At 44.1% G+C, this 288,358-nt stretch overlaps 2 protein-coding genes across 2 annotated transcripts in view; both read left to right on the top strand.

Moving 5' to 3' along the window:
* The first annotated feature begins 799 nt into the window (after positions 1-799).
* On the top strand, positions 800-210,011 carry MND1 (meiotic nuclear divisions 1). Its single transcript, XM_069744092.1, has 8 exons — positions 800-969; positions 3,925-3,990; positions 34,470-34,527; positions 40,579-40,727; positions 128,826-128,900; positions 182,075-182,189; positions 201,389-201,433; positions 209,490-210,011. The coding sequence occupies exons 1-8, from the start codon at positions 967-969 to the stop codon at positions 209,594-209,596; spliced, it is 618 nt and encodes a 205-aa protein (XP_069600193.1). The 5' UTR covers positions 800-966; the 3' UTR covers positions 209,597-210,011.
* Positions 210,012-285,099: 75,088 nt separating this feature from the next.
* TMEM131L (transmembrane 131 like) overlaps positions 285,100-288,358 on the top strand; it is a 203,978-nt gene continuing 200,719 nt past the window's right edge. Inside the window, exons 1-2 of the mRNA XM_069744093.1 lie at positions 285,100-285,266; positions 286,657-286,727. Of these exons, the coding sequence (XP_069600194.1) occupies positions 285,149-285,266; positions 286,657-286,727 (189 nt within the window). The 5' untranslated portion in view covers positions 285,100-285,148. The remainder of the gene's footprint in view (positions 285,267-286,656; positions 286,728-288,358) is intronic.

The following is a 288,358-nucleotide window of genomic DNA, read 5'->3' on the forward strand; positions in this document are numbered from 1 at the left end:
CTAAAGAGACAAAGTGTCATAGTGTCAAAAGAGGATGGAATCCAGTGGGATAGTAACCATAAAAAGAGCCCTGTGAGCCCCGTGGCAGCCCGCACCTGCTCGACGCGTTTCGCCTGAGCTTTAACAAGGGAATCATACGTGGGCTGTGTTATATATGTTATGGACGGTGTGTAGAGTGTATGTATGTGAGGTGTACAAGGTGGACGGTGTGTAAAGTGCATGTATGTGAGGTGTACATGGCGGACGGTGTGTAGAGTGCATGTATGTGAGGTGTACATGGCGGACGGTGTGTAGAGTGCACGCATGTGAGGTGTACATGGCGGACGGTGTGTAGAGTGCACGCATGTGAGGTGTACATGGCGGACGGTGTGTAGAGTGCACGCATGTGAGGTGTACATGGCGGACGGTGTGTAGAGTGCACGCATGTGAGGTGTACATGGCGGACGGTGTGTAGAGTGTGAGGTGTACATGGCGGACGGTGTGTAGAGTGTGAGGTGTACATGGCGGACGGTGTGTAGAGTGCACGCATGTGAGGTGTACATGGCGGACGGTGTGTAGAGTGCACGCATGTGAGGTGTACATGGCGGACGGTGTGTAGAGTGCACGTATGTGAGGTGGGATGTCTCATAAATGCACGCAGCATGGAGGTGTTGTTACATAATATAAACTGTAGGGGGCGATGTGTGTCAGTTGCTGTGTAGTGTCACACGCTTGAGACGTCTCGGGCTTTCCTCGCTTTTTGTATCTCCCGCTCTATGAATTCGTGGGCTCTCGGTCACGTGGTACTTGTCATGTGATCGTGATGTCATCAGTGCCCGTGTAGTCGGTGTTCCCGGCTGTTCCCTGTGTACCGTGCATTACCTGTTTACAGCAGTGTGTGTTACTCCCGGCCGCCGCTTCTCCGTCAGTGTTCTCGGCAGTGACTCCCCGGCTATAAGTGATAGGAGTGACCGCAGTGCAGGCAGCATGGTGAGTGTGTGGCTGCAGTTTCCCGCCTACAGCGTCGGTCATTCCCACACATTGCAGCAGAGAAGCCGGTGGAGGAGATCGGAGCTCATAGCGACCAGTGACATCCAGCTACAGTGTAGAGAGCGGGGCACTGCAAGCAGTTACTGTCGCTCAGTATTGTGCCCACGTATCAGTGCCACACTCTGGTGTCAGTGCCCTGTATCAGTGTAGGGTATGGTTCCACGTCCCGGATTAGCTGTGGATTGAACGCTCCGTACAGCCACAGTGTCCGATCCGCAGAGTCCAGATATTACAGCATAGTGGAGGGGATTTTATGAAATCCTGTCTCCACTATGCGTGCAAACACGCACCTGATGGCCCTGCGTTTACGGACATGCGACGCGTCTTTTTAGACTGCAGCATGACTGTTTACCTTGCGGCAACGCTCTGTTGCCGCAAGGTAAATCGCAGGGCCCTATGTGTGGGATGCGGCGATTCTGGATGTGTGCAATGAACACATCCGGAATCACCGTGCGTTCAGAAGGGGGCGGAGCGTGTTTTCTGCTCCGTCATTACAGACTGTGGACATGCACCCTAAGGCCGGGTTCACATTGCGTTTACAGCAGCCCGTTCAACACATACGGTAATGGGCTGCTGTAAACGCAAGTGCCGTTATGGCAGCACACTAGTGCAGATAGAGCATCTGCTAGCTCTATCTGCGTTAGCAGTGACGGACCTGGAAACGCTGCATCCCGCGTCTCAGGGTCCGTCACTCAATGATGGCACATCCCTAGCGCACGCCCATTGTGGGCGTGCGCTAGCGATGCGTCCGACATAGGAATTTATGGCGACCTTAACGGACTACGTTACACCGTGTTTATGCCGCGGTGTAACGTAGTCCGTCTAACGTGCCATATAAATGCAGTGTGAACCCAGCCTACGGCTATGTTTCCACGAGCCGGATTAGCTGCGGATTGAACACTGCGTACAGCCGCAGCGTCCAGATGTTACAGCATAGTGGAGGGGATTTTATGAAATCTCGTCTCCACTATGTGTGCGAACACGCATCCGGCGGCCCTGCGTTTCCAAACATGCGGTGCGTTATTTTTAGAACGCAGCATGTCCATTTACCTTGCAGCGACGCTTTGTTTCCGCAAGGTAAATAACAGAGTCCTATGTATAGGGTGCGGCAGTTCAATGAACACATCCGGAATCATTGCGCGTACACAAGGGGGCGGCACTTTGGGCAGAGCTGAGTTTCTGCTCTGTCCAAAGCGCCGACAATACGGCTCGTGGAGACGTACTCTAAGGGTATGTGCAGACGTTCAGGAATTGGCAGCACATGTCCGCTGCATCCAATACATTGCATGGGTGACATTAATCTTGTGTAGACTCGCGTCTCTGCAAGAGAAACAGACATGCTGCGGTCTGGAAAGATGAGCCTCTTGTCCATCTCCGCTCGTGATCCACGGGCGTCTGTGCATGCATAGTGGGTATGGTATTTCTTGAAATCCCATCCACTATGTTGTAACATTTGGACGCTGCGCAAGTAGGCAACATACAACCCACAGGGTTTACTGATTGTGTGCATTTACCCTTAGCCATAACTCCCTGGTGCCCATCTATCTGTCCACTGCTGGTGTATCAGTGCTGCTTACCGGTGCCCATGTATCGGTTGGTTGCCCATATATAAGTGCACCCATGTAATGATACCCTGAATCAGTGCTGTAATCCCTATGTCCATGTGTCAGTGCTGCTCACCAGCGCCCCGATATCAGTGCTGTAATCCCTACGCCCATGTGTCAGTGCCGCTCCCTGGTTCCCAGGTATCAGTTGCGTAAGCCTGGCGCTCATCTATCAGTGCTATAACCCCAACGCCCAAATATCAGTGCTGTGTAAATCTGGCGTCCATGTTTCAGTGCTGTAACCCATGTGCACATGTATTGGTTCAGCACCCATTTAGGCTACGTTCACACTAGCGTTCGGCTAGTGTGCGTCGTGCTAGCGTCGGGCGACGCACGCGTCATACGCCCCTATGTTTAACATGGGGGACGCATGCGTTTTTGCTTGTTGCGTTTTCCGATACGTGCGTCTTTTTTTACGCTAGCGTCGGACCAAGAAAACGCAACAAGTTGCATTTTTCTTGCGTCCGATTTTCGTCAAAAAACGACGCACGCGTCGAAAAACGCAGCGTTTTTGCGTGCGTTTGCACGCGTTTTTCGGTGCGTTGTGCGTCGCGTCGCCGACGCAGCGGCGCACAACGCTAGTGTGAACGTAGCCTTAATGATGCCCCTGTATCAGTAATACAAAAAACACAGCACTCGTGTGATAAGTAGTTGTAGGTGCTCAAGTAGGACGTCCAGCCCGTCGTATCACCAATGAGAGAAAACTTGGCACTCAAAAAAGTGAAAAAAAGAAAGTTTGGTTTATTATGCATCCAGACAATGTGTTGTTATTGAGCGTTTTCGGTCCACACCAGGATCTTCATCAGAATAGTCGGGTTCAGTGGTATAGATGAAAAGGAATATAATTCGCCACATATAATGATGCTTCAGAAATGGCTATTGGTTAGGCGCCTGGATGCCTAGGTATGTGGAAACAGTGCATCTGCGGCATGCGACCGTCTCTGTGGGTATGCGCTGAATGCCTAGGCATCCAGGCAGAACCAGACTATTCTCGTTGAAGGTCCTGTTGTGGATAACGACACATTGTCTGGATGCATAATAAACGGAACTTTCTTTTTTTCACTTTTTGAGTGCCAAGTTTTCTTACATTGGCCCCTGCATCAGTATTAGCCATAATGCCCCAGAACTGTGCCAGTCACATTATTTTCCATGGCATATGATCTGTGGCAGGACAGATGGTTGCACCGCCCTAATCAGCAGCATCTTCCATCACCTGAGTCTCTCATGTACCTTGTATAACAGTCTATACTCACGTATTTGCTAATAAATATGGTCTTTTGTTTTCTTTCAGTCTAAGAAAAGAGGTCTTAGTGTTGAAGAGAAAAGGACTAAGATGATGGAAATATTTTTTGAATCTGTAAGTTTCTTGTGGTTGTGTGTGAGAAATTCATCTGTGCTGTATAAGGCTTATGTGCACACTGGTTTTTGAGCAGAAACTCTTCAAGTCCTCCAAAAATAAAGTCCAGTTTCTGCTCCAAAAACTCGCTGCAAAAACTTGCCTGTTTGGAGCTGTCCAAAGTAAAAGAAAAAATCCACACTTATACATGTGGTGAAAATTATTGGTAATCCTCGTTTAGTGACAGAAAAAACCCACAATGGTCACAGAAATAGCTTGAATCTGACAAATGTAATAATAAAAGATCTATGAAAGTGAACAAATGATAGTCAGACATTGCTTTTCAACCATGCTTCCACAAAATAAAAAAATAAAACTCATTAAATAGGCCTGGACAGAAATGATGGTACCCTTAACTTTAATATTCTGTTGCACAACCTTTTGAGGTAATCACTGCAATCAAACGATCCCTGTAACTGTCAATGAGACTTCGGTACCTCTCGACAGGCATTTTGCCCACTTCTCAAGAGCAAACTGCTCCAGTTGTCTCGTGTTTGAAGGTTGCCTTTTCCAGATGGCATGTTTCAGCTCTTTCCAAAGATGCTCAATAGGATTTACAGTGGGGCAAAAAAGTATTTAGTCAGTCAGCAATAGTGCAAGTTCCACCACTTAAAAAGATGAGAGGCGTCTGTAATTTACATCATAGGTAGACCTCAACTATGGGAGACAAACTGAGAAAAAAAAATCCAGAAAATCACATTGTCTGTTTTTTTATCATTTTATTTGCATATTATGGTGGAAAATAAGTATTTGGTCAGAAACAAACAATCAAGATTTCTGGCTCTCACAGACCTGTAACTTCTTCTTTAAGAGTCTCCTCTTTCCTCCACTCATTACCTGTAGTAATGGCACCTGTTTAAATTTGTTATCGGTATAAAAAGACACCTGTGCACACCCTCAAACAGTCTGACTCCAAACTCCACTATGGTGAAGACCAAAGAGCTGTCAAAGGACACCAGAAACAAAATTGTAGCCCTGCACCAGGCTGGGAAGACTGAATCTGCAATAGCCAACCAGCTTGGAGTGAAGAAATCAACAGTGGGAGCAATAATTAGAAAATGGAAGACATACAAGACCACTGATAATCTCCCTCGATCTGGGGCTCCACGCAAAATCCCACCCCGTGGGGTCAGAATGATCACAAGAACGGTGAGCAAAAATCCCAGAACCACGCGGGGGGACCTAGTGAATGAACTGCAGAGAGCTGGGACCAATGTAACAAGGCCTACCATTAGTAACACACTACGCCACCATGGACTCAGATCCTGCAGTGCCAGACGTGTCCCACTGCTTAAGCCAGTACATGTCCGGGCCCATCTGAAATTTGCTAGAGAGCATTTGGATGATCCTGAGGAGTTTTGGGAGAATGTCCTATGGTCTGATGAATCCAAACTGGAACTGTTTGGTAGAAACACAACTTGTCGTGTATGGAGGAAAAAGGATACTGAGTTGCATCCATCAAACACCATACCTACTGTAAAGCATGGTGGTGGAAACATCATGCTTTGGGGCTGTTTCTCTGCAAAGGGGCCAGGACGACTGATCCGGGTACATGAAAAAATGAATAGGGCCATGTATCGTGAGATTTTGAGTGCAAACCTCCTTCCATCAGCAAGGGCATTGAAGATGAAACGTGGCTGGGTCTTTCAACATGATAATGATCCAAAGCACACCGCCAGGGCAACAAAGGAGTGGCTTCGTAAGAAGCATTTCAAGGTCCTGGAGTGGCCTAGCCAGTCTCCAGATCTCAACCCTATAGAAAACCTTTGGAGGGAGTTGAAAGTCCGTGTTGCCAAGCGAAAAGCCAAAAACATCACTGCTCTAGAGGAGATCTGCATGGAGGAATGGGCCAACATACCAACAACAGTGTGTGGCAACCTTGTGAAGACTTACAGAAAATGTTTGACCTCTGTCATTGCCAACAAAGGATATATTACAAAGTATTGAGATGAAATTTTGTTTCTGACCAAATACTTATTTTCCACCATAATATGCAAATAAAATGTTAAAAAAACAGACAATGTGATTTTCTGGATTTTTTTTTCTCAGTTTGTCTACCATAGTTGAGGTCTACCTATGATGTAAATTACAGACGCCTCTCATCTTTTTAAGTGGTGGAACTTGCACTATTGCTGACTGACTAAATACTTTTTTGCCCCACTGTAGGTGAGGGCTCATAGAAGGCCACTTCAGAATAGTCCAATGTTTTCCTCTTAGCCATTCTTGGGTGTTTTTAGCTGTGTGTTTTGGGTCATTATCCTTTCTGACACTGGGCATATTCTCTAGAATACCTTGATAGTCTTGAGATTTCATTGTACCCCGCACAGATTCTAGACACACTGCCAAATTCAGCAAAGCAGCCCCACAACATAATAGAGCCTCCGCCATGTTTCACAGTAGGGACAGTGTTTCCAAGTGCGGTGAAATAGCAAACAAAGTGCAATCCCACACTTGTTTTTTGTTTGGCTTTTTTGCTAGGTTCACTGAATGCTAAAACTGACCTGCCATTATAATTCTCCAGGTCATTATGAATTCATAGACACCAAATATGTCTAGGTTATTTTCCATTCGCCACGACAGCACCCACAAGAGAAGGGATCCGCCCCTAGGAACAGGAAACCTACAGAGAGATAAAAGGGGCGGCCCCCCCCCGCTCCTCAGTTGGTTTCCTGTTCCTAGATGGAAACCCTCAGAGAGAATCTCTGCATGGTATGAGAAGAGGAAAGCTCGTCTGGACTGCCGCCTGTACGTCTCTGCTGAGCGGCATGGGCTCCAGAGCGAGTATCAGAGACGGGGGAGTGTTCCTGCTGGCTCCCCCCTCTCCTGATCACATCAGAATGGATGTCCGGAACAACAGTCTCCCTGCTGGGAGAAGGTTGTAGCGCTCCTCCGCAGAATGGCCGGTGAGTACCTGTGTTGCGGTCCCCTCCCAGAGGCTCCGGTGTGCGGTATGGCGATGTCTGCAGGTGGTGGATTCAGCCGCATGGGAAGCTTCTTTTCGCACATGTGCGGTATGGTCGGCGTCCCGGAAGTAGTTCGTTGAACTTCCGGGGGCGCGGGGTCAGACTGGCGTTTCCTGTATGGATGCCATTGAAAAAAAAAAAAAAAAAAGAGAAAGCTGCGGTGGACGCTATGTCTGAGGCCCTTATTGCAAAAGGTAAAAAAAAAAAAAAAGGCAGGAAGTGTGTGTGTGTGTGTCCTCTGGCGCTATAAATTACAGCGCAGCTGTGCAGGAGGTGCGTCAGAATGTCTTCCCACGAGGAGATTTGTGAGCGCCCTGTGGAGGAGGTAGTTGCACCTAGTGTCACTATTAGGAAATAAGGCAGTGGATTATCCAAAGTGAGCGACTCCACTGACAGGTCAGGAAGGAGGTCGTCTCATGGCACACCCCAGGCCGAAGAAAGGAGTCGAAACCCGGTATAAAAGTATACTTCAGGGTGAGTGGTTGTTTAGCTTCATGGAAGCTTATGTGGGTCTCCCCTCCTTATGTTTTAATAGGCGAAGAGGACTGAGAAGACCAAGCACAAGCAATGTGCAATATGTACTGAGCCCTTACCTGACTCTTATACTAAAAAACTGTGTCAGGCTTGTATAGAGCCCGTCACGTGTTTCTCGACGCAAGCAGTGAATAGCCAGGCCTTTCCCCGGGAAGGAACAACCACGGGAAGGGCAGCATCCTATGAAGGAAAGCCACCTATGCCAAGCATGGTATCCATCCACAGACAGCTGTTTCGGGGTGTTTGCCCCTCATCAGTGTGGAGTAGGAATCTGGCTATTAGGAGCAGTGCCTAGTAAAAAGGCTATAAAGGCCAATCATCTGTGCCTTTATAGCCTTTTTACTAGGCACTGCTCCTAATAGCCAGATTCCTACTCCACACTGATGAGGGGCAAACACCCCGAAACAGCTGTCTGTGGATGGATAACATGCTTGGCATAGGTGGCTTTCCTTCATAGGATGCTGCCCTTCCCGTGGTTGTTCCTTCCCAGGGAAAGGCCTGGCTATTCACTGCTTGCGTCGAGAAAAACGTGATGGTGTCGCCGCAGCTTCTTTACATGCATCTGCATATTTCCCATAAGGGATGGGGGCAGTGTTCTGGAATCACTGCGTTGAGAAACACGTGATGGTGTCTCCGCAGTGTTGGATGTTTTGGTCTCCCCGAGGCCAATCATCTGTGCCTTTATAGCCTTTTTACTAGGCACTGCTCCTAATAGCCAGATTCCTACTCCACACTGATGAGGGGCAAAAACCCCGAAACAGCTGTCTGTGGATGGATACCATGCTTGGCATAGGTGGCTTTCCTTCATAGGATGCTGCCCTTCCCGTGGTTGTTCCTTCCCGGGGAAAGGCCTGGCTATTCACTGCTTGCGTCGAGAAACACGTGATGGTGTCTCCGCAGCTTCTTTACAGGCTTGTATAGAGAACACCCTGCGGCAGGAGGAGTCCGTTAGAATGAATGACATACGACTTATGATTCGGGAGGAACTTCAGAGTTTGAAGGGAAGCAGTCCATCCATAAATATTGAAAGGAGAATTAACAGAGCATCCTCGCCTAAAGCCGACACGTCGGCAGAAAGTGGGGAGGTCGAGTCAGATATGTCTCAATTATCGGTGTCATCAGATGAGGAGGACTATGTCTGCTTTCCTACGGATGGCATAAATAACCTGGTTAAGTCCGTAAGGAGTACCATGGGGGTTTCAGAATCAAAAGAACCCCAGACCCAGCAGGAGGTGATTTTCGCGGGTCTTTCTCAAAGGAAAGGCCATGCGTTTCCAGTAAACCAGGCTATAAAAGACCTGGCCAAGAAAGAATGGAGTAAAGGTCAGAAGGGGTTTGTGCCAGTGTTCTGTAAAAGACGCTACCCCTTTGACGATGAGGACTTGGCCACCTGGGCTAAAGTACCGAAAGTTGATGCAGCTGTAGCATCTACCGCTCGCCGCTCCTCTTTGCCAGTAGAGGATGCGGGTTCTTTGTCCGACCCAATGGACAGAAAATCTGATGCGCTTTTAAAAAGATCATGGGAAGCCTGTGTTACTGCATTTAAGCCAGCAATTTCAGCTACATGTACTAGTAGATCCATGTTGGTCTGGCTGGAACAACTGGATCAGAATATCAGGAGTGGCGTCTCCAGAGAGAAGTTACGGGCCTCTATTCCATTGATTAAGGGGGCTGCGGCATTTATATCTGATGCCTCAATAGACTCTCTCCGCCTGGCGGCTAGATCAGCTAACCTCTCGAATACGGCTCGTCGGGCATTATGGCTAAAGAACTGGAAGGGAGACGCTCAGTCCAGGGCTAAGTTGTGTGCCATACCCTGCCAGGGTGAGTACCTCTTTGGATCTGTCCTGGATGACATACTCACTAAAGCGGGCGAAAGGAAAAAGGGGTTTCCTAATCCCTTTATTCCTTCCTACAGAAGGGCGTTCAGGAAGCCACCATTTGGAAGGAAAGGAGGCTTTAAAGGGAACCTGTCACCCCGTTTTTTGAGATTGAGATATAAATACTGTTAAATAGGGCCTGCGCTGTGTGTTACTATAGTGTATGTAGTGTACCCCGATTCCCCACCTATGCTGAGAAATCACTTACCAAAGTCGCCGTTTTCGCCTGTCAATCAGGCTGGTCAGGTCGGGAGGGCGTGTTCACAGCGCTGGTTCTTCCTCAGCTTTACGTTGGTGGCGTAGTGGTGTCCGCATGTTGAGGTGACTAATCCACTGTGGGCACGTGAACAAGCAGTGCGCGATCTGCGCTGTCATCCCTTTCGTCGGTGGGGGCGGCCATCTTCCTGGGGCCGCGCGTGCGCAGATCAAGTGCTCTGCTGCACGGGGCTTCAGGAAAATGGCCGCGGGATGCCGCGCGTGCGCATTAGAGATCGCGGCGGCAATCTTCCCAAAGCCGAGTTTGCATCTCTTATGAAGGTGGCATCAGACATCATAATGTTGGCCGAAGGTCATCTGTTGTCCTTGTCAGCGGTACACATAAGAGGGATAGACAACTGTCAGGCCGATTTCCTCAGTCGTCATACTCTTCATCAAGGAGAATGGATGCTCAACAGGAAGATTTTCAAAATGTTAACAACTCGTTGGGGCATGCCTCAAATAGACTTGTTCTCAACAAGATCCAATCGTCAGGTCAGAATGTTTGCCTCCCTATGCAGGCTAGACAATCCAGACATACTAGATGCCCTTCAGGTACCATGGACATTCGACCTGGCATACGCATTTCCCCCATGGAATCTATTGCCCATGGTGATAAGGAAGATAAGAGAGGAAGGGGCAAGGGTTCTGTTAATAGCCCCCTTTTGGTCCAAGAGGCCATGGTTTTCATGGCTCAGAGCCATGTCAATTACAGACCCGTGGATTCTGCCTCTGACCGACAACATGCTGTCTCAAGGTCCGTTTTTCCATCCTCAGGTGAAGGGCATGAACTTAACTGCCTGGAATTTGAGAGGCAATTACTAAGCAGGAGAGGGTTTTCTAGTGGGTTGATAGATACCCTTATGAAGAGTAGAAAGCCTTCTACTACTAAAATTTATGTTAAGGTCTGGAAAAAATTTCTTCAGCTTCACACTACACAAATTTCTTCAGAGGTTCCTATATTTTCAATACTGGAGTTTTTGCAAAAAGGTCTAGAATTGGGACTTTCAGTTAATACTTTGAAAGTTCAGGTTTCAGTGTTGGGGGCCCTTTTCAGTTATGATATCGCAGGTGATAGATGGATATCCCGTTTTATATCAGCATGTCAACGGTCGAAACCAATAAATATACCACAGGTGCCCCAGTGGGATCTATCTTTGGTCCTGGATGCATTGACACAAAGCCCGTTTGAGCCTATTCATGCAGCCTCATTAAAGAACATCTCGTTAAAAGCGATATTGTTAGTAGCATTGGTATCAGCTAGAAGAGTGAGTGATCTGCAGGCATTGTCAATCGATCCTCCATACCTATCTATAACACCTGATAGAATAGTTTTGAAAACAGACCCATGTTACCTACCTAAGGTGGCCACTAGTTTTCAAAGATCCCAGGAGATCTTATTACCTACCTTTTTATAAAGACCACTCATCTCCAGAGGAAGTAAGACTTCATACCCTAGACGTTAAAAGGACTATTCTGGCCTATTTAGAGAGAACTAGGGACTGGAGGAAGAGTAGGGCCCTGTTTGTGTCTTTTCAGGGTAAAACCAAAGGATCCAGAGTCACGAAGGGGACGTTATCTCGTTGGATCAGAGAAGCCATAGTCTTGGCTTATAGAGCCAAAGGAAGGGATCCTCCAATGCATGTGGGGGCGCATTCTACAAGAGCCTTGTCGACTTCCTGGGCAGAAAGGGCAAACGTGCCAATAGATCTTATATGTAAGGCCGCAACTTGGGCTTCACCGGGCACCTTTTAAAGGCACTATAGATTAGACCTATCAGCTGCTTCTGATCTAACCTTTGGGGTTTCGGTTCTTGACGCAGTTAACCCACCCAATCTATAGTCTCTGAAAATCTGTCGTGGGTGCTGTCGTGGCGAATGGAAAATACCGGATTACTCACCGGTAATGCTCTTTTATAGAGCCCACGACAGCACCCATTCACATCCCTCCCTTTTCTTTATATAGTTGCACGTGGTGCTTTTTTGGTGAGGTGTAAATATTAGAAGGATATAGTATAAGGTTGTAAATATGTATATATGCCTAAAGCCTGTTAACTAAAACCTGGCGGCGGTTCCTTCTATTCTCTGTAAAACTACTGAGGAGCGAGGGGGGGCCGCCCCTTTTATCTCTCTGTAGGTTTCCTGTTCCTAGGGGCGGATCCCCTCTCTCGTGGGTGCTGTCGTGGGCTCTATAAAAGAGCATTACCGGTGAGTAATCCGGTATTTTTTATTTAAGACACCTTCTCTACTAGTTTCCAGGAAGTCCCTATTAATACCTAGGTGGGACTTACAGCTTCCAAGACAGATGTTACATTTGCCAGTAACAAAAGAAATTATACATAGTCCACTGCCCACATATCTATATAATTGTCTAAGGGGTACTTCCGTCTGTCTGTCCTTCCGTCAAGGTTATTCGTTCGCTGATTGGTCTCGGCAGCTGCCTGTCATGGCTGCCGCCACCAATCAGCGACGGCAACAGTCCGATTAGTCCCTCCCCTACACCCCTGCACTCACTGCCCAGCGCCCGCTCCATAATCCCCTCCACTCACCGCTCACACAGGGTTAATGGCAGCGGTAACGGCCCGCGGTGTAATGCACTCCGTTACCGCTGCTATTAACCCTGTGTGTCCCCAACCATTTACTATTGATGCTGCCTATGCAGCATCAAGAGTAAAAATGTCATGTTAAAAATAATAAAAAAAACAAAAAACCTGCTATGCTCACCCTCCGCCGCCTTTCTCGCTGCTCGCCACACTCCCGGGATCACTTCATTGCAAGCAGCAGCTTGCTGTCCGGTGCCGTCCCAGGGCTGGTGTGCGACAAGGACTGCCGTGACGTCACGGTCGGTTATGTGACCGCGACGTCATCATAGGTCCTGCTCACACCAGCCCTGGGATGGCACCGCAAGCTGCCGCTTGCAATGGAGCGATCCCGGAAGCGTGGAGAGGAGTGAGAAAGTCGGCAGAGGGTAAGTATAGCAGGACTTCAAGGGCCTTCCGAAGGTGAGTATATGTTTTTTTTTTTTTTTTAGGTCTCTATACTACGTGGCTCTGTGCTGTATACTCCGTCGCTGGGCAATATACTACGTGGCTCTGTGCTATATACTATGTGACTGGGCAATATACTATGTGGCTGGGCAATATACTATGTGACTGGGCAATATACTACGTGGCTGGGCAGTATACTACGTGGCTCTGCTATATACTATGTGGCTGGGCAATATACTACGTGGCTGGGCAATATACCGTACTATGTGGGCTGTGCTATATACTATGTGGCTCTGCTATATACTATGTCGCTGGGCAATATACTACGTAACTGGGCAATATACCGTACTATGTGGGCTGTGCTATATACTATGTGGCTGGGCAATATACTAAGTTACTGGGCAGTATACTACGTGGCTCTGCTATATACTATGTGGCTGGGCAATATACTACGTGGCTGGGCAATATACCGTACTATGTGGGCTGTGCTATATACTATGTGGCTCTGCTATATACTATGTCGCTGGGCAATATACTACGTAACTGGGCAATATACCGTACTATGTGGGCTGTGCTATATACTATGTGGCTGGGCAATATACTAAGTTACTGGGCAATATACTACGTGGCTGGGCAATATACTATGTGAACATGCATATTCTAGAATACCCGATGCGTTAGAATCGGGCCACCATCTAGTCTACTATATAATTGTCTAAGGGTCACTTCCGTCTTTCTGTCCTTCTGTCTTTCTATCTGTCACGGATATTCATTGGTCGCGGCCTCTGTCTGTCATGGAATCCAAGTCGCTGATTGGTCTTGCCAGCTACCTGTCATGGCTGCCGCGACCAATCAGCGACGGCAACAGTCCGATTAGTCCCACCCCTACACCCCTGCACTCACTGCCCAGCGCCCGCTCCATAATCCCCTCCACTCACCGCTCACACAGGGTTAATGGCAGCGGTAACGGCCCGCGGTGTAATGCACTCCGTTACCGCTGTTATTAACCCTGTGTGTCCCCAACCATTTACTATTGATGCTGCCTATGCAGCATCAAGAGTAAAAATGTCATGTTAAAAATAATAAAAAAAACAAAAAACCTGCTATGCTCACCCTCCGCCGCCTTTCTCGCTGCTCGCCACACTCCCGGGATCACTTCATTGCAAGCAGCAGCTTGCTGTCCGGTGCCGTCCCAGGGCTGGTGTGCGACAAGGACTGCCGTGACGTCACGGTCGGTTATGTGACCGCGACGTCATCATAGGTCCTGCTCACACCAGCCCTGGGATGGCACCGCAAGCTGCCGCTTGCAATGGAGCGATCCCGGAAGCGTGGAGAGGAGTGAGAAAGTCGGCAGAGGGTAAGTATAGCAGGACTTCAAGGGCCTTCCGAAGGTGAGTATATGTTTTTTTTTTTTTTTTTAGGTCTCTATACTACGTGGCTCTGTGCTGTATACTCCGTCGCTGGGCAATATACTACGTGGCTCTGTGCTATATACTATGTGACTGGGCAATATACTATGTGGCTGGGCAATATACTATGTGACTGGGCAATATACTACGTGGCTGGGCAGTATACTACGTGGCTCTGCTATATACTATGTGGCTGGGCAATATACTACGTGGCTGGGCAATATACCGTACTATGTGGGCTGTGCTATATACTATGTGGCTCTGCTATATACTATGTCGCTGGGCAATATACTACGTAACTGGGCAATATACCGTACTATGTGGGCTGTGCTATATACTATGTGGCTGGGCAATATACTAAGTTACTGGGCAATATACTACGTGGCTGGGCAATATACTATGTGAACATGCATATTCTAGAATACCCGATGCGTTAGAATCGGGCCACCATCTAGTCTACTATATAATTGTCTAAGGGTCACTTCCGTCTTTCTGTCCTTCTGTCTTTCTATCTGTCACGGATATTCATTGGTCGCGGCCTCTGTCTGTCATGGAATCCAAGTCGCTGATTGGTCTCGCCAGCTACCTGTCATGGCTGCCGCGACCAATCAGCGACGGCAACAGTCCGATTAGTCCCTCCCCTACACCCCTGCACTCACTGCCCAGCGCCCGCTCCATAATCCCCTCCACTCACCGCTCACACAGGGTTAATGGCAGCGGTAACGGCCCGCGGTGTAATGCACTCCGTTACCGCTGCTATTAACCCTGTGTGTCCCCAACCATTTACTATTGATGCTGCCTATGCAGCATCAAGAGTAAAAATGTCATGTTAAAAATAATAAAAAAAACAAAAAACCTGCTATGCTCACCCTCCGCCGCCTTTCTCGCTGCTCGCCACACTCCCGGGATCACTTCATTGCAAGCAGCAGCTTGCTGTCCGGTGCCGTCCCAGGGCTGGTGTGCGACAAGGACTGCCGTGACGTCACGGTCGGTTATGTGACCGCGACGTCATCATAGGTCCTGCTCACACCAGCCCTGGGATGGCACCGCAAGCTGCCGCTTGCAATGGAGCGATCCCGGAAGCGTGGAGAGGAGTGAGAAAGTCGGCAGAGGGTAAGTATAGCAGGACTTCAAGGGCCTTCCGAAGGTGAGTATATGTTTTTTTTTGTTTTTTTTAGGTCTCTATACTACGTGGCTCTGTGCTGTATACTCCGTCGCTGGGCAATATACTACGTGGCTCTGTGCTATATACTATGTGACTGGGCAATATACTATGTGGCTGGGCAATATACTATGTGACTGGGCAATATACTACGTGGCTGGGCAGTATACTACGTGGCTCTGCTATATACTATGTGGCTGGGCAATATACCGTACTATGTGGGCTGTGCTATATACTATGTGGCTCTGCTATATACTATGTCGCTGGGCAATATACTACGTAACTGGGCAATATACCGTACTATGTGGGCTGTGCTATATACTATGTGGCTGGGCAATATACTAAGTTACTGGGCAGTATACTACGTGGCTCTGCTATATACTATGTGGCTGGGCAATATACTACGTGGCTGGGCAATATACCGTACTATGTGGGCTGTGCTATATACTATGTGGCTCTGCTATATACTTTGTCGCTGGGCAATATACTACGTAACTGGGCAATATACCGTACTATGTGGGCTGTGCTATATACTATGTGGCTGGGCAATATACTAAGTTACTGGGCAATATACTACGTGGCTGGGCAATATACTATGTGAACATGCATATTCTAGAATACCCGATGCGTTAGAATCGGGCCACCATCTAGTCTACTATATAATTGTCTAAGGGTCACTTCCGTCTTTCTGTCCTTCTGTCTTTCTATCTGTCACGGATATTCATTGGTCGCGGCCTCTGTCTGTCATGGAATCCAAGTCGCTGATTGGTCTTGCCAGCTACCTGTCATGGCTGCCGCGACCAATCTGCGACGGCCACAGTCCGATAAGTCCCTCCCAACTCCCCTGCAGTTGGCGCCCGCTCCATACTCCCCGTAGTCACCGCTCACACAGGGTTAATGCCAGCGGTAACGGACCGCGTTATGCCGCGGGTAACTCACTCCGTTACCGCTGCTAGTAACCCTGTGTGACCAAGTTTTTACTATTGATGCTGCGTATGCAGCGTAATTAGTAAAAACATCTAATGTTAAAAATAATTTAAAAAAATAACAAATCATTATATACTCACCTTTCGCGACGCTCCGGTGACCTCCGGCAGGTTCCAGTGCCAAGAATGGTATGGGAGAAGGACCTCCCATGACGTCACGGTCATGTGACCGCGACGTCATCACGGGCCCTGCGTGCCTGCGCGAGAATGACCTGCCATGACGTCACGGTCATGTTACCGAACTACAAGGGGCCCTCGGAAGGTGAGTATATGTTTATTTTTTATTTTGTAACCTGTGACATACGTGGCTGGGCAATATACTACATAGCTGGGCAATATACTAAGTAGCTCTGTGGTGTATACTACGTCGCTCTGTGCTGTATACTACGTCGCTGTGCAATATACTACCTGGCTCTGTGCTGTATACTACGTCAGTGGGCAATATACAACGTGGCTGGACAATATACTACGTCAGTGGGCAATATACTACGTGGCTGGACAATATACTACGTCAGTGGGCAATATAGTACGTCAGTGGGCAATATACTATGTAGCTGGACAATATACTACGTGGCTGGACAATATACTACGTCGCTGGGCAATATACTACGTCGCTGTGCAATATATTGCGTGGCTGGGCAATATACTGCGTGGCTGGGCAATATACTAGGGCCCTGCGTGCCTGCGCGAGAATGACCTGCCATGACGTCACGGTCATGTTACCGAACTACAAGGGGCCCTCGGAAGGTGAGTATATGTTTATTTTTTATTTTGTAACCTGTGACATACGTGGCTGGGCAATATACTACATAGCTGGGCAATATACTACGTAGCTCTGTGCTGTATACTACGTCGCTCTGTGCTGTATACTACGTCGCTGTGCAATATACTACCTGGCTCTGTGCTGTATACTACGTCAGTGGGCAATATACTACGTGGCTGGACAATATACTACGTCAGTGGGCAATATACTACGTGGCTGGACAATATACTACGTCAGTGGGCAATATAGTACGTCAGTGGGCAATATACTATGTAGCTGGACAATATACTACGTGGCTGGACAATATACTAGGTCGCTGGGCAATATACTACGTCGCTGGGCAATATACTACGTCGCTGGGCAATATATTGCGTGGCTGGGCAATATACTGCGTGGCTGGGCAATATACTACGTGGCTCTGTGCTGTATACTACGTACCTGGGCAATATACTACGTCGCTGTGCAATATACTACGTGACTGGGCAATATACTACGTGGCTCTGCAGTATACTACATCACTGGCCAATATGCTACGTGGCTGGCCAATATGCTACGTGGCTGGCCAATATGCTACGTGGCTGGGCAATATACTACGTGGCTGGCCAATATGCTACGTGGCTGGCCAATATGCTACGTGGCTGGGCAATATACTACGTGGCTGGCCAATATGCTACGTGGCTGGCCAATATGCTACGTGGCTGGCCAATATGCTACGTGGCTGGGCAATATACTACGTGGCTGGGCAATATACTACGTGAACATGCATATTCTAGAATACCCGGGCCACCATCTAGTGTATATGTGTGTATATGTATATGTGGGTGTAATTGTTTATATATACATATATATATATATATATATATATATATATATATATATATATATATATATATATATATATATATATATTTCACCACAGTGTATGCTTGATTTTTTTTTGTTTTTTTGAATGGGGCGAAAGGGGGGTGATTTGAACTTTTATTTTTATTTTTATTTTTTTTCATATTTTTTAAGACTTTTTTTTTTAATTACTTTTTGCCATGCTTCAATAGCCTCCATGGGATGTTGGAAGCTGGCATAGCCTGATCGGCCCTGCTACATTGGAGTGATTCTCAGATCGCTCCTATGTAGCTGAATTACAGCATTGCTCTGTTTGCCAACCACAGGGTGGCGCTCACAGCAATCTGACATCAACAAACATCGAGGTCTTCAGACCTCTGGTTGTCATGCCGACGCATCGCTGATCACGTGACGGGGGTCAGTGATGCGCGCATTTTCGGACCGATGGCTGGAAGCACTTGTTAAATGCCGCTGTCAGAGTTTGTGTAGGGGAAGAGAGCCTGATTCCAGTGATGTGTCACTTTACTGGTCTGTGTTTTACTGTTTCAATAAAATCAATATTTTGACATCCAGAGATTATCTTTACTAGTTCTTCTGCTATGTATAACCCACCAGCCCACCACCACTGTTTGGCAGCTTTCTGCCTCTACACAGTGTGCGCAGGAAGCTGTCAAGCAGTGGTGTGTGTTATGAAAAGCTCAGCATTTAAATAACTGCTATATCTGCACCAGAGAAAACAACAATTGTATCACAATGACAGCATGCAGCCCAGAAAGTGACACATTGCTGCAATCACGGACTCTATCCCTATATAGTGCAGTTCTGAGATTACATAACAAGAACCTGGTGACATAATGTGCCCCTTTATCTTGTGCCTACATCTTGTGGACATTACGTTAAAGCTTACACATGAGGTATCCACACAACTATAATAACACAAGCCACGTTATGGAAAGTAATAATGTTATGAATGCTGAAATGGAGGCAAATATGGAAAGAGGGGAAAAAGCTGCATGCATTATTGCCCCTCTAAGGCTGTGTTCACACGTTCAATTTTTGCAGCGTTTTTTTCTGCAGGCAAAACCTCTCTTGACAATAAAGAAGCTACTTACTAAAAGCAAGTTCTGCAGCAGTTTTCTTGTTTTTTTTTCTTTTTATGGGGGATGGTGGGTCTTTGTACTTTAACTGCTTTTTTGTTGTTGCAGATTATACAGTACAGACCAAAAGTTTGGACCCACCTTCTCATTTAACCCCTTAGCTACGGCCGATACGCCTTTTAACGGCGGCCGCTAAGGGTACTTAAACCACAGCGCCATTAATTAACGGCGCTGTGGAAAAAGTGAATAGCGCCCCCCAGAGTCGGATTTTCTCCGGGGTCTCGGCTGCCGGGGGTAGCCGAGACCCCAGAGAACATGATTCGGGGGGTTTTTAACCGACCCCGCATTTGCGATCGCCGGTAATTAACCGTTTACCGGCGATTGCAAAAAAAAAAACGCGATCTCTTTTTAATTTCTCTGTCCTCCGATGTGATCGCACATCGGAGGACAGAGAAAAGGGGTCCCAGGTAGCCCCCCAATACTCACCTATCTCCCCCGATGCTCCTCGTGTCTCCCGGTGGGCGCCGCCATCTTCAAAATGGCGGGCGCATGCGCAGTGCGCCCGCCGGCCGGCACCGGGAGAATCTTTGGGGTCTCGGCTGCCGAGGGTAGCCGAGACCCCAAAGAACATGATCGGGGTCGGTTTTACCGACCCCTGTTTTGCGATCGTCGGTAATTAACTGTTTACCGGCGACCGCAAAAAAAAAAAGTAAAGTGTAATTCTCTGTCCTCTGATGTGATCGCACATCAGAGGACAGAGAAATAGGGGGATTCGGGGACCCTAGCATACTCGCCTGTGTCCCTGGGTCCTCCTGCTGCTCCTCCTGGCTGCCGGGGAAAAGAAAATGGCGGGCGCATGCGCAGTGCGCCCACCATCTGTCTCCATCTGCTGGCCGGCAGGAGAACAGCAGTTGGGGCTAAAATTAGGGTTAGGGTTAGGGCTAAGGTTAGGGCTAGGGCTAAATTTAGGGTTAGGGTTGGGGCTAAATTTAGGGTTAGGCTTCTTTCACACTTACGTCGGTACGGGGCCGTCGCAATGCGTCGGCCCGACATACCGACGCACGTTGTGAAAATTGTGCACAACGTGGGCAGCGGATGTAGTTTTTCAATGCAGCCGCTGCCCAATCTATGTCCTGGGGAGGAGGGGGCGGAGTTACGGCAACGCATGCGCGGTCAGAAATGGCGGATGCGACGTACAAAAAAACGTTTCATTGGACTTTTTTTGTGCCGACGGTCCGCCAAAACACAACTGATCCAGTGCACGACGGACGCGACGTGTGGCCATCCGTCACGATCCGTCGGCAATACAAGTCTATGGGCAAAAAACGCATCCTGCGGGCACATTTGCAGGATCCGTTTCTTGTCCAAAACTACGGATTGCGACGGATGCCAAACGACGCAAGTGTGAAAGTAGCCTTAGGGCTAGGGTTAGGGTTGGGGCTAAAGTTAGGGCTAGGGTTGGGGCTAAAGTTAGGGTTAGAGTTGGGATTAGGGTTAGGGTTTGGATTAGGGTTGGTATTAGGGTTAGGGTTGGCATTAGGGTTACGCTTGGGATTAGGGTTAGGTTTGGGATTAGGGTTAAGGTTAGGGTTGTGATTAGGGTTGTATTGGGATTAGGGTTAGGTTTGAGGTTAGGGTTGAGATTAGGATTAGGGGTGTGTTGGATTTAGGGTTTTGATTAGGGTTATGGTTAGGGTTAGTGATTAGTATTATGGATCAGGTTGGGATTAGGGTTAGGGGTGTGTTGGGGTTAGGGTTGGAGCTAGAATTGGGGGGTTTCCACTGTTTAGGTACATCAGGGGGTCTCCAAACACGACAGCCAATTTTGCGCTCAAAAAGTCAAATGGTGCTCCCTCCCTTCTGAGCTCTGCCGTGCGCCCAAACAGTGGGTTACCCCCACATATGGGGCATCAGCGTACTCGGGATAAATTGGACAACAATTTCTGGGGTCCAATTTCTCTTGTTACCCTTGTGAAAATAAAAACTTGGGGGCTACAAAATCTTTTTTGTGGAAATATATATATATATATATATATATATATATATATATTTTTTGACTCTGCATTATAAACTTCTGTGAAGCACTTGGGCATTCAAAGTTCTCACCACACATCTATATAAGTTCCTTGGGGGGTCTAGTTTCCAAAACGGGGTCACTTGTGGGGGGTTACTACTGTTTAGGTACATCAGGGGCTCTGCAAATGCAACATAACGCCCACAGACCATTCTATCTAAGTCTGCATTCCAAAACGGCGCTCCTTCCCTTCCGAGCTCTGCCGTACGCCCAAACAGTGGTTTACCCCCACATATGGCGCATCAGCGTACTCGGGATAAATTGGACAACAACTATTGCAGTCCAATTTCTCCTGTTACCTTTGTGAAAATAAAAACTTGGGGGCTACAATATCTTTTTTGTGAAAAATTTTTTTTATTTTATTTTCACGACTCTGCATTCTAACCTTCTGTGAAGCACTTGGGCATTCAAAGTTCTCACCACACATCTAGATAAGTTCCTTGGGGGGTCTAGTTTCCAAAATGGGGTCACTTGTGGAGGGTTTCTACTGGTTAGGTACATCAGGGGCTCTGCAAACGCAACATAATGCTCGCAGACCATTCTATCAAAGTCTGCATTCCAAAACGTCGCTCCTTCCTTCCGAGCTCTGCTGTGCGCCTAAACAGTGGTTTACCCCCACATATGGAGTACCAGCATACCCAGGAGAAATTGCACAACAACTTTAGTGGTCTAATTTATCCTGGTACAATACAAGGGTATTGTGAAAATAAAAATATTTGTAGAAAAAATGCGATTTTTTTTTTTTATTTTTTTTTTTTTCTTGGCTCTACGTTCTAAACTTCTGTGAAGCACATGGGGGTTCAAAGTGCTCACCACACATCTAGATAAGTTCCTTAAGGGGTCTAGTTTCCAAAATGGTGTCACTTGTGGGGGGTTTCCACTGTTTAGGCACATCAGGGGCTCTCTAAACGTGACATGGCGTCCCATCTCAATTCCAGCCAATTCTGCATTGAAAAAGTCAAACGGCGCTCCTTCACTTCTAAGTTCTGCGGTGCGTCCAAAAAGTGGTTTACCCCCACATATGGGGTATTGGCGTATTCAGGAGAAATTGCATAACACAATTTATGGTTACATTTCTGTTTTTACACTTGTGAAAATAAAAAAAAATGGTTCTGAATTAAGATGTTTGCAAAAAAAAGTTAAATGTTCATTTTTTCTTTCCACATTGTTTCAGTTCCTGTGAAGCACGTAAAGGGTTAATAAACTTCTTGAATGTGGTTTTGAGAACCTTGAGGGGTGTAGTTTTTAGAGTGGTGTCACACTTGGGTATTTTCTATCATATAGACCCCTCAAAATGACTTCAAATGTGATGTGGTCCCTAAAAAAAATGGTGTTGTAAAAATGAGAAATTGCTGGTCAACTTTTAACCCTTATAACTCCCTAACACAAAAAAATTTTGTTTCCAAAATTGTGCTGATGTAAAGTAGACATGTGGAAAATGTTATTTATTAACTATTTTTCGTGACATATCTCTCTGATTTAAGGGCATAAAAATACAAAGTTTGAAAATTGCAAAATTTTAAAAATTTTCGCCATATTTCCGTTTTTTTCATAAATAATCGCAAGTAATATCGAAGAAATGTTACCACTAACATGAAGTACAATATGTCACGAAAAAACAGTCTCAGAATCAGCGGGATCCGTTGAAGCGTTCCAGAGTTATAACCTCATAAAGTGACAGTGGTCAGAATTGCAAAAATTGGCTCGGTCATTAAGTACCAAATTGGCTCTGTCACTAAGGGGTTAAAGATTTTTCTGTATTTTCATGACTATGAAAATTGTACATTCACACTGAAGGCACCAAAACTATGAATTAACACGTGTGGAATTATATACTTAAAAATAAAATGCGAAACAACTGAAATTATGTCTTATATTCTAGGTTCTTCAAAGTAGCCACCTTTTGCTTTGATGACTGCTTTGCGCACTCTTGGCATTCTCTTGATGAGCTTCAAGAGGTAGTCACCGGGAATGGTTTTCCAACAATCTTGAAGCAGTTCCCAGAGATGCTTAGCACTTGTTGGCCCTTTTGCCTTCACTCTGCGGTCCAGCTCACCCCAAACCATCCTGATTGGGTTCATGTCTGGTGACTGGAGGCCAGGTATCTGGCGTAGCACCCCATCACTCTCCTTCTTGGTCAAATAGCCCTTACACAGCCTGGAGGTGTGTTTGGGGTCATTGTCCTGATGAAAAATAAATGATGGTCCAACTAAACGCAAACCGGATGGAATAGCATGCCGCTGTAAGATGCTGTGGTAGCCATTCTGGTTCAGTATGCCTTCAGTTTTGAATAAATCCTGGGACCCGTAGAAGCGCATCGGCGTGAAACGGCCGTCTCATGACACCCACGCTATCCTGTAAGACCTTGCTAACGTTTTTAAAGCCTGAATTGCATTTCCGGATGGTGGGTGCTCCTTTCTACTTTTCTCTTGTTGTATTGGATTAAAGACTTTGTTTTTTTCATAAGGAGCACCCAAACCCTTTATACTGGCAGATTATACGCATGATATAAGGTTCCACCCAGTATCTCTAACTTTAACCGGCTGTGAGTGCGGATTTTGTTTCTTGTTTTTGGAGCCAGCCATGCTGGTTCAGTATGCCTTCAGTTTTGAATAAATCCCCAACAGTGTCAGGCATGTAGAGTCCATCCGTTCACCTTTTCTGTGTCGCACAAAGACACGGTGGTTAGAACCAAAGATCTCAAATTTGGACTCATCAGACCAAAGCACAGATTTTCACTGGTCTAATTTCCATTCCTTGTGTTCTTTAGCCCAAACAAGTCTCTTCTGCATGTTGCCTGTCCTTAGCAGTGGTTTCTTAGCAGCTATTTTACCATGAAGGCCTGCTGCACAAAGTCTCCTCTTAACAGTTGTTGTAGAGATGTGTCTGCTGCTAGAACTCTGTGTGGCATTGACCTGGCCTCTAATCTGAGCTGCTGTTAACCTGCGATTTCTGAGGCTGGTGACTCGGATAAACCTATCCTCAGAAGCAGAGATGACTCTTGGTCTTCCTTTCTTGGGGCGGTCCTCATGTGAGCCAGTTTCTTTGTAGCGCTTGATGGTTTTTGCCACTGCAGGTGGGGACACTTTCAAAGTTTGAAATTTTTTGGACTAACTGACCTTCATTTCTTAAAGTAATGATGGCCACTCGTTTTTCTTTACTTAGCTGCTTTTTTTCTTGCCATAATACAAATTCTAACAGTCTATTCAGTAGGACTATCAGCTGTGTATCCACCAGACTTCTGCACAACACAACTGATGGTCCCAACCCCATTTATAATGCATGAAATCCCACTTATTAAACCTGACAGGGCACACCTGTGATTTGAAAACCATTCCCGGTGACTACCTCTTGAAGCTCATCAAGAGAATGCCAATAGTGTGCAAAGCAGTCATCAAAGCAAAAGGTGGCTACTTTGAAGAACCTAGGTCAATAGTCCCCAACTCCAGGCCTCGAGGGCCGCCAACAGTGCAGGTTTTCAGGATTTCCTTAGTATTGCACAGGGGTTGGGTTCCAACCCCTGTGCAATACTAAGGAAATCCTGAAAACCTGCACTGTTGGCGGCCCTCGAGGCCTGGAGTTGGGGACCACTGACCTAGAGTATAGGACATAATTTCAGTTATTTCACACTTTTTTGTTAAGTATATACGGTAATTCCACAAGTGTTAATTCATAGTTTTGATGCCTTCAGTGTGAATTTACAATTTTCATAGTCATGAAAATACAAAAAAATCTTTAAATGAGAAGGTGTGTCCAAACTTTTGGTCTGTACTGTATGAGTCATTTGTCTACAGCACATGTTTAATAAAGTTAGTCTTGTTGACCAAAATCGCTGAAAAAACACAGGGTTGTGTTTTTATACTTTGCAATCTTATGGTGAAAAAAACCACTGAAAGAATTGACATACTGCAGATTTAAAAATAAAAAACACTACACCTTTCCAATTGTCAGGAAAGAAAAAACAAATAAAGTAGCGCTATAGCATGAAAACATGAAATATATGAAAATTTTATTGCAATACTGCACTAGAAAATAGGAAAAAAGGAGAATACTTTGTGCATAAATTGGCCATTTCATGTGTACCTGGCAGCCACAATAAGGCGATTCTCTCTGCTGTCACCTATCCTGTGATAACTCCTCTCATTCTCATAGCCTATATATGGAGATGGCTACTCTTTGTATGCACCTGTACACACCTGTTTTTTTGTTTAGGAAGTGACTGTCAGTCTTTTGATATTTGTATACATTTGCTCTCTTACTGAGCACTCCACCCCTCAGCCTCTGGCGGTTTTATTCACAGCAGGATCCTACTTTCCCATATACGAGTGCTTCTCACAAAATTAGAATATCATCAAAAAGTTAATTTAATTCAGTTCTTCAATGCAAAAAGTGAAACTCATATTATATAGAGTCATTACAGAGTGATCTATTGCAAGTGTTTATTTCTGTTAATGTTGACGATTATGGCTTACAGCCAATGAAAACCCAAAAGTCATTCTCAGTACATTAGAATTACCAAAAACACCTTCAAATGCTTCCTAAGTCTTTACAAAGGTCCCTTAGTCTGTTTCATTAGGTTCCATAATCATGGGGAAGACTGCTGACTTGACAGATGTCCAGAAGGCGGTCTTTGACACAGGAGGGTAAGCCACAAAAGGTCATTGCTAAAGAAGCTGGTTGTTCACAGATTGCTGTATCCAAGCATATTAATGGAAAGTTGAGTGGAAGGAAAAAGTCTGTGTTACAGCGGCTGCTCACCGCTCTGCTCCTGCGGCTGCTCACCGCTCTTCTTTCAGCGCTCGGCGCGTTGCCCTCTCCTCCTCTCGGGCTGCGCCATCTTCTTCCGGCATCGCTCGTTCCTGCGTCCTTACTTCCGGCGCTCCTGCGCAGGCGCGCAGTCTTCAGCGTTAGATACAGCCTCTTGGCTCCGGATCTCCTAGCACCGGGTGTGGTGCATCTGCAGCCAATCACCATGGAGAGCACGGTATTTCAGGCCACCTCCTCTGCTAGGAGGTGCCTGAGTGTCTTTAGTGTTTGCTTAGTCTCTGGCCGTTCGCTTTACCTCTGTACTAGCTCTGTGCTCGGCGCTAGTATTTACTGTGTTTGCTTTTTCCGTTTCTTTGTTCCAGTTCCCTCTCCGTCCCTGGTTCTCCTCTGACGCTCCTGCCTTCCGTTCCCGTACCTTCTGCCTCTGGATTTCCCGCTGCTGATTCCGGTCCTCAGTTTTGTCCTCTCGCCAACCTTCCATTTACTTGAGCCGTCCCTTCTGGTATCCGCTACCGTGGTAAGGTAACCTCTGGGCCTGCTCCTAAACAGCCCCTGTATAGGGGTTGGTTAACACCGGGTCTGCTCGCCCACGAGGGGGACTTCCACGGTCCAGAGGGTCCACTCTCGTACCCATCTCTGTAGTCCTAACAGTACACTCAGGCCATGGACCCCGCGGGTGCTGCGTTTTCTGCTCAGAAGGAACTGGCACACATACGCGACAATCAGCAGCGAATCATGTCCTTCTTAAAAAATTTGGAGTCTCGCCTAACCTCTTTGCAAACCGCCGACCCTGCTAATACTAATCAAATTGCAGTCATGCAGCAGGAACTCTCCCAACAACGCGATACGCAGGCACGTATGCTATCCTATTTGGCTTCCATAGACGACCGTTTATTTAATTTGCAGTCTCTCTCTACGGCTTCCGCTCAGGCTTCGCAAGATTCGACTCCCTCGCCCCATCCGCTTCCTCGCCTCGGCAAACCTCCCAGGTTTAGCGGGGATCCCAAGCTCTGTAGGGGGTTCCTGAACCAGTGTCGCCTCCACTTTGAGATCCTTCCCCAACAGTATCCTTCCGACCGGGCCAAAGTGGCTTTTATAGTATCTCATTTAGAGGGGGAGGCTTTGGCCTGGATCAATCCTCTGTGGGAGCGGGATGATCCCGTAGTTACCCAACTGGCTTCTTTCCTAGAGACTTTCCACAGGGTTTTTGATGAGCCCGGGCGCCTAGCTTCCACAACTGAGTCGCTTTTCAACCTCCAGCAAGGTTCTCTATCTGTTGGCCAATACGCCATACGTTTTCGTACTTTAGCCTCTGAATTAGGGTGGAACAACGAGGCCCTGGTAGGCGCCTTTTGGCGAGGCCTGTCCAGTCGAATAAAGGATGAGCTGGCTGGACGGGATACCCCAACGTCTTTAGATGATCTCATTTCCCTGTCCACGCGCATAGACCTACGCTTTCAGGAGCGAACGCGTGAGGCCACTAGAGAAAAGAGGTCTGTTCGTTCTCTACCTCCCATCCGCAGGTCAGGAAGTCCGCTTCCCTTGTCATCTACTACAACTTCCTTGCCAGAGCCCATGCAAATAGATCGGGTCAAGCTAGCAGAGCAACGCCGTCGGGAGAGACGATCCCAAGGACTCTGCTTTTACTGCGGTAGCGCCTCACATTTACTACGAGCATGTCCTGAGAGGCCGGAAAACTCCTCCGCCTAGGACAGGTAAGAGAGGCCTCCCTAGGTGTTTCTGATTCCTCTCAACCCTTGTTTCTGTCCGTTTTGTTAGTGCTTAATCAGAAGCGTTTTTCTGAGGTCGCGTATGTGGATTCGGGCGCGGCGGGCAACTTTATCAGTCTTGAGGCGGTTCGGAGGCTTCGCGTTCCATTTCTCTCGTTGGATTCCCCTCGTCAGATTGCTTCCGTAGATGGGAGACCCTTGCAAGACGCCGTCACTTTGATCACGGAGGAGATAGACCTATGTATCGGGGCTCTTCATCGTGAGAAGATAACTCTCTATGTTTTGCCTAGTCTAACCCATACTCTGCTTCTAGGTTTACCTTGGCTCCGTTTGCACGAACCCACCCTGGACTGGCGTTCTGGTGATGTACTCCGTTGGGGATCTACATGTCAAACACAATGCCTTCTGCCTGTTCGCCCTGTAGTTTCGCTTCCGACTAATTCCGTTCTCCCTGGACTACCTACTCCATATCAGTCCTACATTGATGTTTTTGACAAGAAAGAAGCAGAGAGTCTTCCTCAGCATCGAGTCTACGATTGCCCGATTGAACTTCTTCCCGGTTCCACTCCACCTAGAGGGAGAATTTACCTTCTGTCTCCTGCTGAGACTAAAGCTATGTCTGAGTACATCCAAGAGAATCTATCTAGGGGATTCATCCGAAAGTCTTCTTCCCCTGCCGGTGCGGGGTTCTTCTTCGTCAAGAAAAAAGACGGATCTCTTCGACCCTGCATTGATTACAGAGGTTTGAACAACATTACTATCAAGAACAAGTACCCTCTGCCCCTTATTCCTGAACTCTTCGACCGATTAAGAGGGGCACGAATCTTTACGAAGCTGGAACTTCGAGGTGCTTATAATCTAGTTCGAATCCGGGCCGGCGACGAATGGAAGACTGCCTTTAATACTCGGGACGGGCATTATGAATACCTGGTCATGCCGTTCTGTCTCTGCAATGCTCCCGCTGTCTTCCAAGAATTCGTCAATGACATTTTCCGAGACCTTCTTTACTCTTGTGTTGTAGTATATCTAGACGACATCCTAATTTTTTCGGCTGACCTATCATCTCGCAGAAGAAGCGTCCGTTTGGTTTTGCAACGCCTTAGAGAGAATCGTCTTTGTGCTAAGTTTGAGAAGTGTCTCTTCGAACAAACTTCACTGCCTTTTCTCGGATACGTCATTTCGGATACTGGTCTCAAGATGGATCCTGAGAAGCTGAAAACCATTCTCAGTTGGCCACATCCCTATGGAACAAAAGCCATCCAGCGCTTTCTAGGGTTCGCCAACTACTACAGGCAATTTATTTCACATTTCTCCTCGGTAGTTCGGCCTCTTGCTGCTCTCACTCGTAAAGGTGCCAATCCGAAGTCTTGGACCCCAGAGGCCGAAAAAGCTTTTGAGCTTCTGAAGCAATCCTTTTCCTCCGCTCTAGTTTTACATCATCCGAGGATCAATAGACCATTCATTCTCGAGGTGGATGCCTCTTCGACCGGTGCCGGGGCAGTGCTCTCTCAAAGATCTTCTACTGGTCGCCTGGTTCCCTGTGGCTTCTTTTCCAAGACATTCTCAGCATCGGAACGTAATTATACCATTGGGGACCGAGAACTCTTGGCCATAAAGCTGGCTCTAGGGGAGTGGAGGCATCTTCTGGAGGGAGCCGTTCATCCGTTTGTGATTTTTTCTGACCACAAGAATTTGGCCTATCTTCAGACCGCACACAGACTTAATCCACGGCAAGCTCGATGGTCCCTGTTTTTTGCCCGCTTCGACTTTGAGCTTCGTTTTCGTCCTGGCGACAAGAACGTCAAAGCAGATGCCCTGTCCAGACTATCGCAGCTTGAGGACATCGACGAGGAACCAGCGCATATTGTGGATCCTGGTAAAATCGTTACTGTGGCCCCTTTAAGTATAAGCTGTCCACCTCCGGGTAAGACTTTTGTCACTGAGAAGGACACAGAGACAGTGCTGCGTTGGGGACATTCCTCCAAACTGGCAGGCCACGCCGGGATTAGAAAAACCTTCCTTCTCATCTCTCGCTACTATTGGTGGCCCTCGTTACGTCATGATGTCGAGGAGTTTGTCGCCTCCTGCCCTTCCTGTGCCAAGTGCAAGGTGCCTAGACAATTACCTCGTGGAGGGTTACTTCCTCTTCCTGTGCCTTCGAGTCCTTGGCTACACATTGCCATGGACTTCATTACCGATTTACCGAGATCCTCTGGTTGTACAGTCATCCTTACGGTGGTAGATCGGTTCTCTAAGATGGCCCATTTCGTTCCCTTGTCTGGACTTCCCTCAGCTCCAGAATTGGCGAGGATCTTTATTTCCAATATCTTCAAACTCCATGGGTTCCCTCTAAACATCGTGTCTGACCGAGGAGTCCAGTTTACGTCACGGTTCTGGAGAGCGTTATGCAAACTTTTGAAGGTATCACTAGATTTCTCATCAGCCTATCACCCTCAGACTAATGGTCAAGCTGAACGGACAAATCAGATTGTGACTGCCTATCTTCGTCATTTCATCAATTCCCACCAAGATGATTGGGTAAACCTTCTGCCTTGGGCCGAATTCGCCTATAACAACCATTCTAGTGAATCCTCAGCTAAATCTCCTTTTTTTGTCGTATTCGGACAACATCCGAATATGCCTCTTCCAATTTCTTCCTATACTGGAGTTCCAGCAGCAGACTCTTTGACTTTGAATTTTTCTGCAATTTGGGGTGAGGTTAAAGAAGCCCTCAAAAAGACATCTGTTAAAATGAAGAGACATGCCGACAAGAGGCGCTTAGATTCTTTCTCATTTTTACCAGGCGATAAAGTTTGGCTTGCCTCTCGTTACATTAGGCTCAAGATACCATCCTATAAACTTGGTCCTCGTTTCATCGGTCCCTTCAAGATTCTGAGTCGAGTCAACGAAGTTGCCTACAAGCTGAAGTTGCCCGCTTCGCTCCGGATTCCCAACACTTTTCATGTGTCTCTGCTCAAGCCTGTTGTTCTTAATCGCTTCCATCCTTCTTCCTGCATCTCTCCTCAGCCTGTCCATGCTGATAACATCTTTGAAGTGAGGGATATTCTAGCCAAGAAGAGTATTCGCAGGAGAGAGTTTTTCCTAGTGGATTGGAAGGGGTTTGGGCCTGAGGAAAGATCCTGGGAACCTCGGGAGAATATTGATGCACCTCGTCTACTTAACAAATTCCTCTCTAGTTTTAGGAAGGGGGATTTTAAAGAGGGGGGTACTGTTACAGCGGCTGCTCACCGCTCTGCTCCTGCGGCTGCTCACCGCTCTTCTTTCAGCGCTCGGCGCGTTGCCCTCTCCTCCTCTCGGGCTGCGCCATCTTCTTCCGGCATCGCTCGTTCCTGCGTCCTTACTTCCGGCGCTCCTGCGCAGGCGCGCAGTCTTCAGCGTTAGATACAGCCTCTCGGCTCCGGATCTCCTAGCACCGGGTGTGGTGCATCTGCAGCCAATCACCATGGAGAGCACGGTATTTCAGGCCACCTCCTCTGCTAGGAGGTGCCTGAGTGTCTTTAGTGTTTGCTTAGTCTCTGGCCGTTCGCTTTACCTCTGTACTAGCTCTGTGCTCGGCGCTAGTATTTACTGTGTTTGCTTTTTCCGTTTCTTTGTTCCAGTTCCCTCTCCGTCCCTGGTTCTCCTCTGACGTTCCTGCCTTCCGTTCCCGTACCTTCTGCGTCTGGATTTCCCGCTGCTGATTCCGGTCCTCAGTTTTGTCCTCTCGCCAACCTTCCATTTACTTGAGCCGTCCCTTCTGGTATCCGCTACCGTGGTAAGGTAACCTCTGGGCCTGCTCCTAAACAGCCCCTGTATAGGGGTTGGTTAACACCGGGTCTGCTCGCCCACGAGGGGGACTTCCACGGTCCAGAGGGTCCACTCTCGTACCCATCTCTGTAGTCCTAACAGTCTGGTAGAAAAAGATGCACAAGCAAACGGGATAACCGCAGCCTTGAATGGATTGTTATGAAAAAAATTCAAAAATTTGGGGGAGATTCACAAGGAGTGGACTGCTGCTGGAGTCATTGCTTCAAGAGCCACCACACATAGACGTATCCAGGACATGGGCTACAGGTGTCGCATTCCTTGTGTCACACCTCTCATGACCAATAGACAATGCCAGAAGTGTCTTACCTGGGCCAAGGATAAAAAGAACTGGACTGTTGCTCAGTGGTCCAATGTGGTGTTTTCAGATTAAAGTAAATTTTGCATTTCATTTGGAAATCAAGGTCCCAGAGTCTGGAGGACGAGTGGAGAGGCACAATCCAAGCTGCTTTAGGTCTAGTGTGAAGGATTCACAATCAGTGATGGTTTTTGAACCTATGTCATCTGCTGGTGTAGGTCCACTATGTTTTATCAAGACCAAAGTCAGCGCAGCCGTCTACCAGAAAATTTTAGAGCACTTTCTGCTTCCCTCTGCCGAGAAGCTTTTTGGAGATGGAAATTTAATTCCCCAGCAGGACCTGGCACCTGTCCACACTGCCAAAAGTACCAATACCTGGTTTATAAACAACAGTGTCACTGTGCTTGATCGGCCAGCAAACTCACCTGACCTTAACCCCATGGAGAATCTATGGGGTATTGTCAAGAGGAAGATGAGACACCAGACCCAAAAATGCAGATGAGCTGAAGGCTGCTATCAAAGCAACCTGGGCTTCCATAACACCTCAGCAGTGCCACAGGCTGATCACCTCTATGCCATGCCGCATTGATGGCAGTAATTGATGCAAAAGGAGCTCCGACCAAGTATTGAGTGCATTTACTGAACATACATTTCAGTAGGCCAACATTTCCGATTTTAAAATTATTTTTCAAGCTGGTGTTACAAAGTCTTCTAATTTGAGATAATGACTTTTGGGTTTTCATTGGCTGTAAGCCATAATCATCAACATTAACAGAAATAAACACTTGAAATAGATCACTCTGTTTGTAATGACTTTATATAATGAGTTTCACTTTTTGTATTGAAGAACTGAAATAAATTTAACTTATTAATTATATTCTAATTTTGTGAGAAGCACCTGTCATTGTAGGCTATTGTTATATTAGAAGAATTACATTAGGATAGATTTCCAGCAGAAAGAATCGCCTTATCACAGCTGCCGGGCACACATTAATTGGCCAATTTCTGTGCAAAATAGTCTAATTTTTTCCTATTTTCTAGAGCAGTAATTTGCATATTTCCCAGAGGAGCATTGTGGCTATACGTCTCCTCATTTCGACATACTTAACATGTCACTTTCCGCAAGGAGAAATGATACTTCTTGGATCTAGAGCAGTAATTAAATTCAAATCTACTGTATAATTGTCTAAGGGTCACTTCCTTCTGTCTGTTCTTCTGTCACGGTTATTCATTCGCTGATTGGTCTCGGCAGCTGCCTGTCATGGCTGCCGTGACCAATCAGCGACGGGCACAGTCCGGAAGAAAATGGCCGCTCCTTACTCCCCGCAGTCGGCGCCCGCATACTCCCCTCCGGTCACCGCTAACACAGGGTTAATGCCGGCGGTAACGGACCGCGTTATGCCACGGGTAACACACTCCGTTACCGCCGCTATTAACCCTGTGTGTCCCCAACTTTTTACTATTGATGCTGCCTATGCGGCATCAATAGTAAAAAATGTAATATTAAAAAAAAAAAAAACCTGCTATACTCACCCTCCATTGCAGCTCGCGCCGGCCGCCATCTCCGTTGCAGGTTCCGTTGGCAGAAGGACCTGCCATGACGTCACGGTCATGTGACCGCCACGTCATCACAAGCCCTGCGGGACAAGGACCTGCCATGACGTCACGGTCATGTGACCGCGACGTCATCACAGGTCCTGCGCTCTGATACCGGAACCGGAACCTGCCGTAGACTACAAGGGCTCCCTCGGAAAGGTGGGTATATGTTTATTTTTTATTTTTTCACCTGTGACAAACCTGGCTGGGCAATATACTACGTCACTGGGCAATATACTACGTCGCTGGGCATTATACTACGTCGCTGGGCAATGTACTACGTCGCTGGGCAAGGTACTACGTCGCTGGGCAAGGTACTACGTCGCTGGGCAATGTACTACGTCGCTGGGCAATGTACTACGTCGCTGGGCAATGTACTACGTCGCTGGGCAATGTACTATGTCGCTGGGCAATGTACTACGTCGCTGGGCAATATACTACGTGGCTGCGCAATATACTACGTCACTAGGCAATATACTACGTGGCTTTGCCATATACTACGTCGCTGGGCAATATACTACGTGGACATACATATTCTAGATCACCCGATGCGTTAGAATCGGGCTACCATCTAATTTAATATATTCCCTGTTTGCATGCTATAGCGCTACAGAGTGCTATTTGATTTGTCAGATATGGAGATGGCTACTCTTGGTAAGAACCTGTACACATCTGTTTTCTGTTTAGGAAGTGACAGTCAGTCTTTTGATATTTGTACAGATAGGAAAGTAAAAAGAAGCATGTGCATGAGATTTCTGAAAACTCACTATAAAAAGCAGCTCTTAATTTGCATTCAAAAACCTAAAAAAAAAAATGCTGCAAAGACGCAGTGTCATAGTTTTACAGTGTGGATGGCCATTGTTCTTGGCCTCGTGTGCTTAATTTTATAAGTGGGCTCCTATACACTTCTGTTTAACTTTGTAAGTCCTCCAAATCATGGTTCTATACTCCCCAGTCCCTATGAAAGCCACCCTGTAATGCAGGCCAGTGCTGAGCATGATATGGCGGCACACTATGCATGCAGCGTTATTGTGCCAATGTGCTATATGTCAGTTGCAACATCAACTTGATTGTTCAGAATTTGCTTTAGTCTTTGCCTGATGAAGAGACCTGTAGTCTCGAAAGCTTGCAATTTGTTACCATCTTTTCAGTTAGCCATTAAAAGGTATCAACCACTGAGGACTCTCAATTCTAAATAGTTTTCTAGTTGCAACATCAGACATTTCAAAAATATGTGGTTTACTCATATTTGTCCATTATGTTTTTTTCTACTAGAAGGATGTATTCCAACTGAAGGACCTAGAAAAAATTGCCCCAAAGCAGAAGGGAATTAGTAAGTAAATGGACTTTGGTCTACTGTTTTTATGTCACTTGTAGGTGTATTCTATGGCCATAAAGCGTGAGATTTGTAAGGCTGGTTTTCTGAATCTCCCATTTTTAAATACTGATTATTTTTTTACAATGTTCAGATTATATTACATGTGATTGTTTATTCCAGCTAGAAGTATTAAAAACAAGATTCAAAAGATTCAAGTGGTCAGTGGGAAGAAGGTGTATGGTACGGGTATAGATGAAGACTAAGGTCAAAAAATGTGCATGTGACCATTGCAGAATCTGGATCACACGAAGGCTAAGATCACACAAGCGTATAAAAAATTGTTAGTTTCATCTAGAGAAGTGATTTTTTTTTTCCCCACACTTGTCATCCCTGTGCAATCCATTTTTTTAACAGCATCAGACTATTTATTGTTTTTACCCACCCATTGACTTGAATGGGCATGTCTCATCCGGCGCACACAGCAGAAACTTGTGCATGCTGCGATTTTACTTTTTTAATTTTTTTATTTTTTTTTCCACATACAGATTTCGTCAATGAAAAAAATGTGATTGTCTGCAGTGTGTTTTCTTCACACACCATAGAAGGACCGAAAGTTGCTTGTGTGCACTTAGAGTGCAGAAGTCTACACATACAGCTGTCTACTATGCCTTCTGTCCCCCATACATGTATGTGACATGACAACACAGGAATACCATGACAGAGAAGGGCCAGAAGATTTTTAATGCATAGATAAAAATAAGTTCATTAAATGTGTGACAGAATAGTGCATGCTCAAAATATTGAGATGTTACGATGAAAAGAAGGTGTAGCCTTAAAATAAAATCAACTAAACAGATTTTTTGTGCCATGCAAATATTTCTTTTTATCTTAGTTTAATATTATTATTTATTTATTTTTGGCACACGAAAGATTCCATGGTGCTGTACATGAGAAGCGGTACATACAAAATACAAATCTAGATTACAGATCAGAAACTAACAATGACAGACTGGTAGAGAGGGGAGCGGGCCCTGCTCTTGTGAGCTTACATTTTACAGGCTAAGGGGAAAGGTGACAGAAGGTTGGGGGGTTTGTAGTAGTTCGGGTGGTGGGGAACTGGCAGTGGGGTCATTGCAGGTTGTAAGTTTTCTTGAAGAGATGGGTGTTCATGTTCCGTCAGAAAATTCCAAATGTGGTGAATAATCGGTCAGGTTGGGGCCCAGAATTCCAGAGAGTGGTGGATACTCTGGAAAAGTCTTGGAGGAGGTTGGATGATCAGTGTATAAGTGCGGAGCAGAGAAGGATGTCTTTAGAGGATTGGAGGTTAAATAGAATCTGTCACCCCAAAATTCGCCTATAAACTAAAGCAACTAGCATCAGGGGTCCAGTCCGATGGGTGTCACGGTCCGGCGCCTCCCATCTTCATACGATGACGTCCTCTTCTTTGCTTCCTGCTGCGGCTCCGGCGCAGGCGTACTTTATCTGCCCTGTTGAGGGCAAAGCAATGTACTGCAGTGCGCAGGCGCCGGGCCTCTCTGACCTTTCCCGGCGCCTGCTCACTGCAGTACTTTGCTCTGCCCTCAACAGATCAGACAAAGTACGCCGGCGCCGCGGCAGGAAGCAAAGAGGACGTCATCGTATGAAGATGGGAGGCGCCGGACCGTGATGCCCATCGGACTGGACCGCACGGGACCGCCCCTGGGTGAGTATAATCTAACTTGTTTTTCTTACCTTTTCAGCTTACTGTACATCGGGGGCTTATCTACAGCATTACAGAATGCTGAAGATAAACCCTTGATGCTGTTGGCCCTAGCTTATAGGTAAATTTTGGGGTGACAGATTCACTTTGAGTTGGAAGATATCGGGAGATTAGTTCCGAGATACAGTGCCTTGCGAAAGTATTCGGCCCCCTGGAACTTTTCAACTTTTCAAAAGTTAGGGTTGGGATTAGGGTTAGGTTTGTGGCTAGGGTTATCGTTGGGGTTGGAGGTGTGTTAGGGTTGTGGTTAGGGGTGTGTTTTTATGGTTATGGTTGGGATTAGGGTTAGGGGTGTGTTGGAGTTAGGGTTGGAGTTAGAATTGGGGGAGGTTTCCACTGTTTAGGTACATCAGGGGGTCTCCAAACGCGACATGGCGCCATCATTGATTCCAGCCAATTTTGCGTTCAAAAAGTCAAATTGTGCTTCTGAGCCCTGCCATGCGCCCAAACAGTGGCTTTTCCCCACATATAGGGTATCAGCATACTCAGGAGAAATTGCACAACAATTTATGAAAATAAAAAAAAAATTGGTTCTAAAGTAAATTTTTGTGAAAATAGTAAAATGTTCATTTTTTTCTTTCCACATTGCTTTAGTTCTCGTAAAGCACCTGAAGGGTTAATAAACTTCTTGAATGTTGTTTTGCGCACCTTGAGGGGTGCAGTTTTTAGAATGGTGTCACTTTTGGGTATTTTCTGTTATATTAACCCCCCCCAACTCACTTTAAATGTGAGTGGTCCCTAAAAAAAAAAAAATGGTTTTGTAAATTTTGTTGGAAGAATGAGAAATCGCTGGTCAACTTTTAACCCTTGTAGCTTCCTTTAAAAAAAAAAAAAAAAGTTTCCAAAATTGTGCTGACACAACATGTGGGAAATGTTATTTATTAAGTATTTTGTGTGACATCTCTCTGATTTAAGGGCATAAAAATTCAAATTTTAAAAAATTGCGAAATTTTCAAAACTTTCGCCATATTTCCGTTTTTTCATAAATAAACGCAAGTCATATAGACGAAATTTTACCACTAAAATGGAGTGCAATATGTTACGAAGAAACAATCTCAGAATCAGCGGGATCCGTTGAAGCGTTGCAGAGTTATAACCACATAATATGACAGTGGTCAGAATTGTAAAAATTGGCCTGGTTATTAAAGGGAACCTGTCACCCCCCCTGGTGTTTTTAACTAAAAGTGACACCTTGTGCAGCACTAATGCTGCATTCTGTCAAGGTGGCTCTTTTAGTTCGGGTCCCTGCCAACGCTGAATTAATCGATTTTAGAATTTGCCCCTCATACCTGCAGTTTGTCAGGGGGGCATGTCTTTTCTCCCTGACACAAATCCCTCCCAGCCGTCACTCAGGGCCTCCGGGCGCCACCTCCATTTCCTTCCTGAACGTCCCCGGCGCCTGCGCTGTAAGTTCCTATCATGTGATGGGAGTCGAAGGGCAGCGCAAACTGCTCATGCCAGAGAAAAAAACTTACAGCGCAAGCGCCAGGGACGTTCAGGAAGGAAATGGAGGTGGCGCACGGAGGCCCTGGGAAAAGACATGCCCCCCTGACAAACTGCAGGTATGAGGGGCAAATTCTAAAAAACTATTATTTCAATGTTGGCAGGGACCTGAACTAAAAGAGCCACCTTGACAGAATACAGCATTAGTGCTGCACAAGGTGGCTCCTGGGGGGAGTGACCGGTTCCCTTTAAGTAGCAAATTGGCTCTGTCACTAAGGGATTAATGTCCAAAAGAAACATACAAAGACAAAATAACGGAATCCTCTTGATCGCAGCCGGGGCGTCAAAACAGTCCATATCAGAGACCGGTTGATGTGTGCGACAGTACCACCGTGTCATGCTGAGGGGCACCAAGCATTCGCTTCCCTTGGCTCTGTGTTAACTGCACACCTAAGCCGGATGTTGCAGAGCCACCTGCTCTGCAGTTTGTAAACAAACTCTGACCCACCCAACTCTTGATGCAGGGTTTTTAAATGTAATCTGTGGCCATGGGCCACTTATAAGACCTGGTCTGGAGGGATCTAACTGCCCCACTACCATCCTGTAGTTTGCCCCAAAAATAAAAGCCCATGCCGGGTTTTCTTAAATCTGCCTTGGGCAAATAGCTTGCCCAAGACCAAACTTACTTTTATTTTGCACTGCAATCACATTGTTGCCTGTGACTGCAATGCACTCCAGCAGCCTCAATATGCTTCTATGCGCATCCTGGGGTATACATGTTGACCCTTGCATATGATCCTCACTTCCTCACAGTACGCAGATACTCCATTTGTGGGATAAATCTACTGTTTGGGCGCATAGCAAAGGAGCAGTTTAAATTTTTGAATAGAAAATTACCTGGAATCGCGTTTAGAGACCTCCTGCTGTGCCTAAACAGTGGACACTCCCAAGTGACCCCATTTTGGAAACCACACCCCTCAAGGATTTTATCCAGAGGTATAGTGAGCATTTTGAACTCACGGGTACAACCTAGAGTTTGGTAACATTGAATATGTCATCATTAGTGTTGATCGCAAGTGCTCACAACTCCAGTTTGCATCAGGTGCTCGGGTATGCACCAGATATCGCGGGTGCTCGAGTGACCTGCTTGAGTCCCATGTTTCGTGGCTGTTGGACACAAAAGCAAAACATGCGGGGATCCACGATACTCCATGCATAACCAAGCACCCTTTTTTTTTTTGTTTGTTTGTTTTTTAAAAAAAACAAAACAATTCTAACTCCAATCCTAACCACATTTTTATCTCAAAGGGGGATTTGATTTGAGGAGGTGTGTCCAAACTTTTGGTCTGTACTGTGTACTTTTGGTCTGTACTGTGTATGTATATATATTATATATACATACACAGTACAGACCAAAAGTTTGGACACACCTCCTCAAATCAAATCCCCCTTTGAGATAAAAATGTGGTTAGGATTGGAGTTAGAATTGTATTGGACAATTATAAATTACTAGATGGTGGCCCGATTCTAACGCATCGGGTATTCTAGAATATGCATGTCCACGTAGTATATTGCCCAGCCACGTAGTATATTGCCCAGCCACGTAGTATATTGCCCAGCCACGTAGTATATTGCCCAGCCACGTATTGCCCAGCCACATAGTATATAGCACAGCCCACGTATATTGCCCAGTCACGTAGTATATTGCCCAGCGACATAGTGTGTAGCAGAGCCACATAGTATATTGCCCAGGCACGTAGTATATTGCCCAGCACAGAGCCACGTAGTATAGAGACTAAAAAAAATAAAAATAAACATATACTCACCTATAGCCCGTTGAAGTCCTGCTATACTTACCATCCGCCGCCTTTCCCGCTACTCGCCACGCTCCCGGGACCGCTCCATTGCAAGCGGCAGCTTTCGGTGCCAGGGCTGGTGTGAGCAGGACCTATGATGACGTCGCGGTCACATGACCGTGACGTCACGGCAGGTCCTTGTCGCACACCAGCCCTGGGACGGGACCTCACTGGAAGCTGCCGCTTGCAATGGAGCGGTCCGGGGAGCGTGGCGAGGAGCAAGAAAGGCGGCGGAGGGTGAGTATAGCAGGTTTTTTTAAATTTTTTATTATTTTTAACAGGACATATTTTTACTATTGTTGCTGCATAGGCAGCATCAATAGTAAATAGTTGGGGACACGACACACAGGGTTAATAGCAGCGGTAACGGAGTGCGTTACACCACGGGCCGTTACCGCTGCCATTAACCCTGTGTGAGCGGTGAGCGGAGGGGATTATGGAGCGGGCGCCGGGAAGTGACTGCAGGGGAGTAGGGGAGGGACTAATCGGACCGTGGCCGTCGCTGATTGGTCGCGGCAGCCATGACAGGCAGCTGCCGAGACCAATCAGCAAACGAATAACCGTGACAGAAGGACAGACAGACGGAAGTACCCCTTACACAATTATGTATATAGATATTTATAAATCATAAATATACACAGTAGTACAGACCAAAAGTTTGGACACACCAGCTCATTTAAAGATTTTTCTGTATTTCAAGACTGACAATTGTACATTCACACTGAAGGCATCAAAACTATGAATTAACACATGTGGAGTTATATACTTAACAAAAAAGTGTGAAACGACTGAAATTATGTCTTATATTCTAGGTTCTTCAAAGTAGCCACCTTTTGCTTTGTTGACTGCTTTGCACAATCTTGGCATTCTCTTTGAATTTATTCAATGTATAAAATTCTCTGTGACATGTCGTAGGTGGGATAATAAAGCCATGCCCAGTCAGTGGGATGCATTAGCAATACTCCCTGTATACGTGTTCCCGGCTAATGGATTTATGATTGCTGACAGCTTCCATGTCCGTGAAGGATGTCCTGCAAAGCCTGGTGGATGATGCAATGGTAGATTCTGAGCGCATCGGCACTTCCAATTATTTTTGGGCATTTCCCAGCAAGGCTCTTCATGCGCGAAAGCGAAAACTGGAGACATTGGAAAGCCAGGTAATTTTGACTTCTAACATCTTCTGTACAGATTGTGGACTTTTTTTGGGGGTTCTCCTTTATTGTACATAATGGAAGCACTGTGTTTAGTCTCATTCACACTGCCTGCACCAATACATATCCTTTGTTTCCACCTGTAATGTGTGTTGTTGTTTTTTTTATATTTCATGTACTTTGCATCTTTAGTGAATGGGGTATTTAAAAAGCAATTCATTTTCTTAAACTGACATCAAATACTGTGCATAGTACCAAGTGACTGTCGTGCTGTTACACATTTGTGTTTGCTTTGTAGTTTTGAGCAAAGTATACAGAAATGTATCTGCCGAAATCCTAAAATTACGCTGTACAGCTTGTATCAGAAAGGTACTGTTCACTTTCCCTCTCCGACATGACACATTCTCAGGTTTCTGATTCTCCTTTACTGCACATTTTATTTGTAGACTCGTGATATATGGAGTTTTCAGTATACTACACTAGCATCATATTCATTTGTGCAACAAAGAATGTTTTCATTCACATAAATTGATGGCTACGCTACATACCTTATCACTTAAAGTCCATACACAAGATCAAAGTAGACTGAAATGACCCAAAATACTCGTCAAAAAGGATTATGCTGCCATCCTGACACGCTTTATCTACTATATAATTGTCTAAGGGTCACTTCCGTCTTTCTGTCTGTCCTTCTTTCTGTCACGGATATTCATTGGTTGCGGCCTCTGTCTGTCATGGAATTCATGTGACCGCAACGTCCTCACAGGTCCTGCGCGAGAAGGACCTGCCATGTCGTCACGGTCATGTGACCGAACTACAAGGGGCCCTCGGAAGGTGAGTATGTGTTTTATTTTTTAACCTGTGACATACGTGGCTGGGCAATATATTATGTAGCTGGGCAATATACTACGTGACTGGCCAATATACATAGTAACATAGTAACATAGTTAGTAAGGCCGAAAAAAGACATTTGTCCATCCAGTTCAGCCTATATTCCATCATAATAAATCCCCAGATCTACGTCCTTCTACAGAACCTAATAATTGTATGATACAATATTGTTCTGCTCCAGGAAGACATCCAGGCCTTTCTTGAACCCCTCGACTGAGTTCGCCATCACCACCTCCTCAGGCAAGCAATTCCAGATTCTCACTGCCCTAACAGTAAAGAATCCTCTTCTATGTTGGTGGAAAAACCTTCTCTCCTCCAGACGCAAAGAATTCCCCCTTGTGCCCGTCACCTTCCTTGGTATAAACAGATCCTCAGCGAGATATTTGTATTGTCCCCTTATATACTTATACATGGTTATTAGATCGCCCCTCAGTCGTCTTTTTTCTAGACTAAATAATCCTAATTTCGCTAATCTATCTGGGTATTGTAGTTCTCCCATCCCCTTTATTAGATTTGTTGCCCTCCTTTGTACTCTCTCTAGTTCCATTATATCCTTCCTGAGCACCGGTGCCCAAAACTGGACACAGTACTCCATGTGCGGTCTAACTAGGGATTTGTACAGAGGCAGTATAATGCTCTCATCATGTGTATCCAGACCTCTTTTAATGCACCCCATGATCCTGTTTGCCTTGGCAGCTGCTGCCTGGCACTGGCTGCTCCAGGTAAGTTTATCATTAACTAGGATCCCCAAGTCCTTCTCCCTGTCAGATTTACCCAGTGGTTTCCCGTTCAGTGTGTAATGGTGATATTGATTCCTTCTTCCCATGTGTATAACCTTACATTTATCATTGTTAAACCTCATCTGCCACCTTTCAGCCCAAGTTTTCAACTTATCCAGATCCATCTGTAGCAGAATACTATCTTCTCTTGTATTAACTGCTTTACATAGTTTTGTATCATCTGCAAATATCGATATTTTACTGTGTAAACCTTCTACCAGATCATTAATGAATATGTTGAAGAGAACAGGTCCCAATACCGACCCCTATGGTACCCCACTGGTCACAGCGACCCAGTTAGAGACTATACCATTTATAACCACCCTCTGCTTTCTATCACTAAGCTAGTTACTAACCCATTTACACACATTTTCCCCCAGACCAAGCATTCTCATTTTGTGTACCAACCTCTTGTGCGACACGGTATCAAACGCTTTGGAAAAATCGAGATATACCACGTCGAATGACTCACCGTTGTCCAGCCTATAGCTTACCTCTTCATAAAAACTGATTAGATTGGTTTGACAGGAGCGATTTCTCATAAACCCATGCTGATATGGAGTTAAACAGTTATTCTCATTGAGATAATCCAGAATAACATCCCTCAGAAACCCTTCAAATATTTTACCAACAATAGAGGTTAGACTTACTGGCCTATAATTTCCAGGTTCACTTTTAGAGCCCTTTTTGAATATTGGCACCACATTTGCTATGCGCCAGTCCTGCGGAGCAGACCCCGTCGCTATAGAGTCCCTAAAAATAAGAAATAATGGTTTATCTATTACATTACTTAGTTCTCTTAGTACTCGTGGGTGTATGCCATCCGGACCCGGAGATTTATCTATTTTAATCTTATTTAGCCGGTTTCGCACCTCTTCTTGGGTTAGATTGGTGACCCTTAATATAGGGTTTTCATTGTTTCTTGGGATTTCACCTAGCATTTCATTTTCCACCATGAATACCGTGGAGAAGAAGGTGTTTAATATGTTAGCTTTTTCCTCGTCATCTACAACCATTCTTTCCTCACTATTTTTTAAGGGGCCTACATTTTCAGTTTTTATTCTTTTACTATTGATATAGTTGAAGAACAGTTTGGGATTAGTTTTACTCTCCTTAGCAATGTGCTTCTCTGTTTCCTTTTTGGCAGCTTTAATTAGTTTTTTAGATAAAGTATTTTTCTCCCTATCGTTTTTTAGAGTTTCAATGGTGCCATCCTCCTTTAGTAGTGCAAATGCTTTCTTTTCTCCATCGTCTCATTGGGGGACACAGGACTGTGGGTGTATGCTACTGCCGCCAGGAGGCTGACACTAAGTAGGTATAAAAAAAAAAAAGTTAGCTCCTCCTCCATAGTATACACCTTGCCACTGGCCCTGACAGCTCCAGTTTATGCTTAGTGTCCGTAGGAGGCACATCTCTGGGTTTTCCCAGATGCTTTTTTCTCTGAAGATAAGACAGGGGCGACGGACCCTTTTGAAGGGGTCCGATCTCCCCAAACCAACAACGGGCGAGCACGTGGAGTGTCGCCTCCACGTATCCTCTCCCGCGACGTGGGATTTTTTTGCCGGACTAAGAACCTGACCACCCTGAGGTAACGGAACCCTAGGTTGTACAGGCATTCATTCCTTCTCCGTGCAGCCTCCACTTCATCACCAATGCACGACTACGGTGTTTAAAGGAGGCAGACGGTCCCTCTCCTCGCCTTCTGAAGGGTGTAAGGAGTTAGGGTGCCTGCACCGTCTTTTAATATTTATATATATATTTATATGTGGATTTTTTTATGTCTAACCTTATGCGCTGTCAGAGGGCTGCACAGGGGGGGGCTCCTGCTTCATCGCGCGTTCTGCTGGCGACTATATCCGGCACTGTGCTGGTTTCCAGCGTTTTTCTCTTACCCCATGACGGCACTAACGAGAGAGAGAGGGATCCGCCCTCAGGGACAGGAAACCCACAGGTTAAAAAGGCGGGACCTCTCCTCCACCTCAGTTCGGTTTCCTGTCCCCGACGGGGATCCCACAGCTCACCATTCAGGAGTCCAGGGACCATCGGGCCGAGTTCAGGCAGCGGGGGGCCCTGCCACGGTCTCAGGTGGATTCCTCCCTGAAGGCGCGTTCCGGGGTCGGCGGGCCTCGTGGATATGCGCGGAGGGGAGGCAGTGAAGAGGACCGAGCCTGCCTCTTCTCTTTTCAATGGAGTGGTCGGTAATAGGTAGCGGCGGCTACCTGGAGGTTTCCTCCGCCGGTCCATGAGGCGCACAGGGGGTGGTGACGCCGGTCACCGACAAGCGGCAGGACGCAGGGTGTAGCGGCGGCTGCAGAAGCTCCGTCCCTCCTGTGTGCCGGCAAGTAGTGAGCGCGTGCGCGAGGTCCGGCAACTTACTGCGCAGGCGCGGGGGTCACTTCCGGGGTCGGCGCAAGGTACCTCTGGGTAAACCGGAAGTTACCTGGCGCCGCTCTGTCAGCATAAAACCGGAAAAAAAGGGGCATACCGCTGCTCAGTAATTACCACCATGAGTGGAATAGAGCAGTCGGTGGAAGAAATTTCACAGGCCCCTGTGAAAAAGAATCCGAAGGAGCGCCATTTGTCACGGAAACCTACGCAGCGCAGCAGCTCAGGATCCCAGCGCAGCAGAGGCTCTGGTGGATCCAGGAGGGAGACGGTGGTTCAAGTGGAGGAGGCATCCTCAAAGCCACAACCGGTATCTTCCTCACATTAGGAGGGTAAGTGACCTCCGTGAAAGTGTATATCCTAATAGGGGTTTATTGTTTCCTAGGGAAAGAAATGCCAAGGGAAAAGTAAACATAAAGTGTGCCCACTTTGTTCAGCAGATTTGCCAGATTCGTGGGTTAAAAAACTCTGTGCGTCATGTATTAGGAACACCATTAATGAGGAGACGCCGAGTTTCACATCTGAATTAAAAGACTTAATTAAAACCCAGGTGGCAGACGCACTAAAAAGCGTAAAAAACCGTAAAAGAAAACGTAAAGAAAAAACTCCAGATTACAGCTCCAGCGAGGGAGATAGCACGAGTGAGGATTCAGATAGCTCTACAGCTTCAGCATCCTCCTCCGCATCTTCAGAAAGCGGCCGCAACTGTTTCCCAATAGATGAAACAGATGCACTGGTAAAAATGGTTAGGGCGACAATGGGCCTGGCGGACACTCGTTCCAAAAAATCCGTACAAGATCTAATGTTTAGTGGCCTGGAACAAAAGATGTACAGAGTATTCCCATTAAACGAAAAAATACAAACCCTAATAAAAAAGGAGTGGAAAAGACCAGACAAAAAAGTACTGTTGACACCCAAAAGGAAATACCCATTTGACGACACAGCCTGCGCATCATGGGGAAAGGCGCCAAAATTAGACGTCGCCATTGCGAAAGCCTCCAAAAAATTCGCTCTGCCTTTTGAGGACATGGGAACCCTCAAGGATCCTATGGATAAAAAGGCCGATGTCTTTCTAAAGGGGTCCTGGGAGGCCGCCAGCGGGGGGCTAAAACCCGGTATAGCTGCTACTTGTACAGCGAGAGCTCTGATGGTCTGGCTAGATCATTTAGAGACTCAATTAAAAAATAAAACCCCGAGAGAGTCTATACTGGACTCAGTGTCAGCAATGAGAGGTGCCGCTGCGTATCTAGCAGATGCCTCAATAGACTCAGTTAGGCTGACGGCAAGATCAGCTTCTTTCTCAAATGCGGCTAGGAGAGCATTATGGCTGAAGTGCTGGCCGGGGGATCTGCAAACTAAAGCCAAGCTGTGTTCCATACCGTGTGAAGGGGAATATTTGTTCGGTCCCACCCTAGACGATGTCCTCGAAAAAGCGGTGGATAAAAAGAAAGCCTTTCCAGGATTCCCAAATCAGTCTTACAGGCGGCCCTTTCGAGGGAGAAGGTTCACACAAAGACGCCCCCCAAAAAACCAAAAGGAGGGGTGGGAAGACAGAAAATTCAAAAAAGGAGGGTTTATGTTTAACAAACCGGAGAATAAAAAACAGCCACAATGAGGGTGCGCCGCAGGTAGGAGGGAGACTGACTCACTTTCTTCAAACCTGGGAAAAAATTTCTGGAAGTGCCTGGACTTTAAACATCATAAAGACGGGCCTAAAACCAGCCTTTCACACAATGCCACACAGTCAGTTTGTGGTTACACCACAAAGAAAGTCGGAGATCGAGCAACTGAGTATCCAGAGGGAAGTTCTCAGTCTTCTGGAAAAGAAAGTCTTACAGGAAGTTCCACAACAGGAAGAGACGAGTGGATTTTATTCTCCACTTTTTCTTCGAACCAAGCCGGACGGAACTTTCAGGGTGATAATAAATTTGAAACAACTAAACAAATACCTGGTGATAGAGAAATTCAAAATGGAAACAATAAAATCATGTGTCAGATCCCTTATCCCGTCTTGTTTCATGACTGTAATAGACCTAAAAGACGCGTATTATCATGTGCCAATACATCCGGAGTTCCGAAAGTACCTCAGAGTGGCAGTGATGATACAAGGGAGATTAAAACATTACCAATACAGAGCTCTTCCGTTTGGTCTAGCCATTGCCCCAAGGGTATTTACAAAATTAATGGCGGAAGTAATGGCCCATATAAGGGAGCAAAACATATTGATTGTGCCTTATCTGGACGACCTACTAGTGATGGGCAGTTCCTCTCTTCATTGCAGCCAGCAACTAGACAGAGTGATGGTAGCCCTATCAAATCTAGGATGGTTTCTGAACCTGGAAAAGTCCAGGCTTATCCCGTCTCAAGTGCAGCTGTACTTAGGGATAGTAATAGACTCGACAAAGCAAGAGTGTCGTCTACCAGAAGAGAAAGTATCCAATATGATACATCTAGTGAATCAGTTGAGTGTTTCTCCTCTGATCACTCTAAGGAAAGCCATGTCCATACTGGGATCAATGACATCTTGTATCCCAGCGGTCCAGTGGGCTTAGAGCCACTCGAGAGATCTCCAGTGGGAAATACTAGAAGCAGTATCCCACGCAGGAGGAAATTTAGAGACGCAATTAAAAATATCCTCTCGGACAAAAACTTCCTTAAGCTGGTGGACAAATCCATCCAACCTCAGGAGAGGGGTTCCATTGGTATGGCCGGTCTCGATAATCCTGACCACAGACGCAAGTCCTTGGGGGTGGGGGGCCCACCTAAACAGGCAAATTGCCCAAGGTCCTTGGTCAGGGGAAGAAAAAGACCTTACTTCGAACATGAAAGAGCTTTTAGCAGTTCAGTACGCCATCAATCATTTTTTAACATCCCTCCGTTCCCACCACGTGAAAGTACTGACGGACAACAGGGTGGTAGTAGCATATTTAAATCATCAGGGAGGGACGAGGTCTCAATCCCTAATGAAAGTGACAAATTTCATCATGTCGCAAGCAGAAGCCAACTTGTCCTCCCTGACAGCCCTTCACATAAAAGGGTCAGAAAATCAAACTGCAGATTTTCTAAGCAGGACCCAATTAAAACAGGGGGAATGGGAGTTAAATACAAAAATATTCAAACGCATAGTGGATCTTTGGGGGGCCCCGGATATAGATCTATTTGCAAACAATCAAAATCGGAAAACGGAGGCCTTCTGCTCGATAGATCCTCGGGGGAGTCCAGTGGCTATAGACGCGTTGTTAATTCCATGGAAATTCCATCTAGCTTATGTGTTTCCTCCGATAGCTCTAATTCCCTTAGTCTTGAAGAAAATCAGGGAAGACAGAGCCAAAGTGATATTGATAGCTCCGTTCTGGCCGAAAAGAGTATGGTTCCCATGGCTACGCCTAATGTCCATAGCGGATCCATGGGTACTCCCAGATATCCCAGACCTTCTGCATCAAGGGCCAGTGAATCACCCACAAATAAAAAGTTTGCACATGACGGCCTGGCTTTTGAAAGGGAACTGTTAACAAAAAAGGGATTTTCTTCAAATTTAATTTCTACCCTGCTGGCCAGTAGAAAACCTATAACTACCAGAGCCTATGGCAAAGTCTGGAAAAAGTTCCTCTCCATGTCAGGGGTTATCCTATCAAATCAGATGCCAATTCAGGAAATTTTAGAATTTCTTCAAAAAGGATTAGAGAAAGGCCTAGCAACAATCACTCTGAAAGTTCAGATTGCAGCATTGGGTGCCCTTTACAACCAGGATTTGGCGGGGAATCACTGGGTAAAAAGATTTATTAGAGCATCTACTAGGTCCAGACCAGTTATACATCTCACCGCTCCTCCCTGGGATCTGAACTTAGTCCTTTCAGCACTAACTAAGGCACCGTTCGAACCTTTATCTCAGGCTTCACTGAAAATAATATCTTGGAAAACCTGTTTATTGGTGGCCCTAACCTCAGCTCGCAGGATTAGTGATCTGCAGGCCTTATCAGCTTACCCACCTCTAACCCAAATATTAGATGACAGAGTAATCCTTAAAACTGACCCTTCTTACCTTCCCAAAGTGGCGTCAAAATTCCACAGATCTCAAGAGATAGCGTTACCATCTTTTTGCCCCAATCCAAAAAACAAAAAAGAGGAGGCTCTACACACACTAGACGTATGAGAGATGTCTAACACACTATCTGTCAGCCACAAGGGAGTGTAGGAAAGGGAGGGCTCTGTTTGTCTGCTTTCAGGGACCAAATAAGGGTCACAAGGCATCGAAAGCCACGTTGGCAAGGTGGGTAAGAGATGCCATCAAGATGTCATATACCTCTTCCGGAGAACAAGCTCCGGACACAATTAAGGCCCATTCAACCAGGTCGGTAGCAACCTCTTGGGCTGAACGTGGTGGAGCATCAATAGATCAAATATGTAGAGCAGCCACTTGGTCTTTCCCCTCTACATTCTTCAAGCACTATCAGCTTAATCTATCTTCTCCCTCAGACTTAACTTTTGGTAGGAGAGTTCTTGAGGCAGTAGTCCCACCCTAAACCTTCATTCTTTGAAATTCTCTCGTTAGTGCCGTCATGGGGTAAGAGAATATCGTAGTTACTTACCGATAACGGTATTTCTCTGATCCCATGACGGCACCTGTATATTCCCTCCCTTCACGTATGGGTGTCCACACTACTAATAATTTAAGTCACGAGGTGTGCAAAAAAAAATTAAAAAAAAAAAAATATATATATATATATATGAGCTTATATAAGTTATATAGTTATGATTTGTTGTGTAAAAATAACCAATTAAGTTACAGCAGAAATTCCCTGCAAGGCTCTGTAAACCAACTGAGGTGGAGGAGAGGTCCCGCCTTTTTAACCTGTGGGTTTCCTGTCCCTGAGGGCGGATCCCTCTCTCTCTCGTTAGTGCCGTCATGGGATCAGAGAAATACCGTTATCGGTAAGTAACTACGATATTTCCCCACAAGCAAACTTCAGCAGAGGCATGGGCGGAAGTCCCGCCCCTTTTTTAGGCGGTTTCCTGTTCGCTGAGGCATTATGGATCTTGTAGTCTGAGCATGGGCGGAAGTCCCGCCCCTTTTTCGGCGGCTTCCTGTTTTCTCTGTACAGCCTGTTGCATTATGGGTCTTGTAGTCTGGGGGAAGTCCCGCCTCCATGGCGACGGTTTACTTCCTGTTTTGAGCACCCAGCTTTCCCGGGAGAGCAGGGGAAAGAGTAAAATCTAGATCCCTGCTTGTCTCCGGCAGGAGGTAAAAATTCTTCGGCAGCCAAGTTTCCATTCAATCCGGTTCTGCATGAAGGTCTTGGGCAGGATGGTAGCAGCTATAGAAGCGGTTCCATTCGCCCAATTCCATCTTCGTCCACTCCAACAGGCACTTCTGTCAGCCTGGGACAGGAGTCCTTTGTCTCTCAACCTCAGGTGTCGTCTGGCTCCTGGGGTCAGGCAATCCCTGATATGGTGGATGAAGAGTTCCTCCCTACTTCAGGGGAAAGCCTTTCCTCCAGTTCATTGGCTGGTAGTCACTACGGACGCCAGCCTTCTCGGTTGGGGAGCAGTGTTTCTCCAGCACACGGCTCAGGGTCGTTGGTCCCCAAGGGAATCAACCCTTCCAATCAATCTGTTGGAAATAAGGGCAATTTGGCTGGCTTTGCAGCACTTTCACCATCTTCTGGCGGGTCGCCCGGTGCGGATCCAATCGGACAATGCCACGGCCGTGGCCTACGTAAATCATCAGGGGGGCACTCGCAGCAGATCAGCCATGCGCGAGGTAGGACAAGTCCTCCGCTGGGCCGAGAACAATCACTCTGTGATCTCGGCAGTTTACATCCCGGGCAAGGAGAACTGGGCAGCGGAGTTTCTGAGCCGACAGGGTCTTGCGCCCGGGGAATGGTCTCTTCATGTTTTTCGGCAGATATGTCTACGCTGGGGAATCCCGGACGTGGATCTAATGGCCACCGGGTCGAATACCAAAGTACCCAGGTTCGTTGCACGGTTTCGAGATCCAGGAGCAATTGCCGTAGACGCACTAGTCCTATCTTGGAACCAATTTTGTCTTACATATCTGTTTCCCCCTCTGGCGCTGCTTCCAAAGGTCATCAGGAAGATCAAGTTAGAGGGAGTTCCGACAATTCTAGTCGCCCCAGATTGGCCTCGGAGGTCATGGTACGCAGACCTAGTTCAGCTGATCGTCGGGGTTCCTTGGCAGCTACCAATGCAGCCAGATCTTCTGTCGCAGGGGCCGATATTCCACCAGAACTTAGAGGCCCTGCGTTTGACGGCTTGGCCGTTGAATCTTGGATTCTGACCCAGGCCGGTTTTTCTCAGAAAGTAGCCTCAACTATGGTTAATGCTCGAAAGACAGCTTCAGCACGCATTTACCACCACACCTGGAAAGTCTTTCTCTCATGGTGCAGGAAGAAGGGTCTTCCTCCTCTTCGGTTTTCCATTCCTAATGTCCTAGCTTTTCTCCAATCTGGTCTAGACTCAGGTCTCGCTCCAAGTACCCTTAGGAGGCAAATATCCGCCTTATCGGTTCTTTTCCAGCGCAGGATCGCTACCAATCTGCAAGTAAAAACTTTTTTGCAGGGAGTCTCTCATATAGTCCCTCCTTACAAAGCTCCGATAGAAGTTTGGGACCTTAATTTGGTCTTGAGTGTTCTTCAGGAACCTCCATTTGAGCCCCTCCAAGATATTCCTTTAAGGTACCTTTCTTGGAAGGTTTTGTTTCTGGTAGCTATAACATCCATTAGGCGGGTATCGGAATTAGTGGCCTTGTCCTGTCAGGCGCCGTTTCTACAATTTCATCAGGATAAGGTGGTGCTGAGACCAGCACCTTCCTTTTTGCCAAAAGTAGTCTCCTCATTCCACATTAATGAGGACATTGTCTTGCCTTCTTTTTGTCCTGCGCCTACACACCGGGTGGAAAAAGCTCTCCATACTCTAGATTTGGTGAGAGCTCTGAGAAGATACGTTTCTCGGACCGCTTCTTTTCGAAAGACGGATGTTCTGTTCGTTCTTCCTGCGGGTCATAAAAAGGGACTCGCAGCCTCTAGATCGACCTTAGCCAGATGGATAAGAACCACTATTCAGGAGGCCTACCGTAACAAGGGTGCAGCCATCCCGGCTGGGATCAGGGCACACTCTACTCGGGCGGTAGGGACTTCCTGGGCGCTTCGGCACCAAGCTTCAGCAGAGCAGGTTTGCAAAGCGGCCACTTGGTCCAGCCTGCACACTTTCTCTAAACATTATAATATCCACACTCAGGCCTCTGCTGATGCAAGTTTGGGAAGGAAAATTCTTCAGGCTGCGGTATCACACCTATAGGCGGTAAGTGCCTAGGGGTTTTCTTCCAGTGAGTCTTCTTCCCACCCTGGGACTGCTTTGGGACATCCCACAGTCCTGTGTCCCCCAATGAGACGATGGAGAAACAGGGATTTTTGTGTTACTCACCGTAAAATCCTTTTCTCCGAGTCGTTCATTGGGGGACACAGCTCCCTCCCTATTCATTTTATTTGTCTATGGGGTTGTTCAGACTATAGTATTATTCTAGACATGTTGTCTTTGCTCTAATGCTGTTTTGTTTTCTCTATCTCTTACTGCTTGTGCACCAAACTGGAGCTGTCAGGGCCAGTGGCAAGGTGTATACTATGGAGGAGGAGCTAACTTTTTTTTTTTTTATACCTACTTAGTGTCAGCCTCCTGGCGGCAGTAGCATACACCCACAGTCCTGTGTCCCCCAATGAACGACTCGGAGAAAAGGATTTTACGGTGAGTAACACAAAAATCCCTGTTTTACTGTTAATTGCCTGTCTTACTTCTTTGTTTAGCCACATTGGGTTTTCCTATTTTCTTATTTCTAGTCCTTTTATTCCCACAAGGTATAAACCGCTTACAGTGCCTGTTTAGGATGTTCTTAAACTATACTATACTATACTATACTACTGTACTATACTACGTGACTGGCCAATATACTACGTGACTGAGCAATATACTACGTGGCTCTGTGCTGTATACTACGTCGATGTGCAATATACTACGTGGCTCTGTGCTGTATACTACGTCACTGGGCAATATACTACGTGACTGGGCAATATACTACGTGACTGGGCAATATACTACGTGACTGGGCAATATACTACGTGACTGGGCAATATACTACGTGACTGGGCAATATACTACGTCACTGGGCAATATACTACGTGGCTGGGCAATATACTACGTTGCTGGGCAATATACTACGTCACTCGGCAATATACTATGTCACTGGGCAATATACTACGTGGCTGGGCAATATACTACGTGGGCTGTGCAACATACGTGACTGGGCAATATAGTACGTGGCTGGGCAATATACAACGTGGCTGGGCAATATACTACGTGGCTGGGCAGTATACTACGTAGCTGGGCAATATACTACGTGGCTGGGCAATATACTACGTGGGCTGTGCAACATACGTGACTGGGCAATATAGTACGTGGCTGGGCAATATACAACGTGGCTGGGCAATATACTACGTGGCTGGGCAGTATACTACGTAGCTGGGCAATATACTACGTGACTGGGCAATATACTACGTGTATGTGCTGTATACTACGTGGCTGGGCAATATACTACGTGGGCTGTGCAATATACTACGTGGCTGGGCAATATACTACGTGGGCTGGGCAATATACTACGTGGCTGGGCAATATACTACGTGGCTGGGCAATATACTACGTGGGCTGGGCAATATACTACGTGGACATGCATATTCTAGAATACCCGATGCGTTAGGCCACCATCTAGTTTACAATAAGCACACAACTCATCAGGAAGATTAATGGTTTGAGCAAACATTGCTTTCTTGTCACAGAAAAAAACACAGCGTTTTACAGAACCAGCAAATTGAATGAGATTTATGCTGCTTGAACCATCCAAGTGTTTTTTGTTTTTTTTATTCTGCATGGCGGTTCTTTCATTGTTTCTGCAGCATTTTTCACCAATTCATGTAAATGGGGGAAAAAAACGCATGCAAATGCACAAATATTTTAGGTTACGTTCACATTTGCGTTCTGCCAGGCTGCGTCGGGCGCAGCCGCGGCGACGCATGCGTCATGCGACCCTATATTTAACATGGGGGCGCATGGACATGCGTTGCATTGCGTTTTGTGACGCATGCGTCTTTTTTGGCGCACGCGTCAGGGCGCAGAGGAGGCAGCAGGTTGCATTTTTTTTGCGTCCAAAATCATGCCAAAAAAGGACGCATGCGTCACAAAACAATGCGTTTTGCATGCGTTTTGGATTGCGTTGTGCGTTGCGTCGCCGACGCAGCACCGCACAACGCAAATGTGAACATAGCCTTAAGCAACGATTTTCCTGCCAACACTGTTTTTTTTGCAGCAGAAACATTTGCTGTAATTGCTAAATGGCTGCATCTACCCTAACAATGTGTGCAGATTCGCTTTACAGCAGAAAATGTTCTGGTAATATTCTATACATGTTTCATCAGAATAGCTCTGCGTGCTGACGGGTGTATACACAGTATATTACACAGTGTTTCTTACCTGAATGATCTGTCATATCTGTTATGGCTCCTTAATTGAACAGAAACCCGAATGGTGCAATGTGCATGTCCCTAAACTGAACTGTAATGGTTTCCAAAGATGTTAAAGCATTAGGCCGGAGTCACACTACTATAGAATACGGCCGAGTACCATGCGAGAAAACACCTCATAGTAGTCGGCCCCGTGTTAATCTATGGGGCAGCTCAAATCACCATTCATTTATTTTCTCATCTGTGTTCCGTGTTTATGTAAAATCACAGCATGCTGCGATTGGCACAGAGACTCGCCAATTCAAGCCTATGGGTGTGAGAAAAACAATCACACAGCACCGGTGTCCTTTGAAATGCCGGTAATTCATGTGCCGCATACAGTAAAATCACAGAGTGACAGGTTAGACTAGAATAGATATATACACATAGGATAGGTTGATATATAGATGTCAGTGACACACATTTATATATATATATATATATATGTAATGTATGTATGTGTTTATATATTACATAGAAGAAAAGTCAGCAATTCAGCAGCCGTGTACAGTGAAATCACAACAGGAGCCAACAGGATAGAAGATTACATACAATATATACACATAGAATAGGTAGATATATAGATGTCAGTGACATATACAGTTAGTGAAGTGTGTGTGAAGTTTACTGTACATGTATTTAATTAATAAAGATGATTTTTCTGAAAAACATTGCGTGGGCTCCCACTTACCGTATTTTTCGGACTATGAGACGCACCGGACCATAAGACGCACCCCAAATTTTCAGAATAAAAATAAGGGAAAAAAAAAATGTTTCAAATGGCGGTACGTCTTACAGTCCGAATTCAGCTTACTAGTGAAGGGATCGGCACAGGTGGAGAAGTGGTCACAGGGGTCTTTCGGTGGTCCAGGCTGGTGCGTTGGCCTCCAGGAAATCCCATCCCAGGCTGGTGCTCTGTGCTTGGACAGGGGTGGAGGCTCTGTGCTTCGGGGTAGTGGCTGTGCTCCGGGGCAGGGGCTGTGCTCCGCTCCAGAACAGTGGCTGTGCTCCGGGGCAGGGGCTGTGGTCTGGAATAGTGGCTGTGCTCCAGGGCAGGGGCTGTGCTCCGGAACAGTGGCTGGGCTCCGGGGTAGGGGCTGTGCTGCGGGGCATGGGCTGTGCTGTGGGGCTGTGGCAGCAGCTCTCTGGGCTCAGTAAGGGCTCCGACGGCATTTCGTCAAAGCCCGGTGGCCCCCTGCTCATCTGTTAATGGCTCAGATTCAGATCTTGTTGCCGAGATCTCGCCCCGAGATCTCGGGAGACGAGATCTCGCTGACGAGATTTGAATCTGAGCGTGCGCCGGCCCGGCGGCCATTTTCCCTGCGCCCATGTTCTCGGAGGCCACCGCAACATGCCATTAACGGATGAGCGGGGGACCTCCGGGCTTTTTCGAAATGCCGTCGGAGCCCCCACTGAGTTCAGAGAGCTGCTGCCACAGCCCCACAGCACAGCCCCTGCCCGCAGCACACCCGCACCAGCATGGGAAGGGAGGCTGCATCGGGACCGCCGCCGCTGCCGCATGATTTGTAAGTATATTGCGACTACAAGACGCAGCCCCATTTTCCCCTAACATTTTTGGGGAAAAAAGTGCGTCTTGTAGTCCGAAAAATATGGTAATTTTATTAACCAGCAGAGTGAAAGCTGACGGCTGGGGGCCGATGTTTATAGCCTGGGAAGGGATAATGCCCATGGAGCTTCCCAGGCTATTAATATCAGCTCACAACTGTATACTTGGCCTTTATTGGCTATTAAAATGGGGGACCCTAAAAAAATGACGTAGGGTCCCCCTATAATTGAATTGATAGAATAGATAGAAATTTTCCCTTTGGATCCTCTTCCCAAATGAACAGGTCTTAAAGGGACACTGTCACCTGAATTTGGAGGGAACAATCTTCAGCCATGGAGGCGGGGTTTTTGGGTTTTTGATTCACCCTTTCCTTACCCGCTGGCTGCATGCTGGCTGCAATATTGGATTGAAGTTCATTCTCTGTCCTCCATAGTACACGCCTGCGCAAGGCAAGATTGCCTTGTGCAAGCATGTACTACGGAGGACAGAGAATGAACTTCAATCCAATATCGCAGCCAAATGCAGCCAGCGGGTAAGGAAAGGGTGAATCAAAAACCCCAAAACCCCGCCTCCATGGCTGAAGATTGTTCCCTCCAAATTCAGGTGACAGTGTCCCTTTAAAGGGAATCTGTCGGCAGGTTTTTGCTATCTAATCTGAGCGCATCAGAATGTAGAAAGAGACTCTGAATCCAGTGATGTATCGCTTAGTTTACGGAGTGCAGCCATTGTGACACATACATTTTAGATGTAGCATTTAGCAGAGCTCAGAAAGTTATGCCTGTGCACACAAGGCCCTCTGTGCACATTGTCTATTGACATTGAGCTGCTTATCAGCGGGGAGGCATGGTTGAACCACTTGGCAAAAGGGAGCTAGTCTGGGAAGCACACAGCTTAGTAAGTGACACATCGATGTTTCAGCCCCTATATCTTGCTGTATACAAATTACATAGCAAAAACCTGCTGACAAATTATCATAGACAGGTGGTGCTGGTACCGACCAGTTACTAGTGCAGCAATATCGGGGCAGAGCTGACCAGCAGAACAGGAGCAGAGTTGAGCAGCAGTGCTAACATAGTGGAGATTTGGAAGTAGCAGAGCTAAGCAGAGAACTGGAATAGTGGAGACTAGAATGGAATTCTGGACACTAAATATAGTAGAACTGTGTGAACACCAAGGACCTGATCCGGTTTAAATGACCCAGTAGCATAATGTCATAGGAGTGATGGAAGTAGGACAGATGAAGGACAATATGATCAACTGATAAAGGCCAATCATTTACCAGCTTTTCCAAAGCTCACTCAGTTTTTTGAAAGCCACTTCAGCATTTTTTTTCTTTTATTGCCCGAGTGGTAGCCCTACTGTAAGTTCCCTGCTCCAAGTAATGCTTGCCAGCCACCGGTGTCTTCTGTTCTCTGCTCCTGCCGGACTACTCCAGTAGTTGCTGGGTGAGCCAGAGGTCACACAGACTTAGATTGAGAGCTTGTGACCGTTACCTCTGACTTATGGTCAGTCCGGAACTGTGGTCGCAAGAAGGCGATGAGGGAATGGAGTGGTGACTGGGGAGAGCAGAAGATGTCGGCTGGTAAGTATATCGCTAGCATGGAGCATGCATTAGTGATGCCACTCTGGCGGTAACAAAAAAAAAAACCATTAACCGCTGATGCTTTAAACAATGTCTCCAATCTGCCAGTTTTGTCTGGCATGTGACCGGGCACAACTGTTCAGGAAAGATGGTGATGAGGCCACAGCACTGAATCGGCGTTATAGCTCTTTACATCCCATCACTGTTTGAGATGGAAATATTAACATTTAATAAGCAGAAAAAATTGCAGCCATTGTTTCTGCAACATAATTTTGTTTGAAATTGATAAAAGTGAAAATAATGTATAACAGAATTATACAAAAATACCAGTTCCACATTATTAATGTACCCATATATTTAGCAACCCATCATATCATTTTCAAGGCAAACCAGAGTCAATTATGCTAAAGAAATGATAAAATGTTTAATTTTTATTTTTACAATCAAAGTAAACAAACAATAATAAATAATTGTTATGGGTACATATGTGATTAGATCCCTAGTTAAAGGGAACCTGTCACCCCGTTTTTTCAGTAGGAGATAAAAATACCGTTAAATAGGGCCTGAGCTGTGCTTTACAATAGGGTATTTTTTGTCCCCTGATTCCCCACCTATGCTGCCGAAATACCTTACAAAAGTGGCCTTTTTCGCCTGTCAATCAGGCTGGTCAGGTCAGATGGGCGTGGTCACAGCGCTGTTTCTCCCCCACATCTTGCTTATGTTCCCGTTGGTGGCGTAGTGCTTCTCGCATGCGCAAGTGCCGAATGCACTGCGCAGCTGTAGAAAAAGAGCGCGCTCGCCGCTATTCAGCGGTTTCTCGGTGAGCGCGGCCATCTTCCTGAGGTCGCGCGTGCGCAGATAGTCTCCTGCTTCCCGGGGCTTCAGGAAAATGGCCGCGGGATGCCGCGCATGCGCAGATGGACATCGCGGCGGCCATTTTCCTGAAGCCGAGATTCGAACTCGGCTTCAGGAAAATGGCCGCCGCGATGTCCATCTGCGCATGCGCGGCATCCCGCGGCCATTTTCCTGAAGCCCCGGGAAGCAGGAGACTCCATCTGCGCACGCACGACCTCAGGAAGATGGCCGCGCCCACCGAGAAACCGCTGAATAGCGGCGAGCGCGCTCTTTTTCTACAGCTGCGCAGTGCATTCGGCACTTGCGCATGCGAGAAGCACTACGCCACCAACGGGAACATAAGCAAGATGTGGGGGAGAAACAGCGCTGTGACCACGCCCATCTGACCTGACCAGCCTGATTGACAGGCGAAAAAGGCCACTTTTGTAAGGTATTTCGGCAGCATAGGTAGGGAATCAGGGGACAAAAAATACCCTATTGTAATGCACAGCTCAGGCCCTATTTAACGGTATTTTTATCTCCTACTGAAAAAACGGGGTGACAGGTTCCCTTTAAAAAAAAAAAAAGAATAGGTCAGGACATAACTTGTACAACCGCTGAGAATTCTTCTGGTGCTATAGGTTCATATAATCATGAAAGACATATTAGTAATCTGGTGCCTCTAAACTCAATTAATGTACTATACTGTCCAGTGGTGGGACAATAGTCCAGTGTCTGTCATTGGTTAGTAGATAGCAGAAACTCATACTGAACATAATACATGTTACCAAAGTGGTGCGTAAAAAAGGTATTCCCTTTATATCAGTCCTGGACTGCGGCCACGCAATGTGTAACTGGTTATTTTTGCTCCAAAGCTTTTGTCTGTGTTATAACGGCAGACGGTGTTATAGATATTTACTTTGAGGGTTGTCAGACAGTGCTCACATCAGTGAGGGTTTGTATATAGGCCAAAAATCTCTCACCATGATATTCCCCATACACATGTATCTACCTGCCAGTAAGCTTTATGACCACTAGAGGGAGATCCACCCCATGAAGTTTCTATGTCTTTGGTAGATTCTGTACAGCATCAGTATATTACAGAGAAACCAAAGCTATTGCAAGAACTTTACCTTATATGGCTCTCTTCCCGCAGGTTATTTAAAGGAAGTCTATATCATTCCCCTTTTTAAAGATATCCAGTATGAGTTTTTGTAGGATATTTGTAAGCATGAGACTTTTCGACTCGTAGAGGAAGGTTTAGACCATAATTTATGATTACTCACATTAGAAAAGCATCAGTGAAAAAATACGTACTATTAATCCTTTACCTATTTCTGGACCTCCCATAGACTTTAAAAGTCCAGGCGGGGATCAAATTCTACTCTGCAATGGCGTTCTAAAATACTGCATGGTAGAGCATCTGCATGAGACACAGCTGGTCTACCCATAGAGAAGCAGAGGCGGTTTTCAATGCTACCAATCTATGTATACGCCATGCAGAGCAAGCGCTATGTATATAGTACTGACAGCTCTTCCTCCTCTGGATCATGTGACCGCTGAGTGTAGGTAGAGAGCAGGAGCTTCTTGGTCCTAGGACAGCCAGTCAGCTCTCACGGTACTAGCGGGGATCTCACCAAGATCACAGCAGTTCAGCCCGGCTGGGAATGCAGCCTGTGACTGGATGTAACCTTGATGACGTCTCCGCCAGTCACTGAGGCTGTGCTTGCAGCAGTTCAGTCACCAGTGATTCTCAGTTTGGATGTTCACATTTTGGCACCGTCCAGGTTGAAAACTGTTTATCCACCAGACATGGATTACGGCGTGGTCTGGCAGCTGCAGGAAGTTGGTGGCTGATACTGTGCTCGCTACTAATGAGTAATGAATACTCACTGCTCTCCACGCACATAGTCCCAGCGTGCAGAGCAGTGAGTATTTCGGCAGCTGTCCTCTGGTTGTAAGCAACGCATGATGTCCCTGCCATGCGCTGCTTACAAGCAGAACGCAGTTGCTGGCATCGGAACAAGATGCTGCAAGTGAGTGCAGGAAGGTAAGTGTAATGTTTTGTTTTTTTTGTAATGTTTTTCTGATGGGGCCCTGCATACCAGGATGGGGGAAGGGGGCCAGTCATGCCAGGATAGGGATGGGGGCCAATCATACCAAGATAGGGATAGGGCCAATCATACCAAGATAGGGATGGGGCGCCATATACACCAGGTTAGGGATGAGGGGTCCATGCGTGCCAGGATGGGAATGAGAGGGGCCATGCATACCAAGATAGGGATGACGATGCCATGGATACCAAGATAGGGATGAGGGGGCCATACATATCAAGATGGGGATGAGGGGATTATCTATACCAGGTGTGAGATTGTTGTAGCATCGTACGCAGTCAAGAGGCAGCGACCCACAAAGTTCCAACACAAAAGTCTCTTTAATGTGTTTCCTCACAGCATTAAAGTCCAATTCACACAAATGCATATAACTTCATTGTATATTATCAGTGTTCAGTTCACACCAGTTCATAGCAATACATATAATATGGCTTTAGATTTGCAGTGCCTAAACAGGCTAGACTTCCCTTGTCCAGTTTCCCTGGGTGACCACACGCCATATTACAGTCTCCATAACACACAGCATCATACGTTGCAGACACTACACACGCCAGCCTTCCTCTGACTAGTTCTCGTGGGTGTCCTGCATCGCTGTATCACAGTCTCTTTACTCACACAGCCGTACACAGCCCAGGATATCCTCCGGATAGCAGCCGGGCACCATATCCACCTGTTTGCAATCGTTACACATGCTAGTCCTCTTTCGGACACAGGACATCCTCTTCCGGGCACCGGACTGTCCACATCCGAGACCAGTACTATGGACTACTTGCATCGCTGTATTCGCTGCGGGTGCCAGGCCACTCAGCTGCCCTGGGTACTGGCTCCGCTGGCCTGTGCCTCAGCCAGCGCTCTGCAGGCCTCTGCTCTGCACACAAGCACACCCCAGACTGGCACTGACGTTGCACCTCACCTGACACACCCATACTTTTTTTTTTTTTTTTTTTTGTTCAAATAAATTTTTATTAAGAATAACAAGACAATTAACATGTTACATTCACATTTTCAATACAGAGTATTTTCCCCCCCTCCCCCTTCAAACAACCCCCTTCAATCCCAAGGCCCCCCACCCCCATCCCACAAAGCAACACCCATACTCTTTACTGCAGGGCTTTTAACACACGGAAATCCGTGACTCCCATGCACACCTATGGACTTCATCCGTCTGCAAGCACAACCTGGAGAGAACACACAGCGACCCCTACCTGTGACACGAGGCGTCAGACTGGAGCAGCTTGGGCCCACCAGAGAAAATCATTCTTGGGGACCACTATGTAGCTACATAGAAATAAATACAAGACAAAACACGCTAATATCAGGGTATAATATAAGGTAGTACACGTCTTAATTATGTAGCAGGGGTTGGGGTAGAATCATAGAGGTATATCCCCCTCATAGAATATAATGTTGCCCCCTCATAGAATATAATGTAGCCTCCCTTATAGAATATAATGCAGCCCGCCTCATATAGTATAATGCAGCCCACCACAGAATATAATGCAGCCTGTTGTGAATTCTGTGGCTGAGTTCACTTCTGTGGTCACAAGTGGTATTGCAGTCTCTGGGCTTCCTCCCTCAGGTGTTTTGGTGAGCTCGTTGGCTGCCTTGCTATTTAGCTCCACCTGAGTCTGTCTTCCTTGCTCCTTGTCAATGTTCCAGTGTTGGATCTGAGCTACTGCATCTTTCCTTGGGCCTGCTGCTCTGCTAGATAAGTGCTTCTAGTTTGTTTTCTGTTTTTTTCTGTCCAGCTTGCTATTGTCTTTTGCTGGAAGCTCTGAGAAGCAGAGGGGTGCACCGCCGTGCTGTTAGTTCGGCACGGTGGGTCTTTTTGCCCCTTTGCGTGGTTTTCGTTTTAGGGTTTTTTGTAGACTGCATAGTTCTCTTTGCTATCCTCGCTCTGTCTAGAATATCGGGCCTCACTTTGCTGAATCTATTTCATTCCTACGTTTGTCTTTTCATCTTGCTAACAGTCATTATATGTGGGGGGCTGCCTATTCCTTTGGGGTATTTCTCTGAGGTAAGTCAGGCTTGTATTTCTATCTTCAGGCTAGTCAGCTCCTCAGGCAGTGCCGAGTTGCATAGGTAGTTGTTAGGCGCAATCCACTGCTGCTTATAGTTGTGTGAGGATAGATCAGGTACTGCAGTCTACAGAGATTCCACGTCTCAGAGCTCGTCCTATTGTTTTTGGTTATTGCCAGATCTCTGTATGTGCGCTGATTACTGCACGCTGTGTTGCCTGATTGCCAGCCATAACAGTACAAGGAGCCACACCAATGATTCCCAATAGAGGGAAAAAAGAAATCCTGACATCATTTTTTTTTCTTAGCTCTGTCTTCAGTCTTTTTTTTCCCCTAGACATTAGAGTGCTTCAGGACACAGCTGTGGACATGGATATTCAGGCTCTGTGCTCCTCAATGGATAATCTCGTTGTAAATGTACAAAAGATTCAAGATACTATTGATCAGAAATCGATGCTAGAACCAAGAATTCCGATTCCTGATTTGTTTTTTGGTGACAGAACTAAGTTCCTGAGCTTCAGAAATAATTGTAAGCTATTTTTGGCCTTGAAACCTCATTCTTCTGGTAATCCTATTCAACAGGTTTTGATTATTATTTCTTTTTTGCGCGGCGACCCACAGGACTGGGCGTTTTCTCTTGCACCAGGAGATTCTGCATTGAGTAATGTTGATGCATTTTTCCTGGCGCTCGGATTGCTTTACGATGAGCCTAATTCAGTGGATCAGGCTGAGAAAAATCTGCTGGCTTTATGCCAGGGTCAGGATGATGTAGAAGTATATTGTCAGAAATTTAGGAAATGGTCAGTACTCACTCTGTGGAATGAATCTGCACTAGCGGCTTTGTTCAGAAAGGGTCTCTCTGAAGCTCTTAAGGATGTAATGGTGGGATTTCCTATGCCTGCTGGTTTGAATGAGTCTATGTCCTTGGCCATTCAGATCGGTCGTCGCTTGCGCGAGCGTAAATCTGTGCACCATCTGGCGGTACTGCCTGAGAGTAAACCTGAGCCTATGCAGTGCGACAGGACTATGACTAAAGTAGAACGGCAAGAACACAGACGTCTGAACAGACTGTGTTTCTATTGTGGTGATTCTACTCATGCTATTTCTAATTGTCCTAAACGCACTAGGCGGTTCGATAGCTCTGCCGTTATTGGTACTGTACAGTCCAAATTCCTTTTGTCCATTACCTTAATGTGCTCTTTGTCATCGTATTCTGTCATGGCGTTTGTGGATTCAGGCGCTGCCCTGAATCTGATGGATTTGGATTATGCTAAACGTTGTGGATTTTTCTTGGAGCCTTTGCGGTGTCCTATTCCGTTGAGAGGAATTGATGCTACACCTTTGGCCAAGAATAAGCCTCAGTACTGGGCCCAGCTGACCATGTGCATGGCTCCTGCACATCAGGAAGTTATTCGCTTTCTGGTACTGCATAATTTGCATGATGTGGTCGTGTTGGGGTTGCCATGGCTACAAACCCATAATCCAGTATTGGATTGGAACTCTATGTCGGTAACCAGCTGGGGTTGTCAGGGAGTACATGGTGATGTTCCATTTTTGTCTATTTCGTCATCCATTCCTTCTGACATCCCAGAGTTCTTGTCGGACTTTCAGGATGTATTTGAAGAGTCCAAGTCTGATGCCCTACCTCCGCATAGGAATTGTGATTGTGCTATCGATTTGATTCCTGGTAGTAAATTCCCTAAGAGTCGTTTATTTAATTTGTCCGTACCTGAACACACCGCTATGCGCAGTTATGTGAAGGAGTCCCTGGAGAAGGGACATATTCGCCCATCGTCGTCACCATTGGGAGCAGGGTTCTTTTTTGTAGCCAAGAAGGATGGTTCGCTAAGACCGTGTATTGATTACCGCCTTCTTAATAAGATCACTGTTAAGTTTCAGTATCCCTTGCCATTGATTTCTGACTTGTTTGCTCGGATTAAGGGGGCTAGTTGGTTTACTAAGATTGATCTTCGTGGTGCGTATAATCTGGTGAGAATCAGGCAGGGAGATGAATGGAAAACGGCATTTAATACGCCCGAGGGTCATTTTGAGTATCTGGTGATGCCGTTCGGACTTGCCAATGCTCCATCTGTTTTTCAGTCTTTTATGCATGACATTTTCCGTGAGTATCTGGATAAATTCTTGATTGTTTACTTGGATGACATTTTGATCTTCTCAGATGATTGGGAGTCTCATGTGAAGCAAGTCAGAATGGTTTTCCAGGTACTGCGTGCTAATTCCTTGTTCGTGAAGGGATCAAAGTGTCTCTTCGGTGTGCAGAAAGTTTCATTTTTGGGGTTCATCTTTTCCCCTTCTACTATCGAGATGGATCCGGTTAAGGTTCAGGCCATCCAGGATTGGACTCAGCCGACATCTCTAAAAAGTCTGCAGAAATTCCTGGGCTTTGCTAATTTTTATCGTCGCTTCATCTGTAATTTTTCTAGCATTGCCAGACCGTTGACCGATTTGACCAAGAAGGGTGCTGATTTGGTTAATTGGTCTTCTGCTGCCGTGGAAGCTTTTCAGGAGTTGAAGCGTCGTTTTTGCTGTGCCCCTGTGTTGTGTCAACCTGATGTTTCTCTTCCGTTCCAGGTCGAGGTTGATGCTTCTGAGATTGGTGCAGGGGCGGTTTTGTCACAGAGAGGTTCTGGCGAGCCTTTTGTGGTAGGATGGGCATTGACCTATTTTTCTCCTCGGCCTTCCATCCTCAGACTAATGGCCAGACCGAACGAACCAATCAGACCTTGGAAACATATCTGAGATGTTTTGTTTCCGCTGACCAGGATGATTGGGTGTCATTTTTGCCGTTGGCTGAGTTCGCCCTTAATAATCGGGCCAGCTCGGCTACCTTGGTCTCTCCATTTTTCTGCAATTCTGGGTTCCATCCTCGTTTCTCTTCAGGACAGGTTGAGTCTTCGGACTGTCCTGGTGTGGATTCTGTGGTGGACAGGTTGCAGCAGATCTGGACTCAGGTAGTGGACAATTTGACCTTGTCCCAGGAGAAGGCTCAGCTTTTCGCTAATCGCAGACGCCGTGTGGGACCCCGACTTCGTGTTGGGGATTTGGTTTGGTTATCTTCTCGTCATATTCCAATGAAGGTTTCCTCTCCTAAATTTAAACCTCGTTTTATTGGTCCGTATAGGATTTCTGAGATTCTCAATCCGGTGTCTTTTCGTCTGACCCTCCCAGACTCCTTTTCCATACATAATGTATTCCATAGGTCGTTGTTGAGGAGATACGTGGCACCTATGGTTCCATCTGTGGAGCCTCCTGCCCCTGTTTTGGTGGAGGGGGAATTGGAGTATATTGTGGAGAAGATTTTGGATTCTCGTGTCTCTAGACGGAAACTCCAGTATCTGGTCAAATGGAAGGGTTATGCTCAGGAAGATAATTCCTGGGTTTTTGCCTCTGATGTCCATGCCCCAGATCTTGTTCGTGCCTTTCATGTGGCTCATCCTGGTCGGCCTGGGGGTTCTGGTGAGGGTTCGGTGACCCCTCCTCAAGGGGGGGGTACTGTTGTGAATTCTGTGGCTGAGTTCACTTCTGTGGTCACAAGTGGTATTGCAGTCTCTGGGCTTCCTCCCTCAGGTGTTTTGGTGAGCTCGTTGGCTGCCTTGCTATTTAGCTCCACCTGAGTCTGTCTTCCTTGCTCCTTGTCAATGTTCCAGTGTTGGATCTGAGCTACTGCATCTTTCCTTGGGCCTGCTGCTCTGCTAGATAAGTGCTTCTAGTTTGTTTTCTGTTTTTTTCTGTCCAGCTTGCTATTGTCTTTTGCTGGAAGCTCTGAGAAGCAGAGGGGTGCACCGCCGTGCTGTTAGTTCGGCACGGTGGGTCTTTTTGCCCCTTTGCGTGGTTTTCGTTTTAGGGTTTTTTGTAGACTGCATAGTTCTCTTTGCTATCCTCGCTCTGTCTAGAATATCGGGCCTCACTTTGCTGAATCTATTTCATTCCTACGTTTGTCTTTTCATCTTGCTAACAGTCATTATATGTGGGGGGCTGCCTATTCCTTTGGGGTATTTCTCTGAGGTAAGTCAGGCTTGTATTTCTATCTTCAGGCTAGTCAGCTCCTCAGGCAGTGCCGAGTTGCATAGGTAGTTGTTAGGCGCAATCCACTGCTGCTTATAGTTGTGTGAGGATAGATCAGGTACTGCAGTCTACAGAGATTCCACGTCTCAGAGCTCGTCCTATTGTTTTTGGTTATTGCCAGATCTCTGTATGTGCGCTGATTACTGCACGCTGTGTTGCCTGATTGCCAGCCATAACAGCAGCCCCCTCATATAGTATGATGTTGCCCCCCCAGAATATAATGTAGTCCCCTGAGAGAATAATGCAGCCCCATTACAGAATATAATGCAGCCCCCCATAGAATATACTGTAGCCCCCTCAAATATTATGATGTAGACCCCAGAATATAATGTAGTCCCCTGAGAATAATGCCGTCCCCCCACAGAATATAATGTAGCCCCCTCATAAAGTATAATGCAGCCCCTCTCCACCCCATTATTGTCCTCATCACCACCTCCATCATTGCCTTCTCCCCCACCACCCCAATCATTCTCCACCACCACCCTATCACTGCCCATTTTACCACCTCCATCATTGCCTCCTCCCCGCAACCATCATTGTCCATTTCATCAACTCCATCATTGCCTCCCCCCACCACCATCATTGCCCATCACCTCCATCATTGCCTCCCCCCACCACCAGCATTGCCCATCACCTCCATCATTGCCTCCCAACACCACCATCATCGCCCATCACCTCCATCATTGCCTCCCCCACCGCCATCATTGCACATCACCTCCATCAGTGCCTCCCCCCACCATCATTGCCCATCACCTCCATCATTGCCTCCCCCACCGCCATCATTGCCCATCACCTCCATCAGTGCCTCCCCCCACCATCATTGCCTATCACCTCCATCATTGCCTCCCCCCACCACCATCATTGCCCATCACCTCTGTTGTCTCCCCTCACCGCCATCATTGCCCAACACCTGCATCATAGCCTCATCCCCACCACCGTCTCCCCCCACCGCCATCATTGCCCATGACCTGCATCATTTCCCCCCACCAACAATATTATTGTCCTTCCCCTCTCTCTCTCTCTCTCTCTCTCTCACACACACACAGAGAGCCAGGAGGGAATATGGCTGGGAATGGTTCCCAGCCATATGTACTTAGAGGATTCCCCTGTAGAATATATATTTTTTAAAAAAATCTATTTAATAAAAACATGTTTTTAATGAATTTAATTATATTGCCTATGCCTTTTTTCCCTAACATATTGCATATGGGGGATTTTGGTTTGATATGATTATTTTGAGGTGTGCATAACACTGTGTTCGGACTAGTGAAAAAAGTTATAATGCAGGACTATGCCAGACCTCAAGTGGCAGGAGCGTGTCAGCAGTTCCTGCAAGATGAAGGCATTGAAGCTATGGACTGGCCCACCCGTTTCCCTGACCTGAATCCGATTGAACACATCTGGGACATCATGTCTCACACCATCGACCAACGTCACATTGCACCACACTGTCCAGGAGTTGGCAGATGCTTTAGTCCAGGTCTGGGAGGATATCCCTCAGGAGACCATCCGCCGCCTCATTAGGAGCATGCCCAGGCATTGTAGGGAGGTCAGACAGGCACGTGGAGGCCACACACACCACTGAGCATCATTTCCTTGTCTTGAGGCATTTCCATTGAAGTTGGATCAGCCTGTAATTTCATTTTCCACTTTGATTTTGAGCATCATTCCAACTCCAGACCTCCGTGGGATATTAGTTGTGATTTACGTTGATAAATTTTAGGTTTTATTGTTCTACACACATTCCACTATGTAATGAATAAAGATTTACAACTGGAATGTTTCATTCAGTGATATCTAGTATGTAGGATTTTAGTGTTTCCTTTATTTTTTTGAGCAGTGTACATATTGGTGATCATTAAGGAGGTTAAATAAGTCTAATTCTGATAGATTGGTGTTGGCAATAATATATATTATAATATATGGTGGCTGGTATAGTTAATGGTTAAGTGCACAGTCTACAACATTGGAGAATGGGGTTCAAATCCTGGCTCTGCCCTGTGGAAAAATAAATTATATACCAAGGCTCCTAACCTCAGGTGGCCATTACAGCATAGTGGTTAAAGTACACAACCACAATCCTGGCTTTCCCTGTTGGAAACATTACACCAGTAGTTGTCCTTTGGTAAGGACTAGTTACACTATAGTGTCTACCTCAATAAACATGAGTGTCTCAAAGATTAACAAGTACTACCGCGGATTAACAAGGTCTGCGTCAATGTCGAGGAACCATCGGCTACTGGAACAAACCAAACATGGACAAGGCAAGAGAACCTTGCTTTGGAAATGCTGCTATAACAGCAGACAAAATGAGAGGATATATGAAGCATATGAGGAATATATGTCCACGGACTGAGAAACAACTAGTCACCCAACCTTTCAATGTCAGAGAGAAGAGCTATTATCACAACTTGAGATGGATCAATTGCACTGGAAGAACATGTGCAACCCCCTAAAAATCCTGATCCAATCCGGGAACCAGAGAGAAACTAATAAACTGATATGGTGCTGCCTGAGCAATCATGGAAATACTTGGCTATACAGCCAGCAAGGACAACAGAAGTACGTTGAAAAGAAGACTGGAGACAAAGATCAAGGTGACACGCCAACTAATAGAAATACAGAAGGGTGTAAAGATAAAGAATAAGACCAAGCTGGATAAGTGCAAAGGCCTGACCCTAACTGAAGGCCTGGAAACTGCTAAACAAAGGCTCACATCACTCGCTGCAAGACTAGAGATACACTACAGAAACGGAGGCCAAGAAGATAAATGCCATGTTCTCTTCCAAAGAACTATCCATGGTGTACTCCCAACTACAGAGTAACAGCACAAAGGCAGCAACTCCACCAATAGCAGAGACTGACCTATACTGGAGGAATATATGGGAGAAGGAAAAAAAACAACATTTCAATGTGTCAGCAAGATCTGAGAATGAAACACAGCAACCACCTAGAGCAAGAACCAGTCAGCATTACAGAAGCAGACATCCAACAGTGGGTCAAGATCATGAAGAGCTGGACAGCACCTGGCCCATACATGATCCACACCTACTGGCTAAAGGAATTAACAGCGGAACATGAATGCATGGCAAAGCAGATGAACCAACTGCTAGAATCAGGCTACCACCCAACTTGGCTAACACAAGGAAGAACAGTGCTAATCAAGAATGATCCTCACCGAGAAACAGTTCCATCCAACTTCTGCCCAATAACCTGCCTTACAACAACATGTAAACTCCTGTCAGGCATTATAGCCAACAAGCTACAGAACCATATGAACCAGTACATGAATCCAGCTCAGAAAGGCATTGGAACCAACACAAAAAGCTCTAAGCACCAGCTCCTAGTAAATAGAGCAGTCGCTCAAGTTTCAAGATCCAGACAGACCAATCTCAGCACAGTCTGGATTGACTGCAGGAGATCTTATGACTCAATGCCACACACATGGATCTGTGAATGCTTGGTGCTCTACAGTGTCAACACGAAATTAAGAACCTTCCTCAGAAACTCAATGGGGCTACATTGAACAACATTGGAAGTCCACTCAAAACAACTAGCACAAGTGACCATCGAATGTTCTGGTGATGCATTGTCCCCATTGCTGTTCTGCATATGTTTGAACCCCCTCAGTCAGATAATTGCAGAGTCTGGCTATGGATACAAGTTCAAGAGTGGAAGCACCATCAGTGACCTCCTCTACATGGATGACATCAAGCTGTATGCAAAAAATGAACGAGACCTCAATTCACTGATCCATCTGACAAGGATATACAGTGAAGACATCGGGATGTCCTTCGGACTGGAAAAGTGCGGCGGGTTGGTAATAAAGAGAGCAAAAGTAGTCAAGACTGATGGAGTGGAATTACCAGCAGGGCACATAGCAGATGTAGAGACATGCTACAAGTACCTCGGCTTCCCACAAGGATATAGTAACCATGACGAGGAGGCAAGGAAAGCAGCAACATCCAAATACCAAAAAAAGGTAAGACCGGTCCGGAAGAGCCAGCTCAATGGGAAAAAGAATGAAAGGACTAAAATCCTGTGGGACTTCAAGATGATAACAATAATAATAATTTTATTTATTTGGCGCCAACATATTCCACAGCGCTTTACAAATCATAGAGGGGACTTGTACAGACAATAGACATTACAACATAACGGAAATCACAGTTCAAAATAGATACCAAGAGGAACGAGGGCCCTGCTCGCAAGCTTCCAAGCTGAGGAAAAGGGGAGACACGAGAGGTGGATGGTAACAATTGCTTTAGTTATTCGGACCAGCCATAGTGTAAGGCTCAGGTGTTCATGTAAAGCTGCATGAACCAGTTAACTGCCTAAGTATGTAGCAGTACAGACAGAGGGCTATTAACTGCATAAAGTGTATGAGAACATGATGCGAGGAACCTGATTGTTTTTTTTTTTTTTTTTTTGGGCCACACAGGGATAGTTAGGTTAATGTGTTGAGGCGGTAGGCCAATCTGAACAAATGAGTTTTTAGGGCACGCTTAAAACTGTGGGGATTAGGGATTAATCGTATTAACCTAGGTAGTGCATTCCAAAGAATCAGCGCAGCACGTGTAAAGTCTTGGAGACGGGAGTGGGAGGTTCTGATTATTGAGGATGCTAACCTGAGGTCATTAGCAGAGCGGAGGGCACGGGTAGGGTGGTAGACTGAGACCAGAGAGGAGATGTAGGGTGGTGCTGAGCCATGGAGTGCTTTGTGGATGAGGGTAGTAGTTTTGTACTGGATTCTTGAGTGGATGGGTAACCAGTGTAATGACTGGCACAAGGTAGAGGCATCGGTCCAGATGGATAAGCGGGTGTTGGATAACCAACCAGACATTGTGATAGTAGACAAGGATCAGAAGACAGCAATGATAATAGATGTGGCAGTGCCAAGTGGCCGCAACATCAGTATGTAGGAATATGAGAAGCTGGACAAATACCAGGACCTCAAAGGAGAACTGGAGAAGATGTGGAAGGTGAAGGCAAGTGATTCCAGTGGTGATAGGAGCACTTGGCAGTGTGACCCCTAAGTTTGGAAAATGGCTACAACAGATCCCAGGAACAACATCTGAACTCTCTGTTCAGAAAAGCGCAATGCTGGGAACAACTAAGATCCTGCGCAGAACCCTCAAACTCCCAGGCCTCTGGTAGAGGACCTGAGAATGAGAAAGGACAAAAAGAAAACACCCCTAATGGGGAGGGCGAGGGGGAAGTAAGTAAGTTTTGCTTCTATATAGATTGGTGCTGTCAATAATGTATCAGAATATCTCTCTCTCTCTCTCTGTATATATCTATCTATACATATATATATATAGAGAGAGATAGGAGATAGTTTTTTCACTCTTTGTTTCGTTGCAGCAATTTGATAAATTCAAAAACGTTCATTTTTTTCTCATTAATGTACATTCTGCATCCCATATTGACTGAAAAAAAGCAGAAATGTAGAAATTTTTGCAAATTTATTAAAAAAAGAAAAACTGAAATATCACATGGTCATAAGTATTCAGACCCTTTGCTCAGCATTGAGTAGAAGCACCCTTTTGAGCTAATACAGCCATGAGTCTTCTTGGGAATGATGCAACATGGTTTTCACGCCTGGATTTGGGGATCCTCTGCCATTTTTCCTTGCAGATCACCTCCAGTTCCGTCAGGTTGGATGGTGAACGTTGGTGGACAGCCATTTTTAGGTCTCTCCAGAGATGCTCAATTGGGTTTAGGTCAGGGCTCTGGCTGGGTCAATCAAGAATGGTCACAGAGTTGTTCTGAAGCCACTCCTTTGTTATTTTAGCTGTGTGCTTAGGGTCATTGTCTTGTTTTAAGGTGAACCTTCGGCCAAGTCTGAGGTCTAGAGCATTCTGGAAGAGGTTTTCATCCAGGATATCTCTGTACATGGCCACATTAATGTTTCCTTCAATGACAACCAGCCGTCCTGTCCCTGCAGCAGAAAAACACCCCCATAGCATGATGCTGCCACCACCATCTTCCACTGTTGGGATTGTATTGGGAAGGTGATGAGCAGTGCCTGGTTTTCTCCACACATACTGCTTAGAATTATCACCAAAAATGTCTGTCTTTGTCTCATCAGACCAGAGAATCTTGTTTCTCATAGTCAGGGAGTCCTTCATGTGTTTTTTTTTTTTTTTTTTTTTTTAGCAAACTCTATGCTGGTTTTCATATGTCTTGCACTGAGGAGAGGCTTCCGTCAGGCCACTCTGCCATAAAGGCCTGACTTGTGGAGGGCTGCAGTGATAGTTGACTTCGTGAAATTTTATTTAGAGCTCAGCCACCGTGATCTTGGGGATCTTTTTTACCTCTCTCACCAAGGCTCTTCTCCCACGATTGCTCAGTTTGGCTGGACGGCCAGGTCTAGGAAGACTTCTGGTGGTCCCAAACGTCTTCCATTTAAGGATTATGGAGGCCACTGTGCTCTTAGGAACCTTGAGTACTGCAGAAATTCTCTTGTAACCTTGGCCAGATCTGTGCCTTGCCACAATTCTGTCTCTGAGCTCTTTGGCCAGTGCCTTTGATCTCCTGATTCTCATTTGGTCTGACATGCACTGTGAGCTGTGAGGTCTTAGGCTATGTGCACACGTTGCGGATTGGTGTGCGGATTTTTCCGCACTGCTTTTGCGAAATTCGCAGGTAAACCGCACTGCGGATTACCCTTGGATTTACAGCGGTTTTTGTGCGGATTCCACCTGCGGATTCCTATTGGGGAGCAGGTGTAAACCGCTGCGGAATCCGCACAAAGAATTGACATGCTGCGGAAAAAACACCGCTGTTTTTTTCCCGCAGCATGTGCACTGCAGATTTTGTTTTCCATACGTTTACATGGTACTGAACAACGCATGGAAAACAGCTGCAGATCCGCAGCGTCATATCCGCTGCGGATCCGCAGCCAAATCTGCAATGTGTGCACAAAGCCTTATATAGACAGGTGTGTGCCTTTCCAAATCAAGTCCTATCAGTTTAATTAAACACAGCTGGACTCCAATGGAGTAGAACCATCTCAAGGAGGATCACAAGGAAATGGACAGTATGTGACTTAAATATGAGTGTCTGAGCAACGGGTCTGAATACTTATGACCATGTGATATTTGTTTTCCTTTTTTAAATAAATTTGCAAAAAATTGACATTTGTTTTTTCAGTCAAGATGGGGTGCAGAGTGTACATTAATGTGAAAAAAATGAACTTTTTTGAATTTACTGGGATGAGGGGTTGTTCTGATGTGTTGCGTGCTGAAGCTGGGGTGTTCGGCGCTGCTGCTGTTGTCTCCAGTGTTGCGGGGGCTCTGCCGACATTTTATGAAAGGCCAGAGTTTCTGGAGTCCATCACATAGGAAACCATGGAGCTGCGGGGGCTCTGGCCTTTCACAAAATGTCGGCAGAGCCCCTGCAGCACCGCCGGCCACCCCCGCATCATCGTCGGACACCCCATCATCCCAGCCTGCAGCAACAGTACCGATAAGGTATATCCGCATTATAAGACGCACCCCCATTTTCCCCCAAAATTTTGGGGAAAAAAAGTGCGTCTTCTAATCCGAAAAATATGGTACTTGTTTGTGTAATAAATATTCAAATTAGCTCTCCTCCAGGAATTAAAAAAATGGTTTCTACAGTGCCACCGTTTGGAGGCAATTACATTGTAAGTTAATGTCCTACTATGTACAATGTATATTACCCTTAGTGACACCCGTTAAATTTATATCTCTGAAGTTTCTGTTCGGAAATCACATTTTCATAGAAAATTATCCAGTGTACATATTGATTTTATATACAACCATCAGGACACTCCATTTCTCACTAGACCTAGATGAATATTACAGATAAATCAATGTGCAATCAAAAGTTTTCAATCCCCATTGCATATTGTTTATTAGCAAAATTTACAATCCTTCTTCTGTTTGCACTAAATCAATGAATCCAGAACAATTTAAATAGCTCCACACCACTGTGACAAATGGTAAATTCTACACAAAATGCTATTTTTAATCCCTGAAAAAGCAGAACTCATAAGCTCCACAATCCCTATAGAAAGAGAGTCAAATTTGATTGTAGCAGAAAAATGTGCATACCTGTGACACACACTCAAAAGTACACAAGGAGAAACCGCAAAAATTGCTTTTGTACACTTGGAAAAGACTGTCCCAATATAAAGAGGCTGAAGATGCAATTTAGAGAAAAAGTTATAACAACAAGGAGCCAGAAACCAGAATAATGGTAGATAGTAAGAGAAATAATAATAAAAATGTTTTCACAATGCATACAAATGATAAAAACATGTACACGATGCTACTTAGTATTTAAAAAGGAAGAGGACTCTGATACATGTATTACCAATACCGATATTACTGATCGACACTCAATGCAGTAATACCTGTATTGAGTGTCGATCAGATTCTGCCTTTACTGGTGCGCTTATTTAATTTTGAAATCCTTTGTACTTGATAATCCACAGTTGACAGTGATGGTGAAAAAGTAATTTAAACTCCTTCAAAAAAGGAGGACCTGAGTCACCATATATTATGAAATACGATTTTATTTATACTAAAAATATTTTTTTGTACATATTTTTAATAAGATTTGTGCATTATTTATATATCTTCTACATATATATGGATATATAGTAAACGGATGATCCATTATATATCCATATATACAGTATATGTAGAAGATATTTTTAATAAGATATGTGCATTATTTATAGATCTAAAAAAAATGTTTTTGTATAAATAAAATCGTATTTCATAATATATGGTGACTCGGGTCCTCCTTTTTTGAATGAAATAGTGGAGTCAATATATTTGTGGGTACTGTAATGGTTTAAGACTGGTAATCTTATTTCATGCTAATTTAAACTCCTGTTGTATGGTATATGGGAGTGCTTCAGCATGTACAGTATCATACTTGTTACGCACTGGACTGGTCCTTGTGATTTTCTTATGCTTCACTTCAAGCTTTGCAAGTAGCCCATGCTCCCATGAAAATGAACTTCATAGACCTAATTAAGGCCTCCCAAGACTCACACCTAGTTCTTGGTATTGCTCTAAGACAAGGGTGCATAACTCGAATCCTCAAGGGCCACAAACAGTGCCTGTTTTCAGGGTTTCTTAGTATTGCGCAGGTGATATTTTAATCACCAGCACAGGTGATGATTCCAACACCTTGTGCAATTCTAAGAAAGTCTTGAAAACATGCATTGTTGGTGACCCTTGAGTGTCCCTGGACTTCTAAGACCTCTTCTGCAAGTTCGCCTGCGGTTTTCAGGACGTGTTACTGGTTGTGTGCGGCTTCCGTAGTATTAGATTTTGTTACTCCAGAGTTTTGTCTTCTAACTGTCTGCATCTCCATGAAGCCTACAGTTTGCCAACGTTCTTCAGTAACTTTGCTATCTGTCCAAGGTCTTCAGCAACTCTGCTTTTTGCCGGGGTCTCCTGGATCTCTCCCTTGGGTTTCCAGCATCCCTCCTGATTGCCTGTGGTCTAATGGATGTCTCCCGCTGCCTAAAGTTTCCATCATCCTGCCTGCTTGTTTATGGTTTTCAGGACTTTATTCAGACTTTGTTTGAATTTTACGTGTCCGTATTCCAAGAGCCCCAGCTGGCTACTGTACCAACACCCGTTTGCCCACACAGACCTTGGGCTTAGAGGATCCACCTTACCGTGTGAGCCTACTATACGTAAGTATACTCCTCTTACTTCCACGAATACCATAGTCTGAGTGTCATCTCTCTTTTCAGTACTAGTACCTCTGTGGACCACAAAGAATATTGGGACAGTATCTTTTCTGAAGTGCACTAAACCATTTTTTGTTATTCCTCCTTGACTACTTTTTATGACATTTGCAGTCTCAGAAAATGTGATGGATAGTCAGACAGCAGCTTCTAGCGATGTTCCTGAGGAATCTTAGCCCATTACTTTTGGACACTAGCCTACATCACTAGTATTCTTAAGGTAGTTAAGATAATGAGTCTAAAATGTTGAGACATCATTGCCTTGCATGAACAGGAAAAGCTATACAAAAAGATAGAAAGACATTGAATTTTTGTAGTGATATGGTTGGAAGCAAAGTTTGCAAGTTCAATGGTCAAGGAACAGTGGCTACAGTACCTGGATGTCGCAGAAAGGGGAAACTATCACCGGCTGCCTTCAGATTTCAATTTTCGAGTGACTGCAAAAGACCTGCAGCAAGATTTGGCAACAGCAGATACTGAAGTTCTAATCGCTGAAAGTCTCCGTGCCTAGACTACAAAACATACAACCTGTACTTTCCCTAAAGCATAAGAAAAGTCTGCACCAATGCCCAAAACCACATAAATAAGCCATCAAAGTTTTGGATTCTGTCCTGTAGAGCAATTAAATAACTGGACCTTCTTGAGGTTAGAGATCAGCGATACGTCTGGAGGAGGAAAAATAACGCATTTGCTGAAAAAACACCCTCTCTACAGTAAAAACATAGTTGCTCGGTGATGTTCTTGAGATGCTTTGCTTTCTCTGTTATTGCAAACCGGCAGCGTGTGGAGCACAATTTGGATTCAATAGATTATCAGGAAATCCTAGGAGACAATGTCATGCCTGCTGTGAAGAAGCTGAGGTCTGGGCTTCATTGGACATTCTATGATCACAGCATACCTCAATACTTACCAAGGATTGGTTTCAGAAGAAGAAATTTGAAGAAGGTGCCTGTAGCAGGCAAACCCAAGAATATTAGTGAACTGGAGGCCATTGCCAATGAGGAATGGGCTATGATTTCTCTGAGTGCTACAAGAACCTGATGTCTGGCTGTTATGACCTTCCACAAACATGAGGCATAGTTAAAGAGGCTCTACTAAGTACTAAATATGCTTGTTATGAAGGGTTTCAATAATTCTGAGACTGCAGTAGTCATTAAAAGTAGAATTTTGTGTTGAATTTGGAAAAACCATTTGTTACATTAGTTGTTGAATTGTTCTTGATTGATTTATTGCAAACAGAAAGTTTGACTCTATACTCCTATGCAAAGGGGGTTGGATTGCATCTGTGCATGTGTGTATATATACATATATATAATGTTGTTGTGAACAAGTGTTTGCCCCTTCCTGATTTCCCATTCTTTTGCATGTTTGTCATACTTAAATGTTTCAGATCACCAAACAAATTTGAATATTAGACAAATATAACACAAGTAAGCACAAAATGCAGTTTTTAAATTAAGGTTTTTAATATTAAGGGACAAAAAATCTACACCTAAAGGGCCCTATGTGAAAGTGATTGCCCCTAAACGTAATACCTCTTTGGGCCACCCTTAGCAGCAACAACTGCAATCAAGCGTTTGCGATAACTGGCAAGGAGTCTTTTACAAGGCTCTGGAGGAATTTTGGCCAACTCATCTTTGCAGAATTGTTGTAATCCAGCCACATTGGAGGGTTTCCAAGCATGAACTGCCTTTTTAAGGTCATGCCACAGCATCTCAATCGGATTAAGGTCAGGAATTTGACTAGGCAAAACCGAAGCATTACGGTATGTGCACACGTTCAGGTTTTTTCGTGTTTTTATTTTTCACGTCTTTTCACGATAAAAACGCATTACAAACTGCAGACATATGCATTCTATCATTTAGAATGCATTCTGCAATTTTTGTGCACATGATGCGTTTTTTTCCGCAACAAAACACATTGCGGTAAAAAAAGCAGCATGTTCATTAATTTTGCAGATTTGTTGCGTTTTTTCCCACTATTCTATGCATTGGGGGGAAAAAAAACGCACAAAAAACGCGTCAAAAATGCACAAAAAACACATGCGGATTTCTGGCAGAAATGTCCGTTTTTTGTCAGGATATTTCTGCTAGAAAATCCTGACGTGTGCACATACCCTTAATTTAGTTTTTCTTAAGCCATTCAGAGATTCTTGCTGGTGTGTTATGGATCATCGTCCTTCTACATAACCCAAGTGTGTTTCAGCTTGAGGTCACGAACGGATGGCCGGACTTTCTCCTTAAGGATTTTTTGATAGACAGCATAATTCAGTGTTCCATTTGCCACAGCAAGTCTTCCAGGTCCTGAAGCAGCAGCAAAACATCCCCAGACCATCACACTACCTTCACCATATTTTACTATTGGTATGATTTTCTTTTTCTGAAATGCTCTGTTACTTCTACAACAGATGTAATGGGACATGAACCTTCCAAAAAGTTAAACTTTTGTCTCATCAGTCCACAGAGTATTCTCCCAAAAGTCTTTGGGGATCATTGAGATGTTTTCTAGTAAAACTGAAATGAGCCTTTATTTTCTTATTGCTCAGCAGTGGTATTCGTCTTGGAACTCTGCCATGCAGGCCATTTTTGTCCAGTCTCTTTCTTATGGTAGAATCATGAACCAGTGACCTTATCTGAGGCAAGTGAGGCCTGCAGTTTTTTGGATTTTAATGTGGGCTTTTTTGTGACCTCATCAATGAGATGTCGCTACGCTCTTGGGATAATTTTTGTTGGCCAGCCATTCCTGGGAAGGTTCATCACTGTTTGGTGTTTTCGCCATTTGTGGATATTGGCTATCACTGTGGTTCGCTTGAGTCCCAAAGCTTTAGAAATGGCTTTATAACCATTTCCAGACTGATAGATCTCAATTTCTTGTTTCTCATTTGTTCGAGAATTTCTTTGGACCTACCTTTTATGGATCTTTTGGTCTACTTCACTGTCAGGCAGGTCCTATTTTACTGATTTCTTGATTGAGAACAAATGTGATAAACCACAGTTAGTTTTGTTTTAAGTTGGGGGCATTCACTTTTTCACTCAGGGCCCTGGAGTTTTGGATTTTTTTTCCCCTTAATAGTAAAGACCTTCATTGAAAAACTGCATTTTTTTGTTTACTTGTGTTCTCTTTGGCTAATATTTAATTTTTTTTGGTGATCTGAAACATTTGAAGTTTGAAAAACATGCAAGAGAATAGGAAATCGGGAAGGGGGCAAACACTTTTTCACACAACTGTATAACCATAGCTCTCATCTATTGTGTATATACAGGTCCTTCTCAAAAAATTAGCATATAGTGTTAAATTTCATTATTTACCATAATGTAATTATTATTATTATTATTATTATTGATGTAAATGTAATGATTACAATTAAACTTTCATATATTATAGATTCATTATCCACCAACTGAAATTTGTCAGGTCTTTTATTGTTTTAATACTGATGATTTTGGCATACAACTCCTGATAACCCAAAAAACCTGTCTCAATAAATTAGCATATTTCACCCATCCAATCAAATAAAAGTGTTTTTTAATAACAAACAAAAAAACCATCAAATAATAATGTTCAGTTATGCACTCAATACTTGGTCGGGAATCCTTTGGCAGAAATGACTGCTTCAATGCGGCGTGGCATGGAGGCAATCAGCCTGTGACACTGCTGAGATGTTATGGAGGCCCAGGATGCTTCAATAGCGGCCTTAAGCTCATCCAGAGTGTTGGGTCTTGCGTCTCTCAACTTTCTCTTCACAATATCCCACAGATTCTCTATGGGGTTCAGGTCAGGAGAGTTGGCAGGCCAATTGAGCACAGTAATACCATGGTCAGTAAACCATTTACCAGTGGTTTTGGCACTGTGAGCAGGTGCCAGGTCGTGCTGAAAAATGAAATCTTCATCTCCATAAAGCATTTCAGCCGATGGAAGCATGAAGTGCTCCAAAATCTCCTGATAGCTAGCTGCATTGACCCTGCCCTTGATGAAACACAGTGGACCAACACCAGCAGCTGACATGGCACCCCACACCATCACTGACTGTGGGTACTTGACACTGGACTTCAGGCATTTTGGCATTTCCTTCTCCCCAGTCTTCCTCCAGACTCTGGCACCTTGATTTCCGAATGACATGCAAAATTTGCTTTCATCAGAAAAAAGTACTTGGGACCACTTAGCAACAGTCCAGTGCTGCTTCTCTGTAGCCCAGGTCAGGCGCCTCTGCCGCTGTTTATGGTTCAAAAGTGGCTTTACCTGGGGAATGCGGCACCTGTAGCCCATTTCCTGCACACGCCTGTGCACAGTGGCTCTGGATGTTTCCACACCAGACTCAGTCCACTGCTTCCTCAGGTTCCCCAAGGTCTGGAATCGGTCCTTCTCCACAATCTTCCTCAGGGTCCGGTCTCTTCTCGTTGTACAGCGTTTTCTGCCACATTGTTTCCTTCCAACAGACTTACCATTGAGGTGCCTTGATACAGCACTCTGGGAACAGCCTATTTGTTGAGAAATTTCTTTCTGGGTCTTACCCTCTTGCTTGAGGGTGTCAATGATGGCCTTCTTGACATCTGTCAGGTCGCTAGTCTTACCCATGATGGGGGTTTTGAGTAATGAACCAGGCAGGGAGTTTACAAAAGCCTCAGGTATCTTTTGCATGTGTTTATAGTTCATTAGTTGATTCAGAAGATTAGGGTAATAGGTCGTTTAGAGAACCTTTTCTTGATATGCTAATTTATTGAGACAGGTTTTTTGGGTTATCAGGAGTTGTATGCCAAAATCATCAGTATTAAAACAATAAAAGACCTGACAAATTTCAGTTGGTGGATAATGAATCTATAATATATGAAAGTTTAATTGTAATCATTACATTATGGTAAATAATGAAATTTAACACTATATGCTAATTTTTTGAGAAGGACCTGTATACTATACATTAGATATAAAATATGGGACGCTGGTTTGAGCTAGGGGATTACTTGTTACTTTTTATTCAATTAAAGTAACTTTGTGTTACGTGGTTTATTCATCCCTCTCTGGACACCCATATTGGTATGTGAATTATTTAATTATGCCAGAATACTAGGATAATTACATGTTAAATTGCCGTTGAGTCATTGGTCGGCTTGTTTTCCTTCCACTGGTACAGCTGACCTTTAGGACCAGTTACTCATGAATTACCTTCTTCACTGTGTAAGTATGAAAATGGTTACATAGACTGTAACTAAAGCTTGTGTTTTGGTTAGCCACTGATTTATAGACAGTCTGCTTGTACTCATGTAATGACTTATTTTTTTTTACAATGTAAAGTTCCTTCACATATATTTTTAGCTCTCCGGTGAAAGTGTTTTAAATGTTCTTGGACGGCAGCCTGAAAGCTACCCATGCCTTAGGCATTAGCGTTCAGCTCCATCTATGCTATTGCCTTACTCTAATCCATGGCTTGTTGACCTTCTATGATTTAAACGCTGTGAACTATTAATCCAAAGCTTAACTGTCTAAAAACATTGCAGTCATTCGTGTCTTTAGTAAGGACAATAAATTATATTGGTCGTCATCACTAAATATACACCTCTTCATTTGGAAACCTTATAACGTTGAACACCTCATTCAAATAACCGTACAGTGATGGTATCGTGATAACATGGAGTTTATTAGAGGCATAATATTTTTTGTATTTTGTGGCGGCATTTGTCAGTTTTTCACATTAGTACTTCTCTAATGATACAAATAAAAAATACATACAGCAAACATAATATGGATATAAAATACTGATCCATACCTTGTGTCTGGAGAGCTCCTCACATGCGGCATTTTAATGAGCTTATGTCATTCTAGAAGTATTAAATTACACAATACTTAAATATTATCGAAACATAACCAAAACAGATCAAAGGTTCATTTAATCTACACTTTATAACAAGACATTTAAACTTAAAGTATTTTTATAGATTTCAATAATTTTAACAATTGTCCTTTTGTAGTTTAGTGGAATGATCCCACAGTCTATCTGACAGCAACATGATATAGGGCCAGAGACCCTTATTCCAGAAATGTATCACTTACCGTATATACTCTAGTATAAGCCGAGACCCCTAATTTTGAGAAAAAACTGGGAAAACTTATTGACTCGAGTATAAGCCTAGGGTGCGAAATGCAGCAGGTACTGGTAAATTTCAAAAGTAAAAATAGATGCCAATAAAAGTAAAATTGAGACTAGAGTTACATAGTTACATACATAATTATTAAGGTTGAAGGAAGACTATAAGTCCATCTAGTTCAATCCATAGCCTAACCTAACATGCCCTAACATGTTGATCCAGAGGAAGGCAAAAAAAACCATGTGGCAAAGAGTAAGCTTCACATTGGGGAAAAAAATTCCATCCCGACTCCACATACGGCAATCAGACTAGTTCCCTGGATCAACGCCCTATCAAGGAATCTAGTGTATATACCCTGTAACATTATACTTTTCCAGAAAGGTATCCAGTCCCCTCTTAAATTTAAGTAATGAATCACTCATTACAACATCATACGGCAGAGAGTTCCATAGTCTCACTGCTCTTACAGTAAAGAATCCGCGTCTGTTATTATGCTTAAACCTTTTTTCCTCCAAACGCAGAGGATGCCCCCTTGTCCCTGTCTCAGGTCTATGATGAAAAAGATCATCAGAAAGGTCTTTGTACTGTCCCCTCATATATTTATACATTAACATAAGATCACCCCTTAGTCTTCGTTTTTCCAAACTAAATAGCCCCAAGCGTAATAACCTATCTTGGTATTGCAGACCCCCCCCAGTCCTCTAATAACCTTGGTCGCTCTTCTCTGCACCCGCTCTAGTTCAGCTATGTCTTTCTTATACACCGGAGACCAGAACTGTGCACAGTATTCTAAGTGTGGTCGAACTAGTGACTTGTATAGAGGTAAAATTATGTTCTCCTCATGAGCATCTATGCCTCTTTTAATGCATCCCATTATTTTATTTGCCTTTGTAGCAGCTGCCTGACACTGGCCACTGAATATGAGTTTGACATCCACCCATACACCCAGGTCTTTTTCATTGACGGTTTTGCCCAGAGTTTTAGAATTAAGCACATAATTATACATCTTATTACTTCTACCCAAGTGCATGACCTTACATTTATCCCCATTAAAGCTCATTTGCCATTTATCAGCCCAAGCTTCTAGTTTACATAAATCATCCTGTAATATAAAATTGTCCTCCTCTCTATTGATTACCCTGCAGAGTTTAGTGTCATCTGCAGATATTGAAATTCTACTCTAAATGCCCCTTACAAGGTCATTAATAAATATGTTAAAAAGAAGAGGGCCCAATACTGACCCCTGTGGTACCCCACTGCTAACGCTACCCAGTCCGAGTGTGCTCCATTAATAACCACCCTTTGTTTCCTATCCCTGAGCCAGCTCTCAACCCACTTACACATATTTTCCCCTATCCCCATTATTCTCATTTTATGTCTCAAGCTTTTGTGTGGCACCGTATCAAAAGCTTTTGAAAAGTCCATATACACTACATCCACTGGGTTCCCTTTGTCCAGTCCGGAACTTACCTCTTCATAGAAACTGATCAAATTAGTCTGACATGAACGGTCCCTAGTAAACCCGTGCTGATACTGGGTCATGAGGTTATTCCTCTTCAGATACTCCAGTATAGCATCCCTTAGAATGCCCTCAAGGATTTTACCCACAGTAGAGGTTAGGCTTACTGGCCTATAATTTCCGAGTTCAGTTTTTGTCCCCTTTTTGAATATTGGCACCACATTTGCTATACGCCAGTCCTGTGGTACAGACCCTGTTATTATGGACTCTTTAAAGATTAAAAATAATGGTCTAACAATGACTGTACTTAATTCCTGTAGTACTCGAGGGTGTATCCCATCCGATCCCGGAGATTTGTCAATTTTAGTGATTTTTAGACGCCGCCACACTTCCTGCTGGGTTAAGCAGGTGACATTTAATTGGGAATTTTTATCACTAGTCATTTTGTCTGCCATGGGATTTTCTTGTGTAAATACTGATGAAAAAAAGTCATTTAGCATATTGGCCTTTTCCTCATCCTCATCCACTATTTCACCCAGACTATTTTTAAGGGGGCCAGCACTATCATTTTTTAGTTTCTTACTATTTATGTAGTTAAAGAATATTTTAGGATTATTTTTACTCTCTCTAGGGCAATGAGTCTCTCTGTCTCAATCTTTGCTGCCTTGATTTGCTTTTTACAGAACTTATTTAATTTTCTGTATTTAATGCCTCATCACTACCTACTTCCTTTAATTCTCTAAATGCTTTCTTTTTGTCACTTATTGCGCCCCTTACAGCTCTATTTAGCCATTTTGGTTTCCTCCTATTTCTAGTATGTTTATTCCCATACGGTATATACTGTGCACAGGTCCTATCCAGGATGCTAATAAACGTCTCCCATTTTCTTTGTGTATTTTTGTGTCTCAGGATATCGTCCCAGTTAATTGCACCAAGATTCTCTCTCATCCGTTGGAAATTTGCCCTCTTGAAATTTAGTGTCCTTGTAACCCTTCTATTATACATCTTTTTAAAGGATACATGAAAACTTATTATTTTGTGATCACTATTACCCAAGTGACCCCCAACCCTTATATTTGATATGCGGTCTGGCCTGTTGGTTAATATTAGGTCTAGCAGTGCCCCCCTTCTTGTTGGGTCCTGAACCAGTTGTGAAAGGTAATTGTCTCTCATAGTTGTCAAAAACCGATTACCTTTGCTAGAACTGCAGGTTTCTGTTCCCCAATCTATTTCAGGGTAGTTGAAGTCCCCCATAATAATGACTTCTCCTTGAGTCGCAGCTTCATCTATTTGCTTTACGAGGATATTCTCCATTGCTTCCATTAGTTGAGCGACTTTTACTTTTTTCGGATCGAGTCGGGTTTTGCGAAATTCGACTTTGTCAAAAGTCGGGTCTGGTGAAATCGGCCGATTATTTCGAAAAGTCGGTGGCCGACTGAAACACGAAACTCAATGCAAGTCAATGGGGAATCAAAGTCGGCAGTGAGTGGAGGACAGGAAAACACCTACAGTGCCCATTTTAATGCCAAAAACATCAATTCTTATTAGTTAAGCTTGTCAAGCTTAATTTACTTTATAATAATAGGCAGTACAGCGGTGTGTTTGACGGCGGGTGGCGCCTCCCACTGGCAGAGACACTTTTGTGTACTATGAGGGGCCCTGTGCCAGTGACGTCGCCAACGAGTATGCCCCCCCACCTGATGAAGGAACCTGCACTTTCATCTGCACCTTCCTCTTTGCCCTGTGTAAGGTGGTATAGTATGCGGGAAGGGGAACCTGACTTTCAGCAGGGTCAGATTCTAGCTGTGTAGAGTGGGGAATGTAGTGGTCTGGATAAATGTACCAGCAGACTCATCTAGCAGTGGCTGGGCAATGGGCAGGATGAGGAGGAATCACAGATATAGGCCCAAATACTAAAGTAGGCTAAATGCAGTTCAAAATTAACAGGACTAAACGGGCGGCATTGCTTTGTTCAGTGGAGGACAACTGTATTGAGTGGCAGACACAGTTAGTAGGCCCAAATAATAAAGTAGGCTAAATGCAGTTCAAAATGGGTAACAGGACTAAACAGGTGGCATAGCTAGGTACAGGGATGGGCTCCTCTGCTAGGTAGCAGACAGTGGTAGTAGGCACAAAGTATTAACTGGTCTAAATGGAGGCCAGGGCTGCTGTATATTTTAACTATCATCTATCATTTCAAGAAATTTGTATTGGCAGTGCAATTAAAGGATTTAACAGCACAGACTACTACACAGTGGTGGAGCAGGGTGAGGCAAGTATTGCAAGTGGTAGAGCACTGTTCAAGCTGGGGGGGAACACTCTCGTGGGTGGCGGTACTGGCACAGGGCCCCTCATATTACGACTGTGTCTGACGTTGGTTTTGCACCACCACCGTCAGAGACACTTCATTGTACTATGAGGGGCCATGTGCCAGTGCCGTCGCCCAAGAGTGGGCCCACCCACCTATCCAGGCAAACGGCACTCGCACGGGTGCTTGCGCCAGGTGGCGACCACGGCGCTGTGGGGGGAGTCAGCCCATTTATTGAGGTATAAAAATGGAACTTTCTGAAGAGGAGGCGAAAGAGCTAGAGGCTGAGTCAGCAAGGAAAGCCAAAACTTTTTCCTGCTGCTCCGGCTTTAAAAGCTGTTTTCCTACTCTCAGATAAGGGAGCCTTCGAGGCCTCGTGTAGCCAGACGATGACGCTGGCTCAACACCTCCAGCCTTAGGTGCTATTGTGCTTTTGCCACTACCACCAGATGCACCACCACCACCATCAGTACCAGCTGGCAACCACCGCCCACGGGCTCTTCCACCAGACTTCCTAATTTTTTGGAAAATCTAACCAAAATAACAACCGTTATATGGTACTGTACAACAAGGTAGAAGGTGTATATACACTTGTTGAGAATTTAAATCTCCCTTTTGTTTTGGGAGACTGAACCAAACTCAGGCCCATTGTATAAAACAACACAATGTAAGTGGCAGAAAGTGGCTGGCTGACATACGACAAACTACCAGGACTGAAGTATATCCAGTTTGTGAGCATTAGAATCTTCCTTTTTTTTTGGGGGGGGAGACTGAACCAAAACTCAGGCCCAGTGTATATAACAACACAATGTAAGTGTCAGAAAGTGGCTGGCTGATATACGACAAACTAACAGGACTGAAGTATATCCACTTTGTGAGCATTAGAATCTTCCTTTTTTTGGGAGGAGACTGAACCAAAACTCAGGCCCAGTGCATAAAACAACAATGTAACTGGCAGAAAGTGGCTGGAAGATATATGAAAAAATGCAAGGACTGCAGTACAATTTCAATCTCCCTACAATGATCTCAGGAAAAGTATGGCAGCAATAAAAAGGACTGCTGCACACAAAAGTGTGGACAAATAAACAAGATAACTGTGCAGAAAGGAGCAACAGGATTTTTGCTTTTTAAAAAGCAGTTGATTTGCACAGCAGCGTGCAAACAGCAATGCAGCTATCAGGGAGCCTTAAAAACTACAGAGCTGATGCACAGAAATCTAGCCTCCACTGTTCCTGCAAAAAAATGGTGGTGTTGGACAGTGGAAATCGTTACAGCACAAGCAGTTTGGGGGTTAATCTTCCCTCCCTAACTATATCCCTTCTTCTGATGGAGCTGCAGCAACCTCTACCTATGCTATGATCGGCAGAAGTAAGATGGCGGCCGGCGTGCACGCCCCTTTATAGCCCCTGTGACGCCGCAGAAAGCAAGCCAATCACTGTCATGCCCTTCTCTAAGATGGTGGGGACCGAAACCTATGTCACCATGATGCCCTCACTCTGCGTCCTCCTTCATTGGCTGAAAAATGGCGCTGAAAGCGTCATACGAAACACGACTTTTGCGCGCAGATCGCCGACCTCATGGCCGATCCCACACTAGGATCGGGTCGGGTTTCATGAAACCCGACTTTGCCGAAAGTCAGCGATTTTTTAATTTGCCCGATCGTTTCGCTCAACCCTAATTGAGACATCGGTAGGTTGTGTTTTTGAATATCCATATTGAATCAGGAGCCCCATATAATGCTCCATAAAGTTCATTATGGGCCCCATAAGATGCTCCATATTAAAATATGCCCCATATAATGCTGCACAAAGGTTGATGGCCCCATAAGATGCTCCATATAATATTATGCCCCATATAATGCTGCACAAAGGTTGATGGCCCCATAAGATGCTCCATAGATTATGCCCCATATAATGCTGCAAAGAGATTGATGGAACCATAAGATGCTCCATAGCATATTATGCCCCATATGCTGCTCCATAAAGGTTGATGGCCCCATAAGATGCTCCATAGAATAATATTTCCCATATAAAATTGCACAAAGGTTGATGGCCCTATAAGATACTCCATAGCATATTATGCCCCATATGCTGCTCCATAAAGGTTGATAGCCCCATAAGATGCTCCATATAATATTATGCCCCATATCATGCTGCACAAAGATTGATGGACCCTTAAGATACTCCATGGAATAATGCTGCTGCGATTAGAAAAAAAAAGACCTACTCACCTCTCATCGCTGGGCGCTTAGTGCCGAGGGCATGAGCAGGCGGGGACACCGGTGCGCTATGGGGGCGAGGTGCCGGTGTCGCCACTGGCTGAGGTCACCGCACTTGCGATATTCACCTGTCCCCGCTCCACCGCCGCGCGCCGCTGTGTTTTCTGGGTCTCTGCAGTGACTGTTCATGCAGAGGGCGCGCACTAAACACGTCATCGCGCCCTCTGACCTGAATGCCACAGCCAGGGGACGCGGATGACAGCCTGGCGGCGGAACGGGGACAGGTTATTATCGCATGGCTCACCCTCCCCCATCATACTCGCCTCCACCTGACGTGTCTCTGCAAGCCACTGCTTCTTCGATGGTCTCCGGCATGCGCCGGCAACTTGTTCCTGTGTTCAGCGGTTACATGATACCGCTCATTAAAGTAATGAATATGCACTTCACGCCTATGGGAGTTGTCGCGTCCATATTCATTACTTTAATGAGCGGTACCACGCGTGACCGCTGAAGACAGGAAGAGCTGCAGGAGCCGGAGACCATCAGAGAAGCAGGGACGTGCAGAGACTCGTCAGGTGGAGGTGAGTATGATGTGACAGCTGCCGCTTCCCCTCCCCTGCCGACCCCCTGGGACAATGACTCGAGTATAAGCCGAGAGGGGCACTTTTAGCCTAAAAAAATGGGCTGAAAATGTCAGCTTATACTCAAGTATATATATGGTAGTTTACTGGTTGCAGCAGTAGTGATAGAAATGTTTTTTGTCTGCCTCAGATCTAGAAGGGCTCGTAATGCTGAGTTATAATGAATAACCCCGCCTACACCACTGATTGGCAGTTTTCTGTGTCCATTGTATAGTGACAGAAAGCAGCTAATCGGTGGGAGTGGAGTTGGACTAGAAGACAGGAAGGCAGCTTGTGTTGTGCTGATAATCTGCTGCTGATAAAATGCTGATTGTAAGGGTATGTGCACACGTCCGGATTTTTAGCTTTTTTTTTGCGGAATTTCGCTATAAAAACGCTATAATTCCGCATCAAAAACGCTAAAAATATGCATCCTATCATTTAGAATGCATTCCGGATTTTTTGTTCAGATGGATGCGTTTTTTACCGCAAAAAAAACGCATTCCGCAAAAAAAATGGACATGCTCATTCTTTTTGCGGATTTCTAAGCCAAAATGACTTTCAGGAAAAAAAAAACCCGCAAAAAATCCGCGAAAAATCCGCGCGGAAAAAAACGCGATTTTCTGCCAGAATTCTCCGGATTTTGTCAGGAAAAAAACCTGACGTGTGCACATACCCTCATAGTGATCTGTATAAAGACCCAACACAATCCACACCCTCTACCACTACTCTTAGATAAGGTCAACATTCTTGTCTTTTCTGAAGAACAAAAAACCTTAAATAGACCCATCCCTTAGGAGGAAGTTAAAAACACAATCACAGACTTAAACATATAAATCGCCGGACCCTGACTGCTTCACCAACAAATTTTTCAAGATGCTCCTCTCCAAAATCTCTCATCTGCTAGAATCTCTGTTCAAAAAAATCCTCCTTCGTGAACAATTTTTCTTATGTGCCTACATGGCTTATATAAAACTAGTGCTGAAACCAGGTAAAGATCCACTGTCCCCTAGTTCTCGTAGGACAATCTCTCCAATTAATTCCAAGTTCAAAATTATCCCTAAGATAATGGCCAATAGAATGGCCTCTGTTCTCTCCAATCTTAGTTCACTTTCCCATGTGGGCTATATTAAAGGTTGATCAGAATATTAGAAAGGTGCTTTTAGTAATAGATAAAATGAATTCTTCTAATGACAAGAATAGTGGGAAAGATGCCCCAGCTATAGTAACTATTGATGCGGAAAAGCCTTCGACAGTAATAAATGGGACTGGCTATATGCGGTGTTATCAAATATGCCAAATAATATTCTAACTCCAAGGCTCAAGAAAACATCCCAGGCTTCCTGTCAAATCTCTTCCGCCTTGAAAAACGGAACGAGACAAGGTTGTCCGTTTACAAAGGTATATCCCGTATACCACACTTCATGGCATGTGCAGAGTTGGTACAACCCTGAACTCAGTTGTTAAAACTGTGAACAATCCAAGAATCCAAGGCACCGGGTAGTGGCCTTCAAAAAGGTTTCACACTCCGCATGCCCAGCAGGAAATATCGCTCTCACGATCTTTCCTACTCGGCAACGCAGATGGAAATGTGAAAGCAAACACTTCCGTCGGTACGTCGCGCCGACACTTCGTGACGGCCCCGTACCGACGGAAGTGTGAAAGAAGCCTTAGGCTACGTTCATACATCAGGTTTTTTGCATCAGGCACAATACGGCGAATGTTGGAAAAAAGTGATCCGGCGCAGATTGTGAAAAACTGATGCAACGGATCAGTTTTTTCGATGGATCTGACTAGCATATCCCGATAATTGGATAAAAAAAATGTGGAGCATGCTCAGTTTAAAGGGCCACTGTCACCCCCTCCAGCCGTTATAAACTAAAAGAGCCACCTTATGCAGCAGTAATGCTGCATTCTAACTATGTGGCTCTTTTAGTTTTTGGTGCATGTATTCCCAAAATAAAGCGTTTTATTACTTCTCCAAAATACCTGTCTTTATTCAGTGAGGCAGGTCCTCACCCCCCTGCTTGAAACGCCACACTGCCATCACTCAAATATTCAGGGGCTCCGGGCGCCGCCCCCTCCACGCTGTTTTCACTTGAAATCCGGCGCCTGCGCTGTGTACTACTGTGTGGGGCAGGCGCAGAGAGCTCTGGCTGTCTGACGTCACAGCCAGGCTTGCAGACTGCGCCTGTGCGGCCAGTGCGGCCACCCACCTTGGGAATCCCAGCCCCGCAGTGTGTTATGCATTATGCACAGTTCGGGGCTGGGATTCATAGGCAGGGCGGCCGCACAGGCTAAAATGCTTTATTTTGGGAATACAAGCACCAAAAACTAAAAGAGCCACCTTGTTAGAATGCAGCATTACTGCTGCACAAGGTGGCTCTTTTAGTTTATAACGGCTGGAGGGGGTGACAGTGGCACTTTAAAAAACCGGAATCCGGAGCCGGAATCCGTCATTTTCCGGATCCGACACCGTCCGGCTCCCATAAGCTTCCATTCTAGCAAACAGCTTGCAACGCCGAATCAGGCACTAACGGCTTTTTTGCCGGAGTCAAAAAATGTTGCTATGGACATTTTTTCCAGAAACTGGAAACGGCAGATGAAACGCAAGGTCATCCCGCGCAATCCGGCACTAATACAAGTCTATGGGGGAAAAAATGGATCCGGAGGCAACATTCGCCGGATCCTTCTTTTTGAGAATCCGTCGGATTGAGCCTGATGCGGAAAACCTGATGTGTGAAAGTAGCCTTAGACTCCACTCTTGTTTTGCTTCTTTACCTCCTGCATTCAAACATTTGATAGTTTTTAGGGACACTTTATCAACTTGGAAGACAGAAAAAGATACAGCCTCCTTTAAGAGTTTCAAAGCATCTTCCTTTGTAGTATATAACCCAGAATCTCAAAAGGGCATGGACCATAAGCTTTATTCCATGTGGCGAAGGGTACATCCAATATTTTCCACTTTCTTCATCCAACAGAATCCAGATAGTTGACAGGCAGAAATGCTTTGAAAAATAACACCTTCAACCTTCCTATTATTTACAATATGAACACATTAGACTTTCCACTATGACCTTTCCGCGGGATGTTACTTTGAATCTAAACAAAATGACCTAGATAACATTCTTCTTCATCCAGGAGGTACCCCCTCAGTATCATCAATTTTCTCCATGACCAATTGGGAGTACATACCGGTACTGATTTTAAATACTGGAGGTTACAAATGGACCATGTTGATATCCCTACCAAAATTGGAATGGGATGGTCTATTTTCTGAAAAAACAAAAACAAATCTTGAAAAGAAACAACAATTAAAATTATGCAAGTTCTTGATTTCAACATTCCTAAAACAGATCCAGCATCTGACAGGTTAACCACATTCTACTACTGGCATCTGTCCAAATCTGACCTATTTCATGGTGCAGATGCTTGTCACAAAATTAGAATATCATCAAAAAGATAATTTATTTCAGTTCTTCAATACAAAAAGTCAAGCTCGTATATAGCGTCATTACAAACAGTGATCTATTTCAAGTGTTTATTTCTTTTAATGTTGATGATTAACAGATGGTTAATCATCTAATGTACAGCACCATGGAATTAATGGGGCTTTATAAATTAATAATAAATTATGATTATGGCTTACAGCCAATGAAAACCCAACAGTCATTATCTCAGTAAATTAGAATACTTTAGAACAACAGCTTTAAAAATGATTTTAAAATCCAAAATGTTGGCCAACTGAAATGTATGTTCAGTAACTGCATTTAATACTTGTTAATTACCAATTAGTGCATCAATACGGAGTGGCATGGAGGCGATCAGCAGATGGCACTGCTGTGGTGTTATGGAAGCCCAGGTTTCTTTGATAGCAGCGTTCAGCTCGTCTGCATTGTTGGGTCTGGTGTCTCTCATTTTCCTCTTAACAGTACCCCATAGTTTCTCCATGGGGTTAAGGTCAAGCGAGTTTGCTGGCCGATCAAGCATGGTGATACAGTTGTTTGTAAACCAGGTATTGGTACTTTTGGCAGTGTGGACAGGTGCCAAGTCCTGCTGGAGAATTACATTTCCATCTCCAAAAAGCTTGTCAGCAGAGGGAAGTTATGAAGTGCTCAAAATTTCCTGTTAGACGCCTGCGCTAACTTTGGTCTTGATAAAACACAGTGGACCTACACCAGCAGATGACATGGCTCCCCAAACCATCACTGATTGTGGAAATTTCATACTAGACCTAAAGCAGCTTTCATTGTGTGCCTCTCCACTCTTCCTCCAGACTCTGGGACCTTGATTTCCAAATGAAGTGCAAAATTTACTTTCCTTGTTGAGTGTGTCAATGACTGCATTTGGGACATCTGTCAAGTCAGCAGTCTTCCCCATGATTGTGGAGCCTACTGAAACAGACTAAGCAACCCTTTTAAACGCTTAGGAAGCCATTGCAGGCATTTTTTAATTATTCTAATTTACTGAGATAATGACTTCTGGGTTTTCATTGGCTGTAAGCCATAATCATCAACACTAACAGAAATAAACACTTGAAATTGATCACTGTGTTTGTAATGACTCTATATAATGAGTTTCACTTTTTGTATGAAAGAACTGAAATTAACTTTTTGATATTCTAATTTTGTGAGAAGTGCTCGTATATGGCTCTGTCCCGATACTGCTTCTTTATGGAAATCTGTTTCAGATCTGGTAAACACACTATGGAGTTTTTGTATGGCTCTTATCTCCTCAAGTAGCCCTTCTACACTACTGGGGAGAATCAGATGTAGACACCAACCTAAGTAAAAGCTCTCCAAAACTTCTCCACACTATTACTTTTATTCAGAAAGCTAATGCTTAAATATTGGTTAGAGCTTTCCTTCTCTTCCATCCCAGAATTGATAACCCAACTAAAGCATTATATGGACAGTGAACACGGAGATGGAATTACGAATAAAGAATCGCAGACATATAGATTCCTCATGAAGTGGAAACAGTTTATTGTAGAGTACTGTAATCAGAAAGGAAAAAAGAAAATTATACAACCTTCGTCTCAACTACATGGTATATTCTTGGAGGACCTAACAAATCATCTAGGTCAACTCTGAATTGATAATTGAGACGTGAGAGAGTTTGGCTGGGTAGCAAATAAGGAATACACGCCCCTATATTTCTTTTCTGTGATGGCTTTTATGATGATTCATTTTATTGTTGTCCATTTTCACTAATTTTTTCCTTTTGTTATCCAATCGAATCTTATTTTACTATTCTGTAGAGAAATCCCAGGTGAATAATACGATAATCATGTCGTATCCAAGTTATCCTTATATATTATTTCTAAACACTCTTTTTTGGTGATTTCTTTGTATCTCCTTTCATACTGCACCCACACACAAATGATTAACCATTTGAAAGGTAAACTTGCCCCCTTCAGCAAGAAAATAGCCGAACAAACCCAACATCCTCAATGTGATCACAAAGTACAGTTTAAACATTAATTTTCATAAACCTGCAGCAATGAAAAATGATCTGCAGGTGGCACCACACTACCCCAAAGCTGCTTACAGACATCACAAACAAATCCTAACATTTGCCTTGGGGGCTTTCCCACTTGCCGAGCTCCTTGCCCAGCCGATTTCAGGCACATTGGAGGATTGCACACTTCACTGCAGGTGAGGCACATATGCAAACACATTTGTAAACATGCACTGCCTATTCAATTGCACACTTACTCCGTTTATACTCCATCGACACACACAAATGATACACCATTTCAAAGGTCAAATTACCTGCAGGTGGCATTTTCGTTGGGGTTTTTCCAGCTTGCCGAAGTGCTTGCCCAGGATATTTCAGGCAAATTCGATGATTGCACACTTCACTGCAGGTGAGTCACATATGCAAACACATTTGTAAGCTACCAGTAAATTTTCGAAATACAAATAGGTACCAATAAAAGTAAAATTAATTGAGACATCAGTAGGTTAAGTGTTTTTGAATATCCATATTGAATCAGGAGCCCCATATAATGCTCCATACAGTTCATGATGGGCCCCATAAGATGCTCCATACTAAATATGCCCCATATAATGCTGCACAAAGGTTAATAATGGCCCCATAAGATGCTCCATAGACACATTTGTCCCATACAGTGCTGCATAAAGGTTAATAATGGCCCCATAAGATGCTCCATAGAGATAGTTGCCCCATATAATGCTGCACAAATGCTGATTATGGCCCCATAAGTTGTTCCATAGAGATATTTTCCCCATATAATGCTGCACATATGGTGATTGTGGCCCCATAACATGCTCCATAGAGATATTTGCCCCATATAATGCTGCACAAATGCTGATTGTGGCCCCATAAGATGGTCCAAAGAGATATTTTCCCCATATAATGCTGCACAAATGCTGATTATGGCCCCATAAGATGCTCCATAGAGATATTTGGATGTGGTCAAAAAGTTCAATTTTGGTCTCATCACTCCAAATTACCATGTTCCAGAAGTTTTGAGGCTTGTCTCTGTGCTATTTTGCGTATTGTAGGTGAGATACTTTGGGCATTTGCGCAGTAATGGCTTTCTTTTGGCAACTCGACCATGCAGCCTTTTTTTTCTTCAAGGGCCTCCTTATTCTGCATCTTGAAACAGCCACATCGCTAGTTTTCAGAGTCCTGTATTTCAGCTGATGTTGTTTGTGAGTTTTTCTTTGCATCCCAAACAATTTTCCTGGCAGTTGTGGACATCATTTTTGTTGGTCTACCTGACTGTGGTTTTGCTTTTACCATGCTCCCCACTTGCTTTGGAATGGGGTATAAGTATTTATTACAATAGTTATGTCCAGAAAGCTCACAGATCTTCCACAACTAAGGACACAACATTCTAATAAGTCAAACTAAGCAAAAGAATCTGATGGTTGGCTGGATTATAAGTAAGAAACAAACAATAATAAACTTTTCAACCATGAAATTTTATGTATCCTTGTTACTGTACGTTCTGTTCTGGTTTATAGTTGAGATTTGAATATACATGTTCCAGCAAGTCGTGCAAAACATAGATGCAGGTACGGTTATTAACTGTAATTACAGGTTTAATTGTAATAAATATACCGTATTTATCTTCACATTAATATTCTGTTTCTGTAATGTGTCCTGTCACAAAGCCATGCACTGCAGCATTCTAGTATTTATTCTAACCTGTAGCATTGTTGAGCCATAGGGTCAGTTGACACTAAAAGCCTGACGTATAAGGACCGGTGATCTTCACGCCCATCTTGATGAGGGGCAGGGTGGAGTGCGAGGCTTCTGATTCATGAAGAGGTGTACACGTATGTGCCTTGCCACATATCTTATTCCTGTCCATGCTGGAGTAAGATTCGTGACGTAGTGAACCCTGCTGCTCGTCATTATTTTAATGATGGCGGTTGCAATGCCCACATCCTGCCCCAGCTATGCCAACTTTGTCGGCGCTGGGCAAAAATGCTGTGAGAATGCCAAAAGTCACAATTTTAGTGCAGCCTCAAGTTACAATAACATTTGACAACTTTTCATGCTAGAATTCTGGTGCAAAAGCCCAATGTCTTTTAGATATGTGCACACCCGCCAAGACTTTTAAATGGAACACCTTTCAGGAAATGCCATCGTTTTTGGACGTTTTTTGCAACATCTTTCCCACCTATTTAAATTTTTACATGTGTACTGCATGTAGTGAGCGGCTTCCAAGTAGAAGCTACCTGAAGATTGGTCAGGTCACTTTTGTTTAGTTGTTTTGAGTCTTTGAAAAACTGAATGTGTTATAAAATGTTTTAAAAAAGCTCCAATGACTGAACCTATGCACAGCAAGTCATCTTTACATTGCAGTGTATATGTTCATTCTTTTTAGCGTTTATTTAGAACTTTTTTTTAGGTGAGTTAGAGAATGTACCGTCCTGAAAAAAACCTCCTGTTCATAAATAGGTTGCATACACAGCAATGTATGATAGACCAACACATAGCGGTTGGACTTGTGCTCCATGTTTCTGAGCAGCAGTAGAATTCATGTTCTGCCATTCAGGCTATTTCTAGAATACAGAGCATCATCTGCATTATTTCTAACTCTTCAGCCAATATGATATTGAGAAGTCAGTAGAAGAAAAATTCTGGAGTCAGACAGAATAGTTTTAGTGTGCTCTATACAAAGATAGCTGTCACTGTTCTGATACTGGCCGCCGTATTGTTTCAGCTGTTCATGTACATTTGGCCACTCATGCAATGATGACAGACTGGCGCTATATCATGTATTTTTAATCGCAGACTCTGTATGGTCTTATTACATTGCATGGACGCACAAGATCATATTGTATTTATACAAGTAAAATAGAATGTAGAAATGTCCGTCATCAAATGAACATACAACAGCAATATGGCTTTCATCTAAACTCATGCCTGTCGTTCTTGTGCAGCACTGCGTAAAGATCATATTATAGCTGCAGTCTAACATTACATATTTGCTGCATGAAAATGCCATATAGTTAACATCATATTGCTTCACAAGCTCAAGAGTTCCAATGAGAAAGGACTACAAAGATTTCCAAGGACTTGCCGGTCTTCTGACAGCCTCATAGGCTTCAATACCAAATATTTAATTCTTCTGGTGAAAGAGTTGGGCTCTTTTCACATCAGCACCATAGATGTTTTGAGGGTTATTCCCACAATATTATTTTTCGCAAAGCACAATAAAGGCTGTTGTGAATTCTGTGGCTGAATTCACTTCTGTGGTCACAAGTGGTATTGCAGTCTCTGGGCTTCCTCCCTCAGGTGTTTTGGTGAGCTCGTTGGCTGCCTTGCTATTTAGCTCCACCTGAGTCTGTCTTCCTTGCTCCTTGTCTATGTTCCAGTGTTGGATCTGAGCTACTGCATCTTTCCTTGGGCCTGCTGCTCTGCTAGATAAGTGCTTCTAGTTTGTTTTCTGTTTTTTCTGTCCAGCTTGCTATTAACTTTTGCTGGAAGCTCTGAGAAGCAAAGGGGTGCACCGCCGTGCTGTTAGTTCGGCACGGTGGGTCTTTTTGCCCCTTTGCGTGGGTTTCGTTTTAGGGTTTTTTGTAGACTGCATAGTTCTCTTTGCTATCCTCGCTCTGTCTAGAATATCGGGCCTCACTTTGCTGAATCTATTTCATTCCTACGTTTGTCTTTTCATCTTGCTAACAGTCATTATATGTGGGGGGCTGCCTATTCCTTTGGGGTATTTCTCTGAGGTAAGTCAGGCTTGTATTTCTATCTTCAGGCTAGTCAGCTCCTCAGGCAGTGCCGAGTTGCATAGGTAGTGATAGGCGCAATCCACTGCTGCTTATAGTTGTGTGAGGATAGATCAGGTACTGCAGTCTACAGAGATTCCACGTCTCAGAGCTCGTCCTATTGTTTTTGGTTATTGCCAGATCTCTGTATGTGCGCTGATTACTGCACGCTGTGTTGCCTGATTGCCAGCCATAACAAAAGGCATACTTATCTATATATATAATTGTCTGTCTGTCTGCAACTTCTGTAACGGAAATCCCGCGTCACTGATTGGTCTCGCCAGCTGCCTGTCATTGCTGCCGCGACCAATCAGCGACGGGCACAGTCCGATTAGTCCCTCCCTACTCCCCTGCAATCAGTGCCCGGCGCCCGCTCCATACTCCCCTCCGCTCACCGCTCACACAGGGTTAATGCCAGCGGTAACGGGCCACGGGTACCACACTCCGTTAACGCTGCTATTAACCCAGTGTGTCCCCAACGTTTTACTATTGATGCTGCCTATGCAGCATCAATAGTAAAAAGATGTAATGTTAAAAATAATAAAAAAAAACCTGCTATGCTCACCTTTCGTAGTCCGACGATGCACTCGCGGCTGCCGCCAGCTTCCGTTCCCAGAGATGCATTGCAAAATTACCCAGAAGACTTAGCGGTCTCGCGAGACCGCTAAGTCATCTGGGTAATTTCGCAATGCATCATGGGAACGGAAGTTGGCGGCAGGCGCGCGCACATCGCCAGAGCTTCGCTGGATCCCGGCGGGTGAGTATATAACTATTTTTTTTTTTTTAATTATCTTTTTTTTTAACACGGATATGTGCCCACACTGCTATATACTACGTGGACAGTGTTATATAGCGTGTGGGCTGCGTTGTATACTGGGTGGCTGCTATATACTATGTGGGCAGTGTTACATACCACGTGGGCTGCGTTATATACTGCGTGGCTGCTATATACTACGTGGCCAGTGTTATCTACTACGTGGGCAGTGTTATATACCGCGTGGGCAGTGTTATATACCGCGTGGGCAGTGTTATATACCGCGTGGGCTGCGTTATATACCGTGTGGCTGCTATATGCTACGTGGCCAGTGTTATATACTACGTGGGCAGTGTTATATACCACGTGGGCAGTGTTAAATACCGCGTGGGCTGCGTTATATACCGCATGGCTGCTATATACTACATGGCCAGTGTTAGATACTATGTGGGCAGTGTTATATACCGCGTGGGCTGCGTTATATACAGCGTGGCTGCTATATACTACGTGGCCAGTGTTAGATACTATGTGGGCTGTGTTATGTACTGCGTGGCCTGTGCTATATATTACGTGGCCAGTGTTATATACGGCATGGCCTGTGTTATATACTACGTCGCTTGTGTTATATACTGCGTGGCTGCTATATACTGCGTGGGCTGTGTTATATACTATTTGGGCTGTGTTATATACTGCGTGGCCACTGTTATATATTGCGTGGCCTATATTAACGCATCGGGTATTCTACAATATGTATGTATGTATATAGCAGCCACATAGTATGGCACAGGCCACGTAGTATTTGTCTGCTATATACTACATGGCTCCTATATACTTCGTGGCCTGTGCTATATACTGTGTGGCTGCTATATACATACATATTCTAGAATACCCAATGCTAATAATGGTAATATATAGACTAAACCCAACCTAAACTTTTTCTAAGAATTCTAGAGAAAAGCAAATCGAGCTCAACAAAGATTAAAATGTTTTAATGTAGCGTTCCAAGTCATTAAAAGACATTACAGAATCCAAATCCACAGCAGGTCTGTATGGACCAGTGCGTTTCTGATGCTTTAGGCACTCTTTCTTACTCAAGATGTCTCAAGACATAATGGTTTAAAGAAGAATTAACATACACTTCTGTTCTGGTTGGTTCGCAAGCGAGCCAGTACCCAGGATTAATTAATTGATCATTATTTTGAGACCTTTCACTGGAGACAGCATGAAAAAAAAAGATAAATAGCAAATATGAAACAAAATTACATCAAGAGTACAAAATCTAAGATTAATAATGTAATATAATTTTTCTGGAAATTTAAATTATAGGGAACTCAAGTATTAAGTTACAAATCCATCATGCTTGCTTGTGTTTATGAGCAAATGTTCAAGATCACCTCTCCTTCTGTGACTCTGAACATGGTTCAATCAAGTCTAAATGTGGATGTATCACCATTATGACATTTGACAAAGTGTTTCCATGCTCGTGACCCGTTATTGTTAAGGTTTATATCAACTGAATGTGTGTACATAATGTATAAGTGATGTCTCCCATTCTCATGCAAAGATTGAAATCCATGATAAAGTTAACATGTAACACATAAACAGATATCTATTCTGGTTTGATAAGGGGGTATGCTGGAGTAAGACACTCCTGATCCATTTAGAGATGCACGCTTCTTAATGAATCAGGCGCATCTGAATGGGGATGTGGGCATCACCACCAATCTTACTCCAGTCATAGAGTGGAGTAATATTTATGGTATAAGGAACGCTGCAAATCGATCTGAATTTCCCCCACAAGCTTTGCCCACGTTGTTGGAGCTTGGAAATAATGATAGGGGACCGCCAAATGTTGCAAAACATTAGCAGAGCCTCGCATTGTACCAACATTTTTTAAGATACCGTCACATTTAGCGACGCTGCAGCGATCTAGACAACGATGTCGATCGCTGCAGCATCGCTGTGTGGTCGCTGGAGAGCTGTCACACAGACAACTCTCCAGCGACCAACGATGCCGAAGTCCCCGGGTAACCAGGGTAAACATCGGGTTACTAAGTGCAAGGCCGCGCTTAGTAACCCGATGTTTACCCTGGTTACCAGTGTAAATGTAAAAAAAAAAAAACACTACATACTTACATTCCGGTGTCTGTCCCCCGGCGCTCTGCTTCCTGCACTGACTGTGAGCGCCGGCCGGCCGTAAAGCAGAGCGGTGACGTCACCGCTGTGCTTTACGGCCGGCCGGCGCTCACAGTCAGTGCAGGAAGCAGAACGCCGGGGGACAGACACCGGAATGTAAGTATGTAGTGTTTGGTTTTTTTTTTTACATTTACACTGGTAACCAGGGTAAACATCGGGTTACTAAGCGCGGCCCTGCACTTAGTAACCCGATGTTTACCCTGGTTACCAGTGAAGACATCGCTGAATCGGCGTCACACACGCCGATTCAGCGATGTCTGCGGGAGTCCAGCGACGAAATAAAGTTCTGGCCTTTCTGCTCCAACCAACGATGTCACAGCAGGATCCAGATCGCTGCTGCGTGTCAAACACAACGATATCGCTATCCAGGACGCTGCAACATCACGGATCGCTAGCGATATCGTTGTTAAATTGTTCAGTGTGAAGGTACCTTTTCAAAGCTTTTTATGCCACTACTGGCTGAAAAGCTTTGATGAATCTGGGCCAATGAGTCAGTGATAAGTTCACTTGGATACAAAAATGATTCACAACATTAGAATATTCCAGGTGAATTAAAAAAAAATAATTAAAGGGAACCTGTCACCCCCAAAATCGAAGGTGAGCTAAGCCCACCAGCATCAGGGGCTTATCTACACCATTCTGTAATGCTGTAGATAAGCCCCCGATGTATCCTGAAAGATGAGAAAAAGAGGTTAGATTATACTCACCCAGGGGCGGTCCCTGTTCTGTTCTGGCCCGATGGGCGTCGCGGTCCGGTCTGAGGCCTCCCATCTTCTTACAATGACGTCCTCTTCTTGTCTTCCTGCCGCGGCTCCTGTGCAGACGTACCTTATGTGCCCTGTTGAGGACAGAGCAAAGTACTGCAGTGCGCAGGCGCCGGGCAAGGTCAGAGAGGCCAAGTGCCTGCGCACTGCAGTACTTTGCTCTGCCCTCAACAGGGCAAAGTACGCCTGTGCCAGAGCGTGAAGACAAGAAGAGGACGTCATCGTAAGAAGATGGGAGGCCCCGAACCGCAGTGGGAACGCCCCTGGGTGAGTTTAATCTAACCTCTTTTTCATCTTTCAGGATACATCGGGGGCTTATCTACAGCATTCCAGAATGCTGTAGATAAGCCCCTGATGCCGGTGGGCTTACCTCACCTTCGATTTTGGGGATGACAGGTTCCCTTTAAGAATATAACCTTAATTGGGTTGACCTCAACATTGATATTATTGTGCCAGTCATGTCTGCAGTTTGGCCTGTGCAGCTCTATGTGGGCACAGGATCTGTGCGTCGTTACCTGCATTCTTCTCGTCCATGTAATGGCACAGGATGGTGCATGTTGTATTTTTTTCTGCCAGTGAAGAATCGTTCGTGTGCACTCTCACATTAACTAACATTAGTCAGTGGTCTGTCTGTGAGTGATTCGTTGAGCATATGGACAGGACTTTGACCGAAAAAATCACTCCTCTGAGCCTGGCCTTATAGACTGCATTATTTTTGTTAAATAAGAGCACAGAACTGTTTGGTAACTGATTTCAGGTTTGTGTGTTGGTACAGGATGTATAGCTCACTTGGCCTGTTGGGGGCAGTGGAGAGCTGACATATGGGAGCTGAACACCAGGGTAAACACAGCCTTACATTATGGTGACATTTCTATTTCAAGATACAGAGAAGTTGATCTGATCTGGAGAGGATCCACCCTTGTGATCTCCCCTTCTTTCCTTTGTATACATAGTTTTCATTTGGAGTATATCTGCTGCTTCCACTGAGAAGAAAGCATAACCTTTGCTTTGACTTGTAATTAATGGCGTATTAAACCGTGGCACCTTTTCATGACACGTACTCTTGTCTGTGAACGCTTCCTGTGAAGCTTTATTAAGTTAACAATACTGAGGAAAGCGCTGAGCCCCCCACGCACCTACAGCTACGCACTTGTATTATGCACAGGAAACGTCTTGCTGGTTTTTGTGTTTAACCATTTCAGTTAGTGAAATGTGTTCATCCATTTAGGCATTCTTATACAGTGGGGAAATAAGTACACTGCCGATTTGCAAGTTTTCCCACCTACAAAGAATGGAGAGGTCTGTAATTTTTCTCATAGGTCCACCTATTGTCCCCACTTTACAGTGCGGCCTTCTTGTGTGAACTGCTCAGAGTTTGGTTTATATTTTGCACAAAACGTTCAGGTAAAGACCGAGGCAGAAGTGGCTTCTGTGAGGGACAGACACAAGTTGCCAGCAGTGGAGAGGCACAAACTGTGCCAGTGATGGGAGGTTTTTATTGTGACAGACCAATTATAAGCCGTTTAGTGCACTGGTGTTTCATGCATTCATACTCGGAGATGAAGCCTCTTTGCACTTTTTGTTTCTCCCGCTTTACCGTTTGTTTTTTTATGCAGTCATACTCTGCTCACTTTTCTACTGTTCATCATAGAGGTGATCAGTGGGAGGAAAGGAAGCAAGAGGTGCATACAGGCCCAACATGTATGATGTATCTGTAATTTCCCCAAAGTTGGACGGTATGTGCCTTTTACGATTCAGCAGCTACGTCATTAGGTTTGCACAATATTCACATTTCCCTTTGCAGATAATGTACATGAGCATTCAGTACATAGAAGCGGTTTATATGCATAGAGTGCTGAACTTCTTATATTCTGCTATCAGGAGGTTGTAAAGAGTTAACCTTCGTCCGGCTGAGTAGGTACAATTGTAACTATTCCGTTTTAAAATTGCAATAACTTTTTTTTTTTTCGAAAAGCCGTAGAGGGCTGAAATTTCGTGACATCTCTGCAGTTTTGGTCCAGAATATATTGGCCAAATTTCAATAAAATATACATGAAGGTACAATTGTACCTCTGCAGCCTGTTAACGTTGTAAAATGATGCAGCCTGACTTAAAGGAGCCCTGCTTTCCATATACGCCATAAGGTCACATGGGTAGACCGCGTGACTGGCTCCTGGGCTTAGTAGAGAAGGAGACATTTTGTGCACAATAGTAGTCGCCTAGGAAAGCTGAACAGAGGAGGTAAGTAACCAGCCAAATCTCCTGTATATGAGAAACCTCAGCTTCAGATAACTGTGTGATCAGGATTGTGCATATCAGCAGAAGTTGGAGTTCAGGAATCGCTGCACCATTTATAGACCTGGATTACTATACTGCGACTACTGCATTGGAGTTGGATCTCCGTTAAATCATCATTTATCTGGATGTACCTGTGTATTCGTACAACAAGTTATCAACAGCCTCTCTGTTTTCTGGACTATTGGGAGAGCTTCACATTACATCACACTACCAGGAAGCAGAGGTTAATAAAAGTGCACCCTAGTGTCATTTTCTTTTATTCATTGTCCCTGCCATAGGGAAGTGGTAACATACGCACACCACATGGTGCGTGACCAGTGGCATAGTAGTGCGTGCATTACATATCCACAGAATATGTAAATAATATGATGGATGTAGGCCCTGTCGCATGCTATCTGGAATGAAAAGGTGGTCACACACTCTGTTCATTGGTGTGGGTACCGAACGTTGCTGAGCATGCTTGCCAAAGTTATGCACAACTTCTGAATGTTGCACTAAAACTACATGTTCCTCTAAGGGTATGTTTCCACGTTCAGGAAACGCTGCGTTGAGCCGCAGCGTAAAAAACGCAGTGTCCAGATGTTACAGCATAGTGGAGGGGATTTCATGAAATCCCGTCTCCACTATGCATTAAAAGACGCATGCGGCAGACCCGCGAAAACGCGTCTTTTAAGAACGCAGCATGTCCTTACATTGCAGAAACAACGCAAGGACAGCGCAGGTGACCTGCCAGTGACCTCCGGTGCAGATTTGGTCAGGATTTTACCTGCATAAAATCCTGACCAAATCCTGATGCAATCCTGAACGTGGACACATACCCTAACAGAATTGTTAAAGCGGATCTGTCATCATATTTCATAATAAAGAATGCATACATTATGAAAGAGGAACTATTATATCTCATTAGCCAACCAGATGATGATGTATTACATCGATGTAGGTGTTACCTTCATTTTACTGACTTTTCAATGAATGCGGGAAAAGCAAATTACATGAAAGTTTACCAAACAGGAGCCAGAACATTAGTACATAAGAGTTTGTTTATTTATTAGTCCCATATTAACCCCATAACGCTCTATGACTGACCCAGCATGTCACGAGTGGGTGTCAGTTCCCACTCCTGCTTGGGTGCAGGATCCCATTCTGTCGGTTCCTACACCCAGATTGCTGTGAATTGGTCAATCTGACTGATCATAGCATGATCACACAGGAGATGCTAAAATATCAGCACCTTCTGCCCGCTCAGTGCAGCAGTGCTTCTGCACTAATAGCCTGGAGTAGTGTCAGCGCCGATCCTGGCTGTTAACTCCTAAATGCTGCAATGGAGCACGATCTCGACATTCAGGAGGCAGGCAGAGGGACAGGAGCTTCCTGTGCCTTCAGATGGGTGCCCCTGTGACTTCATTGCGGGGGGCCTCGAACATTGGAATGGTGACCCCCGGGTAACCAAGCTATGCAAATCTTCTGAGACCATGCTCTCACAGCATGGTGTCAGAAGCTTCAGTATAGGTGTAATGCACTGCAATGCTGGTGCAATCAATGTAAAAATTTTGAAAGTCCCATAGAGGGACCAAGTAAAAATATGTAAAAATATATATTATAATAAAAAGATATTACACTAATAAATACACATTTTATGTAAAAAAAAAAAATGAACGAAGAAAATGCACATGCTCAGTATCACCGCGTCCGGAACAACCCAATCTATAAAAGTGTCACATTAATGAACCTCTTCAGTGAACGCCATTATAAAAACACAAAAAAAAAGTTGCAAACTATGCTTTATCATTATATCATTATACCACTACAATAAAGTGGAATAAAACATGATAAAAAAACAAATGTGAATTAAAATGGTATAGCTAAAAACGTCATCTTGTCCTGCAAAAAACAAGCCGCCATCCAGCTCCATCAGCAGAAAAACAAAAATGTTATAGATCTCAGAATAAAGCAACACAAAAATAGTTTTTTTCTATAAAAGTGTGTATTGTGTAAAAGCACCAAAACATAAAAAAAAATATAAATGTGGTATCACTGTAATCGTACTGGCCTGAAGAATAAAGCTGCCCTAGCAATTATTACCACACACAGAACGGAAAAAAACGTTCCTGAATTGCTGGTTTTTGTTAATTATTAGTGATGAGCGAGTGTACTCGTTGCATAGGTTTTCCTGAGCACGCTCGGGTGACCTCCGAGTATTTGAATGTTTGGAGATTTAGTTTTCATCCCGGCAGCTGAATGATTTACAGCTACTAGACAGCTTGATTACATGTGGGGATTCCCTAGCAACCAGGCAACCCCCCACATGTACTTAGGCTGGCTACTAGCTGTAAATCATTCAGCTGCCAGGATGAAAACTAAATCTCTGAGCAGTCATAAATACTTGGAGGTCACCCAAGCATGCTCAGGAAAACCCGAGCAACGAGTACACTCGCTCATCACTATTTATTATGCCTCCACAAAAATCAGAATAGAAAGCGATCAAAAAAACAAAAATAGTACCAATAAAAATGTCAACTCATCATGCAAAAAGCAAGCTGTCACATGACTGTCAGATGAAATATGGAAAAATTATTGCAATCTAATTAAGGCGATGCAACTATTTTTTGCAATAAAAAACGTCTTTTAGTGTGACAGCAGCCAAACAAACATACAAAAAAAAAAAAATGTGGTCCCGCACTGATGCGGAGAATAAAGTCGCCTCATCACTTATACCGCATGAGGAATGGCGTAAAAAATAAATAAAATCAATTCTTCACTTACTGTTGTTTTTTTTTTCCATTCTACCTCCCAAAGATTGCAGTAAGGCTCGGATCCAATTTATCCTGCACTGAGTTCTTACATCGGGGTTTTCGTGTAAATCTCTCACATACGTAGGTCAAACGGAACCCCCGGCGGAAGATTCCCTATATAATGAGGCAAGTGGAGGCACGGTGGATGCCGTCTGTCCTGCGATACTGTGATACTGCGATGTCTGTCTTTTTAGGTGTGCATAAAAACGTGGTCTGAGACAGTTTTGTGCACTTTTGAAAAACACAGCCCGGAATAGAGGCCAGACAGAGTCCAGAGTAATTCTGCTGCCTCATTATGATGAATAGATCCCTCTGGGGATTCATCTATCACATCACTCGAAGATTTCGATGGAAACCCCAAAGTAAGTGCTCAGCGTAGAGTGCCAGATAAATGTGATCATAAATGTTATGTAAAATGTTCTCAATAAAAGCTTCAACTTAGTCCACAGAAAAAGCAAGTCCCCACTCAGGTCCGTCATCTATTACCGGAAATATAGGGGGCTTCCACGTTACTGGTAGTACAAATGCTCTGGAAAAGCGAAATGCCTCCTCGTACCCAAAAAGAAATTGAGCGAATTCTCCACTCCAAATTCCAAGTCCCCCCTCCCTTCTGAGCCCCAATGTGTCTAAACCACGTTTAGCACCAACACGTTTGGCAGGGGTATAATTTCCAAAATGGGATTACTTGAGTGGGGAATTCTGCTCTCTAAGGCTACTTTCACACTAGCGTCGTACTTGGCCCGTCGCAGTGCGTCGGGCCGACGTACCGACGCATACTGTGGAAGTGCCGCACAACGGGGCAGCGGATGCATTTTTCCAACGCATCCGCTGCCCCATTGTGAGTTGCGGGTAGGTGGGGGCGGAGTTCTGACCGCACATGCGCGGTCAGAAATGGCGGCCACGACGCTCAAAAAAATGTTGCAAGCAACGTTTTTTTGTTCGGACGGTCCGCCACAACACGACGCAACTGTCGCACGACGGTTGCGACGTGTGGCAATGCGCCGCAATGCGTAGCTAATGTTAGTCTATGGGGGAAAAACGCATCCTGCAGACAACTTTGCAGGATGCGTTTTTCCCCCAAAACGACGCATTGCGACGTATCCAAAACGACGCTAGTGTGAAAGTAGCCTTAGCACTTAGGGCTGTGTATATGGAGTGCGCAAACTTTTCTTGGAAAATCTGTGCTCCAGAAGGCATATAGCGCTCTGTCCCTCAAGAATCTCGCCGTCTGGATAAGTAGTACTCTACAGCCACATATGAGGTATTTGTACATTCAGCACAAATTGTGGGACAAATTTTGCTGCCATTTTTACCCTTTTCCCCCTTTGAAAATGTAAAATCTGGGGCTAAAACAAAATTTTGGTGGTAAAAATGTACAGTATTTTTCGCTTTGTAAGACTCTCCGGATAAGATGCACCCCAAATTTTGAGGAGAAAAATAGGAAAAAAAACTTTTTTTTAATAAATTGGTGGGGCTTCTTATATTCCATGTGTCTTATTACTTACCGGGGGTTGTGGATCAGGGTCCCAGCGTAGCTGCTGGAGGAGGTAGGAGTGAAGTGTTGCTGCAGGCTGGGATGAGGGGGTGTGCAGGTGTCCTGTGCTGCAGGGGGGCTCCTGTGTTCTAGGGGTTTCTCCGATGCTGCGGGGTTGTTTCCGATGCTGCGGGGGCTCTGCCGACATTTTATGAAAGGCCAGAGCCCCCCGGCAGTTCGTCCATGCTTTCCTGTGCGGTGGACTTCGGGAAAATGGCCACCGGCAGGCGGCGCATGCGCAGATGGAGATCTTGGGATCAAGATCTCGAAAGATGAGATCTCAGCGCTGAAATCTCATATCCCGAGATTCCGGCGGCCATTTTCCCAGAGTCCATCATACAGGAAAACATGGACGAACTGCCGGGGGGCTCTGGCTTTCCACAAAATGTCACCAGAGCCCCCCGCAGCACTGGAGATTCCAGCATCACCCTGGACAGCAGCGGACAACCGTGGCGGCGGACACCCCCTCATCCCGGCCTGTAACCGTAAGCGGTATATCAGCTTTGTAAGATGCACCCCCATTTCCCCCCCAAATTTGGGGGAAATAAAGTGCGTCTTACAAAAAGTTAAAATACGGTAATTGTTTTTTTGACTGCCGTATGGTATTAAATTCTGTGACACACCTGTGTCAATATAATCACTGCACCCCTAGATGAATTCAATAACAGCTTTACTTTGTCAAATGGGGTCACTTATGGGGGGTTCTGCTGTTCTGGCATATCAGTGGTTCTCCCAGTATGTCATGGCACCCTCAAACCATAACAGTAAAATCTGCACAATAACATGGGGCTCCTTACCTTTTGAGTTTTGTACTGTGCCTCAAAAGTAGTTCCCGATTTACATGTAGGGTATTTGCGCACTTAGGAGAAATTTCACAACAAACCGAGAGATCCATTTTTTTTCCTATTAGTCCTTATAAAAATGTAAAAAAAAATTGGGGCTAAAGCAGCATTTTAGTGGAAGAAATGTAGTTAGTCTTTCTTCGCTGCCCAATGGTATAAATTTCTGGGAGGTACATATGGTGTACATATGATCACTGTACCCCTATATGAATCCATTGACAGGTGTAGTTTTAAAATTACATCACTTATGAGGGGTTTCTGCCGTTCTGGCACCTCAGGGGATCTCCTAATATGACATGGCACCCTCAAACTATTCCAGCAAAATCTGAACTCCAATATGACACTTCTTCCCCTCTGAGCTTTGCACTCTTCCTCAAAAGTAGTTTTCAACCACGTATGGGGTATCCGTGTACTCAGGAGAAAATGCACAACAGATTGTGTGGTCCACTTTCTCCTGTTAACCTTGAGAAAATAAAAACTTTGGGGCTAAAGAAATGTTTGCAGAAAAATGTTGTTGTTTTTTTTCTTAGCTCTACGTTATCCATTTTTGTGAAGCACCTGGGGGTTCATGGTGCTCACCACACATGTAGATAAGTTGCTTGAGGGGGTCTAGTTTCCAAAATGATGTCACTTGTGAAGGTTTTACACTGTTTAGACACATTAAGGGCTCTCCAAACGCGACATGGCGTCTGCTCTCAATTCCAGACAATTTTGTGTTCAAAAAGTCATACCTTGCTCCTTTCCTTCCGAGCCCTGCAGTGTACCCAACCAATGGTTTTCGCCTACACATGGGGTATTGGCATGCTCAGGAGAAATTGCAAAACAATTTTTAGGGTCCATTTTCTTCTGTTACTCTTGTTAAAATAAAAAAAAATGCGAGCTAAAAATGATTTTTGTGGAAAGAATGTGGTTTTTAGTTTTCACGACTATACATCATTACTTATGTGAAGCAACTGGGGGTTCAATTTTCTCACCGCACATCTAGATAAGTTCCTTGAAAAGTCTAGTTTCCAAAATGGTGTCACTTGTGGCAGGTTTCCACTGTTTAGGCACATCAGGGGCTCTCCAAATGGCATCCACTTTCGAGTCCAGTCAATTTTACTTTTCAAAAGTCAAACGGTGCTCCTTCCCTTCCGAGCTTTGCCATACTCCCAAACAGTGGTTTTCCCCCACATATGGGGTATCGTCGTACTCAAGAGAAATTACACAACAAATATTATTTTTCATTTTCTCCTGATAGTCTTGTAAAAATTTTAAAAAAATTGGGTCCTAAGTAAAATGTTTGTGAAAAAGTTAAATGTTTTTTTTCCTTCCACATTGCTTCAGTTCTTGTGAAGCACCTAAAGAGTTGATAAGCTTTTTGAATGTGGTTTTGAACACGTTGAGAGGTACAGTTTTTAGAATGATGTCACGTTTGGGTATTTTCTGTCATATAGGCCCCTCAAAGTCAGTTCAAAAGTGATGTGGTTCATAAAAAAAAAATAAAAAAAAAGTTTTGTACATTTTATTGGAAAAATTAGTAATCGCTGGTCAACTTTCAACAATTATAACTTCCTAACGAAAAAAAACATTGTTTAAAAAATTGTGCTGATGTAAAGTAGACATGTGGGAAACATTATTATTAACTATTTTGTATGACATAAAGGTGATTTAAGGGCATAAAAATTAAGTTTGAAAATTGTCATTCAAATTTTTTCCCAAATTTTTTTCACAAATAAAAGCAGCTCATATCGAAGAAATGTTGCTACTATCATGAAGTACAATATGTCATGAATAAACATTCTCAGAATCACTGGGATCCGTTGAAGCGTTCCAGAGCTATAACCTCATAAAATGACTGATTAGATTAAAAAAAAAAAAATAGGGCTGGTCATTAAGTGGCTCGGTCCTGAAGGTGTTAAAGGGGTTTTCCAGTTTAAGAAAAGTGAAGACCAAATACTGTTTTATACCTAACATAACATCAGGGTCTCGCCCTCTATTGGTCCAGAGCTATCTCTCCGTCGCTGCTGTCATCTGTGTTTTACCTGCAGTTTTGGCGTCACACAGCAGCTCACATCTTTGCTAAAATTAATCACTGAGCTCAGCGGCTCTTGCCATCTACCCCAGCTGACCTGCTGAGCTCAGTAATTGACTGCAGCAGTGATATGAGTTGTCGACGTAATGATACTGCTGCGCCAAATCACTGAGACCAGAGGAGCAGCGCATAGCCAGGGCTGGACCCGAAGAGAGTGAGTACCTGCTCTGTTTATGTAAGGTACATAAAAGTGGTTTTATTTAAACATACCTTTTTATTATGCAACCATGATAAAGGAGAAGTATACAGCTGCTTTTAAAGAGTTAATCGGAAAGAGTTGGAAGTAATTGCATGTAAAGAGTTAATCTGAAAAAAGAGGGAATGAGCTTCCCTTTAAATGGTTTATCTCTTAGTTTTTCTATTACTTTCCTATCCTGGATCCAGCACTGGGTTTTCCATACCATTGATTTTGTGCGCATGTTGCATTGCCATGGCAACCTGGCTGCACACCTCTGACTTTATGACCTCAGCCAGATAACTTTGAGTCTATGTGCGCACGTTGAGTATTTGCTTGCAGAAATTTCTGCAAGGTTTCTGCTTCTCTTGGCAACAAAAACGTGCGTTTTGCCACAATTTTGGGTGCGTTTTTGCCATGTTTTTGTATGCATGTTTTGGGTACGTTTTTGTACAGCAATTAAGGCTTTTTTGAGCTAAATAAAGATATTTAGACAAAAAAGTTTTGTAATGTAATTTCATGGTTCAACACCAACTTTTTAACTCCGGATGCAGTAGCATCAGAGTAATGGGATTAGGGCACACACAAACAGACATATATTGTTACCAGCCTATCTAGGAGCATTAACAGAATGAACCCACATAGGCTGTAACCAAACAGCAACTCTTAATTGAAAGAAACAAAATTGAGTGGGCTGACGCTTAATTTTCAGGAACAGCAGAGGGAAAGCTGAGGGCTTTCACTATTAATATCAGCTCACAGCTGTTTGCTTAGCTTTTCCTGGCTAGTTTACAGGGGACCGCAGAAAAAAATTGACATAGGGTCCCCCTATAAAATCTAACCAGCAAAGGCCAGGCAGACCGCTACGACTGATGTTAATAGCCTAGGAAGGGACCATGGATATTGCCGTCCCAGGCTAAAAACAGCTCTCAGCTGCCACAGAAAACATGCATCTATAAGATGTGCCAAATCTGGCACTTAGCCTCGCTCTTCCCACTTGCTCTGTAGCAGTGGCAAATGGGGTGATGGTTCTGGGGGTTGATGTCACCTTTGTAATGTCTGGTGACATCAAGCCCACTGGTTAGTAGTGGAGATGCGTCTATAAGACGCCCTCATTGCTAACCCCATAGAGAGATTATAAAAACACAGACACCAAGACTAATGTCCTTTATTTGAAATAATGACTCCATCTCCTTTATTGAATCTAAATTAAACCATACTCACCGATCGCTTAAGCCACAGACGCTGTCTCCCGCAACAAAAATAAAATAATAAACCACAATATTCCTCACCTGTCCGCAGAAAAGAGAATCCATAATGTTCCACGACGATCCATGATCACTTTGAGAGCAGTCACTGATTTTCATTTAAATATGTATGTAATTATTTTGCATGTTGTGTTCTTTTTTTAGTGTGAGCACAGGAGCCGGCTGATGAAACTACGTCTCCTATCAGCGGTACCTGCTGTCAGTGACGGCAAACGTAGGGAGATGGGAGGAGAAGCGTTTTGCTGCAGGTCACCGCTGCGGGTCACAGTATCTCTTTGGGGTCACGCTGACAGCATGACCCCTCGGCGCTCTGACCAATAGTCTTACCAGTGGTAACGTTACCACGGGTCACAGCTGTGGGGTCATGCTGACAGTTTGGCCCCGCAGCTCTCTGACCGATGGTCTTACCGGCAGTAGCGTTACCGCCGATAAGAACCAACGCGCTGGTGTTTGCGAAACATCATAGGTAGCCGGTAAAAACGCAAACAAAAACTCAGCAAATCCACAAACCTTTTTATACCTGCGTTTTTGCTGCAAATTTGCCTGACTTAATTGAAGTCAGTGAGTGAAAAACGCTGCAGAAACGTACAAAGAATTGACATGATGCAGAAAAAAACACACTGCAAATACTCAAAGGAAATCTACTGATCATGTGCACAACACTTCAGTATTGTCATTGAATTAGCTTTCATAAGGATTCCATAGCATTTTGGCCCATTTCGACGCTGAAAAAACGCAGCGCGGAAACGTACCTTGTGCTCATAGCCTAATTATCCAGGTAGCTGATGTCCGTGCCTCTACTGTGGACAACTTCCTGCTCCCCACCTCTGCCACAAATGTGCCTCCTGACATACCCAGGTCAGCTATGCTGCGTTGCCTTACATGTACCCCCTGATATACCCAGCTCAGCTATGCTGCATTGCCTCACATGTACCTCCTGACTAGAGATGAGCGATTTTGATCGGGTTAGGGCTTATTCGACAAGCTATAGCTATATAGGGAACCCGGCTTCCTGGATCGCTCCGACTGATTAGCTGTTTGGGTCCGCAGCTGCCTGTGGCAGTCACAGAGCCGCGACACATGCAGCCGCGGAGCCAAACAGCTGATCAGCAGGAGCGATCCAGGAAGCAAGGTTCCCTCTGCAGCGTATTTGGTAAGCGCTAGTGATGAGCGAATATACTCGTTACTCGAGATTTCTCAGCACGCTCGGGGGTCCTCCGAGTATTTTTTAGTGCTCGGAGTTTTAGGTTTTCTTGCCGTAGCTGAATGATTTACATCTGTTAGCCAGCTTGATTACATGTGGGGATTCCCTAGCAACCAGGCAACCCCCACATGTACTTATGCTGGCTAACAGATGTAAATCATTCCGCTGCGGCAAGAAAAACAAACTCCGAGCACTAAAAAATACTCGGAGGACCCCGGAGCGTGCTCGAGAAATCTCGTGACGAGTATATTCGCTCATCACTAGTAAGCGCTATAGCTTGGTGAATAAGCCCTGACCTGATCAAATTCGCCAATCTGTACTCCTGACATACCCAGCTGAGCTATGCTGCATTGCCTCATATGTGCCTCCTGACATACCCGGCTCTGCTAGATTGCTGGGCTTTGTTGCAATCTCATGCGAGTCTGATACACCCAGCACCGCTGTACTCCTGGGCTCTCCTGCACCACCACAAGTTAGTCATTTTACATACCTGGCTATGCTGGGTTCTACAACACTGAAAACTGCTCCATCTCTAAGGTGAGTCTCCTGACCATCTCAGATCTGCTATATTGGTGTAACCTCTGTGCAGATTCCTGTCCCCTCTTTTTCTGCTTTGGTCGCTAGGTGGCGCAACGCCTTTGTTTAAGGTGACGTAAGGTCGAGATTCCCTTGGAATCTGCCAGGTAGAATGGCTTGTGCCAGATTTGTCCTGGGTACCTTTTTGATGCCTGTGGCCTCTGACAGACATGACTATTGCCAAGACTACTCTACTCTACTGTGTCCTGTCGCTCCAACTCTGCTTCGTCAGTCCTCCTGCACAGTCTCCAGTTTCATCAGCCTCCTTTGCTCCAGCTTCCATCCCACTTTTTCAGCCTCGTTTCCTCCAGCTTCCATTCATCCTCCAACTTTTTGACCTTGCTGCATCAATCTCATCTGACTGTACTGCATTGCGACTGCTCATCTAGACCAAAGGCTTATAGGGTCCATGTTACCAGGCGAGACATAACACTCGTTACATTACATGCAGACAGTCACAACCATAACGGCAGGATTTTCTTCAGTTGCTGTACTGGTCTTATAGAACCTTGCTTGTATTGTAGTGCCCAAGAAAATAATATATAACAGATACACCATGGATAAAGGTGAACAAAATGTGTATTGTCTGTACATAAACTGATATTGACACAACTTTACTTACTTCTTCTGTAATTCACTCTGAGAACTGTAATTGATGAGCACCGGTGCATAAGCCCTCATTCAGACATCAGGGTTTTTTCTCGGACAGGAAAAGAACGGATGATTTTTATCAGTATCTGATTTTTAGCAATGTTTGTTCAGAGTGCCTGATTTTACCATTAGTTCTTCAATGAATTTCTCACGTTCGTAATATAAAAAATGCTACTCCAACTCATTACAATGTTAAAAACACAGATTTGTGTGCTGACTGTGATTTTCACAAACCCACAGACTTGTATGAATGATTTTGATGCACGACTTCTGGTCAGCAAAAAAAAGGTCAGTTTATGATCACTCATTCTGCAAAAAATACATGACCATATGTGCAGTCACATAATAATAATTGTATTTCTATAGCACCAATATATACCACAGCACGTTACATTACAGAGAGGACTTGTACAGACATAGACATTACTGAGTAACGCATAACTCTGATACAAAGAGGAGTGAGGGCCGTGCTGGCAAGCTTACAGTCTATGAGGAAATGCTAACAAGTGCTTGTGTTGTAAGGTCCAGCCATCAATATAATAACTAGGGTATTCGCATAACGCCGCATGACCGGTCACCGGCCAGTATGTGTACAGTACAGACACAGAGGGCTATTCTGTGCATGGAGGGGGTGAACAGATGATATGAGGACAGTATTGGGTACAGGTTCTATACGTGAAAAATGGACGTGTTAATGAGTCCTAAGTGAAAGTGTATGTAATGTGCAAGATAGTTATCTTTAGAGTGGTGTCTTTGTGATCTGGAAATGTAAGCAAAATTTAATGGTTCCCCATTGGTGATATTCAAAATATTCAAAAACACGATTTGCTTGCCTAAAGGGAACCCTTTATGTTGAAAATGGTATCTGATCTGTAAGCAGAGCGTAAGGGTATGTGCACACGTTGCCGATTTTGCTGCGGATCCGCTACGGATTGGCCACTGTGGATTCGCAGGAGTTTTCCATGTGTTGTACAGTACCATGTAAACGTATGGAAAACGAAATCCGCAGTGCACATGCCGCGTAAAATACCGCGCGGAAACGCTGCGTTGTATTTTCCGCAGCATGTCAATTCTTTGTTCGGATTCCGCAGCGGTTTACACCTGCTCCTCAATAGGAATCCGCAGGTGTAAAACCGCAGGTGGAATCCGCACAAAATCCGCAGATAATCCGCAGTGCGTTTTACCTGCGGATTTTGCAAAAACAGTGTGGAAAAATCCGCACATGAATCCGCAACGTGTGCACATAGCCTTATAGAGCAGGAGGCGCAGATCAGACTGCCAGACATTTTTGTGGGAAAATTTTGAGTGCAACCTGTATTTTATTCATCAAAATCCCTGATGTCTCTGAGTATAGTAATCCAATGGGCGGTCCTACTCAGTGGTTAACAGTCTTCCCCTGTATGACTGTGCATGTAGACTAGTAGGACCGCCCAATGGATTCATGCTTACAAACATCAGGGATTTGAATGAATAAAATACAAGTTAGAATGAAACTTTTCCAACAAACTACCGTATATATCATTCTGCTCAGCCCCCTCCTCTATCCCGGGCTGCATGTTCTACGTGACCGGTTGCAGTTAAGAGGCACAGCTTTCAGACATCTCTTTATTTTTATCGCCCATGCCTTGGTTGAACCCCAAAACTTCTAACCTTGGAGGCACAACCCGTGCTAATAACAAACTTTTCTTACAGGGAGTATTTTTACAGTTGCCAAGTTTTCTTTTCCAAGCGAAGCTATTGTATTTCCTGCTGTTCATGTTGCAGCAGGAAGATGGACGAATAATACCGAAGGCTTACAGTGATGATCTAAACTAAAGTCCACAGCGTTCCTCCAGACTGAGCTACAGGAAGAAACCTAAAGAGACTCGCATAAATCAGGGTTTTCTCAGCTAGTTTGGGATCATGTATCGAGCGAGTATAGCCTGTAGCGAGTCATGACAAGCCTCCTACAAATTGACTGTGCATTGAGGATCTAATCACTGACTCTCATGGCTGTAGGCAATATCTATTTCAACTAGCTTAGAAAATGGTTAGGAAAAAGAGCATTAGACTATATTTACATACAGCATTTTTTGATACTTTTTTTTTTTATCAAATAAGCTTTGTTTTACAGAAACAGCAAATGTTATGAGATTTCCGAAATGTCATGCACACGTATTTTTTTCCCGATTCCATTTGAAAACTGCAACATGTCATTCCTTACAGTTGTTTTTCAGCGGTTTTGGTGAATAAAACAATTCTTTTAACACTTACCTTTATTGAATTATGAGAGAAAAGTAATACTATCACATGCCAAGATGGCAAAATGACAACAGAAATATAAAATATTTTTTGTAATATCAATAAAAACTATCAGGGTAATCCAAGACAGAAACATAAGTTCCGCACTAAAGGAACAGGATATAGGCTAAATCTCCATGACAACACAAATTGAGAAAGAGATCATAGCCTTAATAAGAATAACAAAAAAAAGAGTAAAGCGGAGAAAAGAAAAAGGCAGAAGAAACACGATGGAGGGCAGGAGGGAGAGATAAGACGTGTGGTGAGCAGGCATGAGGTCCTTTTTCCCCAATAAGGGCCCAGTATTCCTCAGAGGACCCGCCTCCGTGGACAAAGATAGGTATTTTTGCAAAGTTTCAAAGCGCTTTATTTTAGTAATACCTGAACACAAAACTAAAAGAGCCACCTTGTTAGAATGCGGCATTACTGCTGCACAAGGTGGCTCTTTTAGTTTATAACGGCTGCAGGGGGGTGACAGTGGCCCTTTAAGCAGTTCTCATGTACCATTTGGAGTAGTTTTGTGAAGTTAAGTGAGAATGTTAAGTTTATGTCTCTCTGCATTGAGATCCTTAAATGTTTTAGATCTGAGTTGGCCCGTTTAAGGCAGCTTTCAAGGGCATTAGAATGGGGGAAGGTGTGTTAATATTTATGGTGTCTGACTTAGATAAGTTAATTTTAAAGATAGACCATTGTATAAGCGGAACTCTGCCATCAAGTTTGGAAGTGAGATGACTGTGTTGGTGATGAAGAGAAGCAGGTCATCTGCCTCAATCTTGTACAGAGAGCCGCCAATACAAGTACTCATAATGTTAGTATTAGACTTTATTTTCCTGACGAAGCACCCTTGACATGTACCATTGCATATAACAAGCACCTGTGATAAAACTCCATTTACCTTAACCCTGATGGTCGGCTTTATGTATAGTGCAGAAATCCAACACCGTATTTTAGGCCTTAGACCTAAGCTAGTGTCTCATTCATGAAGGACCAGTTTACCCTATCAAAGTCCTTTTCTGCGACAGAAAATACACGATACAATGTTCAATGCCTTGGTACTATTGTCCCTAGCCTTCCTACCTCTCATGAACCCCGCCTGGTATGGGTGGATTATATCCATTAAGGCTGGAGTCACACTTACCGTATAAAAATCAGTCCTATTTTGACGGCCGAGAATCGCACAAAGGTTCCCAAACAGTGATCAGCATGTAATACAATTGCAATGCGAGGATGCGATTTCCTCGCATCTAGTAAGTGTGACATTCCTATGGCATCTGTATGCAATACGATTTTAACAAGCTTTTACATACAGCAGTTCTCTCCATGTAAAAACTCATGTTAAAATCGCATTGTAAAACACAACTGTAAACATCATTTTAATACCAAATAATCTTCTATATGTATATAGATAGATATAGACAGATTAAAAGCTGGCTAATGATCTGCTGTGTATAAAATAGAAATATACACATAGTATGTATGTATGTATATATATATATATATATATATATATATACATATATATATCTAATATATAAAGCTGAATGTGTGTATGTGTGTGTGTATGTATGTCCGGGATTGGCATCTGCACCGTCGTAGTTACAGCCACAAAATTTTGCACAGTCACACGTCTGGAACCCGAGAGCGTCATAGGCTATGTTGTGAGGCAAAATTTTAACCCCGCGCTTTCCAATTCACCAAACAATTTTGCCCCTATCTACATAATGGGGAAAAAAGTGAAAGGAAAAGTGTTGGAGGCGTCGCAGCTACAGCAACAAAATTTTGCACAGTCACACCTCTGGACCCCGAGAGCGTCATAGGCTATGTTGTGAGGTGAAATTTTAACCCCGCGCTTTCCAATTCACCAAACAATTTTGCCCCTATCTACATAATGGGGAAAAGTGAAAGGAAAAGTGTTGGAGGCAAATTGACAGCTGCCAGATGTGAACAAGGGGGACTTAAAGAGTGAGGCGAGGTGGGGCCCCGACATGGGATACTCACCACACACGGGGATATGAACACACACACAAAATGCGCCACACACTACCACGTGCTTGAACACATATTACCCTCAGCACACATTTCACCACACATACACCAACCTCGCCACATAAAAGTCGAAACACAAAAGTCGCTGCTGAGAACTCGCCACCCGCAAAACTCGCCACATGCAAAAACTAGGCTCACGCAAAACTCGCCACAAGTGCAAAACTCACCTCATGGAAAACTCACCACACGCAAAACTTGCACACGCGGAAAAATTGCCACATGCACAAAAGTTGCAACACATGCAAAAGTTGCCTCACACAAAACTTGCACATACTCAAAAGGCACCAGACCTAAAACTCACCACGTGCAAAACTCGCCATGCACAAAACTCGCCATGCGCAAAACTCGCCATGTGCAAAACTTGCTGCACACAACTTGCTACACTAACCTGTCACATGCAACTCGACACACAAAAAGTTGCTACACGCATGTTGCCACACAAAACTCATCTCACAAAAGTCGCTACATGCATGTCGCCACACGCAACTCAACACACAACTTGACATATGAAACTCGCCCTAAAACACACAAGAGTCTGGTATTATCCTTCAAAAATAAAAATCTGATTAATAAGCAGACAAACTACAAGAGCAACAAATGTACCATATAGGAAATACGGCAGCTGTCAGTCACATGACCTGTCTATTATGTCTATGTGTGAGCTAATATATACTGCCAGGGGGGAGGGCTTCCTGATGGCTGGGGATTTATCAGGCTGCCAATTTAGCTTACAAATACTGAGGTAAAAATACTGAGCAAATAACGTGTGAATAAGGTCTAATACAGGAGGAGATGACACACAGGTATATACTATATACAGGAGAGATGACACAGGTATATACTATATAGAGGAGGAGATGACATACAGGTACATATATATACAGGAGGAGATGACATACAGGTATATACTATATACAGGAGGAGATGACACACAGGTATATACTATATACAGGAGAGATGACACGGGTATATACTATATAGAGGAGGAGATGACATACAGGTACATATATATACAGGAGGAGATGACATACAGGTATATACTATATACAGGAGGAGATGACACACAGGTATATACTATATACAGGAGCAGATGACCTACAGGTATATACTATATACAGGAGGAGATGACATACAGGTATATGCTATATATAGAAGATGACATGCAGGTATATACTATATACAAGAGGAGATGACACACAGGTATATACTATATACAGGAGCAGATGACCTACAGGTATATACTATATACAGGAGGAGATGACATACAGGTATGTGCTATATATAGAAGATGACATGCAGGTATATACTAAATACAGGAGGAGATGACACACAGATATATACTATATACAGGGAAGATGACACACAGGTATATATATACAGGAGGAGATGACATTCAGGTATATACTATATATAGGGGAGATGACACAGCAGGTATATACTATATACAGGGGAGATGACATACAGGTATATACTATATACAGGAGATGACATACAGATGTGTACTATATATACATGTTTGTCATCTCCCTTATATACTGAGGTGATGAGGTAAAAATGAGAGGTGTGCGGTGAAAATGAAAAGGTGTGAGTGCAAAATGAGAGGAGTGAGGAAAAATAGTGGAGTGATCCGAAAATGACAGATGTGATGTTGAAATGACAAGTGTTAGGGGGGAATGAGAGGAGTGAGGGAGAAAATGAGAGGTGTGAGGGGGAAAATGAAAGATGTGATTGGGAAAATGAGAGGCGTGATGGGAAAATAAGAGACGTGAGGTGCTATAACTAACCACAGATATTTACTATGCCCAGGCAACGCCGGGCTCTTCAGCTAGTGTATATATATATATATATATATATATATATATATATATATATATATATATATATATATAATGTCAGTAACACACGTGTGAGTATATACAGTACAGACCAAAAGTTCAGACCCACCTACTTATTTAAAGACTTTTCTGTATTTTCATGACTATGAAAATTAGATATTCACACTGAAGGCATCAAAACTATGAATTAACACATGTGGAATTATATACTTAACAAAAAAGTGTGAAACAACTGAAATTTTGTCTTATATTCTAGGTTCTTCAAAGTAGCCACCTTTTGCTTTGATGACTGCTTTGCACACTCTTGGCATTCTCTTGATGAGCTTCAAGAGGTACTCACCGGGAATGGTCTTCCAACAATCTTGAAGGAGTTCCCAGAGACGCTTAGCACTTGTTGGCCAATTTTGCCTTCACTCTGCGGTCCAGCTCACCCCAAACCATCTTGATTGGGTTCAGGTCTGGTGACTGTGGAGGCCAGGTCATCTGGCGTAGCACCCCATCACTCTCCTTCTTGGTCAAATAGACCTTACACATTCTGGAGGTGTGTTTGGGGTCATTGTCCTGTTGAAAAGTAAATGATAATCCAACTAAATGCAAACCGGATGGAATAGCATGCCACTGCAAGATGCTGTGGTAGCCATGCTGGTTCAGTATGCCTTCAATTTTGAATAAATCCCCAACAGTATCACCAGCAAAGCACCCCCACACCATCACACCTCCTCCATGCTTCACGGTGGGAACCAGGCATGTAGAGTCCATCCGTTCACCTTTTCTGCGTCGCACAAAGACACGGTGGTTGGAACTAAAGAGCTCAAATTTGGACTCATCAGACCAAAGCACAGATTTCCACTGGTCTAATGTCCATTCCTTGTGTTCTTTAGCCCAAACAAGTCTCTTCTGCTTGTTGCCTGTCCTTAGCAGTGGTTTCCTAGCAGCTATTTTACCATGAAGGCCTGCTGCACAAAGTCTCCTCTTAACAGTTGTTGTAGTGATGTGTCTGCTGCTAGAACTCTGTGTGGCATTGACCTGGTCTCTAATCTGAGCTGCTGTTAACCTGCGATTTCTGAGGCTGGTGACTTGGATAAACATCCTCAGAAGTAGAGGCAACTCTTGGTCTTCCTTTCCTGGGGCGGTCCTCATGTGAGCCAGTTTCTTTGTAGCGCTTGATGGTTTTTGCCACTGCATTTGGGGACTCTTTCAAAGTTTGCCCAATTTTTCTGACTGACTGACCTTCATTTCTTAAAGTAATGATGGCCACTTGTTTTTCTTTACTTAGCTGCTTTTTTCTTGCCATAATACAAATTCTAACAGTCTATTCAGTAGGACTATCAGCTGTGTATCCACCAGACTTCTGCACAACTGATGGTCCCAACCCATTTCTAAGGCAAGAAATACCACTTATTAAACCTGACAGGGCACATCTGTGAAGTGAAAACCATTCACGGTGACTACTTCTTGAAGCTCATCAAGAGAATGCCAAGAGTGTGCAAAGCAGTCATCAATGCAAAAGGTGGCTACTTTGAAGAACCTAGAATATAAGACATATTTTCAGTTGTTTCACACTTTTTTGTTAAGTATATAATTCCACATGTGTTAATTCATAGTTTTGATGCCTTCAATGTGAATATACAATTTTCATAGTCATGAAAATATTGAAAAATCTTTAAATGAGAAGGTGTGTCCAAACTTTTGGTCTGTACTGTATATCTTTATATTTCACTAGCTGAAGAGCCCGGCGTTGCCTGGGCATAGTAAATATCTGTGGTTAGTTATAGCACCTCACGTCTCTTATTTTCCCATTACGCCTCTCATTTTCCCAATCACATCTTTCATTTTCCCCCTCACATCTCTCATTTTCTCCCTCACACCTCTCATTTTCTCCCTCACTCCTCTCATTCCCCCCTAACACTTGTCATTTCAACATCACATCTGTCATTTCAACATCACATCTGTCATTTTCTGATCACTCCACTATTTTTCCTCACGCCTCTCATTTTGCACTCACACCTTTTCATTTTCACCTCACACCTCTCATTTTCACCTCATCACCTCAGTATATACATGTTTGTCATCTCCCTTATATATAGTATACCTCTGTATGTCATCTCCTGTATATAGTATATACCTGTATGTCATCTCCCCTGTATATAGTATATACCTGCTGTGTCATCTCCCCTATATATAGTATATACCTGAATGTCATCTCCTCCTGTATATAGTATATACCTGTGTGTCATCTTCCCTGTATATAGTATATATCTGTGTGTCATCTCCTCCTGTATATAGTATATACCTGCATGTCATCTTCTATATATAGCACATACCTTTATGTCATCTCCTCCTGTATATAGTATATACCTGTAGGTCATCTGCTCCTGTATATAGTATATACCTGTGTGTCATCTCCTCCTGTATATAGTATATACCTGCATGTCATCTTCTATATATAGCATATACCTGTATGTCATCTCCTCCTGTATATAGTATATACCTGTAGGTCATCTGCTCCTGTATATAGTATATACCTGTGTGTCATCTCCTCCTGTATATATATGTACCTGTATGTCATCTCCTCCTGTATATAGTATATACCTGTAGGTCATCTGCTCCTGTATATAGTATATACCTGTGTGTCATCTCCTCCTGTATATATATGTACCTGTATGTCATCTCCTCTATATAGTATATACCTGTGTCATCTCTCCTGTATATAGTATATACCTGTGTGTCATCTCCTCCTGTATATAGTATATACCTGTATGTCATCTCCTCCTGTATATATATGTACCTGTATGTCATCTCCTCTATATAGTATATACCTGTGTCATCTCTCCTGTATATAGTATATACCTGTGTGTCATCTCCTCCTGTATTAGACCTTGTTCACACGTTATTTGCTCAGTATTTTTACCTCAGTATTTGTAAGCTAAATTGGCAGCCTGATAAATCCCCAGCCAACAGGAAGCCCTCCCCCCTGGCAGTATATATTAGCTCACACATACACATAATAGACAGGTCATGTGACTGACAGCTGCCGTATTTCCTATATGGTACATTTGTTGCTCTTGTAGTTTGTCTGCTTATTAATCAGATTTTTATTTTTGAAGGATAATACCAGACTCTTGTGTGTTTTAGGGCGAGTTTCATATGTCAAGTTGTGTGTTGAGTTGCGTGTGGCGACATGCATGTAGCGACTTTTGTGAGATGAGTTTTGTGTGGCAACATGCGTGTAGCAACTTTTTGTGTGTCGAGTTGCATGTGACAGGTTAGTGTAGCAAGTTGTGTGCAGCAAGTTTTGCGCATGGCGAGTTTTGTGCATGGCGAGTTTTATGTGTGGTGCCTTTTGAGTATGTGCAAGTTTTGTGTGAGGCAACTTTTGCATGTGTTGCAACTTTTGTGCATGTGGCAATTTTTCCGCGTGTGCAAGTTTTGCGTGTGGTGAGTTTTCCATGAGGTGAGTTTTGCACTTGTGGCGAGTTTTGCGTGAGCCTAGTTTTTGCATGTGGCGAGTTTTGCGGGTGGCGAGTTCTCAGCAGCGACTTTTGTGTTTCGACTTTTATGTGGCGAGGTTGGTGTATGTGTGGTGAAATGTGTGCTGAGGGTAATATGTGTTCAAGCACGTGGTAGTGTGTGGCGCATTTTGTGTGTGTGTTCATATCCCCGTGTGTGGTGAGTATCCCATGTCGGGGCCCCACCTCGCCTCACTCTTTAAGTCCCCCTTGTTCACATCTGGCAGCTGTCAATTTGCCTCCAACACTTTTCCTTTCACTTTTCCCCATTATGTAGATAGGGGCAAAATTGTTTGGTGAATTGGAAAGCGCGGGGTTAAAATTTCACCTCACAACATAGCCTATGACGCTCTCGGGGTCCAGACGTGTGACTGTGCAAAATTTTGTTGCTGTAGCTGCGACGCCTCCAACACTTTTCCTTTCACTTTTTCCCCATTATGTAGATAGCGGCAAAATTGTTTGGTGAATTGGAACGGGCAGGGTTAAAATTTCACCTCACAACATAGCCTATGACGCTCTCAGGGTCCAGACGTGTGACTGTGCAAAATTTTGTTGCTGTAGCTGCGACGCCTCCAACACTTTTCCTTTCACTTTTTTCCCCATTATGTAGATAGGGGCAAAATTGTTTGGTGAATTGGAAAGCGTGGGGTTAAAATTTTGCCTCACAACATAGCCTACGACGCTCTCGGGTTCCAGACGTGTGACTGTGCAAAATTTTGTGGCTGTAACTACGACGGTGCAGATGCAAATCCCGGACATACATACACACACACATACACACATTCAGCTTTATATATTAGATAGACCGATAGCAGAATAGCCGGTAGTTAATTTGTCGGCTTCTGTACAATCATTGCAGAAGCCGACAGGATAGGAGACATGGTTTACAAACAGTAAACCATTGCAGAGCAGTTAGATTTATAGATGTCAGTGACTAATACTGTTAGTAGTATGTGTGTGTAAAATTTGGGACCTGTATGTATTTAATAAAAGAATGTTTTCACTGAAAAAACTGGCGTGGGCTCCCGCACAATTTTCTGCACCAGAGAGGGAAAGCCAATGACTGAGGACAGATATTAATAGCCTAGAGAGGGACCATGGTTGTTGGAAGCTCCGGTTAAAAACATTTGCCCCCACCCCAGAAAAGGCACTTAGCGTTTTTTACTTCCCACTGCCCTGTAGTGGTGGCATATTGGGTAATAAGGGGTTAATGTCACCTTTGAATTGTAAGGTGACTTTAAGCTGGTTTAGTAATAGTGAGGTGTCAAAAAGACACCTATCCATTATTAATCCTAAAGTTTTTAAAGGGTTAAATAAATAAACACACACATGCAGAATAAAGTATTTTAATGAAATAAAAGAACACAGTTTTGCCATCTTTATTCTTCTGCCAATCCAAACGATGCCCTCAATTTCCTGAAAAAAAATAAAAAAACAGCAATATACCCATACCTCTCCGGCATACAGTCAGTCCCATGGCGTAATCCGTATCTGGGGGTATATAGTTTACATCCGGGAGTGGTGCTAATGCTACCGGCCCATCTGTAAACTACTGGGTAATGAATAAAATGCTGGGAGCGAAGCTTCAGTGACTAGCGGTGATGTCACAGAAGCTGCACTCCCTCACAGCCTGAACTCAGATGAACTCTTGTGTGGGAAAATCGAAACTGATTTTAAACGCCATGAGAGAATGTTTTTAGCAACTGAAAAAAATGCTGCTTGTTAACATACCTTTATGGTATGACTGTGGCACGTATTTGTATTATTAAACTTTTTTTGTTTTGTTTTTTTTGAGCGTAACAATTTTTTATCTGTATCTAGGAATTCATTAATACAAATTCTTATGAAAACATTAACAGCACATCCTGCACTGAACCCAATTTATTAAATATTGTCGGAGTTGGACCATTTTATACCGACTCTGACTCCACAACCCTGATTACAATAGCGCACGTCAAGTTAGGATATATCAGTAGCATATGAACATTTATTTCTTGAAATTGATGTATTAGAAACAGGGAAGGGGTTAAATTGTAATTATTACTGTGCAGCAGATTAGAGCAACTGCAAAACTGTTGGTCTTTTGGGTTGTTTTCGTATACAGTGTTTTGTATGTATCAAAAAGTGGTCCAAAGAAGGACAGAGGTTTGTTTGGTCCTGGGTTACAAAGTTTCATTGATGAGCATGAGGAATGAAGGCTAGCCCACCCGGTCCAGTGCTGCCGCAGAAACTAGCTATGAGAGAAGGGTGTCGGAAAACAGTGCATTGAAGCTAGCTGGTATGATACGTAGTTGCAGACCCCTGTCCTAGCTGAAAGCATCTACAATGGGGACATGAGGATAACAACTGGACCATGTAGCAATGAAAGAAGGTTGTGTGGTCTGAAGAAGGTTGGTTTACATTATGTGGATGATTGGGAGTTTGTGCTTTACTTACCAGGTGTAACGATGCACTATGGGAAGAAAGTTAGTGGAGGCCTCGGCAATGTTTTGCTGGGATACCTTGGAACTATCAGTCATGTGGATGCCCTTCTAGACTTGTTTAGGAATGGTTGAGAAACATGACGATCACCTTATCATGACGATTTGGCCTCCAAAATCCCCAGAACGCAGTCCAATCAAGCATCTGTGGGATGTGCTGAATAAAGAAGTATGATCCATCGTAGTCCTGCCTCACAGCTCCCCGGACTTGGATCTGTAGCCAATGTCTTGTCACCAGATACCAAACAAACAACATTTTTGTTTTTACATTCTACAGGGTTTCATCAACTTTTGTTGGGACATAAGTATAATTTCGCTACAAAATGCAGTTTCCTGATTGTGTATTGTAAAGCCATTGGTTATTAAGGCTTAGAAATATTATGTTGTCCAAAGGGGTAAAAAGACTATATCCTGCACGCCGCTGCTTTAATAGAGCTAAGGCTAGGTTCACATTAGCGTTTCTGTGCGCAGCGTATCATCAGCATGCGCAAACGCAGGCTTATGCCTGCGCATCATCTTGCACATGGCGCAAACAAAAACGCTGCATGTGCAGGCGGTTAAATGCGTTTTGACATGCGTTTGTGTTTTTTAAGTGCATGGTGGAGGCAGTGACATCATTTTCTGGACATGTGCAGTCTAAAGTGCGCATGCGTATCGAACACATGCGTACGCATGTCCTTGCGTACCCATGCGTTCCCATAGACAGTAATGTGTTTTTTTGATGCCATCGTCTGCATGCGGACGATTGTGCAATTTTTGAAGCCTCAAAAAATGCAACCTGTTGCGTTCGCCGGACACTGCCGCACACCGCGAAATGACGCATCCGCATGCGAACGCATGCAAAAGCTTGTCTCTGCATACACCATGTTAAAGATATGTACACATGAGGCATGCAGATATATGCGGATCATACGCTGCGCACAGAAACGCTAATGTGAACCCGGCCTAACAGAACCCATAAAGTTTACAGTTTCATAGACTGTCCTAGAAATACATAAGAATATTCTGAAAAAGCATGTGATTATAGGTAATTTTTCCCCCCACACACAACAATCTTGTTTTTAAAAAAAAAAAAAAAAAAAAAGATTTCTTGTTTTTATTTAAAAATATATCAGTAAATGGTTTATACATAATCATGTGAAAAAAGAGCATTAAAGTCCATAGACACCATAGATTAGAAGATAATGTGTGCATCAGAATCAGATTCAAATTAGTAACAAAAATCTAGGTTACATTCATTATATTTAAAAGTTTTGCAGCCTCACTACATGTAGGGGATTTGTATGCATTTCAGTGTAATATCATGTATCTTTTTTTTTTCTTAAGACATCTGAAGCAAGTCAGAAGAAAAAGCAGCTAGAGCAAAGTGTTCAAAAAGCTAAAGTTGGACGTCAGGATACGGTACTGATTTCTTTTCATATTTTGTAACTTAATTACAGTCCTCTAATCCAGTAGGTCTCCTTTATTCCAGCATTATTGACTAGACAGATGTCGGATCATTAAACATTTTTGATTGTATGATGGTTATAAAAAAGTTTGGCACTTAATAGTGTAAAAATCCGTCATAAACACAGTGAAGTGTGAAATGCAAACAAAACCTGTCACTTCAGTTTAAATATTACTTTCTCATAATTGGTGATCACCCTTCAGGTTTTCTTTGCTTTCAGATTTCCTTGTTTGTTTCTTTGTTTTTTGCTAACGACAAGTGCAAAATCAGAATTTCTGGACTTTAGGGTATGTGAATACAGTATTTTTTTTTTTTTTTTTTTTTCAAGGAGTATTTTTGTGTAGGTCCACTCTGAAAAATGCATCGCAGATTGCTCAAAAACTCTTGAAAGATTTTTCCTATTCATTTTTTATTGTAAAACAAATGTCCATATGTTCAGTCAGTTTTTTTCCTCTGCTTCATGTTCTGAAAAAATGCCTGGTGGTAGAAAAAGTGCGTGTCCCTTCTTTGGAATGTTTCCTGCTATAAAAACCCTCCAACCTATTCACTCTCCAATTGAAAGGCTGCAAAAAAATACACTTTCAGAAAACAGTGGAGTGCAAAACTCCTTGAAAAACTTCACATGGAAGGAGCGTTTTCTGACGCAGTTCTCAGTATTATGGCTCATACTCATATGCTAGTAAAACGGACCAGTGCAATCTGATTAAAAAAAAAAAAATCTGACTGCACTGGGACCAATATTGATCTGAGTAACAGCTCATCTGCGTTTTTTTTTTTTCTTGGCTCAGATCGGGATGAGAAAAAAATGCAGCATCAATAGTAAAAAGATCTAATGTTAAAAATAATTTAAAAAAACATCATATACTCCCCTTCCGGCGCCTTTCGCGCTCCTCTCGACGCTCCGGTGACCGGTCCATGCATTGCGATCTCGCAAGATGATGATGTAGCGGTCTTGCAAGACCGCTAAGTCATCATCTCGTGATACCGCAATGCACTCTTGAGACCGGAGCGCGCGAGGAGCGTCGGTAAATGCTTCCTGGATCCAGGGGCCAACGGAAGGGGAGTATATAACTATTTTTATTTTAATTCTTTTTTTTAACAGGGATATGATGCCCACATTGCTATATACTACGCGGGCTGTGCAATGTACCGCGCGGGCTGTGCAATGTACCGCGCGGGCTGTGTTATACGCTATGTGGGCTGTGCTACACTCTGTGGGCTGTGCTATTTACTACGTGGCCGGCCGCGAACAATCAGCAACAGGAGCAGTCCGGCCAAATCCTGTGTATTCAATGTATTATTCTAAAATCTTCATAAATAAACTACATACATATTCTAGAATACCCGATGCAGCGACGGGCACAGTCCGCCAGCACAATGGCCGCTCCTTCCTCCCCGCAGTCAGTGCCCGCTCCATACTCCCCTCCAGTCAGCCCTGCCAGCGTTAATGGACCGCGGTGTAACGCACTCCATTAACCCAGCTATTAACCCTGTGTGACCAACTTTTTACTATTGATGATGCGTATGCAGCGTCAATAGTAAAAATATCTAATGTTAAAAATAATAATTAAAAAAAAAAAAAAAAAAAAAAAGGTTATTCTCACCCTCCGACATGGCGCGCTGTCCTCGGCAGTGCAAGCGGTAGGTTCCGGTGCCAATGATGCTATGCGAGAAGGACCTGCCATGACGTCACGGTTATGTGACCGCGACGTCATCACAGGTCCTGCGCTCATACCAACCACACAGGCGCCAGGACTACAAGGGGCCCTCGGAAGGTGAGTATATGTTTATTTTTTATTTAAAGTTACATACGTGGCTGGGCAATATACTACGTGGCTGGGCAATATACTACGTGACTGGGCAATATACTACGTGACTGGGCAGTATACTACGTGTGTGCTGTATACTACGTGGCTCTGTGCTGTATACTACGTCGCTGTGCAATATACTACGTGGCTGGGCAATATACTACGTGGCTGGGCAATATACTACGTGGCTGGGCAATATACTACGTGGCTGGGCAATATACTACGTTGCTGGGCAATATACTACGTGGGCTGTGCAATATGCTACGTGGACATGCATATTCTAGAATACCCGATGCGTTAGAAACGGGCCACCATCTAGTATTAGATAAAATGGATATGTACACATAAAATAGATATAAAGATGTCAGTGACATATATAATTAGTACAGTGCTTGTGTAGCTTACTGTACATGTATTTTTTTTACTTACTAAATTATTTTCTGAAAAAAATGATGTAGAGTCTTCAGACATTTTTTTTTTAGCCAGCAAAGGGAAAGCAGGCAGCTGGAGGCAGATGTTTATAGCCTGGGAAGTGGGTAATACCCATGGTGTTTCCCAGTCTATTAATATCAGCTCACAGCTGTATACTTAGCCTTTCCTGGTTACTAACCCCTTTCTGACATTGGCCGAAATAGTACGCCGATGTCGGACACCCTCCCTTTGATGGAGGCTTCGGCGGTGAACCCACATCTTTCCCTGTTTTGAACAGCTGACGTGCCCAGAACAGCCGTGGTGCTAACCCATTAAATGCCGCTGTCAAACGCTGACAGCGGCATGTAACATGCGCTTCTGGCAATCGCGCCGGACATCCACCCATCGGTGACCCCCGTCACATGATCTCGGGTCTCTGATGGGTTGGTTTGACAACCAGATGTCTCCTGTAGACCTCTATGGTGTTTTCACTGCCGGATTGCTATGAGCGCCACCCGGTGGTCGGCGCTCGTAGCAAGTGAGTAATTCTGCTACATACAGGCGATCTGATCATCGCCTGTATGGAGCAGAGCCGATCGGGTTATTGCAGCATCTAGTCTCCCATAGAGACTATTAAAGGATGTCAAGAGTAAAAAATAAATGTTTTTTAAAAATATAAAAAAATTATAAAAGTTCAAATCGCCCTTTCGCCCAATTCAAAATAAAGTAATAAAAAAAAAATTCAAACATAGACATATTTTGGCGATTCACAATGCGAAGATACCAATCTATCAGTAAAAAAAAGGATTAACCTGATCGCTAAAAAAGTCAAAACGCCAGAATTACGTTTTTTTGTCGTTGCGACATTGCATTAAAATGCAATAACGGGCGATCAAAAAATATTATCTGCACCATATTTGTATTACAAGCCCTCACCCACCCGAGATCATGAAAAATGGAGACGCTACGGGTATCGGAAAATGGCACTTTTTTTTTTTTTTTTACAAAGTCCGAATTTATTTTACACCACTTAGATAAAAAAAGAACCTAGACATGTTTGGTGTCTATGAACTCATAATGACCTGGAAAATCATAATGGCAGGTCAGTTTTAGCATTTAGTGAACATGGTAAAAATAAAATGTGGGATTGCACTTTGCACTTTTTTTTGCAATTTCACCGCACTTGAAATTTTTTTCCTCATTTTCCAATACATAGTAACATAGTAACATAGTTAGTAAGGCCGAAAAAAGACATTTGTCCATCCAGTTCAGCCTATATTCCATCATAATAAATCCCCAGATCTACGTCCTTCTACAGAACCTAATAATTGTATGATACAATATTGTTCTGCTCCAGGAAGACATCCAGGCCTCTCTTGAACCCCTCGACTGAGTTCGCCATCACCACCTCCTCAGGCAAGCAATTCCAGATTCTCACTGCCCTAACAGTAAAGAATCCTCTTCTATGTTGGTGGAAAAACCTTCTCTCCTCCAGACGCAAAGAATGCCCCCTTGTGCCCGTCACCTTCCTTGGTATAAACAGATCCTCAGCGAGATATTTGTATTGTCCCCTTATATACTTATACATGGTTATTAGATCGCCCCTCAGTCGTCTTTTTTCTAGACTAAATAATCCTAATTTCGCTAATCTATCTGGGTATTGTAGTTCTCCCATCCCCTTTATTAATTTTGTTGCCCTCCTTTGTACTCTCTCTAGTTCCATTATATCCTTCCTGAGCACCGGTGCCCAAAACTGGACACAGTACTCCATGTGCGGTCTAACTAGGGATTTGTACAGAGGCAGTATAATGCTCTCATCATGTGTATCCAGACCTCTTTTAATGCACCCCATGATCCTGTTTGCCTTGGCAGCTGCTGCCTGGCACTGGCTGCTCCAGGTAAGTTTATCATTAACTAGGATCCCCAAGTCCTTCTCCCTGTCAGATTTACCCAGTGGTTTCCCGTTCAGTGTGTAATGGTGATATTGATTCCTTCTTCCCATGTGTATAACCTTACATTTATCATTGTTAAACCTCATCTGCCACCTTTCAGCCCAAGTTTCCAACTTATCCAGATCTATCTGTAGCAGAATACTATCTTCTCTTGTATTAACTGCTTTACATAGTTTTGTATCATCTGCAAATATCGATATTTTACTGTGTAAACCTTCTACCAGATCATTAATGAATATGTTGAAGAGAACAGGTCCCAATACTGACCCCTGCGGTACCCCACTGGTCACAGCGACCCAGTTAGAGACTATACCATTTATAACCACCCTCTGCTTTCTATCACTAAGCCAGTTACTAACCCATTTACACACATTTTCCCCCAGACCAAGCATTCTCATTTTGTGTACCAACCTCTTGTGCGGCACGGTATCAAACGCTTTGGAAAAATCGAGATATACCACGTCCAATGACTCACCGTGGTCCAGCCTATAGCTTACCTCTTCATAAAAACTGATTAGATTGGTTTGACAGGAGCGATTTCTCATAAACCCATGCTGATATGGAGTTAAACAATTATTCTCATTGAGATAATCAAGAATAACATCCCTCAGAAACCCTTCAAATATTTTACCAACAATAGAGGTTAGACTTACTGGCCTATAATTTCCAGGTTCACTTTTAGAGCCCTTTTTGAATATTGGCACCACATTTGCTATGCGTCAGTCCTGCGGAACAGACCCTGTCGCAATAGAGTCCCTAAAAATAAGAAATAATGGTTTATCTATTACATTACTTAGTTCTCTTAGTACTCGTGGGTGTATGCCATCCGGACCTGGAGATTTATCTATTTTAATCTTCTTTAGCCGGTTTCGCACCTCTTCTTGGGTTAGATTGGTGACCCTTAATATAGGGTTTTCATTGTTTCTTGGGATTTCACCTAGCATTTCATTTTCCACCGTGAATACCGTGGAGAAGAAGGTGTTTAATATGTTAGCTTTTTCCTCGTCATCTACAACCATTCTTTCTTCACTATTTTTTAAGGGGCCTACATTTTCAGTTTTTATTCTTTTACTATTGATATAGTTGAAGAACAGTTTGGGATTAGTTTTACTCTCCTTAGCAATGTGCTTCTCTGTTTCCTTTTTGGCAGCTTTAATTAGTTTTTTAGATAAAGTATTTTTCTCCCTATAGTTTTTTAGAGCTTCAATGGTGCCATCCTGCTTTAGTAGTGCAAATGCTTTCTTTTTACTGTTAATTGCCTGTCTTACTTCTTTGTTTAGCCACATTGGGTTTTTCCTATTTCTAGTCCTTTTATTCCCACAAGGTATAAACCGCTTACACTGCCTATTTAGGATGTTCTTAAACATTTCCCATTTATTATCTGTATTCTTATTTCTGAGGATATTGTCCCAGTCTACCAGATTAAGGGCATCTCTAAGCTGGTCAAACTTTGCCTTCCTAAAGTTCAGTGTTTTTGTGACTCCCTGACAAGTCCCCCTAGTGAAAGACAGGTGAAACTGCACAATATTGTGGTCGCTATTTCCTAGATGCCCGACCACCTGCAGATTTGTTATTCTGTCAGGTCTATTAGATAGTAATAAGTCTAAAAGTGCTGCTCCTCTGGTTGGATTCTGCACCAATTGTGAAAGATAATTTTTCTTGGTTATTAGCAGAAACCTGTTGCCTTTATGGGTTTCACAGGTTTCTGTTTCCCAGTTAATATCCGGGTAGTTAAAGTCCCCCATAACCAGGACCTCATTATGGGTTGCAGCTTCATCTATCTGCTTTAGAAGTAGACTTTCCATGGTTTCTGTTATATTTGGGGGTTTGTAACAGACCCCAATGAGAATTTTGTTACCATTTTTCCCTCCATGAATTTCGACCCATATGGACTCGACATCCTCATTTCCTTCGCTAATATCCTCCTTTAAAGTGGACTTTAGACAAGACTTTACATAGAGACAAACCCCTCCTCCTCTCCGATTTTTACGATCCTTTCTAAACAGACTGTAACCCTGTAAGTTAACTGCCCAGTCATAGCTTTCATCTAACCATGTCTCGGTTATTCCCACTATGTCAAAGTTACCTGTAGATATTTCTGCTTCTAGTTCTTCCATCTTGTTTGTCAGGCTTCTGGCGTTTGCGAGCATGCAGTTTAGAGGATTTTGTTTTGTTCCAATCTCCTCGCTGTGGATTGTTTTAGAAATGTTCTTACCTCCCATCTGAGTATGTTTTCCTGGGTCTTCTTTGTTCAAGTCTAATGTTTTTCTTCCCGTCCCCTCTTCTTCTAGTTTAACGCCCTCCTGATGAGTGTAGCGAGTCTTCTGGCGAATGTGTGTTTCCCAGGTTTGTTGAGGTGTAGTCCGTCTCTGGCGAGGAGTCCATCGTACCAGTAATTCACACCGTGGTCCAGGATATGTTAAAACCAATCTCATTGGGGGAAACCTGCTGTAAAGCAGCTGACGAAATTGACATGCTATGTTTTAAAAAACGAAAACAAACAGAAAATACTGGAAAAAAAGCATTGTGTGAATGAGATTTTATAGAAATCTCATACATTTTGCGGTTACCATAAAATGCTGCTTTTATTCTGCCTGAAAAAGTCTTCATCTTTTTCGTATGAAAGAAGTTAGTTACTTTACCATACACTTGGCAAAAGATTTCTTGCAGTGAGTTGCGCCACGGCAATCACTTTGAATAGACCAGCAGTAATCCGCCATCATGTGGTATCCCAGTGTCCTCGATATCTTTATTGTATAGTTCTTAAATCTTGTTGGAATCTTTACACCCTGCTCTTCACTTAAGGTACCTTCACACTAAACGACTCTGCAGCGATCCAGACAACGATCCGGATCGCTGCAGCGTCGCTGTTTGGTCGCTGGAGAGCTGTCACACAGACCGCTCTCCAGCGACCAACGATGCCGGTAACCAGGGTAAACATCAGGTTACTAAGCGCAGGGCCGTTCTTAGTAACCGATGTTTACCCTGGTTACCATCCTAAAAGTAAAAAAAACAAACGCTACATACTTACCTACCGCTGTCTGTCCCCGGCGCTGTGCTTTTCTGTACTGGCTGTGAGCACAGCGGCCGGGAAGCAGAGCGGTGACGTCACTGCTCTGCTTTCCGGCCGCTGTGCTCACAGCCAGAGCAGAGAAGCAAAGCGCCGGGGACAGACAGCAGTAGGTAAGTATGTAGTGTTTGTTTTTTTTACTTTTAGGATGGTAACCAGGGTAAACATCGGGTTACTAAGCGCGGCCCTGCGCTTAGTAACCCGATGTTTACCCTGGTTACCAGCGAAGACATCGCTGAATCGGTGTCACACACGCCGATTCAGCGATGTCAGCGGAAGAGCCAGCGACCAAAGAAAGGTCTGGCCCTCTAGCCCCGACCAACGACATCACAGCAGGATTCTGATCGCTGCTGCGTGTCAAACTAAACGATATCGCTAGCGAGGACGCTGCAAGGTCACTGATTGCTAGCGATATCGTTTAGTGTGAAGGTACCTTTATGTCACCAAGGTTTTCTGGGAAACGATCCAAGTGGCTGTGGAGATAATGCACCTTGTCATTGTACAGCCAAGGTGACAAAAGAAGAAATCATTCTTTCTACAAGTTCAGTGTAATTATCTGATTTAGGGTATGTGCACACGTAAGAATTTCTTGCCGAAAATTCCTGAAGAAAACAGGACATTTTCTGCAACAAATCCGCATGCTTTTTTTCGCGTTTTTTTTCCGGAGCTTTCCCAATGCATTATATAGCGGGAAAAACGCAAAAAAAACGCAAAATTAATGAATATGCTGCGTTTTTTTTACCACGATGCGTTTTTTTTGCGGAAAAAAGCATCATGTGCACACAGCCTTACAGTTCCCAAGAAAATTCTGTATAACCATAGATGCATTTGTATGCGTTTTTTAAGCGATTTTATAGCGAAAAAAACGCAATGTGTGCACACAGCCTTACAGTTTCCAAGAAAATTCGGTTTAACCATAGTAAAAGAAGACCATGCATCTGCCTCAGCATCGTTCAATGAATATTTGAAGTGTGGATCTTTCACTAGTCCTCTGATTTGAAGACCGTCAATAATACATGAGTTTAGCTTCTCCATGGTCAGCGCAGGAAATTTTCTGCAGATGTAGTCGAAACATTTTCCCTCTTTGTTTGGAACCTTTACAAACTGATTCATTAAACCTAATTTGATGTACAGTGGTGGTACAATGATCTTATTCCTGTCAATCAATGGTTCTGCAATTATATTCTTTTCTCCTACTATCGTCTGTTGTCTCAGAGGCCACTGTTTTCTCACCCAGTGCTCATTTTTTGATCTACTATCCCAGGAATAGATACCATGGATACTTGGTGATATCCACTGTGCTGTCCCAGAAGAATAGTCACTATTTTCCAGGACGTCCCCCTGACAGCACCCCGGAGGACGTCCTCCTCCTTGCAGGGACAGGAAAAGCACACAAGAGGTTAAAAGGTCTCACTCTGCCCCCTTTCCCCTCAGTGTTTTTCCTGTCCTTGCATGGAGGGACACACGAGAGAAGCACTGCGCAACTTACCGGAAGGCTCGGGGAACGTGCGGCTGGTCCAGTATCCTTCCTCCTGTCAAATGGCCCAGGGCTGAAACTCCCTGGTGGGGAGTCCCTCTGCCCCAGAGACCAGTGAGCGGACGGACCCCTGGGTAGAGCCGCTCCTCCCGGTGGGAGGCTCTCGGCTCAGGCGCCATGTCCTAGGATCGGAAGAGGTCCCCAGGAGCGTGCGTTCCACAGGTTGAAACGCGGAAGGCCGGCAGACTGCAGAGCAGGGCCAGCGTCCCTTCCGGTGACGTCAGCACCCTGAACCAGCGTGCGTTCCATATTGTGGAACGCGGAAGCGGCCAAAGCGCAGTGCAGGACAAGCGTCACTTCCGGTGACGTCAGCGCCCTGAACCAGCGTGCGTTCCACATCGTGGAACGCAGAAATGGCTGCGGTGACACAAGGGGCGAGCGTCACTAACGGTGAGGTCAGAGCCGGTGTGGAATGCGGAAACAACGCCTCACGCAGGGGATAAAAGGCAGTATGCGTCCCAGTTCAGGGAGCGCAGACACTGCGTAGAAACAAGCAGCTTGCAGGCTCCCTGATGCCCAAAGAAAAGGAGTGCGGTGACCTGAACGATAGGAGCGAGGACGCGGGGGTAAATACGCAGAACCCGAACCCGGGCACACACTTAGGCGCTCAGCCCCTAGTCCTGACTATCCCCATGCTTGTATCATCTAGGATAAGGATACACCACAGGCACCCCTGCCCACGGCTAAAAAGTCAGGCAAGGCCTCGACAAAGTGGAATTGCTGCCCCATATGCAATGTAAAACTTCCGAATACCTACAAGAAAGCCCTCTGTGGTTCTTGCACTTCCAGAGTTGTAAGGGAGGAACATCCATCCCTCCTGTCTGAAATGAGAAGCTTGATCCGCGAAGAGGTGCAGGCTTCCCTGTCTACCATCGCACAGCAGCGGCCCTCCAGTCCAGGCCCGAGTCCTAAGAGGCCTATAAGGGAACCGGAGCATAGAGAATTTGGACTATTCTCGGATGAGCAATCAGACATACAGGGCTCAGACCAGGAGGAGGGTGAGCTTCCGCTAGAAGATCAGGAACAGGACAGAAAGTACCTTTTCCCAGTTGAGGATACCGAGGACCTGGTACAGGCGGAGAGAAATACCATGCAAATGAAAGATGTCCCTCGGCCGATATCCAGGCAGGACCTAATGTTTGGAGGTCTCACATCCCAGAGGCAGACGGTGTTCCCAGTAAGCGAACATATTCGAGTCATGATATTACAGGAATGGAAGGAGGCAAAACGTAGACTAGTGATGTCCCGAGACTTTAAAGGTCACCTACCATTTGAACCAGATGACATCAGTACATGGGAAGAAATTCCTAAGGTCGCCGTACCAGTGGCTAAAGTCACAAAGAAGACTTCCATTCCTTTTGAGGACTCGTCAAGCCTGAGAGATCCTATTAACCGGAAGGCAGACATTCTCCTGCGACGTGCTTGGGAAGCATCAGCAGCCCTGATACGGACCAATATAGCGGCCACCTCTGTGGCTAGCTCCATGTTCCTGTGGATGGGACAATTGGAGGAAGATTTAGCTAACAAGACCCCTTGGGCTGAAATAATAGCCTCTCTACCCATTATAAAATCCTCAGAAAAAATATATGCCTAGGGGAGGCAGCTTTTGCAATAGATAAATACATCCGAAAAGAGAGCAAAGAGAAAGCTATAGCCTTAAAATAGTAAACATCCTTTATTACAATCAATAATTACATAAGAAAAGAACAATATGGCAAAATTAGAGTTTAAAAAGATATATATGTGGATCCAAAGTGCAACAGATATAATCGATCCAGACTCAAAAATCAGGCAATATCAGGGGTCATAGCATATATGATGTGCAAAATGCAGCCTAAGGTATAGAAATATTTCTAATGATGCAGGATAAAGTGCTAGTGTGCCTTGTGCAATGAAATCTAGGCAGCAAATGCAAGCTAGGAAAATAGGAACTGAAAAAATACACCTATACAAAAGTGCTGTTAGTATACTATGCGGCCTAAGGCTCTTAGAAAGGTGCACAGGTCCTATTTAAGCAACCATCAAGAGTGACCCTGGAAAATAAATAAGGCACAGTGGCAGGAAAGAATTACCTGTGAGCCGTGGAGCGATTCTCGATTTGGGGAATCGCTCCACGGCTCACAGGTAATTCTTTCCTGCCACTGTGCCTTATTTATTTTCCAGGGTCACTCTTGATGGTTGCTTAAATAGGACCTGTGCACCTTTCTAAGAGCCTTAGGCCGCATAGTATACTAACAGCACTTTTGTATAGGTGTATTTTTTCAGTTCCTATTTTCCTAGCTTGCATTTGCTGCCTAGATTTCATTGCACAAGGCACACTAGCACTTTATCCTGCATCATTAGAAATATTTCTATACCTTAGGCTGCATTTTGCACATCATATATGCTATGACCCCTGATATTGCCTGATTTTTGAGTCTGGATCGATTATATCTGTTGCACTTTGGATCCACATATATATCTTTTTAAACTCTAATTTTGCCATATTGTTCTTTTCTTATGTAATTATTGATTGTAATAAAGGATGTTTACTATTTTAAGGCTATAGCTTTCTCTTTGCTCTCTTTTCGGATGTATTTATCCATTATAAAATCCGCCACTGCCTTCCTGGCTGATACTTCAGCTGAATCAGTAAGGTTTGCTGCCAGAAACGGCTCTTTGTCCAATGCGACTCGTAGAGTCTTCTGGCTAAAGTCCTGGTCCGGGGATAATGCTTTCAAACATAAGTTATGTGCCATCCCCTTCTCAGGGTCTAGAGTATTTGGGCAGGCTGTAGACTACATCTTGGAGTTTGCGTCTGATAGCAAAAGGGTTCCCCGAGGACAAACCCCAAAAATTTCAGCCCTTTCGAAAAAGGCTGGCCCTTCGCAAACAACCCGATTATAGAGATCAGGGGAGATCCAACAGAGGAACCTATAGAAGTTCCTATAACAAGAGCAGAAGGGGCAAGAATTCTCTTTTTGGATCTAGCTCTAGATTTAGAAGGCAATGACGTCATCTGTATCAGGGGGCAGGCTCAGTCTCTTTGCGGAAAAATGGAGTCAGATCACCAAAAGCAAATTGGGTACTAAGAGCCATAACAGAAGGCTACAGAATAGAACTTTCCTCTTCCCCGCCTCAGAGATATATTATACCTACTACCTTAGCAGCAGACTCCGCAATGCTTGTGGACCTTCATGAGTTACTCAGTTCAAAGGTCATAGCTCCGGTCCCCCCATCAGAAATAGGCAGAGGCCACTACTCCTCCCTATTTTCAATCTTGAAGCCTTCAGGAGAAGCATGTACAATCATAAACCTGAAACCGTTAAATGTATGGGTCAGATACAAGAGGTTTAGGATGGAGTCGATAAGGTCGACGTCCGTCTCATAGACAAGGACTCGGTGTTGTGCACTCTCAACCTGAAGAGTGCTTATTACCAGGTCCCGATCCATCCGGCCGTACAGGAACTTCTGAGATTCGCTGTAAGTCTACCAGACCGTACCTGCCACCTCCAGTTTCAGTGCCTCCCGTTCGGCTTGGCCTCGGCTCCCAGAATATTTACAAAGTTGGTCTCGGAGGTAGTTGCCTACTTAAGAAGCCAGGGAATTATAATTGTACCTTACGTGGACGACTTTCTCCTGGTGGCACAGTCTGCAGAGGTCTTAGCCCTACGCAGAGATCGGACCATTTCGGTGATGGAGTACCTCGGCTGGGTGGTAAACCGAAAGAAATCACATCCAACACCCGAGTCCCGGAAAGTATTTCTAGGAGTGCTTCTGGATTCTACTCGCAGGGCATCCTTACTGCCAAGGGAGAAGTAGGAGTCGATAAGACGCAAGGCCACAGAGTTTCTAAATCATCGAGTTACCATAAGGTCAGCCATGAAGATCCTAGGGGTAATGACAGCGTGCATCCCTTGCATCAGGTGGGCTCAGGCCCACTTAAGACCATTGCAGAGACAAGTACTCTCAGCATGGGATCGCCGCCAGGCATCTCTGGACAAGACGATACCCCTGTCAGCAGGAGTGAGAAGATCATTACGGTCTCAACACAGAAACCTAAGACAGGTGTTTCGTGGATCCCCTCTCCTTGCGTGGTAATCACCACGGACGCCAGCCAGTGGGGATGGGGAGCTCACCTAGAAGGAAGATTCCTTCATTGCAGATGGCCCGAAGACATCAGCTGCAAGTCATCGAACGTCAGAGAGTTCTATGCAGTATGGGAGGCCCTAAGAAGTAACCGTTCACAATTAAGGAACCAGCACGTGAAAATCTTTAGACAACGTGACAGCAATGTCATTCCTGAGGCACCAGGGAGGTCACAGACACAGAGCGCTACAGGATCTAGGGCGGAAAATATTCTCCTGAGCAGAAAACACGGTCCTTTCAATAACCACGGTACACCTGGAAGGGTCACAAAATGTTGTTGCAGACTACCTGAGCAGGCAAAGAATCTGTCCAACAGAATGGAAACTGAGCCAGGAGGCATTTCAGATGCTGTGCCACTGCTGGGGGACTCCCAGAATAGATTTGTTTGCCAAAAGAAAAAATTCAAAGGTGCCCAAATTCTATTCCCTGAACGCTTCAGATGTGCCGGAAGCGGTCGACGCCCTTAGGAAGACGGGATTTGGATGTTTCACCCCCGGGTACATTTACTTCACCTGTGGGAAGTTGTACCATCTAGCTGCCATACCATCACCCCAGAGGACCCCTTTAAGAAGCGTCGGTCCCTACTGACCGAATACCACAGGTGGCATCACGAACAAAAACTTTATTTACCAAGCTCTTAAGACTTTTCCCTTTTATTTGAGTGCCCAGGGCCATGGACTGGGTCGCAGCCACCGTGACATCCCCTTCAAGTACCGGACCCGATACCGAGTACCCAACTGCCCTGGCGGGCGATTCAACTTGGCGTCATGAACAGGATGTGCTGGGGGCGAAACATCCTATAATCTAGTAAGACCTAGGACAAACCATTCTACACCTTCCCACCAAATGCACTCATTCCTATGATGCTCAGGAAGATCAGGCAAGGCTTCTTCTGATCGTCCCGTTCTGGCTGAAGAGGAGTTGGTTCCTGCTGCTGGGGTCCATAGCTATAGAGAACCCAATCAAGCTTCCTCTGTGGAGAGACATCATCCATCAGGGTCCAGTCTTACACCAGAACCCAGGAAGACTACACCTTTCAGCATGGATCCTGATTGGGACATTCTGAAAGCCCGGGGCTTATCGGATCAAGTCATATCCACTATATAACCTCGGCTATCTACTACAAGATCTGGAGAAGATTGTCTGGAAGGTGGCAGGTCCGTCGTCATAGCAGGGATCCCCGATGTCCCTCGGGTCCTGGATTTTCTCCAGGCAGGGTTTAACATGGGCCTTAGACCTAGCACCCTTAAGGTCCAGATTTCGGCACTCACTACTTACATGGACTACCCTCTGGCTTCTCATTCATGGGTAGTTAGATTTGTAAGAGCTACCCAGAGGCTGTGCCCCACTATCAGGCAGTTAACCCCCCCGGGACCAAACCTCGGGGCTCTTTGTAAAGAACCTTATACCCTGAATGGAAATATGCCTATTTCAGCTCACACCTGGAAGATAGCTTTCCTGGTGGCCATTACTACAGCTAAGAGAGTGATGAATATTCAGGCCCTGTCCACTAGAGACTAGTGATGAGCAAGTATACTCGTTGCTCTGGTGACCTCCGAGTATTTATTATTACTCGGAGATATAGTTTTCATCTCCTCAGTTGCATGATTTACGGTTTCCAGATAAGCTGAATACATGTTGGAATTCCCTAACAAACAGGCATTCCTCACATGTATTCAGCGCATCTGGAAGCTGTAAATCATGCAACTGAGGCGTTTAAAACTATATCTCCGAGCAATAACAAATACTCGGAGGTCACCCGAGCGTGCTCTGGAAAACCCGAGCAACGAGTACACTCGCTCATCACTACTAGAGACCCATATCTACAGATTCGGGAGGACCACATCGTTTTAAAGCTGGACCCAGCTTTCATACCCAAAGTAGCATCTGGCCAGAATCGGAATCAAGAAATAATTTTACCCTCCTTTTGCTAGAACCCCTCAAACGCAAGGGAGCAGGCTTTACACTCTCAGCAGACGACATTTGGGAGAAAAGTTCTCCAGGCAGTAATCCCACCCTAGAGGAGTTTTCTTTGGTATTCTCCAGGGTGCTGTCAGGCGGACGTCCTGGAAAATGGATATTAGACCTACTGGTAATTCGGTTTCCAGGAGTCCATCCTGACAGCACTGTAAGTTCCCCCCTATGTATGCTATTTCTTATGATGTAATATGATTTGGTTAATAAAGATTGTCAATTGCATCTATCCATGGTGTGGTACTTGTCAAAACACTGAGGGAAAGGGGGCGGAGTGGGACCTTTTAACCTCGTGTGCTTTTCCTGTCCCTGCAAGGAGGAGGAGGAGGACGACGTCCTCCAGGGTGCTGTCAGGATGGACTCCTGGAAACCGAATGTTTTAGATCTACACAGATTGGCCACTGGTGGTCGTGGTATCATATTTTCTATAGGACCAGAGCAATTGTGTTTTTTCTCTTCAGTCATCTTATTTGAGTGACCTATCAGAATTGATCCATACTTGTTTTCATTGTGTAAAAACACACATTTTAGGCTCTGTTTAGAACTGTCTATGAACAGCTGCCATTCACTTAGTCGATATTATGATATTCTTATTTTCATCAGGAAGCATTGAATATTATTGCAATAAACATACGGTAATCACTTCCCTCCGAGAAAAATGGCAGTAAATCCTCTTCTTTGTTGCGATGCTATGTGATTTTCTTCCAGATGAAATGAATTCCTCTTTTAGTCTAGACGCCAATAATTCTGTTGATTTTTCTTTGGGAGATTTAGCTCTCTAACGAGGTCATTGAGCTCCCGCTGATTAAAAACTTGTGACACTGATGAGGTTCCTTCAAAATCACGGTCATCATGTCAACTGTTTATAGGTAAAGAACAGGATTCATCTTCAGGGAGCTTTTATAGCTTATTGAATGGTGGGACTGGTATTTCATATGAGTGTAAAACAGGTTGTTTTGCAGAGTCTAGGTCAGGATACATCCATGTACTCCGATTACATCCAGTAATGCCCTTTATGTTAGCCACACAGACGTAACAATCATCACTGTGATTCCTCTGGTTTCTCCACACCATAGTTATACCACATTTCAGTCATTTCCTTGGGCTATTTGTCCACTGCCAAAGACGCTTAATGCAATTTTTACAGACAGTTTGTGGAGCCTACGTCTTATCTTGGTCCCCTAGTTTTATTTTGAAATAGCTTAGGTATGCCCTTTTCACAAAATCAGAAATGGATTTTCCAAGTTATCACCTACAAGTTTAAAAATATATAGATTAGACAAAGTCAAAAATAAATTTTAAGAATGGTCTTCTGCTGAAGCACAATGACTCGACTTGAAGTGAAAAGATGTCACCAAGGTTGCCAAATGGTCTACTATATTGCCACACTTTTTCCTGTGGAACACGCCACCGACAGGGTCTGTATAGAATGACCAGTGGTCAATTACGTATTTGACTAAGACCTTAACTCCTTCACGACCAGAGGTATTTTCTTTTTTACGTTTTAATTTTTTGCTCCCATTCTACCAAGAACCATAACTTTTACATTTTTTTGGTCAATATGGCCATGTCAGGGCTTGTTTTTTTAGGGACAAGTTGTAATTTTGAACTACACCATTAGTTTTAACATATCATGCACTGGAAAACGGGAAAAAACCAAGTGCGGTGAAATTGCAAGAAAAAAGTGCAATTCTACAGTTGTTTTTTTGTTTTTGTTTTTTACCATGTTCACTAAATGCTAAAACTGACCTGCCATTCTGATTCCCCAGGTCATTACAAGTTTATAGACACCCATCTGGATTTTTTTTCACCACTTAAACAAAAAAAAACCTAAAGTTTGGTAAAAAATAAAAAAATGCCATTTTCCGAGACCTGTAGCTTCTCCATTTTTCGTGATCTGGAGCTGAGTGAGAGCTTATTTTTTGTGCGCCGAGCTGATTTTTTTTATTGATACCATTTTGTTGTTGATATGATCTTTTGTTCGCCTTTTATTGCAATGTAGCAGTGAACAAAACAACCTAAATCTGACGTTTTTGAATTTTTTTCTCGTTACGCCGTTTAGTGATCATGTTAAATCTTTTTTTATTTTGGTAGATCGGGCAATTCTGAACTTGGCAATACCAAATATGTGTATATTTGTTTTTTTATAATTTTTTTATTTTGAATGGGGCGAAAGGAGGGTGATTTGAACGTTTAGATTTTTTAATTTTTTTTAATACTTTTTAAAAAAATTTTCTTTACATGTTTCAGTAGTGTCCATGGGAGACTAGAAGCAGCACTAATTCAGTTGCCTCTCCTACACACAGGCGATGATCAGATTGCCTGTGTGTAGCAGAAATGCTCACTTGATATGAGCGCCGACCACCCGGCGCTCATAGCAATCCGGCTATGACAACCATAGAGGTTTGCTGGAGATCTCTGGTTGTTATGCCAATATGCCAACCCATCGGTGACCCACGATGATGTGACGGGGTCACCAATGGGCGGGATTAGTGATACGCTTCTGGCATTAAACTAGTTAACAGCCGTAGGTGGATCACGATTCAACCTGCGGCTGTTGCGGGCATATGTCAGCTGTATATATAAGCTGACATGTTTCTGGAAAGGTGCGAGTTCAGCCCCAGAGCCCGCACCAAACGGGGGAGTCCGACATCGGCATACTATTACACCCGATGTCGGAAAGGGGTTGTCCGGTCAAAACCAATAAGTGTAAAGTCACTCAGTGTGACTGCAGATTTATGAATCCCCCGGTGCATGCACTGTGCTCTGCAGGGATTCGCCGGCTTCAGACCTGGGACAGGCACCATTGATTGATTTTACCATATAGTGTACTGGAAAACAGGAAAAAAAATTCCAAGTGCTGTGCAATTGCAAAAAAGTGCTAGACAGATGGAATCAGCTGTCATGTGCCAGAAAAGATACAGGCTCAGTGCCAGAGCCCGCATAAAACAGGGGAGGTGATCTGTATATCAAGTCTTAAAGGAGTTAATACCCCTGTCGGGGAAAAAATACCAAATTTATGTATGAGCAACTGTACAATAATCTCAAAGTAGAGCTGCTATAAAGGCGTATTCTGATTCAGATGACTGAGTATATCTAAAATCTAGCCTAATACCTGAGGCACCAGAACATTTTCATTTGTTTCGCAGAATATGGGTTTGTCAATTTCTATACCACTTCTCATTGTACATTTTGTAGGGTTAGCTATGGTCCTTCATGAGTGTGTCATACATAGATCTTCTGGTTGGATTGACATTATTTCTCGGTCGCCTGTACACCTTTATACATAAACATGGTAATTCATGTAAATATGTGCGGAGGATTTAATTAGGTTTGAAGCAGAATATATTAGTGGTTTGAAAAGAACAGGGCCCATATGGAGGACTCTGATGTGGTATAATACTTATGGAAATTTCATTTGAGGATGGATTTTGAAATACGGTACTTTTTATAATATAAGAGCATTGAAAGCTATTGAAAAACTACAACCCTCCTTTAAGGCTAATGCATAATGAGCTTTGTGATTTGTCACACACGCAAGGGTTTCTATAACTCCACAGCAAAGTGCTTCACAATGAGTAGGTGAGATGTTCACATGAATACTGTAGATCACATACAAAGAAATGATAAGGGACAGGTCAGGTTGGCAATTTGGGTATAATGAACTCTTTCAGTTGCTGTACCAGTTGTACTGTGAACTGTTTCCTCTTACTTGTAATAGTAGAACATTAACACTAAGAAGGAAATCCATCATAAAGATCTTCTAATAAAAGCACTTCTTTATTATATACTAGATGGCAGCCCGATTCTAAAGAATCGGGAGTCTAGAATCCATATATACTTTATTTATTCAAATGTAAGAATAATACAATTAATAAATAATAGTAAGAAAGAACAAAAATAATATGCAGTATATGGAGAAAACACCAAACAAAAGTTCAAAATTGGTGTGAAAATGTCACTGAACCACTTCACAACTAAATATATATAGTTTTGGTAAATGGTATTATCATTTTTTTGACGAAATTCGGCAGGAGCTTGAAGAGCAACGTCACTGGCCCCGCCTCCACGCAGTAGAAACTTGCTGTGAGGTAAAAATTCAAAAATCACACCAAAATGGCGGGCGGAGTGTTTCACAGTACGGCACGTTTCTGATTGGTCGCTCGCAGCAGGCGGCAACCAATCAGACACTGGACACTGTTGACGTCACTTATCTCCGGACATTAGCTCCGGACATTAGCTCCGGACATTAGCTCCGGACAAAGCCACGGAAGTTGGCACAAATTGCAGGAAGTAGTATTCTAGGCAATTATATATTAGAAAGTGAAAAAGGTTGCAGCTTGCATCACCAAAAAATGGCAAGCTAATGCGTTTCTCACAGAGTCTTTTGTCATTGCATGAAATAATGTCATATCTCATCTCAACAAATGTTGACATACTTTTTATAGATTGTAAAGCTGTTTCTGCTCCAAAATCCAGATAAAAAACCACTTCAAATACTCCTTTTTTTATTTCAATGGGAAACCACGATGCTGCTCATTCATTTTCTTTTATGACTAGGCTTTAAAATAAACGAACATGCACTCTAAAAAAAAAACAAAAAAACAGTTATTTGCCACTTCTTTGACGCGGATTCAACAACCAATGTGATATTGACCTAAAAAAAACTTAGATAAAAAAAAAGTGTTGGAACTGAAAATTGCATTGAAAAAAATATGTCACAAGATCTATGGAAGTTGTGATTTCCAAATGTTTTTGTAGTCGAATGGCTGTTACAATGGAAAAAAAAGCCTGCTGAGAAATTGTGCACACAGCCCAAAATAATCTTCATCCTATCACATATTACTCACACAACATGATGTAGCTTTGTACTTGTCATCCAATTTTTTTAGATTGTTTCTATGTAATTGCCCAGCAAGTTGTGGCTGATTTTTCCTTTTATTTATTACTAGATGGTGGCCCGATTCTAACGCATTGGGTATTCTAGAATATGTACCGTGTTTCCCCGAAAGTAAGACCCTGTCTTACATTAATTTTACCCCAAAAAGTCCCACCCTGTCTTACTTTCGGGGGAGGTCTTACATTAGCCGGAAAAAAAAGACAATTTTCAAATTCAGTACAGTACTTAACGTTACACCGTTCAACTGGAAAGCAGACAACAAATCAAAGTACGGTAACAGTAACACACTATGGTACGGTACTGTACGGTAATTGCCGTATACCCTCTGCCTGCATACCATAACAGTGCCGTATCCCACTGCACACAGCCCCATACCCCATAACAGTGCCGTATCCCACTGCACACAGCCCCATACCCAATACAGTACATGTTTCCCTACTTGGTTTTTAAATGCTGGACGTTTTCCTCTGCGGTGCGGCTGTGGGTGCGGAAGGCCTGTGCTGCAGGGAACGCTGTGCCAATCAGCAGGGAAACAGCGGTGACGTGGGGCTGGGGCGGCCAATTACAGCCCGAGCTGCTGGGCCAATCAGCACTCGAGCCGGGGGCCGGCGGTGACGTGGGGAGCAGGGGCGGCCAATGAGCTGTTGAGCTGGACAGATTGCGGGGTTAACACGGCGAGTTAACCCCATGAGCGCTGGACCCGCCCAGCTGCACCTGAGGACACCTCTGGAGCCTGGGGACCCAATGGGGGACAGCGGTAGCCCAAAGGTAAGGGCCTTACATTTCACAGCGGCCCCCCCAACCCTGCCTTACATTCGGGGGAGGCCTTACATTGGAGGACCCCCCCGAAACCCCCACCCTGTCTTACTTTCGGGGGGGGTCCTACTTTCGGGGAAACAGGGTATGTATGTATGTATATAGCAGCCATATAGTATATAGCAGAGGCCACGCAGTATATAACACAGGCCACGCAGTATATAACACAGGGCACGTAGTATATAGCACAGCCCAATAGTTATATACTCACCCCCTGGGATCCAGCGAAACTCTGGCGATGCGCACGCGGCTGCCGCCATCTTCCGTTCCCAGGATGCATTGCGAAATTACCCAGATGACTTAGCGCATCGTCGGACGACGAAAGGTGAGAATAGCAGGTTTTTTGTGTTTTTATTATCTTTAACACTACATAGGCAGCATGAATAGTAAAAAAGTTGGGGACACACAGGGTTAATAGCAGCGTTAACGGAGTGCGGTACCAGCGGCCCGTTACCGCTGGCATTAACCCTGTGTGAGCGGTGACTGGAGGGGATTACGGAGCTGGCGCCGGGCACTGACTGCAGGGGAGTAGGGGAGGGACTAATCGGACTGTGCCAGTCGCTGATTGGTCACGGCAGCCATGACAGGCAGCTGGCGAGACCAATCAGCGACGCGGGATTTCTGTTATGGAAGTTGCCGACAGAAAGACTGAAGTACCCCTTAGACAATTATATATATAGATGCAAGAAGGTGGAAGAATTAGGGTATGTGCACACGTCCGGATTTTTAGCGTTTTTTTTGCGGAATTTCGCTATAAAAACGCTATAATTCCGCATCAAAAACGCTAAAAATATGCATCCTATCATTTAGAATGCATTCCGGATTTTTTGTTCAGATGGATGCGTTTTTTTCCGCAAAAAAAACGCATTCCGCAAAAAAAATGGACATGCTCATTCTTTTTGCGGATTTTTTGCGGATTTCTAAGCCAAAATGACTTTCAGGAAAAAAAAAAAAATCCGCGCAAAAAAAGCGAAAAATCAGCGCGGAAAAAACGCGATTTTCTGCCAGAATTCTCCGGATTTTGTCAGGAAAAAAACCTGACGTGTGCACATAGCCTTAGAGTTCAGAAATCCTGGAAAACATTTCACAAGTGTTCATGCGTTGTTTAACTGATGGAAAAAATAACGCCACAGCGATGGAAACATTTATCCTTTATACAATTGATGATTATTTAATAACTAGATGGAGGCCCGATGCTATCGCATCAGGAGGGCGGTAATGTCACAATGGGGCCAGGCTTTGCAGCGTTGTGAATCTCCCACAGGGGTGGATTAAGGATAGCCAGGGCCCCGGGCTGTTCAGACACTGTGGGCCCCCTGGTCATGTGACAGGGTCATCATATACCTGATCCAGATTATTCCAGAAAAATTGTTGCTGTGTGAAACTATAACCTGTCAAACATCCATTGATCTAGTCAATTTACCCTTCAGTTAGGAAAAAAAAAAAACACAATACTATCACCATAAGTTCCAGTATTCACAGGAGATCTGTACTTAGTATGCAGTGTCTGTGTAGAGGTAATACAGTGATCACCGGTGACATTGTACACCAGTCCTCTGTATATAGTATACAGTGTATAGGTAACACAGACTCACCAGTGACGTCTCTAGGGGAAGTCTTTCATCTTTCATCCAGCACAGACCGCCATCACTTCATCCAGCCAGGACTCATCTTTGCAAGAAATAACACAGTTATCTCGAGCTCCGCTTGCAGAACACATTACTTAATTTTTCCCAACTTCTACATTACACCACATGAAGAAAAAGAGGCAACATAGTGTCTATCTACACAGTAACAGGACCGCCCCCCCCCCATTTAAAACAGTGTCCTCAAAAAATAAAATACATTACTGCAGTAATAATAACCCTTAATTAGCCCCTATCGTGGTAATAATATCCTCCATCCTGGCTCCCGTGTATCTCATTCCTGGCTCCAGCCATGTTCTCCCATCCTGCCCTCATGAGTATCCTTCCTCCCCCATATGATCTCCCCATCCTGCCCCATCAGTCTCCATTGTATCCATCCTGCCCCATGATCCTGCACGATCTGTCTCCAATCCTGCCCCATGTCTTTCATTCTGCCCCGTGTCTCCAATCATGCCCCGTATCTACATTCTGCCCATGTCTCCAGTCCTGCCTCCAGTGTGTCCAGCATCTCTGCCCCCAGTGTGTCCAGCATCTCTGCCCCCAGTGTGTCCAGCATCTCTGCCCCCAGTGTGTCCAGCATCTCTGCCCCCAGTGTGTCCAGCATCTCTGCCCCCAGTGTGTCCAGCATCTCTGCCCCCAGTGTGTCCAGCATCTCTGCCCCCAGTGTGTCCAGCATCTCTGCCCCCAGTGTGTCCAGCATCTCTGCCCCCAGTGTGTCCAGCATCTCTGCCCCCAGTGTGTCCAGCATCTCTGCCCCCAGTGTGTCCAGCATCTCTGCCCAGAGTGTGTCCAGCATCTCTGCCCCCAGTGTGTCCAGCATCTCTGCCCCCAGTGTGTCCAGCATTTCTGCCCCCAGTGTGTCCAGCATCTCTGCCCCCAGTGTGTCCAGCATCTCTGCCCCCAGTGTGTCCAGCATCTCCGCCCCCAGTGTGTCCAGCATATTGCAACCAGTGTGTCCAGCATCCTGCCACCAGTGTGTTCAGCAATCTGCCCCAGTGTCTCCAGCATCTCTGCCCCCAGTGTCCAGCATTCTGGCCCGGGCTCCCCGGATTGTCGTTCGCAATAAAAAAAAAAAAACAAGTTCTCCTCACCTGTCCGCGCTCCTTCGGCGAAGCTCCCTCCAGCAGCGCGCACTCGCCGGCGACTGACAATAACGTCTGCTGATTTCAGCTGCAAGCCTCCAGTTGGCTGGCGGCTGTTAACTATTGATGTGCAGGGTCAATCTGCACGGTTGCCCAGGGCCCCCCCACACCACTGGGCCCTGGGCTACCTCTCAGATTGACCTCATTATAATCCTCACTGATCTCCCCCCCCCCCCCCCATGTGCTCACCCACCTATCCACTCTCTGCATTGTTTTTGTACCAGTGATGCTGTTGCTCTTCAAGAATATCATTTGCCTGTTGTTGCCTTCGATGTTGTGCCTTTGCTGCTTTCCTTTCATTGGCATACTTTTAGGAGGAGCCATGTTGGTGTTGATATTTGCTTTTTAAAGGAGTTTTCCCACGAACGAAAGTTCATTTTAAAAATTGTCTGTGTCTGACCGTGTACAGAACATACCACAGCTCGTGGGCAGGGGAGGAAGCAAAAGACAATACTGACATTACAGCAGGAGATCGCAGAGGATACATAATGTGAGGTAAAGTATTGTTTAAAAACAGTCAGTGAAATATTTTACCTCACAAAATTAATCCTCTGTGATCCCCTGCTGTAATGTCAGTATGACAGGCAATTTTTAAAATGAACTTTCGTTGTGGGGAAACCCCTTTAATGTGACCGGCTTCCTCTGCCTGTAGACACGTCGCGCATCTGCCGCCGGGATCAGCCGAATGATTCACTGCACCTGCACGTAATTCACGCAGGAGCAGTAAATCAGACCGCCGCCATCTTTGTGCAGACAGATAACGTCAGTCACATAAAAACTGCACATGTATTCCTCCTGTACAAAGTTGGCGACAGTCAGTGAATCATTTGGCTGATCCTGGCGGCGGCTTGTTCGCGACGGTGTTCCGCTGGTGGTACCGCGCAACAGGCTGTGTACGGCGTATCCAGTGTGTGGTGCTTACGGCATATACTTTGTGTGTGTGGTGCATACAGCGTATACAGTGTGTATGTGTGTGGTGCGACAGTGTTCCGCTAGTGGTACAGCACAAGAGGCTGCATGGAAGTGAGAGAGTGTGTGAGTGTGAAAGGGAAAGTGTGAGAGTGGGTGTGTACAGCATATAGTGTGTGTGCTGCGACGGTGTTCCGCTGGTGGTACCGCGCAAGAGACTGGTACCACCAGCAGTTTCCTTATTGAGACACCCATCACTTGGGTGTCCCAATATGGTGGTCGGTGAACTTCCGCCGCTTGGAATTTTGGGATCTGGACACATCTGGACAGAACAGGATGTGAAGACATTACAAGTTAATTCTATAATAAGACAGCAAATAATTAATACCAGGCTTTTAGAAAGTGGGTGGTCATATTCAGTGCTGAAGCTCTCAGGTGGGAGAATCTTGGGTATTAGCTTAATTGAATGAAGTTAAATGGGTATTTAAAAAAACTCTGCAGCTAATCCAAAACTTGGTGGAAGAAGACCTATTTTTATAAATTTGGAGAAGTAAGAAATGATGAGCAGCATGTCTACTGTAAGATATTTTTATAGAAATGATTTGTGTTCTTGTGTGCTCAGATGATATACATCTTCCTTCTCCGTTGCGATGTTTCCAGATGAGGCTTTGAAGATTTGTCGTTTTTGGCCCGTGCCATTTACTATAAACAATGTTACATTGGCCATCGGAAAGCACCAGTCTTTGATGTATTCAGCACCTGAGATCCTGCTCCTGGTTGCATAGACTGGAATTTATGTCCTCTTGTACAAGCCCAAGACATGTAGTTATGATTTGTTGATACTTTACTAATCTCTTTAGACATCTACAGAATATTGACCTTTTCTAACTTTCTCTGTAGTGACACATCTATTTTACGGAGACGCTCCAACTTCAAAACAGCAAACACAAAACCAAATTTACTAGTTGGGCATTAGCAAACCTTAGAGAATATTATTCATGTCATTGAAGTATACATGTCCTTTCACTGGCAACAAATAGATGAGAAGAGGTTGTCACATAGCTGTTCAGAATTCTAAATGTCAAATTGGCTATACCGGGACATCGGATGTAACAAAAATCTTTTAGGTCAATATAAAAAAGTAAACAAGTTTTTCTTTGTAGCGTTGGAGAATAAAGTTCCTTGCAGTGTGACATTTAAAAGGGAACATCCATTTAGGTATCAGTTTTCTTAATTTTGTTTTTTTTTTTAATGGAACCCAGCAACATGGGCATAACCCCTTCCTGACATCTGCTTTAATTGTATGACACTTGCTTAGAAGATCACACTCCATATGCAAAAGGATACAGCTGTAATATACAGCCAAACTCCTGCTCCATCAGTCCGGATCAGAGATAACTTAACCCTTCAGATGCTTTTAAGACGGAGAAGTGCTTGCTGTCATCCAATTGGGGATTAATATGAAAGTCTGACAGGCAAAATAGATCCTTTTGGCCTGAGTTTGGCAATAGATCCCCAAAGAAATGTGTATTTTCTTATGAGTTTAAGGGCTTGCTTTGACTCGGGAAAAAAAACAAACAACATTGTAACCCTTTCACCCCCGAGCCTTTTTTTACCTTCCGACCAGGCCAATTTTTTCAGAACGTTTCAATGGATCCCACTGATTCTGAGATTTTCTCGTGACATATTGCATGTTAGTGGTAAAATTTCTTCAATATGACTTGTTTATTTGTGGAAATATCAGAAATGTAGCAAACATTTTAAAAAAAATTCAATTTTCAAACTTTTTATTTTTATGCTCTTAAATTCAGAGAGTTATGCCAAAATAGTTAATAAATAACATTTCCCACATGTCTACTTTACATCAGCACAAGTTTAGAAACATAATTTGTTATTAGGAAGTTATAAGGGTTAAAAGTTGAACAGCGATTTGTCATTTTTCCAACAGTATTTGACAAAAAATATCCAAAATTGACACCATTCTAAAAACTGCACCCTTCAAGGTGCTCAAAATCACATTCAAGAAGTTCATTAACCCCTTCCCGACCTTTGACGCAGCGTATGTGTCATGAAAACCTGTGTCAATCTGACCTGTGACGCAGCATATGTGTCATGGCCGGATCGCGCTCCTGCAGGTCGGGTGAAAGGGTTAAATGTAATTTCACCCGACCTGCAGGGACAGTGGGAGTGGTAGTTCAGCCTGGGGGGGTGGCTTTGCCCCCCGTGGCTATGACCACTCTGATTGGCTGTTGAAAGTGACGGTTCACTTTCACTCAGAGCAATCGTAATATTTCACCAATTAAAATTGGTGAAATATTACAATCCAGCCCTGGCCGATGCTGCAATATCATCGGCCATGGCTGGAGACCGCGATCTGCCCCTGCCACCGATCCACCGCCCCTGTCCTCCGTCCTGACCTGTGCTCCGCTCCACTCCGTCCTCCTGTCCGCTCCCCCGTGTTCCGATCCCACCCCCGTGCTCCGATCGCACCCCCGTGCTCCGATCGCACCCCCCCATGCTTACCGACCTTCGGTGTCCATCCCGGTGTCTGTCCGTCCGTCTTCTCCATGGGCGTTGCCATCTTCTAAAATGGCGGGCACGTGCGTAGTGTGCCCGCCGAATCGGCTGGCAGATTCATTCCAGGTACATTTTGAGTGCTGTGATAGGTTCTATCACAGCGATCAAAATAAAAAAAATAATAAATACCCCCCCCCCTTTATCACCCCCATAGGTAGGGATCATAATAAAATAAAAAAATATATTTACTTTTATTTTTCCTCTAGGGATAGGGTTAGAACTAGGGTTAGGGTTAGAACTAGGGTTAGGGTTAAAACTAGGGTTAGGGTTAGAACTAGGGCTAGGGTTAGAACTAGGGTTAGGGTTAGAATTAGGGTTAGGGTTAGAACTAGGGTTAGGGTTAGAACTAGGGTTAGGGTTAGAACTAGGGTTAGGGTTAGAACTAGGATTAGGGTTGCAATTAAGGTTAGGGGTAGAATTAGGGTTAGGGCTGCAATTAGGGTTAGGGTTGCAATTAGGGCTAGGGTTGCAATTAGGGGTAGGGTTAGGGTTGCAATTAGGGTTAGAATTAGTTAGAATTAGGCTATGTGCACACGGTGCGGATTTGGCTGCGGATCCGCAGCGGATCGGCTGCTGCAGATTCGTAGCAGTTTTCCATTACGTTTACAGTACCATGTAAACCTATGGAAAACCAAATCTGCTTGTGCCCATGGTGCGGAAAATACCATGCGGAAACGCTGTGTTGTATTTTCCGCAGCATGTCAATTCTTTGTGCGGATACCGCAGCGTTTTACACCTGTTTCTCAATAGGAATCGGCAGGTGAAATCCGCACAAAAAACACTGGAAATCTGCAGTAAATCCGGAGGTAAAATGCACTGCGTTTTACCTGCAGATTTTTCAAAAACTATGCTGAAAAATCCTCACACGAATCTGCAATGTGGGCACATAGCCTTATGGAAGTGTTCCCCAAGTTCGGTCCTCAAGAGCCACCAACAGGTCATGTTTTCAGGATTTCCTTAGTATTGCACAGGTGATGGAATTATTGCCTGTACAGGTGATGCAATTATCACATGTGCAATACTAAGGAAATCCTGAAAACATGACCTGTTGGTGGCTCTTGAGGACCGGACTTGGGGAACACGGCCTTGGGGTTAGGGTTGGAATTAGGGTTAGGGTTGGAAATAGGGTTAAGATTAGGGTTAGGTGTGTGTTGGGGTTAGGGTTGGGATTAGGGTTAGGGGTGTGTTGGGGTTAGGGTTGGGATTAGAGTTAAGGGTGTGTTGGCGTTAATATTGTGATTAGGGATATGGCTAGAGTTGGGATTAGGGTAGGGGTGAGTTGGATTTAGAATTTAGGGGTTTCCACTGTTAAGGCACATCAGGGGTCTCCAAGCGCGACATGACGCCACCATTGATTCCAGCCAATCTTGCATTCAAAAAGTCAAATGGTGCTCCCTCCCTTCCAAGCCGCGACGTGCGTCCAAACATATGGGGCACAAGCGTACTCAGGAAAAATTGCACAACAACTTTGGGTGTCTAATTTCTCCTGTTACCCTTGGGAAAATAAAAAATGGAGGTTAGACGTATTTTTTATTTTTACGGCTCTGCGTTACAAATTTCTGTGAAGCACTTGGGGGTTCAACGTGCTCACCACACACCTAGATAAGTTCCTTGGGGGTTTAGTTTCCAAAACGGGGTCACTTGTGGGGGGGTTTCTACTGTTTAGGCACATCAGGGGGGCTCTGCAAATGCAACGTGACGCCCGCAGACCATTCCATCAAAGTCTGCATTTCAAAACGTCACTACTTCCCTTCCGAGCCCTGACGTGTGCCCAAACAGTGGTTCCCCCCCCCCCAGATATGGGGTATCAGCGAGCTCATGACATACTGGACAACAACTTTTGGGGTCCAATTTCTCCTGTTATTCTTGTGAAAATAAAAAATTGCGGGCTAAAAATAATTTTTGAGGAAAGAAAAATGATTTTTTATTTTCACAGCGCTGCGTTATAAACTTCTGTGAAGCACTTGGGGGTTCAAAGTGCTCATCACACATCTAGATTAGTTCCTTGGGAGGTCTAGTTTCCAAAATGGGGTCACTTGTGGGGGAGCTCCAATGTTTAGGCACACAGGGGCTCTCCAATTGCGACATAGTGTCCGCTAACGATTGGAGCTAATTTTTCATTCAAAAAGTCAAATGGCGCTCCTTTCCTTCCGAGCTCTGCCGTGCGCCCAAACAGTGGTTTCTGACCACATATGAGGTATCTGTGTACTCAGGAGAAATTGCCCAACAAATTTTAGGATCCATTTTATCCTGTTGCCCATGTGAAAATGAAAAAATTGAGGCTAAAAGAATTTTTTTGTAAAAAAAAAAAAAAGGACTTTTTCATTTTTACGGATCAATTTGTGAAGCACCTGGGGGTTCAAAGTGCTTACTATGCATCTAGATAAGTTCCTTGGGGGTCTAGTTTCCAAAATGGGGTCACTTGTGGGGGAGCTCCAATATTTAGGCACACAGGGGCTCGCCAAACGCGACATTGGCTCCAATCTTTAGCGGACACTTTTTCATTTAAAAAGTCAAATGGCGCTCCTTCCCTTCCGAGCCCTGTCGTGCGCCCAAACAGTAGTTCCCCCCACATATGGGGTATCGGCGTACTCAGGACAAATTGGACAATAACTTTCGGGGTCCAGTTTCTCCTTTTACCCTTTGGAAAATAAAAAAATTGTTGCTAAAAGATCATTTTTGTGACTAAAAAGCTAAATGTTCATTTTTTTCCTTCCATGTTGCTTCTGCTGCTGTGAAGCACCTGAAGGGTTAATAAACTTCTTGAATGTGGTTTTGAGCACCTCGAGGGGTGCAGTTTTTAGAATGGTGTCACTTTTGGGTATTTTCTGCCATATAGACCCCTCAAACTAACTTCAAATTTGAGGTGGTCCCAAAAAAATGGTTTTGTAAATTTTGTGTTAAAAATTAGAAATTGCTGGTCAAATTTTAACCCTTACAACTTCCTAGCAAAAAAAATTTTGTTTCCAAAATTGTGCTGATGTAAAGTAGACATGTAGGTAATGTTATTTATTAACTATTTTGTGTCATATAACTCTTTGGTTTAACAGAATAAAAATTCAAAATTTGAATATTGCTAAATTTTTAACATTTTCGCCAAATTTCTGATTTTTTCACAAATAAACGCAAAAATTATCGACCTAAATTTTCTACTAACATGAAGCCCAGTATGTCACGAAAAAACAACTCAGGGACACTGGTCAGAATTGCAAAAAATGGCTAGGTCATTAAGGTCAAAATAGGCTGGGTCATGAAGGGGTTAACTCTACAGGTGCTTCGCAGGAATTAATAGAATGTCGAAGGAAAAAAATGAACATTTAAGTTTTTTCACAAATATTTTACTTGAGACCCCAATTTTTTTTATTTTCACTAGAGTAACAGTAGAAAATGCACCATACAATTTGTTGAGCAAATTTCTGCTGAGTATGCCCATAGGCAATACGTGGAGGAAAACTATTGTTTTGCCGCCCATCAGGGCTTGGAAGGGAAGGAGCACCATTTGTCTTTTTGAATGCAAAATGTGCTGGAATCATTAGCGGATGCCTTGTTGAGTTTGGAGAGCCCCTGATGAGCCCAAAGAGTGGAAATCACCCACAATTGACCCCATTTGGAAACTAGACCCCTCACTGAATGTATTTAGATGTGTGATGAGCACCTTGAACCCCTTAGTCCTTCACAGAAGTTTATAACGTTGAGCTGTAATAATAAAAAATCACAAAAATGTCCTTTTAGCTCATTTTTTTTTTTTTTTTTTTCACAAGGGTAACATGAGAAATATGCAACATACTGTACATTTTGTTGTGCAATTTTTCCTGAGTATGCCGATACCCAATATTTGGAGGAAAACTACTGTTTGGGAGCATGGCAGGGTTCAGAAAGGACGGAGTGACGTTTTGCAACGCAGATTTTGATGGAATGTTCTGCGGGTGTCATGTTGCGTTTGGAGAGCCCCTGATGTGCCTAAACCATGGAACCCACCTACAAGTGACCCCATTTCTCAAGGAATTTATCTAGATGTGTGGTGAGCACCCTGAACACAGAGGTGCTTCACAGAAGTCTACAACGTTGATCTGTGAAAATGAAAAAAAAAAAACATTCCCACAAAATTGTTGTATTAACACCAATTTTTTTTTATTTCCACAAGGATCACTGGAGAAAATAGTCCCCGAAATCTGTTGTGCAATTTCTCCTGAGTACAATGATACCCCATATGTGGTTGAAAACTACTTTTGAGGCACAGAGCCAAGCTCAAAAGGGAAGAAACGCCATATTGAAGTTCAGATTTTGCGAGACTGGTTTGATTTTTACAAACTAGACCTGTCAATGAATTCTTCTAGGGGCACAGTGATCATATTGACACCACAGATGGGTCATAGAATTTTATACCATTAAACATTGAAGAAAAAAATTACATTTTTACCACCAAAAATTTGTTTTGGCCCTAGATTTTACATTGTCATACTGGGAAATGGGTAAAAATGACACGAAAATTTGTCCCACAATTTCTGCTGAATGTAGAAAACCTCATATGTGGCTGTATAGTACTGCTTAGCCACACTGCGAGAACCGGTAGGGATGGAGCGATATTTGCCTCTTGGAGCACAGATTTTCCTAAAATAGTTTGCGGGCTCCGTGTACAGAGCACCTAAGTTTTAGAAGAGCTGAATTCCCCCTCAAGTGACCCCATTTTGGGAATTATACACCTTTGGGAATTTATCTACAGGTGTAGTGACGTTTTTGACTCCAATGTTGGTTTCCAGAAACAAGCAGGTGGATGTTGCCGAGTGAAAATTGCAAAATGCCATTGCAAACTGTGCCCAGTAAGTTGTAGTAACCAGTACATTGTAGTGCCCAGGATGTTGCAGTGCCCAGCTCATTCTTCTGGAGTTGCACACCCGTAAAGTAGGCGGGCTGTCATCGCTACAGAACTGCTAAACATGTGGAAACTAAATGTGGTTTAGGCACACTGTGAGTCTCAGAAAGGAGGTGGGGCATTTGGATTTGGGAGTACAGGATTTGCTGAATTTCTTTTGGGGAGCGAGGAGCTATAGAGCTTTTCCAGAGCCTCTGTTGTATCAGTAACATGAAAGCCCCCTATATTTCTGTTAACAAATGGCGGACCTGAGTGGGGAAATGCTTTTTTGGTGGATTGATTTGAAGCTTTTCTTACGAACATTTTACTTAACATTTGGAATCACATTTTATCGTGCACTCTAGGCTGAGCACTTACTGTGAGTTTTCCATCTAAATCTCGGAGTGACGTGATTCACTTGAAACCCACAAGGGATCCATACACTATAATGAGTCAGCAGAGTTACTCTAGACTCCGTGTAGCCTCTATTCAGCAGTATTCTTCTTTGCAGAAGTGCACAAAACTGTAGCAGACTGCTCTTTTATGCACGCCTAAAAAGACAGACACCACCCGATCATAGGTCAGACGGTGTCCACAGTGCCTCCAACTGCCTCATTATAGGGAATTTTCCACTGCGGATTCCATCTGAATCACTTATTACAGAGATTTACATGGAAAACCCGGTGTAAGCGCTCAGCGTAGAGTGCAGGATAAAAGAGTGCCGAGATTTACTGCGAGTTTGGGAGGCAGATTGAAAAAAATTCAATGCAGGTGAAGAAATGGTTTAATTTTTTAATGCAGTTTCTCATGCTATATAAGTGTTTAGGCGACTTCATTCTTCAGGTTAGTGCGATTACAGAGATACCAGATATGTATATTTTATTTTTTGTGCTGCTGTCACAAAGTAAAAGACGCCTTTTATTGCAAAAACAAGTTTTCGCATCCCCATGTTTTATAGCTATAACCTTTCCATATTTTGGCTAACAGTCATGTAAGAACTTGTCTTTTGCGGGATGAGTTGACCTTGTTATTGATACCATTTTTCGATACATGACATTTTTTGATCGCTTTCTATTCTGATTTTTAGGAGGCAGAATAAACAAAAAGCAGCAATTCAGGAAATATATATATGTATATATATATATATATATATATATATATATATGTGTGTATATATATATATATATATATATATACCAGCTGAAGAGCCAGACGTTGCTTGGGCATAGTAAATATCTGTGGTTAGTTATAGCACCTGACTTCTCTTATTTTCCCATCACGCCTCTCATTTTCCACTTCACATCTCTCATTTTCTCCCTCACTCCTCTTATTTTCCCCCTCACTCCTCATTCCCCCCTAACACTTGTCATTTTGACCTCACATCTGGCATTTTCCGATCACTCCACTATTTTCCCTCACTCCTCTCATTTTGCACTCACACCTTTTCATTTTCACCTCACACCCCTCATTTTCACCTCACACCTCTCATTTTCCCCTCAGTATATACATGTTTGTCATCTCCCTTATATATAATATACACCTATATGTCATCTCCTGTATATAGTTTATACCTGTATGTCATCTCCCCTGTAAATAGTATATACCTGCTGTATGTCATCTCCTCCTCTATATACCTATGTGTCACCTCCTCTTTTATATAGTATATACCTGTATGTCATCTCCTCCTGTACATAGTATATACATGTGTCATCTCCTCCTGTATATAGTATATACCTGTAAGTCATCTCCTCCAGTATATAGTATATACCTGTAAGTCATTTCCTCCTGTATATAGTATATACCTGTGTCATCTGCTCCTGTATATAGTATATACCTGTATGTCATCTCCTCCTGTATATAGTATATACCTGTGTCATCTCCTCCTGTATATAGTATAAACCTGTGTCATCTGCTCTTGTATATAGTATATATCTGTGTCATCTCCTCCTGTATATAGTATATACGTGTGTCATCTCCCCTGTATATAGTATATACCTGGGTGTCATCTCCTCCTGTATATAGTATATACCTGTGTGTATCTACTCCTGTATATAGTGTATATACCTGTGTATCATCTCCCCTGTATATAGTATGTATGTGTCATCTCCCCTGTATACAGTATATACCTGTGTCATCTCCTCCTGTATATAGTATATACCTGTGTGTCATCTCTGTTGTGAGTTCTGTTGTCGGGCTCCATCCTGTGGTCATGAATGGTACTTCGGCTGGTTCTGTCCATGGACTTTCTCTGGTGGCTGTGGGTGTTTCTGAGTTTCCTTCCTCAGGTGACAAGGTTAATTCGTTAGCTGGCTGCTCTATTTAACTCCACTTAGATCTTTGCTCCAGGCCACCTGTCAATGTTCCAGTATTGGTCTAGTTCACTCCTGGATCGTTCTTGTGACCAGTCTTCCCAGCAGAAGCTAAGTGACTGCTTGTTTTTCTCTGGTTTGCTATTTTTCTGTCCAGCTTGCTATTTCGATTGTTCTTGCTTGCTGGAAGCTCTGGGACGCAGAGGGAGCGCCTCCGCACCGTGAGTCGGTGCGGAGGGTCTTTTTGCGCCCTCTGCGTGGTCTTTTTGTAGGTTTTTGTGCTGACCGCAAAGTAACCTATCCTATCCTCGGTCTGTTCAGTAAGTCGGGCCTCACTTTGCTAAATCTATTTCATCTCTGTTTGTATTTTCATCTTTACTCCAGTCATTATATGTGGGGGGCTGCCTTTTCCTTTGGGGAATTTCTCTGAGGCAAGGTAGGCTTTATTTTTCTATCTTCAGGGCTAGCTAGTTTCTTAGGCTGTGCTGAGTTGCATAGGGAGCGTTAGGCGCAATCCACGGCTATTTCTAGTGTGGTTGATAGGATTAGGGTTTGCGGTCAGCAGAGTTCCCACGTCCCAGAGCTCGTCCTATATTATCAGTAACTATCAGGTCATTCTGTGTGCTCTTATCCACCAGGTCCATTATTGTCCTGACCACCAGGTCATAACACATCTCCTCCTGTATATAGTATATACCTGTGTCATCTCCCCTGTATATAGTATATACCTGTGTGTCATCTCCCCTGTATATAGTATATACCTGTGTCATCTCCCCTGTATATAGTATGTACCTGTATGTCATCTCCCCTGTATATAGTATATACCTGTATGTCATCTCTTCCTGTATATAGTATATACCTGTATGTCATCTCCTCCTGTATATAGTATATACCTGTGTCATCTCCCCTGTATATAGTATATATGTGTGTGTCATCTCCTGTATATAGTATTTACCTGTGTGTCATCTGTATATAGTATATACCTGTGTGTCATCTCTCCTGCATATAGTATATATCTGTATGTCATCTCCTCCTGTATTAGACCGCGTTCACACGTTATTTGGTCAGTATTTTTACCTCAGTATTTGTATGCTAAATTGGCAGCCTGATAAATCCCCAGCCAACAGGAAGCTCTCCCCCCTGGCAGTATATATTAGCTCACACATAGACATAATAGACAGGTCATGTGACTGACAGCTGCTGTATTTCCTATATGGTACATTTGTTGCTCTTGTAGTTTGTCTGCTCATTAATCAGATTTTTATTTTTGAAGGATAATACCAGACTTGTGTGTGTTTTAGGGCGAGTTTCATGTGTCAAGTTGTGTGTGTTGAGTTACATGTGGCGACATGCATGTAGCGACTGTTGTGAGATGAGTTTTGTGTGGCGACATGCGTGTAGCGACTCTTTGTGTGTCGAGTTGCATGTGACAGGTTAGTGTAGCAAGTTGTGTGCAGCAAGTTTTGCGCATGGCGAGTTTTGCGCGTGGCGAGTTTTATGTGTGGTGCGTTTTGAGTATGTGCAAGTTTTGTGTGAGGCAACTTTTGCATGTGTTGCAACTTTTGTGCATGTGGCAATTTTTCCGCGTGTGCAAGTTTTGCGTGTGGCGAGTTTTCCATGAGGTAAGTTTTGCACGTGTGGTGAGTTTTGCGTGAGCCCAGTTTTGCATGTGGCGAGTTTTGCACGTGGCGAGTTTTGAGCGGCGACTTTTGTGTTTCGACTTTTATGTGACAAGGTTGGTGTATGTGTGGTGAAATGTGTGCTGAGGGTGGTATATGTACATTAGTGTTAAACCACCAAGGTGAATGTCTACTTATTTCTCTACATTTCAGTTCACTCGTTGTGTATGTCCTATTCTAATGTATAATGTTCTTCTGTCAACTCTGTCATGTCAACTATGTAATTCTTTTATGATTTTTATGATTTAAGTTGTGCTGCTGTGATACTATAATTTCCCATGGGATCAATAAAGTGTATCGTATCGTATATGTGTTCAAGCACGTGGTAGTGTGTGGCGCATTTTGTGTGTGTGTTCATATCCCCGTGTGTGGTGAGTATCCCATGTCGGGGCCCAATCTTAGCTACTGTATGGTATATACTCTTTGGCGCCATCGCTCTCACTCTTTAAGTCCCCCTTGTTCACATCTGGCAGCTGTCAATTTGCCTCCAACACTTTTCCTTTCACTTTTTCCTCATTATGTAGATAGGGGCAAAATTGTTTGGTGAATTGGAACGCGCGGGATTAAAATTTCACCTCACAACATAGCCTAAGACGCTCTCGGGGTCCAGACGTGTGACTGTGCAAAATTTTGTGGCTGTAGCTGTGACGGTGCAGATGCCAATCCCGGACATACACACACACACACACACATTCAGCTTAATATATTATATATATATATATATATATATATATATATATATATATATATATATATATATATATATATACACACACACACACACGAGTGTATGTGTGTATCGAAGATGATGTCATAATGGTTGCCATGGCGACGATGATGTCATAATAGGTTGTGACAGTTATGTCATAATGGTTGCCATGGTGACGATGATGTCAGAATGTTTGCCATGGCGAAAATGTCATAATGGGTGTATGGGCATGGAACTATGGGATGGAGGATATGTATGATGGAAATATGGCCACGGGACTATGGGATGGAGGATGTGTATGATGGCTATATGGGCACGGGACTATGAGATGGAGGATATGTATGATGGGTATATGGGCACGGGACTATGGGATCGAGGATAATCATTATAATTTGTTATAACTAACCAGTTAGTTACTATGCCTGGGCAACGCAGGGCTCTTCAGCTAATATACAGTTAGGTCCATATATATTTGGACAGAGACAACATTTTTCTAATTCTGGTTATAGACATTACCACAATGAATTTTAAACAAAACAATTCGGATGCAGTTGAAGTTCAGACTTTCAGCTTTCATTTGAGGGTATCCACATTAAAATTGGATGAAGGGTTAAGGAGTTTCAGCTCCTTAACATGTGCCACCCTGTTTTTAAAGAGACCAAAAGTAATTGGACAATTGACTCCAAGGCTATTTCATGGACAGGTGTGGGCAATCCCTTCGTTATGTAATTCTCAATTAAGCAGATAAAAGGCCTGGAGTTGATTTGAGGTGTGGTGCTTGCATTTGGAAGGTTTTGCTGTGAAGTAAACATGCAGTCAAAGGAGCTCTCCATGCAGGTGAAACAAGCCATCCTTAAGTTGCGAAAACAGAAAAAACCCATCCGAGAAATTGCTACAATATTAGGAGTGGCAAAAGTTACAGTTTGGTACATCCTGAGAAAGAAAGAAAGCACTGGTGAACTAATTAATGCAAAAAGACCACAGCGCCCACAGAAGACAACAGTGGTGGATGATCGCAGAATAATCTCCATGGTGAAGAGAAACCCCTTTACAACAGCCAACCAAGTGACCAACACTCTCCAGGAGGTCGGCGTATCAATATCCAAATCTACCATAAAGAGAAGACTGCATGAAAGTAAATACAGAGGGTTCACTGCACGGTACAAGCCACTCATAAGCATGAAGAATAAAAAGGCTAGACTGGGCTTTGCTAAAAAACATCTAAAAAAGCCAGCACAGTTCTGGAAGAATATTCTTTGGACAGATGAAACCAAGATCAACCTCTACCAGAATGATGGAAAGAGAAAAGTATGGCGAAGGCGTGGTACAGCTCATGATCCAAAGCATACCACATCATCTGTAAAACACGGCGGAGGCAGTGTGATGGCTTGGGAATGCATGGCTGCCAGTGGCACTGGGTCACTAGTGTTTATTGATGATGTGACACAGGACAGAAGCAGCCGAATGAATTCTGAGGTATTCAGAGCCACACAGTGTGATCAGATCCAGCCAAATGCAGCCAAACTGATTGGTCGACGTTTCATACTGCAGATGGACAATTACCCAAATCATAAAGCCAAAGCAACCCAGGAGTTTATTAAAGCAAAGAAGTGGAATATTCTTGAATGGCCAAGTCAGTCACGTGATCTCAACCCAATTGAGCATGCATTTCACTTGTTAAAGACTAAACTTCAGACAGAAAGGCCCACAAACAAACAGCAACTGAAAACCACCGCAGTGAAGGCCTGGCAGAGCATCAAAAAGGAGGAAACACAGCGTCTGGTGATGTCCATGAGTTCAAGACTTCAGGCAGTCATTGCCAACAAAGAGTTTTCAACCAAGTACTAAAAATGAACATTTTATTTAAAATTGTTGAATCTGTCCAATTACTTTTGGTCCTTTTAAAAACAGGGTGGCACATGTTAAGGAGCTGAAACTCCTAAACGCTTCATCCAATTTTAATGTGGATACCCTCAAATGAAAGCTGAAAGTCTGAACTTCAACTGCATCTGAATTGTTTTGTTTAAAATTCATTGTGGTAATGTCTATAACCAAAATTAGAAAAATGTTGTCTCTGTCCAAATATATATGGACCTAACTGTATATATACGGTATATCATATGCTGTTCTGTGTGTGATAAAATTGATAAGGCAGCTTTATTCTTCGGGTCAGTACGATTAGTGATACCTGATTTATAGTTTTTTTTATGTTTTGGTGCTATTACACAATAAAAACTATATAGATAAGATATATCTTTGCATCGCTTTATTCTGAGAGCTATAACTTTATTTTTCTGCTGACTGAGCTGTATGGTGGCTACGTTTTATTTACATTCATCTTTTTGATCATGTTTTATTTCACTTTTTGTTCAATGGTATGATGATAAAACATTATTTTTTACCTTTTTTATTTTTTCTTAAAAACATTTTTTACTTTTTTTTTTTTTTTTTTAAATTGTCCCAAGATGGGGCATCAACTTTACACTGTCAGATAGCTGATCTAATACTCTGCAATGCTTCTGCATTGCAGGGCATTAGATCGATGTCTCTCATACAGTGAGGAGGCGGAGGCATGTCAGCTCGTGCTCTGAGCAGGAGCTTACAGGCCACCGCCCCTGGGTGACCTCACAGCCATCTTTATTATTATTATTTATTGTTATAGCGCCATTTATTCCATGGCGCTTTACATGTGAGGAGGGGTATACATAATAAAAACAAGTACAATAATCTTAAACAGTACAAGTCCTAACTGGTACAGTAGGAGAGAGGACCCTGCCCGCGAAGGCTCACAATCTACAAGGGATGGGTGAGAATACAGTAGGTGAGGATAGAGCTGGTCATGCAGCGGTTTGGTCGATCGGTGGTTACTGCAGGTTGTAGGCATGTCGGAAGAGGTGGGTCTTCAGGTTCTTTTTGAAGGTTTCGATGGTAGGCGAGAGTCTGATGTGTTGTGGTAGAGGGAGGGTTCCAGAGTAGGGGTGATCTTTGAGCCAATGGTCACCATGGAGACCATTGACACAATGCAATTACGTTGTGTCGAGGGGAGCAGAGAGGGAACTCCCTCTGCGATGCTTCTCGATGCCGCTGTCACTATTATGTTACTGTTATGTGGTACAGTATCAAATGCCTTTGCAAAGTCCAGATAAATCATCAGTCGCATTACCAACATCCAGACTTGCACTTACCTCTTCATAGAAACCCAACATGTTGGCTAGACACAACCTATCTTTCTTGAATATGTGCTGGTTGTCATATATTATTCTCTGCAAGTCATCTCTTATGATGCCCTCAAAAATTTTGCACACTAATGATGTCAGACTTACCGGACGGTTGTTAGCTGGATCCACCTTCTTGCCTTTCTTAAATATTGGTACCACATCAGCCATCCCCATGTACATTTACCTATACTTGACTCTACATTGTTGTCATTGACCACAGGTTTTAAGTTGGATTTTACAAAAATGCACACACCTCCACTTTTTTTGTTTTTGCTGTCCTTTCTAAATGTAGTGTAACCCTCAACATTTGTTACCCAGTCATGGCTTGCATACAGCCAGGATTCTGTAATGCCTACCATTTTGTATTCTGTGACCAACATAAGAGTCTTCAGCTCATTCATTTTGTTTTCGAGACTTCTTGCATTTGACAGTAGACATTTAATACTATTAGCACATTTGTTATTAATACTCAGCTCCTTAATTTCCTTGCATATCCCAGCCTCCGCGAAATACTCATTGCCCTTTACTGTCTAATTCTCTTCAGATCTTAGATTAAAAGCTCTTCCCATCCATCTGCTCCTCCATCCGTTCTCCATGCATGTGTCATGACTGTCACACAGCCGCGACACACTCTGCTGCGGAGCCGAACAACTGATCAGCTGGAGTGAACCAGGAAGATGGGTTCCCTCTGCAGCTTATTCGGTAAGCGCTATAGCTTGCCGAATAAGTCCTGACCCGATCAAATTCGCTCAGCTCTAGCAACGTGATCGAATCAAAAATGAAAGCTGTTAAGAAAAGGGTTTGGGAATCCTTTTAAATAGTTGTGAAGAAATCTCTAGGTAACAACAAAGATTCAAAATGTAAGTCCATGGAGAACATGCTGAAATATTTAAAGGCCTTGAATTGTCTGGTGAATTTGAAGTTACATTTTTTACATTCCGATTTGGTCTACTTTCCTGAACCTTGGTGCTGTTAGTGAAGAGCAAGGAGAAAGATTTCATCAGGATATCAAGGAGATGGAGTGACGAAGAATGAATGTTCGATAAATTTTTATATATTTTGTACCAAGTTTCAAGGACTGTCCTAAGCAAAACTGAAAGAATGCATTTTTGTGGGTCCGGATATTCAGAAACTCATGAAGGACGATGTGTTAAAAACAAAAATGAAAGCTGTTGAGAAGCGGGCTTGGGATTCTTTTCAAATAGTAGTGAAGAAATCTGTAGGTACAAAGATCCAAAATTTAAATCCATGGAGAACATGCTGAAATGTTTCAAAGCCTTAGGTTGTCTGATGAGTTTTAAGTTACATTTTTTTACATTCCTATTTGGACTACTTTCCTGAAAACCTTGGTGCTGTTACCGAATAGCAAGGTGAAAGATTTCATCAGGATATCAAGGAGATGGAACGATGATACCAAGTTAGATGGAATGTGAACATGATGAAGGACTACTGCGGGATGCTTCACAGAGAAGATCCACAGGCCTTGTATAAGAGAAAAGGTATCAAAAGAAGCTTTGAATAGAAAAGGAAAAAGCGCAAAAATTAGTTTCTAATAAAGTTGCAGAATGAATGTTCAATACATTTTTATATATAATATTGTGTACATCTTTAGCTACAATAAAGAATTGTCTTGTTCATTTCCTTGTACGTAATTTCATGCTCTCGTTTTTTTTCCTGCAAAATCCATACATGACTGTTAAAAATACCGTATATACTCGAGTGTAAGCCGAGATTTTCAGCCCACTTTTTTGGGCTAAAAGTCCCCCTCTCGGCTTATACTCGAGTCATACCCAGGGGTCGGGAGGGGAGGGGGAGCAGGGGCTGTGTAATTATACTTACCTACTCCTGGCGCGGTCCCTGCTTCTTCCAGCGCTGCAGTTTCGTCCTGTACTGAGCGGTCACATGGTACCGCTCATTACAGTAATGAATATACGGCTCCACCTCCCATAGAGGTGGAGTTGCATATTCATTACTGTAATGAGCGGTAACGGTGACTGTTCACTACAGGAAGAAAATGCGGTGTCGGGAACAGACCTGCAGCGACGGCGCAAGGAGCAGGTAAGTATGATTGGCGGCAGTGCGCGATACTCACCTGCTCCTCGTGCCACCGGTGGTGCCGCTGTGTCTTCCGCGTCCTCTGCAGTGACGCTAAGGTCAGAGGGCGCGGTGACGCGATTAGTGCGCGCCGCCCTCTTCCTGAACGTCGGTGCAGAGGATGGGAAGACACAGCGGCGATCAGCGGTGGAACGGAAAAGGTGAGTATGTAATTTTTTTATTTTTTTAATCGCAGCAACAGCTTTTGGGCCAAATATCTGTGTGGAGCATGTTATGTGGCCATGTGCAGCATTATATGGGGGCAAATGTCTGTATGGGGCATCTTATCCGGCCATGTGCAGCATTATATGGGGGCAAATGTCTGTATGGGGCATCTTATCCGGCCATGTGCAGCATTATATGGGGGCAAATGTCTGTATGGGGCATCTTATCCGGCCATGTGCAGCATTATATGGGAGCAAATGTCTGTATGGGGCATCTTATCCGGCCTTGTGCAGCATTATATGGGGGCAAATGTCTGTATGGGGCATCTTATCCGGCCATGTGCAGCATTATATGGGAGCAAATGTCTGTATGGGGCATCTTATCCGGCCATGTGCAGCATTATATGGGAGCAAATGTCTGTATGGGGCATCTTATCTGGCCATGTGCAGCATTGTATGGGGGCAAATGTCTGTATGGGGCATCTTATCCGGCCATGTGCAGCATTATATGGGGGCAAATGTCTGTATCGGGCATCTTATCCGGCCATGTGCAGCATTATATGGGGCAAATATCTGTATGGGGCATCTTATGGGGCCATGTGCAGCATTATATGGGGCAGTTATCTGTATGGAGCATCTTATGGGGCCATGTGCAGCATTATATGGGGCAAATATCTGTATGGAGCATCTTATGTGGCCATGTGCAGCATTATATGGGGCAGTTATCTGTATGGATCATCTTATGGGGCCAGAATCCTCATTTGTGGAGCATTATACGGGGCAAATGTCTGTATGGAGCATCTTATGGGGTCATAATCAGCATTTGTGCAGCATTATATGGGGCATATTTTAATATGGAGCATCATATGGAGCCCATGATAAACTTTATGGAGCATTATATGGGGCTCCTGATTTAATATGGATATTCAAAAACACTTAACCTACTGATGTCTCAATTAATTTTACTTTTATTGGTATCTATTTTTATTTTTGAAATTTACTGGTAGCTGCTGCATTTCCCGCCCTAGGCTTATACTCGAGTCATTAAGTTTTCCCAGTTTTTTGTGGCAAAATTAAGGGGGTCGGCTTATACTCGAGTATATACGGTAAGTGTTTTTTTTTTCTTTAATCAGGGCATAAGAAAAAAATAATCAGTCATTGGATTTATATCCAATATAAAAATATATGTATATGTTTCTTTACAGTGGATCCCTGTGGCGGACGGATGCTTCAAAATGGCTCCTGACAGTGTACATTGGACATACAATATACCTCCCCAAGTTTATGCACGCGCAGTGTCTCAAGTGCAGGGTGGACATAGCCTTATTTCTGGCCATTGCTATGGCAGTTTCAGCTGATCTCAAGAGTGTCGGAACCCCTACCAAACCTATGTTTGAATGATTCATCAGTTGTTAGGTTCTGGACAACCCTTTTAACAATCTGTGCAACATATATCTCCAGAAGCACAAGCCAGGCACTATGTATTGGACATTAAAATGGCATATTTGCAATTTTCACTCTGTGACATCCGGGGCAGCACGGTGGTGTAGTGGTTAGCACTGTAGCCTTGCAGCGCTGGGGTCCTGGGTTCTAATCCCACCCAGGACAACATCTGCAAAGAGTTTGTATGTTCTCTCCGTGTTTGCGTGGGTTTCCTCCGGGCACTCCGGTTTCCTCCCACATTCCAAAGACATACTGATAGGGAATTTGGATTGTGAGCCCCATTGGGGACAGCGATGATAATGTGTGCAAAACTGTAAAGCGCTGCGGAATATGTTGGCGCTATATAAAAATAAAGATTATTATATTATTATTATTGTGCATTAATTTCTGGGAAATGCCAATGAGGGTCAAAAGTCAATACACCCCTAAATGATTTCCCTGAGAGTAATTTGCAAAATGGGCCTACTTTTAGGGATTTTCTGACATTTTGGAGGCTTTGAGGCTCTGTGTCACATCTCTGTTGTCTGGTATCCCAGGACCAGGGGCTCCTGCCTTGTTTCTAATGCTAGGTGCGCCTTAGCTTGCCCTGTTCCCTGGATTACTTCTGATGGTGAAGATGCCAGGGTCACGTACCTTGCCTTTGCTCCTGAAACTGCCCTCAGTCTGTACACATCCCCCACACAGTGAAAGTGGAGTAGTAGTGTTCCTTAGTACACCAACCAGGCTAGCAAGGTAATACAAACAGGGATAAAGGAAAATACCAAGCATACAAATATACACACACAAACAACAAAGGTGAACACCGAGGAGTGGATGATGGGGTTAAATTAAAGTAGGAGAAGCAAGGGAATTATCACACACTCAAACCCTAGCAACAGTACAATCACAGATAAATCCACCAAACGCCTTTTCTCCTATTACAACCACCAGCCTTGCAGCAAAATCTTGCTCTTACAATGAGTGCCAGCCTGGACCCAGTTTATATAGGAGATGGGCAAGGCTAATAGTGCACAGCTGAGAGCCTTAAGCAAGACAGCTTCCAGGAGCTCTCAACTGAGCAGATTAACCCCTGCACTGCTAAAAGAAACAACCTTTAATATGAAGCTGAAGTGCTTCTAATCAGTGCAGGAGTTGTAAAAATCAGACGCTGCAGTCTTCTGGCTCCTCTCTGTTGCGGTAATCCATGACACTCTGCAAGTGGGGTTCACAAACTAATTATGCCGCATTTGTGCTCTAAAAGGCAAGTAGCGATTCTTCCCTTCTGAGCCATGCCGTGGTGGAAATAGTAGTTTACAACCACATAATGGGTATTGCTGTGTTAGGAAGAAATTGCTTTATACATGTTTGGGTACATTTCCTTCTATTATTCCTTGTGAAAATGTAAAAATTTTAGAGTAAAACATTTTCATGTAAAAGCCTTAATTTTTCATTTTCACGGTCTAATCTTTTTACAATTTTATGAAGCACCTGTGGGTTCAAAATGCTCAGCACACACCTAGATAAATTCCTTCAGAGATGTAGTTCACACGTGAGAGGTTGCTGCTGTTTTGGCACTTTGTGGGCTATTTAAATGCGACATGGCTTCCACAGTCTGTTTCAACCAAATCTGCACTCAAATTCAAATAGCACTCCTTCCTTTTTGAGCCGTGCCATGTGCCCAAACAGTAGTTTTCCCCCACATATTGGGCATCAGCATACTCGGGAAAATTGACACAAAAATTGGGCAGTCCATTTTTTCCTGTGAACCTTGTGAAAATGAAAAAAATGCGGCTAAAGCAACATTTTTGGGGAAAAAGTAAATGTTTCATTATTTTCTTCTGTTTCGCTATTTTTCTTGTGTGAGGTAGTTAGGGGGATCATATAAAAGAGCTGGTATGTGTCTCCCAGGATTGGGACGGAATCATTTTAAATCTGTTGGAGCGCCTTGTGTTTACAGCAAAATGCCTGTGAATCACAAGGCAAAATAAAAGTAAGTGTGGATTGGGTCTAAGTAGTTGACCCAGTCAGATTTTAGGAACACCCTACACGGGTTTTTATTTTTAGAGGATTTGCAGGTTTGGTAGTGGGGCAAATCTCTCCCACTCCGGGTTTTGGAAGTGGCACTATGGCCACCATTCCATTTAATTTCTCAGTTTGGTCTTGGCTGTGTCAGTTTCGAGTCTTGCAAGCTGCAGAGCGGGAGGCTCTGTGCAGCCCAGGCCTGTGTGAAGCCAACACAGCCATAGACTTCAAAGTGGCTGATGCACCCAGGAGTTACAGTGATGCTATTGCCCATGGCAATGGGTTGGAACAAGGACTGTTTGTGGGAACCCGGCTGCGAACCGGAGGATATCACTTCTGGTTATGTGAGTCTGGAAATCGAGACATTTTTATGTTGAACTTTCTGTAGTTCCTGCCTATCTGTCGCACTGTATAAACACCGCTGCACTACACTTGTGAACCACCGGAAGGGTTACCAAACTTCCTGAATGCAGTTTTGAAGACTGTGAAGAGTGTCATTTTTACAATGCTGTGTTGTTTGTGGGGTTTCTGACACATAGGACCCTCAAAGTCACGTCAAAAGAGAAGTGGTGCCTAAAAATATCGATTTTGTTGGGAAAAATTAAAGATTACTTCTAAACTTTTAACTTCTTAACAAAAAATATGAGGCTGACATAAAGTAGACATGTAGTAAATGTTAGCGATTAAGTATTTTGTGCAGTATGACGATTTGTTTTCTGGGTATAAAAAAATCAAAGTTACAAAATTGTAAATTTAAAAAAAAAAATTGTGAAATTTTTAGATACATTTTTTAAAGAAACGCAAACGATATTGGCCTAAATTTATTATTAACATGAGTTACAATATGCCACAAAAACACAATCTCAGAATCTTTGGGATACGTTGAAGCATTCCAGAGTTATTACAGCATAAAGTCACACTGGTTACAATTGAAAAACTTGGTCTGTTTATAAGGTGAAAGCAGGCCTCGGCTTGAAGGGGTTAAGCTCTGACATCAGCGTAACTTTAAACTCTGCTATGGACTATAATACAGACTGTATGTACTGATCAGTATAAAATAAATATTTTTCCATAAATTGTTAGGATTTTATGTACGGTATATTTATTTAATCCCTTCCCTACATTTTACATAAGCACTGCTTGCACTATCGCCACCGGGTGCTGGCTACAATTATAGCCAAGACCAACCAGGCTGTCATAACCAGGAGCAGTGCGAGCACTCCACCGGGCCATTTAACTCCCAAAATGACGCAATCTGCCTCAAGGTCATCGCAAGGGCACGATCATCGCCATGTCTGCCAGCTACGGCCAGCATGTTAGACCATGCCAAGAGCATGGGCTAAGAGGAGTTCTGTCAGTGCAGCACTGACAAGTATAATGCATTGCAGTGCTGGTGTATTGCAATGCATCATACCAGCAATCAGAAATATAAACATTAAAGTTTCTTAGACTTAAAAAATGTTTTAACATTTTTTTAAAAAATATATTTTAAAAAATAATAAAATAAACCAATAATGAAAATATTAAACCAATAAATGGGTATATTTATGTAAAAAAGAAAATAATGTAAGTACACATATTTGGTATCTCCATGTCTGTAACGACCTGACCTATGAAACTGTCAAACTATTTAACCCCTTCTGTGAACTTCATAAAAAATAAGAAACATGGCAAAAGAAAACCATGCTTTTTCATCATACCGCCAAAAAAAGTGGTAGAAAAGGCGATAATAAAGTTGAATGTAAATAAAAATTGTAAAGCCACAAAAACCAAGCTGCAATTCAGCTCTGTCAACTAGAATTAAAAATGTTATAGCTCTCAGAATAAAGCGATACAAAAATTATTTTTTTATTAAAGTTTTTGTGTAAAATCGTCAAAACATTAAAAAAAGATAATAAATGTAGTATCGCTGTAATCCTACTGACCTGAAAAATAAACCAGACTTATCACTTTTACCACTCGGTAAACGGCATTAAAAACAATTCTTGATTTTCTGATTTTTTTTCACTCTGCTTCCCACAAATCAGAATAGAAATAGATTAAAAAAAAATATTATATGCCTGAAAATTATAACAATAAAAACATCAACTCTTTCCACAAAAGACAAGCCTTCACATGACTGTCAGCAGAAATATAAGAAAATTATAGCTCTTAAAATATGGCAATGCAAAAAATAAAAGCGTCATTAAGTGTGACAGCAGCCAAACATAAAAAATTATATAAATCTGGTATCTCTACAATTGCACCAACCCGAAGAATACATTTGTCTAATCTACCTTTCCAGGAACGGCATAAAAAATAAATAGAACCAATTGTTGACCTGTTGATTGGTTGTTTCTGCCTCCCAAAGATCGCAGTAAGGCTCGGCTCACATTTACCTGCTCTCTACGCTGAGCGCTTGCATCGGGGTTTCCTTGTAAATCTCTGAAATACGTGATTCAGACAGAAACCCCTGCAGTAGATTCCCTATAATGAGGCCGATGGAGACACTGTGTACACCATTGGTGGCATCCATTTTTTAAGTCTGCATAAAAATGCAGTTGACCACAGTTTTGTGCACATCTGAACAGAGGCCAAATGGAGCCCAGAGTAACTCTGCTGCATCATTATAGTGAATGGACTTTTTGGCAGTTTCATCTGAATCATGTCATTGGGAGATTTATATAGAAACCCTGATTTAAGTGCCCAGTTTATAGCACAGGATAAGTGTGATCCAAAATGTTATGAAAAATTTTCCCAATAATAGCTTCAACTTAATCTAAAATAAAATCAAGTCCCCACTCGGGTCCCTCAACTGTCAATGAAACTATAGGGAGCTTCCATGTTACTGGTAGCACAAAGGCTTCTGGAAAAGCACTCTGGTTGCTCGCTCCACCTCTCCCCCAAAAGAGAACCAGCAAATTCTGCACTTCCATATCCAAATGCCCTTTTTCTTATGAGCCCCTTTTCTTATGAGCCCCTCAGTGGGCCTAAACCACTTTTAGCGTCCACATGTTTGGCATTTCTGTGCCAACAAAAACCTGCTTACCGTAATATATTTGTCCATGTCTCCAAAAGCATCAGACATACTGGACACTTTAATGGCTGATTTGCAACTTTCACTTGGCAAATTCCACTGCTACTGTTTTCTGGTAAACACCCAAGGAGTCAATATTTTCACTACACCTGTAGATAATTCCCAGAGTTGTGTAATTTTCAAAATGGGGTCACTTGAAGAGGGGGGGATTCTGCTATTCTCACACTTAAGGGCTCTGTATATGGAGTCTGCAAACTATTCTGCAATAATTTGTACTCCAGGAGTCAAATAGCGCTCCATCTCTCCCGAGTCTCACAGTGTGGCTAAGTAGTACTGTACAGCCACATATGAGGTATTGCCACATCTATTTATATAATTGCCTTGTAATGTTTTCATTTCCTGTTCTGTCCAGATGTCGTATCCATCCAAGAATTCCAAGCCGAGGAAGTTCGCCGACCGCCATATTGGGACACCCAAGTGATGGGTGTCTCAATATGGAAACTGCTGCTGGTACCACCAGCGGAACACCGTCGCAGTACACACACACACACACACACACACACACACACTATATGCTGTACACACACTTTCACACTCACACTTTCCCCTTCACACTCACACACTCACTTTCATGCAGCCTCATGCGCTGTACCACCAGCAGAACACCGTCGCGAACACGCTGCCGCCGAGATCAGCCGAATTATTCACTGACCGCCGCCATTTTTGCACAGGAGGAGTGCATGTGCAGTTTTAATGTGACCGCCGCTATCTGTCTGCACAAAGATGGCGGTGGTCTGATTTACTGATCCTGTGCAAATAACATGCAGGTGCAGTGAATCATTCGGCTGATCCCGGTGGCAGATGCGAGATGTGTCTACAGGCAGAGGAAACGGGTCACAGTAAAAGGGTTTTCCCACGAACGAAAGTTCATTTTAAAAATTGACTGTGTCTGACCATGTACGGAGCATACCACATCTCCTGAACAGGGGAGGAAGCAAAAGATAATACTGACATTACATCAGGGGATCACAGTGGATTCATTTTGTGAGGTAAAATATTCCACTGACTTTTTAAAAAATATTTTACTTCACAAAATATATCCTCTGCAATCTCCTGCTGTAATGTCAGTATTGTCTTTTGCTTCCTCCCCTGCCCAGGAGCTGTGGTATGTTCAGTACATGGTCAGACACAGACAATTTTTAAAATGAAATTTTGTTCATGGGAAAACCCCTTTAAAAAGCAAATATCAGCGTCAACATGGCTCCTCATAAAAAGTAAGGAAAGCAGCAAAGGCACAACGTGGAATACAACAAAGGGCAAATGACTCTTGAAGAGCAACAGCATCGCTGGGACAAAAACAATGCATACAAGCGTAGGCGTCAAGCACATGAGTCCCCTGATGCAAAAGTCATTAGATTATCACAGGATGCCATTAGGCAACAACAGCGCCGCATGCCTGCCCCCATGGTGACATTACCACCCTCCCGATGTAATAGCATCGGGCCTCCATCTAGTTCAGCAATAATTGTGTGACAAATGTTAGTGCCATTTTTACCCATTTCCCTGTTTGAAAATGTAAAATTTGGGGCTAAAACAAAATGTTTGTGTCAAAAATGTAATTGTTTTTTCTTCACTGCCCAGTGGTACAAAATCCTGTGACACACTTGTGGTGTCTATATGATCACTGCACCAAAATTAAAAACTTGGGGCTAAAATAAAATTATATTTGTTAAAAATGTAATTTTTTTCTTCATCACCCAATGGTATAAAATTCTGTGAGGCACATGTGGTGTCAACATATTCACTGCACTCCTAGATTAATTAATTTGGTGTTACATTTTGTACAATGGGGTCGCTTATAGAGGACTAGATGGTGGCCCAATTCTAACGAATCGGGTATTCTAGAATATGTATGTATGTATGTATGTATGTACGTCGCGCTTAGCACAGCCACGTAGTATATAGCACAGCCACGTAATATATAACACCGACAGCCATGTAGTATATAACACAGACAGCCACATAGTATATAGCACAGCCACGTAGTATATAGCAGCCACATAGTATATAACACCGCCCACATAATATATAGCACAGCCCATGCGGTATATAACACAAACCACGTAGTATATAACACAACCCACGCAGTATATAACACTGCCCACGTATTATATAGCAGTCAGGCAGTATATAACACAGCCCACGTAATATATAGCACAGCCCACGTAGTATATAGCACAGTCCACGTAGTATATAACACTGCCCACATAGTATATAGCAGCCAGGCAGTATATAACACAGCCCACACAGTATATAACACAGCCCACACAGTATATAACACAGCCCACACAGTATATAACATAGTACATGTAGTATATAGCAGTGTGGGCACCATATCCCTGTTAAAAAAAAAAAAAACACCCGCAAACCATTTCAGGAATATCTGAACTTCCGTATGGCACTTCTTCTCTTCTGAGCATTGCACTGAACCTCAAAAGTAGTTTTTGACCACATATGTGGTATTGGCGTACTCAGGAGAAATTGCACAACAAATTATGAAGTCCATTTTCTACTATTATCTTTTAAAAATTAAAAACTTGAGGCCAAAGCAACATTTTACTTGAAAAAATTGTAATTTTCCACTTACCCAGCCTAATGTTATACAATTCTGTGAATCTCCTGAGGGTTAAAAATGATCATTATACTCCTAGATGAATTTCTCAAGAGTTGTAGTTTCTAAAATCAGGTCACTTGTGGGGGTTTCTGCTGATGTGACATGTCAGAGGCTCTTTAAATGTGACATGGCATCCACAATCTTTTCCAGCCAAAATTGTGCTCCAGAATTAAATTCAAGAATGCCCAAATGGTAGTTTTCAATAGTTTATTTTTATTAGAAATCCTAATTGCATTTGCACATTTCTTTTTCTCTAGTACACAAACAGTAATTTTCCACCACATATGGGGTATCTGTGTACTCAGGAGTAATTGCACAACAGATTTTGGGTCCATTTTGTCCTGTTACCCTTGTGACTCAACGTTATAAAAATCTGTGAAGCACCTGTGGGTTCAAGGTGCTCCCCAAACCTAGATAAGTTCTTTGAGAGGTGCAATTTCCAAAATAGGGCCACTTGTAGGGGGTTTCCACTGTTTAGGCGAATCAGAGACTCTGCAAACGCAGCGACTTCTTCTATCTCTTCCAGCCAATTTTGCCCTCCAAAAGTCAAATGGGGCTGTTTCCTTTCTGAGCCCTTCTGTGCTCTCAAATTGTAGTTTTCCACAACATTTGGGGTATCTGTGTACTCAGGAAAAACAACAAATTATATGGACCATTTTCTTCTGTTACCATTGTGAAAATGCTGTAATTCTTATGACGTACCCGAGAAGTTAATAAACTTATTGCATTAGGTTTTGAGCACTTTGAAGGATGCAGTTTTTAAAATGGTTTCAGTTTTGGGGTATTTTCTGTGATACAGGCCCCTCAAAGCAGGACTGTGGAGTCGAGGTCTATTTTGGTGGAGCTGGAGTTGGTATAAAATGAACCGACTTCAATTCCTAAAATATATAATACATTGGGTACAGTAGTTCAATGCAGGAAGTGCTGTAAATTTTTTCATAATAATTTGCTAAAGTTATGACATGTCCTATAAATGTCTCTTCTGATCTAAGGATCTCGGCTTTTAGTTGAGATGAGTCTGTGCTGCACTTTATGTACATGCTCAGTAGTGACCAGTGCTGTGGAGGTGGAGTCAGAATCAGGAAAATTGAGGAGTTTGAGGCAGGTGTTTGGCTTACCAACATCGCAGCCCTGCCTCAAAAGCCACTTAAAATGAGACGTGGTCCCTAAAAAAACTTTGGTTTTATTAATAGTGTTGAAAAATTAGAATTTGCTGATAAACTTTTAACCCTTTTAACTTCCTAGCAAAAGAAAATAATTGTTTTAAAAATGATGCAGATATGAAGTAGCCATGTGGTAAATGTTATTTATTAACTATTTTATGTGACATAACTCGGGCTATAGATTAAAAGTTTGAAAATTGCAAAATTTTCAAATTTTCTGACAAATTTCAGATAGTTTTTACGTTTATTTATGAAATTATCATCCTAAATATACCACTAAGGCTACTTTCACACTAGCGTCGGAATCTCCCTGTCGCAATGCGTCGGGCAGAGATTCCGACGCTAGTGTTTAACGCACTGCACAACGGAGGCAGCGGATGCATTTCTCCGGCGCATCCGCTGCCCCATTGTGAGGTGCGGGGAGGTGGGGACGGAGTTCTTGCCGCGCATGCGCGGTCGGAAAAAGCGGTCCGTCAGGAGCAAAAAAGTTACATGTAGCGTTTTTTGCTCCCGACGGTCCGCCAAAGCACGACACATCCGTCGCACGACGGATGCGACGTGTGGCAATGCGTCGTCAATACAAGTCTATGGGGAAAAAACGCATCCTGCAAGCACTTTTGCAGGATGCGTTTTTTCTGCAAAACGACGCATTGTGACGGATTGCAGATAACGCTAGTGTGAAAGTAGCCTAACATAAAGGACTATGTGTCATGAAAAAAATTCACAGAATCAATGGGATCCTTTAAAGCTTTCCAGAGTTGGTGACACTGGTCAGAATAGTAAAATTTGGCCTCTGCTCAGGAAGGTGAAAAGAGGCTCGGGGGCGATGGGATTAAACTGTAAGCTATGAAAATTGTAACATGGCTTTCAAAGCCGGCCGTGTAAAAGTCAGTGTGTATTATTTGTATAACCTGATGCAGTTCTGATATCTTACAGGAAGAGCGGACAAAGCTGGCTGAGGAACTTGCAGCATTAAGGCAGCAACGGGAGCAAGTTATGACAGAACTGGAAAAATACAAAGAATGTGATCCAGATGTTATAGATGAAATTCGTAAGTTCACCTTTTTTTTTTTTTGCATACAGATCTGTTTTGGGATTTGCAACATTCATGCCAAATTGCTATTTTTTTTATTTGAAATATCTTTCATAGGTAACTGTTCTAGTCACCGTCTCCCCACCCCCACTTTTGCCAACCATGGTTATTGTTTAAATATGTGTATATGAAAACTCTTATCTAGTGTTGTGAATCATTGCATATTGCTCTGCTTCAGCTTTCATATCACCATTTAAAGAAACAAGTCAGTTTGAAGGGTGAAAATGATCTCGTATTCATAGAATAGGTGATAACATGCTGACTGCTGGATCTCCCACCTGTCTGACTTCTATTTATCCCAGTAACTGAGCTATACGTAGCCAAGACGTTCGCGACATAGCTTCATTGTATTTGGGACTGCAGGAAATTGCTGACTGTCAAACCTTTTTATTCAAAGGTTTTATATGTACTTGTGGGTTTGACCGCATTAGAATACCATCTAAAAGCTTCACATTATTTAATCCTTTTGTGTCTAAATTCACACAATCTTGCAATCTTGGCTAAAAAGTTGTCATTTTTCAGGATAGGGTTGGTAGGTTTTTTTTGCCCAATGTTGTGCAGCAGAGTTGTCATGCAACTTGGGTTTGCTATTGGTGGGATTTCCAGTGTGAGGCTATGTGCACACGTTCAGGATTTCTTGCAGAAATTTCCTGAGCAAAACCGGACATTCTCTGCAAGAAATCCGCATGCGTTTTTTTCCGCATTTTTCGCGCTTTTTTTGTGTTTTTTTTCCAGAGATTTCCCAATGCAATGATATAGTGGGAAATCCGCAAACAATCTGCAAAATTAATGAACATGCTGCGTTTTTAACCGCGATGCGTTTTTTTCACGGAAAAAAAAACGCATCATGTGCACAAAAATTGCGGAATGCATTCTAAATGATGGGATGCATAATGTATGCGTTTTTATAGCAAAAAAAAACGCAAAAAATCATCAACGTGTGCACACAGCCTAAAGAAGACCACTTGATTCCACTTTTGTAGACGTTGTCTCTGTTAAAAATCGTTATTGCGCAAAAATATCTAATCAAGACTTAACCAGGTGCGTTATTCTTACAAGAAAAATGTCATGATATTCTGACGAAAGTATAGTGGTTTATTGAGTTATCCACCATCGCAACAAAAACATAAAAGGTAGATGAAACAATTACAAACAGAGTGTCCATGTGTAAATATCAGCGCTCGTCTTGATACTCATCTTTCCCAAAGTCCTGAAAAGTCATCTGTCTGTGTGAAGTCTGAAGTCATCACGGCATGGAGTAGCTAACAGCTGTTGTTCCTCGTGTCTTGTCCCATGTCCATGGAGAATGATGGTGAAGGAAGGGAGGTGACCGTCCCACGTGACAAAAAGCCCCCCACCCCCTCCTAAGAGACGTTTATATATGGTTTCTACAGATCACGTGTCTTCTGTATATGGAGTTAACTTATACTCTGAGCTACATACACAGAAATAGCTTTTGATAGTGTCAGCAAGAAGCAATGTGCTCATTACAGAATAAAAATAAGAATAATTAATATTTAACAATTCCCCCTTTTGAGGGTGACAGACATTGATTGGAACCCTCAAATTAAAATATTAATAAAATCTTCTTTCTTCTTTGGCAAAATGATGTAATAAATAATATTATTAATAATAATATCGTTATATGTTCTCAATAATATAATGATATGTAAATTCATGTTATGGTAATTCATGTTATGGTAATTCATGTTATGGTAAGCCGTGACTAATATTCATATAAAATATATATTATACTTCCCTATATCTACTTGAAGCATCTCAGGTGTGATGTCATCTGATGTCATCTGGTCTTCATCTTGGTTCTTCTTCTTGGTTCTTTCAAACAATCTTTAATATGTCTTTTGCAATAGATGATAGCATGTAGATATGTAGAGACCATGTGTCATGTGTCAATCAAAGTCCATAAATTCAAATGTTGATAAGAAAACAAAGTCCATAGATGAAATGTAGCTTTAATATCTGTGCAGTGTCACTTTTAGAGACCTGGACTTACATTGGCTCGCCTTGGAAATCATCTGGAATCCTCATATCATCCGCACTGGTCTTGGGACAGGTGTGACGTCTTTGGTCAGCACAGCAAGGGTTACATTGACTCTTCCTTGCCAAACATAGCACCATAACCAGTCCTTAGTGCACAGGACACATGTCAGGGTTGTAGCGTCCTGACAATTACCTGAGTGTTCACCAGCTTTCATGGAAGTCTTATAGGTGATAGAAAACCACTGGAACGTAATAACACTGTTCATCTTTGATACTGTACTCAGTTGTCAGTGATGGATGCTGTAGTTGTGAATGGTGACATGAATTGTATTTGACACAGTCTATTATTACTCAGAAATCATAGCATTGTTACCTTGTGGAACTTCTGGATAACAGCTTTTCTTCTTGTAACTTTTAAGAATCAATTGAATTTAGAAAAATATAAAATCTTTATTAACGTCTTTAGTATCTTGATTGAAGTCTTCATTCCCTATTCTATACCAAATCTGGTAATTTCCCTAACTTATAATATCACAGCGTACCATAGCAATCAATAATATCCATATAATTATTAAATGATATTAAAATGGAATTTATATTTGGAAAATAAAATAATAATAATAATAATAAATGATAGTATATTATTAACCATATTCTTCATGTGATTGGACATTTTTATGTCATAGGTGTAATTTCTTTTTGAACCCATAGATGTCAGTATGTCTTTTATGTAACAAGTGCTGATATTTAGTATTAAAACTTTATTAATTTATGTTCAGTAGACCAATAATATGTAAGTATGTATAGCCATGAACCAAAATAAGAATATATATATGAATGAATGAATGAGTGAAAGAATTGTTGTATTTAACTCAGAATTGAAATTTTCTTATATAATGAAACCATATGATCACTATATTTGATAAAGCAATATGCTTGTAGACATTACTCTATTAAATATTGATTTTTCCTTGATGAAAAATAAGAATGAAAAATAAAAATTGAAAAAAAATTAAAAATTAAAATAAGGCCTTCATTTGTTGATGAAAAAAATGAAAAATTAAAAACAAAAATGAGAATAAAAATAAGAATAAGGCCTTTATATGTTGATGACAAATGCTGAGATTATGTCTCAGTAATACATTCCCTTAATACTTCCTCATGTAGATGTTGTCATAACCTTGGATCACCAAAATATTGAAATTATGCAGCTTTGCATATAATACCCTTCATTAGAGGAAAAAATGACTTTTATAATATTTATTGTTATTGTACCCAATAATACCTTATTAATATTTCTTTATTAAAATGTGTAAAGAAGAGGTATTGATGAAATGTGATGATGTGATCAAGATCAAAAACACATTTCCCCCTTAATATCAAAAAATATTATTTTATGAAAAAATTAATTTGTAAAAACCCAAGTGAAAAATCATTATTTTTATAACTGTCATATCAACTTGTGCCATATATTTGTTTGAAGATGTGTACTCATCTATGTAACCATAAAAAAACACTGAATATGAAAAAAATTATAATTTGGAAAATGTTATTGTACTTATTCACTAATAATCACTAAAGAAATATATGTTGAATAATAATATTTAAATATATCTTAATATTCTAATAATTTAACTGAATCTTATTATTTATTAAACACAAAGTTGTTGTTTTTTTTTTTTTCTCTCAAACATACCATAAATCATGAGGCCTCAGTCAAACTGTGCATCCACATTCCACATTCCACATACCACGCTCTGGTCACTCTTACATCACATCTCATGTCAAATTCACTCAGCAGCTGCTCATATGTTTTCTCACCTGTCACATGTGACTCACATAGACGTTCACAATACATTTCACATACAAAGAATAAAAAACATGTATATTAACCCAAAATATTGTATCCTAATTATCAATCAATGCGCATTGTAATCTATTAAATTTAGTATTCTAATATTCCTTTGAATATTCCCCAAATATTATGTAACAGTATGTTTTAACCTATAGAAAGGACTCCTCCATTTACAAGAAACCCGAGTTGAATGTTTCAACACTATTTCGGTACAAGCCTGTTACTGAAACCATTTGAATGTATAGGCTGAGGAAAATTCCTAAAACTAAAAAAAAACAAGGCTATATGATATTCCTTAACTCACAGCTGTCACGTCATGCACCATGCAGTGGGAGGAAAAAAAAAAAACACGTTTTAGATTATTACAGAAAGAAAATTTACATGTAGTACACACATTTTTAGGTTGTTAGATATATTATTTATTTTGTTAGTGTTAAATATATATATAAAAATCATGCAGTTAATATAGCTTCCTGTGTGAATAAGACATAAATTCATGAAACAGGTATTTTTTGTTCAATCCTCGCTTTGAAAGTAAAATTCTAAGGGAAATGAAAGATAAAGGTTAATTTCATATTTATTTCAAAACAAAATAATTTAAATATCTTATACATATGTATATATTTAATAAATGTATTTAATTGTAATTCTAAATATTTTTTACTGGAGTAAATTTTAATTATTTCACTATATATATATATATAAAAATACAGTTAATATAATCTCTATTTATACAAATATGCTACAGTATTTACTGTATACTATATTAATATATATAACTGCAGAATTATATTGAATAAAATAATTACATATTAATAAATAATACATTGTATAACTCATCATATAATATAATTACATATTTAGCCAATTCCTATCCCAAAATGTAACTCTCTGTCGATTATCTGAAATGCTGTATTTAGTAAGGTCAGTTTTAACCCTATGGACTCTTTGAAGAGCTGCTGTGATAATGGAGTGTTCAGCTGAGCTCCCCCTGGGATACTCACCTGCTTCCGTCTGTCAGTTTCCGCCATCTTTAGAGACAGATCTGAGCCTTCAGATTTTAAATCTTTCAGAGAAATTTCTTTAATAGACTCCTGAATCTTTTCATACGGTTTGTAACAAATATGTAATTTTCTTCGTACTTCATAGATTTGATTTTGGATCAGATTTGAAGATTTTGATTTTGGCTTTTGATAAGATTGAATTCTGACTGGTTTCAAAAACTTAGTAAAATGTGTTTTCCTTTCAAGATTCTCGTGTTTTCTAGAAAAATCAAGGGATTGGGCGCATTCATATAAAGAATTTTTCTGTGTAGCAATTGCACGAGATACAGGATTTAAGAATTTAAACTTGTTTACAAAACAATTTATCATGGATTGTTGATTCAAATTCGTACAGACCAATTTATAAATCCTTTCAAAAATGGCCATAAAAGTAAACGTACATTCTTCCCGGCCAATCTTCAATTTTAGAAGAATATCAAGATCTGGATAATTTTCTTTCAATCCACAGAAAATCAAAATTCTTAATCTTTCTACATCAGTCATCTTTTCGTGGAACTCATCAGTCTGCATTTTTAGTGAGAGTCTTCTGGAGAAGATTACCGGAAGCCAAATTTTAAACAAATTATTTCTCTGCACATTAGTCAAATCAAACTTATCAGCAAAACTCTCAAATATCTCTGAATTTCTGCACACATGGATTTTGTCATCATATGCAGGAATGATTTTGCATAATTTTAGCAGGATTTTCCTAGATTTAAGTTGGAGTTGGGCCTCTGAGTCGTCTATTTTTAGTGGCCCTTGTACATCTGTCCCTCGTAGATCATCTTTGTCAATTGTCATGTCTCCTTCACTTCCTCCATCTTGTTTTTCATCTTGTGTCACAAAGTCAATGTCACTTTGGGTGGTCATCGTCATCACAGATACGTGCGTCACATCTTTCTCACTCTTCTCATTACAATCAATCTTGGGAACATCATTCGTTTCCTTAGAAATTCTTTCTACACTGTCTTTTTTGGACTTCTCTGTCACAAACTCGTTAAATACATAAACCATATGTAAAATATTTTTAAGTTGCTCTTTTTCTTTTTTCTTAGACATTAGCTTAGAATCTAAATTCGAATTCGCTATTCTGCATTCTGCAAATAAATTAGACCAAAATATTTCTAAGCTAGATCCATACAAACTTACAAATTCTATCTGACTTGATTTAGCATATGAATTTATCAAATCCATTTGTCTTACCTTGAAATCTCAGCTTGTAATCCCTTTGCTTTTACAACGCTGGGCTCCGGACTTCAGCACGGCTATTTTTAGCACATCTATCTTCAGCACTACCAGTGCTTGCTGTCAATCCGTCTGACACCTGTTAAAGTCTTCGTAATTCGTAGGTTCTTGTATGAGTTCTTTGTGACTTGAAGTTTTGAAGTGGAATTCCTGAATACTTGCACAATCTAGCGGAACTCTTCTGTCTTCCCCCGTGTGCAAGAAGAAGGAAATTCACGCAAAAATAGCACAAAAAATCAAAACTGGCTGGCTAGGCCAAATGTTAAAAATCGTTATTGCGCAAAAATATCTAATCAAGACTTAACCAGGTGCGTTATTCTTACAAGAAAAATGTCATGATATTCTGACGAAAGTATAGTGGTTTATTGAGTTATCCACCATCGCAACAAAAACATAAAAGGTAGATGAAACAATTACAAACAGAGTGTCCATGTGTAAATATCAGCGCTCGTCTTGATACTCATCTTTCCCAAAGTCCTGAAAAGTCATCTGTCTGTGTGAAGTCTGAAGTCATCACGGCATGGAGTAGCTAACAGCTGTTGTTCCTCGTGTCTTGTCCCATGTCCATGGAGAATGATGGTGAAGGAAGGGAGGTGACCGTCCCACGTGACAAAAAGCCCCCCACCCCCTCCTAAGAGACGTTTATATATGGTTTCTACAGATCACGTGTCTTCTGTATATGGAGTTAACTTATACTCTGAGCTACATACACAGAAATAGCTTTTGATAGTGTCAGCAAGAAGCAATGTGCTCAGTACAGAATAAAAATAAGAATAATTAATATTTAACAGTCTCTAATTACAGCCGCATGCATGTCTCCCTGTAACAAGGTATGAGGGGGTGCAGTTTGTAGTGGGAATATGTCAGCAAGTTTTTTCTCTGTACTTTGAAGGCATCATGCTGTAGGAGTTAAAACACAGATTTTGGCGATGCCTCTCTTTTACTAAGCTGTATGGTTTTGTTTGCTTTATATGATTATTTTAGCACCAGGAGGCTATCATTGCTCAGACACAGCAGCATGTGTATGCTAGTCCGACACGCCTTCTCCCATGATGGGCATCTCACTGTCTATGGACATTATGTATACAATGGTGTGGGTGGGGTTAGCTTCCTCAGCTCTGCTGCATCAGAACAGCTGCACCCAGTAATCTAGGTGATACATCATTGGTTTCAGCTTCCCTTTGCCTATATCATGCTGCTCTCAATGAGGTAGCAAAGACCTGCTGACAGATTCTCTTTTACAGTATACTATGCCAGTAGCAGATCTGTACAGGGACTTACATTGCACAATCTGCTGCTTTGCATGTGAAACATGCACCCACCCGAGGCATGAAGAGCGCAGTGGAGATTGTAAGCAAAGAAAAAGCTTGGGATGTGTTTTTTCCCACACTTTAGTGAGTGTGAGATAGTCACATGTTCAGCGGTGGGGGAGACACACAGGCAGGAAAGAATTGTCAACAGCCATAGTCACTTTGACATAGAGACATTGATGATCCACACAATAGTGCCATCGGCAAGGAACGGTCTGTTTCCCATATTGTCTATTGCCGTTAATAGTGTAATATAGAATTTCTTTCAGCAGCCTTTCTTTGCTGTGAACTGTTCAGATACAATAGATATTACTGCTAATCCCCTTGCCGGCTTGTGACATACATGTATGGAGCTGACGGAAGAGCTGGGGCTGCTACATACAAGGCATTTGCCGGTGACATATCACAGCCAGCACTTCCCTTGTATGTCCCGGCTGTGTAATCCTTTGGGTTCCTTTAGGGGCTCGCAGTCCGGGGGCTTCACAGGAGATCATTCATTTTACAATGTACTGCAATGCTAATGTACTGCTTGCTGTAGGTAACCAAGCTTGAAATTCCCTCGTTCCCTTTCCAAAAATACAAAATTAAAAGTGTATTTGATATCGCCGTGTTCTCAAAAGTCCATTTAGTAAAAACGTTAAGATTATTTACATTTTAAGTTTTACATGCACAGAGTCCATACATGCAACCCAGGCCTATGTCTAGATTTTATATATCGTCATAAATAATCATATATACATAATATGTGAATCACAAAGAAGCTGCAACAGCACTCAACGATCCTGGAGTTAGACAGTCCTTTATTCAAGCATGTGAGAAAACATCTTCACGGCGGCTCGGGGGTGTGCAATAATAACAGGAGTGTGCAGGGGTCGACACAAAAAACGTTACAGTAGACGTTTTTTCCAGATGCTGGAATCGAGTGTATGCCGGATCCGGCATCAAACCGGAAGGAATGCTGGGCCATCCGGCGCTAATACAAGTCATTGGGGGGAAAACCGGATGCGGTTTTTATTTTTTCCGTTTTTTCTCCCGAGAGCCGGATTTAGCCTGAAACGAAAAACCTGATGTGTGAAAGCAGCCTAACCCTTCTGGTGATTCACATGAACTAATTCAAATTAAAAAAATATATATATGTATATATTTTCCATTAAAATGCAGAATTGGCCTCAAATTATTCACTTTCAAAAGGAGTAATTGGAGAAGAAAAGCACCCCACTTTTTTTTACCTAATTTCAGCTCAGTTTGGGACGCTATGTTTAAATTCTACCTATCAAGGCATTTACCAAATTTGAAGACACAAAAGAGAATGGTAAAACCAAAAACACTCAGTTTGAAAAAATGTTTGCAGTAATCCGCAAGTGCTAGTAAAAGATGTAAATAACAGGGTATTTGGTTGATACGTTTTTTGCAAAAAATGTATACTAAGCTGCTCTACCAATCTTCACGGTATACCCATATCAGAGCAGTCCTAACTAATGTATGCAATCCCTATCTGATGTATTTAAAAACCTGATCATCTGTATATTACCTGTGTGAACAGGGTTCAGAGAGGAAAAATCCATGTGTGCATACAGGACAGAACAGCTTTTGTGCAGCTAGCCCAAGAGGAGTGGTGGAACTCCCCAGTCTTGTAGACACAAGAGAACAATCATGGAAACAGGAACACATGGGCTACTTGCACAGTGAACAAGTCTGTAAGAACATGTTCACACACCACCAAGAAACCTGAAGACACAAAAGAGAATGGTAAAACCAAAAACACTCAGTTTGAAAAAATGTTTGCAGTAATCCGCAAGTGCTAGTAAAAGATGTAAATAACAGGGTATTTGGTTGATACGTTTTTTGCAAAAAATGTATACTAAGCTGCTCTACCAATCTTCACGGTATACCCATATCAGAGCAGTCCTAACTAATGTATGCAATCCCTATCTGATGTATTTAAAAACCTGATCATCTGTATATTACCTGTGTGAACAGGGTTCAGAGAGGAAAAATCCATGTGTGCATACAGGACAGAACAGCTTTTGTGCAGCTAGCCCAAGAGGAGTGGTGGAACTCCCCAGTCTTGTAGACACAAGAGAACAATCATGGAAACAGGAACACATGGGCTACTTGCACAGTGAACAAGTCTGTAAGAACATGTTCACACACCACCAAGAAACCTGAAGACACAAAAGAGAATGGTAAAACCAAAAACACTCAGTTTGAAAAAATGTTTGCAGTAATCCGCAAGTGCTAGTAAAAGATGTAAATAACAGGGTATTTGGTTGATACGTTTTTTGCAAAAAATGTATACTAAGCTGCTCTACCAATCTTCACGGTATACCCATATCAGAGCAGTCCTAACTAATGTATGCAATCCCTATCTGATGTATTTAAAAACCTGATCATCTGTATATTACCTGTGTGAACAGGGTTCAGAGAGGAAAAATCCATGTGTGCATACAGGACAGAACAGCTTTTGTGCAGCTAGCCCAAGAGGAGTGGTGGAACTCCCCAGTCTTGTAGACACAAGAGAACAATCATGGAAACAGGAACACATGGGCTACTTGCACAGTGAACAAGTCTGTAAGAACATGTTCACACACCACCAAGAAACCTGAAGACACAAAAGAGAATGGTAAAACCAAAAACACTCAGTTTGAAAAAATGTTTGCAGTAATCCGCAAGTGCTAGTAAAAGATGTAAATAACAGGGTATTTGGTTGATACGTTTTTTGCAAAAAATGTATACTAAGCTGCTCTACCAATCTTCACGGAATACCCATATCAGAGCAGTCCTAACTAATGTATGCAATCCCTATCTGATGTATTTAAAAACCTGATCATCTGTATATTACCTGTGTGAACAGGGTTCAGAGAGGAAAAATCCATGTGTGCATACAGGACAGAACAGCTTTTGTGCAGCTAGCCCAAGAGGAGTGGTGGAACTCCCCAGTCTTGTAGACACAAGAGAACAATCATGGAAACAGGAACACATGGGCTACTTGCACAGTGAACAAGTCTGTAAGAACATGTTCACACACCACCAAGAAACCTGAAGACACAAAAGAGAATGGTAAAACCAAAAACACTCAGTTTGAAAAAATGTTTGCAGTAATCCGCAAGTGCTAGTAAAAGATGTAAATAACAGGGTATTTGGTTGATACGTTTTTTGCAAAAAATGTATACTAAGCTGCTCTACCAATCTTCACGGTATACCCATATCAGAGCAGTCCTAACTAATGTATGCAATCCCTATCTGATGTATTTAAAAACCTGATCATCTGTATATTACCTGTGTGAACAGGGTTCAGAGAGGAAAAATCCATGTGTGCATACAGGACAGAACAGCTTTTGTGCAGCTAGCCCAAGAGGAGTGGTGGAACTCCCCAGTCTTGTAGACACAAGAGAACAATCATGCAAACAGGAACACATGGGCTACTTGCACAGTGAACAAGTCTGTAAGAACATGTTCACACACCACCAAGAAACCTGAAGACACAAAAGAGAATGGTAAAACCAAAAACACTCAGTTTGAAAAAATGTTTGCAGTAATCCGCAAGTGCTAGTAAAAGATGTAAATAACAGGGTATTTGGTTGATACGTTTTTTGCAAAAAATGTATACTAAGCTGCTCTACCAATCTTCACGGTATACCCATATCAGAGCAGTCCTAACTAATGTATGCAATCCCTATCTGATGTATTTAAAAACCTGATCATCTGTATATTACCTGTGTGAACAGGGTTCAGAGAGGAAAAATCCATGTGTGCATACAGGACAGAACAGCTTTTGTGCAGCTAGCCCAAGAGGAGTGGTGGAACTCCCCAGTCTTGTAGACACAAGAGAACAATCATGGAAACAGGAACACATGGGCTACTTGCACAGTGAACAAGTCTGTAAGAACATGTTCACACACCACCAAGAAACCTGAAGACACAAAAGAGAATGGTAAAACCAAAAACACTCAGTTTGAAAAAATGTTTGCAGTAATCCGCAAGTGCTAGTAAAAGATGTAAATAACAGGGTATTTGGTTGATACGTTTTTTGCAAAAAATGTATACTAAGCTGCTCTACCAATCTTCACGGTATACCCATATCAGAGCAGTCAAATTATTCACTTTCAAAAGGAGTAATTGGAGAAGAAAAGCACCCCACTTTTTTTTACCTAATTTCAGCTCAGTTTGGGACGCTATGTTTAAATTCTACCTATCAAGGCATTTACCAAATTTGTAGTGTCCATTTTAATCTCAAAAGTTTCTTCAATAATAAGTGCAGCTTTTTATCACTACTAGGGTTTTTTCTACATTGACTGTGCAGCATAAATGACATATTAGCTTTATTCTGTGGTCAGTACGATTAACGAGTTATCAAATTTATCATTGTTTTATTTCTGTTTTACTGTTTTTGCACCATAAAAATATTTAGAAATTTGGCTACACAAAAAGATTTTTTTTCCCAGTTTTATTTTTCCAACGGCAGAGCTGTATGAGGGATTATTTTTCGCAGGACGATCTGTTGCTTTTATTGGTACCATTTTGGGGTATACAATGGGAAAAATAAGTATTTGACACAATGCCAATTTTGCAAGTTTCCCCACCTACAAAGAATGAAGAGATCTATAATTTTTATTTTAGGTACGCTACAACTGTGAGAGGCAGAATCTTTAAAAAAAAAATCATTGTATGATATTTACATAATTAACCCCTTCCCGACCTGTGACACAGCGTATGCGTCATGAAAGTCGGTGCCAATCCGACCTGTGACGCATATGCTGTGTCACAGAAAGATCGCGTCCCTGCAGATCGGGTGAAAGGGTTAACTCCCATTTCACCCGATCTGCAGGGACAGGGGGAGTGGTAGTTTAGCCCAGGGGGGGTGGCTTCACCCCCCCCCCCCCCCCCCCGTGGCTACGATCGCTCTGATTGGCAGTTTCACTTTCAACAGCCAATCAGAGCGATTTGTAATATTTCACCTATTATAACTGGTGAAATATTACAATCCAGCCATGGCCGATGCTGCAATATCATCGGCCATGGCTGGAAACATTGATGTGCCCCCACCCCACCGATCGCCCCCCCAGCCCTCCGATCTGTCCTTTACGCTGCTCCGCTCCCCTCCGTCCCCCTGTCCGCTCCCCCGTGCTCTTGTCCGCTCACTCCCGTGCTCCAATCACCCCCCCGTGCTCCCCACCCCATCATACTTACCGAGCCTCCCGTGGTCCGTGGTCTTCTTTCCTGGGCGCCGCCATCTTCCAAAATGGCGGGCGCATGCGCAGTGCGCCCGCCGAATCTGCCGGCCGGCAGATTCGTTTCTTAGTGCATTTTGATCACTGCGATAAAACCTATCGCAGTGATCAAAATAAAAAAAATACTGAATGACCCCCCCTCCCCCCTTTGTCACCCCCATAGGTAGGGACAATAATAAAATAAAAGATTTTTTTTTTTTTTTCTTCCTCTAAGCTTGGGGTAAGAATTAGGGTTAGGGGTAGGGTTAGGGGCAGGGGTAGGGTTAGGGTTTCGGTATGTGCACACGTATTCTGGTCCTCTGCGGACTTTTCCACTGCGGATTTGATAAATCCGCAGTGCTAAACCACTGCGAATTTATGGCAGATTTACCGCGGTTTTTCTGCGCCTTTCACTGCGGTTTTACAACTGCGATTTTCTATTGTAGCAGTTGTAAAACCGCTGCGGAATCCGCAGAAAGAAGCGACATGCTGCGGAATGTAAACCGCTGCGTTTCCGTGCAGTTTTTCCGCAGCATGTGTACAGCGATTTTTGGTTCCCATAGGTTCACATTGAACTGTAAACTCATGGGAAGCTGCTGCGGATCCGCAGCGTTTTCCGCAGCGTGTGCACACACCTTTAGAATTAGGCCATGTGCACACGGTGCGGATTTGGCTGCGGATCCGCAGCAGTGTTCCATCAGGTTTACAGTACCAAGTATACCTATGGAAAACCAAATCCGCTGTGCCCATGGTGCGGAAAATACCACGCGGAAACGCTGTGTTGTATTTTCCGCAGCATGTCAATTCTTTGTGCGGATTCCGCGGCGTTTTACACCTGTTCCTCAATAGGAATCCGCAGGTGAAATCCGCACAAAAAACACTGGAAATCCACAGTAAATCCACAGGTAAAACGCAGTGCCTTTTACCCGTGGATTTTTCAAAAATGATGCTGAAAAATCTCACACGAATCCGCAATGTGGGCACATAGCCTTAGGGTTAGGGTTGGAATTAGGGTTAGGGGTGTGTTGGGGTTATGGTTGTGGTTAGGGTTGTGATTAGGGTTATGGCTACAGTTGGGATTAGGGTTAGGGGTGTGTTGGGGTTAGTGTTGGAGGTAGAATTGAGGGGTTACCACTGTTTAGGCACATCAGGGGTCTCCAAACGCAACATGGCGCCACCATTGATTCCAGCCAATCTTGTATTCAAAAAGTCAAATGGTGCTCCCTCACTTCCGAGCCCCGACGTGTGCCCAAACAGTGGTTTACCCCCACATATGGGGTACCAGCATACTCAGGACAAACTGTGCAACAATTACTGGGGTCCAATTTCTCCTGTTACCCTTGTGAAAATAAAAAAATGCTTGCTAAAACATAATTTTTGAGGAAAGAAAAATTATTTTTTATTTTCACGGCTCTGCGTTGTAAACGTCTGTGAAGCACTTGGGGGTTCAAAGTGCTCACCACATATCTAGATAAGTTCCTTGGGGGGTCTAGTTTCTAAAATGGGTCACTTGTGGGGGGTTTCTACTGTTTAGGCACACCAGGGGCTCTGCAAACGCAACGTGACACCCGCAGACCATTCCATCAAAGTCTGCATTTCAAAAGTCACTACTTCCCTTCTGAGCCCCGACGTGTGCCCAAACAGTGGTTTACCTCCACACATGGGGTATCAGTGTACTCAGGAGAAACTGGACAACAAATATTGGGGTCCAATTTCTCCTGTAACCCTTGGGAAAATAAAAAATTCTGGACTAAATAATTATTTTTGAGGAAAGAAAACATATTTATTATTTTCACGGCTCTGCGTTATAAACTTCTGTGAAGCACTTGGGGGTTCAAAGTGCTCACCACACATCTAGATAAGTTCCTTTCGGGGTCTAGTTTCCAAAATGGGGTCACTTGTGGGGGGTTTCTACTGTTTAGCCACATCAGGGGCTCTGCAAACGCAACGTGACGCCCGCTGAGCATTCCATCAAAGTCTGCATTTCAAAACGTCACTACTTCACTTCCGAGCCCCAACGTGTGCCCAAACAGTGGTTTACCCCCACATATGGGGTATCACCGTACTCGGGAGAAACTGAACAACAAATATTGGGGTCAAATTTCTCCTGTTACTCTTGGGAAAATAAAAAATTGCAGGCTAAAAGATCATTTTTGAGAAAATAATTTTTTATTTTATTTTCATGGCTCTGCGTTATAAACTTCTGTGAAGCACTTGGGGGTTCAAAGTCCTCACCACACATCTAGATTAGTTCCTTTGGGGGTCTAGTTTCCAAAATGGGGTCATTTGTGGGGGATCTCCAATGTTTAGGCACACAAGGGCTCTCCAAACGTGACATGACATGGTGTCCGCTAATGATTGGAGCTAATTTTCCATTTAAAAAGCCAAATGGCATGCCTTCCCTTCCGAGCCCTGCCGTGCGCCCAAACAGTGGTTTACCCCCACATATGGGGTATCAGCGTACTCAGGACAAACTGGACAATAACATTTGGGGTCCAATTTCTCCTAATACCCTTGGCAAAATAGGAAATTCCAGGCTAAAAAATCATTTTTGAGGAAAGAAAAGTTATTTTTTATTTTCTTGGCTCTGCGTTATAAACTTCTGTGAAGCAGCTGGGGGTTTAAAGTGCTCAATATGCATCTAGATAAGTTTCTTGGGGGTCTAGTGTCCAAAATGGGGTCACTTGTGGGGGAGCTCCAATGTTTAGGCACACAGGGGCTCTCCAAACGCGACATGGTGTCCGCTAACAATTGGAGCTAATTTTCCATTCAAAAAGTCAAATGGCGCGCCTTCCCTTCCGAGCCCTGCCGTGTGCCCAAACAGTGGTTTACCCCCACATATAAAGTATCGGCGTACTCGGGAGAAATTTCCCAACAAATTTTAGGATCCATTTTATCCTATTGCCCATGTGAAAATGAAAAAAATTGAGGCGAAAAGAATTTTTTTGTGAAAAAAAAAGTACTTTTTCATTTTTACGGATCAATTTGTGAAGCACCTGGGGGTTCAAAGTGCTCACTATGCATCTAGATAAGTTCTTTGGGGCGTCTAGTTTCCAAAATAGGGTCACTTGTGGGGGAGCTCCAATTTTTAGGCACACGGGGGCTCTCCAAACGTGACATGGTGTCCGCTAAAGAGTGGAGCCAATTTTTCATTCAAAAAGTCAAATGGCGCTCCTTCCCTTCCATGCCCTGCCGTGCACCCAAACAGTGGTTTACCCCTACATATGAGGCATCAGCGTACTCAGGACAAATTGGACAACAACTTTCGTGGTTCAATTTCTCCTTTTACCATTGTGAAATCCGAAAAATTGTTGCTAAAAGATAATTTTTGTGACTAAAAAGTTAAATGTTCATTTTTTCCTTCCATGTTGCTTCTGCTGCTGTGAAGTACCTGAAGGGTTAATAAACTTCTTGAATGTGGTTTTGAGTACCTTGAGGGGTGCATTTTTTAGAATGGTGTCACTTTTGGGTATTTTCAGCCATATAGACCCCGTAAACTGACTTCAAATGTGAGGTGGTCACTAAAAAAAATGGTTTTGTAAATTTCGTTGTAAAAATGAAAAATCGCTGGTCAAATTTTAACCCTTATAACTTCCTAGCAAAAAAAAAATTTTGTTTCCAAAATTGTGCTGATGTAAAGTATACATGTGGGAAATGTTATTTATTAACTATTTTGTGTCACATAGCTCTCTGGTTTAACAGAATAAAAATTCAAAATGTGAAAATTGCGAAATTTTCAAAATTTTCGCCAAATTTCCGTTTTTATCACAAATAAACGCATAATTTATTGACCTAAATTTACCACTAACATGAAGCCCAATGTGTCACGAAAAAACAATCTCAGAACCGCTAGGATCCGTTGAAGCGTTCCTGAGTTATTACCTCATAAAGGGACACTGGTCAGAATTGCAAAAAACGGCAAGGTCTTTAAGGTCAAAATAGGCTGGGTCATGAAGGGGTTAATTTGTACTTTATTGCATAAAATAAGTATTTGATACAATAGATAAACTTAATATTTGGTACAGAAACCTTTGTTTGCAATTACAGAGGTCAGACGTTTCCTGTAGTTCTTGACCAAGTTTGCACACACTGCAGTAGGGATTTTGGCCCACTACTCCATACAGATCTTCTCCAGATCTTTCAGGTTTCCGGGCTGTCGCTGGGCAACATTGAGTTTCAGTTCCCTTCAAAGATTTTCTAAGGGTTCAGATCTGGAGACTTGGTAGGCCACTCCAGGACCTTAGGGTATGTGCACATGCAGAATGGTCCACTGCGGATTTTTCCGCAGCGGATTTTATAAATCCGCAGGGCAAAAACACCGCGTTTTTCCAGTGGATTTAATGCTGTTTTTGTGCGGATTCCACTGCGGTTTTACACCTGCGGTTTTCTATTATGGAGAGGTGTAAAACCGCTGCGGATTTCGCACAAAGAATTGACATGCTGCGGAATGTAAACCGCTGCGTTTCCGCGTGGCTTTTTCCGCAGCATGGGCACAGCGTTTTCGGTTTCCCATAGGTTTACATTGTACTGTAAACTCATGGGAAACTGCTGCGGATCCGCATCTTGTGCACAGATCCTCAAAATGCTTCTTACGGAGCCACTGCTTAGTTACCCTGGCTGTGTGTTTCAGGTCATTGTCATGCTGGAAGACCCAGCCACAACCCATCTTATATACAAACAGAAAAGACAAAAAGTTTGGACACACCTTCTCATTTAAAGATTTTTCTGTATTTTCATGACTATGAAAATTGTACATTCACGCTGAAGGCATCAAAACTAAGAATTAACAAATGTGGAAATATATACTTAACAAAAAAGTGTGACACAACTGAAATTATATCTTATATTCTAGGTTCTTCAATGTAGCCGCCTTTTACTTTGATGACTGCTTTGCACACTCTTTCAACTGGAGGGGAGTATGGAGCGGGCACTGACTGCGGGGAGGAAGGAGCCGCCATATTGCCGCCGGACTGTGGCCGTCGCTGATTGGTCGTGGGCGTTTTGCCACGACCAATTAGCAACTTGGATTCTATGACAGACAGAGGCCGCGACCAATGAATGTCCGTGACAGACAGACAGAAAGACGGAAGTGACCCTTAGACAATTATATAGTAGATATTATAAAAGAAAACATGATCACCCCCAGGATTTGTTGGATAGACTTCCACCATTGATTCCTATGGTACACGGGACTGTCTCCAGGGCTGGGGATGGTTAAGGTATTTTGGTGAGGGTGCTTCATATTGTATAGTGACCTTTCCCGATACCCCTTATCTATAATATCTTTATATATTTATTCTTGAATTTATTATATTTTGCCATTTTTTGTGCTGTTCCATCTACTCTTTCTCTCTCCATCTACCTATCTAATATATATAAAAATATGTATTATATAAATATTTGTCTTGATTACCAATTTTCTCTTGTAATCTCTGATGCCCGACTAATCCACCTGTCCCCCCACTATTCCCCGGCCTTTCCCCTCTGCCAATCCCTTCACTGAGTCCCCGTTGCCCAGTGACTCCAGTACAAACCCTAACCATGACATACAAAGCTATCCACAACCTCCGGATATCTGTGACCTCATCTCCCGCTACTTACCTGCACGCAACCTCCGATCCTCACAAGATCTCCTTCTCTACTCCCCTCTTATCTCCTCTTTCCACAATCGCATACAAGATTTCTCTCGCGCATCACCCCTACTCTGGAACTCTCTACCCCAACATATCAGACTCTCGCCTACCTTCAAAGGGAACCTGAAGACCCACGTCTTCCGACAAGCCTACAACCTGCAGTAATCACCGATCGACTAAACCACTGCACAACCAGTTCTACCCTCACCTACTGTATCCTCACCCTTCTCTTTTAGATTGTGAGCCCTCGCGGGCAGGGTCCTCTCTCCTCCTGTACCAGTCGTGACTTGTATTGTTTAAGATTATTGTACTTGTTTTTATGTATACCCCTCCTCACATGTAAAGCTCCATGGAATAAATGGCGCTATAATAATAAATAATAATTATGACCACATAGTAATAGTTACACTGGTTGGTACGCCGATCCCAATTATACATAATTATTAGTGATGAGTGAGCATACTCGTTCCTCGGGTTTCCCCGAGCACGCTCTGGTGGTCTCCCGAGTATTTTGGTGTGCTCGGAGATTTTGTTTCCGTCGCTGCAGCTGCATGATTTGCGGCTGCTAGAAAGGCTGAATCCATGTTGGAATTCCCTAACAAACAGGCAATCCCCACATGTGTTCAGGTTGTCTAGCAGCCGCAAATCATGCCGCTGCAGCGATGAAAACTAAATCTCAGAGCAAGCCAAAATACTTGGAGACCTGCCGAGCATGCTCAGGGAAACCTCAGCAACGAGTATACTTGTTCATCACTAATAATGTGTACTTGTGTTGCTTCATGTACAGAACGTTTGCCATGTAGGTGTAGAATTGTTTCCTCCATGTGTAAAAAAATAAAATTTGTTTTATTACTTTTTAGGTAAAGCAAACCAAGTGGCTAAGGAAGCTGTTAATAGATGGACAGGTAAGTTCTTTTCCCATTTTTGTTGTCCGATGAGCATGTTAGTGTAAAGGTACCGTCACATTAAGCGACGCTGCAGCGATATAGACAACGATGCCGATCACTGCAGCGTCGCTGTTTAGTCGTTGTGTGGTCGCTGGAGAGCTGTCACACAGACAGCTCTCCAGCGACCAACGATGCCGAAGTCCCCAGGTAACAAGGGTAAACATCGTGTTACTAAGCGCAGGGCCGCGCTTAGTAACCCGATATTTACCCTGGTTACCATTGTAAATGTAAAAAAAAAAAAACCACTACATACTTACATTCCGGTGTCTGTCGCGTCCCTCGCCGTCAGCTTCCCGCACTAACTGTGAGGGCCGGCCGTAAAGCAGAGCACAGCGGTGACCCTGGTTACCAGTGAACACATCGCTGGATCGGCGTCACACACGCCGATTCAGCGATGTCAGCGGGTGATCCAGCGACAAAATAAAGTTCTGGCCTTCTAGCTCCGACCAGCGATGTCACAGGATCCTGATCGCTGCTGCGTGTCAAACAACGATATCGCTATCCAGGACGCTGCAACGTCACGGATCGTTATCGTTGTAAAGTTGTTCAGTGTGAAGGTACCTTTAGGCATCTGGCTTTTTCCTCTATTTGCTAGCAGAGGGCACATACAGCATTTTTATTAGTTCAGCAGTTTTAACACATTTTATTACTTAGACATATGCACAGGACTTATTGTTTTAGGAATTACTTTCAGAGATGCTCATATCATGATTTTAAAAAAGTGCAACTATTTTCAGCAGAGCCCTGGTCTTCAGCTTTTGGGCTTCTCCCAGGCTCTTTAAACCTTGTTCCTGACACAGGAGTGCGCGCCCTGCGTCTGCTCGCCATCAGCGCTGTATAGAGGGGGCTGGTTTATTGCTCATTTAAATAGATAAGCCCATCCCCTTCTATGTCACAGTTGAGGCATGAACAAAGAAGGGGCTTGGCTTAGCTGTTAAAATAAGCAGTCAGCTAGCCTGCACATAGCTCTGATGATGTGCTGACCGTGTAGCTGGTGAACCTGGGACTGAGGGTTAAGATTTGTGGCATCTTCAAATACAAATGTATATTTCTAAGTTCTTTATAATCCTAGAATTCCCTTTAAAACCAGTTACCTTGGCATCATAGGGGTGTTAATGTTTTTCCACATATCTCAATATTAAGAATTGAGAGTCCTCAGTGGTTGATACCTTTTAATGGCTAACTGAAAAGATGGTAACAAATTTCAGGCCTTCGAGACTACTAAGGTCTCTTCATCAGGCATACAATAACACAAAATCTGAAGAATCACATATTTATACACAACAGGACACAGAAATAATGTGATAAGACAAATGACATGGAGCAGAACTATCAATATGGGAGTGGGAGAAACCGTTTTGTCTGTAAATATTGGAACAGTTAATAGATAATGTGTGAAAGTTTTATTGTCCTGTGATTGTGGTCTGGTCCATGGTTTTGATGCCCCCACAAGGTCTAAGGAGCACATTCCTTAGTTCATGGAGAAGGACATAAATTCATGCGACACATTCATGCCTGCACTGAGTGTGTCAAAGGTCATCATAAGTTTGTACTCCCAGACTCTTCTGTCTCTCTCAGATTGGATGCTTGTCAATGTTTTTTGTGCATTTTGACTTTTTTGCACGGAAGGGGAATCTGGGCTTTTGGACATTTACATCTTGGAATAGTTGGTTTGCTTTCATTTCTTTCTTTCATAAAAGAGAAAAGGATCAAGTGGATGGATTACAATATGCCCATTATTTTTGTCCTTAAGGTGATAACCCTATTTATTAAATTGATGGCTAGACCATACAATACAAGCATTTTTTACCATTCGCCTTTCGTGTCTCCCCTACTTCCGCATAGACTGTAAGCTTGTGAGCACATCCCTCACTCCTCTTGGTATCTGTTGATTTATGTTTTATTCTATATTGTCTTTACTGTCTGTACACGTTCCCGCTAAGTGCTGTGGAATATGTTGGCATATAGAAATAAGAATTACTATTAAGACAAGTTGCTGCCAAAGATTCTAGCAGCAGCTAGTTTTGCACCCCGTGCTGAGAACCCACTTGTGTATAGTGGAGCTTACCGGAGTAAAGGGCGGTGTAACAACTCTGCTAGCATCACGGCATGGCCTCTCATCTCTCACACTATCTTAACCACTGCTCCAGGCCATGATTTGGTTTCTGTTTCTTGCCAGCTCCTTGTTCTGTGCCTCTGCTCTCTGCATGCTTCCTGGCTGTGTGTATAGGGGGGCGGCGCCTGAACTCTCTGGTTCTTATAGGAATCAGGTGCACCTGTCTAATCTGTTCCTAACCAATTACCAGTATTTAGTGCAGCTCCACCCAGTGGACTGGGCCTGTGCAATGTGTTAGCTCAATTTGTGGTTTGCTTCTGCGTTTGCCAGGCCTTGCTCTGTTCCTTCCTCTCTAGTGGTCTTTCGCTATGTTCTTGCCTTGATCTTGTTGTCCGCCCTCCAGGAGGCAGAATATCCTGGTTCCTGTGTCTTTGTCCTTGTATCTTGTTCCATTGCCTTGTCTGTACTTTGTCCTACCTCTGTCTCCTTGTCTGTGGCTTCCTTCCCTGCTGTGTCTTTCCTTGTGTTCTCAGTCTGCTTACACTCCGCACTCTTGCGGCTCTGCCTGCTCTGTACCTTTGTGGCTTTACTTCTGCTCCGCACTCCTGCGGTTCTGCTCCGTTCTATTCTGCTCCGCTCCCGTTGCTGCAGAAACTTCTTGCTGCAGATCCTCTCCGCATTCCTTGCGGTTCTGCTCTGCTTTGCCGCTGCAGAAATCTCTTGCTGCAGCTCCTCTCCATATTCCTTGTGGTTCTGCTCTGCTTACCTTTTATTGCTGCGCTGTCTCTTGCTGCTCTACCGCTCCTATCCGCAGCCTTGCGGTTCTCTTCCTGTGTGAACAGGTCCCAACCTGTTCCTTCATTCTCCTTTCCTTCTGGCTTGTTTCCTTTCTTCCATCTCCAGTGTGAACAGGTCCCTAACTGTTTCTTCATACTACATATCCATACCTGCACCTCGTGTGTGAATAGGTCCCTACCTGTTCCTTCATACACCACACCAACCAGTCCTGTGTTCCTGCCAGCCCTGTGTTCTCTGCCATGCCTGCCAGCCCTGTGTTCTCTGCCGTGTCTCTGCCAGCCCTGTGTGTCTGCCGTGCCAGCCTACTCGTCTGAGTTTCAGCCGTGCTCTTCTGCCAGTCCTGCCTGATGCCCGCACCTGTCCTAGTGTTGCTGTTCTTCAAGTGGGATCAGCAGCCACAGCCAGACACCGCCCTGGAGTAGCACCTGGCAGCTGCCTGCTGCACAAGCCTGACCTCACCATCAGAGGCTCCAGTGAAAACCCAGGCAGCTGTCATAGTCATGCCCTTTCCAAGGTAGTCTGGTGTGTGGCACAGTGGGGCCACAAACCCCCCTGATCTCACGCCCATCAGTCAGGGCGTGAGCGTGACAGGCGGTTTCATGGAATAGATGTCCGGGGAGCAAACATTTGGCTTTGCGCTATTAAAGGTATTTGACAAACTAACTGTACACTATTTGTCATCAATTGGCAGCTGACGTCGGCAGGAAATGATTGGTGGGAGTATGTCAGTTTGGCACATGGGCATTGCCGCTACCTCTGTCATCACACGGTGCTCATGTGTGCACACCCTGCCCGGCCCTGCTTCATTGATGTTCACCAGCAGAGATCTCACATCAGCAGTACAACATTCAATAGAGGATGGAGGCGGCAGGAACCAACCGGCAGCTCTTCTACTTACTTGCACGCTGTTATCTCAATGGCTGACTGAAACTAGTGTCAAAGCATGTGCCACGGCACCTGGCCTGTCGGTACTTGTATCCCTTCTTTTAACTTTTAAGGTACCGTCACACTTAGCGACGCTGCAGCGATACCGACAACGATCCGGATCGCTGCAGCGTCGCTGGAGAGCTGTCACACAGACCGCTCTCCAGCGACCAATAATGCCGGTAACCAGGGTAAACATCGGGTAAGTAAGCGCAGGGCCGTGCTTAGTAACCCGATGTTTACCCTGGTTACCATCCTAAAAGTAAAAAAAAACAAACACTACATACTTACCTACAGCCGTCTGTCCTCCAGCGCTGTGCTCTGCACTCCTCCTGTACTGTGTGTGTGAGCACAGCGGCCGGAAAGCAGAGCGGTGACGTCACCGCTCTGCTTTCCGGCTGACCGACGCTCACAGCCAGTACAGGAGGAGTGCAGAGCACAGCGCTGGAGGACAGACGGCTGTAGGTAAGTATGTAGTGTTTGTTTTTTTTACTTTTAGGATGGTAACCAGGGTAAACATCGGGTTACTAAGCGCGGCCCTGCGCTTAGTTACCCGATGTTTACCCTGGTTACCAGTGAAGACATCGCTGAATCGGTGTCACACACGCCGATTCAGCGATGTCTACGGGGAGTCCAACGACCAAATAAAATTCTGGACTTTCTTCCCCGACCAGCGATATCACAGCAGGGGCCTGATCGCTGCTGCCTGTCACACTGGACGATATCGCTAGCGAGGACGCTGCAACGTCACGGATCGCTAGCGATATCGTCTAGTGTGACGGTACATTTAGATTGAGGTATATTCTGTACAAACGTTGCCAACCCTTTTGGGGCCTAAAATGCTAAATTCTGAGGAGCACTAGTGAGGTGACCGAGGGAGCACTTTCTCTCTGTAAAAAAAAGAAAACTTAGGTGCTGCGTTTGCTATTGTCCTTGGGATTTAAAGAATTTTCAGATCTGGGGTGATTTTCATTCTGACCTTGCAGCAGCTCATTGTGCAGACACAGCTCCTGGGCCATCCCCATGCCGTACATTTATAGTATAGCAAAGTGGGCAGTAGTTTTCATGCTGCTTTGAGGAATGGCATTTTTCTTTATATCTGTAGTTTTAGATTTTTTTTTATTGTTGTTACTTTGTTTTACTTTATTTTTCTTGGTTTGGGATTGACAGGTATATTGTGTTTTATATTAACAGCTCCAGATCACACAAAATGAGGAGCAGCTGTCACTATAACAGCCTGATGTCTATAATGGCAGCGTGCAATAATACTCAAACTAACTCTCTGGGGCTTATTTACCATACTGCAGAATAGCATACAGGTCCTTCTCAAAAAATTAGCATATAGTGTTAAATTTCATTATTTACCATAATGTAATGATTACAATTAAACTTTCATATATTATAGATTCATTATCCACCAACTGAAATTTGTCAGGTCTTTTATTGTTTTAATACTGATGATTTTGGCATACAACTCCTGATAACCCAAAAAACCTGTCTCAATAAATTAGCATATCAAGAAAAGGTTCTCTAAACGACCTATTACCCTAATCTTCTGAATCAACTAATTAACTCTAAACACATGCAAAAGATACCTGAGGCTTTTATAAACTCCCTGCCTGGTTCATTACTCAAAACCCCCATCATGGGTAAGACTAGCGACCTGACAGATGTCAAGAAGGCCATCATTGACACCCTCAAGCAAGAGGGTAAGACCCAGAAAGAAATTTCTCAACAAATAGGCTGTTCCCAGAGTGCTGTATCAAGGCACCTCAATGGTAAGTCTGTTGGAAGGAAACAATGTGGCAGAAAACGCTGTACAACGAGAAGAGGAGACCGGACCCTGAGGAAGATTGTGGAGAAGGACCGATTCCAGACCTTGGGGAACCTGAGGAAGCAGTGGACTGAGTCTGGTGTGGAAACATCCAGAGCCACCGTGCACAGGCGTGTGCAGGAAATGGGCTACAGGTGCCGCATTCCCCAGGTAAAGCCACTTTTGAACCATAAACAGCGGCAGAGGCGCCTGACCTGGGCTACAGAGAAGCAGCACTGGACTGTTGCTAAGTGGTCCCAAGTACTTTTTTCTGATGAAAGCAAATTTTGCATGTCATTCGGAAATCAAGGTGCCAGAGTCTGGAGGAAGACTGGGGAGAAGGAAATGCCAAAATGCCTGAAGTCCAGTGTCAAGTACCCACAGTCAGTGATGGTGTGGGGTGCCATGTCAGCTGCTGGTGTTGGTCCACTGTGTTTCATCAAGGGCAGGGTCAATGCAGCTAGCTATCAGGAGATTTTGGAGCACTTCATGCTTCCATCGGCTGAAATGCTTTATGGAGATGAAGATTTCATTTTTCAGCACGACCTGGCACCTGCTCACAGTGCCAAAACCACTGGTAAATGGTTTACTGACCATGGTATTACTGTGCTCAATTGGCCTGCCAACTCTCCTGACCTGAACCCCATAGAGAATCTGTGGGATATTGTGAAGAGAAAGTTGAGAGACGCAAGACCCAACACTCTGGATGAGCTTAAGGCCGCTATTGAAGCATCCTGGGCCTCCATAACATCTCAGCAGTGTCACAGGCTGATTGCCTCCATGCCACGCCGCATTGAAGCAGTCATTTCTGCCAAAGGATTCCCGACCAAGTATTGAGTGCATAACTGAACATTATTATTTGTTGGTTTTTTTGTTTGTTATTAAAAAACACTTTTATTTGATTGGATGGGTGAAATATGCTAATTTATTGAGACAGGTTTTTTGGGTTATCAGGAGTTGTATGCCAAAATCATCAGTATTAAAACAATAAAAGACCTGACAAATTTCAGTTGGTGGATAATGAATCTATAATATATGAAAGTTTAATTGTAATCATTACATTATGGTAAATAATGAAATTTAACACTATATGCTAATTTTTTGAGAAGGACCTGTACATGCTACTAAATGGAAATACACAGATTGCAGTCTTTAAAAGGTTAGAAGATGGAGTGTTTATTGACATGGATAATGTTCATCCAGCTAAAGCCTGAATTTGATAGTGCTTCTGATACTTTATGTTGAGCTGATCAATTATGCCATAAACCAATTAAACGCCTTATTCAGACGTCCGTGAGACCCGATCCAAGTACGGATTTCATTGTACGGACTAGTTGTGGGTCTCCTGACCTGAATAAAGTGACAACTTCATAGACCTATATGAGGCTGTTGAATTTACATTTTTATTGGGAGAGTTGACACCAGTCCGTGCTGCACGGGTGTCCACTATCTGGTTTGAACAATTTTTGAAATAGTTAATTTATATACTTGCTTCTATGTTTGTTCCAATAAAACATTATACACTTTAGAAAAGCATTTAATTATGTTTTACAGTATCTTCCATTCATCAGAGAGTCTGGCTTTGAGTTGTAGTAGGCTCGTTTTGCATCAAAATGTTTTAATTGCAAATATTAAAGAATATTAAAGGGACACTGTCACCTGAATTTGGAGGGAACAATCTTCAGCCATGGAGGCGGGGTTTTTGGGTGTTTGATTCACCCTTTCCTTACCCGCTGGCTGCATACTGGCTGCAATATTGAATTGAAGTTCATTCTCTGTCCTCCGTAGTACATGCCTGCAGAAGGCAATCTTGCACAGCGCAGGCGTGTACTATGGAGGACAGAGAATGAACTTCAATCCAATATTGCAGCCAGCATACAGCCAGTGGGTAAGGAAAGGGTGAATCAAACACCCAAAAACCCCGCCTCCATGGCTGAAGATTGTTCCCTCCAAATTCAGGTGACAGTGTCCCTTTAAGTTCCTATTGAAATCCCTAAATACTAATAATTTCATGAGTATGTCTTGGTGAACCCACAAGTCCAGAGGAGTAGGAAAGCTGTAATACACATCTGAACTCCTGCAGTAACTGCCGGAATAGGAGTTCTTAGATGCTGCCATGGTCAATAACGAGTTTGACAGAATGATTGAGCACCCTTCCATGAAAGATCAGAGGCCATGCCACAAGTGGGACCCAAACATCTGTCAATAGAACATTGATGGGCAATTTTGTTGCAGACCCCATGGCAACTTTCATCTAGGTCTGATCCAATTTTTAGCCTAGTCAGAGAGGCTACAAACAATCTTTCTGAATCTGTATAACCAAAGAATATAAATGAGGCCTCAGGTTTTGTTTGTTTGTTTTATAGATCTTGTCTGATCTGAAATGTAAACCGATTACGTTCATCTCTAATATTTATTTGCAGATAACATATTTTCTGTGAAGTCTTGGGCTAAGAAGAAGTTTGGATTTGAAGAAAGCAAGATTGACAAGACATTTGGAATACCGGAAGAATTTGATTATATTGATTGAATTACCTTGATGAATGGTTTTGTTCTGTTCACAAACATTGATGCATATTGTGTTCTTTTTCTCTTTTCTTGTTTTATCTGGTTAATTGTTGCATCCAGGATTTGTATATCTGTACTGTGTAATTAATATGTAAATAGTTTCACAAATAAATCTAAACATAAGTGAATAATATTAGTTTACCTTTAGCTAGAACAAGTTAAAAGTCCTATCTTTACAGATAAAATAGATAGTTTTTGGGGCCGATTCATTATCATAATCCATAATTTTTTGGCACCAAATTCATTAAGGAGTGAGGCTCCGTTTTTACTGCCACAAAGTAAGGCTAAATGTTTAAACAAATTACCTATATCTCATACTGATTTTCTTGAACGTGTTATATTCATGTTTTACACATATAAAATACGTACTCATTGTGGTCTATTGTGCTGTTCTAAAAAATAGAGACGTCTGATTTAAATCTGATTTGTGAATCAAAATTGATCATTCATTTCAACAGATCAAAGAAAAAATAGACTGCACACATATTCCATCTGGGTTTTATTCTAGTGATATATGTTCTCCACAGTCTAGTGGGTAGGAGAAAGTTGGAAATTCAGAGAGAAAGGATGTGCAAGGATGGTAAAAAGAGACATGGACTAAAAGCTGAAACAATCTTATCAAGTTTAGTTACTTTTTCTCATTTCCAACAAAAAAAGGTATGTGAAACGGCCTAAGTCTTGGATTATATTTGTAAAGTTTGCAGGATTTCTCCTTAAAGGGGTTGTCCACTTCTTTGACAACCCCTTCTCACTTCCCATGGTTCCCCCCAGTAAAATAATAACACTGGTGCTTGCGTCGTTCTAGTGATGTCGCCTTGGCTCCCCTAGTGCTTGCATGGCGTTATTATGTGACGTGATCCCTGTGGCCAGTCAACGTTGGCTTCACTCTCCCCTCCTTCAGACATCAGGAGCAAGACTGCTGTCTCACTTCCCCTGGATGTCAATTTTGTCCATTGGAGAGGAGAGAGAAGCAAGCGCTGATTGGCCACAGGGATCACATGACATAATGTCATGCAAGCCCCAAGAGAGCCAGTGTTGACACCGTCTGAATGGCGCCAGCACCGGAAGTGAGTATTAATGTATTTTACTTAACGGGGAAAAACAGGGATTGAGAAGGAAACGTTCGAGTAGGGGTTAACCCCATAAAGTGAATATCTGACTAATGTTTCGCAATCACTTGGAGTTATCTGCAATGTACAGTAAAATTGCAGCTTTGCTGCCACTCAATGGTAAGCGCAATGTTTACCTGTTGGAAAGAAAATTGCAAGCAAAAAAAAAAGATCTGAAATCTTGCAACATTTTTTTCTGGATGAATTTTACATTAAGGGCGCAGCATTGCTGAAGATTAAAAAAAATATGGACAGTGCATACCTTTATGGACTTATAGTCACAAATGGTCAAAAAATATGTAGATTGAAGCAGCACATCCAGTGAAATGATCCCTTTATTCACCCCTGCGATGTTTCCGCTCCAGTGAGCTTTTCTCAAGCTTTTCATAGAGCTGAAATGTTGCACGGGTGAATAAAAGGTTAATTTCATTGGATGTGCTGCCTCACTCTACGCATTTTTTGAGCATTTGTGACTATTTGATCAATTCCATGGACGTGTGCACTCCTTTTCCTTTAACATTGCTGAAGATTCAGTGCAGCGTGGGGTCAGAGCTACAGTATATACCTGTCAGTGGATGATGTATCAGGGCTTTGTGAACGGAATGAATGACTGGTTTTGCTTGTTGTGTCTTACACTGTGTACAGATGACATTTCTACATCATTACATTAAAACTTTTCATCAGCTTTTCTTGTAAAAAAGATGCTGATTTTTTTTATCTTTACACGTTGGTCATAAGATGAGCCTAAAGCTGGCCACAATTAAGAGCTGTGAGTGAATGGCTATCACTTGGTGGACAGTGATCTCTTATGACTCCTACATGACCACAAGGGGAGAGGACAAGCCTGCTGCTAGGATTAGGGTTGAAATTCCATCTATCCACTTTTTTTGCTGTTTAACCCCTTTACCCCCAAGGGTGGTTTGCACGTTCATGACCAGGCCAATTATTACAATTCTGACCACTGTCCCTTTATGAGGTTATAACTCTGGAATGCTTCAACCGATCCCGGTGATTCTGACACTGTTTTCTCGTGACATATTGTACTTCATGATAGTGGTAACATTTCTTTGATATTACCTGCGTTTATTTATGAAAAAAACGGAAATTTGGCGAAAATTTTGAAAATTTCGCAATTTTTCAACTTTGAATTTTTATGCAATTGAATCACAGAGATATGTCACACAAAATACTTAATAAGTAACATTTCCCACATGTCTACTTTACATCAGCACAATTTTGGAACCAAAATTTTGTTTTGTTAGGGAGTTATAAGGGTTAAAAGTTGACCAGCAATTTCTCATTTTTACAACACCATTTTTTTAGGGACCACATCTCATTTGAAGTCATTTTGAGGGGTCTACATGATAAAAAATAACCAAGTGTAACAACATTCTAAAAACTGCACCCCTCAAGGTGCTCAAAACCACATTCAAGAAGTTTATTAACCCTTCAGGTGTTTCACAGGAATTTTTAGAATGTTTAAATAAAAATGAACATTTAACTTTTTTTCACAAAAATTTACTTCAGCTCCAATTTGTTTTATTTTACCAAGGGTAACAGGAGAAAATGGACCCCAAAAGTTGTTGTACAATTTGTCCTGAATACGCTGATACCCCACATGTGGGGGTAAATCACTGTTTGGGTGCATGGCAGAGCTCGGAAGCGAAGGAGCGCCATTTGACTTTTCAATGCAGAATTGACTGGAATGGGGATGGGATGCCATGTTGCGTTTGGAGAGCCCCTGATGTGCCTAAACATTGAAACCCCCCACAAGTGACACTATTTTGGAAAGTAGACCCCCTAAGGAACTCATCTAGGTGTGTTGTGAGAGCTTTGAACCCCCAAGTGTTTCACTACAGTTTATAACGCAGAGCCGTGAAAATAAAAAAAAAAATTTCCCCATAAAAATTATTTTTTAGCCCCCAGTTTTGTATTTGTCCAAGTGTAACAGGAGAAATAGGACCCCAAAAGTTGTTGTCCAATTTGTCCTGAGTACAATGATACCCCATATGTGGGGGGGAACCACCGTTTGGGCGCATGGGAGAGCTCGGAAGGGAAGGAGCGCTATTTGGAATGCAGACTTAGATGGAATGGTCTGCTGGCGTCACATTGCGTTTGCAGAGCCCCTAATGTACCTAAACAGTAAAAAAAAAACCACAAGTGACCCCATATTGGAAACTAGACCCCCCCAAGGAACTTATCTACATGTGTTGTGAGAACTTTGAACCCCCAAGTGTTTCACTACAGTTTCTAACGCAGAGCTGTGAAAATAAAAAATCTTTTTTTTCCACAAAAATTAGTTTTTAGCCCCCAGTTTTGTATTATTCCAAGGGTAATAGAAGAAATTGGACCCCAAAAGTTGTTGTCCAATGTGTCGTGAGTACGCTGATACCCCAGATGTTGGGGTAAACCCCTGTTTGGGCACACAGGAGAGCTCGGAAGGGAAGGAGCAGTGTTTTACTTTTTCAACGCAGAATTAGCTGGAATTGAGATCGGACGCCATGTCGCGTTTGGAGAGCCCCTGATGTGCCTAAACAGTGGAAACCCCCCAATTATAACTGAAACCCTAATCCAAACACACCCCTAACCCTAATCACAACAGTAACCCTAAACACACCCCTAACCCTGACACACCCCTAACCCTAATCCCAACCCTATTTCCAACCGTAAATGTAATCCTAACCCTAACTTTAGCCCCAACCCTAACCCAGTCAGCGTCAGCTTCCCGCACTGACTGTGTCAGAGACGGCCGGCCGTAAAGCAGAGCACAGCGGTGACGTCACCGCTGTGCTCTGCTTTACGGCCGGCCAGCGCTGACACAGTGCAGGGAAGCTGACGGCGCGGGACAGACACCGGAATGTAAGTATGTACTGTTTGTTTTTTTAACTTTTACAATGGTAACCAGGGTAAACATCGGGTTACTAAGCGCGGCCCTGCGCTTAGTAACCCGATGTTTACCCTGTTTACCCGGGGACTTCAGCATTATTGGTCGCTGGAGAGCTGTCTGTGTGACAGCTCTCCAGCGACCATACAACTACCAAACAGCGACGCTGCAGCGATCGGCATCGTTGTCTATATCGCTGCAGCGTCGCTAAATGTGACGGTACCTTTAGGAATCGGGCTCTCTGCTCCTACATCATGCTGATCTTAGATTACCTAGCAAAATCCTGCCAATAAATTCCCTTTAGGTCCATAGAAATAGGACTGACCATGTAATGATCATACTTGGATGTAATGCATTCTCCCTTCGTATACTGAACAGTCGCTAGTGACAGATTCCATAGTTTTTTATCTTTAGGACAGTGGGAAGAGGTAATTACTGAGACTGTCAGTGCTAAGAGCTTTTGTTCCTCGCACACCTCGGAGTAATAGGCGCAGTGAGTATGGCTGGATGGGATTAAGGGAGCCGCGCACAGGCGCTGGATGGAGTTTTTGTTATTCCTTATAGAGCTAAAGTGTTTACTTCCAGCGATAAAAATGTGCGTGTGTATCCTGACTGTCAGGAAAATGATAGGGGAAGCTAATTGCTGCAAGCTCCTGGGGATGAGAAGACAAAAAAATCGCAGCAAAGTGTTTGTACCAATCATAGCTATAAAAAGGAAGTCTGATCTCCGTAAATAATGGACAATGGATGGAGATATTGTGTTTATAAAGACTTTAAACAAAATAATTTTACTGATTTTAGAATCCAGTAGTTGTTGTGATATATAGCGCTTGACTTGCTATAATAAATATGATTATTTCCCATTAAAGGGGCTATTTCATTACATATCTCCATCTGCCCAGAAAGGGAGCCTTATATATGGTCCAGAGCAGAAAATGGCTGCTGAAATATTAAGGCAAATTATCATATCACATTATAAAACACACAGGCGCTGGCTGCCAATAGCCTATCTCAGTAAGTGCTGTGGTTTTGTGAGCAGTACAGAGCCCAATGCTAGTGAAATGCTGCGTTCTTTGCTCAGCTGAGCAGTTGTCGTTTTTAGTACCCACCTGTGCCCATTGCGTGCATTTAGCGTATTCCCTGGCACATACAGAAAAAAAAGTAGTGTGAATAAGGGTGCATTCACATTGCGATTCTCTGCCCGTTCTTGGGTCCCATCGGGGCTTCCATCCGAACCCACCTGCAAAACGGGATGCAGACATATGCTATAGACTATAGTGGTGCAGGCAGAGCGAACGTGCGCTTTGCCCTGCTTCATTTTAAGGCGTATGTGCCTAATGGAAGCGGAGACTCTTCAGTCTCCAGTACACACCCGAAAATAATGCATGGCAGAGCACACGTTCACTCTGCTGGCACCATTATAGTTTATTGCCTGACAGCGCATACGTCCGAATGCCGCTTTGCAGGAGGTTCAGACGCAAGCCCCAATAGGACTCATGAACGGGCAGAGAATTGCAATGTGAAGCACCCTTACACCTTACTGCGTTTTTATACCACTTAATTGGCTTATGGATATCCATATCCTACAAATGCTTTATCATTCTATATTTTAGCACTTATTATAAGGGGTAGGTTACACACTGCATGAACATAACTAGTTTGCGGAGTTTTTTGTATTGGAGCAGTCAAAGAACATAGCTGTAAAGTGAATAATGGATATTATGGATACCAAAAGGCAGACTGTATAAGTAGTTGATAGCTCTAGACGGATATTGTAGTATCTGCTAGATCACACCGGATTAACCACCCTTAATTTTTTCTATAACAATTTTTGTAAATACCAAACAATGAGCAATGTTGAAGTTACCCATAAGTACATTGTTTTCACCTATAGGTAGAATGACAAAATTGTTGGTAAAGCGGCCTTCAATCCTTCTTAAAGTGGATCTGTCATCAGACTATGCATTATAATATTAGTCAGCACAACAATTTCTAAGAATAGTTATTAATCTGCTGTATTAATAAGGGGAGCTCTCCTCCCGCTCCTCTGAGCTCTAATTGACAGTCCTGATAAGGTCACAAAGAGTTGAGGAAAGCTCTCCCCTTATGAATGCAGCTCCTAATATTATACCGTTTAGGTCAATGGGAGAGTGGAACTGTCTGTATAAGTCTCTGACCCTAAACAGAGTAGCATATTCTGATTATACGTACAATTATGCATTTCGTTTAAATTAATTCTCGTTAGGAAAAATAAAAACTGCAGCAAATGTTCTTACAATGAAAATTAAAAAAAACCTTATCAAGTCTTTGGCAATCAATCTGGTTCCAGCAGCCATAAACGAAAACCTGTCAGTGGCCTCAGCACTTGTGTACTTCTGCTGGTTTCTTTGCTTAGCGATGGGAGCCATGAGGCACTGAAGGGCTGCAGCCGCTTGTAAACAAAGATCAGGGGGTCGTGCTGCTCTAACCCCTTTAGGACTCCGCCACTTTGTAGGTTAATGACCAGGCCTCATTTTTTAAATCTGATCAGTGGAATTTTATGTGGTAATAACTCTAGAACACTTCAACTGAGTTTTTTCGTAACATATTGTACTTCACGATTATGATTTGCATTTATTTATGAAAATGGCAACAATTTTGAAAATTTCACGATTTTCAGACTTTTAATTTTTATGCCCTTAAACCAGAGAGTTATATCACACAAAATAGTTACCGTATTTTTCAGACTATAACACGCACTTTTTTCCTCCAAAATTTTGGAGGAAAGTGGGGGGTGCGCCTTATAGTCCAGATGTACATTTGGCTTATAGTCCAGCTCTGCCTATTAAAGAGAATGAATATTCACTGCTCCCTATGCCCATAGTACCTCCACCTCTCGGCGCTGGCTTCAGTTCATAGAGGTGGGAGGGACTATCGGCGTGGGGAGCAGTGAATATTCATTTTCTTTAACAGCAGGCACCTGCAGCGGCTGGCCAATCACGTGCTCACTACAGTGTGTCTGTAAAGTCATGGTGCACTTTTATAGTTTACATTTTGGTGCCCTTTCTGTGGCCCAATCATATCAAACCTGTTCATGAGGAGAGATACCAAGAACCAATCAACACAAACTCATTTAAGCTGTTGCTGAGCCCCTAGTCAGATTAACCCCTGATAAACTGAACTTTGATTACAACATTGCCAGGTCTGTGGCATCATGCAATCACAAGCTTATGCTAGCGTTTGGATGTTTGTAGGGCAACAAATGGAGCCCATATCGAACTGCACTGAATAGGTATGAAACTGCGAGAGTTTTTCTTTTATTTGGGGAAGATATCACATTTCTATTTTTTTTTTTGTTGCTTTCCAGTGACTGGTCAAAAGTGCACCAAGACTTTACGGACACACTGTATTAAACAGAATGAATATTTCGGCACCTGACCTCGACGTGTAACGTCAAAAATGTACCATACAATTTGCTGTGCGATTTCTCCTGAGTACACTGATACCCCATATATGGGGGAAAATTACGGCATGGCTCGGAAGAGAACGCAAAATTGGCTGGAATTGGTATTGGACACCATGTCGAGTTTGATGAGCCCTTGATGTCCTGAAACAGTGGACACTCCCCACAAGTGACCTCATTTTGTAAACTAGACATCTCGCGGAATTTATATATGTGGTGAGCACATTAAAAAAAACAACATTTTTACTACAAAAAGTTTGTTTTCGGAAGAAATTTTACTGTACAATTTGCTGTGCAATTTCTCCTGTATTCGCTGATACCCTATATGTGGTTGAAAACTACTGTTTGGGTGTATGGCAGAGCTCGGACGGGAAGGAGCATCATTTGACTTTTGGAGCACAAAAATGGCTGGAAATTGTAGCGGATGCCATGACTGAGAGCCCCAGATGTGCCTAAACAGTAGAACCCCTCCGCCCCCCCCCCCCCCACAGCTGACTCCATTTTGGAAACGACACTCCCTCAGAGATTTTATACAAAGGTATAGTGAGTAATTTTGAAAGCACAGGTACGACACACAATGTGATAACACTAGGTCAGGTTGTCATATAAAAATATTTAACTTTTTTCATGAAAAGGTATTTTTCACATTCATTTTGAACTAAATCCACAAATAAAATGTGGTCTCAAACGACTCATTACACCCATAAATGAATTCTTTGAAGGGTGCAGTTTAAAAAATAGGGACAATTGTGGAGTTTCTGCCATTTTGGCATGTCAAGAACTCTATTTCAGTCAAATTTCTGTTTCAAAACTCAAACAGTGCTTCTTCTGTTCCGAGCCCTGCCGTTTGTCCAAACAGTTTTTTTCACCACATGCGGAGTATCGCCACACTCAGAAGAAAGTGGGTAACGAACTGAGTGGTCCTTTTTTCATGTTACCTCTTACAGAGGTGAAAAACTTGGGGCTAAAACAACATTTTTTTTTCTCACAAAAGCATAATTTTTAAGACAAATTTGTAATACATAGTAGTGAGAGGTGAGTAGAATTGAGCAGCTTGGATTGTGTGCCTCCCCACTCTTCCTCCACACTCTGGGACCTTGATTTCCAAATGAAATGCAAAATTAACTTTCATCTGAGAACAACACCTTAGACCAGTGAGCAACAGTCCAGTTCTTTTTCTCCTTGGCCCAGGTAAGACGCTTCTGGCATTGTTCATCGGTCATGAGTGGCTTGACACAAGGAATGCAACACTTGTAGCCCATGTCCTGGATACATCTTTGTGTGGTGGCTCTTGAAGCAATGACTTCAGCAGCAGTCCACTCCTTGTGAGTCTCCCCAAAATTTCTTAACAATCCTTTCAAGGTTGTGGTTATCCTTGTTGCTTGTGCGCTCTTTTTCTACCAGTTTTTCCTTCCACTCAACTTACCATTAATATGCTTGGATACAGCACTCTGGACAGCCAGCTTCTTTATTAATGACCTTTTGTGCTTTATCCTCCTTGTGGAGTGTGTCAATGACTGCCTTCTGGACATCTGTCAAGTCAGCAGTATTCCCCATGATTGTGGAGCCTACTGAAACAGACTAAGGGACCTTTTTAAATGCTTAGGAAGCCTTTGCAGGTGTTTTTTTTTTGTTAATTCTAATTTACTGAGTTAATGACTTTGTGGTTTTCATTGGCTGGCCATAATTATCATCATTAACAGAAATAAACACTTGAAATAGATCACCCTGTTTGTAATGACTCTATATAATATGAGTTTCTCTTGTATTGAAAAACTGAAATAAATTAACTTTTTGAAGATATTCTAATTTTGTAAGAAGCACCTGTATATGGTCTGCAGAACACTGGTATAGAACTGATTACCATTATATGGTCACTATATACCCGAAAAGAGACTAGGAGTATCAACCAGATTATGAAAAGTATGACATTTTATTATCAATAACAAAACATAATAAGAGGTAACATACAAAATATAAGGTTAAAGACAAAGGCACATGGTGTCAGAGAGCTACCTATGAATGTACACAAACCAATGTTCACAGCAGTGGTTCTTCCTTATAAGTAGTGGCCTAAATATCATACAGTCCTCATAGAAAGGGGCGCCCAAAGCAAAAGACAATGATGACAACCATGAGGTACAGGTATAAATCATAATAATAGTATCTGTGGAAACATCATCTTAAAACAGCATATCATAGATAAAAAGGGAAAATATCTCACCCATAATGACCTTTTTAGACAAGTGTAAGCAGCGGCAGCACCAACACGCGTTTCGCGTGGGCTTCCTCAGGGACTGTGACTCCCTGTGTGTGGGGACTGCTTTATATAGAAGCTAAAAGTGCTTCGAATCATCCACGAATAATGAATGCCGAAAAATCAGCTGTCAAGGGCACACAGTAATGCAGTGCATGCGTAATAGTCGCCAGTATACTTAGTAACATGATACCCTTGCACAATGCCAAGCACTACAAGCCAAGGGGCGGGTTAATTGTTTGGCTCATTCTCCGGGCGCTTGCAGTGGCGCTGTGGTTCAGGGGAAATCCCCTGTGACGTCAGTGGATCCACACGTCATGTTCGAGCGCCGTCAGGGCCCTTGTGGACCTTGGGGAGAAGATAGAAAGTAGGGACGATGGGGAGCTTAACACACAGTCCATCAAAAAAGTTTTTATCAATTACCCCATTACTCAGACCTCTCTTCAAAATCACTGTGAGCTCCTCGGTAAATTTAACCACAGGACTTTGGGGGAGAGTGGTATATGTGTCACGATTACGCAGCTGTTTAAAGGCCGCCTTGTAATTCTCCACCGGCCAAATGACCACATTCCCTTCCCCCTTTCTTCCCCCCCCGTCTGCATGTTCTATAATTATGTCCCCAAGAGATCCAAGTTCATCTAGTGCTTTCCTTTGACAATGTGTTAGATTATCGTTCTTGTTTTTATTACTAATGGATCGGAAATCTTCTGAAACGAATTTAGTAAATATCTCTACTTGAGGGCATAGAGACAAAGGGGGAACATGGTACAACGGGTGAAGATTGGCGGGGGAGAAATACCTGTTGGAATAGTATTTTATTTATCTACCAGTTCTTCCAAAATACGGATGGCCTCTTGTGCAGCCAGACTGAATTCCGTGATGGATTTCGAGTGGGGCTTTTTCAAAACCAATTTACGGGAAAACAAATGCAAATCTTTTAAGGCTATAAAATAATCAAAATTATTAGTGGTTAAAAAAGAAAGACCTAAACTTAAGGCTGCGTTTTTATGCGTTTCCACTGTGTTTTTTGCTGCAGCTGAAACGTTTAAAAACGCATTCCCATGTAATCCTATGGGATTCCGCAGTTGCTGTGCCAATGCATCCTTAGCTTTTTCATTATTTCTGCGGAATCGAGGCGATTCTGCCGCCATAGGATTACATTGAAATGCTCACTTTACGCATGTGGCTATGCCCACCATGCGTAAAGTGAGCGCTTCATGTGCCGATGGTACCCAGGGTTTGGAGGAGAGAAGACTCTCCTCCAGGGAATTAAAATAAAAAATAGGGATATACTTACCTTCTGATGGCCCCCGGAGTCCTCCCGCCTTTCAGCGGTGCACATGGCGGCTTCCTTTCCCAGGGATGCATTACCTCCTTAGACAAAATTATTGTGATTTGCTAAATGAAAGTATTTAGCAATTTATTTCTAATATTTAATAAAAATTTTTCCCGAGAACCCTTATAGCTTTTCATATAGCCTATTAGGGCCGTATTTGCCACTAGGCACTTTTTTTAATTAAAGTCTGGGGTCAGCTCGTCACCCGACCGCCCGCCTCCTTGAAGACGTCATACTCACCCTACTCCAGCGATGCCTGGTCTCAGCGCCGGCAGCTCGTCCTGTGTGAGTGGTCACGTGGTACCGCTCATTAAGGTGATGAATATGGACGCAAATTCATGACCTTAATGAAAGGTACCACGTGACCGCTCATGCAGGAAGGTGCTGCGCTGGGACTGATATGGAGGGATGTTCGGCGTGGTGTGGGAAAGGTGAGTATGACAGCCAGGGAGGATGAAGGAGGACGGGGAGCCGATAAGCCATGCATACAGGATGAGAGAGGAGGGGGGAGATGAGCCATGCATACAGGGAAGGGGAAATGAGCCATGCATACAAGATGGGAGGGGGGCACTATACAGTATGGAGTATTATGTGTGGCCATTATACAATATTGAGCATCATGTGGGGGCCATTATACAGTATGGAGCATCATGTGGGGTCATTATACAGTATGGAGCATCGCGTGTGGCTATTATACAGTATGGAGCACTATGTGTGGCCATTATACAGTATGTAGCATCATGTGTGGCCATTATACAGTATGGAGCATCATGTGGGGCCATTATACAGTATGGAGCATCACGTGTGCCTATTATACAGTATGGAGCATTATGTGTGGCCATTATACAGTATGGAGCATCATGTGTGGCAATTATACAGTATGGAGCATCATGTGTGGCCATTATACAATATTAAGCATCATGTGGGGCCATTATACAGTATGGAGCATAATGTGGGGTTATACAGTATGGAGCATCACGTGTGGCTATTATACAGTATGGAGCACTACATGTGGCCATTATACAGTATGGAGCATCATGTGTGGCCATTATACAGTATCGAGCATCATGTGCGGCCATTATACAGTATGGAACACTTTGTGGCCATTATACAGTATTGAGCATCATGTGAGGCCATTATGCAGTATGGAGCATCATGTGGGGCCAATTTACAGTATGGAGCATCATGTGGAGCCATTTTACAGTATGGAGCATCATGTGGAGCCATTATACAGTATTGAGCATCATGTGGGGCCATTTTACAGTATGGAGCATCATGTGGGGCCATTTTACAGTATGGAGCATCATGTGGGGCCATTATACAGTATCGAGCATCATGTGGGGTCATTATATAGTATGGAGCACTGTGTGGCCATATTTTTTTGTTTATAATTATTGTTTATGAAACAGTGATCAGCAGTACTAAATGGGTGTGGTTGGGGCATGGATATGGGTGTGACTAGTTGTGAAATGGGTGTGGTCAGAGGCGCGGCCTAAAATTTGCTGCGGCACGCTGTGCGCCGCAAACTTTGTCCCTCTTTCCCTTCACTAGTTGGAAGGTATGGTACCGCATTTGCCTAATCACAGCGAGTGCCACAAATGTCCGCAAATCCCATAGGGAATGAATGAGGCCGAACGCAGTGTTGCCTTAAGTGATCAGTTATGCAGCAGATGCGGAAAAACTGCCCGATCTTCTGCAAAAGGCTACTTTCAAATCAGCGATTTTTGCCAAAGTCACTGCCGATAGTGTCATACTCACCAAAGGGGGAGGCAGCACTAAAAGTGCCTAGGGCAGCAGAAACTGAAATTGTTATGAGACCTAACTCAGAAGAGAGTTTCTGTTTTTAGGTCATCATTTTCCCCTACTGTTAGTGCAGTTCAGCTTGTTTACAACAATCATCCATATGATCGTTCGCCTATATACTATAGCTACATAATAAAATAAGATAGAAATAATTGTAATACATATGTGAATTAGGCTCTTCAAGGAATAGATTCATAACACTATTAGTTTAATGAGTGTAAAGATATTAAATTACAGCTTAAGTGCCTGGGGAATTGTTTAGGAGTGTTGGTTTTCAAGTGGCTTGTAGAAAATCCCCTACCAACTCTGATTATGTCATTTTTTCATTGCTGATTCTGACATTTAAAAAGTGTTTTTTTTTCAGTCTCAATATTTTGAGGCAAAAAAAAGAAATAAAATAAACACAGCTGGTTTATGACATGTACTCTGACTTATGTATGGACGTGCATCGAAACAAATACAGTACATGATAGATATTAGATAGATAAATAGATAGATGATAGATAGATAGATAATAGATAGATAGATATTAGATAGATAGATATTAGATAGATAGATATATATTAGATAGATAGATATTAGATAGATAGATAATAGATAGATATGGGATAGATGGATAGATATTAGATAGATAGATATTATATAGATAGATAGATATTAGATAGATAGATATGGGATAGATAGATAGATAGATATTAGATAGATATGGGATAGATAGATATGGGATAGATAGATAGATCGATAGATAGATAAATAGATATGAGATAGATAGATAGACGGATAGATATGGGATAGATAGATAGATAATAGATAGATGATAGATAGATATGGGATAGATAGATAGATAGATAGATAGATAGATAGATAGATAGATAGATATGGGATAGATAGACACATAGAATTAGATAGATATGGGATAGATAGATAGATAGATAGATGCATACAGATATATCTGTATATCTATTTCCATAGATATGTCCATATCCATGTTTCTAAACCCCTTCACCCTTGGAGCTTTTTTCGTTTATCGCTCCCCTTCTGTCCAGAGCCATAATGTTTCCGTCAATATGGCCATGTGAGGGCTTATCTTTTGCTGGACAAGTTCTACTTTTGAACGACACCATTGGTTTTACCATGTTGTGTAACAGAAAATGTGAAAAAAAATCAAAGTGCGATGAAATTGCAAAAAAGTGCAATCCCACACTTGTTTTTTGCTTGCCTTTTTGCTAGCTTCACTAAATGCTAAGACTGTGTGCACACTTTGCGGATTTGATTGCAGATCCGCAGCGTTTTTTGCCGTACAGAATTGCATCAAATCCGCAGTGTAGTGCACAACCAATGTAAGTCTATGGGAGCCGTAGACTTGTTGTGCACATGCTGCGGAAAAGGCCGCACCGAAACGCAGCTTTTTTTTTCTCCGCAGCATGTCACTTCTTTGGTGCCAAACTGCAGCGTTTCTGCACCCTTAGGCCGGGATCACACACAGCGAGATACGGCCGAGTCTCGCAGGTTAAAACCAAGCTCTGGCACCGGCACTCTGGAGCGGAGCGTGCAGCCGCATAGCAATACATGGAGCCGCACGGTCCGCTCCGGAGTGCCGGTGCCAGAGCTTGTATTTAACCTGCGAGACTCGGCCGTATCTCGCTGTAGTGTGACTCCGGCCTTAGACTTTCATTGAGATGTAAAAAATATCTGAAGTTTTGCTGCGGATGTGGTTCTGAGAAACGCTGCAGTTCAGGCGGAGGGAAGTGTGTGGGCAGTGATCAGGGCAGGACTGGCCATCGGGCACTTCTTGCAAATGCCAGAAGGGCCGGTGCCAGTAGTGGGCCGCTGCACTCTTTCCCCCCTACTCCCACCAGTGCCGCCGCCGCATTCAACTATACCGGCGTCTATGACGCCGGTATAGTTCAATGCAATGATGGAGGAGAGAGCGTCCGCTGACGCTCCCTCTCCCATCATTCCCCGCTCTGCCTCTGACACTGCGGGTGCGCGATGACATCATATCATCGCACACCTGCTGTGTCCCGGGCAGACTGCAGCTGCCGAGACAGGAGCAGCGCGGGCAAGAGGAAAGGTGAGGAGAGTGTTTTTTTTTTTTTTTACTGGACTGTGGAGCCATTATCGGGGGATGAGATGTGGGTTGTGCTGTATATACCACTGTGTGGGCTGTGCTGTTTATATACCACTGTGTGGGCTGTGCTGTGTATATACCACTGTGTGGGCTGTGCTGTGTATATACCACTGTGTGGGCTGTGCTGTGTATATACCACTGTGTGGGCTGTGCTGTGTATATATCACTGTGTGGGCTGTGCTGTGTATACTACTACGCGGGCTGTACTGTATATACTACTACGCGGTCTGTGCTGTATATACTACGACCCGGGCTGTGCTATATTATGCAGGCTGTGCTATATACTATGCAAATTGTGCTATATTATATGCGGGTTTTGATATATACTATGGGAGGTATATTATATTCTATGGGGGAGGCCGTGTTATATACTATGTGGCTGTGTTATATACTATTGCGGGGGTATATTCTATTCTATGGGGGAGGCTGTCTTATATACTATGGGGGGGTATATTATATTCTATGGGGGAGGCTGTCTTATATACTATGGGGGCTGCATTATATTCTATGGGGGGCTGTATTAGATTTTAGGAGGGATGATTGCATCATACTCTTTGATGGGGCTGCATTATATTCTATGGGGAGGTGGGCTGCATTCTATTCTATTCAGGGCTACATTATATTCTATGGGGGGCTGTATTATATTTATATTCTATGAGGGGTGATTGCTTCATACTCTATGGGGGGCTGCATTATATTCTTTGGGGGGGTTACATTATACTCTGGGGTGGCTGCATTATACTCAGCAAATTCAGATGTAAGGCTACTTTCACACTTGCGTCGGTACGGGGCCGTCGCAAACCGTCGGCCAGACATACCGACGGATGTTATGCTAAATTTAACACAACGTGGGCAGCGGATGCAGTTTTACAACACATCCGCTGCCCATTGTGATGAGCGTGGAGGAAGGGGCGGAGTTCCAGCCACGCATGCGCGGTCGGAAATGGCATACACGTCGCACAAAAAAAGTTACATTGAACTTTTTTTGTGCGTCGCGTCCGCCAAAACACGACGGATCCGTTGCTAATACAAGTCTATGGGTACAAAACGCATCCTGCGAGCACATTTGCAGGATCCGTTTTTTTTTCACCGGATCTTTTTTTTTTCCGCCGTATCTGTTTTTTTCCACCTGATCGTTTTTTTCCGCCAGATCCGCTTTATTTCTCATAGAGTTGTATTAGCGCCGGAGTGCACCTGATGGCCACACTTTTCATCCGTTTTTTGCTAGATCCGTCGCTGTGCATTTTTTCGACGTACCGAAAAAACGTTCCTCTGTATGTGTTTTCCGTCCGGCGGAAACAGCTTTTTTGACGGATCCTGCAAAAACGGATTAAACGTGTGCCCATCAGGCGCAATCCGGCGCTAATACAACTCTATGAGAAAAAAACAGATCTGGCGGAAAAAAACGATCCGGTGCAAAAAACGGATCCTGCAAATGTGCTCACAGGATGCGTTTTACCCATAGACTTGTATTAGCGACGGATCGTGACGGATGGCCAGACATCGCCTCCGTCGTGCAACGGATCCGTCGTGTTTTGGCGGACCATCAGCACGAAAAAACGTTCAAGTGAAAGTAAGATGTGCCAATTCCGGCACTTAGCCCCTCTCTTCCCACTCCCGAGTAGCGGTGGGATATGGGATAACAAGGGGTTAATGTCATCTTGCTATTGTAAGGTGACATTAAGCCGGGTTAATAACGAAGAGGCGTCAATAAGACGCCTATCAATTATTAATCCAATAGTAAGAAAGGGTTAATAAAACACACACATTTGGAAAAAAGTATTTTAATATTCTTCATTTAACCATACTTACCATACTTCAGCGCCTGCAAAAAAAAGTAAAATAATAAACCGTATACTAAATTTCCGCTGTAGTCCAATTAATAACGAGTGTCCCACGACGATCTCTCCTATAGAACAGTGACATCGGGTGATGTCACTGCTCTATAGGACCCTCAGTGACACTGACAGGAGACAATGGCTCCTGCAGTGCATCACTGAGGTTTCTCTAGTTCACTGGTCTCACTTTATGGCATTTGGTGCGTGGGAAAATGTCTCACCCAGCAATGCCAATAGTGAGACTAGGGACTATTTTCTCACAGTGTCGTAGGAATACCTTGTGAGGAATACATGATGGAAGGGTTAATAAAACACACACACATTTGGAAAAAAGTATTTTAATATTCTTCATTTAACCATACTTACCATACTTCAGCGCCTGCAAAAAAAAAGTAAAATAATAAACCGTATACTAAATTTCCGCCGTAGTCCAATTAATAACGAGTGTCCCACGACGATCTCCCCTATAGAACAGTGACATCGGGTGATGTCACTGCTCTATAGGACCCTCAGTGACACTGACAGGAGACAATGGCTCCTGCAGTGCATCACTGAGGTTACTCTAGTTCACTGGTCTCACTTTATGGCATTTGCTGCGTGGGAAAATGTCTAACTCAGCAATGCCAATAGTGAGACTAGGGACTATTTTCTCATAGGGTCGTAGAAATACCTTGTGAGGAATACATGATGGAAGGATACCTACCATCATTGTGTTCCTGGAGCCCCTGGAGAGCGGTCGCATCAGCTGATGCTCCTGCTCTCCACGGGAGATCGTCGTGGGACACTCGTTTTAATTGGATTTCTGTGGACAGGGAGTATAGTGTTTGTTTATTATTTTAATATTTTTTACAGGTGACAATGGCTTCGGGGAACAAAGTGACAAGTGATGGTGTGTTATGATCTGGTGGCCTAGGAGCAGCATGAGACGGACTCTGGAGAAGGTGGTCCCTGTACTGACCGCAAACCCTGAACCTAGCAGCGCAACTAGAAGTAGCCGTGGGGGATACCTAACACTCCCTAGACCCCTCGGCACAGCCTAAGATCTAGCTTCCCCTAAAGACAGAAACAGGAAACCTATCTTGCCTCAGAGAAAATCCCCAAAGGATAGATAGCCCCCCACAAATAATGACTGTGAGAGGAGAGGGAAACAACATATGCAGATATGAAATCAGATTTTAGCATAGGAGGCCATACTAGCTAAAAAGAAAGAATAGAACAGAGTACTATGCGGTCAGTATAAAAACACTAGAAAATATCCACCACAGAAAATACGAATCACCACATATGACTAAAGACATGGGGGGTATATCTGCATCTCCAGAGACACAGCTTGGCTGCAAAAAATCCTTCACAGACAAAGCTGGACAAGACAAAAACATGAATATGCACAGAACTATAAGGTCCACAGCAGGTGGACAGCAAAAACAAAGCCAGGACTTATCTTTGTAGAAAAGCACAGCAAACTGGAGAGACCAGCAGGGAAGTGAATCCTTCAAAAACAATGGACAACTGGCAGGGACTAAAGAGTCCTGCAAAGCTATATACCCCAGTCAGTTTTGCAATTAGTAGATACACCTGTCCACTCCTGCAGTCCAGGCACAACTGCATTACCCTCTACAACCACCGGAGGGAGCCCAAAAGCTGAATTCACAACAATGGTGAGTATGTACTCTATGTTATATGTACTGTATGTCTGTAGTATGTATGTACTGTATGTCGCATGTCGTCGCATGGTGCATGTCGTCGCATGGTGAATGTCTTCGCATGGTGCATGTCGTCGCATGGTGCATGTCGTCGCATGGTGCATGTCGCATGTCGGTGCATGTCGTCGCATGGTGCATGTCGCATGGTGCGTGTCGGTGCATGTCGCATGTCGCCGCATGGTGCATGTCGTCGCATGGTGCATGTCGCATGTCGTCGCATGGTGCATGTGTTGCATGATGTCACATGGTGTGTGTTGTATGTATGTATGTATGTACTGTGTATGTTTTTTTTTTTTTTTTTACATTCAACACATTAGCCGGATGATGGGACTACTACTGTCCCATCATTGGCTAATGTGTCACTCACTGTCAGTGTAGCAGGCAGAGCCCGATGGGACTTGTAGTCCCATCGGATGATGCCTGCACACACACACACAACCACTCACCGCAGCGGACCCCAGCGCCGGCACGCACATACCGGTGCCGGCACGCAGACCCCGGGCGACCGCAGCACAGCCCCGCCCGCCCGCAGATCCCAGCACCGAGCACAGCACACACAGCCCCGCCTGCCCCCAGCACAGCCCCGCCCGCCCCAGCAAGCCCCACCCACAGCCCAGTCACTCTTGATGAGTGACTGCTGACTGTGAGGGCTGATCATGCCTGCTGCTGACGTCACGTCAATTTCCAGAGTCTGTAAATTGACGTGACGTCGGCAGAAATGAGCGGCGGCTGCAACCTGGGGGTCACGTGACCCTGACTCAGCAGCCAGAATAGCGCCGCTCACAGGCGAAAACGGCAACAGAAGGTAATTGCACAATTCATTAGGGGCCCCGGGGGGGTACATTGGGGGGTTAATTGAAAGTAGTGGACAACCCCTTTAAATGTATCAGAATGTAGTGTTATATCCACTGGGAATGTAAGTTTTACTAGAAATAAGGGTGGTAAGAATAATTCCTAAATATAAGCAATTGTCCCAAAAATTGGGCCTGAAACCCCTGCCAAGCAGCTGATTATTACCAGGGAAAGCCTTGACTGTCAAGAGTGTCAACTGCAGAGGGAATGGACTATTACATTCAGATATATGGCTCTCCATTCACGGTCACCTCGAGATTGCCAGAGCAAGTACATTCTGGATTATAGAGGGCATCTCAACTGAAGAACAATGTCTACAATTTTTACAATGTCTTGATGCCATATCTGATACGATCTACGGGCAGCATGTATCAGGCACTGGTTGTATGATCCCAGCCAGGTATGTTTGACTGTGAAACATTGTGTCATTTCAGTGAAAAACATAGCTCAAAAGCCGTCAGGGACCGAGCGTGCTAGTCGGACAGGTTGGTCCTCCCATCCTGCTGCCCTAGATTGACAGGTCCCTCCTTAGATGCGCACACAGGGAGAGATCTGTCAATCCAGGGCAGCGGGAAGGGTTAAAGCTGACGGAGACTCGCTTGCCCGACTAGTCTCCAGCACTGAATGGTTCATGGCCATTTCAGAGTCAAAAATAAATATTTCATATGTTTATGATCTGTCTAATTTCAGTTCTTGCAGTAAAAAAAAAAATAAAATAAAAGGCATAGTTAAAAATTTTTTTGAAAATTATATTCATGTACATTATAATGACTTGACTGAAAGTAATAATGGTTTACTTTGCAAGTATGATGAAAGGGCATGTTATCCAGCAAGAGGCTTACTCTTTATGTTGCTTCTAGGTGAATTCTATAGATGTATAGTGCAGCGCCCCAGAGTCCTGGTCGTTGCAGTAATGTTATTCTTCCATTAGGGGGAGTGATGTTACGTCTGAGGGCAATGAAGGAAATCTTATGCCCAGGTATCACAACCACTATACCCACTTCACACTCCAGGCCGCCAGGGGGAGCCATGCTTCTATCTATTAGGGCACTCCTCACAATTAGGTAAAACTGGTAGTCTAGGCAGAAAGTGAGAAGGAGGAGAGGAGAGCAGACGGAGGTCTGTGGGAGAACGAGGGTTCACGGAGCTGCGCCTGCCCCACGTGCGGCAGCATCCAAAGAAAGAGACATTGAAAGGAATTGTGTTGCAGTGAGTGAGAAACGAAGTCATAGCAAAAGGAGAGGAATATCAGCGGGAGACCAGCTAGAAGCAGGCTGCCTCCTTCTGAAGCGCAGTACCGGTAACCAGGACACCGAGGGAGTAAGGAACTCTATGCTTTACTCCAGAGACTGGCAGGACAGTTGATTCAACGTTGTCTGCCCGACCATATACCCAGGAGGCACGGTGGCAACTTGTGGGGGCCGGGGCGTCTCTAGGGTCCCTATAAAAAGCCTCAGGCCATCAGTCATACGGGTTTGTCCTATCCGTGAGGGGGACAGAGAAAGAGACTTAACACCAACGATAGTTGTGAGGACCTCACTGAGGAGCTCAGCAGGGAGGTACTACAACACTCAGGCGCTAGAGGAAGGCTATTGAATTCCACCTGGATAAGGGGACTCTGGATTTGCCTTCAGACCAGCCGGACTCTGCCTACCCTGTGGTCCCTACCCTGGACTGTGGATGCTGAAGCCTTCAGTAAAGGTAAAGAGACTGCAACCTTGTGTCCTCGTTATTCACTGCGCCTTACATCATCCACCATCTACACTCTGGGAAGCCCTGGGGGCATACTTCACCTGTGGGAAGGTATACCATCTAGCTGCCATAACATCACCCCAGCGGACCCCTAAGCAGCGTCGGTCACCCTGACCGAATACCACAGGTGGTGTCACGAACAATATCCCTTTAAAGACCTTTCCCCCATTTTACAACGGACGTCCCCCTAGGGCCACGGACCGGGTCAGCAACCGTGACATCCCCACTGAGAACCAAAGGACCCGGAACTGAGTACCCCATAGCCCTGACGTGGGGGCGATCCAACTTTGGCATCACAAACAGGATCTACTTAAGCCTGAAAATCAGGTCATGTGCGCCTAAGGACTGTGCCAGAATCGTATTTGAACTGTTTGTGCTTAGAGAGAGAGCTTAGTGTATTGCCATTTACCGCCAAAATTCCCGGCAAAACCGCCGCCATTACAGCGCCACGAGGAGCGCAGGAGAAGAACAAGGGCATGGCATTGTGGGCGTAAACGAACTGAGAACCGCGAAAAATAATAATGGCCGCCCAGTCTAAATATCTTTGCACCTTGAGGACGTGTCCGTCGCAGCCGAGATCTGCCTCCTGATCCTCAATGGCGGACGGAGACAAAGAAAATGAAGCCGCCCAAGGAGGAGAGAGCGGAAAAAGGATGAGGAAGGAACCAGCCACGTGAAGGACGCCATGGCCAGCCGCCCGGAGCCAGAGCATGGGGTTGGAGCAGATTACTCCCCCAGCTACCCGGAGAGGCACTGCAACCAGGCCTCCACTGCTGACGCTGATTCTCTGCAGATCGGGATGGAAGAGCTGATTGACCAACTCCTGCAGCTGCGGGTGAAGACCAAGGCCCAGTACCGGGCACCACCTGCTTAGGACCCACCGGCACCTCCACCGACACCACTCCAGGAGACGCTACCAACACCGCTGCAGACGCCGCCACCAGCAGAGCCAGCTGACATTGAGGACACCGTTGCGGCAGGTAAGAACGCTGACCCTGCCCCGGTGACCGAAGACCTGCTGATAGAACCTGTAGCAACAGCACCACCATGCGTTAAGACTACCGCCACTACAACCAGGTTTTTGAGGGCCCCGGGCGAAAGAGTCTCAGTGGGCCCCCCCGCCCTTTAACACATACCATGATTCATGATACACAGATACAGCAGAGAAATATAGGTATAGTACAATGCCAGATTTCACTTCTTACATGAGTGATAGCTATTGTAAATTCTACAATACCATACAGCAGAGGGGCTTTATATAAGTCAATTCCTTATATGCCAATTTTTGTGACCTACTCCCTCTTCCTCAGTTACCAGTAGGCATTTTATTGTTAGCTGAACTCATTGCAAATAAAAAACTGCATACATTGAATATGACAATTTTTTAATGGAAAACTTTTTAAAGTAAACATTAGCAAGTATTAACGTAGAACATTTGTAAAAGTGCAAAATGGGTAGCATATAGCACAGCCACGTAGTATATAACACAGCCCATGTTGCATATAGCAAAGACATGTAGCATATAACACAGCCATGCAGTATATAATACAGCCCACGTACTATATAGCACAGCCATGTAATATATAGCACAGCCACGTAGTATATCGCACAGCAACGTATGATATAACACAACCATGTAGTATATAGCACAGCCACGTAGTATATAGCACAGCCATGTAGTATATAGCACAGCCACGTAGCATATAGCACAACCATGTAGCATATAACAGCCACGTAGTATATAGCACAGCCACGTAGTGTATAGCACAGTCACGTAGTATATAACACAGCCCACTTAGTATATAGCACAGCCATGTAGTATATAGCACAGCCATGTATTATATGACACAGTCCACTTAGTATATAGCACAGCCACATAGTATATAACAGCCCATGTAGTATATAGCACAGCCATGTAGTATATAGCACAGCTACGTAGTATATAACACAGCTCACATAGTATATAGCACAGCCATGTAGTATATAGCACAGACATGTAGTATATAACACAGCCCACGTAGTATATAGCACAGCCACATTGCATATAACACAGCCCACGTAGCATATAGCACAGCCATGTAGTATATAGCACAGCCACGTAGTATATAACACAGCTCACGTAGTATATAGCACAGCCACGTAGTATATAACACAGCCCACATAGAATATAGCACAGCCACATAGTATATAGCACAGCCACATAGCATATAACACAGCCCACGTAGTATATAACACAGCCACATAGTTTATAACACAGCTCACATAGTATATAGCACAGCCACATAGTATATAACAGCGTACGTAGCATATAGCACAGCCACGTAGTATATAACACAGCCCACGTATCATATAGCACAGCCATGTAGTGTAGTATATAGCACAGCTGTTGTGAATTCTGCTTTTGGGCTCCCTCCGGTGGTTGTAGGTGGTAATGCAGTTGTCCCTGGATTGCAGTCCTGGTCAGGTGTACCTGCTGATTGCAGTTCTGACTGGGGTATTTAGGTTTGCAGGATTCATTAGTCCTTGCCAGTTGTCCATGGTTGTTGGGAGGTTTTAGACCTTTGTCTGGTTCCTCCTGCCTTGCTGCCAAATCAGCAAAGATAAGTTTTCTTGTCCAGCTTAGATTGTGTCAGTATTTTCTCAGTCTTGTTGGATTCTCAGGAGTTGCAGATATACGTTCCACGTCTTTAGTTAGATGGTGGAATTTTTTGTATTATCTGCTGTGGATATTTTTGGAAGGGTTTTAATACTGACCGCTTAGTGTTCTGCCCTATCCTTTCCTTTTTAGCTAGAGTGGCCTCTTTTGCTAAATCCTGTTTTCTGCCTGCGTGTGTCTTTCCTCTCCTTCTCACAGTCAATATTTGTGGGGGGCTGCCTATCCTTTGGGGTTCTGCTCTGAGGCAAGGTAGAATTCCTATTTCCATCTATAGGGGTATTTAGTCCTCCAGCTGTGTCGAGGTGTCTAGTGTTGTGAATTCTGTGGCTGAGTTCACTTCTGTGGTCACAAGTGGTATTGCAGTCTCTGGGCTTCCTCCCTCAGGTGTTTTGGTGAGCTCGTTGGCTGCCTTGCTATTTAGCTCCACCTGAGTCTGTCTTCCTTGCTCCTTGTCAATGTTCCAGTGTTGGATCTGAGCTACTGCATCTTTCCTTGGGCCTGCTGCTCTGCTAGATAAGTGCTTCTAGTTTGTTTTCTGTTTTTTCTGTCCAGCTTGCTATTAACTTTTGCTGGAAGCTCTGAGAAGCAAAGGGGTGCACCGCCGTGCTGTTAGTTCGGCACGGTGGGTCTTTTTGCCCCTTTGCGTGGTTTTCGTTTAGGGTTTTTTGTAGACTGCATAGTTCTCTTTGCTATCCTCGCTCTGTCTAGAATATCGGGCCTCACTTTGCTGAATCTATTTCATTCCTACGTTTGTCTTTTCATCTTGCTAACAGTCATTATATGTGGGGGGCTGCCTATTCCTTTGGGGTATTTCTCTGAGGTAAGTCAGGCTTGTATTTCTATCTTCAGGCTAGTCAGCTCCTCAGGCAGTGCCGAGTTGCATAGGTAGTGATAGGCGCAATCCACTGCTGCTTATAGTTGTGTGAGGATAGATCAGGTACTGCAGTCTACAGAGATTCCACGTCTCAGAGCTCGTCCTATTGTTTTTGGTTATTGCCAGATCTCTGTATGTGCGCTGATTACTGCACGCTGTGTTGCCTGATTGCCAGCCATAACAGTCTAGGGTTTGTTAGGCACACCCCACGGCTACTTCTAGTTGCGGTGTCAGTTCAGGATTTGCGGTCAGTACAGGTTCCACCTACTCCAGAGAAAGTTTCATGCGGCTCCAAGGTCACCGGATCATAACAGTACAACTGGCCAATAATGAGTTTAATGCATCTCAGAAGAAGGGTGTTGAGCCATTTTTTTTTTCTGCAGTCTGCTTTGTCTTTTCTTCCCTCTTTTTCTCTGGGTGGCTGAGGAGTCTTGTGCTAGCATGGATGTTCAGGAATTAGCTTCTCGTTTAGACCAGCTTGCTGCTAGGGTACAGGGTATTTCCGATTATATTGTTCAGACTCCTGTTTTAGAGCCGAAGATTCCTACTCCTGATTTGTTTTTTGGTGACAGGTCCAAATTTTTGAGTTTTAAAAACAACTGTAAACTGTTTTTTGCTCTGAGACCTTGATCCTCCGGTGATTCCATTCAGCAGGTTAAAATCGTCATCTCCCTGCTGCGTGGCGATCCACAGGATTGGGCATTTTCCCTGGAATCTGGGAATCCGGCTTTGCTTAATGTAGATTCCTTTTTTCAGGCTTTAGATTATTATATGATTAACCGAATTCTGTGGATCAAGCGCAGAAGACGTTGTTGGCCCTGTCTCAGGGTAAAGAGGCGGCAGAATTGTATTGTCAGAAATTTAGAAAATGGTCTGTGTTGACTAAATGGAATGATGATGCTTTGGCGGAAATTTTCAGAAAGGGTCTTTCTGAATCCGTTAAAGATGTTATGGTGGGGTTTCCCACTCCTTTCGGTCTGAGTGATTCTATGTCTCTGGCCATTCAGATTGACCGGCGCTTGCGGGAGCGCAGAACTGTGCGCGCTGTGGCGTTGTCCTCAGAGCAGATTCTTGAGCCAATGCAGTGTGATAGGATTCTGTCTAGAACGGAACGACAAGGATTCAGACGTCAGAATAGGTTGTGTTATTATTGTGGTGACGCTTCTCATGTCATTTCAGTCTGTCGGACAAAGAGGATCGCTAGTTCATTTACCATCAGTACTGTACAACCTAAATTTCTGATATCTGTGTCCTTGATCTGCTCATTGTCATCATTTTCTGTCATGGTGTTTGTGGATTCAGGCGCCGCCTTGAACTTAATGGACTTTGAGTTTGCCAGGCGTTGTGGTTTTCCCTTGCAGCCTTTGCAGAACCCTATTCCTTTAAGGGGCATTGAAGCTACACCTTTGGCTAAAAATAAGCCCCAGTTTTGGACACAGGTGACCATGCGCATGGCGCCAACCCATCAGGAAGATTGTCGATTTCTGGTGTTGCATAATTTGTATAATGCTATCGTGCTGGGTTTTCCGTGGTTGCAGGTACATAATCCTGTGTTGGATTGGAAGTCTATGTCTGTGACTAGTTGGGGTTGTCAGGGGGTTCATAATGATGTTCCTTTGATGTCAATCTCCTCTTCTTCCTCTTCTGAAATTCCAGAGTTTTTGTCTGATTTTCAGGATGTATTCGATGAGCCCAAGTCCAGTTCCCTTCCACCACACAGGGACTGTGATTGTGCGATTGACTTGATTCCAGGCTGTAAGTTTCCTAAGGGCCGACTTTTCAACCTGTCTGTGCCTGAACATACCGCCATGCGGAGTTATGTTAAAGAGTCTTTGGAGAAAGGGCATATTCGGCCATCTTCACCGTTGGGAACGGGATTTTTTTTTGGTTGCTAAGAAGGATGGCTCCTTGAGACCCTGTATTGATTATCGCCTCTTGAATAAGATCACGGTCAAGTTTCAATACCCTTTACCTTTGCTTTCCGATTAGTTTGCTGGGATTAAGGGGGCTAGTTGGTTTACAAAGATTGACCTTCGGGGGGCATATAATGTTATTCGTATTAAGCAGGGTGATGAATGGAAAACTGCGTTTAATACGCCCGAAGGCCATTTTAAATACCTTGTGATGCCATTGGGGCTCACTAATGCTCCATCTGTTTTTCAATCCTTCATGCATGATATCTTCCGGACTTATATTGATAAATTCCTGATTGTACTGTATATCTGGACGATATTTTGGGAGTCTCTGTTATGATCAGGTGGCCTTGGAGCAGCATGAAATGACCTTCGCTGGAGCAGTGGTAACTATACTGACCGCAACCCCTGATCCTATCACCGCAACTAGAAGTAGCCGTGGGGTGTGCCTACCAGACCTAGACACCTCGACACAGCCGGAGAACTAAATATCCCTAAAGATGGAAATAGGAAAACTCTCTTGCCTCAGAGTAGACCCCCAATGGATAGACAGCCCCCCACAAATAATGACTGTGAGTAGGAGAGGAAAAGACACACGCAGACTGAAAACAGGGATAAGCAAAGGAGGCCACTTCTACCTAGAAAGGAAAGGAAAGTACAGGATACTATTTGGTCAGCATAAAACACAAAATATCCACAGCAGAAAAATACAAAAACTCCACCACCTAACTAAATATTTGGAGAGTATATCTGCGACTCCAGCGAACCCAACTAGACTGAGAAAAACATCAGGCACAGTCTAGCAGGAACAAAATAGAAACAAGATAGCACAAAAAATAAACACACAGCAGTGTGTCTAAAACAAAATGAAGCAAACACTTAACTTTGCTGAAATGGCAGCAAGCAGGAGAGGCCAGGCAGGACCAACACTTCCAAAGGAACAATGGACAACTGGCAGGGACTAAAGAGTCCTGCAAAGCTATATACCCCAGTCAGCTTTGCAATTAGCAGATACACCTGTCCAATCCTGCAGTCCAGGCACAACTGCATTACCCTCTACAACCACCGGAGGGAGCCCAAAAGCAGAATTCATAACAGTCCCCCCCCTTGAGGAGGGGTCACCGAACCCTCACCAGAGCCCCCAGGCCGATCAGGACGAGCCAAATGAAAGGCACGAACCAAATCGTCAGCATGAGCATCGGAAGGAAACAACCCAAGAATTATTCTCCTGGCCATAACCCTTTCATTTGACCAGATACTGAAGCTTCCGCCTCGAAAAACGAGAATCCAAAATCTTCTCAACTACATACTCCAACTCCCCATCAATCAACACCAGGGCCGGAGGATCAACAGAGGGAACAACGGGCACCACATATTTCCGCAACAAAGATCTATGGAAGACATTATGGATAGCAAAAGAGGCCGGAAGCGCCAATCGAAAAGACACCGGATTAATAATCCCAGAAATCCTATAAGGACCAATAAACCGAGGCTTCAACTTAGGGGAAGAAACCTTCATGGGAACATGACGGGAAGACAACCAGACCAGATCCCCACCCCGAAGCCGGGAACCAACACACCGACGATGATTAGCAAAACGTTGAGCCTTCTCCTGAGACAACACCAAATTGTCCACCACATGAGCCCAAATCTGCTGCAACCTGTCAACCACAGAATCCACACCAGGACAGTCAGAAGGCTCAACCTGCCCAGAAGAAAAACGAGGATAAAAACCAAAATTACAAAAGAAAGGCGAAAACAAAGTAGCCGAACTAGCCCGATTATTAAGGGCAAACTCGGCCAATGGCAAGAAGGCCACCCAATCATCCTGATCAGCAGACACAAAGCATCTCAAATACGTCTCCAAAGTCTGATTAGTTTGCGCGGTCTGGCCATTTGTCTGAGGATGAAATGCAGAAGAAAAAGACAAATCAATGCCCAGCCTGGCACAAAAGGCCCGCCAAAACCTAGAAACAAACTGGGAACCTCTGTCGGACACAATATTCTCCGGAATACCATGCAAACGAACCACATGCTGAAAAAGCAACAGAACCAAATCTGAAGAGGAAGGCAATTTCGGCAAAGGCAAACAACCCAGATAACCGACATCCTCTGGGAAACCGGAAGATCAGAAATAAAATCCATAGAAATATGCGTCCAGGGCCTCTCAGGGACCGGCAATGGCAAAAGGAACCCACTAGCACGGGAACAACAAGGCTTGGCCCGCGCACATGTCCCACAGGACTGCACAAAAGAACGCACATCACGTGACAAAGAAGGCCACCAAAAGGACCTACTAACCAAGTCTCTGGTACCAAAAATACCATGATGACCAGCCAACACAGAACAGTGAACCTCAGAAATCACTCTACTAGTCCATCTGTCAGGAACAAACAGTTTCCCCACTGGACAGCGGTCAGGTCTGTCAGCCTTAAATTCCTGAAGAACCCGTCGTAAATCAGGGGAAATGGCAGAAAGGACCACCCCTTCTTTCAGAATGCCGACCGGTTCAAGGACCTCAGGAGAATCAGACAAAAAACTCCTAGAGAGGGCATCAGCCTTAATATTCTTAGAACCCGGAAGATACGAGACCACGAAATCAAAACGGGAAAAAAACAAGGACCATCGAGCCTGTCTAGGATTCAGCCGTTTGGCCGACTCGAGGTAAATCAGATTCTTATGATCGGTCAAGACCACAATACGGTGCTTAGCTCCCTCAAGCCAATGTCGCCACTCCTCAAACGCCCACTTCATAGCCAACAACTCCCGATTGCCGACATCATAATTGCGTTCAGCAAGCGAAAACTTACGGGAAAAGAAGGCACACGGTTTCATCAAGGAACCAACAGGATCCCTCTGAGACAAAACGGCCCCTGCCCCAATCTCAGAAGCGTCAATCTCAACCTGAAACGGAAGAGAAACATCTGGTTGGCGCAACACCGGAGCAGAAGTAAATCAGCGTTTAAGCTCCTGAAAGGCAGAGACAGCCGCAGAGGACCAATTCGCCACATCAGCGCCTTTCTTCGTCAAATCAGTCAAGGGTTTAACCACGCTGGAGAAGTTAGCAATGAAACGGGGATAAAAATTTGCAAAACCCAAAAATTTCTGAAGGCTGTGGGTTGAATCCAATCATGAATGGCCTGAACCTTAACCGGATCCATCTCCATAGATGAGGGAGAAAAAATGAAGCCAAAAAAGAAACCATGGAAAACATTACGGATGGAAAAAGAGACTGGAAGGGCCAAACGAAAAGACACTGGATTGATAATCTCAGAAATCCTATAAGGACCAATAAACCGAGGCTTGAACTTAGGGGAAGAAACCTTCATAGGAACATGACGAGAAGAAAACCAGACCAGATCCCCAACCCGAAGCCGGGAACCAACACACCGACGACGGTTAGCAAAACGCTGAGTCTCCTCCTGAGACAACACCAAATTGTCCACCACATGAGCTCAAATTTGCTGCAGCCTGTCAACCACAGAATCCACACCAGGACAATCAGGCTCAACCTGCCCTGATGAAAAACGAGGATAAAAAACAAAATTACAAAAAAAAGGCGAAACCAAGGTAGCAGAACTAGCCCGATTATTAAGGGCAAACTCGGCCAATGGCAAGAAAGCCACCCAATCATCCTGATCAGCAGACACAAAGCATCTCAAATAAGTTTCCAAAGTCTGATTAGTTAGCTCGGTTTGGCCATTTGTCTGAGGATGAAATGCGGAAGAAAAAGACAAATCAATGCAAATCAAAACAATATTCTCCGGAATGCCATGCAAACGAACCACATGCTGAAAAAACAACAGAACCAAATCAGAAGAGGAAGGCAATTTAGGCAAAGGTACCAAATGAACCATCTTAGAAAAACGGTCACAAACCACCCAGATAACCGACATCCTCTGAGAAACCGGAAGATCTGAAATAAAATCCATAGAAATATGCGTTCAAGGTCTCTCAGGGACCGGCAAAGGCAGAAGCAACCCACTAGCGCGGGAACAGCAAGGCTTAGCCCGCGCACAAATCCCACAGGACTGCACAAAAGAACGCACATCCCGCGACAAAGAAGGCCACCAAAAGGACCTACCAACCAAATCTCTGGTACCAAAAATCCCAGGATGGCCAGCCAACACAGAACAATGAACCTCAGAAATCACTTTACTAGTCCATCTATCAGGAACAAACCGTTTCCCCACTGGACAGCGGTCAGGTTTATTAGCCTGAAATTCCTGAAGAACCCGTCGTAAATCAGGGGAGATGGCAGAAAGAATCACCCCTTCCTTCAGAATGCCGACCGGCTCAAGAACCCCAGGGAAATCAGGAAAAAAAACTCCTAGAGAGGGCATCAGCCTTAACATTCTTAGAACCCGGAAGATACGAGACCACAAAATCAAAATGGGAGAAAAACAGGGACCATCGAGCCTGTCTAGGATTCAGTCGTTTGGCAGACTCGAGGTAAATCAGATTCTTATGATCGGTCAGGACCACAATACGGTGCTTGGCCCCCTCAAGACAATGTCGCCACTCCTCAAATGCCCACTTCATAGCCAACAACTCCAGATTGCCGACATCATAATTGCGTTCCGCAGGCGAAAACGTCCGAGAAAAGAAGGCACACGGTTTCATCAAGGAACCATCAGAATTCCTCTGAGACAAAACGGCCCCTGCCCCAATCTCAGACGCGTCAACCTCAACCTGAAATGGAAGAGAAACATCCGGCTGACGCAACACAGGGGCAGAAGTAAATCGGCGTTTAAGCTCCTGAAAGGCAAAAACAGCCGCGGAGGACCAATTCGTCACATCAGCGCCTTTCTTCGTCAAATCGGTCAGAGGTTTAACCACACTGGAGAAGTTGGCAATGAAACGACGATAAAAATTAGCAAAGCCCAAGAATTTCTGAAGGCTCTTCACAGATGTGGGCTGAATCCAATCATGAATGGCCTGAACCTTAACCGGATCCATTTCTATAGATGAGGGAGAAAAAATGAAGCCCAAAAAAGAAACCTTCTGCACTCCAAAGAGGCACTTCGACCCCTTCACAAATAAAGCATTATTACGGAGGATCTGAAATACCATCCTGACCTGTTTCACATGAGACTCCCAATCATCGGAAAAAATCAAAATATCATCCAAATATACAACCAAGAATTTATCAAGATAACTCCGAAAGATATCATGCATGAAGGACTGGAACACAGATGGGGCATTAGAGAGTCCGAATGGCATCACAAGGTATTCAAAATGACCTTCGGGCGTATTAAATGCAGTTTTCCATTCGTCACCCTGCTTAATACGAATAAGATTATATGCCCCTCGAAGGTCAATCTTAGTAAACCAACTAGCCCCCTTAATCCTAGCAAATAAAACAGTAAGCAAAGGCAAAGGGTATTGAAATTTGACCGTGATCTTATTCAAGAGGCGATAATCAATACAGGGTCTCAAGGATCCATCCTTCTTGGCAACAGAAAAAAAACCTGCTCCCAATGGTGAAGAAGATGGCCGAATATGCCCCTTCTCCAAAGACTCCTTAATATAGCTCCGCATGGCGGCATGTTCTGGCATAGACAGGTTGAAAAGTCGGCCCTTAGGGAACTTACAACCTGGAATCAAGTCAATAGCACAATTACAGTCCCTATGCGGTGGAAGGGAACTGGATTTGGGCTCATCGAATACATCCTGGAAATCTGACAAAAACTCAGGAATTTCAGAAGAGGGGGAAGAGGAAATTGACATCAAAGGAACGTGACCATGAACCCCCTGACAACCCCAACTAGTCACAGACATAGATTTCAAATCTAACACCGGATTATGTACCTGTAACCATGGAAAACCCAGCACAATATCATCATGCAAATTATGCAACACCAGAAAATGACAATCTTCCTGATTAGCTGGCGCCATGCGCATGGTCAGCTGTGTCCAAAACTGAGGTTTATTTCTAGCCAACGGTGTAGCATCAATCCTCCTTAAAGGAATAGGGTTCTGCAAAGGCTGCAAGGGGAAACCACAACGTCTGGCAAATTCTTTGTCCATTAAGTTCAGAGCGGCGCCTGAATCCACAAATGCCATGACAGAAAATGATGATAATGAGCAGATCAAGGTCACAGATAACAGAAATTTAGGTTGTACAGTACTGATGGTAACAGAACTAGCGATTCTCTTAGTACGCTTAGGGCAATCAGAAATAACATGAGCAGAATCGCCGCAGTAAAAACACAACCTATTCTGACGCCTGAATCTTTGTCGTTCAGCTCTAGACAAAATCCTGTCACACTGCATAGGCTCAGGGCTCCGCTCAGAGGACAACGCCACAGTGTGCACAACTCTGCGCTCGCGCAAGCGCCGATCAATCTGAATGGCCAGAGACATAGAATCACTCAGACCAGCAGGCGTGGAGAACCCCACCATAACATCTTTAACGGATTCAGAAAGACCCTTTCTGAAAATTGCCACCAAGGCATCCTCATTCCATTCAGTCAACACAGACCATTTTCTAAATTTCTGGCAACACGATTCTGCCGCTTCTTGACCCTGACACAGGGCCAACAAGGTCTTCTCTGCATGATCCACTGAATTAGGTTCATCATACAATAACCCTAGCACCTGAAAAAAGGTGTCTACATTAAGCAAAGCAGGATTCCCAGATTCCAGGGAAAATGCCCAATCCTCAGGATCACCACGCAACAGGGAAATAACAATTTTAACCTGCTGAATGGGATCACCAGAAGAACGGGGTTTCAGAGCAAAAAAAACAGTTTTTTTTAATGCTCAAAAATTTGGACCTGTCCCCCCAAAAAAAATCAGGAGTTTGAATTCTAGGCTCTAAAACCGGAGTCTGAACGATATAATCGGAAATACCCTGTACTCTAGCAGCAAGTTGGTCCACACGAGAAACCAATTCCTGAACCTCCATGCCAGCGCAAAACTCCTGAGCCACCCAGAGGAAAAGAGGGAAAGAAAGACAAAACAGACTACAGAAAAAAAAAATGGCTCAGCACTTTTCTTCCCTTCTTCTGAGATGCGTTTAACTCATTGTTGGCCAGTTGTACTGTTATGATCTGGTGGCCTAGGAGCAACATGAGACGTACTCTGGAGAAGGTGGTACCTGTACTGACCGCGGACCCTGAACTTAGCACCGCAACTAGAAGTAGCCGTGGGATGTACCTAACACTCCCTAGACACCTCGACACAGCCTAAGAACTAACTTCCCCTAAAGATAGAAACGGGAAAACTATCTTGCCTCAGAGAAAATCCCCAAAGGATAGACAGCCCCCCACAAATATTGACTGTGAGAGGAGAGGGAAATGACATACGCAGACTGAAATCAGGATTTAGCAAAGGAGGCCATTCTAGCTAAAAAGAAAGAATAGGACAGAGTACTATGCGGTCAGTATTAAAACACTAGAAAATATCCACCACAGAAAATACAAATCTCCACATCTGACTAAAGACATGGAGGGTATATCTGCATCTCCAGAGACACAGCTTGGCTGCAAAAAATCCTTCACAGACAAAGCTGGACAAGACAAAACATGAAAATGCACAGAACTATAAGGTGTGGACAGCAAAAACAAAGCAGAACTTATCTTTGCTGAAATGAACAGCAAAACAGGAGAGACCAGGTATGGATGTGAATCCTCCAAAAACAATGGACAACTGGCACTGACTAAAGGATCAAACAAGACTAAATAGCCCAGTCCAAATTGCAATAAGTGGACACACATGATAAATGCTGCGATCCAAAGACGGCAGCACTACCACTCATAACCACCGGAGAAGCCCAAGAGCAGAATTCACAACAGAAGACATTATGAATAGCAAAAGAGGCCGGAAGCGCCAGATGAAAGGACACCGGATTAATAATCTCAGAAATCCTATAAGGACCAATAAATCAAGACTTAAACTTAGGGGAAGAAACCTTCATAGGAACATGACGGGAAGATAACCAAACCAGATCCCCAACCCGGAACCGGGAACCAACACACCGACGACGGTTAGCAAAACGTTGAGCCTCCTCCTGAGACAGCACCAAATTGTCCACCACATGAGCCCAAATCTGCTGCAACCTGTCGACCACAGAATCCACACCAGGAAGGTCAGAAGGCTCAACCTGCCCAGAAGAAAAACGAGGATGAAAACCAAAATTACAACAAAAAAAGAAAACAAAGTAGCTGAACTAGCCTGATTATTAAGGGCAAACTCGGCCAATGGCAAAAAAGCCACCCAATCATCCTGATCAGCAGACACAAAGCATCTCAAATAGGTCTCCAAGGTCTGATTAGTTCGCTCAGTCTGGCCATTTGTCTGAGGATGAAATGCAGAAGAAAAAGACAAATCAATGCCCAGCTTGGCACAAAAGGCCCGCCAAAACCTAGAAACAAACTGGGAACCTCTGTCGGACACAATATTCTCCGGAATACCATGCAAACGTACCAAATGCTGAAAAAACAACGGAACCAAATCAGAAGAAGAAGGCAATTTAGGCAAAGGCACCAAATGAACCATCTTAGAAAATCTGTCACAGACAAGCCAGATAACCGACATCCTTTGGGAAACAGGAAGATTGGAAATAAAATCCATAGAAATATGTGTCCAGGGCCTCTCGGGGATCGGCAATGGCAAAAGCAACCCACTAGCATGGGAGCAACAAGGCTTGGCCCGCGCACAAGTCCCACAGGACTGCACAAAAGACCGCACATCACGCGACAAAGAAGGCCACCAAAAGGACCTACCAACCAAGTCTTTGGTACCAAAAATACCAGGATGACCAGCCAACACAGAACAATGAACCTCAGAAATCTCTCTACTAGTCCATCTGTCAGGAACAAACAGTTTCCCCACAGGACAACGGTCAGGTTTGTCAGCCTGAAATTTCTGAAGAACCCGTCGTAAATCAGGAAAAATGGCAGAAAGGACCACCCCTTCCTTCAAAATACCGACTGGTTCCAAAACCTCAGGAGAATCAGGCAAAAAACTCCTAGAGAGGGCATCAGCCTAAACATTCTTAGAACCAGGAAGGTACGAGACCACAAAATCAAAACGAGAAAAAAACAAGGACCATCGAGCCTGTCGAGGATTCAACCGTTTGGCAGACTCGAGGTAAATCAAATTCTTATGGTCGGTCAAGACCACAATACGGTGCTTAACTCCCTCAAGCCAATGTCGCCACTCCTCAAATGCCCACTTCATAGCCAACAACTCCCGATTTCCGACATCATAATTGCGTTCCGCAGGCGAAAATTTACGGGAAAAGAAGGCACACGGTTTCATCAAGGAACCAACAGGATCCCTCTGAGACAAAACGGCCCCTGCCCCAATCTCAGAAGCGTCAACCTCAACCTGAAACGGAAGAGAAACATCCGGCTGGCGCAACACTGGAGCAGAAGAAAAACAACGTTTAAGTTCTTGAAAGGCAGAGACAGCCGCAGAGGGCCAATTTGCCACATCAGCGCCCTTCTTAGTCAAATCAGTCAAGCGTTTAACCACGCTGGAAAAATTAGCAATGAAACGGCGATAAAAATTAGCGAAACCCAAAAATTTCTGAAGGCTCTTCACGGATGTGGGCTGAATCCAGTCATGAATGGCCTGAACCTTAACCGGATCCATCTCAATAGATGAGGGAGAAAAAATAAAGCCCAAAAAGGAAACCTTCTGCACCCCAAAAAGACACTTAGACCCTTTCACAAACAAGGCATTGTCACGAAGGATCTGAAATACCATCCTGACCTGCTGCACATGAGACTCCCAATCATCGGAAAAAATCAAAATATCGTCCAAATAAATGATCAAGAATTTATCAAGATAACTCCGGAAGATATCATGCATGAAGGACTGAAAAACAGATGGAGCATTAGAGAGTCCGAATGGCATCACAAGGTATTCAAAATGGCCTTCGGGTGTGTTAAACGCAGTTTTCCATTCATCACCCTGCTTTATACGAACAAGATTATAAGCCCCTCGAAGGTCAATCTTAGTAAACCAACTAGCTCCCTTAATCCTAGCAAACAAATCAGAAAGCAAAGGCAAGGGGTATTGAAAATTGACCGTGATCTTATTTAAGAGGCGATAATCAATACAGGGTCTCAAAGAACCATCTTTTTTAGCAACAAAAAAGAACCCTGCTCCCAACGGCGAAGAAGATGGACGAATATGCCCCTTCTCCAAAGACTCCTTAATATAACTCCGCATGGCGGTATGTTCAGGTACAGAAAGGTTGAAAAGTCGACCCTTAGGAAACTTACAGCCAGGAATCAAATCAATAGCACAATCGCAGTCCCTGTGCGGTGGAAGGAAACTGGACTTAGGCTCATCGAATACATCCTGAAAATCAGACAAAAACTCTGGAATTTCAGAAGAGGAAGAAGGGGCGATTGACATCAGAGGAACATCATTATGAACCCCCTGACAACCCCAACTAGTTACAGACATGGATTTCCAATCCAAAACAGGAATATGGACCTGCAACCACGGGAAACCCAGCACGACAGCATCATGCAAATTATGTAATACCAGAAATCAACAGTCTTCCTGGTGGGCTGGTGCCATGCGCATAGTCACCTGTATGCAAAACTGAGGCTTATCTTTAGCCAAGGGCTGCAAGGGAAAACCAAAATGCCTAGCAAAGTCAAAGTCCATCAAATTCAAGGCGGCGCCTGAATCCACAAACGCCATGACAGAAAATGACGACAATGAGCAGATCAAGGACACAGATAACAAATTTAGGTTGTACAGTACTGATGGTAAATGAACTGGCGATCCTTTTTGTCCGCTTAGGGCAGATAGAAATGACATGAGAAGCGTCGCCACAATAAAAACATAACCTGAGACGTCTGAAACTTTGTCGTTCCGTTTTAGACAGAATCCTATCACACTGCATAGGCTCAGGAATTTGCTCTGAGGATAACGCCATAGCGCGCGCAGTTCTGCGTTCCCGCAAGCGCCGGTCAATCTGAATGGCCAAAGACATAGAATCACTCAGATTGGAGGGTGTGGGAAACCCCACCATAACATCCTTAACGGATTCAGAAAGACCCTTTCTGAAAATTGCCGCCAAAGCATCATCATTCCATTTAGTCAGCACAGACCATTTTCTGAATTTCTGACAATACAATTCAGCCGCTTCTTGCCCCTGAGATAGGGCCAACAAGGTCTTCTCAGCTTGATCCACAGAATTAGGCTCATCATACAATAACCCCAATGCTTGAAAGAAAGAATCAACATTAAGCAAAGCAGGATTGCCAGATTCCAGGGAAAATGCCCAATCCTGTGGGTCACCACACAGCAGGGATATGATGATTTTAACCTGCTGACTGGGATCACCAGAGGACCGGGGTCTCAATGCAAAAAAAAACAGTTTACAGTTATTTTTTGAATCTCAAAAATTTGGATCTGTCACCAAAAAATAAATCAGGAGTGGGAATCTTAGGTTCTAATGCAGGAGTCTGAACAATATAATCCGAAATACCCTGTACCCTAGCAGCAAGCTGATCCACACGAGAAGCTAACTCCTGAACATTCATGTTAGTACTAGGTTCCTCAGCCACCCAGAGATTAAGAGGGAGGAGAAGACAGATCAAACTGAAGAAAAAAAAAATGGCTCAAGACCTTTCCTTCCTTCTTCTGAGATGCAATTAACTCATTGTTGGCCAGTTGTACTGTTATGATCAGGTGGCCTTGGAGCAGCATGAAATGACCTTCGCTGGAGCAGTGGTAACTATTCTGACCGCAAACCCTGATCCTATCATCGCAACTAGAAGTAGCCGTGGGGTGTGCCTAACCAGACCTAGACACCTCGACACAGCCGGAGAACTAAATATCCCTGAAGATGGAAATAGGAAAACTCTCTTGCCTCAGAGTAGACCCCCAAAGGATAGACAGCCCCCCACAAATAATGACTGTGAGTAGGAGAGGAAAAGACACACGCAGACTGAAAACAGGGATAAGCAAAGGAGGCCACTTCTACCTAGAAAGGAAAGGAAAGTACAGGATACTATTCGGTCAGCATAAAACACTACAAAATATCCACAGCAGAAAAATAGTTAATAGGTGCGGGCAGATCGCGATTCTGCCCGCACCTATTGCGGGCACATGTCAGCTGTTCAAAACAGCTGACATGTCCCGGCTTTGATGTGGGCTCACCGCGGAGCCCTGCATCAAAGCAGGGGAGCCGGCATCGGACGGTATAGTACGTCCGATGCCGGTAAGGGGTTAAGGAACTTATCTAGATGTGTAGTGTGCACTTTGAACCCCCAAGTGCTTCACAGAAGTTTATAACGCAGAGCCATGAAAATAAAAAATCTTTTTATTTTCCTCAAATTGATTTTTTAGCCCACAATTTTTATTTTCACAAGGGTAACAGGAGAAATTGGACCCCAAAAGTTGTTTTCTAGTTTGTCCTGAGTACGCCAATACCCCATATGTGGGGGGACCACTGTTTGGGCACCCATCGGGCTCGGAAGGGAAGTAGTGATGTTTTAAAATGCAGACTTTGATGGAATGGTCTGCGGGCGTCATGTTGCGTTTGCAGAGCCCCTGATGTACCTAAACAGTAGAAACCCCAACAAGTGACCTCATTTTGGAAATTAGACCCCCCAAAGAGCTTATCAAGATGTGTGGCGAGCACTATGAACCTACAAGTGCTTCACAGAAGTTTATAATGGAGAGCCGTGAAAATAAAAAATCATTTTTTTTTTCAACAAAAATGATTTTTTAGCCCCCAAATTTTTACTTTCACAAGGGTAACAGGAGAAATTGGACCATGAAAGTTGTTGTGCAATTTGTCCTGAGTACGCTGATGCTTGGGCGCATGGCAGAGCTCGGAAGGGAAGGAGTGCCGTTTTGGACTGCAGACTTTGATAGAACAGTCTGCGAGCGTCATGTTGCGTTTACAGAGCCCCTGATGTGCCTAAACAGTAAAACCCCCCAAGTGACCCCATTTTGGAAACTAGAACTAGAAGTTTATAATTCAGTGCTGTGAAAATAAAAAATCATTTTTATCCACAAAAATGATTTTTTTGCCCCCGTTTTTCCCCAAGGGTAAAAAGAGAAATTGGACCCCAAAAGTTGTTGTCCAATTTGTCCTGAGTACACTGAAACCCCACATGTGTGTGGGAACCACTGTTTGGGCACACGACAGGGATCGGAAGGAGCGCCATTTGACTTATTGAATAAAAAAATAGCTCCAATCATTAGCGGTCACCATGTCGTGTTTGGAGAGCTCCTGTGTGCCTACAAATTGGAGCTCCCCCACATGTGACCCTATTTTGGAAACTAGACCTAACAAGGAACTTATCTTGATGCATAGTGAGCACTTTTAATCCCCAGGTGCTTCACAAATTGATCCGTAAAAATTAAAAAGTACTTTTTTCACAAAAAATTTCTTTTATAATAGAGAAAAGTTGGCACTCAACTTTTAGAATATTTTTGGATTTTTTTTTTATGCAGCCAGAAAATAATATAGACGTTTCGGCCTCACTGGCCTTGATCAGTAACACTTTAAATGTGTCTGGTCATGCACTAGGCGCTGGGCATGGAGCCTGTATAAGATAGTACCTGGGTGAGTGGGGGTGCCAGCGTGCAGTCATCAGTGACGCGGTATCCACCGCTGGTCAGCCATAAGTGACCCCATTTTGGAAACTAGACCCCCCAAGGAACTTATCTACAGTTGTGGCCAAAAGTATTGACACCCATGCAATTCTGTCAGATAATACTCAGTTTCTTCCTGAAAATGATTGCAGTCACAAATTATTTGGTATTATTATCTTCATTTAATTTATATTAGGCACCCTCAGCCTAATACTTGGTTGCACAACCTTTAGCCAAAATAACTGAGACCAACCGCTTCCGGTAACCATCAATGAGTTTCTTACAATGCTCTGCTGGAATTTTAGACCATTCTTCTTTGGCAAACTGCTCCAGGTCCCTGATATTTGAAGGGTGCCTTCTCCAAACTGCCATTTTTAGATCTCTCCACAGGTGTTCTATTCTATGGGATTCAGGTCTGGACTCATTGCTGGCCACCTTAGAAGTCTCCAGTGCTTTCTCTCAAACCATTTTCTAGTGCTTTTTGAAGTGTGTTTTGGGTCATTGTCCTGCTGGAAGACCCATGACCTCTGAGGGAGACCCAGCTTTCTCACACTGGGCCCTACATTATGCAATTTGTTGGTAGTCTTCAGACTTGATAATGCCATGCACACGGTCAAGCAGTCCAGTGCCAGAGGCAGCAAAGCAACCCCAAAACATCAGGGAACCTCCGCCATATTTCACTGTAGGGACCGTGTTCTTTTCTTTGAATGCCTCTTTTTTTATCCTGTAAACTCTATTTTCATGCCTTTGCCCAAAAAGCTCTACTTTTGTGTTATCTGACCAGAGAACATTCTTCCAAAATGTTTTAGGCTTTTTTATGTAAGTTTTGGCAAACTCCAGCCAGGCTTTTTTATGTCTCGGGGTAAGAAGTGGGGTCTTCCTGGGTCTCCTACCATACAGTCCCTTTTCATTCAGACGCCGACGGATAGTACGGGTTGACACTGTTGTACCCTCGGACTGCAGGGCAGCTTGAACTTGTTTGGATGTTAGTCTAGGTTCTTTATCCAACATCCGCACAATCTTGCGTTGAAATCTCTTATCAATTTTTCTTTTCCGTCCACATCTAGGGAGGTTAGCCACAGTGCCATGGGCTTTAAACTTCTTGATGACACTGTGCACGGTAGACACAGGAACATTCAGGTCTTTGGAGATGGACTTGTAGCCTTGAGATTGCTCATGCTTCCTCACAATTTGGTTTCTCAAGTCCTCAGACAGTTCTTTGGTCTTCTTTTCTCCATGCTCAATGTGGTACACACAAGGACACAGGAAAGAGGTTGAGTCAACTTTAATTCTTCTCAAGTGGCTGCAAGTGTGATTTAGTTATTGCCAACACCTGTTAGGTGCCACAGGTAAGTTACAGGTGCTGTTAATTACACAAATTAGAGAAGCATCACATGATTTTTCGAACAGTGCCAATACTTTTGTCCACCCCCTTTTTTATGTTTGGTGTGGAATTATATCCAATTTGGCTTTAGGACAATTCTTGTTTTTTTTTTCATTTAAGACAAATTAAATGAAGATAATAATAACAACAAAAAATTTGTGTTTCCAATCATTTTCAGGAAGAAACTGAGTATTATCTGACAGAATTGCAGGGGTGTCAATACTTTTGGCCACAACTGTAGATGCATAGTGAGCACTTTAAACCCCCAGGTGCTTCACAAATTAATCCGTACAAATTAAAAAAGTCCTTTTTTTCACAAAAATTTTCTTTTAGCCTCAATTTTTTTCATTTTCGGCAACAGGATAAAATAGATCCTAAAATTTGTTGGGCAATTTCTCTTCAGTACACCGATACCTGAAAATGTGGGGGTAAATGTTGTGAATTCTGTGGCAGAGCTCCCTCCTGTGGTCACAAGTGGTACTTCGGCTGGTTCTCTCTGTGAGCTTCCGTTGGTGGAGGAAAGTGGTACTGCGGCTTCTGAGTTTCCTTCCTCAGGTGGTGTGGTGAAGTCGTTAGGTGCTGCTCTATTTAACTCCACCTAGTGCTTTGATCCTGGCCTTCAGTCAATGTTCTAGTATTGGACCTGTTTCCTCCTGGATCGTTCCTGTGGCCTGCTGCTCTGCATAGCTAAGTTCCTCTTTGCTATTTGTTTGCTGTTTTTTTCTGTCCAGCTTGTCTATTTGTTTTTTTTTCTGCTTGCTGGAAGCTCTGGGACGCAGAGGGTGTACCTCCGTGCCGTTAGTTCGGTACGGAGGGTCTTTTTGCCCCCTTTGCGTGGTTTTTGTAGGGTTTTGTGTTGACCGCAAAGTTACCTTTCCTATCCTCGCTCTGTTCAGAAAGTTGGGCCTCACTTTGCTAAATCTATTTCACCTCTACGTTTGTCTTTTCATCTTAACTCACAGTCATTATATGTGGGGGCTGCCTTTTACTTTGGGGTATTTCTCTGAGGCAAGGTAGGCTTATTTTCTATCTTCAGGCTAGCTAGTTTCTCAGGCCGTGCCGAGTTGCATAGGGAGCGTTAGGCGCAATCCACGGCTGCCTTTAGTGAGGTTGGAGAGGATTAGGGATTGCGGTCAACAGAGTTCCCACGTCTCAGAGCTCGTTCTTGTTTTTTGGGTTATTGCCAGGTCACTGTATGTGCGCTGACCTCTATGTCCATTGTGGTACTGAATTACCTTTCATAACAGTACTGGAGGCCTAAAGTACTAATGATTCCCAATAGAGGGAAAAAAGAAGTTCTGAGACCATTTTTTTTTCTTTGCACTGTGTTTTGCCTTTTTTTTTCCCTAGACATTTGGGTGGTTCAGGACACAGGTGTAGCAATGGACATTAAAGGTCTGTCTTCATGTGTGGATCAGCTCACGGCAAGAGTACAAACTATTCAAGACTTTGTGGTTCAGAATTCTATGTTAGAACCGAGAATTCCTATTCCTGATTTGTTTTTTGGAGATAGAACTAAATTTCTGAGTTTCAAAAATAATTGTAAACTATTTCTGGCTTTGAAACCTCGCTCCTCTGGTGACCCAGTTCAACAAGTTAGGATTGTTATTTCTTTTTTGCGTGGCGACCCTCAGGACTGGGCATTTTCTCTTGCGTCAGGAGATCCTGCATTAAGTAATATCGATGCATTTTTCCTGGCGCTCGGATTGCTGTACGATGAGCCTAATTCTGTGGATCAGGCAGAGAAGAATTTGCTGGCTCTGTGTCAGGGTCAGGATGAAATAGAGGTATATTGTCAGAAATTTAGAAAGTGGTCCGTACTCACTCAATGGAATGAAGGTGCGCTCACAGCTATTTTCAGAAAAGGTCTCTCTGAAGCCCTTAAGGATGTCATGGTGGGATTTCCTATGCCTGCTGGTCTGAATGAGTCTATGTCTTTGGCCATTCAGATCGGTCGACGCTTGCGCGAGCGTAAATCTGTGCACCATTTGGCGGTATTACCTGAGCTTAAACCTGAGCCTATGCAGTGCGATAGGACTTTGACCAGAGTTGAACGGCAAGAACACAGACGTCTGAATGGGCTGTGTTTCTACTGTGGTGATTCCACTCATGCTATCTCTGATTGTCCTAAGCGCACTAAGCGGTTCGCTAGGTCTGCCACCATTGGTACGGTACAGTCAAAATTTCTTCTGTCTGTTACCTTGATCTGCTCTTTGTCATCGTATTCTGTCATGGCATTTGTGGACTCAGGCGCTGCTCTGAATTTGATGGACTTGGAGTATGCTAGGCGTTGTGGGTTTTTCTTGGAGCCCTTGCAGTGTCCTATTCCATTGAGAGGAATTGATGCTACGCCTTTGGCCAAGAATAAGCCTCAGTACTGGACCCAGCTGACCATGTGCATGGCTCCTGCACATCAGGAGGTTATTCGCTTTCTGGTGTTGCATAATCTGCATGATGTGGTCGTGTTGGGGTTGCCATGGCTACAAGTCCATAATCCAGTATTAGATTGGAAATCCATGTCTGTGTCCAGCTGGGGTTGTCAGGGGGTACATGGTGATGTCCCATTTCTGACTATTTCGTCATCCACCCCTTCTGAGGTTCCTGTTATGGCTGGCAATCAGGCAACACAGCGTGCAGTAATCAGCGCACATACAGAGATCTGGCAATAACCAAAAACAATAGGACGAGCTCTGAGACGTGGAATCTCTGTAGACTGCAGTACCTGATCTATCCTCACACAACTATAAGCAGCAGTGGATTGCGCCTATCAACTACCTATGCAACTCGGCACTGCCTGAGGAGCTGACTAGCCTGAAGATAGAAATACAAGCCTGACTTACCTCAGAGAAATACCCCAAAGGAATAGGCAGCCCCCCACATATAATGACTGTTAGCAAGATGAAAAGACAAACGTAGGAATGAAATAGATTCAGCAAAGTGAGGCCCGATATTCTAGACAGAGCGAGGATAGCAAAGAGAACTATGCAGTCTACAAAAAACCCTAAAACGAAAACCACGCAAAGGGGCAAAAAGACCCACCGTGCCGAACTAACAGCACGGCGGTGCACCCCTTTGCTTCTCAGAGCTTCCAGCAAAAGTTAATAGCAAGCTGGACAGAAAAAACAGAAAACAAACTAGAAGCACTTATCTAGCAGAGCAGCAGGCCCAAGGAAAGATGCAGTAGCTCAGATCCAACACTGGAACATTGACAAGGAGCAAGGAAGACAGACTCAGGTGGAGCTAAATAGCAAGGCAGCCAACGAGCTCACCAAAACACCTGAGGGAGGAAGCCTAGAGACTGCAATACCACTTGTGACCACAGAAGTGAACTCAGCCACAGAATTCACAACAGTACCCCCCCCTTGAGGAGGGGTCACCGAACCCTCACCAGAACCCCCAGGCCGACCAGGATGAGCCACATGAAAGGCACGAACAAGATCTGGGGCATGGACATCAGAGGCAAAAACCCAGGAATTATCTTCCTGAGCATAACCCTTCCATTTGACCAGATACTGGAGTTTCCGTCTAGAGACACGAGAATCCAAAATCTTCTCCACAATATACTCCAATTCCCCCTCCACCAAAACAGGGGCAGGAGGCTCCACAGATGGAACCATAGGTGCCACGTATCTCCTCAACAACGACCTATGGAATACATTATGTATGGAAAAGGAGTCTGGGAGGGTCAGACGAAAAGACACCGGATTGAGAATCTCAGAAATCCTATACGGACCAATAAAACGAGGTTTAAATTTAGGAGAGGAAACCTTCATAGGTATATGACGAGAAGATAACCAAACCAGATCCCCAACACGAAGTCGGGGTCCCACACGGCGTCTGCGATTAGCGAAAAGCTGAGCCTTCTCCTGGGACAAGGTCAAATTGTCCACTACCTGAGTCCAGATCTGCTGCAACCTGTCCACCACATAATCCACACCAGGACAGTCCGAAGACTCAACCTGTCCTGAAGAGAAACGAGGATGGAACCCAGAATTGCAGAAAAATGGAGAGACCAAGGTAGCCGAGCTGGCCCGATTATTAAGGGCGAACTCAGCCAACGGCAAAAATGACACCCAATCATCCTGGTCAGCGGAAACAAAACATCTCAGATATGTTTCCAAGGTCTGATTGGTTCGTTCGGTCTGGCCATTAGTCTGAGGATGGAAGGCCGAGGAAAAAGATAGGTCAATGCCCATCCTACCACAAAAGGCTCGCCAGAACCTCGAGACAAACTGGGAACCTCTGTCAGAAACAATATTCTCAGGAATGCCATGTAAACGAACCACATGCTGGAAGAACAAAGGCACCAAATCAGAGGAGGAAGGCAATTTAACCAAGGGCACCAGATGGACCATTTTAGAAAAGCGATCACAGACCACCCAAATGACCGACATTTTTTGAGAAACGGGAAGGTCAGAAATGAAATCCATCGAAATATGTGTCCAAGGCCTCTTCGGGACCGGCAAGGGCAAAAGCAACCCACTGGCACGTGAACAGCAGGGCTTAGCCCTAGCACAAATTCCACAGGACTGCACAAAAGCACGCACATCCCGTGACAGAGATGGCCACCAGAAGGATCTAGCAACCAACTCCCTGGTACCAAAGATTCCTGGATGACCGGCCAGCACCGAACAATGAAGTTCAGAGATAACTTTACTAGTCCACCTATCAGGGACGAACAGTTTCTCGGCCGGACAACGATCAGGTTTATTAGCCTGAAATTTCTGCAACACTCTCCGCAAATCAGGGGAGATGGCAGACACAATGACTCCTTCCTTGAGGATACTCGCCGGCTCAGATAACCCCGGAGAGTCGGGCACAAAACTCCTAGACAGAGCATCCGCCTTCACATTTTTAGAGCCCGGAAGGTATGAAATCACAAAATCAAAACGAGCAAAAAATAACGACCAACGGGCCTGTCTAGGATTCAAGCGCTTGGCAGACTCAAGATAAGTAAGGTTCTTATGATCAGTCAAAACCACCACGCGATGCTTAGCACCCTCAAGCCAATGACGCCACTCCTCGAATGCCCACTTCATGGCCAGCAACTCTCGGTTGCCCACATCATAATTACGCTCAGCAGCAGAAAATTTCCTGGAAAAGAAAGCACATGGTTTGAACACTGAGCAACCAGAACCTCTCTGTGACAAAACCGCCCCTGCACCAATCTCAGAAGCATCAACCTCGACCTGGAACGGAAGAGAAACATCAGGTTGACACAACACAGGGGCACAGCAAAAACGACGCTTCAACTCCTGAAAAGCTTCCACGGCAGCAGAAGACCAATTAACCAAATCAGCACCCTTCTTGGTCAAATCGGTCAATGGTCTGGCAATGCTAGAAAAATTACAGATGAAGCGACGATAAAAATTAGCAAAGCCCAGGAATTTCTGCAGACTTTTTAGAGATGTCGGCTGAGTCCAATCCTGGATGGCCTGAACCTTAACCGGATCCATCTCGATAGTAGAAGGGGAAAAGATGAACCCCAAAAATGAAACTTTCTGCACACCGAAGAGACACTTTGATCCCTTCACGAACAAGGAATTAGCACGCAGTACCTGGAAAACCATTCTGACTTGCTTCACATGAGACTCCCAATCATCTGAGAAGATCAAAATGTCATCCAAGTAAACAATCAAGAATTTATCCAGATACTCACGGAAAATGTCATGCATAAAAGACTGAAAAACAGATGGAGCATTGGCAAGTCCGAACGGCATCACCAGATACTCAAAATGACCCTCGGGCGTATTAAATGCCGTTTTCCATTCATCTCCCTGCCTGATTCTCACCAGATTATACGCACCACGAAGATCAATCTTAGTAAACCAACTAGCCCCCTTAATCCGAGCAAACAAGTCAGAAATCAATGGCAAGGGATACTGAAACTTAACAGTGATCTTATTAAGAAGGCGGTAATCAATACATGGTCTTAGCGAACCATCCTTCTTGGCTACAAAAAAGAACCCTGCTCCCAATGGTGACGACGATGGGCGAATATGTCCCTTCTCCAGGGACTCCTTCACATAACTGCGCATAGCGGTGTGTTCAGGTATGGACAAATTAAATAAACGACCCTTAGGGAATTTACTACCAGGAATCAAATCGATAGCACAATCACAATTCCTATGCGGAGGTAGGGCATCAGACTTGGACTCTTCAAATACATCCTGAAAGTCCGACAAGAACTCTGGGATGTCAGAAGGAATGGATGACGAAATAGACAAAAATGGGACATCACCATGTACTCCCTGACAACCCCAGCTGGTTACCGACATAGAGTTCCAATCCAATACTGGATTATGGGTTTGTAGCCATGGCAACCCCAACACGACCACATCATGCAAATTATGCAGTACCAAAAAGCGAATAACTTCCTGATGTGCAGGAGCCATGCACATGGTCAGCTGGGCCCAGTACTGAGGCTTATTCTTGGCCAAAGGTGTAGCATCAATTCCTCTCAACGGAATAGGACACCGCAAAGGCTCCAAGAAAAATCCACAACGTTTAGCATAATCCAAATCCATCAGATTCAGGGCAGCGCCTGAATCCACAAACGCCATGACAGAATATGATGACAAAGAGCACATTAAGGTAATGGACAAAAGGAATTTGGACTGTACAGTACCAATAACGGCAGAGCTATCGAACCGCCTAGTGCGTTTAGGACAATTAGAAATAGCATGAGTAGAATCACCACAATAGAAACACAGTCTGTTCAGACGTCTGTGTTCGTGCCGTTCTACTTTAGTCATAGTCCTGTCGCACTGCATAGGCTCAGGCTTACTCTCAGACAATACCGCCAGATGGTGCACAGATTTACGCTCGCGCAAGCGACGACCGATCTGAATGGCCAAGGACATAGACTCATTCAAACCAGCAGGCATAGGAAATCCCACCATTACATCCTTAAGAGCTTCAGAGAGACCCTTTCTGAACCAAGCCGCTAGTGCAGATTCATTCCACAGAGTGAGTACTGACCATTTCCTAAATTTCTGACAATATACTTCTACATCATCCTGACCCTGGCATAAAGCCAGCAGATTTTTCTCAGCTTGATCCACTGAATTAGGCTCATCGTAAAGCAATCCCAGCGCCTGGAAAAATGCATCAACATTACTCAATGCAGAATCTCCTGGTGCAAGAGAAAACGCCCAGTCCTGTGGGTCGCCGCGCAAAAAAGAAATAATAATCAAAACCTGTTGAATAGGATTACCAGAAGAATGAGGTTTCAAGGCCAAAAATAGCTTACAATTATTTCTGAAGCTCAGGAACTTAGTTCTGTCACCAAAAAACAAATCAGGAATCGGAATTCTTGGTTCTAGCATCGATTTCTGATCAATAGTATCTTGAATCTTTTGTACATTTACAACGAGATTATCCATTGAGGAGCACAGAGCCTGAATATCCATGTCCACAGCTGTGTCCTGAAGCACTCTAATGTCTAGGGGAAAAAAAAGACTGAAGACAGAGCTAAGAAAAAAAAATGATGTCAGGATTTCTTTTTTCCCTCTATTGGAAATCATTGAAGGGCTCCTTGTACTGTTATGGCTGGCAATCAGGCAACACAGCGTGCAGTAATCAGCGCACATACAGAGATCTGGCAATAACCAAAAACAATAGGACGAGCTCTGAGACGTGGAATCTCTGTAGACTGCAGTACCTGATCTATCCTCACACAACTATAAGCAGCAGTGGATTGCGCCTATCAACTACCTATGCAACTCGGCACTGCCTGAGGAGCTGACTAGCCTGAAGATAGAAATACAAGCCTGACTTACCTCAGAGAAATACCCCAAAGGAATAGGCAGCCCCCCACATATAATGACTGTTAGCAAGATGAAAAGACAAACGTAGGAATGAAATAGATTCAGCAAAGTGAGGCCCGATATTCTAGACAGAGCGAGGATAGCAAAGAGAACTATGCAGTCTACAAAAAACCCTAAAACGAAAACCACGCAAAGGGGCAAAAAGACCCACCGTGCCGAACTAACAGCACGGCGGTGCACCCCTTTGCTTCTCAGAGCTTCCAGCAAAAGTTAATAGCAAGCTGGACAGAAAAAACAGAAAACAAACTAGAAGCACTTATCTAGCAGAGCAGCAGGCCCAAGGAAAGATGCAGTAGCTCAGATCCAACACTGGAACATTGACAAGGAGCAAGGAAGACAGACTCAGGTGGAGCTAAATAGCAAGGCAGCCAACGAGCTCACCAAAACACCTGAGGGAGGAAGCCCAGAGACTGCAATACCACTTGTGACCACAGAAGTGAACTCAGCCACAGAATTCACAACAGGTTCCTGAGTTCTTGTCTGATTACCGGGATTTATTTGATTAGCCCAAGTCCGATACCCTACCTCCGCATAGGGATTGTGATTGTGCTATCGATTTGATTCCTGGTAGTAAATTCCCAAAAGGTCGACTGTTTAATTTATCTGTGCCTGAGCACGCCGCTATGCGGAGTTATGTGAAGGAGTCTTTGGAGAGGGGGCATATTCGCCCGTCATCGTCGCCATTAGGAGCAGGGTTCTTTTTTGTAGCCAAGAAGGATGGTTCACTGAGACCTTGTATAGATTACCGCCTTCTAAATAAGATCACGGTTAAATTTCAGTACCCCTTGCCATTGTTATCTGATTTGTTTGCTCGGATTAAGGGGGCTAGTTGGTTCACCAAGATAGATCTTCGTTGTGCGTATAATCTTGTGCGTATTAAGCGAGGCGATGAGTGGAAAACTGCATTTAATACGCCCGAGGGCCATTTTGAGTATCTAGTAATGCCATTCGGACTTGCCAATGCTCCATCAGTGTTTCAGTCCTTTATGCATGACATCTTCCGAGAGTACCTGGATAAATTCCTGATTGTGTACTTAGATGACATTTTGATCTTCTCGGATGATTGGGAGTCTCATGTGAAGCAGGTCAGAACGGTGTTTCAGGTCCTGCGTGCTAATTCTTTGTTTGTGAAGGGATCAAAGTGTCTCTTTGGTGTTCAGAAGGTTTCATTTTTGGGGTTCATCTTTTCCCCTTCTACTATCGAGATGGACCCTGTTAAGGTCCAAGCCATCCATAATTGGACTCAGCCGACATCTCTGAAAAGTCTGCAAAAGTTCCTGGGCTTTGCTAATTTTTATCGTCGCTTCATCTGCAATTTTTCTAGTATTGCTAAACCATTGACCGATTTGACCAAGAAAGGTGCTGATTTGGTCAATTGGTCTTCTGCTGCGGTGGAAGCTTTTCAAGAGTTGAAGCGTCGTTTTTCTTCTGCCCCTGTGTTGTGTCAACCAGATGTTTCGCTTCCGTTCCAGGTCGAGGTTGATGCTTCTGAGATTGGAGCAGGGGCTGTTTTGTCGCAGAGAAGTTCTGATTGCTCGGTGATGAAACCATGCGCCTTCTTTTCCAGGAAGTTTTCGCCTGCTGAGCGAAATTATGATGTGGGCAATCGAGAGTTGCTGGCCATGAAGTGGGCATTCGAGGAGTGGCGTCATTGGCTTGAAGGAGCTAAGCATCACGTGGTGGTCTTGACTGATCATAAGAACTTGACTTATCTCAAGTCCGCCAAGCGGTTGAATCCTAGACAAGCTCGTTGGTCGTTGTTTTTTGCCCGTTTTGACTTTGTGATTTCATACCTTCCAGGCTCTAAAAATGTGAAGGTGGATGCTCTGTCTAGGAGTTTTGTGCCCGACTCTCTGGGTGTACCTGAGCCGGCGGGTATCCTCAAAGAGGGAGTAATTGTGTCTGCCATCTCCCCTGATTTGCGGCGGGTGCTGCAAAAATTTCAGGCTAATAAACCTGATCGTTGCCCAGCGGAGAAACTGTTTGTCCCTGATAGGTGGACGAATAAAGTTATCTCTGAGGTTCATTGTTCGGTGTTGGCTGGTCATCCTGGAATCTTTGGTACCAGAGAGTTAGTGGCTAGATCCTTTTGGTGGCCATCTCTGTCGCGGGATGTGCGTACTTTTGTGCAGTCCTGTGGGATTTGTGCTCGGGCTAAGCCCTGCTGTTCTCGTGCCAGTGGGTTGCTTTTGCCCTTGCCGGTCCCGAAGAGGCCTTGGACCCATATCTCTATGGATTTTATTTCAGATCTTCCCGTCTCTCAAAAGATGTCAGTCATTTGGGTGGTCTGTGATCGCTTCTCTAAGATGGTCCATTTGGTACCCTTGTCTAAATTGCCTTCCTCCTCTGATTTGGTGCCATTGTTTTTCCAGCATGTGGTTCGTTTACATGGCATTCCAGAGAATATCGTTTCTGACAGAGGTTCCCAGTTTGTTTCGAGGTTTTGGCGAGCCTTTTGTGGTAGGATGGGCATTGACTTGTCTTTTTCCTCGGCTTTCCATCCTCAGACTAATGGCCAGACCGAACGAACCAATCAGACCTTGGAAACATATCTGAGATGCTTTGTTTCTGCTGATCAGGATGACTGGGTGTCCTTTTTGCCTTTGGCTGAGTTCGCCCTTAATAATCGGGCCAGCTCGGCTACCTTGGTTTCACCGTTTTTCTGCAACTCTGGGTTCCATCCTCGTTTCTCTTCAGGGCAGGGTGAGTCTTCGGACTGTCCTGGTGTGGATACTGTGGTGGACAGGTTGCAGCAGATTTGGACTTATGTAGTGGACAATTTGACTTTGTCCCAGGAGAAGGCTCAACGTTTCGCTAATCGCAGAAGCTGTGTGGGTCCCCGACTTCGGGTTGGGGACTTGGTTTGGTTATCTTCTCGTCATATTCCTATGAAGGTTTCCTCTCCTAAGTTTAAACCTCGTTTTATTGGTCCATATAGGATTTCTGAGGTTCTTAATCCTGTGTCTTTTCGTCTGACCCTTCCAGATTTTTTTTCCATACATAACGTATTCTATAGGTCATTGTTGCGGAGATACGTGGCACCTATGGTTCCATCTGTTGATCCTCCTGCCCCGGTTTTGGTGGAGGGGGAGTTGGAGTATATTGTGGAGAAGATTTTGGATTCTCGTGTTTCAAGGCGGAAACTCCAGTATCTGGTTAAGTGGAAGGGTTATGCTCAGGAAGATAATTCCTGGGTCTTTGCCTCTGATGTCCATGCTCCCGATTTTGTTCGTGCCTTTCATATGGCTCATCCTGGTCGTCCTGGGAGCTCTGGTGAGGGTTCGGTGACCCCTCCTCAAGGGGGGGGGTACTGTTGTGAATTCTGTGGCAGAGCTCCCTCCTGTGGTCACAAGTGGTACTTCGTCTGGTTCTCTCTGTGAGCTTCCGTTGGTGGAGGAAAGTGGTACTGCGGCTTCTGAGTTTCCTTCCTCAGGTGGTGTGGTGAAGTCGTTAGGTGCTGCTCTATTTAACTCCACCTAGTGCTTTGATCCTGGCCTCCAGTCAATGTTCTAGTATTGGACCTGTTTCCTCCTGGATCGTTCCTGTGGCCTGCTGCTCTGCATAGCTAAGTTCCTCTTTGCTATTTGTTTGCTGTTTTTTTCTGTCCAGCTTGTCTATTTGTTTTTTTTCTGCTTGCTGGAAGCTCTGGGACGCAGAGGGTGTACCTCCGTGCCGTTAGTTCGGTACGGAGGGTCTTTTTGCCCCCTTTGCGTGGTTTTTGTAGGGTTTTGTGTTGACCGCAAAGTTACCTTTCCTATCCTCCCTCTGTTCAGAAAGTTGGGCCTCACTTTGCTAAATCTATTTCACCTCTACGTTTGTCTTTTCATCTTAACTCACAGTCATTATATGTGGGGGCTGCCTTTTACTTTGGGGTATTTCTCTGAGGCAAGGTAGGCTTATTTTCTATCTTCAGGCTAGCTAGTTTTTCAGGCTGTGCCGAGTTGCATAGGGAGCGTTAGGCGCAATCCACGGCTGCCTTTAGTGTGGTTGGAGAGGATTAGGGATTGCGGTCAACAGAGTTCCCACGTCTCAGAGCTCGTTCTTGTTTTTTGGGTTATTGCCAGGTCACTGTATGTGCACTGACCTCTATGTCCATTGTGGTACTGAATTACCTTTCATAACAGTACTGGAGGCCTAAAGTACTAATGATTCCCAATAGAGGGAAAAAAGAAGTTCTGAGACCATTTTTTTTTCTTTGCACTGTGTTTTGCCTTTTTTTCCCCCTAGACATTTGGGTGGTTCAGGACACAGGTGTAGCAATGGACATTAAAGGTCTGTCTTCATGTGTGGATCAGCTCACGGCAAGAGTACAAACTATTCAAGACTTTGTGGTTCAGAATTCTATGTTAGAACCGAGAATTCCTATTCCTGATTTGTTTTTTGGATATAGAACTAAATTTCTGAGTTTCAAAAATAATTGTAAACTATTTCTGGCTTTGAAACCTCGCTCCTCTGGTGACCCAGTTCAACAAGTTAGGATTGTTATTTCTTTTTTGCGTGGCGACCCTCAGGACTGGGCATTTTCTCTTGCGTCAGGAGATCCTGCATTAAGTAATATCGATGCATTTTTCCTGGCGCTCGGATTGCTGTACGATGAGCCTAATTCAGTGGATCAGGCAGAGAAGAATTTGCTGGCTCTGTGTCAGGGTCAGGATGAAATAGAGGTATATTGTCAGAAATTTAGAAAGTGGTCCGTACTCACTCAATGGAATGAAGGTGTGCTCACAGCTATTTTCAGAAAAGGTCTCTCTGAAGCCCTTAAGGATGTCATGGTGGGAATTCCTATGCCTGCTGGTCTGAATGAGTCTATGTCTTTGGCCATTCAGATCGGTCGACGCTTGCGCGAGCGTAAATCTGTGCACCATTTGGCGGTATTACCTGAGCTTAAACCTGAGCCTATGCAGTGCGATAGGACTTTGACCAGAGTTGAACGGCAAGAACACAGACGTCTGAATGGGCTGTGTTTCTACTGTGGTGATTCCACTCATGCTATCTCTGATTGTCCTAAGCGCACTAAGCGGTTCGCTAGGTCTGCCACCATTGGTACGGTACAGTCAAAATTTCTTCTGTCTGTTACCTTGATCTGCTCTTTGTCATCGTATTCTGTCATGGCATTTGTGGACTCAGGCGCTGCTCTGAATTTGATGGACTTGGAGTATGCTAGGCGTTGTGGGTTTTTCTTGGAGCCCTTGCAGTGTCCTATTCCATTGAGAGGAATTGATGCTACGCCTTTGGCCAAGAATAAGCCTCAGTACTGGACCCAGCTGACCATGTGCATGGCTCCTGCACATCAGGAGGTTATTCGCTTTCTGGTGTTGCATAATCTGCATGATGTGGTCGTGTTGGGGTTGCCATGGCTACAAGTCCATAATCCAGTATTAGATTGGAAATCCATGTCTGTGTCCAGCTGGGGTTGTCAGGGGGTACATGGTGATGTCCCATTTCTGACTATTTCGTCATCCACCCCTTCTGAGGTTCCTGAGTTCTTGTCTGATTAGCGGGATTTATTTGATTAGCCCAAGTCCGATACCCTACCTCCGCATAGGGATTGTGATTGTGCTATCGATTTGATTCCTGGTAGTAAATTCCCAAAAGGTCGACTGTTTAATTTATCTGTGCCTGAGCACGCCGCTATGCGGAGTTATGTGAAGGAGTCTTTGGAGAAGGGGCATATTCGCCCGTCATCGTCGCCATTAGGAGCAGGGTTCTTTTTTGTAGCCAAGAAGGATGGTTCACTGAGACCTTGTATAGATTACCGCCTTCTAAATAAGATCACGGTTAAATTTCAGTACCCCTTGCCATTGTTATCTGATTTGTTTGCTCAGATTAAGGTGGGCTAGTTGGTTCAATAAGATAGATCTTCGTTGTGCGTATAATCTTGTGCGTATTAAGCGAGGCGATGAGTGGAAAACTGCATTTAATACGCCCGAGGGCCATTTTGAGTATCTAGTAATGCCATTCGGACTTGCCAATGCTCCATCAGTGTTTCAGTCCTTTATGCATGACATCTTCCGAGAGTACCTGGATAAATTCCTGATTGTGTACTTAGATGACATTTTGATCTTCTCGGATGATTGGGAGTCTCATGTGAAGCAGGTCAGAACGGTGTTTCAGGTCCTGCGTGCTAATTCTTTGTTTGTGAAGGGATCAAAGTGTCTCTTTGGTGTTCAGAAGCTTTCATTTTTGGGGTTCATCTTTTCCCCTTCTACTATCGAGATGGACCCTGTTAAGGTCCAAGCCATCCATAATTGGACTCAGCCGACATCTCTGAAAAGTCTGCAAAAGTTCCTGGGCTTTGCTAATTTTTATCGTCGCTTCATCTGCAATTTTTCTAGTATTGCTAAACCATTGACCGATTTGATCAAGAAAGGTGCTGATTTGGTCAATTGGTCTTCTGCTGCGGTGGAAGCTTTTCAAGAGTTGAAGCATCGTTTTTCTTCTGCCCCTGTGTTGTGTCAACCAGATGTTTCGCTTCCGTTCCAGGTCGAGGTTGATGCTTCTGAGATTGGAGCAGGGGCTGTTTTGTCGCAGAGAAGTTCTGATTGCTCGGTGATGAAACCATGCGCCTTCTTTTCCAGGAAGTTTTCGCCTGCTGAGCGAAATTATGATGTGGGCAATCGAGAGTTGCTGGCCATGAAGTGGGCATTCGAGGAGTGGCGTCATTGGCTTGAAGGAGCTAAGCATCACGTGGTTGTCTTGACTGATCATAAGAACTTGACTTATCTCGAGTCCGCCAAGCGGTTGAATCCTAGACAAGCTCGTTGGTCGTTGTTTTCTGCCCGTTTTGACTTTGTGATTTCATACCTTCCAGGCTCTAAAAATGTGAAGGTGGATGCTCTGTCTAGGAGTTTTGTGCCCGACTCTCCGGGTGTACCTGAGCCGGCGGGTATCCTCAAAGAGGGAGTAATTGTGTCTGCCATCTCCCCTGATTTGCGGCGGGTGCTGCAAAAATTTCAGGCTAATAAACCTGATCGTTGCCCAGCGGAGAAACTGTTTGTCCCTGATAGGTGGACGAATAAAGTTATCTCTGAGGTTCATTGTTCGGTGTTTGCTGGTCATCCTGGAATCTTTGGTACCAGAGAGTTAGTGGCTAGATCCTTTTGGTGGCCATCTCTGTCGCGGGATGTGCGTACTTTTGTGCAGTCCTGTGGGATTTGTGCTCGGGCTAAGCCCTGCTGTTCTCGTGCCAGTGGGTTGCTTTTGCCCTTGCCGGTCCCGAAGAGGCCTTGGACACATATCTTTATGGATTTTATTTCAGATCTTCCCGTCTCTCAAAAGATGTCAGTCATTTGGATGGTCTGTGATCGCTTCTCTAAGATGGTCCATTTGGTACCCTTGTCTAAATTGCCTTCCTCCTCTGATTTGGTGCCATTGTTTTTCCAGCATGTGGTTCGTTTACATGGCATTCCAGAGAATATCGTTTCTGACAGAGGTTCCCAGTTTGTTTCGAGGTTTTGGCGAGCCTTTTGTGGTAGGATGGGCATTGACTTGTCTTTTTCCTCGGCTTTCCATCCTCAGACTAATGGCCAGACCGAACGAACCAATCAGACCTTGGAAACATATCTGAGATGCTTTGTTTCTGCTGATCAGGATGACTGGGTGTCCTTTTTGCCTTTGGCTGAGTTCGCCCTTAATAATCGGGCCAGCTCGGCTACCTTGGTTTCACCGTTTTTCTGCAACTCTGGGTTCCATCCTCGTTTCTCTTCAGGGCAGGGTGAGTCTTCGGACTGTCCTGGTGTGGATACTGTGGTGGACAGGTTGCAGCAGATTTGGACTTATGTAGTGGACAATTTGACTTTGTCCCAGGAGAAGGCTCAACGTTTCGCTAATCGCAGAAGCTGTGTGGGTCCCCGACTTCGGGTTGGGGACTTGGTTTGGTTATCTTCTCGTCATATTCCTATGAAGGTTTCCTCTCCTAAGTTTAAACCTCGTTTTATTGGTCCATATAGGATTTCTGAGGTTCTTAATCCTGTGTCTTTTCGTCTGACCCTTCCAGATTTTTTTTCCATACATAACGTATTCTATAGGTCATTGTTGCGGAGATACGTGGCACCTATGGTTCCATCTGTTGATCCTCCTGCCCCGGTTTTGGTGGAGGGGGAGTTGGAGTATATTGTGGAGAAGATTTTGGATTCTCGTGTTTCAAGGCGGAAACTCCAGTATCTGGTTAAGTGGAAGGGTTATGCTCAGGAAGATAATTCCTGGGTCTTTGCCTCTGATGTCCATGCTCCCGATTTTGTTCGTGCCTTTCATATGGCTCATCCTGGTCGTCCTGGGAGCTCTGGTGAGGGTTCGGTGACCCCTCCTCAAGGGGGGGGGTACTGTTGTGAATTCTGTGGCAGAGCTCCCTCCTGTGGTCACAAGTGGTACTTCGTCTGGTTCTCTCTGTGAGCTTCCGTTGGTGGAGGAAAGTGGTACTGCGGCTTCTGAGTTTCCTTCCTCAGGTGGTGTGGTGAAGTCGTTAGGTGCTGCTCTATTTAACTCCACCTAGTGCTTTGATCCTGGCCTCCAGTCAATGTTCTAGTATTGGACCTGTTTCCTCCTGGATCGTTCCTGTGGCCTGCTGCTCTGCATAGCTAAGTTCCTCTTTGCTATTTGTTTGCTGTTTTTTTCTGTCCAGCTTGTCTATTTGTTTTTTTTCTGCTTGCTGGAAGCTCTGGGACGCAGAGGGTGTACCTCCGTGCCGTTAGTTCGGTACGGAGGGTCTTTTTGCCCCCTTTTTGCCGTGGTTTTTGTAGGGTTTTGTGTTGACCGCAAAGTTACCTTTCCTATCCTCGCTCTGTTCAGAAAGTTGGGCCTCACTTTGCTAAATCTATTTCATCTCTACGTTTGTCTTTTCATCTTAACTCACAGTCATTATATGTGGGGGCTGCCTTTTCCTTTGGGGTATTTCTCTGAGGCAAGGTAGGCTTATTTTCTATCTTCAGGCTAGCTAGTTTCTCAGGCCGTGCCGAGTTGCATAGGGAGCGTTAGGCGCAATCCACGGCTGCCTTTAGTGTGGTTGGAGAGGATTAGGGATTGCGGTCAACAGAGCTCCCACGTCTCAGAGCTCGTTCTTGTTTTTTGGATTATTGCCAGGTCACTGTATGTGCACTGACCTCTATGTCTATTGTGGTACTGAATTACCTTTCATAACAGGTAAACCACTGTTTGGGCGCACGGCAGGGCTCGGAAGGAGCCATTTGACTTTTTGAATGGAAAATTAGCTCCAATCGTTAGCGGACACCATGTTGCGTTTGGAGAGCCCCTGTGTGCCTAAACACTGGAGCTCCCCCACAAGTGACCCCATTTTGGAAAATAGACCTCCCAAGGAACTTATCTAGATGTGTGGTGAGCAGTTTGAACCCCCAAGTGCTTCACAGAAATTTATAACGCAGAGCCGTGAAAATAAAAAATCATTTTTTTCCTCAAAAATTATTTTTTTAGCCCGCAATTTTTTATTTTCACTAGGGTAACAGGAGAAATTGGACCCCAAATGTTGTTGTTAAGTTTGTTCTGAGTAAGCTGGTACCCCATATGTGGGGGGAACCACTGTTTGGGCACACGTCGGGGCTCGGAAGGGAAGTAGTGACGTTTTGGAATGCAGACTTTGATGGAATGGTCCCCGGGCGTCATGTCACGTTTGATCCCCTGATGTGCCTAAACAGTGGAAACCCACAATTCTAACTTCAACCCTAACCTCAGCACACCCCTAACCCTAATCCCAACCCTAACCACAAACCTAACCCTAACTCTTCCCCTAACCCTACCCCTAACTTTAGCCCCAACCCTAACTTTAGCCCAAACCCTAACCCTAATTTTAGCCCCAACCCTAACTTTAGCCCAACTCACTTTAGCCCAGCTCTCACTTTAGCCCAACCCTAATTGGAAAACTGGGGCAGGATGGGGTGATCACTGAGGCAGGGGGTGATCTCCGGGGCAGGGGGCAATCACCGGGGCAGGGGGGAGATCAATGGGGCAGGGGGCGATCACCAGGGCATGGGGGAGATCAACGGGGCAGGGGGCGATCACCAGGGCAGAGGGGAGATCACCGGGGCGGGGGGAGATCCGCGGGGCAGGGTTAAGATCAGCGGGGCAGGGGGAAGATCAGTGGGGCAGGGGCGATCTACGGGGCAGGAGGGAGATCATTGGGGCAGGGGGGAGATCAGCGGGGCAGGGGGGCGATCAGGGGGGCAGGGGGCGATCAGGGAGGCAGGGTGTGTGGAGATGCTGCAGCAGATGGAGCCGGCAGTAGCAGGGGGTGATCAGGGGGTGATCACGAGGGCAGGGGGAAGGGAGCGGATAGCGGAGGGCAGCAGAGAGGAGTACCTGGTGGCAGGGATGGCGTCGATGATGTTGGTGTTCCAGGAAAGTTCCCATGCTCGAGTTCATATGAGGACAACCAGCAGAGGGCGCATCACCGCGAATGAAGGTAACTACAGGTTATTGACCTACATTACCTTCATTCCCCGGAGTTTTACAGGCATGAGCACAGCTGCATTATAGCAGAGCTCCTGCCTGTAAAATATTTTAACCCCTTCAGATGGATTTACATCGTGGGACATTACAGATCATCGGAAGGTATGTATATTGTTGGTTTATTATTTTTCCTTTGTTAGAGCGAGGGTCTTCAGGTGGATTGAGAGAACAATAAAATATTCAAACAAACTGTGTGTTAATTTCATTAAAATAATTTTAAATAATGTGTGTGTGTGTTTTTTTAACCATTTCATGCTATTGGATTAATAATGGATAGGTGTCAGAATTGACGCATCTCGTCTCCATTATTAATATGGCTTAATGTCACCTTACAATAGCAAGGTGACATTAACCCTTCATTACCCCTTATCCCACCGCTACACGGGAATGGGAAGAGAGTGGCCAAGTGCCAGAATAGGCGCATCTTCCAGATGTGCCTTTTCTGGGGTGGCTGGGGGCAGATGGTTTTAGCCAGGGGGGGCCAAAAACCATGGACCCTCTCCAGGCTATTAATATCTGCCCTCAGTCCCTGGCTTTACTACTCTGGCGGAGAAAATTGCGCGGGAGCCCACGCCAATTTTTTCCCAATTTAACCTTTAAATTTAATAGCTAGAGCGCCCAAATTTTGCACATACACACTACTAACATTAGTAGTGTGGAATATGCAAAAAAAATGGGGATATGAGATGGTTTACTGTATGTAAACCATGTCTCATATCATGTCGGGTTTAGGAAGGAGATAGCAAAAGCCGGCAATTGAATTACCGGCTTTCTGCTGTATCGCGCTGAAGTAAATATTAATATATATATATGTGTCTCAATGGCATATATATATATACAGTATATATGTTTTTAGGATTTTTTGAAAACATGGATCCATTGTATGTCCGTATGTCGGTTTTGCAAGCCTGCGAGAAAATCTCGCAGTAGGGATGCCATACGGATTACATACGGAGGATGCCATGCGCAAAATACGCTGACACACCCTGCCTACGGGCTTGTTTTCACTTGCGAGGAACACGTCCCTGTCTCGCATGTGGAAATGAAGCTCTGGCGCCGGCACTCCGGAGCGGAGCGTGCGGCCGCATAGCAACACATGCAGCCGCACGCTCCGCTCCGGAGTGCCGGCGCCAGAGCTTCGTTTCCACATGCGAGACACGGACGTGTTCCTCGCAAGTGAAAACAAGCCCTACGGAGGAGATACGGACCACTATTTTGGGGACTTTTCTGTGTATTACGGCCGTAAATTACGGACCGTATTTTTATACGCTGAGTGTGACGCCGGCCTTACTGATGGATGGCAGACACAGAACTATTAATGATGGGTGGCAGACACAGAACTGTTACTGATGGATGGCAGACACAGAACTATTACTGATGGGTGGCAGACACAGAACTATTATTGATGGGTGGCAGACACAAAACAATTACTGATGGGTGGCAGACACAGAACTATTACTGATGGATGGCAGACACAGAACTATTAATGATGGGTGGCAGACACAGAACTATTACTGATGGATGGCAGACACAGAACTATTACTGATGGATGGCAGACACAGAACTATTACTGATGGGTGGCAGACAAAACTATTACTGATGGATGGCAGACACAGAACTATTACTGATGGATGACAGACACAGAACTATTACTGATGGATGGCAGACACAGAACTGTTACTGATGGGTGGCAGACACAAGACAATTACTGATAGGTGGCAGACACAGAACTATTACTGATGGATGGCAGACACAGAACTATTAATGATGGGTGGCAGACACAGAACTATTACTGATGGGTGGCAGACACAGAACGATTACTGATGGGTGGCAGACACAGAACTATTACTGATGGGTGGCAGACAAAACTATTACTGATGGATGGCAGACACAGAACTATTACTGATGGGTGGCAGACACAGAACTATTATTGATGGGTGGCAGACACAAAACAATTACTGATGGGTGGCAGACACAGAACTATTACTGATGGATAGCAGACACAGAACTATTAATGATGGGTGGCAGACACAGAACTATTACTGATGGATGGCAGACACAGAACTATTACTGATGGATGGCAGACACAGAACTATCAATGATGGGTGGCAGACACAGAACTGTTACTGATGGGTGGCAGACACAGAACTGTTAATGATGGGTGGCAGACACAGAACTATTACTGATGGGTGGCAGACACAGAACGATTACTGATGGGTGGCAGACACAGAACTGTTAATGATGGGTGGCAGACACATAACTATTACTGATGGGTGGCAGACACAGAACGATTACTGATGGGTGGCAGACACAGAACTATTACTGATGGGTGGCAGACAAAACTATTACTGATGGATGGCAGACACAGAACTATTACTGATGGATGACAGACACAGAACTATTACTGATGGATGGCAGACACAGAACTGTTACTGATGGGTGGCAGACACAAAACAATTACTGATGGGTGGCAGACACAGAACTATTACTGATGGATGGCAGACACAGAACTATTACTGATGGGTGGCAGGCACAGAACTATTACTGATGGATGGCAGACACAGAACTATTGCTGATGGGTGGCAGACAGAACTATTACTGATGGATGGCAGACACAGAACTATTACTGATGGGTGGCAGACACAGAACTATTACTGATGGATGGCAGACACAGAACTATTACTGATGAATGGCAGACACAGAACTATTGCTGATGGGTGGCAGACAGAACTATTACTGATGGATAGCAGACACAGAACTATTACTGATGGGTGGCAGACACAGAACTATTACTGATGGATGGCAGACACAGAACTATTGCTGATGGGTGGCAGACAGAACTATTACTGATGGATGGCAGACACAGAACTATTACTGATGGGTGGCAGACACAGAACTATTAATGATGGGTGGCAGACACAGAACGATTACTGATGGGTGGCAGACACAGAACGATTACTGATGGGTGGCAGACACAGAACTATTACTGATGGGTGGCAGACAAAACTATTACTGATGGATGGCAGACACAGAACTATTACTGATGGGTGGCAGACACAGAACTATTACTGATGGATGGCAGACACAGAACTATTACTGATGGATGACAGACACAGAATTATTACTGATGGGTGGCAGACACAGAATTATTACTGATGGGTGGCAGACACAGAACTATTAATGATGGGTGGCAAACACAGAACTATTACTGATGGGTAGCAGACACAGAACAATTAATGATGGGTGGCAGACACAGAACTATTACTGATGGGTGGCAGACACAGAACAATTAATGATGGGTGACAGACACAGAACTATTACTGATGGGTGGCAGACACAGAACTATTATTGATGGATGGCAGACACAGAACTATTACTGATGGATGGCAGACACAGAACTATTGCTGATGGGTGGCAGACAGAACTATTACTGATGGATGGCAGACACAGAACTATTACTGATGGGTGGCAGACACAGAACTATTACTGATGGATGGCAGACACAGAACTATTGCTGATGGGTGGCAGACACAGAACTATTACTGATGGGTGGCAGACACAGAACGATTACTGATGGGTGGCAGACACAGAACTATTACTGATGGGTGGCAGACAAAACTATTACTGATGGATGGCAGACACAGAACTATTACTGATGGGTGGCAGACACAGAACTATTACTGATGGATGGCAGACACAGAACTATTACTGATGGATGGCAGACACAGAATTATTACTGATGGGTGGCAGACACAGAATAATTACTGATGGGTGGCAGACACAGAACTATTAATGATGGGTGGCAAACACAGAACTATTACTGATGGGTGGCAGACACAGAACAATTAATGATGGGTGGCAGACACAGAACTATTACTGATGGGTGGCAGGCACAGAACAATTAATGATGGGTGACAGACACAGAACTATTACTGATGGGTGGCAGACACAGAACAATTAATGATGGGTGACAGACACAGAACTATTGCTGATGGGTGGCAGACAGAACTATTACTGATGGATGGCAGACACAGAACTATTACTGATGGGTGGCAGACACAGAACTATTAATGATGGGTGGCAGACACAGAACTATTACTGATGGGTGGCAGACACAGAACGATTACTGATGGGTGGCAGACACAGAACTATTACTGATGGGTGGCAGACACAGAACTATTACTGATGGGTGGCAGACACAGAACTATTACTGATGGATGGCAGACACAGAACTATTACTGATGGATGACAGACACAGAATTATTACTGATGGGTGGCAGACACAGAATTATTACTGATGGGTGGCATAAACAGAACTATTAATGATGGGTGGCAAACACAGAACTATTACTGATGGGTGGCAGACACAGAACAATTAATGATGGATGGCAGACACAGAACTATTACTGATGGGTGGCAGACACAGAACAATTAATGATGGGTGACAGACACAGAACTATTACTGATGGATGGCAGACAGAACTATTACTGATGGGTGGCAGACACAGAACTATTACTGATGGATGGCAGACACAGAACTATTACTGATGGATGGCAGACACAGAACTATTGCTGATGGGTGGCAGACAGAACTATTACTGATGGTTGGCAGACACAGAACTATTACTGATGGGTGGCAGACACAGAACTATTACTGATGGGTGGCAGACAAAACTATTACTGATGGATGGCAGACACAGAACTATTACTGATGGGTGGCAGACACAGAACTATTACTGATGGATGGCAGACACAGAACTATTACTGATGGATGGCAGACACAGAATTATTACTGATGGGTGGCAGACACAGAACTATTAATGATGGGTGGCAAACACAGAACTATTACTGATGGGTGGCAGACACAGAACGATTACTGATGGGTGGCAGACACAGAACTATTACTGATGGGTGGCAGACAAAACTATTACTGATGGATGGCAGACACAGAACTATTACTGATGGGTGGCAGACACAGAACTATTACTGATGGATGGCAGACACAGAACTATTACTGATGGATGGCAGACACAGAATTATTACTGATGGGTGGCAGACACAGAACTATTAATGATGGGTGGCAAACACAGAACTATTACTGATGGGTGGCAGGCACAGAACAATTAATGATGGGTGGCAGACACAGAACTATTACTGATGGTTGGCAGGCACAGAACAATTAATGATGGGTGACAGACACAGAACTATTACTGATGGGTGGCAGACACAGAACAATTAATGATGGGTGACAGACAGAACTATTGCTGATGGGTGGCAGACAGAACTATTACTGATGGATGGCAGACACAGAACTATTACTGATGGGTGGCAGACACAGAACTATTAATGATGGGTGGCAGACACAGAACTATTACTGATTGGTGGCAGACACAGAACGATTACTGATGGGTGGCAGACACAGAACTATTACTGATGGGTGGCAGACAAAACTATTACTGATGGATGGCAGACACAGAACTATTACTGATGGGTGACAGACACAGAACTATTACTGATGGATGGCAGACACAGAACTATTACTGATGGATGACAGACGCAGAATTATTACTGATGGGTGGCAGACACAGAATTATTACTGATGGGTGGCAGACACAGAACTATTAATGATGGGTGGCAAACACAGAACTATTACTGATGGGTGGCAGACACAGAACAATTAATGATGGGTGGCAGACACAGAACTATTACTGATGGGTGGCAGACACAGAACAATTAATGATGGGTGACAGACACAGAACTATTACTGATGGATGGCAGACACAGAACTATTACTGATGGGTGGCAGGCACAGAACTATTACTGATGGATGGCAGACACAGAACTATTGCTGATGGGTGGCAGACAGAACTATTACTGATGGATGGCAGACAGAACTATTACTGATGGATGGCAGACACAGAACTATTGCTGATGGGTGGCAGACAGAACTATTACTGATGGATGGCAGACACAGAACTATTACTGATGGGTGGCAGACACAGAACTATTACTGATGGATGGCAGACAGAACTATTACTGATGGGTGGCAGACAAAACTATTACTGATGGATGGCAGACACAGAACTATTGCTGATGGGTGGCAGACAGAACTATTACTGATGGATGGCAGACACAGAACTATTACTGATGGGTGGCAGACACAGAACTATTACTGATGGGTGGCAGACACAGAACGATTACTGATGGGTGGCAGACACAGAACTATTACTGATGGGTGGCAGACAAAACTATTACTGATGGATGGCAGACACAGAACTATTACTGATGGGTGGCAGACACAGAACTATTATTGATGGGTGGCAGACACAAAACAATTACTGATGGGTGGCAGACACAGAACTATTACTGATGGATAGCAGACACAGAACTATTAATGATGGGTGGCAGACACAGAACTATTACTGATGGATGGCAGACACAGAACTATTACTGATGGATGGCAGACACAGAACTATCAATGATGGGTGGCAGACACAGAACTGTTACTGATGGGTGGCAGACACAGAACTGTTAATGATGGGTGGCAGACACAGAACTATTACTGATGGGTGGCAGACACAGAACGATTACTGATGGGTGGCAGACACAGAACTGTTAATGATGGGTGGCAGACACATAACTATTACTGATGGGTGGCAGACACAGAACGATTACTGATGGGTGGCAGACACAGAACTATTACTGATGGGTGGCAGACAAAACTATTACTGATGGATGGCAGACACAGAACTATTACTGATGGATGACAGACACAGAACTATTACTGATGGATGGCAGACACAGAACTGTTACTGATGGGTGGCAGACACAAAACAATTACTGATGGGTGGCAGACACAGAACTATTACTGATGGATGGCAGACACAGAACTATTACTGATGGGTGGCAGGCACAGAACTATTACTGATGGATGGCAGACACAGAACTATTGCTGATGGGTGGCAGACAGAACTATTACTGATGGATGGCAGACACAGAACTATTACTGATGGGTGGCAGACACAGAACTATTACTGATGGATGGCAGACACAGAACTATTACTGATGAATGGCAGACACAGAACTATTGCTGATGGGTGGCAGACAGAACTATTACTGATGGATAGCAGACACAGAACTATTACTGATGGGTGGCAGACACAGAACTATTACTGATGGATGGCAGACACAGAACTATTGCTGATGGGTGGCAGACAGAACTATTACTGATGGATGGCAGACACAGAACTATTACTGATGGGTGGCAGACACAGAACTATTAATGATGGGTGGCAGACACAGAACGATTACTGATGGGTGGCAGACACAGAACGATTACTGATGGGTGGCAGACACAGAACTATTACTGATGGGTGGCAGACAAAACTATTACTGATGGATGGCAGACACAGAACTATTACTGATGGGTGGCAGACACAGAACTATTACTGATGGATGGCAGACACAGAACTATTACTGATGGATGACAGACACAGAATTATTACTGATGGGTGGCAGACACAGAATTATTACTGATGGGTGGCAGACACAGAACTATTAATGATGGGTGGCAAACACAGAACTATTACTGATGGGTAGCAGACACAGAACAATTAATGATGGGTGGCAGACACAGAACTATTACTGATGGGTGGCAGACACAGAACAATTAATGATGGGTGACAGACACAGAACTATTACTGATGGGTGGCAGACACAGAACTATTATTGATGGATGGCAGACACAGAACTATTACTGATGGATGGCAGACACAGAACTATTGCTGATGGGTGGCAGACAGAACTATTACTGATGGATGGCAGACACAGAACTATTACTGATGGGTGGCAGACACAGAACTATTACTGATGGATGGCAGACACAGAACTATTGCTGATGGGTGGCAGACACAGAACTATTACTGATGGGTGGCAGACACAGAACGATTACTGATGGGTGGCAGACACAGAACTATTACTGATGGGTGGCAGACAAAACTATTACTGATGGATGGCAGACACAGAACTATTACTGATGGGTGGCAGACACAGAACTATTACTGATGGATGGCAGACACAGAACTATTACTGATGGATGGCAGACACAGAATAATTACTGATGGGTGGCAGACACAGAACTATTAATGATGGGTGGCAAACACAGAACTATTACTGATGGGTGGCAGACACAGAACAATTAATGATGGGTGGCAGACACAGAACTATTACTGATGGGTGGCAGGCACAGAACAATTAATGATGGGTGACAGACACAGAACTATTACTGATGGGTGGCAGACACAGAACAATTAATGATGGGTGACAGACACAGAACTATTGCTGATGGGTGGCAGACAGAACTATTACTGATGGATGGCAGACACAGAACTATTACTGATGGGTGGCAGACACAGAACTATTAATGATGGGTGGCAGACACAGAACTATTACTGATGGGTGGCAGACACAGAACGATTACTGATGGGTGGCAGACACAGAACTATTGCTGATGGGTGGCAGACACAGAACTATTACTGATGGGTGGCAGACACAGAACTATTACTGATGGATGGCAGACACAGAACTATTACTGATGGATGACAGACACAGAATTATTACTGATGGGTGGCAGACACAGAATTATTACTGATGGGTGGCATAAACAGAACTATTAATGATGGGTGGCAAACACAGAACTATTACTGATGGGTGGCAGACACAGAACAATTAATGATGGATGGCAGACACAGAACTATTACTGATGGGTGGCAGACACAGAACAATTAATGATGGGTGACAGACACAGAACTATTACTGATGGATGGCAGACAGAACTATTACTGATGGGTGGCAGACACAGAACTATTACTGATGGATGGCAGACACAGAACTATTACTGATGGATGGCAGACACAGAACTATTGCTGATGGGTGGCAGACAGAACTATTACTGATGGTTGGCAGACACAGAACTATTACTGATGGGTGGCAGACACAGAACTATTACTGATGGGTGGCAGACAAAACTATTACTGATGGATGGCAGACACAGAACTATTACTGATGGGTGGCAGACACAGAACTATTACTGATGGATGGCAGACACAGAACTATTACTGATGGATGGCAGACACAGAATTATTACTGATGGGTGGCAGACACAGAACTATTAATGATGGGTGGCAAACACAGAACTATTACTGATGGGTGGCAGACACAGAACTATTACTGATGGGTGGCAGACAGAACTATTACTGATGGATGGCAGACACAGAACTATTAATGATGGGTGGCAGACACAGAACTATTACTGATTGGTGGCAGACACAGAACGATTACTGATGGGTGGCAGACACAGAACTATTACTGATGGGTGGCAGACAAAACTATTACTGATGGATGGCAGACACAGAACTATTACTGATGGGTGACAGACACAGAACTATTACTGATGGATGGCAGACACAGAACTATTACTGATGGATGACAGACGCAGAATTATTACTGATGGGTGGCAGACACAGAATTATTACTGATGGGTGGCAGACACAGAACTATTAATGATGGGTGGCAAACACAGAACTATTACTGATGGGTGGCAGACACAGAACAATTAATGATGGGTGGCAGACACAGAACTATTACTGATGGGTGGCAGACACAGAACAATTAATGATGGGTGACAGACACAGAACTATTACTGATGGATGGCAGACACAGAACTATTACTGATGGGTGGCAGGCACAGAACTATTACTGATGGATGGCAGACACAGAACTATTGCTGATGGGTGGCAGACAGAACTATTACTGATGGATGGCAGACAGAACTATTACTGATGGATGGCAGACACAGAACTATTGCTGATGGGTGGCAGACAGAACTATTACTGATGGATGGCAGACACAGAACTATTACTGATGGGTGGCAGACACAGAACTATTACTGATGGATGGCAGACAGAACTATTACTGATGGGTGGCAGACAAAACTATTACTGATGGATGGCAGACACAGAACTATTGCTGATGGGTGGCAGACAGAACTATTACTGATGGATGGCAGACACAGAACTATTACTGATGGGTGGCAGACACAGAACGATTACTGATGGGTGGCAGACACAGAACTATTACTGATGGGTGGCAGACAAAACTATTACTGATGGATGGCAGACACAGAACTATTACTGATGGTTGGCAGACACAGAACTATTACTGATGGATGGCAGACACAGAACTATTACTGATGGATGGCAGACACAGAATTATTACTGATGGGTGGCAGACACAGAACTATTAATGATGGGTGGCAAACACAGAACTATTACTGATGGGTGGCAGACACAGAACAATTAATGATGGGTGGCAGACATAGAACTATTACTGATGGGTGGCAGACACAGAACAATTAATGATGGGTGACAGACACAGAACTATTACTGATGGGTGGCAGACACAGAACTATTACTTACTGTCAGTGTACTGTATATGGGGCTGCAGTTTCGTGTCATGTATATTGGGGCAGTCCGTGTACTGTATATGGGGGGCAGTCCGTGTACTGTATATGGGGGGCAGTCCGTGTACTGTATATGGGGGTGCAGTCCGTGTACTGTATATGGGGTGCAGTCTGTGCTGTATATGGGGGTGCAGTCCGTGTACTGTATATGGGGGTACAGTCCGTGTACTGTATATGGGGTGCAGTCCGTGTACTGTATATGGGGGTGCAGTCCGTGTACTGTATATGGGGGGCAGTCCGTGTACTGTATATGGGGGGGCAGTCCGTTTACTGTATATGGGGGTACAGTCCGTGTACTGTATATGGGGGGAGTCTGTGTACTGTATATGGGGTGCAGTCCGTGTACTGTATATGGGGGGCAGTCCGTGTACTGTATATGGGGGGGCAGTCCGTTTACTGTATATGGGGGCAGTCCGTATACTGTATATGGGGGTGCAGTCCATGTACTGTATATGGGGGGCAGTCCGTGTACTGTATATGGGGGTGCAGTCCGTGTACTGTATACGGGGGTGCAGTCTGTGTACTGTATATGGGGGGCAGTCCGTGTACTGTATATGCGGGGCAGTCCGTGTACTGTATATGGGGGTGCAGTCCGTGTACTGTATATACAGTCATGGCCAAAAGTATTAACACCCCTTCAATTCTGTCAGATAATACCCAGTTTCTTCCTGAAAATGATTGCAATCACAAATTCTTTGGTATTATTATCTTCATTTAATTTGTCTTAAATGAAAAAAACACAAAAAGAATTGTCCTAAAGCCAAATTGGATATAATTCCACACCAAACATAAAAAAGGGGGTGGACAAAAGTATTGGCACCGTTCAAAAAATCATGTGATGCTTCCCTAAATTGTGTAATTAACAGCACCTGTAACTTACCTGTGGCACCTAACAGGTGTTGGCAATAACTAAATCCCACTTGCAGCCAGTTGACATGGATTAAAGTTGACTCAACCTCTGTCCTGTGTCCTTGTGTGTACCACATTGAGCATGGAGAAAAGAAAGAAGACCAAAGAACTGTCTGAGGACTTGAGAAACCAAATTGTGAGGAAGCATGAGCAATCTCAAGGCTACAAGTCCATCTCCAAAGACCTGAATGTTCCTGTGTCTACCGTGCGCAGTGTCATCAAGAAGTTTAAAGGGACACTGTCACCTGAATTTGGAGGGAACAATCTTCAGCCATGGAGGCGGGGTTTTTGTGTTTTTGATTCACCCTTTCCTTACCCGCTGGCTGCATGCTGGCTGCAATATTGGATTGAAGTTCATTCTCTGTCCTCCGTAGTACATGCCTGCACAAGGTGCAATCTTGCCTTGCGCAGGCGTGTACTATGGAGGACAGAGAATGAACTTCAATCCAATATTGCAGCCAGCATGCAGCCAGCGGGTAAGGAAAGGGTGAATCAAACACACAAAAACCCCGCCTCCATGGCTGAAGATTGTTCCCTCCAAATTCAGGTGACAGTGTCCCTTTAAAGCCCATGGCACTGTGGCTAACCTCCCTAGATGTGGATGGAAAAGAAAAATTGACAAGAGATTTCAACGCAAGATTGTGCGGATGTTGGATAAAGAACCTAGACTAACATCCGAACAAGTTCAAGCTGCCCTGCAGTCCGAGGGTACAACAGTGTCAACCCGTACTATCCGTCGGCATCTGAATGAAAAGGGACTGTATGGTAGGAGACCCGGGAAGACCCCACTTCTTACCCCGAGACATAAAAAAGCCTGGCTGGAGTTTGCCAAAACTTACCTGAAAAAGCCTAAAACGTTTTGGAAGAATGTTCTCTGGTCAGATGAGACAAAAGTAGAGCTTTTTGGGCAAAGGCATCAACATAGAGTTTACAGGAGAAAAAAAGAGGCATTCAAAGAAAAGAACACGGTCCCTACAGTCAAACATGGCGGAGGTTCCCTGATGTTTTGGGGTTGCTTTGCTGCCTCTGGCACTGGACTGCTTGACCATGTGCATGGCATTATGAAGTCTGAAGACTACCAACAAATTTTGCAGCATAATGTAGGGCCCAGTGTGAGAAAGCTGGGTCTCCCTCAGAGGTCATGGGTCTTCCAGCAGGACAATGACCCAAAACACACTTCAAAAAGCACTAGAAAATGGTTTGAGAGAAAGCACTGGAGACTTGTAAGGTGGCCAGCAATGAGTCCAGACCTGAATCCCATAGAACACCTGTGGAGAGATCTAAAAATGGCAGTTTGGAGAAGGCACCCTTCAAATATCAGGGACCTGGAGCAGTTTGCCAAAGAAGAATGGTCTAAAATTCCAGCAGAGCATTGTAAGAAACTGTCTGATGGTTACCGGAAGCGGTTGGTCGGTTATTTTGGCTAAAGGTTGTGCAACCAAGTATTAGGCTGAGGGTGCCAATACTTTTGTCTGGACCATTTTTGGAGTTTTGTGTGAAATGATCAATGTTTTGCTTTTTGCTTCATTCTCTTTTGTGTTTTTTTCATTTAAGACAAATTAAATGAAGATAATAATACCAAATAATTTGTGTTTGCAATCATTTTCAGGAAGAAACTGAGTATTATCTGATAGAATTGCAGGGGTATCAATACTTTTGGCCATGACTGTAGGGGGCAGTGCGTGTACTGTATATGGGGGGGCAGTCCGTGTACTGTATATGGGGGGGCAGTCCGTGTACTATATATGGGGGTGCAGTCCGTGTACTATATATGGGTGCAGTCTGTGTACTGTATATGGGGGCAGTCCGTGTACTTTATATGGGGGGTCAGTCCGTGTTCTGTATATGGGGGCAGTCCGTGTACTGTATATGGGTGCAGTCCGTGTTCTGTATGTGGGGGGCAGTCCGTGTACTGTATATGGGGCAGTCCGTGTTCTGTATATGGGGGGCAGTCCGTGTACTTTATATGGGGGTGCAGTCCGTTTACTGTATATGGGGGCAGTCCGTGTGCTGTATATAGGGGGCAGTCCGTGTACTGTATATGGGGGGCAGTCCGTGTACTGTATATGGGGGCAGTCCGTGTACTGTATATGGGGGGGCAGTCCGTGTACTGTATATGGGGGGCAGTCCGTGTACTGTATATGGGGGGCAGTCCGTGTACTGTATATGGTGGGCAGTCCGTGTACTGTATATGGTGGGCAGTCCGTGTACTGTATATGGGGGTGCAGTCCGTGCACTGTATGTGGGGGGCAGTCCGTGCACTGCATATGGGGGGCAGTCCGTGTACTGTATATGGGGGTGCAGTCCGTGTACTTTATATGGGGGGGCAGTCCGTGTACTGTATATGGGGGTGCAGTCCGTGTACTGTATATGGGGGTACAGTCCGTGTACTGTATATGGGGGTACAGTCCGTGTACTGTATATGGGGGGGCAGTCCGTGTACTGTATATGGTGGGCAGTCCGTGTACTGTATATGGGGGGCAGTCCGTGTACTGTATATGGTGGGCAGTCCGTGTACTGTATATGGGGGTGCAGTCCGTGCACTGTATGTGGGGGGCAGTCCGTGTACTGCATATGGGGGGCAGTCCGTGTACTGTATATGGGGGTGCAGTCCGTGTACTGTATATGGGGGTGCAGTCCGTGTACTTTATATGGGGGGCAGTCCGTGTACTGTATATGGGGGTGCAGTCCGTGTACTGTATATGGGGGGGCAGTGCGTGTACTGTATATGGGGGGGCAGTCCGTGCACTGTATGTGGGGGGCAGTCCGTGTACTGTATATGGGGGCAGTCCGTGTACTGTATATGGGGGTGCAGTCCGTGTACTGTATATGGGGGGGCAGTCCGTGTACTGTATATGGGGGTGCAGTCCGTGTACTTTATATGGGGGGGCAGTCCGTGTACTGTATATGGGGGCAGTCCGTGTACTGTATATGCGGGGCAGTCCGTGTACTTTATATGGGGGGCAGTCCGTGTACTGTATATGGGGGTGCAGTCCGTGTACTGTATATGGGGGGGCAGTCCGTGTACTGTATATGGGGGGGCAGTCCGTGCACTGTATGTGAGGGGCAGTCCGTGTACTGTATATGGGGGGCAGTCCGTGTACTGTATATGGGGGGCAGTCCGTGTACTTTATATGGGGGGCAGTCCGTGTACTGTATATGGGGGCAGTCCGTGTACTGTATGTGGGGGGCAGTCCGTGTACTGTATATGGGGGCAGTCCGTGTACTGTATATGCGGGGCAGTCCGTGTACTGTATATGGGGGGGCAGTCCGTGTACTATATATGGGGGTGCAGTCCGTGTACTGTATATGGGGGCAGTCCGTGTACTGTATATGCGGGGCAGTCCGTGTACTGTATATGGGTGCAGTCCGTGTACTGTATATGGGGGCAGTCCGTGTACTGTATATGGGGTGCAGTCCGTGTACTGTATATGGGGGGGCAGTCCGTGCACTGTATGTGGGGGGCAGTCCGTGTACTGTATATGGGGTGCAGTCCGTGTACTGTATATGGGGGGGCAGTCCGTGTACTGTATATGGGGTGCAGTCCGTGTACTGTATATGGGGGGGCAGTCCGTGCACTGTATGTGGGGGGCAGTCCGTGTACTGTATATGGGGGGCAGTCCGTGTACTGTATATGGGGGGCAGTCCGTGTACTTTATATGGGGGGCAGTCCGTGTACTGTATATGGGGGGGCAGTCCGTGTACTGTATATGGGGGCAGTCCGTGTACTGTATATGGGGGCAGTCCGTGTACTGTATGTGGGGGGCAGTCCGTGTACTGTATATGGGGGCAGTCCGTGTACTGTATATGGGGGGCAGTCCGTGTACTGTATGTGGGGGGCAGTCCGTGTACTGTATATGGGGCCAGTCCGTGTACTGTATGTGGGGGGCAGTCCGTGTACTGTATATGTGGGTGCACTAGACATTGGGGGTGACCTGTTCCTGCAGACTTAGTCTGCTGATACTCGTGTATCCTGACTTCTAGCGCCCTATTCCTTCCTACAGACTGTACTTAGGAATGAGTGCAGAGCCCCACAGTGCTGCCACGTCTTTGTGTGGAGCGCCTGCTGCCTGCCGCAGACCCTGTGCCCATTGTTCGGGGCTGGCATCGCTTCTCTTTGTGTGTGTGGGAGGGACAGCGCCGCCCCGTGGTGCACGCTCGTAGTGGCAGCGTCTGCTCTGTCTCCCCGCCCGGCCTCGTTCACACACCTCGCCCCACGTGTGCACGGCGGGCCCGCCCGCTCCGCTGTTGCTGCTGACACCCGAGCGAGCACTGAGCAGCAGCATGGCGGGGCCGCTTCTCCCTCACCGGGGCAGCCGCTGCTGCAGCGCCACGGCCGTCAATATTATGCTGGGGGTCCTCCACGTCTTGCTGCCCTGCTTCCGACAAGGAGGGGGACAAGGTGAGGAATGCATGCAGCGCGCAGATTGTGGGTGCCGCTGCCGAGGGGCCCTGCTGCTGGGGCGAAGGAGGAGGATACTATGGAGGAGAGGAAATGGGCCTGTCCTCCGTGCATGGATGTTCTGGGCAGATAGCAGGGGCTTGTGCTCCGCTCACTGCAGACACACGGAGCCTGGAGTCCGGCTTTGTCTGTGGGCAGCGTGCATGATGCCAGTGTGTCGGGCATTTCTGGGCTGAGCCTGGGATAGGGTCCTGATGTTTGGCAGCCAGACTTGTCAATATTGTGCTTCCTCCTGGTAACCATGTGTACCCAGCATCACTTCCCTGGCACATGGGTCTCCTGGCTGGACACTGCTGGGAGACCAGGAGAGACTGGCTCTTATCATATGGTGTTGGCATTATATTTGCCCGTCCGGCAGAAGATGGGAATGATATGTCAGTGAGAACCCAAGTAGTGAAGTACATTCTGCACCCGCTTTACCAGCACATGGAGCGGAGTGTGGCAGCCTTTATCCCTCTGTGACAACTGGCGTAATCTGCTCACCATTGTAAGACTGGCTTTGTCTCCGGGCCCCAGAGTGTCTGTGTATGACCAGCTTGTCTCCCGGTGCCCGGCTTCGGTATCTGACCGCCTTGTCTCCCGGTGCCCGGCTTCAGTGTCTGGCCGCCTTTTCTCCCGGTGCCTGGCTTAGGTGTCTGGCCGCCTTGTGTCCCGGTGCCCGGCTTAGGTGTCTGGCCGCCTTGTCTCCCGGTGCCCGGCTTCGGTGTCTGGCCGCCTTGTCTCCCGGTGCCCGGCTTCGGTGCCTGGCCGCCTTGTCTCCCTGTGCCCGGCTTCGGTGCCTGGCCGCCTTGTCTCCCTGTGCCCGGCTTCTGTGCCTGGCCGCCTTTTCTCCGGGTGCCCGGCTTCAGTGTCTGGCCGCCTTGTCTCCCGGTGCCCGGCTTCAGTGTCTGGCCGCCTTGTCTCCCTGTGCCCGGCTTAGGTGTCTGGCCGCCTTGTCTCCCGGTGCCCGGCTTAGGTGTCTGGCCGCCTTGTCTCCCGGTGCCTGGCTTAGGTGTCTGGCCGCCTTGTCTCCCGGTGCCCGGCTTCAGTGTCTGGCCGCCTTGTCTCCCTGTGCCCGGCTTAGGTGTCTGGCCGCCTTGTCTCCCGGTGCCCGGCTTAGGTGTCTGGCCGCCTTGTCTCCCTGTGCCCGGCTTCGGTGTCTGGCCGCCTTGTCTCCCGGTGCCCGGCTTCGGTGTCTGGCCGCCTTGTCTCCCATCTTCCAGAGCGCCGTTGTGTGGCCGGCTTGCTGGTGTTTGCCATCATGGTGTGCACTGGAGTATGCCTTTTATTACTTTGCTTTTGTACTGATGACTCCAATAATCCTGGTTCTATTGTTTTGTGCCACCTCTAGTGATCGAGCCTGTCCCCAGCATGGTGGAGCTGTGGCAAGCAGAAGACGCTGAGCTTATGATACCCAATCAGGTGAGATGGAGCAGTAATGATGTACTTCACACACCAACATCACCTTATGTTCAGTGATCTCTCTGACAGCTGTCATTTTATGGCTAGTATTGGGTTTCCTTAGTGTATGTCCATTAGATGTGATGATGAACTCTCAGTACGCGAGGTACTGTCTCTGGGCAACAATAGGGGGATACTCGTGTGGCAGTGTCATGTAAGGAAGTGTGTGGGACAGGTTCTGACACCCAGGGTCACCACTTGTGGTTTCATTGTAGTCGATGTGTTGATAGTTGCTATGTTTGTGTATATGGGAGGTGGTGTGGGTGTGCTTTATATTCAGATGAGTGCGATCAGCTGGCACAATTAAATAAAACCGTTTTTTCTGCCATCTGATCTGCTGAAACATTAGGAAAGCCTATGTAATATGTTTGGTAGTATGCCACATAGTTTACTTACTGTGTGTGGTTAGTCACTAGGTCTACATCTTCACAATACTATCATTGCAAAGGACAATCCCTACGTTCCTTTATTCCTGGCATCTTCACATTCCTTCATGTAACTCTTATGTTCACTTGCTTCTATAAAAGGGTTGATTTTCAGATATACAAAGGTCAGATAGGTTGGGGTTCCCTGGCCATAAACGCCACTTATCCCAAGAAAAGACTTTTCCTGAAGTCAGCCATAAATGGTGATGAAGATTAAATAAAAAAACATGGGATTTATTATTAACATGTCACTAGTCTTTTGGGACTATCCAAAACTTACTGCATGGCCGTCTTGCATATGTGTTTCGGTCTGCAATGCATGGGCTGGCCGCACGGTTCCTGACCTGAGGTCTGCGATGCATGGGCTAGCCGCAGGGTTCCTGACCTGAGGTCTTCGATGCATGGGCTAGCCGTAGGGGTCCTGACCTGAGGTCTACGATGCATGGGCTAACCTAGGGGGTCCTGACCTGCGGTCTGCGATGCATGGGCTAGCCGTAGGGGTCCTGACCTGAGGTCTGCGATGCATGGGCTAGCCGCAGGGGTCCTGACCTGAGGTCTGCGATGCATGGGCTAACCTAGGGGTCCTGACCTGAGGTCTACGATGCATGGGCTAGCTGCAGGGGTCCTGACCTGCGGTCTGCGATGCATGAGCTAGCTGCAGGGGTCCTGACCTGAGGTCTGCTATGCATGGGCTAGCCGCAGGGTTCCTGACCTGAGGTCTGCTATGCATGGGCTAGCCGCAGGGGTCCTGACCTGAGATCTACAGCCTTATATTTACTTATAAGGCTGCCGAATTCAGGTCAGGAGACCCACTGCCAGTCCATGCACCATGGTCTGAGTACGGAAACCTGGATATGTGAAACAGCCCTACGTTTTTCTTGTAGGCCATGGATATGTTAAAAGCAAACCATTGCCGATATATTCAGTAGAAGGCCGGGAAACCTGTGTTACCACGTTTATCTTTTGTTCTGTGCCAACACAATCCTTAGCCCTGTATATGGGTGGTAGTCCCTCTGCCCTTTTCCTCAGGGGAGTTTCTATTCTAATTTGTAGCATAATTTAATAGTAAGCCATTTATCTTAATTTGCGAATACTCGTTCATCCCCCTCTTCGTGGAATAACTTCTCGATCACTGGGCATCTGATCGCTTGTACTCCCATCATATTG

Source organism: Ranitomeya imitator, chromosome 1 (genome assembly GCF_032444005.1).
Source record: "Ranitomeya imitator isolate aRanImi1 chromosome 1, aRanImi1.pri, whole genome shotgun sequence".
Lineage (NCBI taxonomy): Eukaryota > Metazoa > Chordata > Amphibia > Anura > Dendrobatidae > Ranitomeya > Ranitomeya imitator.

What these genes read in the sequence shown, in the direction of transcription:
- MND1 (XM_069744092.1), top strand. An exon ending in AAGTTGGACGTCAGGATACG is followed by an intron (nt 128,901 to 182,074) that starts GTACTGATTTCT and finishes GATATCTTACAG; the next exon opens with GAAGAGCGGACAAAGCTGGC. An exon ending in AGCTGTTAATAGATGGACAG is followed by an intron (nt 201,434 to 209,489) that starts GTAAGTTCTTTT and finishes ATTTATTTGCAG; the next exon opens with ATAACATATTTTCTGTGAAG.